This window comes from Ciconia boyciana, chromosome 1 (genome assembly GCF_034638445.1).
Source record: "Ciconia boyciana chromosome 1, ASM3463844v1, whole genome shotgun sequence".
Lineage (NCBI taxonomy): Eukaryota > Metazoa > Chordata > Aves > Ciconiiformes > Ciconiidae > Ciconia > Ciconia boyciana.
In genome coordinates this window covers 133,975,330-134,203,786 of record NC_132934.1, presented here as the reverse complement: position 1 = coordinate 134,203,786, position 228,457 = coordinate 133,975,330, and the positions used below count along the sequence as shown (strand labels likewise).

The 228,457-nt window shown below is 41.8% G+C and overlaps 4 protein-coding genes and 1 non-coding gene across 12 annotated transcripts; 1 reads left to right on the top strand and 4 right to left on the bottom strand.

Moving 5' to 3' along the window:
• Positions 1–4,014: 4,014 nt before the first annotated feature.
• RS1 (retinoschisin 1) lies at positions 4,015–19,266 on the bottom strand. Of its 2 annotated transcripts, none has more exons than XM_072852652.1 (6): positions 19,138–19,266; positions 10,740–10,775; positions 10,327–10,432; positions 5,648–5,789; positions 5,309–5,504; positions 4,015–4,167 (listed from the first exon to the last, which is right to left on the bottom strand). In XM_072852652.1, exons 1-6 carry the CDS (start codon positions 19,264–19,266, stop codon positions 4,015–4,017), a joined length of 762 nt encoding a protein of 253 aa, XP_072708753.1. The 2 variants fall into 2 exon arrangements, with proteins under 2 accessions (XP_072708753.1, XP_072708761.1); XM_072852660.1 differs by having other exon boundaries at positions 10,740–10,765; positions 19,137–19,188.
• A 5,763-nt stretch (positions 19,267–25,029) lies between these two features.
• Positions 25,030–25,102, bottom strand: TRNAV-UAC (transfer RNA valine (anticodon UAC)). The gene has a single exon. It is a non-coding gene; the product is annotated as a tRNA-Val (tRNA).
• Positions 25,103–25,387: 285 nt separating this feature from the next.
• Positions 25,388–67,627, top strand: PPEF1 (protein phosphatase with EF-hand domain 1). 3 transcript variants are annotated; one of them, XM_072852622.1, is made up of 17 exons: positions 25,388–25,552; positions 36,676–36,865; positions 41,505–41,632; positions 42,421–42,472; positions 48,194–48,366; positions 50,105–50,219; positions 52,312–52,358; positions 56,359–56,525; positions 58,046–58,082; positions 58,545–58,694; positions 60,818–60,991; positions 62,444–62,629; positions 63,271–63,413; positions 64,044–64,150; positions 65,141–65,304; positions 66,112–66,196; positions 66,679–67,627. In XM_072852622.1, exons 2-17 carry the CDS (start codon positions 36,802–36,804, stop codon positions 66,870–66,872), a joined length of 1,986 nt encoding a protein of 661 aa, XP_072708723.1. In that variant the 5' UTR covers positions 25,388–25,552; positions 36,676–36,801; the 3' UTR covers positions 66,873–67,627. The 3 variants fall into 3 exon arrangements, with proteins under 3 accessions (XP_072708723.1, XP_072708732.1, XP_072708742.1); XM_072852631.1 differs by lacking the exon at positions 25,388–25,552 and adding an exon at positions 25,702–25,801; XM_072852641.1 differs by lacking the exon at positions 25,388–25,552 and adding an exon at positions 25,710–25,789.
• A 576-nt stretch (positions 67,628–68,203) lies between these two features.
• On the bottom strand, positions 68,204–117,130 carry PHKA2 (phosphorylase kinase regulatory subunit alpha 2). Of its 2 annotated transcripts, XM_072849130.1 has the most exons (32): positions 116,902–117,130; positions 111,952–112,110; positions 110,530–110,577; positions 109,853–110,021; positions 108,902–108,984; positions 108,211–108,291; positions 105,979–106,077; positions 105,510–105,656; positions 105,228–105,281; positions 103,866–103,988; positions 101,746–101,841; positions 100,242–100,349; positions 99,451–99,529; positions 97,903–98,037; positions 95,845–95,954; positions 92,923–93,067; positions 92,376–92,454; positions 91,321–91,484; positions 90,497–90,670; positions 89,273–89,361; positions 88,007–88,140; positions 86,305–86,461; positions 84,723–84,802; positions 84,396–84,474; positions 84,141–84,270; positions 82,318–82,419; positions 81,564–81,682; positions 78,882–78,929; positions 76,793–76,960; positions 75,138–75,191; positions 73,576–73,776; positions 68,204–73,058 (listed from the first exon to the last, which is right to left on the bottom strand). In XM_072849130.1, the coding sequence occupies exons 1-32, from the start codon at positions 116,977–116,979 to the stop codon at positions 72,885–72,887; spliced, it is 3,666 nt and encodes a 1,221-aa protein (XP_072705231.1). In that variant the 5' UTR covers positions 116,980–117,130; the 3' UTR covers positions 68,204–72,884. The 2 variants fall into 2 exon arrangements, with proteins under 2 accessions (XP_072705231.1, XP_072705240.1); XM_072849139.1 differs by lacking the exon at positions 78,882–78,929 and having other exon boundaries at positions 116,902–117,129.
• Positions 117,131–119,429: 2,299 nt separating this feature from the next.
• ADGRG2 (adhesion G protein-coupled receptor G2) lies at positions 119,430–182,209 on the bottom strand. Of its 4 annotated transcripts, none has more exons than XM_072849107.1 (28): positions 182,083–182,209; positions 169,474–169,592; positions 164,032–164,649; positions 152,363–152,404; positions 150,974–151,012; positions 149,013–149,045; positions 148,052–148,093; positions 146,115–146,162; positions 144,795–144,862; positions 143,043–143,116; positions 141,916–141,955; positions 141,751–141,785; positions 140,273–140,355; positions 139,538–139,598; positions 138,272–139,008; positions 137,269–137,467; positions 136,773–136,929; positions 134,531–134,680; positions 134,186–134,308; positions 132,980–133,025; positions 132,771–132,874; positions 132,072–132,196; positions 130,938–131,206; positions 130,001–130,100; positions 129,417–129,691; positions 127,291–127,392; positions 126,362–126,514; positions 119,430–121,433 (listed from the first exon to the last, which is right to left on the bottom strand). In XM_072849107.1, the coding sequence occupies exons 2-28, from the start codon at positions 169,589–169,591 to the stop codon at positions 121,249–121,251; spliced, it is 4,026 nt and encodes a 1,341-aa protein (XP_072705208.1). In that variant the 5' UTR covers position 169,592; positions 182,083–182,209; the 3' UTR covers positions 119,430–121,248. The 4 variants fall into 4 exon arrangements, with proteins under 4 accessions (XP_072705208.1, XP_072705201.1, XP_072705212.1 ...); XM_072849100.1 differs by having other exon boundaries at positions 181,960–182,197; XM_072849111.1 differs by having other exon boundaries at positions 146,115–146,159; positions 181,960–182,197.
• Positions 182,210–228,457: the final 46,248 nt, after the last annotated feature.

The following is a 228,457-nucleotide window of genomic DNA, read 5'->3' as shown; positions in this document are numbered from 1 at the left end:
CTTGAATCGTCTTTGCTGCAGAAGGGGATCCACCATTTGGGCATCATGTTGGCATTTCAGCATCACCACGCATAAGCTGAGACTCTTCTAGGCAAACGTTCAGGTGTCAGCGATGTATTTTTTGATGGGTTCCTCTTTAATGTGTCCTGGCCATGACTTTTTTTGTTCTTGTGCACAGCTTTAAAAAACTTTAAATATGTCTCTGCTGGTCCCTCATTCTTCAGGGTAATTGGAAACAAACTGAGGAGTAGGGACCACTTGACCTTCTTTCCCTCTGCGCTCCAGCAGCAGACTTGCTGAAAGCCGGGACTTGCAGTCTGTTCGGATCCTTCCGAAACAGCCGCCTGGTGGGGTGTGCTGCAGCCACAGCTGCTGTGAGACGAGGCTGCAGCCCGGGGCCTGCACTGAGCTGCGCCCATCACCTCCCAAACAGGTAAACTGCTGGCCTGAGCTAGCGGCTTCAACTTCCACCAGGACAAGCGGTCCAGCATCTCAACAGTCCCAGCCAGAAATGCATTCGAAACACCTGTTTCCCTGAGGTGCCTAGCTCTCTGGGGACTTGGCTGTACTCCTACAACCTCACTTGGCTCTTACTCTTCCAAGGATCTCGTTGTAGTGACCCCAGGCACTCGGTGCCCTTTTCTGTACTCCCTGCAGGGCTCCAGAGAATGAAGTGGCCGCCTCCTTGAAGAGGTCAAGCACCTCACCCTGGTAGCCCCAGGGCAGTCAGCATCGGTCCCCCATGGGAGGGGAACAGAGTGGGTGTGGGCATTTTTCTCTCACACAGCTGTAAAAGGGTAATTCCTGCAGGTACCCATTAAGAGAAAGCGACTATTGACTTACAAATGGTGTGGCTGGTCTGGAGGGCTGAGGCAGTCTCTTACCACATAGTTCAGACTGGGCAAGCTTGACTTCTCAGCAGAGTTCCTCACTTCTCTCTGTAAACATCCCAGACTAAAAACTCAGGTCACGAAGCTGAAGGCAGCTCTTGGTCCTGCCTCCTATTTCAAACCTGTTGCATTTTATTCAGTTGCAAAGTCATGCATTGGTCTCCCTACCTCTGCAGGTAAAGACCTGCAGGATTTTCACTCCTAGAAGATAAATGCATGTTCAGCACTGCTTTGCATCATCTCCTGCAGCCTCAGTTGCTGGCTCTGTTCTGGTTAATCGTGATTGGAGGCACCTGTGCTGGTAAATTAAAATGACAGTGACATGCTAGGAAAAGTTAGACTTTATGAGGAAAAGCTTTGTATTTTTGTAATTGTATTTTGGCTGGTTCTATCCCGCTTTCGTAACGCCCTCAGTCGCACGGTTACTCTAACACTCTGCGTTTATGCAGAGGTGGAAGTCAAGTGCAATTCTAAAAGCATTTTAGGACGACTTAATTAATTAAGCCTCTCAGCACCCTTCTTTTTAGATAAGAGGCAGAGGTTAAGTGAATTTCCAAAGGTCGATTAGCAAATGAGCCGCATAGCTAGGACCAGAACAGAAACTCCTGCTTTAGCAGGAACCATTTTGGCATTGCAGATCAAAGCCAGAAGCAGGCCCTTTCCCTGTGCAAGCCAGAGAAGTGAACCACAGGCAAAAGACAGGGAGAGGCACCAAGTAAATGCACTGTGAAATTCAGTGTGTGCCAGGTAGTTCTTATTTATCGCTGTACATTTCAATCTGGAAAAAGGGTCTAGTGACTTCCTTGAAGCCGAGAGGCTGGAAGAGTGATAGCACAGGTCCCTTCTACCTGGACAGTCTTTTCTCCCTCCAAGGTTTTATTATATCCTATATCTCAGATTAGTCATGTGAAGATACATAATTTAGTGTGGTGCCTGAGTGTATAACGGCGAGTGGTCCATCCATTCAGGCTGTGGATTAAGCTTGCGAGCTCTCCCAAATTACACAGGAACTCTTGGCCCTTGCCACAGTGTGCATTTCCAAAACCAGACAACTTGCAAAACCCTGGACTGTGCGTGGGAGCTCAGAGGCCAGTCACAGCCAAGGCTTTGGGTGGTTACAGTCAAGCTTAACTGCTTTGGGACGCTACAAATATTCATTGGCTGGTGCCCAGTCCATCCTTTCACCCCTCCAACCCCACCCCACCACTCCTCAGTCATGCAACAAACCAGCAGCGACCAAGCCTTCCCTCTGGTCACCATCCACCGGGACACGGAGCAGAGCTGCCTGTGCTGCTTTTAGGGAAGGGAGAGCAGCGTGTTAACGTGATGGCACCTGTGTCCACGGACTGGAACCACTTCAGCTTTCAGTGTTGGTGTTACTAACACGAGAGCCATGATGGCTGGTGGAGCGCCCTTGTCTCCCTGTCATTGTATGTGCAGTGCCTGCAGGGGGGCTGTTACCCCTTGCTGGTCCCACAGCTCCGCTGCACGGAGGGCTTGCCTTGAGCTCAGTGGACCTTCTCAGTAGAGCTTGCCTGGACTGATAATCAGTAGAGAACCACACAGATTCACTGCTTTCTTATTAAGAAAATGTGTCCTTACACCCATTTGTGGACAGGCAAAACTCATTTGGGGGGTGGAGGGGAACAAGGGAGTGACGGTGGCATAATAACCATCATCTCAGCAGATGGGGATTGGTCTTTTCTACATCTCTGTAGACTTCATACTGTTGGTATAGTGGAGCAGAAGCTTTCAGACTCGCCAGAACAGCTTATTTTCCTGACAGTTATTATTTGTCTCTATATACAGGAAAAAACCAAGGCAGAAACATCTGCCCTCACAAATGAATACAATGTGATGAATTGCACAGACATCCAAAGGCTTTTCTCATGTTTTTGGTCACATCTTATTTGGTTTTAGCCACATCTCATCTCCTGCCTTGCACACCAAGCATTCGTGTCTCTCCTCTCTCCGCTGAGACAGCTCAGGTGCCAATGCCGCGACTCTTTGGGATGGATGCACGGATTGTTAAAAAATAGGGAAAAGGCTTCCAGTGCCTGCCAGGTTTCTGCCACAACATGTGACAAGCCAAACAGCGGCTGCCACCCCAGAGCCCCCCACGGCCTTCCCACATGGGGAGCTGCAGGGGCCGCGGTTCCCACCTGGGTCATGCTGGGCATCAGCTCGCGGGCAGAGGCAGGGACATGAGCCATAGCACCCAGGTGGTCACCCCAGCGAGATGGGTGCATCATCAGAGCCTCCACATGCCCCAGATGCCCCTCAGGTGCTCAGCACCCATTAGGTATTGGTCCGTGGAGATCAAGGCAGTTAATGAGAGTGAGTCCCTGTTCCTGTGCCCAAACGCCCACGGGGAGTGAACCGTCCTGGGCTCCCCGGGATGTGTCAGTGCAAAACCAGAGAGGATCTGGAGGGGGTTTGGCCACCCAGTGCACAAGGGACCAACGGCTGTCCCAAAAACGGCCACAGCAGGTCAGGCTGGAGGGGACCTGATACAAGGGGACACGAGGTGATTGAGAGTGTGAGGTACAGGCGGGGCCCGCCATACTGGGGACTGGCCAGATCTGGCCCTGACCCTGTCTCAGGGATGGCAGAGACTGGCAGGAGGAGCATGAGGAAAAGCAGGGTGAGATGTCTGCCCCGGCGCAAGAGCCCTCCCTGGCCCTGGTGTGGCAGCAGGGGATGCCCAGGCTCGGGGACAAATAATCACTCACAGACCTGTCCTCCCCAAGGGAGTCCAAGCCCTGCCTTTGGACCCCACCTGCACTTACTTTGGCCTCCACAGCATGCTGTGATGATGATTTCCCCAATCTAACAGCCAGGGCCAGAAGCGCTACATCTCCCGGGATCAAAGCCGCAGCAACGAACCTTCCTGCCTTCCTCGATGTGTGCCCCATAGACACCTATCAGCTTCACAGCAGGGTGTAGCTTTATCACCAGGCGTGGTGCGAAGCAACGTTTTATTCAAGATAGCCCTTCCCTTTGCGGGCTGGGCATTTACACCGCAGGACCGCGGCCGCAGCCAGCATCGGTGGCGAGGTGGGGCGACTGCACAGGTGGACGCCTACACATCCACCCCAGGAGACAGCGTGGGGCAGGTGGGCGCTCAGCCGCACTTGCCCAGGCACTCGAGGAGCTCCATGCGGATGGCAATGCGCACATGCCAGCCCAGCGGGATGAGGCGGATGTAGCGGGCCACGATGGGCGGCCGCAGCAGGTTTTGCACCGAGGACGAGCGGTCCGAGTTGCCGTAGAAAACCTGGGGAGAGAGGTTTGGCGGACAGTTAGGGGGCTGAAAATGCTGCCCCATGAGTTTGGGGTGCCTGTGCAGAGCAGAGGAGGAGTGTCCCTCTTCCCCACCCCCAAAATAAAAGACTTTAAAAATAGCCAGACACAGACAATTTTTGTCACACTGGCTGGGTTTTCTGAGTAAGTCACTTTCCACCCACTGTTCCTCCACTTTTTCTGGTTAGGCTAGACTTAATCTCGCCCCATTCTCTCTCATGCATCTTCTGGCAGCAAGGCAAGGCACCATGTGTTCGGAGTAAGCATGGCTGACCTTGGCTGTTTGCAGTTCATGAGCCAGGCTCCCAGACATGCTGATACAGACAAAAAAATGTATTTGGGGGCCCTTCCCCTCTGCTTGGCCACACTGCCATGTCTTCGGCTGCCATGACCTGTTTTTTTTTGGGAAAGCTCAGCATCTCCCCAGGGCTGCAGAAACCAGTGCTTTAGTGAAGCCACCAGAGCCTCCTATGCTGGGATGGGGCCATCCCCACAGATGGACACTGACGATGCCTGGGAGGCAGCAGCCATGGCATCCCCTAGCCCACCTGGGCTGCACAGGGACCACAGGCACCCCTGTAGAGTCCCCTGTCCAATATTTCACTTCAAACCAACCACTAAGTGCAGCAGCGAACGGTTCGGTGGGTTGTGACTTAAATAGTTGCAGATTTTGTCTCAGGGGTTTTTCTGCATTGTTATTGTGCACTAGCCCTGGACTTACAGCAAAAGAAGGAGCCCTTATTTTGCAGTGCCCAAGTACACCTGGCATAGTGCAGCCCTGGCCGAGGAAGGGGTTTTATCATGGAGGTGCCACTTCCCCTGCGATGCCAGCTAATGCCTCCGTCCTGCTGAGTTAGTCTAGACTCCGCCATCATCATTAGCAAAAAATGTATTTTGTTCTTCTGCAGTTGGTCAGCGTGGCACTTGCTCTTACCACGGCGGGGGGACACCCCTCTCCATGCTGCCCCTGGACGTGGGGTGAGTGCCAGGCCCCATCCACCCTGCTGCTCCCACAGGAGCCCCTCTTGGGGCACCTCCCTGCTGAGACCCGATGCTTTTGTGTCACCAAATGTGCCCCCCACTCCACCAATGGCCGAAGCATAAAGTCCACTGACCCGGTTGTTCCCGGTCTGATCCTTGTAGTAAACCCAGTTGAGGTTTTCGTCGGTGCGGTACTGCACGCTGTACTTGGTCATCCACTCATCGGCATCGCAGCGCCCTTGCGTGAGGATCCCCGAGATCACCTTCACCTCCTTCAGGTCGATCTGCAGCCACTGCCCGTTGTCCTGGTACTTGGAGAGCCACGCGCACCTGGGGGGACACCGCCGGCCCCGCTACGTCCTCCACCCCTGCCCTCCCGGGCAGCCCCCCCTGCCGCCACGCTGCCAGGGGTACCCCAGCCCCCCACACCCCCCTGCCCACGGGACTCTTCCGGCAGGAATTTTTGGACTCACCCGAAGCCTTGGCCGTTGAGGCGGGCCTTGTTGGCCGTCCAGGAGGAGTACCAGCCCGTGTACTGCTCAGGGTTGGAGCAGCTTATCTGGTCGGGGGTGACGGCGCCGGACTCGAAGCCCAGGGGCTTGTGGTAGGGGCACTCTGCAGAACAAGGGAAAAAGCATGCTACCGTAAGGCCACACGTGGCTGGCCGTGTTTTCTGGTTGCGTTTGCATGCTTGTTGCCAACACCCTCTGTGCTGTCGCTGCTCCCTGTCCTCCCTGGCCAGGATGCTGGGGGTGCTCTTAAACCCGGACCACAACCCCTGCAGTATTTGCTGCCCAGGGGCCATGGGGGTCTTCATTTCTAACTCGTCTTGTATGAATTTCTGACTCCTCTCTCTCTCAAACTTCCTAAACCTGTGCTGCCTCCATCATTTTGGGGGAAGGTTTTATTCAGATGTTGCAATCCGAATCTCCTTCTTGCAAGCATGTGGAAGCAGATCCGGACTGGATCCATCGAGCTGGATCCAGCCTCCAGGCTGTCAGCCTCTGCCTGGTCCTTGAGAAATGCCTGGCATGGCTTTTCTTGCTGGACTTTATCTCCTTCTGCTCCTCCACTCACTGTCTTGATTTATGGCTATGACTGGATGGCAAAATTGCTGAGCCTGCTCTGATCATCCCTCCATGAGCACCCTCAGATCTTCAGCATTTTCTGCTACGGGGACTATCTTTCTATCTGGAGATGGTCTTGTCTTGTGGAAAACCTGTGTGTACTCTGGTGCCAGTGTGCTGTAATGCTTGGCTCTGCCAAAGGCTCAGGGATCGACATCTGAGTTTTTGCCTTCAGATCTTCAGGCTACCAAACCTGACCCCACAGCTGTCTTCTGCAATAGCGAGAAGTTCAGCAAGACTCCCGCTGGCTGCAAAACCACTAGAATACAGGCAGAAATACTCATTCATCATTAAAACTTTCTGAGGTGGGTCACCACACAGTGCTCTGGAAGGCAAGCCCTTGGTGATGCTGCCATGCAGAGTGCCTGCATGCTGCCTGGACCTATTTGGGGTTTTTTTTGTTGTTATGATCATTTTTTATGCGAGCAGGTTATCACTATGTATCTAGATACACATAAAGGAGGTGCTCACAAGTGTCAGATGGGAATTGCCTGGGCAAACATCTATAGCATGGGCAGCATTTTTCTAATTTTGCAGCCTGTGGAGCATGTGTGGTCCCCCAAGGGTGACTCTGTCACATTTTCCAGTTTAGCGTAGTCCGTTTCATGAGTTTCGGCAATAAAGGAGCAAGCAAAGCTCTGCGCAGCTTCCCTCGTGGGTAGGACGTTTCCTCACCTTAGCCATGGCTGACCGACCAGCATGATGCCTCATGTTAAAAATGACCGACACGTGGGGAGCATCAGCAGGTGCCCAGGGCCCGGCGTGACCACGGCCTCCCTGGTGCAACGCCCCAGCACTGTGGCAGCGCGGTCGATGTCTCATTAGCAAGCTTCACTAGGTCAATATCGTATGCATCAATATCTCATTAACGTATCTTGCTCAGTTGGTACCTCATTAACATGTTTTTCTCCATGAAAACACATAGCCGCTGTCCCGCCTTCCTCCAGGCACGGAAACATCATGCTTTTCCACCGCGTTAAAAACCCTTGCTCCCCTTGTGCAAGAGGGAGGCCGGGCTGGGGTGGCCCTGCGTGTTTACTACTCAGCAGGCTCATCTCAAACACCACGTAACTTTACTTTTAGCAACACTAATCCGCAGATCGCACAACCGTAATGCAATTAGCAGGTCACCTTCTGGCGCGTCCGGCTGCGCCGCACGCAGGGACCCGCGAAACTGATGCCTGGTTCCCGCCTGGCCAAACCGGCTAAGCCATTTAATGCCGTTACTGCTGACCTGGAGAAAACTCATGCAGAGGTTGTGCCATGCCACAGCTCTGCCACACCTCAGCACGGCTGCTCTGCAAACCGTCCCCAGGCAGTAGGGACGCCGGGGCACACCGCTGTGGCTGGGCTGGGCTGGGTGTGGAGAGTGCAAAGCCCCCCAGCCTGGGGAGAGAGACAGCTGGGAGATTCATTATTCAGGAGAACAGCCTTCATTAGTCAAGGAGGATGCCTTCATTACTCAGCCACATAATGCTAATGCGCGAGAGCACCCCTCACACCTGGCCTGGCCTGGCCAGGAAACCCAGAGCCGCTCCTCTCACACACGTGTCCCTCAGCCATGGATGGGTCAACCAAACCTGCCGTGTCTCCCTTCCTTCCTTTCCCTTTCAAGGGGCAATGGTTTTAAACTGAAAAAGGGTAAGTTTAGATTGGACATAAGGAAGAAATTTTTTACGATGAGGGTGGTGAGCCACTGGAGCAGGTTTCCCAGAGAAGTTGTGGATGCCCCATCATTGGAAGTGTTCAAGGTCAGGTTGGACAGGGCTTTCAGCAACCTGGTCTAGTGAAAGATGTCCTTGCCCATGGCAGGGGAGTTGGACTAGATGATCTTCAAAGGTCCCTTCCAACCCAAACCATGCTGTGATTCTATGATTCCTTGGTGCAAGCGATAGCAGGGTGGTACCAAGCTGTAGCAAGGCTTCAGCTGGAGAATTGTACGCTGTTAAGGTTAAACAGCAAGAAAACATGCAGTAGGACCAGGCTGGCATGCCAGGCGTAGGTGCAGGTAGGGAGCCACTGTGAGAAGGACTTCCCAAGGGGTTGGTCAGGGATCTCTGCTGGGCCGGCTGCGATTCAGCATTGCCACGAGGCTCTGTGGTGCGTGTGAGCGTGCCGATGCTGCTCCTTGCACATGACACCAGGCCTGCAGGAAGCAGGGGGATCCTACATGGCGACCTGGAGTGTGCAGTAATCTCCATTTGTCCAAAATATGCTTTACTGCAGCTCCATGCAAAGGGATACAGTTACAGGTGGAGGATGTCCAAATGATCCAAATGCAGAGAGACTCAGACAAGGATGCAAGGACTGCAGGGACCTGCCTATCACAGGTGGGCTTCGTGATGATGCTGTGACAAAAAAGAGTTGTGGTGGCCAGCCCTTTGAAAGGCAGCGGTGAGCTCGGGCAGGGCCATGCCAGCTCAGACTCACGTTTGGGGTAGTGCGTATGGGTTTCTTTCATAAGAGACTGGAGGAAACCCTCAGAACAAGAGATATAAAGTGTCATTTCTGGAGCTCCTATAAGTGATTCTTCTGCATCACAGGGGCTGTCTCCAGCAAATGCCTTCTTCCTCTTCATAGCTGCCCCAGCAGGCAGCCGTGTGGAGATACAGGCTGCAGAAACTGGAAGAACAGAGCCTGAGGAGCCATGACCCTTTACTGGGGATGTCTGGGACCACTCTGCCCTGGGGTGAGACACCACCCATGCATGGCAGATGAATCCTCTCCTTGCAGTTTCTCTGGGCAGGGAAGAAGCCTGTGGGCAATGCTCAAGCTGGGCGAGCCCCAGGTGGGCATGGCCTCCACAGGAGCAGGGTGCAAGGAGGGAGAGCTCGGGAGAAGCAGACGGCCCAGCAAGGATGACTGGAAAGCCTCTGTGCTTGTCAGCTGCCTTGTGCCACGGGAGGCAAACCTTCAGGTCCAACACAAGTGTGGGATAGAAATGCCTGGCGTTTATTCCCCCTCTCATTTCTGTTTGCATATGCCTGCAAGATTTGTCAATGGTGTCACATCTTCTTGTCAATGCACATTTTTATTTGCTTTCTAGCCCATCCTGGCTTCCACTCAGAGCTCTTCCAGGGCAACTCATTTAACCTCCGCCTCCTTCAGGGCAGCCATACCAAATGCTGAGCACTGGGGTGACTGTTTTCCCCAAGTATCTCCCCTGGGGAACCCAGGAGCAGCAAAACACACCTCAAGTTGTTGCACAGACTCTTGCAGGAGCTGGGAAGAGGTGGTTGCTAGCGGGCACGCTAGCAGGCAAGAGGCAGGCATCACTTGCAGCACCCAGCCCCAGAGGGATGAACACCTTTGAACATCTGTGTGACAGAGGCCTGAACAAGAGTACAGCTTCTGTGGGACACATGAGCTAAACCTGAGGATCAGCTGGGCACCAGTAAAGCCTTGCTGGGGTGCCACGTCAGGGAAAATGTGGCAGTTGCAGAGAATAACAAGGGAAGAGCTTGATCAGAAACCTATAAAACATAATCCGTGAGGAACGGCTGAAGGAGCTGGGCTGGGGCAGCCCAGAGAAATGAAACACGATTGTGGTATTTTACTGTTTAAAAATACGCTGCAAAGAAAGAGTAAACTGTTTTCTTTGACCCCTGGGGAGAGGAGAAGATGTCACAGGCTAAACTGCAGCAAGGGAGAATCCGCCTAGGTTGTACAAAAGGTTTCCCACAGCAAATCCTGCACACAGCGGTAGCTGCCCCAGGCGCTTTCTGGGAGCACCAGCGCTGGGGGCTGTAGGGACAGGGCAGGCAATTGCCTGCTGGCACCAGTCAGCCTGGGCCACCCTGGGTCACCTCCCGAGGCCCAGGCACGGCCCCCGCTGCTGCTGCCCCTCTGCCCGACGGTGCAGGGTCACCCCGCACCTCCCACCGGTGCAGCTTCCCCGGCCCCACCAGGAGCTGGGTTTGGAACAAGTACCACCATAACGTGCCACCTCTGCAATGCAGGGTGCAACGGGGGAAGCTGCTGAAGATCACCAGACAAACATGGCTAAAAGCACAGTGGCCCATTACCTGGCATGCACTCTAAGCTGTTAGTCCTGCTGGACCACACCAAATTAGGACCTCCTTGGCAATCGCATTTGCAAGCCTTGCTGTGCCACAGCTCCAGTCTCTCATCCTAAAGGGAAGGTAAAAAACCAATAATAAATCACATAGTCATTGACAGTAGTGACACGAGGCTAAATCCGAGTCCTGAGGCTTAAACACTCACGCCTGCCCAGGCTGCTGCACCTTCTCTGAGCCCCTTTCTTCGTGCCAGCCTGGCACAAAACGTGGGATGACTCCCCCTTGGATTCAGAGGTCAGAGCACGTGCCTGGGCTTGGAGGCCCGGGTGCCATGCCTCCTTCTGCCCTGAGGCGCCGGAGCCGGGCAGTGTCGGGCCCCCAGCATTTACCTGGCAGCCAAACGAGCCGGAGGGACTTACCTCTCCCGGGGAGAGGGCCAGCACAGCTGGGGCAGCGGGCATGGAGGGAAGAAGAGAGAGAGATCAGAAACAAAGATGCTGCAAGCAAACATCAGGAAATACAATGAGCATTTATTCCCGAGCTGGGGACAAATAAATCGAGGAAGGACTGACAAATCCACTGCATTTCCCCAAGCTGACTGCCAGGGAAAGCAAGAGGACGTGGGCAGGAACAGGGCACTGCGTGTGCCCGTGCCGGTGCTACTCCCCCACTGCGTTTTCTTTTCAATGCCTTTGGCATCTCCTCCTTCTGATCAGATACGCCTGAAACAAACCCATGCAAGCCCCCCCAGCCTCCGCTTTACAGCTAATTTCACCCCTATCCTTTTTTGCCGTCTTCCTGCCCCACAGCTTCCCTTTCCCATTTTGCCCTTAAAACATGTGAGCTGATGAACCCCAAGGGTGAAATCCCAGCCTGGTGCCACCGCAAATCCCTGGTGCTTTCGGAGGAGATGGGGCACCCCACAAGGTGCCTGGCCTGAGGTCACTCCCTCTGGTCAGGATGGAGGAAAAGGAAATGTAAATAGGTCTTCCCAATCCATCTTACATACTCCCTTTTTTTCTTACTCAGAGAAAACCAGTTGTGGCCGTAGAGGAAGAGCTGCTATTTTTGTAACATCTGACCTGTTTTATCTCCTGCCTGTCACTGAGCAATGGCTTTTTTATGAGCCCTTTCCTTGCCAAAAGGGCTCTCCCGCTCCGCTTCCCAGTGAAGTTCAAAGCAGACTATGTTAATAGCAGTTGGACTGGCAGAATAGTGCCCAGACAACTATGAAAATAAAATAATTTTTAAAAAAATAGTCCCGTGACTGCTGATAACTCATCAACACAAGTCAAATGTCAAACATCATCTTTTCAATACCAGTAGGGAATCTGCAAGCCGCTAAGGACCAAGCTATTGAGGAGGTAAAAACTTGCATACAGGAGCCATGAGAAACCCGCCATCTCCAAACAGAGGTTTTGTGAATAGGAAAAGAGGATCTTTTCACCAAATGAATTAGACTCTGAATTATTCACTGAAATCTAGTTATGATTTATTCATTCACACACTGTCACTTTGCTGAGCCTAGGAAGCTCCAACTAATGCTGGGAATTTACATCCCACATTTCTATAGCAAGTTTCATCTCAAAAGACTCACAAACACTGTGCAATTATAATCAGCTGAAATATAAACTATATACAAAGCTCTGTTTATTACTGAAATGCAACTGCTCCTTGGGTGTGACACTGAGCCTGAATGTATCAAGAGTCTGAAAGAAAGACCCCAGCAAAGAACAAAATGATAAAGAAATTTTTTTAAAAAATCCTTTCTTTAATGCAGAGATGGTCTCCTTTGCTTCAGTGTCCCAGGGGAGCATTTCTGGCATCAGGAACTCACCGCATTAACCCAAGGCATTGGCCCTGGAAGAAGAAGTAAACGTCAGTCTACAATAAAAAGATGTGGCTTTTAGTCAGGCCCAAGAGGGAGGCAGGGGGGCACCCAGACCCCATCAAGCTCAGCATGAAAACATGGGTGCACGTCTCCGGGTCTGGCCTCTTGGAAAATGTAGGCTGGGGGCCACGCGCAACACCATGCTCCACCTTTCCCAGCACAGATGTTGGCCAGCCAAGTCCCGTGACTTCTTGTGCAACAAGAAAACCAAGGCAGAGGTGCAAGCCCAGGGCCACGCCGTGCATTGCCACCTCCGTGCTGTGCCGCACGGCATGAGGGTGGTTTAAGTTAGTGCTGCCTGTCATCAGATCGATACGCTACAAACCAAGGCATTATCAACTATCAAAACGGTACTGCCTTTGCCAATAAAAGCAATGCAGCGCGTCTCCTGCCCACTTGATGCTCTGTTTGATGCCGATGCTGGAGCGGCACTGGCAGCGGGGGCATGGGAGCCGGGCCGGCGGGAGCCTCTCCTGCCCCTCCAGCCCATGCCCTGGTAGCCTTTCCCAGCAGGACGGGTGCCCTGCTCCGGGAGCACTGGCTGCAGGGACTAGCTTCATTACCCTGCGATGTGGGAGCCTGGCTCCCCAGCCAGCGCAGCCTGCCGTGCGTCCCCACCGCCCAGGTCTGAGCTCATGGGGCTGCAGCCTCAGCTCCTCCAGTCTGCAGGTGTTCAAGTTTCATTTAGAGATATGTGCTCGCTACGTGTTTCTTAACCTCTTTATTTTCGCCTTTGGAAGACTGATTTTTGTGGAAAACCTTTTGTGGGTCATTTACGTGGTTTTCTCCCAGCAGTTAAATGCACTTTGGCCTGGCAATGACCTGATAAGTAAGTGGAGCCACGCAGAGGTGAAAGCAAAGGTGCCTGCACTTCTCTGCATAAGTACTTGCCTTGGCTCCCCTGCAGCACCCAGGGTGCTGCAGGGGGACTTTAGGGGCTACAGAGAAACCTGGTAAACAAACTAGCAAATGAATATACTTTGTATAGGAATAAAATGTTTCTCTTTTCCAGTGCACACCAGCAGCCCATTTACATGCGTGTCAGGTACATTTGCCCAGCATGAGGAAGACTGTATTGTGGTGAAGCCTACTCTTGTGCACCGTGTGCCTGCAGTGGGGAAAGGAGACGTGAATTACCAGGCTGATGTAGGGGTATTGCTTGGGTCCATGCTGAGCCCTTCAGCAGACCTCCTGAGTCCCTGCCTGGGTATTTGAGAGCCAAGATCGAAATTTGGCACCTTCATTGACAGATGCAGCTGGAAACCCAATGGCTGTGAGTGAAACAACAGAAAAAAAAGGAATAGTTTTCAGGTGGGTGGGTGTACGGTAGCACCTACTCAACCACCAGGAATAAACCCTCCTACCTGGCTTGCCCGGCGTTGCTTGGGTGGCTGCACCCAGCCAGCGATGCCTGCTCCGGGGCTACAAGAGCAGCTTTGAGGGTTTTTAGGCTTGTCAGCCAGGGGACATCACTGCAAATCAAGCAAGGGTGTGAATTTCAAGCACAAAAGCCATTCTTTCAATACAATGTGTTATTGGGTCAGCCCTGCGACACACAGGGGTAGAAAGGCAGTGCCAGGGCATGGGTGCCGGCGTGCTGCCCCTCTGGCTGTCCCCGGTGGGCTGGGGGCCTCCAGCCCTCGCCACATGGCTCGCTGGCATCTCAAACAGGAGGTCAGCTTTGCCTTTTTGAGCTGTAAAGGTTAACTGCTAAGGGCTCACTCCGATGAGCAGCTCAGCCGTCTGACTGCCAGCAGCCGCAGCCTGCGGCACAGGGGAGCGGCAGGCTTGGCTTGGGGTAAGCACAGCAGCGGATGGGCCAAACTTCCCGCCTGGGCAGCATGGCCTGATAACCCCCGGCATCGGGAGAGGAAAGGAGAGGAAAAGATGCCCTTGCCTACAGTCGGCCGGAAAAAGTAGTAATTGATATATTGGTGTGTTTACAGCTGTGACGGGCCCTGTCCTACAAAGGAAATGAAGAGGAAAGCTGGCTGCCAATAGTCTAAAAATGTGATGGCCAGCGTCCTTTTATAGTGAGCGTGTTTGCCTTCAAGGAAGGTTACAAAGATAATTGGTAATTGTAGGTCAGACAGAACAAATTGTTGCAATTCGTGGGAGAGTCATAAGTCCTGCATGGCCGCCGGGGGCTGTTGTGTTAAAAGTACAGGACTGAAAAAAACCCCGAAACATTAAAAAGGAAGGAGCCCTATTTACAGCCCCTGCAGTGCCCCAGGACATTCAGCAAACCATCAGTTCAGTGAAATAAATTCTTATCTGTGCGTGTTTGTGACACAGGGAGATAGGGCATGTGCCTTTCCCGTCCCTCCATCCCGCCCTGCAGCGTGGCACGTCCAATGCACTGCCGTGCACAAATGCCACCCTGTAGCACAGGATTTGGCGACTGGGGCTTGGGCAAGCACCAGGGGATGATTTTGTGCGGGAGCACCCATCCCAGTGGGGCTGGGCTGGAGCACGGACCCCAGGGCGGCACTGCTTGGCACCCACCGCTGGGCAGGATGGAGGGGAGAGAAACCCCAGAGACTGCCCCAGGTTTGGGGGACAAAGAAAAGAGCTGGCAGAGGCAGTCCTGGGATGCCGGGATGGGGAGGACAAGGGTTTCCTGAGGTGGAGGTGGGATAAAGCAGCAGCCACAACTTGGGCTACCTGGGGCAAGGAAGGGGCAAGCAGTAGCAAAGAGGCTCGGCTGCTGGCATTTTAATGACAGGAACAGGTAACTCCGTGTCTCAGAAAGTTTGTGGTCATTATGAACGTGGTTAAACAGGAGAAAGAAGGGAGGAAGGTAAGTGTGGGCAGAAGTAACACCGCCAAAGGCTGGGCACATTTTGATAAGGTCAGCTCTGAGAAATCATATTGAATACCCTGACCACAGAGCCACGACAGCAAGCCATCTTTTTTTAGAGTGGCTAGAATTAATGACAGATGTACAAGCATGAGAAAGTACATGATAAAATAAAACAGAGAAATAAAATATAACACAGAATAAATGTCAATCACTCGATTTACCAAAATAAGTTCACATAAACCTGATCATTGCAGGCAAAGTATATGGAAAATGTTAATGACTTTGTTTATTGACTTCACGATTTAGGTGGCCTAGAAGCTTCAGCTGGACAATAGTTAATTTTGCCTCTCATCTCTGCAAGCAACATCTCAGTTTAACAGAGCTCAGAGAGATGAGCAAAATTATTTTCTGCCTGCTTCTCCCAGTGGAGAGCACTCCCTCTGTGATGCAGTGCTTTCCCAGCATGGTGGCTCCTGCTGCATAGCTAGTCACCTGCTTCCTTTCTGCATGTGTGGGCCATGGGGCAGAGGAAAGGAAAACAGCTTAAAAAACAGAAAAATGTGACTGGAGCCCCAGAAAAGCTGTCACAGAAATGAAAGAGGTGACTGGAATGAATGGCACCGGTTTTATCACGTTTTCTGCAAGGCACACCATTGCAAGTCCCTGTTTTCCTTGAGCACCACTTTAGAGAGCATCAGGAAGCAGAGTTAGGTGAGGCGGTCTGTAAGCAACACAGAGGGTCGAGACACTGAAAAAAGCATTGCGGTACGTCTGTGCCCTTCGGGTGCTGGTTTGTGGGTTGCTATATTATTAACCTAGGCTATTTTTACATCCCAGCCCTGGAAATCGTGCCAGGCAAGTGAGGTGACTCACATCAGGCTGCACCAGCCTCAGTAGCAAGGTGCATTTGGGGAAGCTGCCACATCCCAGGCCACCGTCGCACATGGTGTTTTCCCCATCTCTCCTTGCCCCTGTGCCGGTGATGATGGCCCGAGGGACCCCTGCTGCAGCCGTGGCCAGCACTCAGGCCCCCTCGGCAGGCATAGCCCCCTCGCCCAGTCGCTTCATGGTTGCTTTTGTTGTTTTCCCCCAGGGCTTTTTCCGTGGCCATGCTAAGCAGGCTCCACGGTGACCGTGTCATGCAAACAGTGCCTTTATTTCTAAAGAGTGCAGGCTTTAAGTGGTCCTTGGGAGCTATGCTGGCATGCAGAGACCCCCAAGGCATGTGCAGATCTGTGTCCGCCAAAAGATTTTGGGAGCCAGGCTGGCCTGGTGAAAGCAGGGCATTCATCCAGGGGCTCTCACCACCTAAAGCTGCAGAGGGCCAAATGCTCAGCCTGTTTCCCCTGCAGATGATATTACAGAATCACAGAATCACAGAATCGTATCGGTTGGAAAAGACCTTTAAGATCATCGAGTCCAACCATAAGCCTAACACTACCAAGACCACCACTACCCCGTGTCCCTAAGCACCTGGCAGCCCCCAGGAGGGCACCACCGCCCCGGCACACATCAGCCTGCGAGGACTCATCTCTGCTGGTCACTGACGGGCACGGTCAGAGGCAGAGACTGAAGGCAAGGGGACCAGCACCAGCATCAGCCCACGGAGGGGAGAAGGGCTCATACTTCGTGCTAAGCTCCTCTCTCGTGCTTCAACACGGCTGCTGTTTTCCTCATTCATTTTGCGGGAATTTTTCATGGTTTTATTATTTTCGTTTCCACTTCATTTTTTTTGTTTGAATGATTTTTATTTGGTTTCCATTTTCATTCATTTGTATTGTGTCTCATTTAATATTTACTGGTATTTATCTGAAAGTGATAAAAAACATATTTAAATAATGACAATTATACCTATTTAATTCATATTCATTTCTCTTTTACGCCTGCTGTCTCCATAATGTTTCTACAAAATTTTTTTATGTTGTTAAAATATTTGAAAAAAACGTAAATAATTTGAAAAAATCAACCTTTTCCACTTTTCTTCTTAAGAGACGTATAATTATCTTTTTTTCCAAAGTGTTCCTTTGAAAATCTTTGGCAATTTCTGATCTTATTGACATGTTTGTTCCTTCCTGCTTAGAGCTATGCAGAACATTGCTTGCATAGTAATTTCATTAGATGTATCGAATATGCCAAAGGGCGGCACTAAAGATGTTATTTACTGTGATCTGAAGGCGGGTTTGGGCCTTTGATTTTGGTTTTTTTTCAAAGCTGCAAAAAACAGAAGGGAAAAAAGAAAGAAATCCACTCTCTTAAACTGCTGAGATGTGCTTATTCCCTGATGTGTAGTAAGCACGGATGGAGTAATGCGGCGCAGGCATGTCACATTCAATGTGCTAAAAGCATATTCATGTCAATCCAGGGCTCGGGGTGCTCCCCCTCACCATATGGAGGGGGCCCGGCAGCTGCTGCGGCTCTCGTCGCAGGAGCCTGCCTGCTGCACCATATGCTGCTGCTGCTGCTGCGGTGGTGTCCCCGGCAAACACGAGCCCAGCCAAGGCGCGGGGGCTGGGGGTGCTCCTCTAAGCCACTTGCTCTGCCGGAGAAAATAAGCTAAGGAGCTTATCATGGCATCAGTGCACGTGGCTCGACGGACTGACCTAGCGGGACCTTCTCCGTGGTGGGAGAAGCAGGAGTGTGAGGGGGACCTGGGCAAAGGGTCGCTGCTCGCTCTTTATCCAGAAGAGGACGCTTGGGCCATATAGCACAGAAAAAGAGTACGTTAAGAAAACCAGTAAATTAAGAAAATAAATTAAATATCGAAGGAGTGATGCCTGGAAAGTGATCCTGCAAGTAATTTTTCACTGCAGGCTCTCCGAAAATATCCTGATGTGTGGGTGTCTATTAAAAGCAAGCTGTGTCTGGGATTCAGAGCAAGGTATGAACTCATTCCAAGGACTAATTGCAGTTATGCCACCCATCGGGAAAAAAATGCTGGAGTCCGGGTAAAAACAGCCTTCCAAGAAGCTCAGGCACCAGTAGCCTTCCCACATGAAACAACAGAGAGCAAAGAGATAAGGTATGAGGAGAACGCACAAATATTTGCTGAAAGATTAAAAAGAAGACCTATTAATTAGACAGAGCGGGGTACAGCCAAGCATAACAGGATGAAATGAAGGCATGGCTAGTTGAGGAACACTTTCCTATCCATGAAATTTGGTAGACCAAAATATTCAATGGAAACAGAGCAGGATAGAAAAAACTAGACAAAGCAAAACACCGAGAATTCAACATCCATGGGGGAAAAGCTGGACTGTCTGATAAATCTGTCCCACACTCTGACAGATCATACTCTGTTCACACATTAATATTGGTAGATACTGCCCAGCACTTAGCAAGAGCAACCTCAGACTTGTTTAAGATAATAGCAGCTTTGCCATTGGCTTCAATGAAGCCAAAAGTTCAAACACAACCCAGAAAATGATCTCCTCATTCCACAGCTGGGTTAATTAAAATGGAAGGAAACCATGACCCTGAATTTTCTGGCTTCTTCTAGCTCTCGCTTACCTGCTATCATTGCTACTTTTCTGAAAAGTAAATTTGAGAAAGCCTCAAAACTGATAAATACTTTTCCCATTTTCTTGACTTCTGATTGCTTTTTGTTCTTAAAGTGCCTTTGGAAGTCTTTTCCAGACCAAAATACCTGAAAGAGCCTTTAAAAAAAGGCAGATCTCCATCAGCAATGTCTTGCTGCTAGAGAAAATGATCAGTTTTTGATTAATCAAGAGTTTGATTAATGAAGGACCAGTCTTTCATGTTATACTGTACCTCATTTTTCAAATCAGCATTATTATTTACTCACTGGCTCAGCTGCACTACAATTTTCTTTGCAAATTCATATTTTGACAAATTATATGGCAATTTTTTTACACTGCAATTATTTTGTGAAACAGAGTTTTACTACTGAATATTCATAGAGCTGGAAGAACGCTGCTCACTCATGTACATAAATTACACATCTCCTCCACAATTTTGCCTTTCCCTGTATTATTATGCTTCCATGAGAACGTAGAGAAGAGCTTGCTCTGTACCCCACAGCCCCTGGCAGAAGAAAAAAGCATGGATGACAAGAAATACAAAGAGGGACATCTAAAAGTGCCTCTCAGGTGGCAAAGTGCATACCTTTGTACCAGAAAAGAAGAGACAGCAGGACGCTTTCCATCTTGAACCGCATCTTTTCCTTCCTCTTTTGGGAATAGCTCCTTACCACGCTGCTTGGCTTGCTGGGAAGGCATGAGATTAACTTAAGCATTGCCTAAGCATCTTACTCTCCTCCATTCTCATGATTTTATCAAGCACTGTCAAGCCAACCACACAATTATTACTGTCAAGCTCCATCCTAGAGGATGTGTCATACATTAACAGTTTTTAAAACATAAAAAGTACTGAAGTACTGACACTCTGAGTGTGAATCTGATTGTGTATGCAGACATATGTCCAAATAAACAAGGATATGCCTACCTAAAAACCACGTATACCCTCCAAAGAAATGCAGATGTCTAATACTTATAAAATATATAAAATATATGTAGTATATATTGTCTATTGTATGTAGTAAGTATTCATTATCTTCCACACCAATTATTTACCTCTACACTATCAATGCTTTTCCTAATAATAGCTGTGTGTAGAAATCTGCCCTGGCCTTACTGCTCTTTCAGTCACCTAATTGCAAGGGCCTGAAAACTGCAATTAGTAGATCAAACAGAAAAAGCACATTTCAGTTGTTTACTTGCCGAGCTGTAAAAATCTCAAACCAAAAAAGTAAACCTCCCTTTGCCAACAGTTCTACCTATAGTATCCTCTCAACCAGTTTACATCAAAGAGAGTTACACATTTGATTTTAAAATGACTGAAAGATTCAGGACAGCAACAGACTGCTAGCAATTCCAGTGGATCTTGCACCCGTTCCTCCAATCATCTCTCTTAATTATGTGCAATTAGCAGTGAATTTTTAATGGAGGTTTTTGAAAGCAATTGCTTCAGAAGCAGCTTTCTTTGTTTCAAAAGATCTCGGATTGCGTGCACAGGGAATAGATTAAAGTGCTGCATAGATCACGTGGGCTGCTGTTGAATTAAGCTAGACCTGTCTCTAGTCTTCTGGTCTACATCCATTCAAGTAATGCTGCGCAAACAAGGATGCTGACTTTTTGGAAACAGTCCCCCTGGGCAGGATTCATCTCACCTGCCTTTGGATACCCACAAATTTGGAATGCCCCGTAAATGGGATGTCAGGTATGGTATCCCTCTGCACTTGCACCTCCAGCGCCAATGCATCCCGCCCTCACCAGGGCGTGCGACATGGATGGGATGAGTCTCTTGCCAAGGGGGCTCACTGCTTTGCTCAGCCTCGAGCAGTTTAACCTCCTCAACCCAACACTTTTCCCACTTAATCTACCCCCAGGGAGAGGGCGGGTTATCGCAGGCAGACCCCTGCATGGACACGGCCATACTGCTTCATGGACCTGGGCCAGCTCACCCCAAACACTGGGGAGCATTGATGCATGGCAGGGCAAGCAAACAGGGCGGCTCGTCCCAGGCACCAGGAAGGGGGTCATTTTCCTAAGGGCAGGGGGCTGCTCCTGATTTTTTCTCAGAGGCCTCCCACTCATACGCAGCACCCCTCCTGGGGCAGCGAGACCCACCAGAAAGTCCAGCCAGGGGGTGAACAAACGTGAGCCTCATTGAGGGTACCAGGGCAGCCTCTGCGCATCCGCCATGGTGCAGCATCTCGCTCCAGGCTCTACACAGTATCCAGGCAAGGCTCTCTCTCCCCCTCTCTTTGCCATCCGGTCTAAAATGGGCTGCCACAGAGACAGAGCTTTCCAGAGCTGCTGAAGACACTCGGATATCTATTCCCTCTCTGCATTGATGAGCACTTGGTACCTAAACCCCATGGACTTGAAAATCCTGGCTTAAAAATCCCTAAATACCTTCATCCACATATATCTTGGAAAACCAGACCAGGGCTTCAGCCTCGCACCTTATAAGCACAGGTCTCATAAGCACAGGTCACCGGGAGGCAGAGCTGCCCACCCAGAGAGAAATCACCTACTGTATTTTAAAAAAGCAAAACCAAATTCTCCCCCATCACCCCAAGCGGTTTAAAATCTGCTTGGTTTATGGTCAACTCCACCCTTCAAATAGGTGTTGATTTTGTGTAAGAAATGCAGTAGCTCAGGGATCATGTTCAGAAATAGCACAGCTATTATCAAAGAACATTTCATCCAAAGGGACACCCTCAAGACTGGTAGCTCCCCACTTACAAAATTCCCTCCCCCCAGAAAGAAGGGCAGCCTTTGTTTAAAAATGTGTCTGTAGCATTCAAAAAATCAAATTGGTTCACATGAAGAGTAGAAGAGCCTTGAAATTAAAGGCTCTGTATAAATACTATGTGGTTCAGACCCTCTGTGTCTAATGGTGTTGATGGTCCTTCATTTTAATAACTGGAAACAACAAAACCGTGCTGCCACTGCAGACAACATTGCTTAATGGATCATGTAGTTAATTCCTAGCAAGCATAAAAATACTTTCAGGTACAGAAGACAGAAAACATTTTAAAGCCAATACACAATACAGCACCAGAAAGGGCTACATTTGCCCTTTATAAAAAATAAAAATAAAATTTTAAAAAGGATAACAATTAGCCTGGCTTTGATTATGGAACAAGACTATGGCTGGTACAAATGGTCCAAAGGACAGTTTGGTGACATCCACACTGCTATGTAAAACACAGGCAGGAACTGTCTGGGCAGGCTCACTCTTTTGGCTACACATCTTCTCCAGGTCCAGCGCGTGTCTCATGGGCCTTAAGACATTTTGGTATGTTTTCATGGCCCTCAGATATCTTGGTGTGTTTTCTTCCCCCAGATTGTGGGAAATAACACAAAGGCCACCCTGCACCATTGGGATGCTTTTAGTCTGTGAAGTTGAGAGTACAGCTTGCGTTTCCAGGGGCGTGATGTGAAGGCATGGGGGTATGTAAGGGTGCGAAGCCCCTGGGATGGCAGCAGGGGGAACGAAGCCGAGTGGAGGCTGTTCGACATCCTGCCTGGGGATGCTCCCTGGCACGTGTCCTTCCCCAGCTGGGTTAGCTGGCCTGAACCACACTTTTACCAGGAGTTTGCTAAGAATTAAACAGCATGGATTACTGGAGGCCAGTGCTCCAGTCCATACCTTGGCCTTGCTTTGTTAACAGATACAGATATAGCTCAGCACCTTTTGAGGAGCCCCATGCGAGCATCTTATGCAGACTTAACACTTTCTGCCCGTAGCTTTCTCCTTATGGGAAATGAATTTACTTCTGAGCATGGCAGAGCTGTGCTCTCAAAGAGAGCCATGAGCCTCAAAACACACACATGGGCATGGAGACCTCCCTGGCGCTTGACCAACTGTCAGCGTGCGCAAGCATGTGCCCTCAGAGGGGAAGCAGGAGGCAAAAGCGCTCACGTCAAGAGAGAAGCGCAATTCCACGTAGCGATTTTGTGTTTCTCCCAAAGTCAGAGTGCCAGACAGCTAAATCAGAGCAGCACACACGATTCATGCGTCTGGGACCTGAACACACACGACGTGCAATGTCTCAGCGCATATGTGTGACTCGTGTACTTTGGTTTTAGCACAGTTAGGGAACGTACACATTTACACATGTAAGTGTGAACCACAGGCATCTCTCAGAAGCAGGATAGTGATGTGCCAAGAGCACAAGACTGCCAACGCTTTCAGAGCTTGAGTCAAACCATCAGGAGCTGGATCCCCTTGAAATGGATGGAGCTACGATGGTCTACACACACTGAAGAGCTGGCTCTTGAAATAAAACATTCTTTCCACGAGTCTGAAGTGTGAACTTAAGTCCTCTTCTGAAAAGGAGGGTTTTTTTCCTAAATGTAAGAAAACACGATGCAGATAGTTACCCTGTGCTGGCTACCAGGATCAGGCCCACTGCCTGTAATGCATGCACCTGGGGGAGCTGTGGCTGTCAGCAGAGTAGGCACCGTGGGATCACCATCCCTATTAGATGGGAAGTACCTATACTGAAGGCTTGCATACACTACATTAGGAGAAGTCTGGCTTATAGCTGATTCAGCTTTGAGCCTGTATCCTTGAAGGACCCTGGCTGTGGAAGGCAGTTTACCTGAGAAGCGGCATACATCACTTTGGCTTCACCTCCCGTGGGCCACGCACACACCGCTAACCAAGCTAAGGAGAGGAAGGCCAGACCTGCGTATGTCTGCACTTTCAGGCTGCAGGATACACAGGCTCTTAGTGTCATTATGGTGCTTAATGTTATGACCTTATCCTTCTAGGTTTCACTATGTGGTATATGGGTGCTTTCTACCCAAAAGAGCTTTTACAACCTAGCCCAGGTATCCCTGCATTGCACTGCAATTACTAACTGCAGCTTGCCCATACCCCAGAGTGTTTCTTTAGTAAGAGCAAGCACTGACAAAGGTTAATAGTTTTCTTAAGACGATGATGATTAAGGTAAGGTTCTTAATAAGATCCTGATTAAAGTAAGTTAAGCCAATTTTTCTCTTTCATCTTTAAGATAGGCAAATCACACCCTCCTGCTCTGATCCTGCAAAGAGACTCAAGAGCAAACTCCTCCTTAGCTCAGCGGAGCTAAGGGACCCTCCTCCTCCTGCTCCTGCAGAGACGTCTTGGCCTCAGCACTCGTTAGGGCTCCCACACACAGACAGATGCCATGGCAGCATCCATGCCCAGAGGTTACCCTTTTCTAAAGGCTTGCACATGCAAAATGAGACAACATGTTATAATTCAAAAGTTAAGCTGCTCCAAGGCATGCTGACATGGCTCTTTCTCCCGATTAATAAACACAACGATACACACAGTACAGGGGAAAACAAGGACGGAGTTAACCATGCTTGCTAGCTGTCTGCTGTGAAAAGTGCTGGCCTTTTCCCAGCGCTCAAACACTTTGCCGAACACAGAGGTGAAAGCAACAGTGCTCCCGTCTGCCCCGGTGAGACATCTCCTTGGGGATGGCAGCCTTCGCCACCGCCGCGTGGCTGCTCGCACGCCCTTGGCCCCACTTGGGAGGAGGCACAGGCCGAGGCTTCTCCCCGCCACCGCCATGGCTGCCTCTGGTCTCTGCAGTCTCCTTGGTTACCCGGCCAAGGGACCGCAGTAAGGCGGGGATCCCTCACCCTCATGGTGGGGAAAGGCTCCTCTTGCAGGCGGGTGTTCAGCCCCGCTGAGGACGAAGCCTCTGACCTGTAGCAGGGAGAAGCCCCGTCTGCGCATTCCCGCAGCAGCCAGCCCAGGCCGAAGCTGCACCAGTGAGAAGGGGCCCAGGGGAAGACGCAAAATGGCTCCCAATGGCCTCTAGATCAAGCAGGCTTAAAAGGAGGGGTGACACTCTTTTATGAGGCATCCAGCCACCCATTCCCGTGCCTGGGCGACACGCAGCTCAGCAAGGCCTCGGCGCAGAGAGGCCCAAAGCCCCTGCACCACCCCAGGCCTCCCCTCCGCACCAGAGGCATGGGGGCTACTGGCCACCACAAAATGGTGCCCAGGGAGTACAGTACAGTGAGCAACTGGATTAAAACCTTGTAAATCCTGCCCCACAGAGCCATGCCGGGCAGGCGGGTGGAGAGAGCGCCAGCTGCTTCGGCGCCTCAGGGTGCTGGCCCAAGCTAGCTCTTGCTGGGTCTTTCTGCGTTGGTTGATGTTCTTGCAGGAAACGGAGCTTTTTAGGGGATAAAAGCAAGCACTGCAGCAACATTGTCTACATTATGCTCATACTCTTAGAAAAATGTGTTATTGCGCGGGGCTCTGGAAAGGATTCTGCCAGGCCAGGGTTTCCTGCTTGAGGGGCCTTTCTGCTCCCCTCGTCACACACCGCTCCTCCTCCGCCCCAAGCAGGGCCTGCCCTTTCTTTATGTGCTTACGAGGTTGCCCGTCTTGAGGGGAGAAAAAGGCAAACCGGGACTCGTCGCTTTAAAGGAAATAATGAAATAAAAATAAGGATGAAATGAGAAAACGATACGGCTGGCGTTGGTTCCACTGGGGCTCGAACCCAGGACCTTCTGCGTGTAAAGCAGACGTGATAACCACTACACTATGGAACCGCCACATAAACCAACCCTGCCAGCACTGCCCCTATCGACGACACGCTAGAGCGCCTCCTTCCCCCGCCGCACCCGCGTGGGCGGGCAGCCGTTGGGCGCGCGGCGAGCCGTTGGGCGGTGGGGCCCAGCTTCTGAGGGAGGGCGGGCCAGCTCTCCGCAGCTGCAGCCCCCGGGCTTTTTTTTTTTTTTTCCGCCTTTTTTTTTTTTAATTTAATTGCTGGTTAATTAAAAACGTAGTAATTAAAAATTATTTTAATGCGTTTTCTGCCCCTCAGATAGCTACAGAGGAGCAGCGAATGGGGTAAATCACTTTTAATAGCTCTTATAGTGTGGGAAAGCAGAGGTAAGGTTTTTCTGCGACTACTGCAGGCGTTCCCCTGCATCTTAGGGCCTTCCAGCGGGCAGCCTCGGGCCCACACCTGCCCCACCAAACCCGGCCCGGAGAGGCAGGTAACGATCCTGGAGGGCAGGGGCCCCCCGTGACGGCGTTAGGCCGCAAGCAGCGGGTACTGTGAGCACTCCCTTGCCCTGCATGTATTCGGTACATCTCTGCTTTCGGCCTGTGCGCTCCTAACGTCATTGCCTGCAGCCCCCCCTTTGGAAATGGCTGGCAAGCCTTCCCGCGCATCCCGCTGCTCCTTTGATTTGCTCGGCTGCTGTGTTCTCCCAGGGAAGTGGAGAACAGAGGTCGGTGGGTCGGTGCGTTACATCTCGGCACCCAGCGGGCTGACCGAAGCATGGGGAAGGCAGGCTGAGCTCCGTGAGAGGTGCCAGCAACACCCCCGGCCGCTTCGGGGGAACCTGCCTGCGTGGATTTCGTGTAAATCAGTCAACGGGCAGGCGCTCCGCTGCCTGCTGCGGGGTGGTTTAGCTCTCTTTTCAGTGGGGGAGGAAGGTGTAGACGATTTCCTCGGTACGGGGAGACGGTGTTTGAAACGGCGTGTGGAGAGAGAAGGCAGAGCCCGAAGTTTGTCAGTGTCAGTAATGCCCTTGAGGAAGCTGTTGCGCGGTGCCTAATGGATCTGCGAAAGTGAATGATTTGCCCCCTCGGGCACAGCATGGGACACACCAATAAGCGTTTTTAAAATGAGGCGTGAAAGCGAGAGCATTGGCTTTCTAAAATCTGCCTTGAGAGGACCGAGGAGGTTCCTTTAACCACAGGGCAGAGGCCCTGACAGCGGGGACCTTTCCCCCACCTCGTCGCGTAGCTCGTAAAACCCGCCTGTGCCTGCGCGGTGGGACCGCAGCGGGGGGGGTGGCTGGGCTGGGGCGCTCGGAGCGGGGCGGCGGAGGTGGTGGGGCGGGCGGGGCTGTGGCCGGCTCCCGGTGCGGTGCCGCCAGCAGGGGGCTCCCCGCGCTCACCGCCTCACCCCCGCGCCCCAGACGGCCGCGATTCGTCCTGCGCAGCTCGGCCTGCGGCCGTTGTGCCTGGTGCTCCTTTGCAATTGTATTGTTGCAACAACAACAACAACAAAATGTTTTGTTACACGTGGATGTAGTGCGAGAAGGCCGAGGTGCGCGTAGGTGTCTTTGCTAAAGGGAAGCTAATCGAGCTGCTCGTACTATCCACTCACCCTCCCGCTCCCATCCAGCAATATCCAAGATTACTTAGGTTGTGGATTCGTGGTGCGTCTGCTGCAGAAGATGGCTCTTTGTGAGGGTACAGAGCAGCGCAGCTGTTTCTGTGCAGTTCTGTGCCCGTCTGCACCGGGTATTCATTCGTTCAGGGACTTCTTTGTCATCTGTTACACCACACGGTAATCGCCTTGTTTCATCTATTATGTTTTAGCTGGGGTTTTGCACTATTCGCATTACCTCATTCCTCACCATACTAAATCCTCACATCCCACAGGGAGTGGCTTGTAGAAGTTCAAATTAAGGCACCTGCACAGTGTTTACAGGACTGTGGTTAAAAGTTGCAAACAGAAACTAATATTTGGAATATAAAAGGTAAGTTTGTACATTTTCAGAGGCATGTGGTGCCTGTAAGCAAAACAGTATCGTTTGTAGCTAAATATTTTAGTTGCCTTAACTCTTTAAATCAATATTATTTTGCTGAAGCAGCAGGTAATTTACAAGGCAGAAAATTTTGTCCTTTTGTCATTAGAAGCAATTTTGTAAGGATAAGATGAAAACACAGGTGAAGAAAATTATTTCCATAGAGTTTGTTGACCCCCTACCTTGTGATGGCTGCACTTAGTAGTTGGCAGTTCTCAGTCTTTAAAAAAAACAATAAAAATTTTTTTTTAAAAATCCTTTTACATACTGATCATTAGTATGCGAGTCGAATCTGTGTACCCTCCTGACCTGGAGAGCCTGATTTAATCCAGAGGTGCCTTTTGGGAAGAGACAGTCTGGTAAGCTTGAGGCTTCAAGATGTAGGTTTTGCACTGTCTGTGCAGCTTATGGTTCACCAGAACAACAAAATGCAGATCAAGCCGTCATAAGGCAATTCTTGTGCCCGTTTCTTTTTCCTCATGTTGCTTTACTAAGATTTAGCAAAACCCGAGTGCTGTAGATAGCTATCATCTCTATAGGCCCTAAGTGGAGGCTGAAGCTAACTTGCAAAGGAGGTAGAGTTGTGCAAATTAGGTCATTAGTCATTGCTTCTCAGAATAATCTGCATTCAACTGATAATTTGGGAAATTTTCCTATTTTAAAAAATTTGTTCTCATTTTTACAGAAGGTATCCTGATGCTTTCATAGTGTTCTGGTGTAGTTTCTTGGCCTTCAGGAATCTGGAGGCCCTACAGCTGCCCTTATTTCGCATTTCTGATTTTGTGTTCTTTTTGCCAAGGATACTAGTTTTGATGTCTTTTATTCATCATCTCACCCTGAATTGTCGGGGGAGAGGGGGAGATTTCTTTTCCTGTTCACCCAAATTAACCTACTCCTGATTTGTGAGAACAGATTTCTGTTATCTCACTGACTGAGACAGATTTTAAAATTGTTCTGGACATTTATTTCTCTTTTCATTTCTTCTATCCTTTTATTCTTTCTGGACTGGACATCCAGGTCTCTCAGGCAGGGACTTTTCCCCTGGCTAGTACTTTAAAATACTTTGTTGGGTCACATAAAAATACTTCTTTGAGCTTGGTAGGGTAAGAGGAGGGGAACCACGGCCAGGGCTCAGGAGGAGCACATGCACTTCAACTATGATTATCTTCAGTCTTTCTGAAAAATATCGGTTACATCACTTTGTAGTGGGTGCTTCTGAGAAATAGGCCTGAAGCAGAATTTGAATTATGTATGTGGAATGCCTGAATGGAGGCTTGCTCAGGAGGTTTATGTTTCCAAAGTATTCGGAAAACAGAATACATGGTATTACATCAAGAAGGGCTGCTTGTAAAAGGATGTCCTGATTTCTGCGCTAGCAACATAACTGTTTTTTTTTCTTGTCATGCTAGACTGCTCAACAACATTGTCAGAATTTTGGCCTACTTTCTGTTGCAGCTGTTGATGTTTGCTAAAACCCTTTTCAGCATCTTAAGTGTGCGTGTGATACATGACTGCTGAACAAAAAAGCGGTAGTATGTGTGACCTTGTTGGTGGGACTGGTATGTTCTCTTTGCCCTATGTAGAAAGGTGAATGGTCTTGTTTGGTACAGCCTATGTCCTTGGACTTGAATGGGAAAGGTTAATTTGGAAAGCACATTTGTATTTCCTCAAGTTGCATGTTATTGTGATCCCCATAGGTAACTGGAGAGGTGGCTCAGTCCAGCAAGACTGACTCTTTATCAGGTTGCTGGGTCGCGTCAGACCACTAGACAGAGGACGAACAACTTCCGTGAATAACAAAAGAAAACATGCAGTGGAGGCTTTATGTCCTACAGAACCTAACAGCTAAGGGTTTGATCCCTCTCCCATTGATCTCGGATGAAACATCTCTGATGGATTTGTTCGCCATTGGAACAAACCTTATAGCCTCTCATTATGCAGAGATCTTGGTAAATGCCAATATAGATGAATTTATCAGGTACCATAAATGTTTTATAAATAATGTGTATCCCCAGAGTGCAGTGGAGAAAGGTTATGATGTATTTTTGCTTGCATGCATTTTGGCAGAACAGCGTGATCATACATAAATGATTAGCTACTGTAACTCTGATCAGGGAAAGTGCATCCTGCCAGAAAAACAAATATCAAAACTCTTCTGGGTCATGCAGAATTATCACGCCTGGTATGTATTCCGTTTACTGCCTCATCTCACAGGAGAGGAACAGCTTTGAAAGTGGAAGCTTGTGTCTGGGACTCCAGAACCTCAAAGGACTAGCTCAGTCAATCAAACCAGTGCATTCACACAGTGCCTTCTGCTTTTCTGGTTTAGCACTTTAAATATATGTATCTGTTCTGTCACAGTAAGGGCAGTTGTCTGTCTGTCCCAAAAGACAATTTGATCATGCTGTCCTTCACGGTGGTGGCTGATGCCTTTAGAACTGTCACCAAACTGATGGCAAAAATTTCCTGGAAATACCACGTTACGCTATTATTAGACCTTTGGGGCAGGGGCAGGAGGGTGAAGATCTTGCTTTATTTGTCTCTTCTCAGAAATCTTTTGCTCCCTATCCAGTACTGGTGGGACTCCGTCAAGTGGGAGAGGCTGCAGAGCACGGGGCACAGTGATTCCCATCTTGTGCCCATCCATGTGGAGCTTCCTCCCACCACAGCATGCTTTATAACCTGTGGTCCTCTTTGGAACCACAGTCTCCCACGCTGACCCCATAGAAGTGGCTGCTGTACTCTGTTCCATCACTCTGCACGGCAGGAAGCAGCCCCTCCCTGGCTTTTGGAGAGGGATGGAAGGACAGACTGGGGGTAAAGGTGGTGTATAGGATGGGTGATGCTGAGGACTGGGCCCAAGACTATACTGGTGATATTACAATACCGTACTTCTACTGACACGTAATATTTTTGAGTGGTTTGGTGGGGGGTGTGTGTGTGTGTTCAAAATCGCAGTGTCCCCATGCTATTGATATACTGCCCCGTGCCAGAAGCGGCAGATTCCTCAGGGGCTGTTGTGCTAGCAGTGGGCAGTAACAAATCGCCTTGGCCGTGACAGCTCAGCCCTTCCCCGAGCACCTGTGCAGTGACTGAGAGCCCGTGGTCAGCATGGCAAGGAGCTAGGTCACCGGTGTGGGCCCTGCTGCCCTGGGTCGGGGTTTGATTTCAAAGCATGCAGCGCCACGGCTTCCTGACTGCACAGGGGAGCAATGCTGCAGCATTCTCGGCTTGTCTGATCCTTTCCAGTTGTTGAATGAGGAGCAGACGAGCCAAAATATGAACCGAGTCCACTGAATTCCAGTCACACATTTATGGGGAGAACATGTGCATGCACATGAAGAAATGAAGTGTACAGGCATTAGCGCCGTGCTTCTGAGTGCAAGATTTGAGTGCTTCGTACTTGTCCCATTATCTGGGTATGACTGAGCGTTTTGGAGAACACCTGTATCACTAGTATGCAGATACAATGCCTCGTGGTAAATTCAGTATTTTTTTCCTTAAGGGCTTTCATAACCATGCCAGTCACATCAGATAGCCAAATACCTGGATAGCCCTTATGGTTTTTTCCGGTGTGGTAGATCTGCTGAAATGCAAATCATTGCCTCAACACAGCAGAAAGGCTGTTCCTCTTGAAAGAGATCATGTGACTTCAGATGGGAAGCAGATAACTTCAGCCCATCCCTTTCTCTGCCTGAGATTCGGGAGGCATGGTGACAAAACTGCTCTTCAACAGCATGCGTACAGCGCAGCTGGAGGGCTGCAGCCATGAGCTTTCACATCAGGCTGGACGATGAAAACGGCGTTTTCCCCTGACTGTTTCTGAAGAGCAGTGCTCAAGAAATTTCCTCTCGGGAAGCTGTATAAATAGGTGGAGAGCAAGTGCATTGCAGCTCCTGAGCTCCAGAGCCCCAGAGAGAATTGGAGCACCTGTTCTGCAGAGCTGCACCCCTCATTGTGCAGTTCTGCTTCTGAAAAGGGGCTGCTTTCTCTTAAAAAAAGCATCTTCTAAAGGTACTCTTTTGGAAAAAATCTTGGTATTGCTGAAGCAGAAAGAAAAAACAGGTAATGTCTTTGGGTGGGGTATATATATAGATATAATTTTTTTTAGCTCACTTTTAAAGAGCGCATTGACTTAATTCTAAGTCTGTAGGGAATGACAGATGTATGTGGGACTATTTATGATTTTACCCTGAGAAAAATCAGTGTGTTTCAAGCTATAAAGTTTGACCTGGACTGGATCAGTTATCCAGAACTTCTGAGTACAGATGAGATCAAACAGCTTTGAGACTACTGTATTTCATGTACTTTTTGTTGTAGGAAAAAAGTATTTTTATGATGATAATTTTGAACTTGTTCTGATGCTTAACTTCAACTTTATTGAAGCCAGTATGAATTTCAGCTGAAGCATAAACTTCATTTTTAAAGTGGCTCAGATTTCAACACATATTTAGTCTATTCTGGAGCTTTGCTTTTTCACCACTTTCCCAATTCCCTTTAAGTAAGGATAATTAAATGGGATGTCATTAAGACCCTGCTCATTAACTGCACGACAGTGCGTGATTCAGATTTTCCTTTCCCTCCAGGATAATAAGCTACAACCGTTGTTGACTTTTACACTCTGGTTGGGTCCAGTTTACTAGAACTAACTTTGCTTCAGGATTTTTGGTTTTCTCCTTGCTCCCTGAAGGAATCTCCCCCCAGAGGCGTTTAACATTTCTGGAAAGTGACATGATGGCTTTGCTTTTACTTCAAGGTGATCTGCACCCCATTTGTGCACTTGTATTTGCTACTCCCCCTCTTTTTTAAAAACATTCTCCCCAGAGTCTTGCTGTGCAAAAAATGAGGCTGTTTGCTTTGTTTGTTTATTTTCTGCACAAAAAAGTGCAAACATTTTGTGTAAATGTATCCTTTATTGATTGTCAATAACATGGACTGGCATTCTCACATCATTTTTCTACAGATCCTCTTTGGATTTGCATGCAGTTACTCAACGATTGCGTGAACAATCTCTGCATGTTCACACCTTTGCAGCTCTTCCTTTTATTTCTTTTTGGAGTGCATTTTTGGGCTCAGGAATATGAGTCTACCTTAATGAGCTGGTCTGTCTTCATCCTATTCTTTCAGGCTTTTCTGGCTTTCCGGTATCTTACTACATCCATTCTCTATTGATTCCTGGCCCAAACACCGAGATCTATTAACACGGCCATTGCTAGAAATGATTCCATCAGTTCTGTATTGAGCTTGGCCTTGCTTCTCTGAGCAGGCTGAAGAAATTATCTGTAAACAATAAGGCTTTCTCATTTCTTTCTTTCACATATGTATAATCACTAGGAGTCCCTTAATAGAAATGTCAGTTTGTCCCATGGATGTAAAATAACAGAGACCTAAACACATACTGTTTTGCCTATGTTTGATGTTCTCATATCAGCCCCTTGGCAGACCAAATTCAGCATTGGTGTCAAAATTACAGCTCTTGCGTGCCATAGCCAGGTTTTCTTTCACTCTGTTAGTTGACTGTGGCTGCTTCATCCCATTTTCTGCAGGGTGGGTCCTTTAGCTAATTAAATCTTTAAGTCATCTCTAGATTCCCATCCTTGACAATCCCAACTTTGGCAACAAGACAGTTTTGAAGAGCTGTCGCTCTGCAGGTGCTAACCTGGGTGTTGTGATTTAATGTCTGGGTTCTCTTCTGTAGGGTATTTTGCTCTTTCCTGCTTCATTCCCTCAGCAACACACAGAAACAAATCCATCATAAACCCATGTTACAGCATCTGTTTCTCAGTCCTCTGCAGTCCTCATTTCCAAAGGAAAACAACTCTAAAGGAAGTCTGTGGGTCACAGAAAATTAAAAAATTGATAGTAAGAAGACATCAAAGGAAAACCCCTGTTATTGGAAGCATCCACCCATCCATCCATCCATCTGATCTTTATGGAGAAAACTGTCCCTATCTCATCACCTCTCCAACCACATGTACCTTCCAAGACATATTATGGGAGGAGATCATAATCACCTGTTCATAAATATGGTTGAGAAAGGGTTAAGTAGGGAAAGGAGGCACATTGCTGGAGATAGTCATTGAAACAACTTGTGGGGAAGGTAGCATAATTGTGGAAATCCCATACCAACAAAAATAAAGGGAGGAACCTTTCATTCTTTGCTTATCAAAGGTAAGAAACAAATGGAACGGAGCTAGAATAAGACGTTAAAGCCTAGTGGCTCTTATTCATATGGCTTCCTTATCCTCAGGCTTGACCTAGCTTACACTTGTCTGCCAGTAGCACAGCTCATCTAATTTTAAAAGATAAGGTATGCTTGAAAGGATGGCTCTCTGCCCAAAGGACCTGCAGCCTGATTTCATTAAAAGTCAGCTATAAATCTTTACAAGATTTCCATTATTCTTGAGGCAGCCTGGTCTTTACGTGACTGACAAAGTGAAGGCATGACTGATTTTGGGCAGCACCTATTACATCCGGATCAAATGGTGCTGATTCATTATCTCTGTAAATCAGGGTCTAGACAGCTCAGGTTCTGAAACCCAAATTTCTGAGCACTTGCTGCAGTGTAACCTTCAGTGACTCCTATCCAGAAAAAGAGCAGTATGTGCCACTCCAGCTTAGCTTGGTGCATGTCTATTGGCATGGTTGGAATGACATTTTATTTTGCTTCAGTGGATGGGCTGTGTATTCAGTGCCTGTCCATCACAAAATTGCCTTTTTGTTGAACCGAGAGAAATGTAGCAATTTCTTGGAGTTATATCTAAAAACGGGACAGATCACTGGCTTGAGGAAATTGAGTTATTGCCTGCTTTTTAGTCGACACGACACATTCTCTCTTAGGGTAAGTCAGTGGTGTAGTATCCAGAATGCTAACACAGCATTATGTCCCAAATTCTCATCCAGCTACCTTGTATCTCTGAAGCCTTTTTCAATACCTTGGTAAAAGCCCAGCTTTCCGTTTCATCAGCCAACGTTTGGGGGAATTCTGTAATGGCAAATGATTCTTCACCAGACCTTGCTACACTGCATAGTAAATAGCTCACAGAAATTACTCTAATGTTGTAAATGCTTGTTTTTCAGCCTTTTTCCCCATGGAAGGTCTTCATGGGCTTTGCCTGGTATTTTTCTACGCATTTGCCCAGGAAGGCAGGGTTTGGCATGGAGCGGGAGTTGGCTTGAACCAACATATCTGGGGGGGGCAGGAGGGGAGGGATTTCTTCCTTTGGAGCAGCTCAATTAAGAGCAACGAAGAGCCATGGCCTGTGGCTCTTTCCACAGTGGCTTGTTCCCCTTGTTCACGATTCTTTGGTATCACCAGAAGGGCAGAAAGTGAAGTTGCTGGGCCTGGGTGGAGAACCTGCTTGCTGGTGTCTTCAATAGGTGTGGCTGGTCTGGAGTGTGGACATGCAGGTTGGTGGTCAGGGTGGCTCTGTAGCCACCTGAGAAGCCAACAGGAAATAGGAAATATTTCCATCAGGAAAGAGGGTAGTAGTTTGAATGTTTGCCATGTCCACTTTAGGATGCAGACATTTGGGACTGAAGGGGATGATTATTCCCTTGGACTAGCTCTTTGATGTCCAGATTTGGCCTTTTTAAGAGGTTTACTGATAGGATATATTTGTGTAAGTTTTCCTCCAAACTTTGAGTGTATGTTTCAGGCTTCATTTACTGCTGTAACCATAAAATTTCTTCTCCTATGTCTCTATCTTTTCTATTTCTTTGATCAAGGAAGTGCTAGAAGTCCGTGAATTTAGGGGTAGGTGGAAGGAAAAGTGGGGATGACTGGGAGAAAAGCTTAAGTCGTTGAAAGTAAGGTGCGACAGTGATTCAGATCCCCATTTCTTGGGTCAGCGCATTGTTTGCTATGGCTTGGGTGGAGTCCTGAGAGGCGTGATGGTTCTGTTTGGGGCTCCTGTTGCCTGGTTGCTGGGCACACGCTGACCTGCCCTTTAATGAAGATGGTCTCGCTGCAATAGGACTTAGATTGTAAGCTCTATTTTGCTCTTGGTCCTAGTCTTCAGATCACAATTCCAGTCATGGCTGGCTGGTTTGAGATGGACTAATGAAGACTTGAGATTGTCCTAAGAGGGCAAGTGAGGAGATGGTATTCAGCAGAACAACCATTGTTTGGAGAGAAGACGAATTTGAGCTATTAGCAATATCAGTGCTGTATTTGATGCTGTCAAAGCCATTGATTGGCTCAAAATTAATGTAACAGCACTTTTTTGAATTTCATGATTGCTCCTTCAGAGGGAAGAAAAGCAGTCTATTGTGGGGAAAAAAACCCTAAAATCCTTCTTTCCTGAAATAAATACTGGCAGATTCAGCTCAAGTGTAGGACACCCTTGTGTTGTGGGACCCTGAAAATAGTCCCACAATTATAAACAGTTATGCAATATTAATATAATATACTAAATATATAAAAAATGTAAATAGTCCCACAACAATAAATGTATCCTAACTATTGAAATTGGAAATAGTCTAGTTATGCATTTATGTTTTCCCCTCTCTTATCCTCCTGTTATTTTTACTTCTGCTAGTAAAGCCGAGGGAAAAGAACAGTAGTTAAGCATTCATTTTATGCTGATGAATTTCTTCTTTGTTTTAAAACTCAAGTTAAAAGAAAATGAATATCAATGAAACCAAACGATAAATGCAATATTTTAGACATGTCAGACATGCTAGAGAGAAACACGTATCCCTGGAGGCAGAGAGAGAGGGGTCAGTGTGATCATACAAGAAATCTTTAGCTAAAACAAAGTTCAGTCTCTATAAGAGCATCAGTGACTTTCTTGTTATTTAGAAATTAACCCATTTTGTATCTCAGGGGAATTGTATTCATTTGAACTTGTTGATTAGGAAGTGTATTGCATTAGTGAATGATACCAGTTAGAAGAGCTGAGCAAGTGCCAGGAGAAAAATGCAAAAGGCCACACAGCAAAATGTACTTTGTTCATTTATTTAATGAAACCAAATCTTTTATTTAGAGCGTTTCAGTAGAAATGCAACAGCGAATTGCATGTTTTATTGAAATGAAAACTAATAATGAAGCAATTTGCCATGGCACTGTCTCTCCTTGTAAATTTGGTGGTGGTGTCACTGAGGGATAAAGTGATAAATGGGGTGGTAGGGCACCTTTTCAAATCAATAGAGTGTTAGGAGGGCTGCGGTTTGGGGTTTTTTTAGCAGTAGTATCAGATGTAATTTAAAGTCCTTAAAATTCTGCAGTTCTGATTTTCAGATCACAAGAATGAAGAGTAATATGCCTTTGTAGTCCTTTGTCCCTAGTAGTAAGGCTTTAAATAGCTATGCTTCAGATTAAGAAATCACTGGTGCACATTAACTTTCAGCTAACATGTAAGGAGTAAACTGTATTAATTACTGAGTTCACCTGTCTTGAATGCAAGCTGGTAGTGATTGGATGTGAAAAAGAAACCTAGTATGGTTCATCAGGTCCAGTTTGTGTATGACACGCTGTACAGTAATTTGTTATGAGCTGTAGGTACTTTAGGTTCTGTGTTGTCAAGCACTTTTTTTTTTTTTCTCTCCCTCCCTCTCAATCCTGTCCTTGTTAGGAATGCTAGGAAGAGCCCAGGAGCCCAGAGGGGTATAATCCTTATCAGTGAAGGAAAAACACAGGAAATGTGTGTAATGCTAACAGCTGAGAGAAACATGCTTCATGTCAGCAGCAATTAAAACTGATGAGCAGCATCGTTGGAACCATGGGGTGCAGCAGTTCTGTACCTGACAGAAGGTCAGAGAAAGGTGAGTGCTGGCTTTGTCTTCAGGGTCAGGGGTTGTTCTCCCTGTAGCACCAGAAGAGGATTGCAAGGTAACGTTTCCCCCCGGTCCTGTTGTCAAAATACTTGTTCAGAGAAAATTATTTTCCAATTATCTTCTTTTTAAAAGAGTGCATAGCTTTTAGATGCTGGCTGAGGTCAGAAGGCAACAGTAGACCACCTCTAACATCTACAGATTGGGTTGGAAAAGATTCACAGCATCTGGGACAGAAGCTACATTTCAGATGTGTCTGCGCTCGCTCTGTCACTGGCAAAGCGTATGGGGTAAGGTATTGAGGGGGACCTTTTATGGCCTTTCACAACACAGGATTCCTGGGCAAACTGCCCCAGCTTCCCTGCTGCTGAGTGACCCCGATTATGAAACGAGTGTAATAAAGCAGAGCTATTACAATTCTCAGACTCTCAGAATCCATTTTCTGCCATACTAAGTGCCTGGCCTGAAATTCTCCCTGACAGTCACTGAGGCTGTCAGTTGAAAGACTCCACAGTACCTGGTTAAATGTTCAATTAAAAAACTAATGCATCATCCCCCTGCTTTTAATCATATCACACCCTGGTATGAACACACCAGGCTTTGCACAGGCAAAAGGTTCCAGGATTGGCTCAGACCTTTGTTCAGACTCTTTGTATTCTCTTTCAAGGTTTGTCATTAAAGCACAATTTACAGGTCTGTCGAGAGCCATGTTACGTGGCACTGTGCATAGTCTTAGGAGATTATTATGGTGAACAGCCATGGTTGAAAAGGAAGGCTCTTTTTGGCTACCAAGCCAGGACACAAGTCACAAGAAACTGGTGACTAAGAAGCAGGAGCACTTAGTTGTGGCTACGGGCATCCAAGCTGACTGGTCTAAGGGTAGCCCTCAGCTTTGTGTATGCTACTTGGCAGTCATAGCAGCATCAGTGCTGTAGCACAGTGGAAGCAGAATGGAAACATCTGGAGTCCCAGATCTACCTGTAACTGGGAAGCGGTCCTTCCTCTTTGGGTTTGTATGCTATGCATATATGTGCCTTGTCAGGCCTTGGAGACAAGTTGGGAATATTTCTGAGGGTGCAAAAGGTTGGAGTGGGCATAAGGAGCTGTACTCTTTCTCAAGCTACAACCATCAATACACATTGGTGTGGAGCCAGGCTTTGCTACCCCAAAGCTGGCTTATAATTTTGTGTGCTTGTTTGACAATGTTTTGTCCTCTCCAGCTGCTGGATGGTATTCTTTCTGCACTTCAGCAGTAATCAAATGATGCTGAACCATCATTCTATCTGCAGCCTGAGGCTGTACATCCCTCTAATGCAATAATAACGTGAATTTAACAGGTACTTGCTGGTGTAGAGATCTTCTGCAACTGATAACAATTTCTTTTACAGATGCAGTTTAGCCTAGTGTGAAAATCATCTTCTGATTCACTCCTGAGAATAACAGCACTGTCATAAGTACAATTAAAAAAAAAATGACAGGAAATATTCTGTTAGATTTGCAACATTAACCATAGTGGTCGATATATATCTGCCTTATGTGATATCAGTGTAACTGTGCCATGTTAAGTGCTCAGGACCATTAAGCAACCTAGGGGGACTTTAATAGGAAGTTTAATGGTTCTGATGCTGGAAATCAGTTTCTGTGCTGGTGGCTGTGCTTTGTCCCTTAGGTACTCTTCTAAACAGAAAAGTTGATGACAGCCTTGCTGTGATGCGTCAGGCTTTCAGGTCTGTGGTGGTGGGGAATTCCAGAGAGGACAAAAAATAAGAGAGATCTCAAAGTCTGTGTAGGGTACAAAGGATGCTCTTAGTCATATAAGGATTACATTTCCTTCAGGCAGGAGCATTTTTCTAGGACAGATGCGGTATCTGTAGGATGGGAGTCTTTACTGATTTTGGCCTTGTCTGGACGAGAAAGCTTTACCACTTTAACTATACTGTATACTTATTAATGGTAAAATAAGCAAACAACATGCTATTGTGGCATGTGTAAGCATTTTTATAACAAAGCTTCCATAATTTTATACATGTTTTAATAGACTCACTTTTCCGTGGAGGCTTTTCTTCACCTGCATAACTGTCAGTTTAAGAAAAAAATCATTCTCACTCAGGGGGTGCCACGCGTCCTAGTCTCAAAATCCCTGGTATTTGTGATCAGCTAAAATAATTGACTAGTGAAAACTGTTGTCCCTCTAGTACAGAGCTTTTCTTTGCTGTTTTGCAGGGGGAAAAAAAGCAGTAGTATGGATTGTTGGTTGTTATCTCTTGTTTTGTTTTGTTTTGCAGTATCAACTGTTCATTTTGGCAACTGTAATAAAATATAAGCATATTCGTGTTAAGACATTACTGTTGGTTTTAGTTTCCTCTTTTTTTCATGAATTTGCAGTACTGTGCAGTGGCGATTGTGTAAAACTCTGGGATTGAGAAGAACATCTCAGTTTTGTTTCTGTGCTTCTCCCGATTGTTTGGTCATCTGCTCAGAAATGAGCTCTAGTTCTTGGGAGCATCAGGAGATAAGATCAGTGTATTCCTTTGGTCCTTGTACCTTCAGTAGAGTTGCCCTGCAGCTGCTTGGACTTGTTCTCCCAAGATCAGAAGCATAAAGATTTTTTTTCTGTGTCCTGTGCTGAGCTATTCAGGGTTGAGTTCCTCAGGAAACTCCTTGAAGTGTTAGCTGCAGGGCTGGAGGCAAAGGCTTGACATTTCTGGCCCTGTCTACTTATTTACTGGTATCCTGTTGAGAGTACAGGGAAAAAGAGGTAGGGAAAAAGAGGTAAGAAACCAGTCAAGAAAGAATTATGTTCAACTTTAAGTGAGTAAATGTGACATCTCTTGAGAGCAGCCTTCTACCTTACTCTGTTTTTTGTTGCCAGGCAAGAATATGGTGGTGGCAATGTGGTTGCATTGGGACAGGTGCAGGATCCAATACCCCTGCTCTCTGTCTTCCTCTCACTGTTACGCAGCAATGCATATAATGCCTCTTGACCACCCCTGTTAGTGCTCTGTAGGGCTAAGCATGTTAATACATAGTCCCCTTCTGACCATAATTTCAGCAAATGACTGGATTTGAATTTGCCATTATTTCAGCTGCCACATCTTCAAGGCAGTAGCTGCATTTTGTTACGATTTTGTATAGTAAATGGTCTGGATGATAAATCCATACTTACATATGCCCTAAGTATATGAAAGTTCTTATTCCTCTCTAGCTGATCTTAAAAAACAGTTAACAAGTGACCAAGGAACGCTTTTCTCAAAGTTAGTTGATCTTTCTGGTTGAGCATCCTTAAAGCACTAGAGAATCACAGCTCTGTGAAACAGCAGAAGTTACTGCTGAGCTCATCTATTCCTCCTCTCCCAAGCTCATGGTTATTTCAGGCTGAGCACAGTCCCTCCAGCCTTCTGCTTTCACTCCTCCCTCCAGGTCTGTCGGAGCTGCAGTGATCACCTGTAATGCTGAGGGCACGTCTGCCCGCCTTTCCTCTTGTCTTCCTGCTGGCAGTGCTACTGCCACCCATGTTTCACACCCCAGCTCCTGAGAGCTGCTGCCCTTTGGGTACCAGGAGTAGCAGGGGGGATTGCAGCGTGGTGGGGAGGCATCAGGTGGGCATCAGCTCCAGGAGCTCCTGTCCTCCTGCACAGCTCTCACTGATGGCCGCTGTTCACGTAGCACTAACTGCTTGACATAGGTGTGAGGAGCTCTCCCCACAGGGCAGTGCCCACCCCAGGACCTCTTTGTGCCACCAGATGTTGTTCTGCTTGATAAACTTTTATCTGAGCAGCTAAGGGAATGTGATCTGTTTGTGGCGTGACTGGGGCCTGTAGGCAGCAGGCCCTTCACCCTAGGCTGTAGTCTTGGAGACTGTCCTTCACTGAAATTTCCAGGACAAGAGTAGACACAACTTCTTAAAGTGCTGAGTGGGATGTGAATTCTGTACATAGTCCAAAATAGTCTTCTGACACGTCCCGTTGAATTCTTGGGGTGGGTGTTCCTTTGTTCACCACGCTAGTCTAAGATATAGCTGTGTGCCTTTTCGTGTGTCTATTTAAGTAACTATTTAAGCATCTATTCTGCCCTTCAATACCATTTGTTAACATTTTATCCTAAGGTTTGAATTTTGCTGGCTTGCTGATACTGCTGTGCAGGCAAAAACTTTCTGTTAAAAGAGGCTGCTACAAACTCTGTCATTACACGATGCTCATATTACAGCTTGCAGTCTGAAGCTTTTTACTGCAGGTTGGTAAAGAAATACACTTTGTTGGTAGGCCAAACTGCTCTTTCTTTCCTTATCTTCCCAAACCCCACATACTGCCCATCAGCTGAACATGGCTGACTTCTTACATGGGTATTGTCTTTGGGACAATGAAATGGGGAAGGTTTCTAACAATATAGGCCTGAGCAAGTCATCTAGTTTGGGATCTGTCCCCGAAGACAGAAACAGTAAATTCATCATGTATTCATTATCAGAAAACACTTTTTAAGCCTCAGTTTTACAGAGCTTCATCTTAATGTCGACTGTGCGCAATAGACTGAATTTGTCATCTCTCTGCAAAATTCTGCAAAGGTAGCATGTGTGTTTTCATTGTAGATTACACTGCATCCATGTGTGCTCCATTGCTTTCTGTTTTGACAGTCATTAGAGCTGCTATCCTCATCCAGAATTGGTACCGCTTTACAATGGCCCGGCTAGAGATGAGGCGCCGCTATTCTCTGAGTATCTTTCAGTCAATCGAATATGCTGATGAGCAAGATCAACTACAGGTTTGTAATCTTCAATTCTTCCTGTACAAGCAGTTATGTTATCCCCAGAGGACTGAAGTTGCACAAACAAAATGGGTATGTGGTTATTTCTACCTACAAAGCTGCGTCCTGTGTAATAAAACTGCTTCCCTGCCTCACACATGAACTAATTAAGTTGTGTATATGGGTGTGTATATATATAACGATGTAAGCAGCAGGACACCGTTCTGCCCGTACAACCATACCTAGGTTAGAGGTTCCTAGATACAGTTCTGTTAGCCAGGGATTGCAGGTCATCCCACTATGGGTGATCTTAACCGTGTCTGTGAGGCAAGATATGTGCGACAGAGATATCAATGTCTCAGCATGTCAGCCCAGGCTTCCTTTAGGGTCAATACAGGGAATTAGGAACTTCTAGGGCTTTCTGTTCATCAGCGTTTAAAGTCAGTTCAGTGCATTGTATCAGTTTCTTTCTATTGACTACAAAGGAAGTCTAGGCAAACAATCTGCGTGATGGGCAAGATGAATTACACCCAAAAATGTCAGCAGCATTGATACAGCCCTGGAACTTTGCATATATTCATATAGTGTCAATCTGCTAATTCATAGCAAAGAAGGAAAGGAGTAAGCCATTTTTCTAGTAGGACACAAGTTGTGTCATTATTGTAGGCTGATGCTATGGGAACATGTGTCTTAGATCCCCCTAAATGGGAAATTGCTAGGAATTGAGTAAGGAAAGAGAATGTTAATGCTTGTTGGATCCTGTAAACTGATCAGTGTGTGTTTGTTCTTTTCTTTTCTGTACTCAGCTATCCAACTTTTTTACATTCATGCTGGATCACTGTACTCATCCTGATTCAGGTAAGGATAAAAATCAAAGTAATATGGAGATTCTGTTTGAAAAACCTGATGTGAGGAAAGTTAATTTTCATTGTGATGTTTACAGCCTATGGCACGTGCTGGGGCTGAGGTTTGATTTCCCAAATACTGTAATAAGAATTTGATTCTGTAAGTGTTGATCCTGCTCGATATCTACTCAGTGAGCCAAGATGTAAGAGAGGACAGATACCTGTTGTCCTTAGGAGAATACTCAGAGGTGCTCAGAGTGCTTTCTTAGATGTTACTGCCCTTAAGCTGTTCTCATGGCGGTCTTACTGACTCCAATTTTTACAGCTTTCTATGCATGTTTTCTTGAACTATGAGATGTGATTATCCAGAAAGAATGTGTCTAATTGGTTTAGGGCAGGTGTAATCAAAGAGGTTGCCTTCAAAGAGGTTGCTCCTCTTCTTCTTTTTTTCCTGAAGCAGTCCTGGACCACTTTTTAGTTTAATTTGTTCTAGATTTCGCTGCAAAACATGTATCAGTATGTGAATGATTAAAAATGAAATAAATTTAAAGTGCTGGAGATAAATCTTTAGAAACCATCTCAATTAAAGCTCAGTTATTCAAAGAATAACCTTTAATTTTTGAAGTATTTTGGGATCCTTGGACAAAACTTACTTTTGAGGTCAAGCTCAACAGAAGGACAGACTGAAAGTGACTTCCTAAGTCCAGAAAACAAACATGACTTCCCTGAACAAATTGAATAGATCTCATCCCAGCGGAGTTAAAAAGGAGGCTGTCCCCTTCTTATTGAATTACAAGAGAATGTGCTTTCTCTTTCATCTGGTCCAGCCACAGGTTATTCCAATTAAAATTTGCACAAGACACTTTGATAGCAGGGTAAAACCACCATCAAAACCGTAAGTGGTTTGGTGTTCTAATGACAACCATTAGAAATAGCAATTTTTCTCTCTTAAATACTTTAGAGTGCCTAATGCTGTCTGTGCTCTGCAGAAAAAGAAATTATGTTTGAGCCTTGCTCCAAAGCCAAGGCAGATGATACAATAGTCCTTCCTTTGATTTTTTCCATTACCACTGTATTCTGCAAAAAAATCTGCTTTAGTCATTTAACTTCCTGGGAAGGAATTGTCAAACTCAAAGAAAATCAGACGCTGCTCACTTCATCTTCTTCTTCTACATGCTGATAGCGCACCTCAGTTCAGCTTTTCCACCTGAGTGGGAAAGAAAATAGTAGCACTAGGTCTGAGATTTGGAAAAATAGTGTTAATCTCTATTTTCATTATAATATTAAAAGGGAATTTTACAGCTGCTCATTGTAGATATGATTTATCCACCTTTATTAACTGTATCTATTGACAGAAGGAACAAAGGTGAGTGAGGTGCCTCAGACGACTTGCTAGGGCGCAGGACATGGCTGGGTACAGAGCACACTGCTACAGGCATAGGCTGTCCGTGGGCAGGTGGAGATGCAGGCCCCACCTGTGCACAGGGAGGGGCGGAGGGTACTGTGGGCTGCCCCTCGTCACCACTGCGTGGGTGATCTGTTTCTTGGTCTTGCAGACATTGGGAGTTGGTACATGGTTAAGGCTGAAACATGGGATAAAGTGTATGGCTTATGGTAAAGCTCCCGTTTGTCTTGCTTAAAACTTTCGTCTGTTAGGACTGAAGTTCTTAAGGCTTGGTAACTGCTCCAAAGGCTTTATTTTTGTCTTGGTTTGTTATTTCCCCCTTTCTAACACCCTGTGTTACAGATACCAGAACCCAAAAAGAAACAGAAAGATTCTGTAAGGTACATGTTTAATAGAGAGATGGCCTGGGACACCTATGCAAAGGAGCTGACTTAGGGGTTTTCTTGAGAATTTGCATATCAAATTTGTGTTTTGTAGTTTGTGGCTGTGTTTGTCCAACTACTGGCTGTGTGCATTCTTTACTTCAAGCTCTCGATTGCTTGCCCTTTGCAGTCTAAGTGACCTTTGCAGCACCCATGCTAGCCCCACTGATTTAAGCAAAATCAGTGCCAAATAAAGTGATTCTTAATGAACTGCTTCCAGTTCTGCTGAATCATGGTTTTAAGATGTGAGCCATGGTGAGTGTAAACATAACAAGCAGAGAGGCTTCAAATTGGCTTTGCTATTCCCAAGCATTTTCTAAAATGCACGATTCTCTGGCTTTTTTTTCATCAGTGTGCGCTCACTTAACTTAGAGTGATAGCATATGGTTCAAAAGCCCTCTCCAAGAAGACAGCATATAATATTCTTACCAGAGAATATGTTGCCTGTTCTTCTCAGTATGTGATGAGAAGGCTACCTGAAGATTTTGTGATGTGTTTTTCCTTACATTATAAACCACTCAGTCTCCATTATTCATCTTGTCACTTTCCTCTTTTTAATTTGCTTTTTGAGAATATATTTTTCAAAGAAAGAAAGCAGCCACCATCTCATTAACACAGTAGTGCTTTTGATGTGATTGTTTATCTGTTGTACCCTGTGTTGTACCCTGAAGCTTTTTTCATCCTCTCATCCTGCTTAAGATGTCAGTGCAGTTTAAGTTGTGATTGGGATATTATATAGCTGTGTGTCTTGTTCTTGTTCTGCTTCTGATTAAAGGCTATTTTCCAAGGGTTTGTGCAAAGTAAGAATTAAAAACTTTTCCACCGTACACTTCTCCCTCCCTCCCCAAAAAAATCTGCATACCTACTCAGCCTTTCAGCTGAAAGATCTCTGGTCAGAGAAAGCTGGAAACTGCTTTTGCAGCAAAAGGTGACCCATTTACTCACTCTTTTGTGGGCGTATTGAGGGTGAGAAGGCTGCAAACATGTTCTGGGCAAAGTGGTGGGACTGGGAGCCCAAGGCACCCCTGGCTGTGCCTCTCAGGGTCACCAGGGCAGGAGCCACACCTCCTGGTGCCTTCCTTCAAAAGGGAACAAAAAAAAGTGCTGTTTCGTGCAGTTTCACTGCCCATGATGCCTCCCTTACAGCATTAACACCCTTCCACGGCTTTTTGCATAGAGTGATTCTTGCAGTGGGGAATAATTCACAGCTGCTTGCAGCTTACAGCGCCAGGAACGGAGTGAAGGAATAAATGTTTGGAGTTTTATAGAAATCTTCATCCTCTTAGGGGGCTCAAGGTCCATCTGCCTTTGACCTGATGGCTGGGGATCAGTATCTGGCAGATGTAAGAGCACTCTTCAGGAGTCAGAGGTACTCTCAGGCACCCCAATGGTTAGTCTGAAGGTGCATGGATGCTGGCAGAACAGAGAGCTTATTTCAGAGCTGCAGAAGTAGCTGATTCCCTGTTACCCTGATAGTGAATACATCCTTGGCAGTGGCGTCTTTGACTTGCCTTGAACAACTCCCATGGCGAGGTGGTCTTGTCAGGAGAACCAGGTCCCCAGACTTTCTGTGGCCAAACTGACTCCACGTAACTCTGGGCTTTTCTGTTTAACATGGAATATGGCTATTGTCCTGTAGGGTGGTTGTACGGGGTCTGCTAATAGCGAAGGCTCAACTCAGTGAGCTTGGGCTAGACCTCTAGTGTCAGAGTACAAAGCAGGTCATTCCCTGTGCTTTCTGTAGTTGGTGGAGAGATGCAGATACTGGCAGAGGGTATTTCATTCTGTCTTAAGATGGGTGCCTGAACTAGGCATGTTGAGAGTTTTCATTCCTGTCTTTCAATATGGACTGAATGAGCCTTGACACCTTTGACTAGAAGATGACTAAAATGAGAAGGGTGCTGAATCCTTCAGAATTAGTCCTGCATGGGGCTTGCGGTGAGCTGGGGTACGCATCGGCCAGCACACTAATCCCCAGGCTGCATTAGGGCATCCGTTACTGACTCCTCTGACAGCTGAAAGACTGCCTGAGGAGATGTGAGCGCACTCTAAGGCTAATGACCATGACTGGCTTTTGATGACTCATCCAGAAGTGGAAAATGGGGTGTACTTTGCAGAGATATGCCCTACAGGGAAGGAGATTGGGTTTCTCAGTCTGGGCATATGCCAAAAAAGAAGCAAGGCTGCAAGGAAGGCAGGTTCATGTTCAGAGGTAAAGGGAAGGGTAGCCTGCTACATGCAGGAAGGGAGGGTTGGAGTAGGAGCAGGCATGGGCAGGTGTCTGCCCGGCTTGAAATGCTGAGAAGACCACTGACTCTGAAGGAGTCTGTGTCAGATGAGGAGAGCCTCTGGCCAGAACAGGCAAGCAATGAGGAATTCGGCTGGTCTGAGGAACTGGCTCTGTGGTCTGCAGCCACCTACTTCCTGAGAGGTAGGGCACAAGAGGGAGATGCCATCCAGAGACCTGCTGCTAGAGCTGGGACGAGACTTGGTGCAGATGTGCTTGGCTGATCAGTATGTGGGAACTAGCAGTTTCAGTCCATGGGTGACGTTCTGGCGTTGGGGCAGACAAAGCTGTAATTGTGGCGGAAGACTGCAAATCAGACTGTACTTGGTGGAAACAGTGAACCCTGAGCACCTTGCTGTTACTTGATGCCTTAATCCATTTACATGGCTGTACACTGAATGTGCTAAGCAGCTCACAGCAGAAGAGCTAATAACAAAAGGGGTTTTTGTAATTCAGAGCTGATAAAAAGTGTATTTTTATCTATTTATTTCTTTAATATGGATTTTATCCAGTTACAAGACAAGCTGGCCTTTATGAATCTCATAACTTATGAGGCCACATGTCGGTTTTGGCTGCTGTGAGTTTTGAGTCACAGCCACAGGTATTCCTCCAGCAATAAATAATACATTTTTATTTCCAGTTGCATCTAATCAAGGTTACAGAAAACTTACCTGTAGCCCAGCAAAAAGTGTTTACAACAATCATCTCACAAGAGTAACTCTGCAACAGCACCTGCCAGAACACTGTCCTCTAGGGTCTGGTTCTCTCTTTTTAGTAGGATATAAGATAAAGACAAACTGCAAGAAAAAACCACTGAAATCTACTGTTCACTCAGTTACATTTCAAGGTTATGTCAAGAAAATATCAGATTGAAGCAATTAGCAGTGTTCCTGCTTTCTCCATGTTCCAGGAAAATTAGAAGCTATGCTCTACTTTTACCACTGTGTTTTTGTTTACTTTATTTCATCCAATGGTTTTATGGCAGCCAACCAAAAGCTGGCATTGTCTCCTAGTTGTATCAGAATGGAGTGCTTTGCAATCCACTGTGAATAAATAGGATTTTGTTGATGACTTTTTAAATAATCACTGACCTGCTGGCATTTAGCCTAAAAACTTTATGTAGAAAATAAAAGCAATAAAAGTGAATCTTTAAAACCTGTATTAAAAGTGTAATATTGAACTTTAAACAGAGGATGGCCGTTGAATGATCAGCCATGACTTTGAATCTCCTTGCTTTGTGGGAGAAGAAAGGAGAAGGAAGTCTGTAACAGGTTATGTTTCTGATTACCTATGAGAGCAGATTGCTCCACAACTTCAGTGCAAAATGTTTTGCATCCTGACCACAGCTACTGGCTGTTGGGACAGAGTTTTTGCCTATTTTTTCATTTGGTTGGGTTGACTTGTTTTGGAGGGATTTTTGTTTGTTTGTTTGTTTTTAGTATTGTGAAACAATGTGGGGAGACCTGGAGCTCTTCTACTATACAAGGCAGGAGTTAGCCACTGTAATACTGCAGCAAGTAAAGCATCAGTTACATTCAACTGGTTCTGGTCATGCTGTTACGGCCCTGTGGGGGACTGGTGGAGTTTCTACATTGTTGTTTTTCTTCCCTCTTGTTCCAGTTTCTCACATTTTCACCAGCCCTAGTGTTTCTCAGGTGGTGGATGAAGGCTTATGTTTAACAGAATTTGAAAACAAGATTGATGTTCCAGACTCCTATTATGGACCACGACTCTCATTCCCCCTTACTGTTGAAGATGCCAATGCTCTTCTTCATGCTTTCAGGAATGAACAGGTAAGCTGCAACTAGTTTGATTTCTTTTTACTTATTTTACAACTCTGTCAAGGTGTAGCTCCACAATCAGTCGAATCCAATGTAAGGCTAAACTGGTGCCCAAGGAGATATTTCTCCCTTCCTTTCCATCCCATTACCCTTTCCTGCTAGCCCCATGTGATCATACAGGTACATGGTGTGCTGTCTTGGGAAACCGATCTGGCTGGAAGCCAACACAACAGAATCAAAAGCAGTCATTTCTCAGCCAGACTAGCTCCCAGATTTGATTCACTACTTTGCTGAATGACCGACAGAGACAGCACTGGGGAGGGGGCAGGGACTAGTGGGGACCTCCTCTTCTAGCGTTGAGATTGCAGTGATCATGAAATGCGAACCCTTAGCAGCTGCTAGGCAGGGGTTATCAGTGAGGGTGCAGGACTGGGGAAGGTGTCCTAAGCTAACCTAGGAACTAGTTATCATCATTTTCTGGGTTAAAAGTGCTCCTTGTGTCGTTCTCTCCCCCCCCCCCCCCTTTTTAGAGGAATTGAGGTGCAAGGGTTAATCACCTCATTCCGGTGTGCAAGACTCCACCATAATGGAAGACTGAATATAAAGCATTGCTAATGTAGCGGAACAGGGTGATAGCATAAATCTCAGGAGCTTGCTCTCTGCAGCTGCCAAGGCACTGAGAAGGCTGTTGCTGATTCTCTCTCTGTGTTCTGAGCAAGCCCCTTTGCTGCCCTCTTACAAGATGAGGGTGGGGCAGGGAGGCATTACATGGCACAGCTTTGTTTGAACTTGTGGTCATTTGTGCTTAACAATGTAGACTATATAAAGGGTAAGGGTCTATCTTGTTTTTCAATTTACTAAACAATGGGGGGGGGGGGGTGTTTCTGTAATTTTCTGTGGAGGCTCATCTGAAAAGTAGCAAAATGTAAAGTGCATGATAAGTGAGCCCACCCAGACTTCACCTTACTGTCAGCTCTCTCTTTTCTTATTATGGTTGGCATTTTATTAAGAAAATTATTTTATGTAATTGGCCTTTTTTGTTTGCTTTAAAAACATGAAACTTAAAGTCAGTCTGTACCTCATCTATCTCCTCTACCAAACTTCCTCAGAGCTGTGTTTGAATTAAAAGCCTTAAAAATCACTGACTGACAAAATTATCATAAAAAGCATTAGCAGAGAAGACCAGAAGCTTCAATGTTGCATTCTCATAACATCTTCACAGCAAACAGGAAGATAACTCTTAACAAGGCAACCCTTGCTGGATTTTCCCTCTCATTATTTTTGCAATTTGCTGAAATATCATTTATGGCCTTTGGGGTTTTTTTGGTTGGTTTGTGGTTTTGTTTCTGGGGTTTTTTTTCTTTTTTTTTTTTTACTCACAGATAGAACTACATTTTTTTTTTTTCCCCAGTTACTTTGAATAGATGACCTTATGCAATGATTCTGAGTGCTGTATTACTCAATCTCTTATCCTTTCTGTAGATGGGAAGAGTGGAAACAGTACACTAGAAATAAAATGGGAAAATATGTAAAGCAAGTTCGTTAAGGGCTCTATATCCATTCACTGGGAAGCAAGTGCAAAGCTACGAATGCTCCTAATTCCCAGCACTAAACCATAGAGCCTGTAATCATGTCTGGAGGTCTAGAGTATAAATAATCTTGGCAATACGTGTCTGATATTAATAAAGCAGACAGACATATTGCTACTTCTAATAAGTCTCCCTTTTCTCCCTGCATTTGTTTCTCACAGCTGCTTCATGCCCGCTACGTACTGCAGCTACTATGTGAAACTAGGAAGGTTCTCAAAGAGATGCCAAATATCACCCATCTTTCAACTTCCTACTCCAAGGAGATAACTGTCTGTGGTAAGGTGCCAGAGGAGATAACTGCTTTGGGCTACAGGCTGATATTCTAAGTGGTTAGAGAATGATACAGACATTTCCAAATGTTGCCATTACAAGAAAGTTCTCGATGCTTTTTTTTTCGTCTTTTTTTTTTCCCCCACAAATGCATAAATTGGAACAAACCAAAAAAAATAAGGTTCCTGAGTCACAGTAAGTATATTTTAAGAAAGTCCCTCACCTCCGCTTTCCTTTTCTCAAACATTTCTGAATGAGTCAGTATTAATTCAGCCAACACTGCAGTGTAGCTTAAATATTCCTGCACTTCCATCTCTAAGATGCCACCAAGTATTTTGATCACTGGCTGCAAGTCTCACCACTTTCTCCTCTTACTGAGAAAAAGACTTTAGCATCATAATCTACTCAGTAATGATTTTAATGAAGGCCTAATAGGGGGTGGCAAACAAGACCTTTCATTGACAGCATGACTATCTAGAATAAATTGAAATTATAATAAACCCTCATTTCTAAAGGGACCCAAGAAGATGGATCAATCTTTATACAACTAACAAATTAGTCTCACAGAACAATGTGATGTGTCACAAGGTAAAGAACTAAGAGCTCATTGTCCATCTATTTTGTTATGCTTTTGTAAATTATGGATAAAGGGATGCAGTATCCTGACTTGCCACAGAACACAGTAGCTGCAAAACAGAACAGTAATGGTGACATTAACTCTTGACAGCTAGCAGTGTGTGCTGTGTGTAATAGTAAAGTGGTATAAGGAAGGGCACTATGACACATGCAAAACAAATGATGTTTTTTAAAATGTGGTTACACACCTACTTGGATTGCCAGGAAAGGGTTTGTTTAAATGAGGTTTTATATAACCAATAATTTGTTAACCAAACCAACAAAACCTCTCTCCAAACCAAGGAAGCATGGATTAATACTTGTTCACTACACAGCATGTTCTTACTAAGCAAAACGTACCTCCTCATGTTTGTATTGCATTTGCACTATGTAAGCAGCATCTAAAGGGGTCCCTTTCCTGCCATTGAAACTACTAGCTTTTGTAACCAGAAAGTTCCTCTGCAAAAGATGAATGAGCAACTTTTAGACATAATTGGTCCAAAATGTTGATTTCCGTAAAATAAAGTATCCCTCTCTCTCCATTTTATTTTAATTTCAAATTAATAATGCAGATTAAATACACACCTGAAATGTTTGCATCCACATACGTGATGAAAATCTATCATAGCCTGAAGGACTCCTTAGAATGACTTCATCAGGCTCATAATTAATAAAAAGTGGGACAGAAAACATGTAGACAGGGTAAAAATGTCACTTCTTTCCTACTCATTGGTGGTGAAAGCATATTATCACAAGAAATGTTTTGAAACCGTTCTGTGGCTTTGTGGTGGTGAGTCACAGATGTGAGAAGGTTGGTTCTGTGAGCATGAATTCAGTCATATGCAGAGGGGAGCTATGCTGCAGCGATCCTTTGTGTTGTGGTGAAATCCCCTTGCCTGTTCCAAAATAGACCCCTCGGAAAGGGCCAAATCTGTCATTCCTGTGGCCTTAGCACTGAGGCAGACAAGCATGGATGGTTCTTTGCACTCTCCATCAAATCCTGCCTGTAGTAATCAAAACCTGGCCCTGAATCAAACAGATGTTCAATTGTGCTGTATATAGTGGGCTACTTAGTAAATTTAAACCTGTTAGTATGTAGAAGTCTATCATGTTTCTAAATGTCTTTTAGTGACAGTTTCTGTTTTTCAGGTTCATAATTTGTTTGTTCATCTTACTCCCATTTCCCTGAGTGAACCTTTGGCTGTGTGACTGGTCTGGTCTTCAGATCCAGCTGGAAAGACAAAATCTTTGTGCAAGACAATTGTATACTCTTTTTAAGTATTCAACTGCTAGATTTTACAAGCAGCTTCAGCATGTACCTTAAAATGAAACTAATCCTAATACAAGGCAAACTACTAAGGAAAACATGGGGAAAAACTTGTTAGGACTAACTAATTCCAGTTTTATAATTCCAGTTTTTTCCTCCTCTGTAAGAAAATTAAAAAAAAAAAAAAAAAGAAAATTGTGTTTTTGTTTCCTGTAGGAGATTTGCATGGAAACCTGGATGATCTTTTGCTGATATTCTATAAGGTAAGTAGGCAGTCTGTGATGTAGTGTTTTCTCTTCATGACTTGTTGTTAAGAACACGTATTTATGTCTGATAGATTTATCACTGTTAGAACTGTAGATGCGGTGTGCATGTACCACACGCACAAATGCTGGAACAATTTGAATGGTGTCTTTGTTATAGCTTTTCCTTCTCCATATCCTCCTGCACACAGTGAAGGAGGAGATCCAGGAGATCTTTCTCTTCCTGAATGTTGAACTGGAGCATGAACCAAAACTTAAGAGGGTTCCTTGCAATGTCTCCAAAGTCCTGCCACTGTTTTATACTCCATATTGACTAAAGTCTTCTAAAATCAGGAGCTAACTTAGTTTCTGATGTAACACTACACCATGGATAATTGTGGCCCTCCAGAAAAAATGCAGAAGCTGTCATTTAGGCCTTCCATTGATACCCGCAAAGTGTTTTTTATTATTACTTGTTTACAGGAAACACAAAAGAGTGCTATCTGTTTAAAAGCTTTTTAAGTCTTGGAAGCAATCACATAGACTGCACAAAATGGAAATACCTTGGGCACCCTTTACATATCCTTGAACAGCTGCTCACTTTTTAATGTTAAAAAAACATAGCTCTGTTCTACTGATGTGAAAAAAATGAAGCTCCAGGCTATCTTTTCCACAATTGTCTATTTAACTGAAGATGCAGGAAATTTCCTATATTTAGTTTCACATTTATCTTTAGCATGAATCACCACCTTTCATTTAGCAGATACTGTCTTTGATTTTAGCTTTCCGGGCGAAAGGGTTTGTGTCTGATCCTTACACATTCATCTGCACTGAAAGGAGACTGAAGTGAGCTAAACCAGGTGTTTAAATTATGTAATTTCCCCCCTGCTTCCAACTTTGTTACACTTTATCTGACACTTGTTGAATGGAAACTTGTTTTGCCCAAGTGCATACCTGAAGCCTGTTGAAGTGTAATCAGACCTTTTTACAGAGTTCTGCTTTTCTTATTAATCAATCAATTACGTTTAGCTGGTCCTTGGCTTGCAGTCTTTTAGCTGCTATTTTAATTAGACAATCTTCCTTTTTGAAACTGGAGTAAGAGTATGATACAGATTGGTTTCATACACAGGACGTGGAATGGGACAAAGAACTATTTTGAAGGTAAATGCTCAGATATAGTTATATTTACAACTGCAGTCGGCCTGAATTTTACTCTTTTGGAGTAAACAGAAGATGATTCTTTTTCCCCTCTCTAATGGATGTTACAAAGATAAAAAAACTCAAAGCAAGGACGAAATCCTGACTTCAGTAAATTCAGAGCCAAAACTTCCACTGACTTCAGGCACTAGAGTTTACCCCCAGTCGTTCTCTGTTAAGCTTCTAGGGGAGTCCTTCCACCAAACCGAATGACATGGACACATACTTTGTCGTTTCAAAGTGGTTGAGAAAATAGAGAGCACATGATAGAGCTGCTTAGTTATTTAGAAGCAAATTAAATGACACAGTATTTTCTGTCCCCTCTGAGCAGTTTACTCAGCTGAGCAGCGAACCCAGCCAGCCTCTGGGATCCATTTTTTTCTGCTTCCCTAACTCTGTTTCAGTTGGAAGGGATTTCTTCCTCCGAGTTGGTATGAACCACCCGTAACCTTAAACAAGAGGGTGCCATCCTAAACAGTGCCATGAAGAGTGTAGTGATCTCAGGTCTGCGCAGAGCCGGGCAGAGCTGAAATGGCTGCTGAAGCATTTCAGAGGCCTGCATGCAGACCAGGTGCCTTGAGCGTGAGGCTCTGTCCAGGGAACTTTTATCACCGCACTTTTACAAACTGCCAACAGCAAACACACAGAAGCTAGCAATCTACAGCTTATCGATACAATGCTGGTTGTAATAGTGTGTATAATTCTTAAACCTGGTTTGGGTGAGGCTAAGATAATTACTTCTTTCTCAATAGCCAGTTTGTAAGGTTCATTGAGTCCCTGTGTTCATCTCCATTAAATTACAGCATTTCCTGAAATTCCTTGAAATCCTTGAATTTTAAATGATGTATTGCTAAGTTAGATTGTTAAATGGATGCTATGGATAGAAATAGCCTGAAACTGTAGAGAATGCAAATGACAAATGGAAGTTAATTAATCAGTAACCCAGCAGATACAGTAATGATGCCCAGCAGCAAGTTGCTAATCATTAGAGGGCCTTGGTCGCCTCTTTGACATGTCAGAGGCTGCAACAGCCTTTATTTTAGTTTTGCTCTTATTGTTGGTCGAAACCACTGAAAAGGAAATAAAAGCTTTGCATGAGTGTGGAACAAAACTAAAATGTCACATTGAAGTTGGAAGTCCAAAACAAACTCTCATTTAAAACTTAAGAGTTGTGGGTAGGCTTTTCCAAAAGAAGAACGACAGAGTCTGGAGAGTGCCTCAGTAGCTCTGTCTTTCCATGAGGACTGCAGTTACAGAGTGGCTATGTGTATACTGACAATCTGCTGGTGATTCACATGCCTATATGTTTTAAGGCAAAGCTTTTATTAATTCATCTTTCCAGGAGCTGCTGCTGAGTCTCTCCTGTCTGTTCCACTCCTGAAATCTGTCCTTTCTTTTTTAAAACGATTACAACCCACTGCATTAGCAGAGTCTCATAAATTGCCACTCTTGTGAGCACAGAGCAACCACTCGCCTCCTCTAAGTTAACTTCCAGAGAGCTGGGGAGAGGCTATGGCAAAAGCCAGACAAGCTGTGTTTACAGCAGTCAGGATTGTGCTGCTGTAGGAATCGAGAGACCAGGATTCACTACTGCATCCTGACATAACAGTGCAGGACACTGGGACAAAAAAGAGATTTCCTAATGGATTCAAATTAAACGTTTGATTGAGTCTCTGGCCAAATCATGCATCCTGCAATAAACCTGCTAAGGCAGTACACCAGGGAATGCCATAGGAACATAGGAAGTGCTGGACACTGACACGGTGGCTATATTCAGGAAGTGGGATGTCTTGCAATGCTGCCAAACCTGTTAAGAGTGGCTTCCACAGTTGTAATATGATTTTACAGATGTTCTATTGATAATTCTTGTGCATGCCGATTGTGAAAACAGAGGTTTCCTTTTTCTGGCAAGTCAAAATTGAAATAATATTTCTGATACTCGTGATTGGAAATGATGAAGCTACACATAATTGCTGCTGTACTTTCTGTAAGCTGATGGCACCCATTGACATGTTGATAACTAATCTAATGAAACACACCATCAATTCACAACACTAGCTTTGATAAGTTACCATTCATAATAAAGCATTGCTCTATAGCTTCAGAAAAAATAAGGTAAGAAATACCTGTATGTACAGCCTCTCAAGTTTGTGAGCATTCAAGTACAACTTTGCCCTGGGCGGGCGCAAAGTGCAACAACGTCAGTAAAATTCAAGTAGTTCTTTCAGGATTAAAGCAACTGGATTCAAGGTTCTTCAGAGTTCTGTATTAAGATTTGATGTCCTCTGGACTACAGTCTTTCTCAGGAGTTTTAGAAGCATACACTGCAAACAATGTAAATATGTGAAATCCATTTTCTTACTGTGTAAAAAAAAGTTCTTTTCAAGGATCTCCAGACTTGTGTCAGAAGATCATTTTTCATGGATTTCTTGTCTTCCATTCAAAATGAATGACTCCTTTCTATTTGCGAGTGCATAACTTCCTGGCAGCAGTTGCATTAACAGAAAAGTATATTTTATTAGAAGAATAATGTTCCTATCGGTCCCTTTCAATTTAATTTAATAGGTAGAGGAAAGGATTAGAGATGGCATCATAAGAACAGTCAGAGAAGTCATCTCTTCTCTGATGGCTCATACAGGTTGTCTGATACGGAGATTTTTTGTTCTAAGCAGTGGAAATAAAGAAATGCTGCATTTTAGATCTCTGTATTGTGCAGGTTTTTTGCAGATTTTCTAGCAATGTGATCTCATTTGAAATGCTCTTTCCTTTATTATAGTAGCATAGAAGGATCTCTAAATGTCCTTGTTTTTGTTTTCTTCTGCAGAATGGTCTGCCTTCAGAACAAAACCGTTACGTCTTTAATGGTGATTTTGTTGACAGAGGGAAAAATTCTATGGAAATACTTATAATTCTGTTTGCATTTCTTCTTATCTACCCCAATGATTTACACCTGAATAGAGGAAACCATGAAGACTACATCATGAACCTGAGGTAGATTTTAGGCGGCTGGGGGGAGGGAGTATCTGGCCTTTCACTAGAAATGTTGGCGCTTTTGAATGCTGCTTTAGCCACTGTGACACTCTAAAACAGAAATAATGTTTTATTATGTATTGAGGTGTAGCTCTGACTCTTCAAGATGTGTGAGGGGGGCAAAGAACATCCTCATTACACACAGGCACTTGAACGGGAGTAATGTCTTGTCTCTGACCTAATCACAATCCATTGAAGTCAATGGGCAGTTTCCAGACTACCAAATCTGGGGAAAGAGGACAGATGGAAGGATTATATTTTAGTTAAAGCATTGGTTTTTTCTGCAGCATAGGAAAAGACACAATAGCATGCAATATAATGGAACCAGTAAACCAGGAGCTGATATTTCACTTAACTTTAGACTAAGATGTCGCTTCCCAAACACAAGGGGTGGGTAAATATCCTAGCTTCTACACCATGGAGGTCCATTAGGTGGCAATCTACCCCATTGCAAGAACAGCTGAGACCCTGTTTTCTAACACAGATATTTGTACTCAGCTGTACAGCACTTCCAAGGGAGCGAGCACTGCCAGTGTCTCTGGCTGTAGTGAAAGTGTGACTTGTAGACAAAATCTCATAGACATGAGAACTCCTCAGTCCTGGTCCCTACAATTCTCAGACGCCCCACTAAGTCTTTCGGTGACTGACTGGTGGGTAACCTGTTGTACCCCTTCTATTATTTGACGCATGCACACAGAATGTAGTGCTCTTTAGCCCAGGCATAAACCTGGGTTAGAGGCCCAGGTTCAAATCCTATTAATAATCCACATAAGAGAATCAGTTTCACATGATACTTCCTTTTTCAGCACTTAATTTTTTTAAAAAAACAAATATAAAACAAGATCAGTTATTTTATCTCCAAGATGGGAAAATTCCCACTCAAAATAGTGGAAAATATTAACCAAGTCTGTGATGGCATGGAGTGCAAAGATGCATTCCTGTGTATGGCTCTTTGCTGGGCGTTTTGATTCGCAGTGCTGCACATCAGTAAATTTGAAAGCTGGGAGTTAGGGTGTTGTGAAAATGCCCCTTGCACCAAGGATATCTTGGTGTTAAAAGGATGAGGTGTCAAAATCCTTGTCCCTTGTGGGAAAAGACATAATAGACAACCCTGTCTAATAAGGTTGAGTGATATAGAACAAAAACTCTGTGGAGCTTTTGTGGGAGTTTTTGCCCATCATCAGTTAGGTTCCTTTGACATTTGTTTCTGGTATCTAAAAGGTAAAACTGCTAAGCTATTTCATTGAGATGGGAAGAAGGCCACTTAATAATTATTGGTCTGGATTCTGTTCCTGATCTCTTGTATGTACAAGAAATCAGTTTAACTCAATTCTTGAGACAGAGCAGAAGAAAGCACATTTAAACAGGTGAGGCAGAAGGGCAGGAGAAAAAGAGAGATAGAAAACTCCTGGCAAACACTATAGAAAATCATGCAGAAGGGGCACACTGGAAACCGGTTCATGATGTTGTCCTATTTTCAGATATGGCTTCACAAACGAAGTTTCAAGGAAGTACAAGGTAAGATTCCTCCTCCTTCCCCTATATTTTCTTTGTAGTCTTGCACATGTAAAATGAAACCTGTGTAAACAAGGAAACTTCCAACCAGTTTATTTAGGTGTAGTACAGAATTACTTTAGTAATGTAGTTGAAATTATTTTGGATTATCAGTGGAATAACTGACAAAACAATTTTAAGTGTTAGCCTTTTAGGCTCAGAGATCTATGGGATGAAATAAGTAACATCCATAAGGCGACTCAAGAACACAAAAAGAGGTGCACATGAAAGAAAAACAAAATGCTATAGAGACAATCAGATGGCCCTAAAGTAAATGTCAGAATATGTTTGTCAGTGTTGCAGTTTAGTGTGTCAGCTGGACAGAACTGTTCATATAGACTGTGGCAAACACTTCAGCAAAATCTTGAACTTAGAAGCAATAGAATCTGTCAGAAATAGGATCTAATGTAAGAGTATGTTTTACAGGACCATGGGAAACAGATTTTGTGTCTTTTGCGAGACGTCTTTAGCTGGCTTCCCCTCGCCACTATAATTGACAGCAAAGTTCTTATCCTACACGGAGGGATTTCAGACACCACAGACTTGGATTTCCTGAATGCACTTGAGAGAAATAAGGTAAGAGATCGTATTCATGTGGGGGTAATTTTGTTTTCTTTAAAAAATTTAGCAGTACAAATGTTAAGATCAAGTTGTTTGCATTAGGAAAGGAAATGGCTGTTGTATAAGGCATGTACGGAAAAAAAGTCTTGTTTTTCTTCAAAATCAGTGTTTAGGAAGGAAGGTTTCAATAGTTGGGAGCCAATTGTTTGGCTGCTGTAAAATAATATGGGTCTTTTGACTTTAAAATAGCTAAAACCACTTTAGATACCTCCTTCCTCCCATGATGACGCATTAGTCAGAAAGTATGAAGAGTACTTAGTTCTCAGGCATTTCTAAACACTTTAGAAATCAATCTAGACACATCTTTTTAGCACTGCCTTTTGACCTGGGGCTGTGCTTCCGCCATCTGTTGTGTGCGGGAAGTTCTCCACCTGAGGCGCTCCCTTGCCAGCAGCTGAGCTTTGCACATGTGGGAGAACCTTTCCAGCAGGATCAAACTTCAGGACCTGGCCTTGAGAAAACAGAAACTACTGCTTTTCAGGGATTTAGAAGACGGAAACATCCCTTTTTTCTGAAATGGTGAGCAAACACAGCTCTTTCAAATCGGTGGAAAATGGTGTGGGATTTGGTCTCGATTTGGACAACTAAATCGAGATACCCGCTTGTGAGCGGGGTGCTTAGGTTCCTTATAAACAGTGGAGATCCAGGAGATCTGGTGGAGATCCAGGTCTTCTCATTGCTCAGACACAGGTCTCCAGTGCTGTTCATGGAAGTACTCCGTAGCCAGGGGATGCCCCCTCTGGCCTCTGGCTGCCTCTGGAGAAAGTCTTCTTCGCAGATCTCCTCCACCGGTCTCCTTTAGGTCGGGTTCATATCTGCCCACCTCACGCTAATTCACAGACATGGTAAAGCATCCCAGATGGCACAGGATACATATGTTTAAGCAACCTTGTGTACCTTGTCATTAGTGTCTGTGGAATCTAGAGCTATTTCTCTCATTCTCATGCTTTCTAATACAGAAATAAATGCTTTACAGGACAGCCAGGTGTATCTCTGTTTCTTAAAGATGTGAAAAAGGGCAATGAATACTTCTGGTCGTCTGAGTCTAGGGTCCGTTGGCTATACCACTGTATGCTACAACTGGGTGCCTAACTACAGATGTAGGTGTCTTAACTGTGAGCTGAGTTCCGCCCACGCTTTCACCAAGGCTGGGCTTAGTGTGTTACTGATGCGGTATCTGTGAAATGCAGAATTAACAGGTCAAAGTTGCTGCCACAGGAGAGTGTTGCTAATGAGACATGTGTGGGCCACAACTCAGGGCAATATCACTCAAGGCCAACTGATGTATTTTAATTGGTACAGCTGGCAACTGACAGGTCTCAAATACTGGTCAGTGCACTGGGGAATAACCCAGGGTTTTGCATTTTGGTTTGCATCAGTCCTTTTCTGTTAAAGAGTAGAATTGGGGGGGGTGGGGGCTTGTTGTGTTTTTTTTGTTCAAGAAATGAGCTAGTATGAGAAAATTTCAAATGAGAAGAAAAGATACTCCCTGGAGAAGAGTCTGTATTAATGGGCATTCACAGAGCCATAGCACACGGCTCCAAAAAAGCAAATGCCCATGCATATTGGAGGAGGTTGATTTAACAATAAAAGGGCCTGATGTAATACTTCATCAGTTTCACTGGTATCCTTGTGATATTCCATTCATTTCAGCCCAATTAACCTAGCAGCAGGCTACTGTATCAGAGCAGTAGTGAATGCCATTTCATCTTCAGTGCAGTATACATATATATTTTCAGTTTCCAGTGAAGCTGGGCACTTACGTGTCTGCCCTGAGCCCAGACCATACTTCCTGTATAGTTAGACCTCGTGATTGACTGTGGCCTGGAATGAGTCTGTGTGTCTTGGTAAGAATATGAGAGCAGCTCTGAAGAGGCTGGTCACTGATAGATATAAAGCAAAATTTCTGCAAGTGCCAAACATCTGCAGCTTCCACCAAACCTGTGAGTTCAGGACATTATGAGAGTTCACTGTTGAGTACAGGAAACAGGAACTGATGTGCCTTTCAGCTGACATCTCTGTATCATCTTTATGTTCTGGTAACTCTGTCAATGTTTTGTTGGGTTTTTTTTTTAAAGTTGAAATCTTTGATGCGGCCACCAAAATCGGTGAGAGACAGACAGGACCAAGTGAAGGAGAGAATTCCCACAACCAGACCCAGTAAACACCAGAATGCTGCAGGGAAAACACAACACATCTCTTCATCGGGCTCCACTGAGCCTTCAGACCCTGCCCTGAAGGAATGGAAACAAGTAAGTGAAACCAAAGACAGACTGACACCGAACCCCTCCTGCACAAAACCGGCAGGCACTCTGTTCAGGCAGTATGTTTGAGTCTGAGGGCACTGTCTCTTAATAAGAAACCCATCATTCTTGGGAGTATACTAGCCAGCTGTTAGTTCTCTGGATGCTTTTTGTAGACCTGGTAATAAAGGCTTGTGATTTTATACCTTACAAGTACAATTATCCAGTGTTTTCTTAGCCCTTAGGAGGAGGAAACTGCTCGGTATGAGATGTGTTTGCATGCCCTCATGTGGTTGGATCTGTTGGTACATACGTGGTTGTCAGTTTAAATAGGTCAGACTCTGCAACTGTCGGCGAAAGTGAGCACCTTTTTTTGGCTGTGGTTTTGGCAGCTGAATGCTGATACTGTCCAAAAAACCCCACCTCCTGAGACCTACAGCCTGATTACTCAAGAGGGGGAATTTTTTGTCGTCTGGCTGTTCATTTCCTCTTGAATATTAGAGGCAACATGGAGTTCTTGTCATGCTGTAATTTAATAAATTGTGACAATTTGAAAAGCTTAATTTGCACAGCAATTTAGAAGCTCAAAATTGAGTTGTGTATAAGTTTATTTTTCTGAGCTTCCCTTCAGACAGCTGCTTTAAGGAGCACACACTTTTGTTTTGCTCCTTGAGAAGCAAATCCGTCTCTGAAAATGTGATTTCCCAAGATACATATCTGACCTACAAACTAATGTAATGGGCACAAGCAACCCCTCAAATCTGACACTCCCCCAGCTAACCAAGCCTCCACTGAGCCATGCTCACAAACGTGAAGTGGAACGTGTTAGCGTAAACCTTGTCCAGTGAGGTTTAAACAAATACATTTTGCCTAATGTTTGCTACTGACTAGAATTATTAGGTTAGGTGACTAAACCGTCATAATTCATCCTCATGTGTGTAAAATCTTGTTTAGAAACGTGAGCTAACCCAAGACAATGAAGCCAAAGGCAACTCTTGTCATGTTAGGAGCAGGCACTCCCAAGCTTAGTTTAGGTAAAACCACTGACCCATGTGGTTATCAGGTCTGTGCTGGGAAATGGAAAATGCCTCTCACACCTACATGCGATGAAGGCAGCTATTGCTCTCTTTGAAATAGCCCAGGTACCAGGTACCATTCCTGATGCACCTATCCGAGACTGGAAACTTCAGCTGTAAAAGGAGGTACATTTCTGAAATAATATTTCATCTGAAAAAGTTCATCCAAAATCTAGATAATGTTTCTTAAGAAGAGTAGAACAAACGTTTCAGCCCAAAAGAATGCCCTACTGAAAGGGAGGAAGAAAACACAAGACCTTGTTAGCTCAGGTGTGTTTTCTCCCTGTACTGTGGGGCTTTTGCCATGGCCAGTACTTCAGACAGCCATAGCCTGTCAGTCCTCACCTACTACCAGTCCTCACTTGCCTGAGTTTGCTATTTACAGATCCTTGACATTCTCTGGAGTGATCCAAGAAGCCAAAATGGCTGTACACCAAACAAGCGTCGAGGAGGAGGTTGTTACTTTGGCCCTGATGTCACTGCCAAGCTCTTTGAAAGGTATAATCTGAAGATGCTCATCAGGTCTCATGAATTCAAGCCGGAGGGTTATGAGATCAGTCACAATGGGAAGGTACGATGCTTCCATGTAAAGCAGAATTCTCCTGTGAATTTCACAGGCACATCCACAGTAGATTTGTCTGCAAAGTTAAGTAAAAAAATGAGTGACTTCTTTAAAATGGGTTTGGGGGACTTGTTTGCTAGATAGATGTTAGAACAAATTATGGAATTCTGACAAAATTCTTTACAGCTTCAGGGAGTGGGCACTGGCTTATTACTCACGTGAAAACAAATGAACATCAACAAAATCCCTGAGGAGAGTTACGTGTAAATACAGTGCAAGAGATGCTCTAAGGCTCTAGAAGCCTTTTAACTTAATCATTTCTCTTCTGGCCCTGCTTTCTGACATGCTGTATCAGAAGACCAGCAAGAATCCTGAAAACCAGGTCTAGCTCAGAAAGATGTTTCTGTTTAACAGCATGTTATATCACACTGCGCTCTGAACTGAAGGCTTCCTATGACAGGCCAAAAATACTGGCCTGGAGCTCCGACTCCAAAAGTGCAAGCAATTTGGTGAACAACATAGTTGTTGATCTCTGATTTTATATGCAGACACTTAATGTTGTAACCTGCATGTATGTCTAGCATCAGTTTCAGAAATCAGTCTCAAGAAGTTGTTCTAGTCAATCCAGTTTCTTTGTTTCCTATGGTCAGGTTATCACTATATTTTCTGCTTCTAACTATTACGAAGAGGGGAGCAACCGTGGAGCATACATCAAACTAAATCCTGAACTGATTCCTCGGTTTGTACAGTATCGAGTCAGCAAGTACACACGCAGGCAGAATCTTCAGGAGAGGTAAAGCTGTGCGTTGTATGCAGTGAGCGTGTACTGACTTAGCATGTGAGTACTTGCCACAAATCTATAGTTTGACTGACTAATTGAATAGGCACCTATTTTCCTTGGGTTTCCTTGTTTTTCTATTTTACAATTTAAAAATGAATACAGTAGACAAAACATGTTCTAAGTATTCTAACTTGGTTTCCTGAGAAACTCCCAAAGGTAATTAGATGTGGTAAGCAGTTAGAACAGACAATTGTCAGGGACTTGTAAAGGGCCTGCACCTGTCTGTCAGGTCTGCTTTAAGGCTGCAGCGTTAATCTGGACAAATCCTGTTATGAATTGAGTCCAAAAAGTTGATCATGACAGCTTTGCCATGCCTAGCACTGTGGTCAGATTTACTAAAGCAAAGCAGCTTACAATTACCTGCATAAACTCGATTATCTCATAAATTCAGATTATTCTTACGGAGCTTTGTTTGTTTTGTTGGTTTTGCTTTTTTTTTTTTCCCCCTCAATGTTGTCTTTTGATGACCCTAAACATACTACATGTTAAAGGATATAAGAATTTGATAATGAATGTTGAAAAGCATAAAGTGATAGAGGATTTAAATCCTTTAATGATCTGCTCTGCATTTTTTTCTCCTAGGGTGGGTACAATTGAATCATCTGCCTTAAAGTCCTTACGAGAGAAGATTTATGCTCACAGGTCTGAACTCACTAGTGCTTTTGCACAGTATGACCTCAATGGCACAGGTAACACTACCTCTCTGTCCAGTTGCCACCATGGGGAAAATAGCTTCCATGTGTGTGTGGGGACAGAGGGGCCAAACCCCATGGAGGGGGGTCCTGCCTGCCAGCGTAAGGCTGGAGGGCAGCGGAGGCTGGTTGATCTTATATTCTTCCTGACCACAGAGGAGGATAGGTGTTAGCAAGCGCTTAGCCCCAGCAAACAACTTGAGGGGATGAAGCTTTAAGTAGGTAGATGACAACAACTGAAACACATGGGCAAATAAGGAAATGGTGTTTGTTGGGCAGAGTTTGGGCAGGCAAATCCAGCTCCGGAAGCTCAAAGGTCACCACCTTCACTTAGGAGTGTCTTCAGAAGTCAGACAAGGGAATTGGGGTCTCAGGTGAGGGGGAACTGGTCTCCTTCTGACTCTGGGAGACAGCTGAGTAAAGTTGACTGGCTATGCCACTAGGGGAGACACACTCACCCATCAGCTGAAGAAAAGTCAGTGGTAAGTTGATACATGAACCTTTTATGTAGGAGCAAGGAGTTACTGATTTCTAGCACAAATACAACTTTTCTTCATGATGGCTTCTCACTTGACTGGGGTTGTCATCAGTGCCCCTAAAAGGGCAATCAATAAGTGATGGTACTGTTTCTTCAGCCACTGAACAACTGTTTAACATATTTCTTTCTTGTTGGGTTTTCAGCGACATAGGTCTCTACTTGCAGCTCAGCTTACGTCTGAAGTACTCTTCATGCCATAATCTGGTTTTCTCAAAAGGTATTAAAACATGCCGAGCATCATAATAGCATCACAAAGTTGTTGAGGGTGGAAGGGACCTGTGGAGATGTCTAGGCCAACCCCGCTGCTCATTGTTAGGAGGGTTTTTATCCCAGGGTTAGGAGAAGATGTTTATATTTTGCAACTACTAAAAATGGCAGAAGGCAGGCTGGTGACCGATTTGTGCTGTGTCGCGTACCGCTTGTAACCATGAACTGACCCCTTCCGGCAGGCAAGATTTCTGTCAATGACTGGGCTGCAGCGATGGAGTCTGTCCTACAGCTGGAACTGCCCTGGAGGATGCTGCGGTCTCAGTTAGCACAGATGAACCCAGAAGGAGAAGTTGACTACATGTCATGTTTTTACGATTTGAAAATAGGTCAACCTATAAAAGAGGTAAGGAGGAAAACGCCTCCTTGCAAATCTTGGAGGAACAGCTTTTGGCGCAACTTGAGGCATAGGACAGTGGTTTGGCCAATCAGGTAGACATCAACAGCTGAACTAGTTGCCGAGCTTCCTTTTATAGGCACTGGAGGGAAATGAGCCCTGCTAGGGTACGAATCATCAGTCCCTGCTAAGGTAGATGCTTAAAATAGGCTGGATGAATCACATACTAGAACTGCTTCTTACTTTCTCTTGACTCTCAAGGGCGTTTAGATAACGTAGCTGAGGAGATGCGACAAATCCTACCCAGAGCACTCAACCCTCACTCTTTGAGATGAGCTTTCCAAATGTGCTCCAGAGCCAATTCAGGCACCTGTAGGAGGGAGTCACATTTGCAGATGGACTTGTAGATGTTTAATGGTAGCTGAGGTCTCTGCTACAGCGTCCAGTTGTTACTGAGTGGCTGTATAGTGCTTTGGTACTTAGCTGTCTCTGTCATTCTTCTGAACAGCTTCGCATGAGGGCATGGCATACAGCATCTCCCCTAGATTATCCATATTTCCACAAATAATTACTGAAGGTAGGAGGTGTGAAGGGCTCCTTCCCCCCATGCCCCGCTATCTGAAAGTGACAGGTTTTAGCTGATTATTCCTCAGGGCAAGGCACAAGTATCATTCCAGGGAACTTGAGCATAAGGATTTTTTTTTAAACATTTGAGAAGTTAAACTGGGAACATAGATTTGGATAGTACATGTTCTGTTGGTCAGACTAACTCAAACCAAGGTCTGAATGGTCTCCTGTATGGCATTTCAAAACCAGGTTCAGCCAGCTTTGGTGGAAACACTGTGCAGATACAGAAAGGACCTGGAGATCATCTTTAACGTCATTGACAAAGATCACTCAGGTAAGTCTAGGTAACTTCACTGTACCAGCTCTAGGAAGCCTATACTAGTTATCTTTCCCCACTGTGTTTCCTCCTTAAGGCTTCTAAATATAGAGGAACCAGAGGTGATGTCATTTTTCCAGTTTAGTGAAGACTAATTTAAGCAGTCAGGCTGTAACCATATAAGGGACAGTGCACAGAGCCTAACCAGAGAAGCAATTCTCACATACCCCATCTCCAGTCCTGGCTTCACTCTTCTGGGGGCTTTTTCTCCCTTCCACTCTCACTCTCAGTATTCACTGTTTTATCAGTTCCGCTGTTGAAAGCATTAGATCATTACCTGAAGTAAAAATGTACTTTAGTCGTGAAATCTCAAAACACACCCAAGCCACGGTAGGCAAGTAACTTTCTTGCAGTGAAGGAGTGTGCATGCATGCCTGCGTCCGTGTATGTACGAAGGGGAAACAGCACTGGAAAAAGGGATCTGCTGTCTGTCTCCTTAGGTCTGATTTCTCTTGACGAGTTCTGCCAGACATGGAAACTCTTCACTTCTCACCTGGGCATCGATGTGCATGATGAAGCCATTGACAAGTTAGTCCTCAGCATAGACTACAACAAAGATGGCCACATTGACTTCAGTGAATTTTTACAGGCCTTTCACGTGGTTCATAGACTAGAGAAAAAGGCAAACTCATGAAAAGGCAGAACTTCTTGTGGGCTGTCTTGGAAGCTCACTTTCCTGTCATGAGTCATAAGTGGTCTGGGAAACCAATTTCCAGGCTGACAATAAACGGGCTGCTCGATATGGTAAGCGTTGCGGTCACTGTGTATGCCTTTATTTAGTCCCTCCTGGATTATATATACCTGCTAGTAATGAGACAGAGAGATGAAAACCCACTGCTTATAGTATTACTGTGCCACTGCCACGTCAGTACCTTACAATTTATCCTCCCTCTTGGTGGCATCTCCCCCATCAGTCTAATCTGTGAACACTGCCAAGGTCACACCTATAAGCCCGCGGGACGAGCAGCTTTGGTACGTTTCTTTCAGCAGTCCTTAGAGACAGCTGAGAAATAGCATGGATGACCACAAGGAACATAACAGACTCTCCCTGAGGACGTAACAGGCACGACAGAGGCCTGCTGTGGACTGCCCAATCCAGGAGAGGAAAATAGGGAAGAACCATCTAGTTAAAATAGGTAGTTCCGCATTTAATCTTGCTCTTTGCATGATGCAGTGAAATCAAACCATTCCAGGTCACTATCTATCCTCCTTGAAGTTTACAGACAGACACAACTTAAAGGATCTTAGTTGAAAGGTGTTTACACTTGCACTAGATTTCCTCTTGCGACTGGTTACTTTTGCTACATTCGTTGGGGTTTGGAGCTAAGAAACAGTCATAACTCATGACCTGAATGAAGGCTAAATCACAGCATGTTAACGTAACATACCATCAATCACAAAATAAAGCTTTAGCTTTCACAGTAACGTCTAAGTGTGGTGTCTTCTTGCCTGTATTCTGGTATCCTACACATATCAGAGTACAACACACTTTCCCTGAAGATTAACTGGACTTCTTTAAACGAAGAGATGAGTAATAACACAAAAGTAAACAAATTTTCGTACTACCGAACCTAAATATTCTTGCATATAGTTAAGCGTAAATTCTTTACCAAGGAAAGTAAACCGAGAAATCCTGAAATTGAGTTTTTGGAACACAGCAAGATGAAAGAGTCCAGTGCCCCAAGCCTCCCGCAGAGTGCAAGCCAATATGCCCATTCCTGCAAGTACCACCCCGTCTGCTCCTGCAGGGGAGAGCAGGGAGATCTGGACGGAACTCTCTTGCATACGACACGCTGAAAGCAACACACTGATATAGAGTCAAGTGAGCCAGACCAGGAGCTTTTTGAAAACAGTATCACCTAATTCAGCCTTAGTAAATACAACGTGCACAAAGTGCTTTTTGGGTAGGAAAAGGTTCCAGCCTTGCCCATCTTTAAATCTGAATAGCGAAGGATAAGCTAAGTCAAGCAGCTAGGTTTTATTTAATAACAGTGTTGAAAGTACAAAAAAAAGCATCCTTCCCAGTTTATCATCACAGAATGTAACAGCAACCCAAGCTTAAGGTACCACGCGCTGTCTTAAATCTTATTTTCTACAATGCAATACAAAATGCTTTTCCAGAAGTATTTTGTAACTTGACAGGTGAATGAATAAACATGCACACGCTTATTTCTATTGCCGGGGGGGGGGGGGGGGGGGGGGGAATCTTTAATAGTGCAAACAAAATTTACAGTAAAATTGTAATGGCATTAGTAATATTGAATGTATATTTTTAGCACGCATTCATTCTGATCTATGGACTGTGGGGATTGGTCCCACCTTATTCCAGTGGAGTGACAAAAAGGCTCCACCTAAGATGGACAAACACCACGGTGTGTGTGTGGATATCGCTTCCCACCGCCAGTTTCCTTGCTGTGGTGGAATGGGACAGCGCAGCTCTGGAGTCCTCCTTCGCCCTCCCCCCCCAAAGAGAGGACAAAACTAGGGTGCGCAGTAAGACGTGGGAGCTCTGAAACATGGCTGGCAGCCTCCTGCCTCAATGCCCCCCTCTAATGACATGCTCCTGAAGCTCCCCTAGCATGAAGGTGAAGGATGCTCGCCTTGAGGGATCGCTTCCTGAGAGGGGACGTAAAGGTAAGGATGCAATGCAGCATTTCACTCAGTAGGCAGCGAGAAGAGGCTTTCAGGGATGCAGTGTGAGAGGAGCTGAGTCATCGAGCCAAAAAAGAAAAAAGCCTGCCCTGGCAGCTGCTAGCAGCACACAAGAGCCCCTTGCCCCTAACAGAAGAAGGGGGGGTGGCAGGGGGGAGTAACTGTGAAACATCTAATGCCAGGAATAAAAGCCACTCGAGACTAAAACTGGGAGTGGGAGAGAGCCTGGCTACTTGTACTTACATCCAAACTGTTCGAGCTGAAGCTCTTCTTCCATAACCCTTGCCCCCAGTCTTTCTTTTTATGCCACAATTTTATGCCGTGGCTACTTAATATTACAGCTGTGAGCGGTCCTTTGAGCAGGGACTGAATCAGTCTGCAGCTGCAGGCCCAAGCTCTCGCCGACAGGTACTCTCTCTCTCTCCCACTTTGTAGACAGCTCTGTTCCTAGCTCCAGGCCACACCAGAAGAGCCCCATGTTGGACCTGGCCTGGCCCAGGCTCCCGCTTCGCTCAAGCCCCTGGCTGCTGCTGGAGGGGGACACAGTCCCGCGGTGCCCCGTGCCCGCAGGGGTGCAGCCCCGGTGTTTCACTACCCCCACAGAAAGTGACCACTCCGTTTTAGGACTGCTAGGGACTGCGCAGCTCACCTTGGCCGCCCAGGAACAAGCAGGGCTCTCTCCCTGAGCAAGGAGACCACAATTAGCAGAACAAGCCAGACAAACTTTGTCCCGCAACCCTTAAGTTTTCACATTTACTAGTAGAACAGCAGCCAAGGGGGATTAATGCCCCTTTTGATCTGTCTAGTTTGACAAACCCGTGTCCTTCGCACAGCAGCAGGGAGAAGGAAACAGCCCTGAGGCGGCGAGCAGGGAGGGCGCTGGCCTGGAGGAGCAGGGTTGTGCTCCGAGCTGGACACAGCCAATTATTCTGGCCAGTGCCGCCAACCAGCCCCGTTTTCCGCTTGCAGGCATGCCTGGCTGCCCCCCAGAGCTGCGTAGGTGCTTCTGTCCCCACAGCTGCAAACTGCTTGGGGCAGCAGTGCCTGTCAGACTGGAAAGACCAGGTCTCAGGTGGGTCTATTTTAATTCATTAATGCCCTTGTTTCTGAGGCACAGGATGTGTCTGTTTACCTTTGCCTTCTTTCCAGAAATGAGTTTCCAGGGTCTTGAAGCTGGCCCCACCAGCCGCTGCCAATGAGCTCAGCCCCGCACAAACTGCAAGGTTGTCACGTATTTTAACTGGGAGCAAACCCTCACCACAGCCAACGCTAGCTCTGCTTTGTAACAGCTTAACACACGCACACAGGTGGATCCTCAGCAAAGCAGGGGGTCTATACAAAACCCAATTTGCTTAATTAGGTTTGTACTAAAATGCAACTCTCCAAGTGGAAAGGTTCTTCAGTCTGAGCAGTAACGCAGCAGCAAGCTGCAGCTGTGCCCAACCTGGAGGTAACACCAGTTTCCCTTCCATTGGCCTCCTTTTTCAGAATCCCACCCTTCACCAGCAGCTACCTAAACTCTTCAAATTAGCACATAAATACTTCCCCCAAGTGCCTGTACTCCATGTGATAATTGATCATGATGATCATAAATATATGAAAACCTAGGTCATGCTATGAATTTCAAATTAAAGATTCCAATGATACTCCCACTAAAAAAGTGTTAAGGGGTGTCCAGGTATGTTTGGCCATCGGCTTGATCGCTTTAGACTTCAATGCAGCTGCATGCAAAACCAACTACATCACCCTTCTTGCCTCTGAAAACAAGATCACACTGTAGGTAAAAAAAATAAGTAAATGAAGAGTCTGAGGGAAAACCATCTTGCATCTCTCACATTCTAGGATTCAACAAGAAAAGCAAAAATAACTGCTAGTACTGACTTCGCATGATACTGGATAAAACAAGAAACCATCACACAGGCTCTTGTGTGCTCATGCTCTGCACTGTCACATCTGTCTGCTTAAACTAGACAAAGGATTTTACTTTCATTTACTGGGAAACAAGCTAAGTGATCTCTCACAATACATATGAAAACAAAAAAACCATAATGAAGGCAAAACCCTACAGAATAGGCACCATGCCAATAAAATGACTTCCAAATCCAACTGCTAATTGTACCTGTACCTTTATACTAGCCTCACAGCAGGCCCACTGTTTTCATGGTGGTTAACACAGTATGTGCCTCTCTCAGCACATCTGGTCCAAGGGCTCCCAGGCCCTTGGACTGCCAAACTCTCCTGGTCTCTGCAAAAACATGAAATCACCTCCTAAGGCCTCCCACTCCTTTGCTCTCTTGAGCCAGTGTCCAGATGTTGTCACAGGGGCAGCGACTCCGCAGAGGGACAGCAGGGGGGTGGCACTGCCATTGGGAGCTCAGCCTCCCTGGGACCAAGGGTGCTGGCGACTGGCAAGTGAGACAGGGGTTTACTTCCCTCCTTTCATCAAGGTATTTCAGACATCTGTATAAAACTGGAACCAAAACCCTCGTTCTCAAAAGCACCATGCACTACTGTTAAAAAAAAAAAAGTTTACAAATCCTGTAAAAATGGCATAGTTATGTTTTGAAAGAGTGGAGGGGGGGTCTCACAGAAATATGCTGATCAGGCTTATTAGCACAGAAAATACTTTTTGCAGGCCATATCTGCTCTTTTCCCCTCTACCTGGCAAGACAGAATCGCTCTGATCCTCTCTGCTCGCAGGGCAGCAGTACCGGCACACCTCCACACGGCTGAGGGAGCCTGCGGCTGCGGAGAGGCTGAAGCTACAGCCACTTTCCTAAGCTGTCAGCCAGATGCGTGCTGGCTGGTGGCAAAACCAGCAGCGCTGGCACAAAGAAAATCGCAGCCAATGCCTGGGGTAAAGCAGGGTTTTCCCCTCCAGAGGCAGCCTAACTCTGTTTTTAGTTTAAATGGCCATGGAGCCATTTCCCTGTGGGACACACCTATTCCTCTTGCAGCAGCTCAGAGCAGCCACAGAAACTGGTTTCCAGTGGACAGATTCAAGGTGCAGGCACCAACCTGGGAGCTGTCTGAAGGCAGACTTCCAGGCAGCCCATCCCTAACTACATGTGACAAGTCTGACTTCAAACTAAAAAAAAAAAAAAAAAAAGAAACATCAAAGCCTTCCATAAACTCACACTGCACTGGAAGGGTTGCAATTATGCCATTCTTAACTCTGAGGCTATTTGCAAGGGAAAGGATGGGGAGACTTGGAAAGGATGCTTGAGTGGAAGAGGTTTATCTTGCTCCATTCAGAGGAAAGGATTACAGGCATAAAGCTGTCTGTCACCTTGGAGAAGCCGGAGTCTTGAGATTTTGCCGCCAAAGCCTTGGGGATGCACGGAAGGAAGCTATTTGGTTCAGATTAAAGACAGATGAAGCTTCCTGAGAGAGGCTAGCCTCTCAGATTAGTGGATATTGTAAGACATTTGTCTCTACTGGCGTTAGCGCTGCACTGACTAGCTGCAAATGAGATGAGAATCAGGATAAACGTGTATCACCTGGTTATTTCAAGTTATTCCTATTCCTCTAATTTACATTTCCCTGGATGTTTCACACTGTGCATTAGCGATTCACAATGATGTACATTTACACACAGCAGGAGAAAAATTAATGAATTCCATCACTTCCCTTATTTGGGAGACTTTATGCCTGAGATAACAGCTCCCTCATTTTATTATGCCTTTTGATCTCCACAGAGTAATCTGTTTTCCCCTTGGCAGAACTGTATAATTCTTGCTAATTTAATATGAATTACATTTATGCACTTGGGGCAGAATAAGCCTCATTATTTGTTATTTCTCACACACTCTCTTAAAAACAGGCCAAATTCCACCTACCTGTCCCCGGCAGGTAGGCATGCACGTAGCATGATGACTAGTGTAAAATGCTGAGGTAGTGCACGGCACACATACATGCAGCAACTAAATGAGAGGTTCATGACAGGGAAATGTGGAGAAAGAGCTTCTGAGCCTTCCCTCCCACGAGGCCTCACTTATTGCATCGCACAGCCAGTGCTAGGCAGGAAATCATGTAAATAAATAATTATGGCTTTTGTTAGGTATGTCATGGTACCATAGGCCCCACTTGGAGCACTGTCATAAAAAAAGTGGCAAATTCCTGTGGCTACGTCCTTCTCCAAGATCCTACCAGTAGCTCCAAATGATTTCTGAAAAGACACAAGCAAAGAAGTAGGAAAGTTAGGCATGCATGCTTATTTATTCAAAACAACCTGCCACATGATTTTGCATTTGTGCTGAATGCTGAAAGCAATTCTCCTTTCATTGATTAAAACCTTAATCAGGATTATTATAGGACCCACATGGCTTAGTTGGATCAGTGTAAGTAAATGGGGAACATATAACTTCACAGATTTTTGTCCTTTAGGCGGGGTGGGTGGGATTACCCAAATATGGGTAATTCTAATGCCTTGGTAAAGCAAAACTTCACTTCAATCTACCCACTTACTTCAGAGCTTGTTAACCACTACAATTTTATTCCCTTCAAATCTCCCACAATTATTCAATTAGTTTTCCAAATATATTTCCAGAAGATACTTAAGTGATTTGGTCTGTCTTTGTAGGGGAAAGAATAAGGATAAGATCAAGCTCATCACACATATTAAAAAAGGAGCAGGGGATAATTTTCAAATGCAGAGGCTTCCCACCACTGCCCTTTGAACTCACCAGCTCCTGCAGAAACAGGTCATTGGCCATGTGCACGATTTGATCCACGTGGATGATGCCCCCAATGCTGTTCACCTCGATGTCAGAGAGGAACGTGAGAACGAGAATAGCTTCCACCAAGAGCTGCCTGTACTCAGGCTGGGGTACGTGGTTCAGCACTGACTCCACGTGCACAGCAAACTTGATTTCGCACGGGGTCATCTGGCAAGTTTGAGTGGAAATGGAAAGAAAAACTGACAAATCCAAAAGACTAGTTCCCCACATCCTGCAAGCACTTAAACATATGCTCCTCTCTGCATGTGGGGGTAGACTGACTGAAGCAAACAAAATGTTTGTGCGGCTCTAGCACTTACAGAAAGTTTTTGTGTTGCTAGGCCCTGATCCTGCAAACAGTTACGCAACTTCCAGAAGACTGCTCCAGCCCTGCAACCCACCACACACACATTTAGTTACATACAGGACTGCTGATGCTTAGCTGGCAAATTAACTCTTTGCTCCTCATGCTGCGGTCTCATGCAGTCTGCTTTGTATCTTTTTGGCACCGCAGGTTAGTTGCAAAGCCAAAATTACTGTTGAGTTTTAAAAATAACCACCTGCTTAGAGAGAATGCTTTTCCACACAGAGATATAGCTATATTGTTTGTAGAGCAGCCTAATGTGTACTGGCATAGCTGTATGGATGTTATGTGAAAGGCTGCTGCCTTAGGAGGCTTGTGCTTATTTTGTTTGATTCCTTTAAACAGCAAAATTAGATACTGTCTAGGTCTGACAGGCTAAAAATATAAGCCTATTTATCTACACAATAGGAATAAATAAAGCTCTCCATTCTGCAAAAAAAGGTTTAAATTTGGCAGAAAATTCCAGCTCCTGTCTTCAGCTGTTACCACCATCCCTCAGAAGAAAAGGAAGCCAGAGACAAATCTGAGGGAACCAGACAGGACAAAGTGTCTCCGGCACAGAAGCACCTCTCTTCCGCCAATGGATTGCTGTTCACAGGAGTTTGTTTTATAGATGTGAATGCAAAACTTGCTATAGTGCCTAAAGACACAGTGGCAATTCAACTAAGGAAAAAAAATGTAAGGAAAGGTTATGGATTCAGAGAGTCAAAGCTTTGGTTAGAAACAATCATCCTTAATTGGTATTTACTTTTGAGACTGTGATGCCAAAATACACCGGCTGCTGTTGCAGCATACTAAAAAAAAAGCCAGCAAGCAACATGTCTGCTTCATTCCAACACAGCTGTGCTCTCTCCTCACCCTGCCCAAAGGACTGCCATCAGCCACCCTCTTTCAAGCACTGCTCCGTGGGCGCATGGGGTCAGTGAAGGTGTGCAGAGGGCAGGCTTGGCCAAGGGGAAAACCTGCCACAAACCTGCTCCCAGGCCTGCCTGGGAGGAACTCATCTGCGCGGCCCGGGGGAAGCTGGCGGAAGTGCTGGGGAAAGGTCCAGATCTTCTAACCTTCTTAAAACCAAGGATCTGGCAACAGCAGCACCACTGCATCTTATATTGTCAAACCAAACATTCAGTCACGGGGCTAGAAAATCATTGGCATTTTACGTTACCTCTCTGGTGGTTGAAGAAGGAAGGACATACCCATCAATGGACAGACCATGGCACTGAAACAACAACATTTTGACAATGAACAGAAATTACAGTTCTTGCAAGTAAATCTGAGCGTTCTCGGATACCAGCCAATACGTAACAACCCTCAGTTAAAAAAAAAAACAAAACAAACCACAAAAAACCACAAAAAACCTCAAACAACAACAACAAAACCTGTTAAAATATTATTTCACCTTTGCTGAAGAAGTTACTATGTAACCTGGCAAATGTTAGAAATAGCCTGACATGACACATAGAGAGTGTGCTGTGTTCCAGTCCAGCTACTGAAGGGGAGGAAAATACTTAGAGAGCCACTACAGCAAGAGGCACACAAAGGAGGAAAACAAATCAATGAGAACATTCTGTGGGAAAGGATGTAGGAATAAAAGATAATGCAAAAGCACAACAACAGACCACGAAAGTGAGAACCTTTATTTTTTATTTTCACCAAAACAACATTTAGTTAAGTGTTTCAGATCCAGGGCACCACAACTCAAGGATGTCAACATGTTGTGGTGCTTCGACATGGGCCACCAACAGTGGGGGAGAGGTGGTATTAGAAATACCAAGTGGTGTACATGAAAAGAGTGACAAAACCTAAACGGTGAGAAGGCAGGCTAAGGAATGACATTTCTGGGTACCTGAGGTACAGAAACGCACCAAGAAGAGAGAGCTTTTATGAACAGTCCAAAGAGAGTTTACGAATGAAATATTGAAGACAACTTAAATAAACACAATTGATTTTAATAGCCAGAAAACATTTCCAATACTCCCAGCTATTACGTTAGGTCAGGACAGAAGTGATGCTCGCCCTACTGAAAGATCCCATTAGTAAATAGCCATGAGGTCAGATATGACTTGTCTTGGCTGACATCAACACTAACAGCTTCAGCATAAGTGATTTTAGAAGGACAACCAAAATCAACCTGAGCTGGTGACGCACATTTTTCCCAACTGTGTAGGCATGAACACCTCAGTGCTCCAAGGTGCCAAATGTTGGCTTTAATCCAGCAAAGCAGGAGAACAGCCACATAATCACTTTGAAATTAGTAAAAATTCGTAATTCCCCTCTCCTCTTTCCTGGAGAGCTGCTTCAACACATTTCCATACCCCTGATCTCCAAGTTGCTAGCAAGGATTACTTTTCACTTAAAAACAAACAAAAAAATTTTAAGAATGCCATGCAGCTCAGAAGAGCCAGCCAGACATCTCAAGACATTTTGGTAGAGTCAGTGCAGTTTCCTACTTCATTCCTTGCAGCCTTTCTGAACTGGAGCACACAAACTGCACTGCATTGCAGTGCCCCTCAGCGGGACTGACCACGACCTGCATTAGGCCACGGGTGATGCAAACCAGACAGTGGTGGAACAGAATCGTTCAGCTGAAATTCAGCACCAGCAGTTTCAGAGAAAAATACACTTTCAAACAAACATGTGAACTTGTGTTAATGGAGCCCTTTTATGTTCAAGAGACACAATCCTAATGACTCTAGTTTCCACCAGTCTTCCAGCTGAAGACCAACATCAACTCTTGGCAACACGTTGCCTCTGGACCACCACGTCTCCAAGTTACCGTACAGCTTGCTTGCTTCCTGCCCTCCACAGCTGTCAACTTACCTTCTGAAGGATTTTCCACACCTTCTCATAAAAGCCAACAGGAACTCTGTTAATAGCACCATCAAGTCTTCTTCTGCGCAGCCACTGCCCTTTTCGGTCACCCCAGCTCATGTCTCCATTGGAGCCGGTAGGAGAAGTACTAGTGGGAGATGATGGAGTACTGCCCCTCTGTAAGAAACATTAAAGCCTTGGTTAGTCGCCTTCTACCACCCCAAGTGCTACTCCTGGTGCATGCATCATTCTGTTACAATGCTACCTCAGAACCAGGGAAAAAATACAGGCCATGATGTCATACAAGATGACAGAGCAGGATTGATCCCCTTCTCTTTCCTTCACAAGAAACTTCACTTCTCTAGCACTTCAATCATTTCTCAACAAAACAGGCAAGCAGTTCAACAAGGCATAACGCAGTAAACTTCACCGCTTGGTTCAACACAAGGCATGACTATTTTAACAAGCATGAGCTGGCTGCCAGGGCAGTGTCACTGGTGTGCAAAATGGTGGGATTTGCAGGTGAGTCTGACTCGGACTTTGGGCTCACTGTCGTAAGAGAACCAAAGGGTCCATGTGTCCAGCAAGAGAGGTCCTCCATGCAAAAAGCTCCATTAAAGTAAGTAGATGATTAAAAATTGACTTCATGTGGTCATGTAATCATCATGCCTGCCTCTCTGTAATTATCAGTCTTGTTTCCTTTATTGCTCTATTGTTCTATTATTTGACTCTACCAGACTTGGAGACTAAATTAGGCAGCAAATCATCTTCAAAGTTGTAGCACTACCACCAAATTCTTGTTCCCATTTCCACACACGCAGTCTGCCTACTCTTTGCACTCCCAAAGACTGTACTCTGTTTCCTCGTTCCTTTTTGCACACCTATTACTTTCAGCCCAGAAAGGACTTCACTGACAGCCCCATCTCAAATCCCATCATCTCTGAGTAAAGAACTGCCTGAGCAAAGTACTGGAGAAGGTGGGAAATAAGAACGAAAACTACGTTTGCAAAGGATAGGCTCACTGACCCTACACAGTCAAGCTCTGCAAAAAGACCAACAAATGCAAACAAAGTCCGTATTCATTCCTATTGGTGTCAGTGAGGCATAAGTGGTGTTCCCTTGATGGCTGGATGCATGCTGTTCCTTTCCACTGCACACTGACACAGACAGAACTTCCTCCACCCTGTTGCGCAGAGCTAGGGGATGCAGGAGGTCAGCAGGAAGGTGGGTGCCAATGTAGAGAAATCTATCTGCATACAGTAATCAATCTGGCTACTCAGGTGGTTCAGAGAAGCAAAGATCTCACTGAACGATTCTGTGCACTTGAGTCAAACACACAGTTGAAGCTTGCCTTTCTGCACTGGTATGGGGGAAGAGAGAGGCAACAGCAATCTGGCAGTCGTCAGGCCAGGCCACAGGGCTAGTGGTGCTCTGCAGTTGTGTATTTAGGACACTTGGGAGGTATGCCATCAACAGCAAGTCTGCAGACGCAGAGAACCATGAATCACAACTGCCAGTTTAAAGTGCACACGTAGCTGCAAGCTTTCCATCTCTTCATGACAGATTGGGAGCGTCAGACTTACTTTAAATTGTTGAGGTTTCTGTTGGTAAAATATTTAAACAACTATCTTCTTTCTTAACAGCGAGAGCTTAAGAAGGGCTACAATTCTCTGCCTTGAAAGAAGATGACTGCCTGAGGAGATACCCACGCCCATAAAACCCCTGTCTCAGCAACCTGAAGCTGTCCTGGGTTCATTAATGTCCATAGACTGCCAGCATTAATCAACGCTACATTACTTTTAAATACTGATGACACCTGTAACATAATCCACCATCAAGTAGCTAAATCTGCTATAGTGCTTTATCTGCTACAACTGCTTAAGCTTCAGAAGAACTAAGTGGATCTAAATGCAAGACTCAACTGCTGTTAAAAGATTACTAATGAGAACTGGTTCCCAATTAAGATGAACAAAACAAAGAGGTAGGGTTTGAAAACAAGTTTTTATGCAGGAGAAGCCACGGGAGGTGTCTAGAGCTAAGACCCTTGCACACACACGCAGGGTGAAGAGCAGGTGCAGAGCTGCAGACGGTGTTTTACCGTGGAAGCGAACATGATGCTGGACATGGAGTGGCCCTCATGAAAGAACTACAAAACAAAAACAGACACCAACACATCAGACAGACAGCCATGACAGAACAGCATGCAAACAAGGTTAAGTAACCCGTCTGTGCAAAGACAAGAAACACAGGAAAAGCTCAGGTACTCAGGGGAAAACTGCGACAGCCCCTGGACTCTTGCAGTGCTGCGCTGCGCTTCAGCTGACTTCGGGGCACTTCAGCTGCGCTTCAGGACTTCAGAACCTACTGCCGATTCCCAGGGTCACCACAAGGCAGACCATGCTGTGCCAGGAGCCTCCTTGGTTGTGGTGCAGCCACAAGCTTCCCACGCCATGCACTGAGCTCCAAGCATGGCCAACACAAACTGCCACAGTAAGATGCACGCAAAAGCTTCCCTGTGACTCAGGACTGGGAAAAAATCCCAAGTTCCCCGCTTCCATTCCCCATTCATTGCAATGTCAGCAGCTTCTCTTTGCATGAGAAGGTCATCTTGCTGCAGAAAGTCTGCGGGCTGCCAACTGGGTGGGCAGCGCTAAACAAACAGCTGCAAGGCAAAATTTTCGCTGAAATGTGGATGCACCACCTCAGACTTACAGCACTTTTCTGTAACTGTCCACCCCAAGCCATGCCTCCTAATTGTGTTAATGGTTCAGACCCAGGCAAAGGCTTGATGTTCAGACTCAAGAAACAACGGCAGCACATAAAAAGAGCTGCAGTCGCTCAACACCTGAGCTCTGGTGCAGAGATATTCGTGCAAGTACTTGAAACGTTCCTTGCAACACAAATTTGACACCTGTCCCCCCACCCCCCAGCCAAAATGGCATTAAATTAGCATCTAGTGAATTATTCAGAGAATGCAGTGAGATGTAGCAGGAAGCAGCATGAATGGCAAGGTGGGGGGAACAAAAATAAAACCAGCCAACTCCTCCTCTATGCAAAATACCAAATTTCCATCTAATGCAAAAGCAACGCAGGAAATACATTTCCAACCTCAACAAAGGTCCAAGTGTTTCAGCTCAGGCCCACCTCTATATTTAAAACAAAATAATGCTGCCACCTAGTGCCTAGTCCCTCTTCCTTCCTAGAAAGGCGCTGAAGTCAGACACCTGCTATATGACGGCAAGCCCTGCTCAGACTGAACCCCCAAAGTCACTTCAGGGCTGGTGGAAAGCAGCCACAGCACCTTCACAGCCACAGCCGTACCACGAGGCTCGGCCACGACCGTGCCCAGGCAGCGGTATGGTTCAAACGTGGCGAACAGGTCTCGTGAGACAGACACTGTGCGTTTCACAGGTGCCTTTGCTTCCCTGCCTGATCGTGTCCTGTGAAGAATCATTAACTGAACTTTACTGTCGTCATCAAACGCTCCATGTCAAGACCATGCAGAAATGCCACTCCTTTCTGAAGGCTTATCGAGCAAATCTGTTTCATACGATCAAACATCACATACTTCCTCAGAAACTTGCAGAAATGGCCTCAGATTAAATGACTCAGGCTTGATAAGCTCTCAGAAGACAATGTGTTTTAAAAATATGTTTCTAATATAGAATCACAGCATGGTTTGGGTTGGAAGGGACCTTCACAGATCATCTAGTCCAACCCCCCTGCTGTGGGCAGGGACATCTTTCACTACATCAGGTTGCTCAAAGCCCCGTCCAAGCCTGACCGTGAACACTTCCAATGATGGGGCATCCACAACACCTCTGGGCAACCTGTTCCAGTGGCTCACCACCCTCATCGTAAAAAATTTCTTCCTTATGCTCAATCCAAAACTACCCTTTCACTTTAAATCCATTGCCCCTTGTCCTGTCATACCAGCCCTTGCCAAAAAGTCTCTCTGCACCTTTCTTATAAGCCACCTTTGTATACTGAAAGACCACAACAAGGTCTCCCTGGAGCCTTCTCTTCTCCAGGCCGAACAACCCAGGCTGAACAATATGATGCCATTGATTCTTATAAATGTATTTTACTTGATCACTACCTTCCTGTTTATCTAGAGCAAAAGAAAATTACTAATAGAAACATAAAAAAAGAGAAATCAAAAATGCTTATAACAAAACAATTGGTCACATTCATTCAGAATATTTTGGAGGTATTTTCCTATGATATTACTTCATATGTTCAGTTGCTGTGTACTTTAAAGTATTGAACTTAAATATATGTATATTCTAGCAGTAATCATCCTCCATTCCTGAAGAAACAAAACAGGAAGGAAAAAAAAAAAAAAAATCAAGATTTCTTTTCCAAGTGTATCTTTTCCAAAAGGCACGTGGACCACATTAGCAACTTGTGCAGAGTATAAAAATGAATGCTGTTTGCATGAAAGCTTCACTCTGTACATCTGACCTTTCCTTAGCTAAAGAGGATTAAAGAGCTGTTTTAAAGTTGATGTCATGAATGCACTAGAGTTTGTTCAAGTTCTTCTATATTCAGCATGTGAAACGAGAACAAAAAAGGAAGTACATGTTTGGAGGAAACATCCCTTTACTGCTTTCTATTTAGCCATCATCTTTTAACCAAATGATCTTTGAAAACTTCTGTCATTTACCAAGAATCTATTTGGCATTAAAAATGGTCGCCTCAAATTAACACACAAAAATCTAAAATAACACAGTAGCAGAACAGCTGCATTTTCTCATGAGCATTGACGGAAAACCCTCACCTGCTTCATCTCACTCTTCAATTTAGTAATACCACTTCTTTCTGTTTTAGTTGCTCCAGAATGCCCCATTTCATGAATAGAAATCGCAGGGCTAGATGAAGAGGAATCTACAGGTCGCACTAAAAGAAGCAAATGGACATTTTTAAAATTCTAGGGGGTAGAAAAACAGATGAATTTTTATCTAGAAGATAAAAGCGTATCCTTTCACAAGTGTACAATGCTCTTGGTGACAGCATCCTTTCAAATCATGTCAATAGTTCAAACCTGGTTATATCAAGTCAGGGGCCTAGATCCATACTTGGATATTGGGACCTGATTTTCCAAAACACTGAGCAATCATAGCTTCAAAAGACAGAGTTAGAATGAGTCTGACGGTTTAAGAATGAAGCCGTCAGACTTCAGAATGGCTGAAATGCCAGTCAGGAATACCTGGGCATCACAGACATGCTCCTTGAAGGCAGGTTAGATATGCCCTTTTTATCGTCTTCATTCGGTCATATAAAATTTCTTCATTTTAAAAGTTTGCCTTCTTATCACTGAAAACTTGATACAATCTTATTTCAGTGCAGGACAGCTTCCATCGTATCTGTTTTGTTTATTCCACAGCACACATACACAGGTACTGGCCACCCATGATTAATACATTACCTATACCTCTATTTTATATGCCAAGAGAGTAGATTCCCACTTATAAGACAATCTAACTTTGTATTTATAGTTCTCACTTAACCAAGTACCCAAGTGGATAACTTACAGCTTCTTTCCACACCAAACTCTTTTCCACTGAGAATATGGTGTAGGAGATTTTTCATATCAAAGGGACTTAGATTCATCAAACTCTCTGAAGCTTCTTCACCTAGTTAAAACCAAACAAAAAGAAAAAAGACAAACATCATAGGTTGCTTTATAGGTTGTTTTCCTAAGTGAACTGCTGACTGAATTAAGTTCAGTCACATTTCCCTTGTGGCTAGCACTTCCTCTAAAAAAACTAATATGTAGAGTCACATTTCAAAGAAAATACATTTCAAGACTAAACAACAAACACTGCATGGAAATAACACTATTTGCATTAGTGAATAGTATACTGCAGCTTGTGTGAAATCGCCCTGAAGCTGATGATGAGAAAGCAGTTGCTCCTTTATAGGGCAAGATCACTTGGAAAGGCATTACAGCCACCTCCCAAAAGCAGATGACATGCAGATCTAAACTACAGAGCCAGAGTTATCCCATAAAGAAATGCATGCATGTGGAAGACTTGTGTTTTATTTGATTAAAGGATCATGCTTGTAAGTGAGAGAGAGAAAAAGCACATGCATGCACATGAGCACATGTGTGTGCGCAGACAAATCTCCCAGAGGAGAACATGGAAAAGGCAGCAATGCAGCTGAGGGCAGTGTACAAAGCAGCTGGCTTTTAAGGCTAAAGAATAACAAAAGGGATCCCAGGAAAGAGAGGCTTTGCACTGTGAACAAAGCAGCTTCCGCTATTCAGCTACAGGTTTGGGTAAACAGGGCTTTCTGTACACTCTTCATACAGAAACAGAATTATCCCAGAAAATTACTTGGCTCCTTTTGTCAACTTCTCCTAAGGGAGAAACCTGCCACCCCACAGTGGCAGCTAGCCACTCAAGTTAGAGAGCAGCAGTGTCCAAAGTTGGCTCCATCTAACCCCTCCCAGGGACTCCAGGAGGGAGAAAACCGGGGAGACCAGAAAATATGCTTCCACAAAGTTATCACCCTTTAGGGTGTGCTAGGCCATTAGAAACACTAACAAGAGCTGAGCCACAAAAATATGGCCCAGATCATGCTCCTAAGTGTCAGCATTTGACACTCCTAAGTGTCAATATTTGTCACATTAACTTGATTACTTTTCATGACTGCTCCTTCTTAGACTTCTGACCCCTTTAAATGCGGAAAATTCTGCAATGATTTTTCAGATCTCTCTTCAATCATGATTTCTCTCTAGTTTTACTTTTCTCTTGCAAAAAGAGTTTTAAAATATTTTTTCCTTGCACCACTTGTTTGTTACTTGATTCTTGGGTTTTTGTAGGGCATATGCAACATCTCAGGGGCCCGTAAGAATTTTTTTTACTGACCTGGCAACACAACATATTACTAGCTGAAATCTAAACAACAAATATTTTTCAGCTAAGCACATTCAAGGGAGAAGGCTTACACATAAAAGGAAGAATATCAGAAGTTACTTTGAATAAAAATTACCAGAAGTATGAAATAAGGCTCAAATATTCAGAAGATACCTAGGGTCCTAATTCTCACTTACATTAGTGGCATCAGATGCCTAAATACACACACATGTGCAATTTGATGACCTGGACCTCAAGCACTTACTGAAAGTCAGAGGACTTAAGTAATATCCACTTCAGTTTGAATAACTGGGGGATAGGGGGGGCAGCAATCTTTCATTAAGTCAAAAAGATAAGTTATTTTCAAAGCTTGTAACTGCACATGCTGAATGAAGAAGTTAATAAAAGGATTTAACACATACAAATGAAAAGTCAACCACTGAGGTGAAGCAGAAATAACACCCTAATTACCCTTATGATAAAATTGCTCTTACCTGAGCATTTCAGACTCCGAGCCAGCTCAGTGGCCATCACCTGAATTATCAGACCAATGCGGAGCCTGAGCATCTCCACAAAAAGACTAGGCTGTGACCGGACGTACATCGCCAAGTACATAATTATTTCCTGTAAGGACAAATCCATAAGGGCACCCATTCAGAGTGGGTCCTCTTGGCTCTCCCAGTCACAGAGCAAACACTGGCACCACACTGGGCACAGCTGGAAGAACCCTTTTTACACATGCTGCATACCTGTGTCAGGACTGCAATACTGATGTCTTGGCCGCTGGCTTCATAGATAAGATCTGTGAGCTCCTCAGGTGGCAGTGGGCTGCAAGAAGGCAAACCACAGTTAGCAGTGACTCAGGCACTTGCTATTAACCTCTTGAACAAGCACCGGAACCAAGTCACCCAGAAACCTCTTTGCACCACAAAGGTACCTGCGATTCTGCCTGGGTGGCTGCAATTCCTTCTGAAGGTGGGGAGTAAGTTTTAAAAAAAGATAATAGCAGTAGAATGGTACCGGCAGGAAGATGAAGGGCACGCTGCTTCTGTAACTGAGGCAGAGCTCCAACTTACGCGGTAATGATTTTCTCACGGGGTTCTGGTGGCAGGCCCACTGTAAGTTGCTTGTGGTGTGACAGAAGGTCTGTGCATGCCTATCAATGTGACAGAAAGCAAGAGACCTTTCTCTGAGTCATGGAAGTGATTAAGCTGTTAATTCCCAAAAATGAAGCGTTTCTTTAGCAATTTTAAAGTGCGTTTCTATTAATGACCAGACATGCAGATCCAGCAGAATGCTGTTAACTAGTTGCCAAAGATCCCCTGAGGTCAAAAGAGCTATCAAGAGTCTGCCCAAGCTGAAAGCCTGCTTCCCTGCTCAGTGAAATCAGCAGCATAATGATTAGGGACTCCAGTGGGGCTGGCAGATCAATGAAGGACTTTATTCTTTATCATAAGATAAATGTTTGTTCTTTATTTAAGGCAAAAAACATTTTTAATCAATGAAAAACTTGGCAGTATTAGCTAAAAAAAAAAAATCCCTGTGTACTAATATATCTCTTAAAACAAACAAACACTGAACATACCGCATCACATTCCTGAATGAGGCACCCTGATACATTCTGAAATAGGTGCTTCCCCCAATACCACAGTGTTTACTCTTTTATATCAACCTCCTTTAAAAGTGGGTGTTCAGTTTACCTGTTTTAGCATCCTGAACCAAAGACCTCACAGAGCAATGTTCCTCTGATTTTGAAGAGCCTATTTTCCCTCCCTTAACATGGAACAAAACAGATCATCTCTACTCTCTTCCTCCCCAAATCTTTATCAGTGTCTTCTCAATTGAACATACACGGCTTTCTGTGAGCATGTCTGTACTGCTTGTCCATCATGTCTTGAGGATGGAAAAGGTTATGGGCTTAATGCAGTACCATGCATGGCGATTATCACAAATTGCTCCCTGCAGATATGACTGTCACTAAAATAGGGCATCCTAGGTGTGACAGTCAAAGCTTTGAAAATAGCCAGGAATTAGAGAAAGAGCTCTTCAGAAATTTACAGGGATAAGTAGGAAATTAAACAAATACATTAGAGTACTTGAGATGAAACATTTTTGTAATGTTCAAAATCAAATCTGTACCCTTACAGTGGAACTTTCTTGTTACCATTTAATAGTCCCAGATACTTTAAGGCCTCTGAACATCCACATCCATGCACATGGCAGACTGTCTGCCTGATGGGACGGGAATCGGCAGAACATGTTTTTGCATCATCACTAGCACCTTGACATACTGGTGCTCCAAAAGTGTTCATGCTATCACAATAGCAATAGACAATTACCAATGACAACTACAGCTTTCAAAGCACATAATCAAGCATCTCCAATTAACAGAGACAAAATGAAGCCTTCACAATCATTTACAGTGTGACATTCTCAGTCCATGCCAACATTAGCACAGTTCACAGTACAGATGAAAGGTAAAAATGTCATAATAAGATTTTAGATCAGAAAAGCAACCAGTGTTTACTGAAAAATGCTGCACTACATAAGTTGTGAAGTAAGACCAGAAGAGGGCAAGTGCAAGCCCCACTGGCAAACTGGTAGTTTTATCTCCGTTTCCAGGCAGGGAACTGAACCAGCATTATTTATATTTCATACCTCAGCCAGGACTTCCACTCTCTTTTTGAGTATACCAGAAATATAACGGATCAAGCCCCATTCTTGATTGAGGCCTGCCTTTCTGTAGAGCTCATTGAGTAGGCAATGAACAGTCACGCCATATTGTCCATCCAGCTCTGTGTCCCAGTCAGCGCCTCTGCCAGAAAAGACATAGAAGGTAACTGTCATCAGATAAAATGCTACTCTGCTTAACCTTACCACACAACAAGCAGCCCAATTTTGATGGCATTGCTCATTTTGGTGACAGAATTAAGTAGTACGTGGGACGCGTGGGCCTTCACCAGAGATCAGCTGGACAAAAGTGAAGTGGACAAAACCCTCCTGATAGCAGGGACTTTCATATTAACTTGAGCACTCACTTAGCCATGAGCCTGTGACTTCAAAGCAACCACCCAAGGGATTTCCCACCAGGCTTTAAACTGAGCATGCACGCGGAGAGTTTGCTGGAGGAAGGCTCCATGTGGTACTTTTTCAGAGCAGAGTTCAGCAGTGTCTTCAGTACTGCTGAAGACTGCACCCATTTTTCAGATGTCTCAGGGGGCTCTAAGTTTTTTGCCCTGCTTCTTAGTTATTAACTAAGCTTCCATGCTGCTTACACCATTACTGAAAAAGCAAAGGAGATTTCTGTTCCTCTCCTGGTTTTGAAATTCACTGCATTATGGCTTCTCTTTGATAATGTTTTGAAGCACCTTTCAACTCCTGCCAGAGGGACAGAGTCCACCAGAAGTCCACCTGCCTGCCCAACAGACTCCCACGATGAAATAAGTGCAGAACTGGAAATTAAGGGTGTTGCATGTAGGTAAACAATTTTTTTTTCCAGGATCTCCTTTGCTTTTTAAGAGGGGCTGCTAAACATTTTGCTTGGGAAATCAAGAAGACCAAAGAAGAGGTCCTCACAGGAGGAAGACTAAAATAAACAAAAATGCAATCCTTGTAGCAGTAAGGAAGACCATCTGTGATTAACACATGCTTGCCTTTGCACCCAAAGCTAACTTCCTGCCAGGTTTTGCACCCAAAGCTAACTTCCTGCCAGGTTCCAGCAGTATTCTTCCGCACAGGAAAAAACTCCCAATAAATGCACTCCAGAAGATGATTCCATTGGTTTGTATTTGCATTTTGTTCCCAGCAAACCTATTTAAATAGCAGCTGTTTACTAACCCCAGCAGCTGGGGTTAGACTGTTTCCAAGAATGTTTTGAAGAGCACCGAGTTTTAGCCAGTGGTGCACTTAAACATGCAGAGGGATTAGAGGAAAAATAGTGACTATTCATTAAAATTGCATTTTGCTTTTAGTTAGAAAATGACAAGATGAAGTTTCCCTCCACTTCCCTTCTTGTGTATAAAAATCACACCAAATCTTTGTGATCTCAACAGAGAGCCACAAACATAGCAAAGCGTGTTCTCATTCATGGAAAGGATTTGTGCATTTCACTTGTGAGCCTTGGAGCCTGTATGTATTCGCAACTGTGTGCCAATCAACTCTGCAATTTGCACAAGCATTTTTTTTGTATCCAAATTATTTATGTAATCAAGTCAACTGAAAATATGCTTATTAAAGCACAAAATATTTTAACCTCTCCCCTCAAAACACAACTCTGAACAGTGGAAAACTTTTGCACAAGAACAATCAGATAACTGTGACCAAACTTAAAGATGCTAAAGTTTATACTCAGACAACTCACTTTAGTATATGCAAGACATATAAGATATCTGCTTGATCATGGAGCGTTGGACATTCCTTCAGCTGCTCAACAAGCTTCCTGCAATCCAAATCACCATGAGCATCTTTAGGTAAGTGCAAAACATTTTCACAGTCCTGATAACAAAGATGGATGTAAAATCAAAGAAATGATCTTGAAAAAAGTAGCAGCTCCAATTCAAACAGTAACTTCCCATTAAACAATACAACAGACTTGTAACATAACTTTGCGCTTGAAATACAGACACATCACATAGCTCTTGCCAGACTACTGCAGACATGAAAAGGAGACTAATCCCAGGAAACACAACACCCACAATGGAACTTTGTCTCTAGTTTTGGTTCAATCAACAAGGAAAGCCATTTTTTGGACAAAACAAAGAAATATTTTGTCAAAGAAGGAAACTAAATTATTTGCATGCTTTTCCTGTCATTTGCTGTTACTTGTAAAAAGAAAAGCAGAAAGATACTACCACTTTTTAGTTCAAATAATTTAGAGCTTTTTGAGTTCCAACTCTAACCTGTATATATGTGGTGTTTTATGAATGCAGATGTTGCCATCATAAATTTCCCAAGCTTATGAAACTATCATGTTAACTAATCAGACCATGCAATGCTGTGGTGAGTTCTTGGATGAAAATAAGTTTTGTTTAATAAGCTATTCAGCAATTTATATGGTCCTAAAATACCATTTCCACAAACAGAGCCTGTAGAGCAGAATCCTTCAGGAGGCTGGATACAACATCCTGTAACCATTCTCAGCAGCCAGTCTCATACATGAAGACAAAACAAGTGCCCAGCACAACCCCATCTTCATGCCTTGTAGTGGGCTTTGGCTGGTGCCTTAAGGACACCTGTCCTTTCACACACTCCCCTCCTGCCCAGACATTACTACAAGTAGCATTTCAGCATTTCTGTGAACATCCCGTCTGTCCCTTTGTGTATTCAGTTAGAATTAAAGACGATGGCTTAACCTTTGGCCTTTAAAAATAAGCACCTACTATATTATTTTCTCTTTGGCACACACAATTAAAAATTTTCCACTTGATAATGTCTATTTAACCAAAAAACCTTCACCCAGCCAAAAAATAAATTCCAAAACAAGGGAGCAGCTAACTGGTGCCTCAGGCAGAATGGCTTGTCTGTGAAGGGTAATGAGAACTAGCATGAAGTTTGGCTGGGAAACACAGGAAAGGCCACAGTATTGTGTCCTAAAAACACAAACAGCATAAAAATTCCCACAGCTTACCTTTGTCTCAAAGAAATGGGGATTATCAACTAGATTCAGAGACTTCCGGTGCGTGTTCAGAACTTTAGTGGGAAGAGACATAGACACAGCTGGAAAGCAAAGCCACCAGAAAAAAGAAAAAAAAGTCCGTTTCAGTAACATGAAAATCGAAAACACCTACATGAAGCAACTATACTAGGTAAAAACAACAGAAATACCTCCAAGAGTCAAAATACAGAGGCAACGCTTCTGAGATGCTGTGCATGGAACTCAGAGACAAGCTCACATTCTGAACCTTATCTCCTTGTAGGCTTGCTCCAAGAGCTTCTGAGATCAGCATGTCAAAGGCTCAGGCAGTACATGCTCAATTGATACCTCTTATGATGGCCCATGTCTCAGAAATTCTACAGCCCAATGACCTGACCCTGCTAAGTGTTTTAAACATATTAACAGGAAGTATGTGGAGAAAATGGTCTAACTGGTAAGATATCATAATTAAAATTATAATGCTAAATGCAGGCTAATGCTCTGTTAACTTCATATGTTGAATTCAATAGAGGATCAGATGGTGTGGCACATGAAAGATGGGAGAAAAGACTAACAAAAAAGCTTGGAAGTTATTAATTTACACTGAAGTGAAGGGAAGCCTTCCCTTAACCAGGGCACTAAATACTACATACCTACATATCAAACAATGCACATGTTGGAATCTATTTACAAATTAAGTCAAAGCATTATTTTGGTGTAAATCCTCCAATCAGTCTATTAGAAATGTAGCATAATTAGGAATACTGTCCTCCCTCTCTACTCCATTTGTTCTTACAAATTTAGAAACTACATGCGCGTACTTATGTTTTTCTGGCATTGAAACATTTCATTTCACCACAACTTCATTAAAATAAGAAAGTACATTTTGTCTGCCTTTGTATAAACAAAGACAAAAAAAAAGAATTCACTGACTCAGGTTCTGAAATTCTATCCAACTGAGAAGCTTTAGCAGTTTCCATAACATTAACTTTGATTAAATGTCATATCAGGTTATTTATGTATACACCAAGACATGGGATACTGTGGGAATACAACAGTAACAGCTTCAGACTCGTTCTTATTTCTTGGTAACTACAACATACTTCTGCCACTAGTTCTTTTTAAATGGCAGAATTTTGAAATACTTGAACTTACCCCTTGTAGCACCCAAAACAGGTTTTCTATTATTATCACTAAATAAATAATAGGGAGAAATACCTGGAACCTCCAACCCCTTTGTCTTGGCCATTATTGAGAGTATCTCTTTTGTGGAATGGTTTGCACTGAACACAGGTGGTTGATTCGCGTTCTTTGAAGTTGGAGGCAGGTATGACTTCAGTGCTGTACTCTGCAGGACATCATTTATATACTGATCCAGCTCATCCTGGCTTTCTAGTGTGACATACATGAAAGGTTTATTAAAGGTAAAAGCATAATTTATCAGTGCTTTCTTTTTCAAACACACTACTCTCTTCTTGCTTATATAGAAGGGCACACAAAAATGCAAGAGTATCATAAGCAAGAGATTTTTAAGCTGAACAAATCGGAAAGAAAAAAAAATTAATCAGTTTTTGACACTTTGAAAACACTTACATTAAGAAGTTGTTTTTCCCTTTGAAAGGAAGCAAAAGTGTTTTTATCTTGCTGGTAGTCCACAGATCATGGTTGCACTCGATCATCTTAAAGGTCTTTTCCAACCTAAATGATTCTATGATTCTATCATCTCTTCCACACAAGCTCTTGTCTATGACTCCTCACAGTCTCCTCCTCCCTCTAGCCTCTTCCACACCCCCACCCATCTGCCGATTCTTCAGACTCAGCTTTACTGCAGCAGTTACTGGTCAACGCCCTACTATGAACGTAGGAAGAATATACACAAATTCCTTCTCCAAATTAAGTCATGCAGGCACTGTCCTCAGACTGATGCATGAGAAACCTGAATGATTGGCAACTGTACACGAAATAGACTCTGCATTGTAGGTAAACCCAGGCTTTGCTGATAGAACTTGACAGAAAAAAAACTGAAATGAAAAAAACACTACCTTTTTCACAGAAATCTGCTGGATAGCCTCCATATTCACTGTCAGGACTATTACGGCCTTCATTAGGGTCATCAAACAGTTTTACGTCACAGTCTGGATCCAGGAAGCTCAGATATGTATGAAAAGAGGTGGTAAGAAATTCTGATAGCTTGCCTATCTTCACCCTGCAAACAGGAACACATGCCAAAGAGCATTAACATCCACCATTTTGATACTGATTAATGCTCACTGAGCTTTCAACAACTCCTCCAAAATTTATGAGACCTACTGTTAAATCCACCTTTGGTAACTGCAAAGCAGCAGACACTGATACTGAGAAAAAAAAATGCAAAACAATAGTTGCAGATCCAGCTAGGTACTTACTGCTGTAGCTACTAATTGAATTTAACTGTGTTATGGTAACACCTACAGGCCTAACTCAAAGTCTAATTATGCAGCGTGCTGTATGTTTATATCAAGAGAGACCCTGAATAAAGACCTAAACTCCAAGGATAATGCATGAGAAACTGGGGCTGAGAAGTTCCCATGAACAGCAGTATCTTTCCACAGAACTGCAGTGCTGCTAAAAAACAGAAAGCATATCTGATTGTCAGAGGAAGATACTGATTGAGAGAGGGCAAGCAGAAAGAGAGTAGGGAGGTCCTGTGGCATCATATTAAATTGCTTTTATATGTAGATGAATGGAACACACAAGCTTGCAAGTACTACATGCAATTCATGTTTAAAACATGTCCAATAACTGTGAAAGATAATAATGTCTTAAAAACAGAAGCCTAGCCAAGACCAAGTTTTTGTATTTCCAAAGGTTTGACATTCATTTTTCCTTATCCATTAATGGCAGTCAGAGATGGTACACCTTTTGGGAGATAGATCTTTTCCACTGCATCTGAAGTCCAGCTACCATCTGATTGCCACATAATAACTAAAGCTGAAACTTCTCTCTCTGCAGAGTTCTAGCACAAGGTCTGTGCACTACCACAAGTTCAAAACTGAGGTTTGTATACTATTTAATTTAAAAAATCAGGGAGATAATCATTTGGGGGTTCTGACTTTACCGTGCACCTCCAAAATAACCATCTTCTAATTTTCTTATGGAGGCAAGAACTGCTGGATGAATGTCCGTACCATCATCAACTAAAAAAGAATAACGGAAGAGTTGAAGCTTACCAACACATTCTTAAATTATCATGTCCAAATAAAGTGGATTACTGGGTGTTCTCTACAAAGTAAATCAGACCAATTTAAAACAGAACCCACAACTGCTATCAATACTAGCTTATTCAAAAAACCCCAAACAAGCAAGCAAACAAAAAACTAAAAACAACCACGAGACAAGTTCTAAAGGGATTTCTATCACATTTCTTTGGACAGAAATAGTATGGAGATGATGGGGAGCTGCAAGGATATAAAGGGGGAGTAAAACCAAAATGAAATATTACCATGTCATCCAAATCAGCATACACATGAGAAAGTTAAACTGTACTTTTGATGTTAAAACTCATATGTTGAAACAGTCATGCCACCTGTCTCCTCTCAAACCAACTTCCATCCTACTCCCCTGCAGTAATCTACTCTGCTTGAAACAGAGAAAATTAAGTTTACCAAGCATTGTGTGTGTGATGGGAAACGTCAGGGTTGGTCTCCCTGTCATCCTCCAACAAGAAGTGAGGTAAGCCAGCTCTGTCTTGAGCATCTCCACAATCATCTGATTGTCTAGAGCCAGATAGAAGTGATGCTGGTCAGTAAACTAGAGAACAGAGAAATATGGCATATGAGCAGTTGTCAGTGCTCTCGTTTTTTTCCACTTCCTCCCTTAAATCATTCACAAAAGCCATATGAGCTATTCTTGACCACAATACAGACTGCATAAATTAACCTAACAAGGCCTACGACTGTGAGAAAGACATCCATGCTTGTGCAGAGTCCATTTTCTTACACTTGTAGGCTGACCGTGAAAGTAGTAAGCCATACAAATAAAAAGTGGACAATCACACCCATGAAGTAGAATGTTCCCAATGATGCATTACAGTAACCTATGATCTGGAAGACGGAAGTACTCTAAATGTGGAAAGAAAAAGCTAACAATAGCAACAAAAACAATAAATAGGCTTAAGTGCATGCTGGGGACTGGGGACTAGTAACTGTATATCTCTTGGGAACAATCTGAAAGTCAAGCAGAATACAGAAAAGCTGGCAGTTACTGTGGAAAAAAGGTACATTAAATATGCAATGGTAAAGTGTGCTGTTCCCACTACAGAGGAAAGCCAAGAACCACAGTAAGAGACTATTACGGCTACTTCACAAGTTGGAAACCAAAAAAGCTGGACAAACAATGGAAAATATGTCAAAGCAGCCACAACAAAAGTTAAGGAAGCACATAAGCCTTGGGGAGGGGTGGATAAAGGAGGTTGAGACGTAAAATAAACATCAATTAGTAAGACACATAATGGTCAAGGAGAAAACATCCTGTAAACGCATCAGAAGTAATAGGAAAATACAGAAACTGTAGGTCTGTTAATAAAGAAAGAAAGGAGGCAGGAAGAGAGGATACAGACAAGCTGAAGCATTCGATGCTGGTTTTACTGACAGAAGAAAAGTAGTGAATTATGACCTGTAATACTACTTTTAACAAATTAATAGGAGTCCAGCCTGAGTATGATAAGAAAAGGTTAAAGAGCACGTAAATTCAAGCTGGCAAAGTCCAGAGAAGTTACTTCATAGAACTTAAGGAACTAGCCAAAACAATCCCTGAGCCACGTGCAATTAGTGTTGATAATACAGGAAGAACAAGTCCCAGAAATTCAGAGAGAAGCAAACACACTGCCTATCTTTAAAAAGGAAGAGCCAGGATAACATAGACCAGTCAAGCCAATTTCAGTGCCTGAAAGCACAGGAAAACAAAGCCAATTTGAGACTGCCAAGATAATTACAAAATGCTAAAGCAAGATGGCCAAACAGTCATATCAAAAACCAATCCTGGCAAACCAGACCAATTTCATTCTTTGCGAGCAACTAGATGAAACAAAATGTTTCTACTAGATGAAACAAGATGTTTCTACAACTAGATGTACAAGAAAGTGGCTGACATCTCTCAATTTTTGGAAATTTTCACACTAGTGAGCTGAAGAAAAAACATCTGCGGAGGCAGAACTGCTTGAAAAATTGTTCTCAAAAGGTAGTTATTAACCATTTTTTCCAGAATGAGAGGGTATCTAAATGGGTCAGCCTTTGCCCCACACCTAATCAATGTTTTCATTACAGAACAGGATGAAATACAAACTACAAAACCACAACATTTGTGGACATTACTCAAGATCAACACAGATGAGTTAACTGCTAACCTTAGGAAGGTGAAATTAAACATTAATTCCACCCCCCCAAAAAAGTCAGGGGGAAATGTCTGGCTACAAAGTACAATGGAAAATGTTATGGAGGTTTTAGTCAAACATGGAATAAGCAGGAACTGTCAATGTGTTGCTGATGCAAAGATAAATGCCATTTTGGAATATATCAATAAGTATGTCCATACCTGATACATGGCAAGATTTTGGCTGGGTCCTACTTACATAGTAAAATGTGGATGAAGAGATATTTTGAAAAAAATCATGACTCTAAGGAATTTTTCCCTAATTTGCAAAAGCGAAAATTGGTGGGGGGGAACAACACAACAAACAGGCAACCTGTTACAAAGCTGCCTGTGATCAATTGACATGGGGTAGAAAGGGAAGGGAGCCACATTATTTGCAGTAAATCTGATGTTGTTTGGACATCATGAAGCACTGCAGAAGTGATCTATGGAGGCCGCCGAATGTCTTCCACTGGAATTTAAAGACTACCTTAGACAAACATCTATTTGGGAGGGTGTGAGCATTCTTTATCCTGCTCCAGTTGTACACGTTTGGAGCAGGTGGTCCTTTGGCCTTCTAGTACCAGCTGCTAGAATAAGTCTACAGGAGTGTGCCATATTTCATTAAATGTATAAATAACAGCCATTAATTCTGGGAGAATCCAAACTTCCAGCTACATTGAAAAAGGCACTAAACAGAAAACAAAGACAGAACATCCCTTTCTCAGCACTATTGACCCTTTCAACAATGTAATGAAAAGATATATCTTAGTCTCTTGGGGGTTATAGTACTTGGCACGCTTATGCAAAACTAAATTTTCCATCAAGGCAATCAGTAGAAAGAATATATTAAGTGACATATTTCTGGAGAAAAACTATTTCATTAGCTAGAATGTTGGTTTGGGCAGAGATCAGTAACAACTTTGTACTATTGATTTGCTGTGTTCTCCTAAGCCAGAAGCCAAAGAAGCCAGACTCTGTATGACAGAAGAGAGATTTATCAGCACTTCTACCATGCTGATCATCCAATGCCCTTAAAAAACCCACAAAGCAAAGCACATCTGCTTTATCAGCCCTGCTCTACCTAAAGTAGTGTGACAGCATGTAAAAGCAAAGCACTTCACCAATGATTAGCCATTAAGCAAGCAGTGATTTCCCTGTCAGCTTTACATGCTCACCTGAGGGGCAAAAGCAAATATTTGATTTCTTATCACATACAGCTTGGAGGTGCCTAACACTCCAATGTGTCGGTGTGGCCGTCCACTTAATTTCATGTTCTTGTTCCGGCCTGTAAGGAAAAGAGAAAGAAAAAAAAGTCTCACCTAACATTTCCTGTGTGTTTTTCCACAATAACTAATTTTAGACAAGGAGATCTACTACATTCATATCAGCAAGGCAGAAGACAGATAACAGAGTGAGATGCTACTGACTGGCGTGTTTTGCAGCAACCACCAATATAATAGCTAGCTCTTCATAGTAGTTCTTCAAAGGCCTGATTAAAATATAAAAATCTTGGCTTCACTGACCATGGGATTGGGTCTTTTAATTATAGTCATTGCTCAGCACTCAAAGCTTCCCCACCAAGGAAAGGACCTTTCAAAAACAAGGCCTTCAACATCCAACAGAAATTGCACTGCTTTCACTTTAGAACTTTAAAAATTCTTGCCCACAGAAGGCAAAACCCAAATACAAAGTACATCCAAATACAAAGGTTTTCATCCATCAGGCTAATAAGCCCCACTTTTCTCAGTAGAGCTTATTAGCAAATGATCCACACTGCACCCTTTCCTCCCGCAGCCAGGAGCTGACTTGAATCTGTCTGACAAGGAATATGAGCCAAACAACCATGTGCCTGAAAAAATACCACTGTGAACATTCCCAAAGAAGTCACTGTTAAAAACAATACACCAACGTGTCAAATCATCCTACTCACCCCCACTAGTGAAAGAAAGCTATTATGAACTATTATGAAATAAATGTAAGCTTCAGCAAAGCCCTGCAAATGTTTCATTTGTTAAAAGTTCTTTGTGATAAAGAACAAATTCTTTCCCAAAAGCAGCACATGCAATTTCCCTTCTCCATGTAAAGGGCACACTTTCTAAGACTTACTTGAAGGCCCCATTACTTCGGATGCTACCAAAAAATCTCCTGTTAAAACAAAAAAACCCCAACAGAAACACCACAAAACCCACCCCGTGAACAGCCTCATACTCTCCCTCAGCATTATCTGTAGCCAAATTGCCATGGGAACATGCTCCAGACTGACAGAGAAGCACAATGCAGCTCCCCTTGTCCACGCTGCAAAGGAATCTACCAGTGCTGATTTACCCCACCTCAATTTTACTTTGTAGTAACATCCACAATTTTCACACTTGAAGTAGTAAAACTAAGTTCAATTAGGAATACATGTAACAAATTTTCCACTAAGACCCCATTCATTCCAGCAAGGATTATCAAAAGACACAGTTATCAAAAGATTTTCAACTTAACTAGAACCAATGGGAGTTTGGGGGCATTTATTTAATCCAACTGCCAGGCTCTGGGAAAAACAGGCCTCTAGGGCCATGGCTGAGGAACTGTATTTAAGGTCCTGTGTTTAGACAAGCCCTAAAGGCTTCTGAGTTTGCAACAGAGACAGAGAGCTTCAGCAGCTCAACTCAGCTCAGGGTTGGAAGGAATGTTAGCAAGAACTTGACAGCCCAAAGATGCTCCAATAGCAGCACGGCTTCCGTGATTTGGAGCAGAAAACTTCCCAGGCTGTCTGCTGGTAGAATGGCAACCACACCGCTCAGTTTCCAGACTTAAAACAGAAGTACTCTGACTTCTGAAAGGAAAAACATTTGATTTTTTTTCTGAGTTTTTCCAGGCATTTTTTCTAAAGCCAGTTTCTCTGTGGAAGTAGTTCCTACCGGATGAAAAAAGACAGTTCTTGCCTAACTCCAAGGGCACAGGGAAACTCGTATTTTGGCCACCTTTTCTAATGAGGCAATTTCCACCACCACCACCAGCACCTCCCCCCCCCGGTGGATTCCCTTATTTAAGACAGAAGTTCTAATTTTGTCAAGCTTCTTTGCACAAATGCATTTTTTTTTAAATCAAAGAAATTGATCTAAATAAAAGAAATTGAATCAAAGAAATTGAGACAGTGTGAAGCAAGAAAAGCAAAAACCAAAACACCACCCTTAAAAAATACTTTGCACAGCAGTAGAGAGAGGCTTCCATGTTCAAATACCTACCCAGCATGGTGTAGAGATTACTCAGGATGCGAGCCGGCTGCACTCTGAGCGGATGGATATCAGCAATGCTCTGAACATTGATTCCATGGTCTTGCAAGAGATTCTTAATTTTATTAGATTCTGCCAAAATAGTTACTGCATAACAGAAAACAAAAACACTAGTAAGAACCAATGTTCTACTCTTTTTACCTGAACGTTTCTACTGTCACCTCTCGACCACTGCATTTACTTGACTAAAAAGGCACAAAGGCCTTACTTGTTTCTTAATTCATGAGCCCATGAGATCAAAAGGGATTGCAAGAGGGCATCAGACAGATTTTGGCTCTTTGCTTCTCAACATGTCTTGCCATTCTTGTCCACTTTGGATCACAGGGTAATTCAAGGTGGAAGGGTCCTCATGAGGTCTCTACTCCAACCTCCTGCTCAAAGCAGGGTCAGCTCCAAGGTTAGACTAGGCTCTTTGGGGCTTTATCAGTTTCTTCTCATTTCTTTCAGTACCACTAGTTTGGATCATGCAGTCTCTTTAAGCAAACAGGGCTTTTCCCCCATAAAACAAGTGGAAACATGACTTGAAAATCTTTGTTGTTTTAATACAGCACACTATAACACAGCCAGGTCAATAGGGAACAGGTGCTGTTACTTGTATAGCCATAAGTGTTACAGAGGCCATGAAGTGGCAGAGGTAGGAAAAAAAAACCCCGCCCAAAAATCAGAGGAATTTACAATCCAGGCCTTGATCCCACCCCTTGTCCTGATTGAGGTTTTGCCCATGTTAGCTGGCTTATTGGTTTGGGACTAATAATTCAGTATTCTTCTTTGCATTATAAATACTTGCCAAAGAATGCTAAAAATAAGCAAGAACTTCTATTTCCACTAGAAATTAAGCACTTCAGTATAACAAAATGCAACCCCCATAAACAAGTACCTGCCCAGGTCACAGTATCATTGATGAAGGCTTCTCCTGATAAACAAGATGGTTGCTTTTCCAGAGCAGTACAGGTCTTTGAAAAGCCTTTAAGCCCTGATCGGCTGGTGTTTACCTTCTGCTTCATTTTCTGGTTTTGGCTGTTCCTGCATTGACTAAAGAAGCCATTCCCTGCAGCAGCCAAGAGATAGCTGTTAAGTCTGGCTAGCTCACCTCTGTGTACAGAGGTCCTTCCCACTCGTTGCTCTCTGGTTCTTCCAAAAAGGGGCTGCACAGAAACCTAACTGAACTGACCTGTCTTCTGTCAGTCTTGCTCTTTCTTGCTAGAATCCAACAAGATTTTCCTTCTCACTACAAGATTAAGTTTGCCACTCTCCAGTCCCTGACAAGTCTTAACATTTTAACAAGTGTTTTTAAAAAACGTTTGTTAAACCTGATCTTCCCTCCTGGAAAATGGCAGCTAGGCAAGCAAGCTCTTTCTTCTTCTCACAGTATCATCAAAGCATCCACGTCCCATGCAAAAATCCACATTGTTTTTAAACATGTCTGTCTTCTCTCCTGTACATAGGGACTTCGCCATCACATGATCCAATTCACTCAGAATGTTCAAAAAACTCCCTCACCTTGTACCACAACATCAGGTTTAAATCCAGTGGAAAATCTCCTGTTTAAGGGATCAATTTCACCCACAGCAAGAAATCCCTAGAATAAATGCAAGAGAAAGAAGAAAGAAAGGAAACAAAACAAAAATTAAGTAAAAGGCTTCTGATGACATCTAGAAGAAATCTTAACCAATTTTCAAATTTTATGAGGACAGCAGGACTTAAAGCCTGGTTTATCTACCCCGTCCACAAAGTAGTACATTCAATAAAAACAATGGCTGCAATGTTTTTCAGAACAACAAGAAAATGGTTATGACTGACACAATCTGCATGTTCAGATTTCCTATTTTAGAGTTGCAGCAACTGACGCAATTTTGCCAGGCCAGTGATTTTTTTGCAGCTCCACAGAGATATTCAATGGTTCCTTTTAACAAGTCCGTGGCTAATATGGGACAACTCTGTAGGCACCTTATGCCACAGAGTAAGGCATAGCCTAGTAGAGCTGAAACAGTGCAAAATCCTAGCTCTGGGACTGTCAAGTTAGCCTGGGCATACTCCTCTAGCCTAACTGTATATCCAGTCCATCTGACAACTTATTCAGCGTGATTAGAAACAGACAATTACATATCTATATATATATACACACCAGAAAAAAAGCTCCTGAAAGCTCAGAGTCACTCTTCCATGGTTCAGGTACATGTTTCTACTGGAAAACACATTGTCCCTGCCAGTCAACCAAATTGTACTTAAAGCCTAAGCCATCTCAAAACAAAATGAAATACAAGCTCACCTACTATACAAGAAACAATTACCTCTGCTAATAGGCAGCCAAGGACATACAATGATTGGCCCCAAAGATGAGGCAATTTTCCCACTGGGATACGATCCACTGAGTGAGGATTTTCATACTCCTCGTCCACCTGAAAACAAATGCATAAGCAAGAAAAATTACCTTAAAGTTGTGAAGAACAATCAGTAACACGGAAGTATTTGAAAAACTATGGTCTATCATCTAACCTGCCATTATTACTGACATCCAGATCTCTTGGTTTTACTTTTAAGGCTGCATGTTTTCTGGGACAAGAACTACGCTTCATTTTCATACACCGCTCCACCCTTTGGAGCTGGAGGTTGAATGGGAACTCTGCAAGCAATTATAGCTTTGGTGTCAGCGCTTCCCCTTTCTTCTCACCATGCCTTTGCTGCCTTCCCTCTGGGCAGCTTGTAGGCAATTGTGTGTCTGCTTTCCAACCCCTTGCAAGATGACACTTGAACTTCACTGAAGTCTGCCTAGCTTCTTGAAGTAAAGGTGCTTTCCAAAAACGAAGGCTATTCCACCTTTCTTGTGTTAGCAAGAATGGTCAATGGAAAAATTAAGAGTAGACTCTTATTAATTTAGAAAACTGCCTTGGTTTTGCAGTATACAGATCTATTGAGGTCAGGGGAAAAACCCTCCTAGATAGTATCTTTACCATAGCCATTTTAAAATTTACAAACGACAGGCAAAATCTACCCTGCTTATTTGGCATGTTCATCAGATCATCATCACATCAGAATTCACAAGAAGGCTCTGAACTCTTACACGTTTGTTCCTACTAGGAAGGCAATTCAGAGTTTCCACCTCAGATCTGCAAGCAAGACATCAGCTGTCAACACTCCCTGCCCAAACTCAGGCCAACCCAGCAGGCTCCACACCCTTAGTGAATGAGGGCTGAGAAGTCTGGAGCGGGAGAAGAAGTTGGCGGGGAGGGATACAAAGGCAAATAGCATGGAAGAGCACATAAGCTCATCTGAATTTCTCTTTCACAATTGGAAAATCAGGTAAACAGTAAAGCAAAGATGGGGGGAAAAGAAAAAAAATAAACAGAACAAACAAAAAACCCAGCCCAAACCCTAATCCATCTGAAACCTGTTTCTCTCTCACATACAAGCCCTGGAAAAGAAAGAGCACAATCAATCAATAGACTAGACAGGCAGGACAGTCTATGCTTTATTTCTTCTTTGAGCTTCAGTTCCTAAGTGAGCATCAGCACTTCTAAAATATATGTCTTGCTATGAGGATTTAAAACTTTAGACCTGCTCTAATATTTCCGTAGGCACTCAGATTCCCAAGTAAAAAAATGTAACCATTTGGAAACCTAAAGTTTACCATTTCTCAGTGGGAGCTGTGAGAGGTCTCTTAGTTTTTAAATAATGTGCAGTAGTCTTTTTTTATTGCTGGTTTAGATTTATCAGCTACAGGAAAACTATAAAACCAACATTCATCTTGATATCTATACTTTGCATACTGAAGCAGATGCTGCATTTTCACACTACCTTTTCTGGAGGGACTGCGTACAGTTCAGGCATTAGCACTATTCCGTTCTTCCCTCTAATAAGTATTCCTTCCAGAGCCTCTCTATACTCCTGTACCTGGAAATATTTTTAAAAGAGAGTGAGAATTCATATTACAGTCAGCAAAACCAAAACAATAAAGTTACACTACTTTCCAACAGTACTCTTCTGCTGAAAGTTCATTTAAAAAAAAAAGGGGGGGGGGGGGGGGATCATGACTTGCAGATGGAAGATCAGGGTTCAAATTCTCAGAGACTGTTCCAGCCCCTCAATATTATCAGCCTCAGAAACATGAACACACATCTTTAATCTATAACACACCACTGTGGTACAAAACTACTAACATATTCATATCAGGAAGTCACTGGAACGAATCCTACATGAAATTTGCAACAGATGACAATGAAGTGACATGTATGTCAGGACTGCTAATATGAAGTGTATAAATTGTTAGCTTTCTACCATGCAAATTTGTCTATGATTTTCTGAATGCTGCTTTGCAGGACTGGGAAATCAGTTTCTCTTAACTGATTTACTTCAAAATTTGCCCCATTGAAAACTTAAAATAGATTTAAACTATTTAAACATATGTAAGTTAACTGAACAGAAAATGCTCTTGTTCTTGTGTTGTTAGACAACATATTATGAACAGGAATACCAGACTAATATAAAATAAAGAACATTTAATATTCTTTTTACCAGATCCCTTATTTTGTTCCATTTCTTAACCTACCGTTCCAAGTTTTTACTTACAGGGAAGCTGTTTTCAAGCACTACCAGCACCTGCCTCTGAAATGCTATTTCTGCTACCCCTTTCTGAGTACAGTGGAACACGCAAGGTAAGGTACCCACAGGTTCATATTATGGTACACCGATATTTTCAGTATCCTGTCCTTCTCCACTCTTTTTGAGTCCTCAGGGTGCTTATTTTTCTAACAATTGCTGCCATTGTAACTACTTGTTTGCAGCAGTAATTGGGGAAGACTAGACACTCACCTGAGTGTCTCAGTGACTCACTCAGCTATGTTTAAACGGTTGGAACCAGGAGCAATTGCCCAGTCTGACCATGCTCTAGCACACCCCATCTGCACGCCATAAAGGCAACCAGGTACACACCGTCCCAGATAATCCAACTAAATTCTAGAGACTGCTTTGTGAAGTGGTATTTTACTGACATGACTGAAGTTTCAGTAAACTTTAGGATTTTTGCCCCTTCATGAGAAATAATTGCATTTCTCTCTCCATGGGACTATTTTTACTGTGTTCAGGAAAGCAACTTACATTTCTAGTGTCAGTAAGTATTTCACTTGATTTACAACACCTGGTACAAAAAGAGGGCTTTTTGGTCTGAAATTCCCTGCTTTGTTTCTGATGCCATTTTATTTATTAAGAGGTTATGTTTAGCAATCTCTTGTCCCTCTGCATACTAGGCAATTTTAAATCACATGTATTTTTTACTTCCTTCAAGCCACCAACCTACAGAAGTCTTGGTATGAATACATTTAGTCCTGGCTACTTGTCGCTCTTTAATTCACCAATACTCTCCAGGTGCCACTATAACCTTTGGAGAGCTACAGTCAGTTTAGCTCCCCTGACCACTGGATGTTTGACACAGTAAAGCCATAAAGTAACTCAGGGAATTATCAGTTAACTTAGGAAATTAGTGAAAATTAAATAGCTCCTCATAGTCCAATCCCAAATCTCCCCGAATGTACAAAAGGACTGAAGGTACTATGAATCTTGTTCTCAGCAGCCAAGCCACAGAGACTGGGGGGAAAAAAAGCTGGTCTCATCCTGCAGTAATTGGGAAAGGGGCATCAAGGTTGGCAATCAGACAGAACCCGGCCAATTAACCCCGTTCGGCCCAGTTTGACCACACCAGCTAACAGAGCCGCTCAACCTGGTAGAGGCTCCAGTGCGCAAAACACCACAGCCTCTACCATGTCACGAACTCCCCAGGAAGGTGGCATTGGCTGAAGACTACTCCCATCCTGCTGATGGGGTATCCAACCGATACCCAAAATAAACATGGAGCAAAGCTACAAAATACTGCAGGTAAATGGCTTTGCATTTCCATTGAAAGTAATTTCTTCTTTCCTCACCTGAATTTTGTCCTCATTAAATACTCCATCAATTAGGAAGTATGTCCAGAATACCGGCCACTCACATTCAATATTCTCAAAGAGCTTGAGCTCAGCAGGATCATAATGCAGTCTGCTTGGATCCTAGAAATTCAATCATACTCATTTAGTCACAGTGCCAAATTAGTCACTCATATTCCAATCATAATGGCAGCCTATTTATGCAAGTAATTAAAACCAAGAAACCAATAAAACCACCAGAAATAGTTTCCTGTTTCTGGCCAATAGTTTGTCTTGACTACTTTTTCACATTCAGTCTCAAACTCATTTAATCGTTCCCTAGATAAATCAACCCTTCCCAGTCTCAGAATCTAGGTGTCGCAAATAATCTTGGCTCTGCCTCAGTTCAAAGATATTTTGGGATGCCTCAGAGACACCGCTTCCGCTTAGGCACCATAAGCGTATCTAAGGGTTCATTTCTTAGAATTATAAATTAAGTTCTGTCCTCAATAATTGGTTTTCAAACCCTTAGCCTCCTTCAGACGTATCATTTCTAGGGTGGATGCCTGGATTACTGTTGTAGCAGTCACTTTCTAGCCTAAACGTAATCCAATACATAGCATTAGTATCAAGGCTTGTTGAAGCCTTAGGCTGCAAGCTGTGAACTTTCACACAGATTCGCCGACTGTATACTGAACTTTTACTTAGCTACATGAAGGAAGGCCCCCGAAACCGGTGCAAACCAGAAAGATAAGAAACTACAATCTCAGCAGAAGCTGCAACCTTAGAGATAAGAGAAGAATCAGCCCGCCTAGAGACAATGAAAGGACCCAGTGAAGAATGGGAAGACCCCAGACCCGAATATTACTATTGGTCCGAACTGTCTCGTGAGGGAAGGGGAACTTAAATTGTAAGGGGATAATTGCCCAAAGATTTCTTTGTTCAGGGTCCCTCTCCAGAGGCACCCAGCTCAAACTGTTTTTCACTGCTGTACCAATCAATAAATTCGTCTGGCGTACGTCGTATCAGAGACTCTGCTTCGGGAAACCTAGGGTCAAGCCAGAGGGGAGAGAAAGCGCCCGAGAGTGAGTGAGTGTGTGAGCGAGGAGTCGAAAAGGGGCACCCATCGGCTCCGTGGAGCTGCCCGCTGCCAAGGGACTCTGGTCCCAGCAGTTAAAGTCTCGGGTGGTGGGTGTGCCACCCCCTGAATGGTGTGTGAGTGCTTGGGCAGCAGCTTCTCCTTTAACAATTACTTCCAAATCCACTAAGATGTCTGAATAGCAATAGAGAACTTCACCCCTTCATGTAAATGAGACTAAAAATGTCTATAAACAAGAGATAAAATTCTTCCTAATGTCTACTGAAAATATATATCAGAAGTACCTCTCTGGGTGTCTTGTAACCATCTCGGAGAAAGCGACAGCAGCCATAGCGGCCCTGTAAAAACAGACAAAATTATAGAAAACTTCACATACTGTTCTTCTTCACAGACTAACATCAGCATAAAAGTATGTGTTGAGTTTTAAGTGTCACTTAGGGATTTTCCTCCCTCTCTTCCACGCACAGATGCACCAAATCTGGCAACCTTGGTTTAATTAGGAGTTTCGTTAAGGGAGGTTCTGCTTCTCTTTCCCTCTGGAAAATAAAAATAAAGGAAATCCTTACCTGCAATTTGGATATGATTTCACTCTTGGTCACATTAACAAGGTTTAGATCCTCCACTGCAAAAGCCGGGTAAGAAATAATAGAGAGAAGGCCAGCATCTATCTCCTTTGACGTGGAAGCCCTTGGCAACATGGAGTATAGAATAGACTGAGCAAAACAGGAACAGAAGAGAGGGATGTAGAACAATTTACCTACTTCAAAAGGCTATGTCAAGTGCAAATGGAATAGACTATACCATTTGCAAACTGACAGAGAACTCTGCATAATTATTTTTAACTGAGTTAGAATGAGAATGCTTCACACCACTCACTTTCACATGATCTACTAGAAACAGGGTGAACAGCATAGCGTGAAGCCATCCTTACTACATTAAGTTCTTGGTTCAGTTAATCGACATTTCATTTAAAAAAAAAAAGGGAGAGGGTCTTGGATTTTCCCCTAGCAAAGGAAACAGAAGACTAGTTTTTACCTGACAGTGTTCTACTTCATCAGGAAGAACATGAATCACTGATTTGTGTCCTCCATGAGCTCCAAAAAGATCTAGTTCATCAATTGCTTCCAAAGCAGCCTTTAAAAAAAACCAAACAACAATCCAAAACCATTACCTTTTAAGCCAAGTATACACCCTAGCACCTGTGCTTATCCTCTGAAGGAAATTACATAAGACAGAAGTTTGCTCCACAGACACTTTTCCATCTTTAAAGGGAAGCTTGGCAATATTTTAGAAAAAGTAAGTATTTCTGTCTTTCCACTAGTAGGATACCCGACTGATGTGCTGATGACCCTTCTTACAATTTAAAGGCAATGCAAAACAATGGGGAGCAGGGCTTCCACTGAGATAATATCTAAATATTAAAGTACTTAGTAATAAATGCTTCCCCAGTCCTATATTCCAAAATAAACCCCCATTCAGTGGCCTTTCACTCCTCCTGCCTGAAGGGCTGTTCAAAGAGGAAGGCTTGTTCAAGGCGCCCCAGAATCAGCAGAGGCCTCTGCCCCGAGAAGAGAGCATCACCATCTCTCTGATGCTATCACTTCCCGAGGGAAAGAAAAACGAGACGTCTGCTCTCTGCACAGCCAACCGAGGCACAGCATGCTCTGTGGCAACAGGTGAATCACCACATCTCATACCTCTTGGCCATAACGCATTTGCCTAGTGAAGACGTTAGCAGCCCCACCACTGACTCCATTTGGGCACTCCTACTTTAACCTACCAGGCTACAAAATCTGGCTTTGTAGAAGCGGGGTGTGCAGCACCGTGCGGGGAATGTGGCAGGAAGAGAGCAAGGACCGGACAGCCAGAGTCAGGCTAGCAGAACTTTCCTCTGCAATGGATATTCACAGGGTTGCAGGAGCACTGAATGTTGCTCCATGCCCATTTTTGTCCTGCAGGTTCACGGTAATGCCAATCTCTGACAAATGAAGATCGCACAGCGCAGCTTGCCTTATCTCTCTGCAGAGAGGCAAGGGTATTTTTCTTCTTCCAACACAAATGTGGGTTTACTGGCTCTGCAAAGCCCCTCTCTCTAGCCAAGCACTAGAGCAGCAGATGTTCCTGATAGCAGCAGAAAGCCACATTGAGGAATTGATAGCCGGGACCATGGGCAGTCTTAATGGTGCAGAAAAGGCACTGAGATCCATTCAAAGTCATACACTCTGTGCTGTACTGCTGCCACGGCTAGCCACACAAAGCAGATACGGGAGAGAAATGTTAAGAGGGAGAATTCCTGAGGCAGATTAAAAAAAGCAGCATCTACCTCACCCTCTGCAGCAGGGCCTCCAGCATGCCTCCCCAGTCCCCACCCCGAACAGCACTTTTATGGAACTCAGAGCCACAGAGAAGCAAAGCTGTGCAGCAAGTCCTGCAGATCATCCTGACACCAACGCACCCAGAAGTCATGCAGAGACTGCAGCAACCCGCATCAGGCTGTTCAGCGGAAAAAAAATTCGTACTGGACAGCTAAGGCATAACCTCCCCCACAGACACTACCCCGTCGCTATTTGACTGAACTGTGGCCAATACCAGCAGTTTCTCCCTCTTGCAGGGACACAAGATTTTGGTAACTAATAAAACCTGCTGAAATGCAACTACACCTTTGACCTTAATGATATTTGGCTTCTGTCAGTCCCCCAGATACCATGTAAAAAGGTAGTTGTCAATTACACATTTACATTTCTGGCCTTCTGAGCTTCACATAGTATCTCTGTGACCTTGTGCTATGGGGGAACCAGAAATATCCACGTTCTTTTAAGTACATCTTCACTAATTTTTCTCTCTAATTTAATCATGAATAATTTCTTAGACTGATATTCTGCTGTTTTCCAGAATTACATCTGACTTAATCTTACCATGAAAACATCACATATAATACTGGAGCTGGAGAATTAAGAAAGAGGGACAGAAAACCAGAGGCTACTTTATGAGACTGCACCTCACTGAACCTATCAGATTCATGCCTCAATGAATCTAGTACCCTTCTTGCAATCCCCAGAACAACTGTGCTGAGGTCCTTTAATGAAAGCCATTATGACAAGGATTTTACACTGAAAAATACTCACTCACACCCAAACAAAAATTCTTATACAATCAGTTAACTATCGCAGCAGCCAAGAAGACTATGCAAAGGAAGCTATCAGGTTTGTCGGAGCCCTTCAGCATGACAGAATAGCCACGAAGGAGGTGTCAGGAAGACATTCTCACTTTGGCCATCCCTACGGAGCTTGCGTTCAGTTCAGGGATGCCCTGGTTTGTCTTATCACCACGTTCCCAAATTCCATAATCCTGCAACATCATCAAGAAAACATTGTCATGATTATATATAAAAACAATGTTTTCCCCCCTTGCCCCACAACAAAACCAGACCCCTGCATGAAATGAATTTATTTGCCTTAAAAGAAAGAGAAAAAGAAAAAAAAAAAGGCTCAAATTCTCCAAAGAGCCCCTCCTCATGTTTAAAGAGTAGCACATCAAAATATAACCCAGCAGGATCAGGTCTACAGCCATGAATCACTGTCTTCAGAGAACACACAAAGCCCTTTATCCTTCCCCCTGTGCATGCTTCTCCTTGTGCCCCTTCAACTTGTCATTTTCTGAAAAGTTTGTTAACACTTTGCTCTTTTTAGAAAGGCCCATAAGATTTTAATGAGACATCAGGAAATATTATTAATTATCAATAAAGAAAAACTATTATTCTGATAGAACAAGTATACCTCACCCAGGCAGCAGTAAATCCCTCCCACCATCTCCAAAGATGCTGCTCACAATGTAAAGTACTGACAGGTTCTGATATCTTATCATGGAAAAAATCCATATTTTCCTTCTCCATCAATGAATAATTTTCCACCCACATCTGAGCAGTGTTCAGGTGACTTACATATAAATAACTACTTACAGCAACTTTGTAGGCAGCTTCTATGTAAAAAACAAGATTCTGAATAAAGGTAACCTCATCGAGGGTGAAGATAATACGTAAACCTGATTAAAAGAAGGGAAGAGAGTAATTATACTGTATAAGAACTGAAATATTTACTCTTCAGTGAGTTTCATGCTTTTGTTTATTTGCCACCAACTGCTGCCCACTGAAATCAATGGAAAAACTCACGCTGATTTCAAAAGATCAGACAGCAAGCCTCAATACTTGCTGCTGATAAAATACTTCAAATGCCACCAATACATACTGTTTCAAAGACCAACCAAAATCTACCCCTGGGAGGGTGGCATTCATACATGGTAGGTACGAAGCAGAGACAGCTGAACCAGCTCTGGCTCTCAAGAGCAGTGCATCCCAATTCCCGCAGCTCCCCACCCCTCCACCCGCTTAGTGCTCTATCAAAGGACCACCAGGATGACCAGGTGCCCACTCTGCAGGGGTCAGTTGCAGGGGGCTCTGAGGACAGAAAAACACATAAGGAAACAAATCCTTATCCTCACAGGAGGAGTACAGTTGAGAAAAGCACAAGATAAAACAGTGCCAGCAAGAAGAGGAACACAGATGGGACTAGTAGCACCTGACTCTATGTCGCCACTCTCTAAAGAAACCTGGCTGTCCTTTAGAACACGCCGTGTAGTCTTCAAACACGAAACTCTTCCCTGATGTGACTCTGACTATCTCATGTATTTGTACGCCAACAAACATTAAGGGAAGGGACGCTGCCCTGGCAGTTACTATAAACATAAAATCCTAACTAAGCCACATCTCTTTTCCAGAGAAATATTACTTTCTTCTGAGTAATAACTATGTAAAGGTCTTTGAAGCTCGTTACAACTTTTTTTCCTTTTTAAATAAAAGCTAGAATAGAAAAAGACTGCAACGATAGTCAAGGCTAAAGTATCTTCCGCTTACCTGAAGCAGTCATCTGTGCCAAGAAGAGCAGGTAAAGGGAAGTTGCATCCACTTGCAGATGGCCCCACTGGTCGTCCCCAACCACCGTGGCACAAGTAGCGGAGTTATACTTGGCATGTAGGCAGTCTTTGGTACTCTGCGTGCGTTTGAACTTCTCTACCTTATCTACCTAAAAAACACCACAACTTTCAAATATGAAACATTTTGGAAGAAATTCTCCAAACTATTTCAAAATTAACACCTTTTCTTAGGTGAGGAGAAACTTAAGGTCCTAATTTTTGTTACCTCACTTCAGTGTGTTTTGACTGATCAGAGTGCTTAAACACATCTCTAACTTTAGGCTCCAGGTAAATCCACATCTCTTTGGGAAATAATAATATGAAACTACCTTGTTGAGTTCAGATCTTAGTTACAGGTATGCATCTCTGAAGATCAGTTTGCGAAGGCAAAACTGTCATTTGCTACAAGCACAATCTCAAAAAGGTGTTCAAAAAGTAAGATCAGAGTTTTGCTCAAGGAAACTACAGAGTTTTTTTTTAAAAAAAAGACTCCCCACACCACTGGCTACACACATGCAAAAAAATCACTCCACAGAAAAGACACAAGGAATACATGCCTCAGATGAAATGCTTTGTAAATGCAACATGTACTAGTTCAACTCATACCCATGACATTACCTGTCTCATCATGCACTGTAAGAGTCCCCGCATCAGCTTCACAACGTTCTGCAGGAACAAAAGAGACCAGTGACACCCTCACAGGGCCAGACTCATCTCAGCTGTTACAAACAACATTCAAAAGTGACAAAGTTCACACCCCCTACTAACGCCCTGCCAAAGGTAAAAAAATGCATATTTGCCCGGAATGCTTTACATGCCTTTTTTTAATATACTTGTTGATTTTTATTGCCCCTTCCCTATCTAGAAGAACAAATCTTTTCCCAAAGGCCCTCTCTAAACAGTGGAGCAACTCTTTGTGGTCCTTCTATCCAGCTAAGGAAGTAAGAAGAATGTTACATCTTGTAAGAATAATGATAATGATGATTATGATTTTTAGAAACACAGATCCAGGGAACACTGGTAGATGACTGCAAGACATTGACATGATTGGAAAACCTGTGGAGCTTCTTTCCCTCTTTATACAGTACAACAGAAAGCAGATGACTAATGTAAAGAAAGGGCCTTTAGTGCGTACAAAGAGAAGCGTAAGATTTTGTCTTTAAAAAGGAAATCAACCCCATCTTTTTATCCAAAAATTATTATAGCTTCAAAATACAATCATGCAAACTGAGTCAAGGTTATTCTGTCACCACAGATCTCACCGGTTTGAGCAGTACATGTCAGCATAAAAGTTACCCAGTGCCTTCAAAACAACAGCAGGACACTGACACTAACACTCCCTCACTTCCCATTTAACCCACCTCTATACTGTCACTTCTGATATTCACTTTCCCAGCTGAAGATTAATGAAATTACCTCGGTGAGTTACCTCCCCTTCCAATTCTCCAGCACATGAGCCTTACCAGTTTGGAGATTGCCACCTTGTCTGGTTTGATCAAACATGTCTATACACCATGTACAACTTCCGTGAGATGACACAAGTGCACATTTCAAAGATTGCTACTTTAAATGGCATGCTTCTTCTTACAGGGAAGAATGGTCTAGCAGATAAATTGCTACCCTAGGATCCAAGCGACCTAGGCTTGATTTTCTGCTCCATAATACACTTCATGAGGGATCTCAACGTTTAATCAGAGGCTTGTAAATCTGGGCATAAAATCTCTCAGAAGCTTAATTTTCAACAATTGGCCAACCAATAGAAGTTTGACTCCTACATGTTTTTGTTTTGTTTATATTTTAATTCAGATGTTAGCCTCTCCGTCACCTAGTTCTCCAAATCCTGCTTGCCGGAAGGCTGCCAGGAACACTGCATACCACACGCTGCATGGATGCTGCTGTCATAGGAACAAGACACGTACTCCAAGATGGGAAAACCCTGCCAGATCCTAGACACAGCAGCAATGCGAATGCACCATTCAAAACCACCACGATATGAAAAAACCAAACAGCATAACTGGTTTACGCCGAACTTTGACATACCTGCTCAAGCTCGTAGGCTTTGGCCTTATCCTCATCCCGGTCTGCATTCTTCCGATAAGCCATCCCCAGCCCCCACACGGCCAGGATGCTGTAGATGTTGTCCCGTACCCAAGCATCCTTATGGTCCGTACCAGCTGAGAACAGTCCCGTAACTGGATTCTAACCATGGGAGAAAGAATAAAGAACAAACATTACTACCTGAAATCCCATCTATTAAGACGCACCAGTTCTTTCCATATCAAAGGGTAACAAAACAAAAGAGAGAGCCAGAGATTATTCCACACTGATGGCACGCTGTGGCTGCTCACAATTTCGCAACAAAAGTGAGGTCCCATCTTTCTTTCCCAAACTCACACAAGTGAAATGCAAAATTTCTTTGAACGCTTCAGGATATAAAGCTTATAGCATCCAGCTGGGCATCCTCATCCACATAGGATTATCAGCTAAGTCACTGAGTAAAATTTGAAATACATTGGGGAAATAGGAATTTAAATTTTACACATTTGTAAGGAAAAGAAGGTACCGAGTTAACATTAGAAACTGAGTCTGAGATCTATTCTCTATGTATCTGGTCTGTGGCATAATTTTGAGGAAGTAAAAAACCACTACTTCCCTTCTAGGAAATTAAAAAAAGTATTTCTATTTATTTACCTGCTTCGTTTATGAGAGCTAAAGCATGAATGCATGCAAAGTCTTTTTATGTCCTCCTTTGGAAAATGTACAGAAAGACAAATTCTGATGGTGTTGAATCGCAGCACTGTCTGAAAACTAGCATACTGAGTAGTCTCCTGCATCCCAAATACTCCATTAAATCTTTCATTTCATCATTAATTCCCATCACTTCATTATCATTAATTTTTAAGACTGTCTTTCTCAGCTGTATGTTCTTCACTAACAAAGAAATGAGGTAGAGAAGCAAAAGGTCGATAGAGTTTTCAATCAAGTAGAGCCTTTACAGCCAATGTCAGTTGGAGTGAACGAAAACCAGCTGCCAGGGCCAGTGTGACAAGGGGCAAAGATTACAATAATAAAGATAAGTAAAATTAAAAAGAATACACACACCAGTTTTTCATTTCTGTCACACAGTGGTTCACTCAACTCCTTCCATTTTTAAGAAAGAGGTTTTGAGGGGGAGGAGCTTTAATTACTATTTTCTGGGCTTTGCGTGTGACAACTGAACAAGACACGGGTGACAGCCTGACACACATGACTGGGCACAGTCAGTGCTATTGTTATGGTTTAAATACAGCAACGTCTAGTGGCTCACTGAGAGTAGAAACGTGTAGTTCTGCTGAAACAGCATGGTCTTCGCAAACTAAATAACAACAGCAGGACCACCTACTCATCCATTTGATCTGTAAAGTAGCACATATGAACCCAAAGAGCTTAAAAAACTTCTTTCTGAACTTGAAAAGTCAAGTAACAGAAGTTACAGAAGAAGAAGAGTAAGTGAGCGAGCAAAGAAAGGAGACCCTGCTCCCAGTTCAGTGCTATGTCTGTGTGGCGAAAACCAGGATCTCAAAAGGCAAACTGCATATTCCCAGTATTTTTAGAGGGCACTTTGCTTCCCTCCTCCCATGCAACACAACAAATGTGTACATACCTGCAGCTCTGGCTTGACAGAGATCGCCCTACTGCCTGAGAAATGATAATTTTGGTTTGTTTTTCCCCACCCTCCATGCTGGGCTGGCTGCCAGTTGCAAAATAAAAATGCCTCTAGGTACCAAGATGGAAATCCCGGAAAAATGGCCCATGCAAGACTTTAAAAGACCATTTGGTCCCCAGGGAGGGACCTGCCTGCCTTCAAGAGGCCACATTAAACACATCCAAGGGCAGCTATCACCATTTCAGCATCTTTGGTTCCTCTATAAGAAGGTCCCAGCTCTTGGGGAGCACTAGGGCTGGCTCTCATGGACTGACAATACATTCAGAATATTAGCAAAACAACACAATCAGTTAATTAATATTTTTAAGTTTGGTTTTTTTTGTAAAGTACTTAATCTTAAAAATTACAATCCTTTTCTTCTGTTACCTGCTGACACCACATGAAAAGTATACAACCCCTACCAGCTGCTGAAGAAGCTGAAGAAACATTGAGTGTGCTTAACCCCAAAGATGTCAAAGGGATTTTAGCTCAGCTAGTACTTCAAAGCATTACATCTACACAGTGATCGCTAATTGAACTAGCGGGTCTCATCCTGCAAATCACACTGCACATACAGATCCATGGAGCAAAGAATTTTACCAGCACCCATGGGCTCTGTGAGCTGACAGCACTGCAACAGAAAGCTGATTGCTGGACTAAGACTTTAAACTGTTGTATCGTGCCCAATCCTATTTTTAAGTCTATCTGTTACTCTGGAGACAAAAAAAAACAAAACACAACACCAGTTCCTACAGGGGACCAGATACTAATAAGAACTTTAGCAATACAGGCACAAAAATAGCAGGGTTCTAACCACGGCAGCAATACAAGTAAGCCCACATTTAGTGCCTTGCTGAAAACCTATTTAATTTGCATCTGTCTCATTGATCCGTCAGATGAAAACTGACGTAAGCGCTAGCAAAGTCTGCAGATAGATTGTTTGCATGAAACCACATGTAACACAATCAAGGTTACCCATAAATGTATGCCAAACGTGCTTTCCTTATCAGCTCCATAAGCTTTTCTCTTATAGTACCCTAGCAATACTTAAAATGTATATAGACATTAAGTTTTGCTAGTTTATGGACATATCTTACATTTCACATTTTTTCTTATCTCATTCAAATTAACAAGTGTAATAAGCAGCTGAGAAAAGCCTTCAAGTGATGCTTTTCAGTGCTTGCTCAGCTACAGTACTGAAGCATCCCTCTGGCCCCTGTCCCCAGGGGCACGTGCAATAGCTGGCAGACCCTGCACCACAGCAGGCCGGTATAACTGATGCAAGGGCACGAGACAGGAGCCAGTAGTTCGGTCTTAGCCTCCTTGTACAAGCTTTAACAGGATCATACCTATCACCGTGCATGCTGCAGGGGCCAATCAGCAGAATGCAACGCTTGCAAAACAAGAAAAAGTTTGCTACAGATACAATCCTGCAAGGTGCCACATATGGAAAACTGTCAACCTTGGTGAGGGGTCCAGGCCTGTGCTTTGTCCATGTATGTCTGCCTGGTAGCACGTATCTTCTGAAGCAAGCACTGCATCTCTTCACCCAGCTGACCAGGACATTTTCAATCTATTGCAGCAGAAAACCATAAGGAGTATAGATACAGAAAACAAATCTAGAAGCCTGTCTTGCAGCATCTCTCTGGGCCCTCTTGTGATATTGTTGTCCCTCTGCCTTGCTCCTAGCCTGTGACTTGCTTTCCACACACAGAAGAAAACTTACTTATCTCCTTCCCCCCTCACCTGAACTCTCCCCAGCATTGAGCACTTAGTGGAAAAAGCACTACTGAGTCATGAACATGCATCCAAGCACTGTAAATAGCAATTACAAAATTCTAGGTCACTGGTCACTCCCATATTGCCATTAAGTTACCCTTTTTATTATTGTTAACCATTAACATCATCAAGGCACAGCTTTCACGGGGCACGTTTGATCTCTGGATCCCAGAGGCTCCATCTCTCCTCTAATGGAGGCTGTTATCAGCATCCTCATCCTATAAACACGGAAATCAAGACAGGCACTGGAAGCCAAAGTGACTCATCCAAGGTCATCCCACAGACAAAAGGCAGAGACAGGAGCACAACTCAAAGCATCTCCTGCACCCCAGCACAGCCAGAGAGCAAAATTATCCTCCCACACCACTTATACCATGTCCTTGCATTTGTTTCTAATGAGTTTACAATAATTAGTACACAAATATTAATTCACAGGTGTCTGGACCCTGTGCCCACAACAACAAATCTTACTGACCTAAGCAGATTTGGGTCCTCACCTCTTCTTTCACTGGTTTCCAGTTTCTTGTAACTCTCAGCAACTAAGTGTATTTGGGAACTGGTTCGTGCAAAAAACCCTGGTGCTCTCATCTTTATGTACTGGACTGTTTTAACCGAAGCATGACACTGCAGAGCACGCTGTGAGTGCCCATCCTCAGAGCCCGCCTGAGTGAAGCGAGCACATTAACCAGAGAGCACTACGCTACACGCTTATGCATACGCGCTGGCCAAAAAACACAGAGTGGGTCATAGTTTTTCCCTGCCAGCCTGGACATCTTCATTCTTTTACTGCCCACGTACACAGGCAGCACCACCCGACAAGCCAGAGCCCAAGCAGCGTCACACCAGAAGTCGCTCCGCTAAAACCAACGCTGGACAAGCTGCACCAGCAGCAGGTCGGGGACGGGAATCCCTCGGACGTGCACCGCTGCACACACGTACTGCACAAAGCACACACGCTGGCCACTGCGAACCCTGCTCTGTCCTGGATTCACACCGAGCTGATGCTGACAGACGTACTTCAGAGGCCCTGCTAGGGACCTCTGTGTTACCGGGACTTGTGTTACAGGCACGTATCTATATAGCGTTACAACGGGTGGGTGTGTATGATATTGATGTAAGGGCCATAGATGCCTTATGAAACAAGACACTTTACGACCATGAACACATTCTGTACACAGTATTATTTTTGCAAGCTCAGACCTGCTGTATTTTCCATGTATCTTCCAATGCGCATTTATATAAGCGGCTAGCGAGCACCCCCGAGGATCCGCACCGCCTCAGCTTTCCCCGCGCTCCTCCTCAGGCGGGGAAAGGAGGAGACACGGGAAGGAGGCCATCCGCCGGGGGGAGGAGGTATTTTCTTCCACCAGCCCCGTCGTGCCCCTTGTGTAACCAGCCTGCGGTCACCGGCCTCGGCAGCTCCAGCCGCTCCACCGGAGGCCCCCCGCCCCCCGCCCGGCCTCATCGCGCCGGGTGCCCCCAGCCCCGGACAGGCGTCCCGCGGTGGCGGCGGCGGCTGCCCTCACCTGGTGGCAGAGGATGGTCCGCTGGACCAGGCGGGCGTAGCCGTCCAGGCGCACCCCCGAGTTGCTGCGGCTCCTCATCGCCTCCCGCCTCAGCCGGCCCGGCTGCCAGGCCCGCCCGCTCCCCCCGGTTGCGATCGGCGCGGCGGCAGCCGGAGATGGCGGCGACCTCCCCCCTGCCCCTGCCGGCCGGCCTGCGCGGCGGGCGGCGCGCCAACCCGTCCTCCCTCCCGCCGGCGAGGCGGAGCGGGGCGGGGCGGGGCGGGGCGGCGCGGCGCGGCGCGGCCGGCCTCTTCCCTCCGGGCGGGCGGTGTGTGCCCGGGGCGGTGGGGGGGGGCGAGGGCGAGGGCGGGATGTCTCGGCGGCGAAATGAGCGGGAGCAGGCGCGCGAGCCTGCAGACCCCCGAGAGCAGGGGCGCTTCCGTGCAGGTGGGGTGCTTGAAATCCCCAATTCAGCTTTTCTGAAGGAGCAGCAGACTTCTCCCTGCGGTGTTCCCGGCTGCTCTGCCAAGCCTCAGCGCGCTGCCTCCGCGCGCTGCAGGAGAAGGGCGAGCGTGAGGGGCGGCGGGCACCGCAGCCGGCAGGGACGCCGAGAGGGTGTCACTGCCCAAGGGACCGGCTAGGAGCAAAGGCAGGGCCGAGTAGCGTGAGCCGTGGTGGGACAAGTGCTGAAAGTCAGGCTGAATTGTCAGAAATAAAGGCGATTTTATACATCTGCTTTGTAAGTACGTAAGATAAAATGCAAAAGGCCAGAACATTTGTTGGAAGACTTTTTTTTTCCAGCCTTCAAAAATACCGTTTTGAGATGTGCTAGAATGAAAGGAAAAAAAATGCAAGACTTGATCAGGTGTCTTCACACACCAGCCTTGGCTTTCCAACTTAATAAAGAAGATTTAGAGATTTCTGATGGAAATGAACCTGCTGTTCCCATAGGCACGCACCACGGGCATGAGGCAACGTGCACTTTTGACCCGATGTGCCCTTGCATGACTCCTGCTTTCACGCTGTGATTCCCTAACGTGAATGGGACAGGAGCAAGCAGAAAGGGAAGTCAGGCAAAGAGAACCAAGACTTAGAAACTTGACAAAGACTTAAAAGAAAAAAAAAAAAAACGCCGTGTGTTACATACGGTTGCAAAATCTTTGGTGAGTTCCCTCTGTGCTCCCGACAACAGGAAGAAAAGCAATGGTAAGTGTGGATGGGTGCTGAAGCACAGAAAGGACGTTGCAGAACAGCTGGAGGTGTGGGATTCACTCAGACCTCAGAAAGGTGGTTTTTTTTCTGTTGTCTTTTTTTTTTTCTCATGTGAAATTACAGCATTAACAGAGCTAATTTTGTGACTTTTTGCTGTGCTTACTTCACTGACAGCCATGGTTGAGAAAACAGTCTTAAAAAGGAGACCTTTCGTTCAGCAGCAGCTGTCAGACAGACAGCATTTCCGTAGGTCCTGCGCAGCAGGAAGGGGACAGGGCCCTACTCGGACGTTCATTAACGCCATCAGCCAGAGCCCTGCAGCTGCAGTTCAGCGGAGGCTGCGCAGTCCCAGAACATGGACCTGTTCATTCTCCCCTGAACTTGCACGAGCCTCCTGCTTCAGGGCACTACTTTTTACAGAGCAGATCGCGTACGCTTAGGGAACGGGTTTGCTGAGCAAGGTGGTGTCAGCTTTACACAGCATGTCGCTGTTTACCTATGACTAAGCTTACAACCTCTTCACAGATGTCCCCGAGTTAGCTTTGCAGCCACAAGTTGATGCACAGAATTTTACTTTGCGTTCTGGGAAGGGGTTGCAGCTTTCATTGAGCTCTGGGTTGCCATGGCTAAACTGCTAGCAGTGCACAAGAGACCAAGTACCAAAAGGACACCCAATGTGCAAACACTTTATTCAGCTAGTTCGGTGATGATAATTATTCACGGAGCTAAAATAATATGCTGCTGTGGGCGCAAAATTTTACTACAATATGTGCGTGCTTTTAAGTGGCAAAGTCAGAAAAGACTCCCTACCCCCAGGAATAAATAAAGTAAAAATGATTAAAAGAATCCTAACATATGTTAGTGTGCAAAAATAAAAACAAAGGAAGACTCCAAGCAGGTCAGTGACAGTGCAATATGTGTTTTCATAGGGAATTTAATTACTGAAGCCAAACTCAGCTATGTGCTTTTGCTCATAGCATTCTTGTGGAAGAGCTTCAGCAGACTTGAGGGCAAGCATTGACGGGACAGACTTATGTCAGGGTTTTCTCTGCTAAAAAACAGATCTGCTAGAACCATGGAAGGTAAAATACGTGGAAGACAATAAAGGTAAGGGCTAGGTCAGCATTTTCTCCACGAGGTTAGGTACTGCAGCTCATGTAATCTGGAGAATTGTAACACAGCCCAGTATAATGACCCATTTATCTAAAAGACAAAGTTTATGTATTTTACGTGTTGTACTTGCAGTAAATTTATTACTTTTTTTTACACTTAAAAATATAAATACAAGAACATTAAATAAATTTACAAGAAACAGTGCAAAGGCAATTAGCCAAATAGTTAAAGCATTCACAGAAATGCATTCCAGCTACTAGCATTCCAGTACTGTCTTTTATTAACATGCAGTTAAAACCTTGTGGATAAACACAACAAATACTTTAAATTCTCACTTTGAAAGCATATTCAGAGTGGTCCTGAACATAGGTGACCAAAAGAACCCATGCGTTGCATATAGAACCACAAGAGGGTTTGAGTACTGAAGAGGTTCAATTGCTGAACTACCACAGAGCCCCAGACAGGAGGCATTTAACTGATGCTTTTTGTTGAGAAAAGTGCTTCCAGGGTTCCCCCTCACCGAGTCCTCTGGGAAAGCAAAGCCCTTGCTCCCCTCAAAACGTGCGTCCCCTCAAATGGAGCAGCGCACATCACCTCAAAAAAATCCCCTTTACAGGGTCTGGCACTCTGCAGTGTGGCGCCAGTTTGTTCTAGCTCTTGCTCCAGAAGCATCCAACCTTTCGCCAAGAACACAAGGAAAAAAAGCAATGGCCACAGCTGCACACCTGTATGAGGAAGAAGAGGCACAACCAGGGCTCATGCTAATTTCTGTTCAGGAAGAATCTTCACAATGTTGTATGGGCTCTATTTTCTTTCAGCTGTTGTGCATGAAGAGCCAAAATCCAGCTTTTTTAGACAAATATCACAAAGGGAATGCAATTTTGCTTCAGGAATTACTGAGCTAGGGCCTCAGGATTTGGCTTGCCAGCCAAGGGCCAAAGTACAAGCAGAAATACTCATTAGAATAGCTCAAGAGCTGCCCCTTAAAAAACAGCCACACAATGAAACAACAATTTCTCGGCTACTAAATATAGCAGCTAGTATTTATTCTCTGCATTTTTTCTTCAAAAAATAACACTTCTCTTCTTTTCTTTATCATTGCAAATGAGAAATGGCAGTGTCTTTAATCTCTGGAACCACCACTCAAGACAAAATATTGACCCTGCTGAAATCAATGGCAAAAGCTCCCATTGACTTACTCAAGCCACTAACATAACTTAGTTGTATTTAATAACCTACTGACTACTTTATTTATCGCTCCCTCACTTGTGGCACTCTACTTTGATGATACCCAGTTTCTACCCCTCTGTGGTGTACTAAGAGGTTGCTAAAGGTTCAAGACCAATAGTTTTTGTATTTACAGTTCTGTATCTAGTGAATATATTTAAACCACTGTAAGTGATTTCACTTACTGAACAAATTAACTTCTGTATAATTCTGTGTTAATTATTTCAATTAAAGAAAAATGCAAACTTACAATAAAAGTTGAAACAAAATACCAATTATTTTTCTATACATAGGAATATTTAAATTTATATTACAAGAAATAAATACAGAAGTATCATTAAGATGCTTCAAGGTTGATATTTTTCTGCTTATGTACATCGCTATAGAGTTTGCTACTACAATGTACAAAAAGTTGAAGACAGTGTAGCTAACATTTTTAAAGATAACATCGTTTATATGCACAAGTTGTAGCTTCCTACATTTATACAATACTACTATGCATTATATCCAGATAAACTTAGTTGTAATGAAAAAAGTCTAAACAAAACTTTCCTTTAAATGTAAAAAACCTCAAAAAAACCTCTAACGAAGAATCAAAATGGAAATGTGCCAGCTGTAATTTGACATCCAACATACCTTGTCAAAATAGTAGCTTTTTTTTTTAGTAATTGTCCTTGTCAATCCATTGCATGGCTGCCTTGAAGTTCCAGTACCATGTATGAAATAAAATCAGTTCTTGGTCTGCTCACATTATGTAAAACTGTTAAAGTAAATGTCTAATTCACACTGTAAAACAATGTGCTGCTTAAAAGGAAATCACATTTTCTCAATAAAAGTTAGGCTTCCCCTCTTTGAAGTCCTTCTGAGCGAGATATGGCTTTTTTGGCTCCCTGTATCATCCTTTTCTTGAAATACAAGTTGTTTGCCTGAAAAGTCATGGAGACACACATCACCATTCTGTACACTGAAAGAAACCCCATTCTTCTCACTGGAAAGATGGCCTGTTGAAACAAAAAAAGTGCATCCTCTATCAGAAAGGTTCAGAATCAAGTCTCCAATACTTTTTCAGTCACTGTAGGGAGTTCATGCACTCTTGTTTTATCCCTGCAACAATTTCAAAATGCAGATTTTTCTGTACATATTCTGTATATATTTCTTTTCCTGTGTGAAATCAGTAAGAGATTTGAGAGTTGTTAATGTATTTACACACAATAGGATTACATATTTTAAGCAGTGAAGGTCACAATTCTCAGAATGTAGGCTTCGACCTGGAATAAATATCACTAGATAAGACACAAAATACTTCTCATTCTAGTTTTGCTTTAACAAGGTAAGTTTAAAAGGTTTCTCCGGTTTGCCATGCATCTGAAACAAGAAAGTGTTTGAGAAAACAAGGATATTTTTTTCCTTTGAAAGGCACTCAGCTTGCAGCATTTATTTCTGGAGGACAATCAGAATATGGCCTAGGTCCAATCATGGGACTAAGCCATATTTAGACTGAGAATCTTACGCATTCAGGTGAATTGACAATGAACACCTGTAATACCACTGCTGACTGCAGCCTATTAATGAAATGCTCCACAAATGCTCAGTTCACTGGATAGAATCTCCTACCGCTATGCATCACGTTCTAGATAATTTTGATGAGAATTAGAATGATGAAAATGAAATTTTAATCATTAAATTTGATTAGAATTATAAGTATTTGTGCAAATGCTTCTGGTTGGATTTTTTTTTTTTTTTTTTTTTTGCAAAGCAGTCAAGTTTAAAAGATCTGCCAGGATCCTGATATCATATGTGTCACATCAGTAGGAGTAAATTATAAGGAATACCATGATGGGGAAACCAAAACCAGAACTGGTATTTCTTTTGGGAGGAGATAATTTTGTTAAACGGTGAGAAATTAGTTCAGAAACACAGATGCAGAGCAGTCATTTGTCATTTATACCAGAAACAGAATTAATAAAAAACATAAAACATCCAAGTTTGCTATTTGTGTTAATATTCACAATGCTTCATATACATACATCATCATGATTCAGTAGATTTCAGTAGGTCTACTGAAAAGACACAACAGTGAAGGTAGAAACTGCTTGCGGTTTATGGTTTTAGGAGGAGGAGAAACACTGGTGAGAAACCTCTAGGCAGTGAAAGATGACTCTGTTACAGGGATCAAAATCTGATCCTCTCTAGTATGCCTGGATTCAGTCCATCAAATACCTCAAATATCCTAGAGTAGAATCCTGCTTTGGCTCTGTCCTACCCTTTCACTCTCTCACTACCTCAAGATTCTGAACACTTCCAGAAGGGGCAGGGCCACATTACAGGATGCTCTTCAACTACTTGTTGGGGTCACCAGAGGGAGAACTATTTGGTGACATCCCTCCCCTGCACTTAATCCTTCCTGCAGAAAGGATTCTGCTGCTTGAGTGACTGGGCTGGACTGCTCTTCTCCATTCTGTGTGGGCCAGGGACCCCAAGCACACAGGTTTAGTATCAGTGTCCCCAAACACTTCCTCTAGAAACTAAGCCTTCACTTTAGGCAGACTGCATAACTTTCAGCAGTTATCCTACTGATTCAAGCAGATGTCAGTATATCAGTTGCATCAAAGTCTCATTGGCAAACATTTATTTGAAATGAGAGATGGCATTTTTAAAATAAGATGTGAACATGTATTTCTAGCTGATAAAGCTTACTATCAGTTTGAAAATGTAATGCATATAACTTAAACATCTCAGGATGGCAGTTTAAGGGAGTGGGTTTGTGGTGATGGCTGTCAAACAAAGATTACAAATTCCATGCCAAACTACTGGGCTGCCACTGGACCCACAAAATGGAAGCAATGGCCCATCAGATCATGCAAAACCTCTTAAATATAAAGTCTAATATTTAATTATTAATTTTAAAGGCCATCAAGCACTAAAACAGGCACAAATGTAAACAGGGTAAGATGCGCAGAAGAGCTTTGTTAATCAATTCAAATCAGATAAATACTGAAATGACAGAAAATAACCATAATTGCTGACACTGTAATTGTGCATATATATTTGTTTAACTCCCTGCCTGACTACAACTGTTTTATTTTAGAAGGAGCATTCAAAATAGCTGTGCCCTAACGTTAGGGCAAAATCTGAGAAGAAAATAAGGCTATTCTGTGAACAAATTCATAAAGGTGGTTTCTGTTCCTCAGTGAATAAATCTGCAGGTTCAGCCAGTGATACCTAGTGGTAGTTTCCCAAACATGCAAACCTGCAAGATTAAAACCGAAAACAAGGAAATACTAGTAGTATGCCATGAAAAGATGAAGTTACACAGTCCAGTAGGTAAGCAACGCCACAGGCTGTATAGACACGCCAAACTTACCATGGCAAGTCATTCAATCCTGCATCTGGAATAGCATTTCAGTGGAAGTAGTGAAGCCAAAACCATTAAGTGTTTACAGCTCAGTACATTTCTGACATAGGTCTTAATTTCTAGAGTGTTTTCTTTTTGGAGCTCACTTTTTAAAATCAGGTATTGCAATGTTATTTTGAAGTTCTAGCTGTGAGAGCAGGGAAATCAGGTACAGCAAATTAGAAGGTCCCATGTTCCTATCTAACACCAGTCAACTACCTTTTGGAGGCATTTGCCCAACTCTTCTGAGATACGACTGCCCCATGTTTGGAAGATTAAGTGTAAGGAATTGCCTCAAAGAGCTTTGCTGGGAGGACCAACTCTATCCAAGCGTAAGTTTAGCCTCTTCTAGTGGAAGTCCTAAAGACCCAGAAGAATTATTTAGTCAAACAAACTATGCAGGCAAGGTATGACACAACCCTTTTGATTTGAATGGAGGATGTGGTACAGGGTTCACAGCATTCAAAACATACAATAAAATACAAGAGGAGATGAGGTGGGTCATCTGAGACATCTGTGTTCATGAGTGAATAGGAACAAAGTTCTATAAAAGTTCTTTCAGCTGCTTTGTCTGAGAAGCTGTTGGCACACAACATACAGACTTTCACACTGGAAAGATCTAATTATGTGAATAAACTAGGACAGAACTGGAGCACGTCACACAGAGTTGGCATCACTCAATGTTTTAGACCATCAATTTTGCATCTCATTCTAAAATACTGCCCAAATCAACAAAAACTTGTTCTGGAAAGCCACAACAGGACCATTCACTCAGTTGCTGCAACAAACAAGTTAAATAAAACATTTATGCTATCCTTCTGTTGAGAAAAGTAGCCAAAATGCTTTTGTAGCTGTGTATAAGCATGTCAAATGTTGCAGGGAGAAGTGGCATCTTTCATCAGAGTAACCAACATAGCTGGAAAAAAACCCTACAAGACATGCAAGCTTTTGTGCCTGAACATTTCTATCTCTTTGAAAGGTATTACTTCTACCTAAAAATACTGCCTTGCTTTGTACTTGATGACAGAGAGTTACTAGATTCTGTTTCTCAACTGACCTGTTAGATACAAAGTGTGGTAATTATTGCATTGTGTGATATCCAAACAGAGAGGTTTTATAAAGGGGTGACAAAAAAAGAAGGAACTAATTTTACAAGCTCAATCTGGAAAGCTGGTCTGGGCATGTCCAAATGCCATTTCCTGAAGTGGTGTGATTTCTTTACAATATGCAGCTAGTACATCCAAATGGACAGTAACCTATTAAGGGGGCGGCACATATGAATTCCATAGCTTTTCCTCTGTACATCTAAGAGATTATCTGCTGAGATTATCCTGCTGATTAGCTGCTGTCTTCTGACAGCGTATGCTAGGAAACAAGGACAACACAGCCTCTGTGAGCATGTTCTACAACTTTATACTAAACAATCTAGCTGATGGCATGACTTCTTAGCTTCAACTCTTGATCAATTGAGAAAAATACCTTAGGCACACAGGAATAATGTCCTGTAAATTTTGCTGAACTTAGGATTTTATACATTACAGATCTGTAAGTTATTTTTCTCTTTGAAAAACTGTCTTTACTGAGAGCTCAAATCAGCAGCATGACATGTGTCCAGCAAGAGCGTGAAAAACTAGATTATGTCCACTGCAGAAAGATCATTTTTAATAACTACATTCAGTGGAGATTCATATCTAGTTTTCTCAATAGACAAATCAGCCGTACCAATTTGCAAGGAAAATTGATCGGAGTGCTACATACAACTGCATTTCAGCTTCTCAGGAACAGAGGAGAGGGTAACAGTTCAGAGGACAGTACTGTGTTAGAACAGGAAGGATAGAGAATTTTACTTCTGAAGAATTGTTTCCTGCAACAAAGGCAGATTTCTGTTAGGCAAAAACACCCTTAAAAACCCCACAGGGGAAATAAAGAGCTAGAGAGAAATTCAGTTTCAATACTTACTCTGTAGCCAACAGTGAGGCAGCCCTCTCAGCAGGGCTCTCTTCACTGAGGTGATTTTGTAAGTTACAGTCTCCATTTTCTCTTACTTCTCCTCTCATAAGCAGCTTCCATGTGAGTATTCTATTAATGTTCTTCCTCATATTACTTCCTACATGATTTCTTTCATGCTTTCAAGGTATATTATTATCTTATATGTCTTTCTTCTTCAGGCAATGTTTGTTTTAATAAGGTTTAAAATATGAACTGTTTTAAAATATGCTTGAAGTTTATTGTCATATATTCAGGTGACAAGAAACGTGTTAACAGCACCTTCTGGTATGTAATTGCTCTAATAATGACTCTTACCTTTGATATATAAATCAAGAGTTCCCACTGAGTAGGAGAAATGGATATTTTAAAACTTTGTCTGTAGTCCCCTAAAACATTTGTGAGGACATCCTGAAATATTCTGACCCTATACTTCTGAATAATATTTTGTCAGCACTTCATTTTACATAAGCATGAAAGAGCATAGCACTTCTGTTTTAAGACAAGAAAAAAAATAGCTTGAGAAATACTATTTTGCATTATACATACCATTGCCATTCACATGCACTGAGTAATCATTATTCATTAGCAGTGTTGTAGAGTTAGTGGAGTTACTGTTTGATTGTAAGGAATTGGAAGAACTGGATACTCCTTGATTTACAGTCTGCTTCTTTAAACCATTAGTAGCAGTTCTACTCCAGTCTACAATAGATACATGTTACAGAAAATAGCACAACTCATACTAGCAAAATATAAAAACATAGTTAATAATGCAACTGAATTAAAATAAAAACAAGACTCTACCCACTCTCCTCACAGTATTCTAGACAGAATTATATTCTCCTAAGAATTCCATGATTCTTGATGTTTAAAATTATTTAAATCTAGTTCCTTTTTCTCTTGGCCCTTTTTTAATACAAGCAGCCAACTGTCACAGTTTTATGACTGCAGACCAGATCAGAATAATAACTAAAGTGCAGCTGATCCTCTAAGTTAAAGTGTATAAAAAGTATATAGCATTATGAGAAGTCAACTACTGAATAACAAAATAACATAAAATCATTTATAGTTTTTTTTAATTTAAACTATGCTTCACCTTGTTTTTGCGGAAGTCACTGGTAAAACTACAGTTGACTCAGAAGCTGGAACAAATCTTACCATTCCTAACTATGATCAAAAGTCTTCTACAAAGACATGCCTTTATACTGCAGTGGAAGAGAGCAACTGCAGTTAACAGCTTAATGCAACAGCATGGAAGCATGTAAGAACTGCATCAAGTACCACCTTTAAAGAGTATAATTTTGGAGGTTTATTGTACCTTGGATAATAAGTTAGACCTGCAACTGCAGCAACATGATTTATTGAATTTTTTTTTTAAAGTATTACAAAATACACATTTCCTAGTATTTTGCAATACTAGAAACTTAACAGTGAGTATAAGTATTCAGAAGTAAAAAAAAAAAAATATTCATATTTACCAGAGTTTTCAGCCAACCTGAATTTCCCACAACAGAGATATCTTCTCCACTGTTTACGGACATTCTCCTTTGTTACACAATAGAAGATAAAAATGAAGAACCCTGCAAAGCAATGATGTTAGAGAATGTTGCAAAATTGACTTTTGCTACTTCTTAATGAACAGTGTTTTGATTTTCTTTCATTTCTTTTAAATTTCTAATGAAAAGTAATGACACCTTTCTTTGGTGAAAAAGTTTACAACTCTGAATGCTGAAGAGTACTTTTCCCTTACATAGATGAGAGGAATCATACACACAAATGCAAGTACAACAAATATAACCAAATCCACAAAGTGCATGAAGTTTCCTTCTATCAAATAAGAAGTGAAAAATTCAGTGGATCCTGAAATTTACTTAACACTTTTGGAAAAGAATTCAAAGCAACGTCAAACAGAGGGTATGATACAACACTGTCAGGCTATGCAGCTGTTAGCACATGGTCTGACACTGCCCATCTTTTATTAGTAGCTCACCTGTTACCACCAACTGTAACAGAACCAGTAATGCTACAAAATTTTGAGCATTCCCACAGAGAAAATAACTTATATCTATAATAATAATAAATGGTACCCCCTTTACCACAAACGCAAAGCCAAATATTTTCTGGAAGGGATGGAGCTCATCCCTGTCTCTTGCCGGTGCCACGTTACAGACTCATTGTCTGCTTCTCATTCACTTCTAACTGACACAGGGTGGGACCTAACCTTCCCTGCTTAGAAGTCCACCATCATCATCCCCCTTTAAGGAAGAGTGGCACTCAGTCTTTGCACAATTTTCCAGCTGCAATGAGTCCCTGAGAACAGATGTTAGGTTTACAATGAATAGAAAAGAACATGAAGGAAAACTAAATGATCAGACTGGTGCAGACATGCATGTACGTTATGTTTATGCTGCTTTTAAGGCCAGTTAAGCATGTAAAATCCCACTAGAAGAGATTACTCACATCTTTCTTTGCTTAAGTATCTTTCTTAACTTTGGCTTTTAGGATGAATTTTTGAATGTAACTAAGTGTTGCTCTACACAGATGGTTCTATGCCATTTTCAAATACCATTCTGAAACATTGTCATAAGCTTAATTAAAGTCAATACAATTTATGCACCTTTATTACTGCTAATATCAAAATTTGCCCAGCACCTAACTTAAAACTGGGTAAAAGGGGAACTTACTTTCACATAACAGATTACTCTGACCACACAGAATCTAGTCTTGTGTTAGTTCAACACAATCCCATGCAAGACCTGGGAAGATATGGGTTCAACCTCTCAAGTTACCAAAGAGTAAAGTACTCAAAAATCAACATAGCAAATAGGGGATGGGTATATACACTGAACTGCAATTTTCATTGCTTTAGTCTCTCTGAGAAATCATCCAGAATCATCTGGGAATCATTTAAGGTGCCATTTAAGCAGAAGTTAGGATCCAAACTTCAGTAGGAAAATTCAGGTATACTTAGGTAACTGTAGGCACCTACAGTGCCTCATATTTATATGAAATCTTTTGCAGCCTCTGAAACTCTGCTTTTGGATATGTCCCATAGCATCCTAGCCTTTGCAAAGCTGCATGCCTTCGTATCTACTTCCTATATGCTCTCAAGTACTAAAGGCGATGCTTAAGAGTTAGACCACTAACTTTTAGATGTTCCAGCCTTGCCTGTCTCAATGGCCCTTTGTTGAATGTCACACCTCACCCCAAAGCCTTAGGGGTAAGTGGAGAAATGATACAGTTTTCACTACATTAATTGCATTATTATGTGAACACCTACAGTAACTGAGTATTTACAATTTAACTGTTCACTAGAGAAATACAGTCACCTCCAGTGGTGTCTGGTTTGCATACATTTTTAAAATGATAGTATTTATAGATATAAATACACTATACATTTAAATAGTAGCTAGCTTTCCTGTGCCTTACTGTAACATAACTGTAACTTAAGATTACAGTAAAGCAGTATCATCTGTAATTTAATTAACACGTTAAAGCATGTATCAAAATTACATCTTTATTGCTGAATCAAGAAAATGCCATCTCCAAATGTTTTGTTCATTATATTGTACACAATGGGCTGTCACATGAAGGATAAACTTACCTTGCAAAGTGTTGAAAATGGTAAAGAGGTAAGTAAATACCTCATTTACTGTGAAGAAAGCAAATCCCCAAGTAATTCCCAACAAGAATGTGAGGCCAGCAACACTCCTAAGGTCTTGAATACTGGTTTTTCTTTGAGCACCAAGTTGTTTTTTCTTTTTGATACGACAGAGCTGGATCAGCACAACAATGAACATGCTGATATTGATCAGGAATATCAGGCAAAAGTATCCCACAGCAGTAATATAGAAGACAATTCTATTTTTAATCCAGCAGCTAGAACACAAGAACAGTCTGTCAACCATTATCAGAAACAGAAATTAAGTAAAATAAACATGAGATAAAGGTGTAGTTTGTTGCACATGCAAACCATTTTTGCCTCTTTAGTAAAAAGTATTTTTCTGGCCAAAGGGTAAAAGCTTTCGTATAGGCAATAACCACAAAACACATGACATACTGTAGCGCTACACCATTTCAAAGCTCTCCCATTGCTTCCTTCCCTCCTCCACCTTTACTTTAAAGAAAACCAATTTCATAGAACCTCCCTCCCACCCACCCCCAAAAAAGCACCTCCCTTTAACTCACAATTCATCAGGACTGTTTACTGAAACCTTTCCAGTGGTTATAAGTCCATAATTATCTGGTGATACTGCCAACACAATGGACACTACTACTGCTGGTAACCCTAAAAGATTATAAGCAAACACGTAAGTGAAAATCATGACAAAGACAGTATTATAATGACTTGAAAATATTATATTTTTCTGTGAAATCTACAACCTGTTTCTGAAATTTGCCTGTTGAATTCTGTTGACTACTAGCTGTCTGAAAGAACCTAAAATCTGGAGCATTCAAACTGCTCCGGAGCGTAACTTGCAAATAAACAAAAGTTCTTCTCCACAGCTAGCTCCAAACCTTTCTGAATAAGGCAACAAATACCATCATTCATCAAACTGATTTAAAACATCAAATACAGGATACCTAATTTTCTTTCTTACATCTGTTTTAAGAAAACAATTCTATTGATTTTAGTGCCTTCACTTATGTTTGCTCAAGTGGCAAGAAAAGGATAATCAGGTCCAGAATCTCTTCATCCTTTAACCAGTTAGATCTGTTTTGCTGCTTTTTGTTAGCAACATTGCTATCCCAGAAATAGGATATATATACTTACTGGCATTTATTTTCAAAACAGAACAGACGCCATCTGTCTGGTAAATGGAAATGCAAGTATGCACATTCAAAATCGGATCTATTATACTTGCACAAGGAAAATTCATTATCAGTTTGCATTGCAGCAGCCTCAGTTTTGCAGTTAGGGGGCAGTTCCCTACCTCAGACAGGTGGAATATATAGAATCAGGTTTACTGATAATGAATACCTGGTCACTGCAAAGTCATAACATTTAATGACTGCTTCATTTTCATTTCTGAACTGTGTCACATTCACTGAAATACCTGATAAGAGGATTTATCTATTTAGCATCCAAAAGAGAAAAAAAAAAAAAACAATAAAAAATACATACCCCAACCAACAACGCAAAATTTAAGAATGTATTTTCGTACATAGGTATTAAAGACTTTCACAAGGGCCAGATACATGTGGAAAGCTTCTAGGCCCATCCAGGTGAAGGAAACCAAGAGGAAATAGTGAAGAAATACTGCAACTGCAATGCATAGGCCTCGTGTATCATACAGTGCGATCCATGAGTCAAGGAGGAAAACTAAGTTGAGTAGAAGTAATGCAGCACACAGCTGAATAAGGATTTTGGAGGGGTAGTCTCTCCGGATTTTCCTAGAAAAGCAAATTAGTGAGATGACATCGGTTGTCCATGGATCCCTGGCTTACTTCCTCTCTTGTAGTCCTTACTGCGCAAATGCCAAGGAAAAAAAATATTTATATATTTTCATTCATATATAATGCTTCATATATTGGATTTATACATGGAGAGAGTAATTTATAAAAGATTTCCAAATTAACGATCTGTATGAATAAAGCTTGTTATAATAAGGTTACATAAATGCAAACAATAACTTGGATTCTTAGAGTTTAGTACCACGATTATTTTTTTACATTGTATGTTGGGCTTCTCCTTGTTACAGTACTTCCAAAAACCAAAATGAGACTGTTCTTTATTCCTAAACTAGATTAGACTTTCGACTGGGCTTCTAAAATCTTGACAGAGACAAGTAAGTCCTTGATGACAGGATAATGAGAGAATAAACATGCGCCAAATAACTTCAAGGAGGATTTCCAAAACATAGAACGGAGGATTCAATAGTTAAGGCTCAAACATTAGAAAATGTTCCGACAAACAACAAAGAATACAAATGCATTTAAAAATGCTATCATTCTACACTGCTCTATATATGTTGTATCTTAAACACATTCCTTCACACTTCTATTATGATAATCCGTTATGAAATATTTAAGAGTGCTACTTCTTCACTTCTTACTGCATAAAGCCTCATGATTAATTCATTTGTCCGCAAGATTAACACTCCTGAAGACTGAATCAACACCTTCCTGGTAAAGTGGACAAATTTGTGCATTATTAACAAATTTGTGCAGTGCATAACTATTGGAAAGGATTTTGCAGTGAAGACTACAAGCAATCATAATTGAAGAATAGTGGGAGGTTAGTTGAACAGGTACTTACTCAAAGGCTATGTAGGTCACAAGAGTAATAGAAAGAAAAATTGCAGAGAGGCCACAGCCTATATAGGATATAAAAGTCAGTACCAATTCTTGTGTGGGTTTCAATGGAGTATTTCCATACAAATTCTAAAATGGAAACAGAAGTTAATTTCAGATAACATGTTATTAAATGGAAAAATATCAAAAAAACCCAAAACACACCCTTCCCTCTGCAATTAAAAAAAAGGAAACAGTTATTTTCATCATGGATCTTATAAAAGGTTAACTGAAAAACAGAAAAGCCAGTCTAGTCCTGTGAGGAGCAGGGAGTTGGACTCAATGATCCTTATGGGTCCCTTCCAACTTGAGATATCCTATGATTCTAATTGTGAAATCCCATTTGATTAAAAACCTGTTTTAAATTTGATTTATCCTAATTTTTATTTCCTACAATATAAACAACTGCCTAAATGTAAAGGCTGCAGCTGAATAAGCACTTAAGGACTTTTTTACTTCAATGGAACTCATGGGCCCCCATTCAAGAAGCAGCTTAAGCATGTGACTAATTTTATGGCTATGTGTACTAACACTGAAGTGAACAGAACCTGAGTAGTATTTAATAGGTGGTATGTGCTTACTGAATCCTCATTTGCTTAAAATAACATATGCTTACATGTCTTCTTGAATTATGGCAAGATTGCATAACTTTTTAAATAATTACCATCAAAACTGCAAAGCTTGTGAGATGGTTGCATGAACAGACTGTTTCATTTACTCTACTTTCTTTAACTATGCAACCTTCATATGACCAGCCTCCATGTCCACCTGTTAAATAAAACAGCTTTGTTATTCATAAAAGCCTTTATTTACATTAACGTGAGTTAACATAGCTAAAACAGCATGATATCTTGGGTGATATCAAGTACTTACCATTTTTATTAAAGTCCCAAAAAACACATCTAACTGTTGAATTATCCTGTTTGGGAGGTTAAAAAAAAAAAAAAAAAGTTTTACTAAACTATGAGTTTATGATTAAGTAATTAATGAACTTTCTACAAAATGAAGGCAAGAATAAATACTGTATACAGCAAATATACCTGTTTTACATGAACACAAAATGAATGTAGGTGCATAGAATGGATTAATATTGCAATATGCATGTGAAAATATGCTGAACAAATTTGAAGTCACCATACAGCAGCTAGCTCTCATGCTTATGCTAAGATTCTGTTCCTGGTAGAACATTATAAATGCTGTTTCATTGTCTTTCCACACTATACAAATTCTTGGGATTTCTCATCCTTCCTGATTTTGTAAGTATCAAGAAAATGATCACACAGAAAAGGAAAAACTCTTTTTCATTTGCAAATATTTGATGACTTTATATTACTATGATGTTAAAGGTTTACATATAGATTTCCCACACACACATGAAAATCCTAAAAATAGTAGCAGTAATACACTATACTGCTATGAATACTAATACTTCTACAGTTATATCTCAAAACTCAGTATTTTATCAATACAAGTAAAGACTACACTAAGCCAGCTCTAGAAAAAAGCTTCACATGCATTAGTGGAATCCCTACATTTTTCAGTTTATAGTATTTTAGTATTTTAAACTCTTTTAAGATATGGGATAGAAGATTTTAATCCCTGATGCTCATTTAGGAAAGAGATGCTGTATATGAGCCCTAATACTTCCAGATGACACTATCCTGTGTTCCAGTTGAAGGAACAACATTCCCCCTACAAAAAAAGACTTATATTGCTTTCTGGCCATGCAGCACCTACAAATGTCATGATTGCAGCATCTCCGTAGCAACCCCCACTGTCAGGCTTTCATCTAAGAGTTTTTTATTCTTTGAAGAATAAAACAGAAGGGTCAGTAGGAAAGATAAAAACTGGATGGATAAGTGACAGAGCAAAATTACCTGAAACCATTTGAGAACAAAAATTTATGCCAGTGATAAAAAGGCAAAGATGAGTGATTTTTAAAGTCCAGATAGAGATGAAATGTCCACTCTAGTAAAGCAGAACCAATCAATCTGTATTCTTAGTAGAGTATTTCTTCTACAACTCCTCCAATGGAGGCAACAAAATGGTACTTTAAGTCTGCCAAAATGTAAATCATACCTGATTAGGTTTGATATTCTGTAAAGTGACAGTAACATTTGCCTTTAAGTTGCTAATTGAGAGGTTAGCAACACTTGATGATATAACATTGCTGATTAAAGATGCATTCTTCAAGGACAGATCCTGGAATGACAAAAAATAATCAGATTTTAAATTCTTAAAACAATAGTAGAGTACAGCACCCACAAGCTCAGTTATTATGTGGAGTGAGCACTGGGCAAAGACAATTACTTTTTAAATCAGGAAGTTTTGAAACGTGTTTTGTGCGGAAAAAAGTCCATTCATATTTTATTTTGTTCTAGGCTTGAGTTTAAAACCCTTATGAACAGAGGATTAAAAAGATACCTGGAACACAGTGGTCTTTTTAAAGAAGTTGAATATAATTCTAGAAGCAAAGTCCAACTCTTCAGGGGGTAAATTTGTCAGCAGTGATGAAGGAAGTGTAATTGATCCAAGATTGTTTAAATCATGAATTGCATTAATGCCCAGAGAGATCTGAAAAATAAATGCAAGGATTATGCTTCATTTCAGTCACTAAAGAAAAATTAAATTATGACTTATTTTCGGTTTAGAACTTCGAAATACATGTCTGTGTAATCACTGTCAGGAACTCACTGCTGCTCTCTCATTCCTCTCCTGCTTCAATGAAATAGCATCTGCAGGCCTGAAAAGGATGCAACTCACTTCAGGTCTGCCTACCATTGAAAATACTCTGGCTTTACCCATTTGCTTACAGGGACAGAACACATTACTGTGGTGGATAATACTGATTTGAAAAAGGTGAAGAGCAACAACCTGGGTAGGTCTATGTAACTGTGTAGGGAGATTAATATTTCACAGCATGGAAGCCTGCAAAGGCAAAGAATTTTTTTACCGCATATGAAGTATGTCAGAATTCAGAAAAACTATAAATAGCCATTATTTGTCAATAGGTTTTTAAGTACAGTAGATTAAGCAGAACCTAAGAACACAAACCCTAACTTTATGATCATCTGGCAAAACTGACAAAAATAAACTGGATTAGCTACAATTCAGGTATCTCAAGAACTTAGTGATCTAACATTATAAAAAAAAAGATCTGAACTTTCATGCAGTTTTCTGTGCTGTACTTATAGGACAGAGAGCTTTGTTCAGTACAAAATCTCTAACATTTTCTTGTTGCACATTAGCCACATACAAATATCATAATCTCAGAGTTCCTGAGAAATGTGAAACATCAGCAGAGCTAAAGAAAGAAATTATCTGTGTATTCAAAGAATGGTTGTAATAGGAATAACAGTGTGAACTCTCCACATCACCCCAACAATATGGTTTAACTCTGCTGTTTAGACCAGTGGTCTCCAAACTTTTTTGATCATGCACCCCCTAAAAATTTTTTGAGCATGCACCCCAAAATATATCTATTTATAAGTTATATGCATGTACTACTGTACTAATATAATATGCACATTATAAAACATATACAAAACCAGAAATTTTAAAAGGATGAGATAAAGATTAAACATTATTTTTTTAAAAAATATATTTTCTATTTATTAATCATATAAAAAATATTTTCTTCCCACACCCCAATGGACTGTCGTGTGCATGCCCTGGGGCCCTCACACCTCACTTTGGAGATCACTGGTTTAGACAGCCACCAAAGAAATCCTGAATCAATTCCACAAAAGCATTCCCATTGCTCTGATTTGAACTAGATGATACTTGTTGAAAATTCTCTGCATTTCATTGCCAGTGCCATGAGATTTCCAGAAAATCACTACTTAGCAAATATCCATTTTTCAGCACTACCACCTCCTAGTCACCTCACATTTATGCACCACATATTGCTAAGAAAATAGAAAAGAACTCAAATGCTAACATTTCATATCATTTTCAGTATCACAGAACAGTTCCAGTACTACCTATGGCTCATGCTAGATTAAGTTATTTCCTTCTCTGAGAGCATGGAATGTGCCAAAGTTTGTCCAGAACTTTCCATCTCTCCTTGCTTAAGCCTCCAAGGCTGGTGTTCAAATTATTATTTCCTCAACCAGGAGGGAGGTTTTGAGTGAGACAAAGCAGATCCAAACTTTCTAAGGACTTCTTTCTTGGCAAGACCAACTAGTCACGAGTGACAAATGTATGAATGTCATTATCCAAACAACATAATAGTTCTTTCCTGGAAGCCTCTGCAATTAATATCCTTATAACAGATGAAGCCATCTGGCAACACTCCTTGACAAATTTCAGCACGGTCAGGGTGGGTGATTAAGTGACTCATGATTCAGGGGTTTTGAGGCAAAGTTATTCCAGCAAGCACTCTGTCCATTCTGGTGTTCTGGCTGTACCCTCTCTAACAGCTTATTAGTCGAATGCCAATTTGTGCTAAGTCTGTTGCTTATTTACACCATAATAGAAAATGAAAGGAAAAACTACGGAGGGCTTCAAAAACGAAGTATTTTTTCTCTGAAACTAATGTGAATAACAGATCCTGAAATTGTGACATAAACACAGAACAAACATGATACATATAAATACAAAACCATAAATACTTAAAAATATATGTTTGAGAATTTGTAAGTATTTAGAATTATCAGTGTTTAACCTGGAGATGAGCTGAGTCCTGGACAGCAAAAGACATTGGGTTGGAGCGGATGCTATTGGTTTTGACAACTGCTAGAGCCAAGGAAGGGGAGGCAAAATCAGCAGACATTGCTGAAAAGTTCAGTTTTAAGCCAATATAATCCACCAGTTTTATAATTCTGTTAAGAAAAAGAGATACTTAGTATTACCAAGCACATACACCCAAAATTCTCAGGCAAGTTGTGGTTATGGAGCCACAATCCAAGCGTAGTGTAAAATACAGCTGACTCTGCTTACTTATTGTGGCATCAATACAAAAAAATACACTGTTTTCCATGGCATTTTATTATAGTAGAGCTGGTAACACTAGAATGATACTCCTTCCATTTTGTATAAGTACATTAAAGAACAACAAATATTCTTTCGGATTGTGATTATGAAAAAATGAAACTTGCTGAAGCCAATTTATCAAGACAGACAATACAACACACCTTTAATCTATTGCCAGAATGACCTACCTGTTAGAAATTCGGGGTGGTAATGGCTGAGAAGCAGTCAGGACTTTGCTAACCTCACTAACCATCCTTTCTACATCTTTTGGCTCTACTTTTCCAGCTGCTAAATCATTTTCTATTTTGGACACGATTTGCTCAGCTGTGGTGATATTAACGGTGGTATATACAGAAGTTGTGTATGTGGTAGCTGATAGTATCTTTCCTGTGACAAAATAAAAGTTGTGCATTTATTTAAACATTGTGTTCAACAAATGAAGTAAGCTTTGAGAAGCAGAAAAATTAAGCAGTTCTCTTGACCAACAAACCTTATCACAACTTGTAAGGTCTCTCAACATGTTATGTGAGACAGAATCCCTTTTTCTCTCTATCAGCTACTTTGCAGATAGCAATACTATAAATCTTATGAAAACATAAAGCAAGGTTTCAAATGGCCAGCATCAATTCCATTTTTTATTGATTACAAAGTTCCTCACATCAGACCATTAGTGATGTTAAATAATCTATTATTTTGGATTTTTAGACACTGGATGCCTGAAAGTAGAATAAAATCAAGATAAGATCAGCAATTTGAAAAGAAGCTTGTGAAGATGCGTACAATCTTCATAGGAAAATACATAGCCACTAAGAATATTCCTAATCAATAACAATATTTTAAGGAAGATCCAACGTTGATTTGCAATATTTTAAATACCAGCTTAGTAAAAAAAATAGCTACCTGGCTCTCTGACTTAACATTTTCTGACAAAGGTAACTGTTGGGAGCTTAGCACAGTACCTATCTATCACAGTTACCAACCAATTTGTAGGGTGAGGTATCACTCATCATGGCCAAAGGCATCAGAATGTATTTTAAAATAAGTATACACCTCATGAGAGTTGTCTCCAGCTTTTCACAGTAATTGGAAGGTCACAGCTCAGATATATAATCTTGTTTAATAAAGTTTAAAAGTAAATTCAGTATATGGCATTCAAATTAAAAAAAAAATCATTTTACTTGTCATATTTACCTGTGTTCCCATTAGGCAGGCTACCATGGCCATCAGCAGTAGAATGAGGATGAGAAGCTGAGACAGAATGGTTGATAGGACTAACAGTAGGGGTCAAAGTTATTGTGAAAGGAGTAAGGGGAAGAATAGGTGCTGTAGTAACAGTTTTGTTACCAGAAATAGGTTGGGTCGAATCTGTAGCAGGATGAATTTGTGCAACAGATTTGGTGGTAGTCTCAAAGGGGGGAATTGCTATTGGAGGTTTGGGGGGAAGCTCAGAAGAGGGAACTGCAGAATGTTTAGTGAAACTTATAGAAGGAGAAATTATTGTAATAGGCTTGCTAAGATATGCAGCATCAGATTTAATTGAGAAGGCAGCATTAGTGACAGATTTTGTTGCAGCTGTGGAAGTAGTGACAGATTTATTAGAAGCTATGGAAGGACAAGTTGGCACGGTAGGTTGAGCAAGAGACTCAGAGGGGGAAAGTGTAGTGGTAACACCGGTGGAAGACAGAGAAGTTTCAGTAGTAGATGTGATAGACGTTTCAGAGAGAGGATTTGTAGCGGGAGATGTGGAGAGAGTTCCAGAAAAAGAAATTCCTGTGAATGGTGGGATCAGTGGTCTAATTGTGGGGCTTTGTTTGGTAGAAAGCCTAGTGGGGGAAATAAAAGTATTAGATTTGGGGGAAGTCTTTTTAAGGAGAGAAGGAGAACGAGGGAGAGGAACCCATATGGAAAGAGGTGGCACTTGTATAATACTGTAAAAAAGCACAGAAATGCATGTTAAATTTAACATTGTTTACATTTTAAAGAAAATGAGTTATAATAGAGGAATATATATGAATGATATGGACGTACTACTAATAATGTATTTTTTTAAATCAATCAGATTAGATGTTTCATGCTCTAGTAACAAATATGAATTTCATAACAATTTGCGGGTTCTTACATTCTATTTTGCTGTAGTTGTTAACTAGCAAGTCCATAAATACTGCTACTGCCTTTGCTGCCTATTCTGGAGGTGACCTGATGCTGAACACAAAAGCTATCTGCATCAGCAAAAAAAAAAAAAGGAGGAAAAAAAAAGGAACGGAAAAAAAAAGAAAGGGAAGGGAAGAGAAGGGAGGGGAAGAAGGAGGAATGGGGAGGGAGCTATATAGGAAAATGTCTGTCAGCTTGTTCTTGTAGAGTCCTTCCTAGCTATTACACGGCAACATGGAAGTTGACTTTATTAATGCATTAGGAAATTTAGGAAATAAGCAAGTAAAATTTTGTATTTATACTTACTACATTTGTAATTCTTCAGCACTCAAAGAACAATACTTTAGTGATGAACAGCAGCACGGTTCTGAGATGACAAAGAAACATTAACCTAGTTTATACTGAAGCATAAAAATTGCTAATACTGTTAAGTAGGGTATTCAAATAAGCGTGTGTTATGTTTTTTAAACAATAGTGCATATTGCATAATTGATTTTGAGTTTTATTCTGAAATGACATTTGCAAAACAGATCTTGACCAGTCAGAATACTGCAATACCCCCAGATTTTTGCTAAATGCCTGACAAGTACAGATTTCTCTTTTTGTTGATGTAAACAAACCAAAATGCAAAGCTGTATCTTTTGAAACAAAAGGACAAATGGTATGAGTCACCACTCCCTACTATCACATATCACTAAGAAAGCTTGACTACTTCATAAACTTTTCAATTCAGATCGCCATTTCAGTAACACTTTTATGTTCTCAAGTAATTTTACACCTAATCCTTTCAAAGTCTGCTTTATTAATGTGGTCAGCAATTTTATACCAAAGTTTTTTAAAACATATCTCTATCTTCTCCCTCCCCACCCAAAAATCAGAAGGCTGCATTTTTGATGTATTTATATTGTTGAACAAAAAACTATTTTTATCTAAAAGTAAGTAACAATCTTTTCTTTTAGTTACTTGAAGGTCACCTGTAAAGATATGAAATTTAATTTGAAAGGGTAACTGTGATGAGACTGTGTTTCAAGTATAACTCACCAAGTTGGCTTTTTTCTGCTTTGTCTGTTAAACTGCTTATATTCTTTCCCTCAGCCAGCTTCATTATGAAATTGCAGTGTATACTATAATGAGAAGAAGGAGCTTTAGACTCAAGAAACAGATCTGCCTCATCTTTACAACACATGAAACTAACATCAAATGCTAAGTGAAAGCACGTTAGCACAAATGCTAAGTGTGAAAGCACGTTTTTCCTAGGCTCTTTCAGATTTGGGGATATTTTTAATGCACATAAAACACTATGCCAGGCTAAAAAGAAGGGTAATACATCAGTTTGTGGCAGCTTATTTTCTCTTTTCTCTACAGACACTGTTGATTCTTAAATGGGGTCCTCCCTAATTAATGTTAGCCATTAAAATGTTGATAATTTTGTGAAGATTATAACATAATCTCCACTGTTACTGTAAAGAAGCTTCAGAGAGGAACTAGCAAGTGTCCTAAGTGGCTGTGTCAGTGTATATGAAATCTCCATCACCTGGAGAAAGCCAGTGTTCTCTCTCTTGACTTTAGAGAGAACTTAAATGACCCACTTAAGCATCTAACTACACATTTACAATTCTGGTTCGATGACGTGAAACCCTGCCTAAACTAGCAAACCTACAGTAAAAATTCTTCACATTCAGCAAACTCAAACACACAGGTGAATGAAAAGGCAACACATAAAAGATGAAGTGAAGCTTCTTTCCAGCTAACAAGTATAAAAAGAGTACCCTAACTACTGCCAGTATATGACATGAAAGCGCAATCTGACTTTCTGTCTATTACTATTTGAGTGTTTTGGACTTTTCTTTCACCCTGACCCAGGAAGATAAACCCCAAATTCAAGTATTTGGGGAAATGAAGTCCCACATTTTGTTTTAGAATATAGTGTTTCCAAGCTGATCAGTTTAAAGGACTAGCAGTTAAACTGACAGACATTATCTATGTTTCCAGGTTTCCAGGATCACCCCTGTGCCTTATCATTCTGATACCCCATGGCTTCCCAACTCTGAACTAGTTACCTTCTCAGGCTTCCCCTGCCCTGAGGATGGCTGGTTTCCCAGGCTGAAGAACAGCAACCTGGGATGTCTGAAGCAATTCCCTCATAAAGATTGCATTGTATTCACAAGCTCTGGAAGTTTGGTGGTCCCAAATCCCATAGCCTTAGTGGTTAAGTTGCTATGTGCCTCAGCTAGTACAAAGATGAAGAAATATGGCAGGCAAGTCTGTGCTTCACCGGAAGATTAATGAAAAGCAATACAGTTTGGTTAAAAAAAAAAAATAATAATCACTAATGCTAGGACAATAATGGGATCAGGACGTCTTTGTCAGTCTACATATATTTCTCCAGCCTGTTTCTCAAACTTAACTTCCTAGAAAGTTTGTTTTTTCTTCTGTTACATAGCCATTCATACTTGATATAACACAAGACAATATATGACCTTTTAAATATATAAGCATTTAAAAAATTAACAACAAACCTCTGGTTTTCTGCACTGCATTCCATAACAGAAGACTGTAATGACAAGTGAAAATAGAAAAAAATTGTTTTGTCAGGAAAAAACAGGACTGTTACCTAGATAATGACATCGTCAGAAATAAGGTGAAAAAAAGTTTTCCAAACTAACAACAACTAGTAATCTTACCTCACTTACTGCTTGCAAGGTTTTGTTGAACTCTGAAATTCTTTAAAATAAAAAGTTACCATTATGGAGGATTTTTACTTATGTTTTTAAAGACAATTACAACAATATAATGAAAAGAACAAGCAATTACTGAGAAATTTTTTTTTTTCCAGTTGATCAGTGATTTTTTAAAATCATGCCAGTTCTAATATTGTACAACCACCTTTCAAAGGATTAAACATTTTAAAAGTTGCCTTTTATTAGTCACTCCACAAACTAAGTTTAAACCTCCATCATCACATATTTGAACATCAATCCACTTCTTTAAAAGTTATTTAAATGAGCAAAAGATAAATCTTAATGTTGCCTTTTGGCAAGCAATCATTTGGAATAGAATTCTAAATTTATACTCAAAGCCACAGAAACAGAATGAGTAAGAAATATGGATTTCTTCTACAAACAAGACCTGTTGGCCAATTACATATTTTTGATTTTCAGGGTAAGTTTTGGGAATAGCAGTAAATATTCATTCATTCAAACCTCTCCTTATAAAGGCTGCGAAAGAAGAAACTACACCAAAATAAAAATATAGTTATGGCTCCATTATTATGTATAATAGCTCCATGTATTAAAAAACATGCAGCTATTAGAAGTTCTCTTAGCAATTGCCTAAGAGACAGGCCAAATCCCTGATGTTATAAAAACTATTTATTCATGAAGAGCAGCAGTCAGACTGGCATTCTCAACAATCCACAGCTCATGTCCTCAGGTATTTTATTTTTTATTATTATTATTATTATTATTATTACTACTACTAGTACTATTATTACTATTGCTAACATCATCAGCATATAAACAACAAGGCCTTTGGGTCTCGTTGAGCCCCAAGGAAGCTAAAGGACCTAAAAGGAAATCAGCAAGTGTACCATTTCTTAAAACAAACTCCAGTGGTACATAAAACAAAACTAAGACTATTCTAACCAATACAAACTTTATGTTAAAGAACAATTAACTTACAATTCCTGAAATTTTTAATTTATAAAGTGCAGGAATAATGCAAAGTGAAGAGTCTGCTAACCACATGGAAGGTCTCACTTCATCTTTTTCAAATATAACAGAGTTTTCAATCCTTATTCAAAATTCCTTACCTCAGTTCTTGTGGGGTAGGTGCTGGAATTGCAATTAATTTTGTAACTTGATTGTTGATGGTTATGTTATTAATCTGTTAGAAACAAAGATTCCACCGCTAAGTAAAAACAGTAGTTTTTAGCCTTAAAAGAAACTTATGTTCATTTCACACATTTTAACAGGTTGAAATTCCAAAGATAAGAAGCACATTTTCTCATGAATACAGTTCAAGAAATATTTACCATGACATTGCTGTCACAACTTATGGAAAGAATTGGCTCGCTGAATAACAGGATCTGATTTGTGAAAGATATGGTCAAGAGGATAGTGACCTCACCATCTCTCATGTTGGAAAAAGAGGAATTTGGCTTAGTTTGCAACAAAGACGGCTTAGACCAGACACTGAACAAACTTTCTAACCGTAAGTGCAGCACTGGGACAAACTCCATAATAGACATAAGTAATAGACAACATAGAAACACAGACAACATAGGAGTAAGAAGCCAAGAACTGAGGTGAAAGACATGGTAGGAATGGTCTAAATATATATGATCTAGCCTTAGGGCCAGGGGATACACTAAGGTTTATCTAAAGGCCCTTTATAGATCTGCATTCTTATGTTCTCCTGGTTGCCACCACTACTGGTTATTTTTACATTTCATGCAAGCAGCAAGCACCATGATGAAAACATTATCTAACACATATGTATTGACATTACCTAAGAAATATTCTGCTAAAAAGTAAAAGAGTTTCAAGAGACAGGAAACCTGTTTTTCTAATAGCTGTAGGCATAACATTAATACACTAGGACAGTTTCAGTAGGCATTATCACCATTGAAATGCAACAGAATGCAGAGGTGGCTTTTGCCAAGTGCCTACCCCTGCCCAAACTCAATGCTCCATGTGCACCTCTGCAGTAACTCTCTGCATGACTTTGCTGACTGCTCTCATGCTTGCAGATTGGCACATGAAATCTCAGCCTGAGTGCAAACAAAGATGTGTAGGAGAAAGATACAAGGTCCTTTACAAGCTGAAGTCCTTATTTTTTTTTCTCCCTTCAGTTTTCCATCTATAATGACTAAACATTCTAATCCTCGTAGTATTATCTCGATACTGAATAATCTTTAGAGTCTTTGCTTTGCATGATATAATTCTCTCAAACCTCTGTTGTGTTGTGTAAGTGGACACACTCGTGCCACATAGGCCTATTGCAAAATTAATAACTGATTAACCACATGCCAAAAAGCATAGAACGATACCCTATTTATGAGAATCTCAACATGAATTATTCCCAGGATGCAATCCAACTTAATTTATGCCCACAGTGTTGCCATCTAATGATGCTTACCTTCTAAAGTAAAGTGCCTAAATTAATCTCCAAAGGAAGATCCTGTATGCCCTAAATTAATCTCCAAAGGAAGATCCTGTATGCCTAAATGTAGATTCTTGATTAGGCATTATTAAGATGTCTCTCCAGACTTCCCAGGGCTTCCCCCTCCTTTCAGTGGCTATATAGAGAATACAGGCCCTTACTGTAGGAAGTTTACTTAGCTGGAATTCTAATATTTAGCTGCAAAGCAGCTGTTTAAGAGAGAGGGAGAGTAGATCCATCCACTGCAAATACTCACTTGCACTGCAAACTGTATTTGAAATAAAATAAAACTATAAAAAATATAATAAGAATCATGTTAGGGTATCAGTAGTTTAAGTTTAGGCAAAGAAACTCATTTCAACCTTTCTCACAATAAAGTTTTAAAAGAGAGAACACTTACTATTTCTACATTTAGTGATGTGTTACTTTCCTCACTTGCCTGAAGTTTTACCTTGCCCACGTAGAACACTAAAACCAAAAGGCAAAAAAGTTAAGAAAATCAATGCTAAACCACATGATGTAAAATTATTTGAGAATTTAAAAATTCACTGTCTTGTGTTACAATAGAAGGGAAATAAGAACATTTATACTAGCTTTTCTGATCATTCACTAGTTTTGCAATTGTTCTTCCATCTCTTCACTTACTATTTCCACAAATGAATTAGTCCAATAGCTTCATTATTTTCTGTATATTTATTTTTGCTAGCTGTCTCTAAATTGCTTCTAGTTCCTTTTTTTTTTTTCCCAAAACAGAAAAACTGTACTGCACATTACTATTAATACAGCTCCAACTCCCACAACAAGAATAAAATGTGTGGGTAAAAGCAAAGTGATACTCTGAAAATTACTCCCTTGGTGATTAAAGAACTTTCAGGATACCATAGTGCAGAGCATCATTCAACAGTCCTTGAGAGCTGGTAGGCCCATTTTGGAGACAAAAAGGAACTTCTACGACACTTCTCTTCCTGCAGCCACACATTCAGTGCAGGCTATAAAGACCCATACAGGAATGCATACATGACACCACTCAAATCATCTAGCAGTTTACTGTGTTAACCGGTAGGGAAACTTGGGGGGGGGGAGGAGATACTTATTCTGCCTCTTTCTAATCTATAAAGTACTCAGCATATAGCTACTTGGCAGGAGTGACTTCATTTTGTCAAATATTTCTCACAGAAGCCATTTATCAAAGTGTTTTGGAAGACAGCAACATATATCAACAAAATCTTCTTTTACTACGTTTTTGTTAACACACATAAAGGGAACATCACTGCCCTTTCCATTTTCCTTTGTTTTTCTGTTCTGTAACATTACACTTTTAAAATACACACAGGCTTTTACAATAATTCTCCTAAACACTGTTTCAACTTCTATTCCTGATACAGAGTTAGGGTCAATATGGCAGATATTAGCGTCTACCATAGCATACTAGTTTCTTATTTTCTCGGGTTTGTAATTCTTATCTGCAACTGTGTATCCCATATAAGAAACCAAAGATAAAAAATACAATAGACTAAACATTACTTTTAAATACCCCCCCCATTTTATATGAATTTTTTTAGAAGTTATACAAAATCTCTCTAAATTTGCAAGAAAATTTATTACAGAGCTAGCTTTTACATAGCAATGAAAAGCTGCCTCATTACTCAGAATAGAAAATAGTTGGAAAATAGTTTCTTACAGGTTTTTTGTAAGAAAAATGAAAAAGAAAACCACTAACCTGAAAAATTACAGACAGGTGTTCTGTTGCATAAAATGGTTTCTCCTGCTATAGGGGATTTTTTTGGAAAAAAAAATCTAGTGAGTAAAAACGTTGAACTTAAAACCCAGTACTGACAAACACACATATTTACAATCATTTCAATGTTATAAATGTAAAGGTCTTTACCTTTTAGAAATATTTCACATACTGTCTAGGCTTCACTTCTCCAGGGCACTTACCATGACATTTTCCAAGACTTCGTATTTGGAGTGAAACATGCTGGTTTTGATTAATTAATTTTGAATAATTTTCTGTAACAGTTTCCACAGAAGACCTACCTGCAAGTGGTCTCTATTTTATTTTTTTTTTAAATCCAAATAAAACAGAAATTAGCATGTCATAAATAAGCTCCTCAAATATCACAGTGTTCAATCACTAGGTAGCCTATTATCTGCTCCCAGGATCCTCCTATGGCTCCTTATGATAGCATGATACTAAAACTGTTCTACCTGATAGAATTCAAACTATGATGACAGCAAACGTATACTTTCATCTAGTAGAACACGTCTTTAGTTAGTGACAGCAAGCTTTTGGCTGCTCCTGTATTTTTAAGGCTACCTGCACTGCAAAGAAATAACACTGATCCCAAATTAAGGGTACTGTAAACAGATGGCTCTGTTGTACAAAATCAAAATAAAGGACTGGAAAGATATTTGCATCCAAGACAAAACTCCTAAACTTGTTCATAAAAACAACGTGGCAGCACAACTTTCCTTACTTAAGCAGATAGATTGGCCTCCATTAATGGAAAAACAAATGCTATTTTCTCTGCTGTTATCATTAGCTAGTACCAAATGAGATGGGAATTTTTAAATTTTTTTACTTTTTCTGTGGTACAAACATTTGCCTGTTATAGTTTGATGCTTCCTCAATTTTATCACCATCAACAAACAGCCATCAGAGGGTACGGATTGTGAGCTGGTGGCAATATTCGAATTATTAGAAAAAAATATTTTTTCAGACAGCAATTTAGATTCAAATAATCTAAATTATTTGAATCTTCCCTTTTGTGTTGGCAGTTGTCACTGAAATAGTTATGAAAATTGTATCAGCACTTTTTTTTTAAAACAATCCTTAAAGAAATAAAATGTTCATAAATAACTGAATTTGTCAAAATTATTAACTACATAAAGAACAACGACACTTATAAAAACCCAACACAAAATTGAGGAGTGATACAAATGTAAAGAGTAACATCAGCCTCTTTTTCTTTACAAAGCACCCATTTGTGTGCCAGCTAGTCTTGCTTAGATCTCTGCATGCCACCAAAATCCACAAAATAGATAAGCAGTGTGGAGGATAAAAGACTGATCAAAAATCACTAGTGCTTCCAGCCCCCAAAGATCATCAAATAACATAGCTGCAAATTTCCTGCAGATCACATTCACACAGTCAAATTATACTAGCCAGTATGGCTCCAAGCCAGTTCTTCTACCACTTGCACGAATTCAGTGCAAATGCATTCTAATTGGTCTACCAGGCTCCTCCATGGGTAATAAAAAAATTAAATTCAGCCTACTCCTATAGACTGGACCTGAGAACATCATGACTGGATTCAGTCTGCTTCAATCTACTAAAAAGCATGAGGATTATTTTTTTTTAAAGTAAACATGGTCCCTGAGATTGTGTTTCTTACATCTTTGTGGTAGCTTGCTGCTCTGACTTACAAAATAACCAGACTCTCCTATATGCGGCCATCTAGGCAAGCATTGCAGAATTAGACCTTCTACCAGACTGGAGATCAATGCCAAGTAAGGCAGACTACTAATATGACACACCATAATACCAAGAAAAAAGATCCTATTAAAAATATTTGGGAGCAGACTTCCTGAACTCACACACACTTAAATTTTGAGGAGCATAAAAGAGGATCAGTGGTGATATATGAATCCTACCTGGTGTTATGGTGGAGTAATAATCAGTGATGTTAAGAGCTTCTGTTAAAAAAAAAAGTTTTAAAATTAAGTTTTCACATTTTAACTTAAAAAGCCTATGAAATACATGTCACAAAAATAAGTTTCCTAATTTCTACTTTAGACTCTATCTTCCCAGAAGTGTAAACACATGAGCATTTATAAGGGAATTATGATACTTTCAGCATGGGAAATGATAAAGCAGCATTCAGAGTGAGATCCATCCAATCAAATGTTTATGTCCCCATATGAGCCAGTTACTCTAGGGTCCCTATTATTCAGTGGAGAAAGCAGTGCTTTTAAGGTGTGATTCCCATTTAACCTATTCTACATGGGCACTTCAGCATAAGATGACTCATGTTCTAAAAATATATCTTTCCATCAACGGTGAAGAATAGCAGGATGACTAGCTCATATACAGACACGTAGGAATCTGTACTGATATGGGGTGAACCTACTTCTTGTTTTCAAATGCAAACATCAGGAAAAAAAGGGGTACCAAGTTCTTCTGATTTGAGTCTACTGATCCTATTTGGCAACTCATTGCAAGAACATATATCATGTAAGTGTCTTTAAGGAATGGAGTGTACATTTTAGTTCTGTAAAATACTTTAAATAGTATCAGAAAGTATAGAAAACATTCTATCTATAAATATGCCAAAAAACTACATACTTGCTAAAAATAAATATGCCCAGTTTGGGCTTTGGTAAGCAATGTAATATTTTGAATAAAAAAGGAAGGTTAACAGCTCAGTGTCAGTTAAATGAGCTTCAAAACCCTACCCATGCAGACTTAAAATACAGATTGGAGATAAATACAAATTTGAAGATCATGTAAGAAAAGAATTTGGACTAAACAAATCGCAGTTACTAAAAGAAAAAGCAAACTTTCATTAATGCAACGTCTCCTTTCAGACCTTACTCTCTTCATGCTAATTCTCACCTGCAGTTTGTGTAGTCTCCTCTGAAGTCATATCTGAAGAAGAAAAATTAATAAAAGTAAAAACAATAAAAATAAAATAAAAAACTAAAAAATCTTAAAAATCTAAATCTAACTAAATATAAACAAGAGAAACATTAATAAAATCTTGCCTGAAGGATTAATAGGATAGGTGATAAAAGTAACAATAGAGGATTCTGGGGAAGAAAAAAGAGAAAAGAAGTAAAAGCTGTATTAATATAATATTGTATTTCTACAAGTTTTGGAGAAAAAAGATCAAGCATGCAAAACTTCAAACAGGAACTGAATATTATTTATCTAAGTTCCATTTTAAGAACAACTGCAGTGCTTGTTAAGAATGTTCACATTATTTCAATATAAATATTTGGAAGAATGTTCACATTATTTCAAAAATCTGAGTATCTGAATACAAACAGCTGGTAATTGAGTTCTGTCAGATAAGTTCCTTTTATCAGTTTCATTCTCTTAGAAGATGCAGATGAATTTGGCATTTCCAATAGCAATAACTGCTTAGCCCCAAGGACCTTTTGTTGCACAAACTCACAACACTCATGAGCAGAGATGGCACACTGGCTTTGGCAAACTGTCTCTCCAAAAAAGCTATTTTTGCCAGTAACCATATATAAATAAAGTAGACTGAGGATGCAAATTTTTTTCAGCTACATCAAAAGGAAAAAAAAAGAAAATTACATTAAGACAATAGGAGAAAATTTAAAGATTGCTTAGGAAGGATATGCTTAGTAGGCATATTTTAGGTGTCAGCGCAGGAATACAAAGTGGTTAGAGGACCACTTTATATCACTCCAATATGACAACTTACTTTTTTAAAATGGGCTAGAGCAGCTTCATAACAGAAGAACATTATGCTTTCCTAACTTCTTTACTAAAAGCATCACTGTCATTAGTAGAAGCAATATCTTAAGTACAGTAAAGAAAAGTTGGTGGCTCTGCATGAAGATAGTTGCATATCAAGAAAAAGAAGGAGTCTACTTCATTACATGGAAAGAGAAAGGGAGCTTTTCTTTCTGATATATTTATTTCAACTAGACTAGCCATTTTGAGCCTTTTCAAAAGTGCCCTCTTAATTCCATAATCAGAGTAAAAGCTAAGCATATTTGGTTCTTTAGTAACAATCCTGAAGACAACTGATTCTCTAAGGCAACTAACGAGCAGCCAAAATATGAAGAATCAGAGTGAAAACTAAGTGCTGACTTCATCTGTATTATTTGGCTTGGTATAAACTACAACAAATATTGAATTGGCTGCAATTGTTAAAGATGAACCATTCCCAGAAAAAGATTGCATCTGTAAAAGAACAAAAGCATGTGTGTTTGTGTCTGTATTATTTCTTTTCTCCAGAGCATGATATGTCAGTGTACATTAAGCAAGAAAGCAACTAGCTTTCACACAGCTATTTCTGTGTGTCTACATTCTTCGTTTTTTAAAAATGCTTTCATAGATGATGTTCATCACCTCTGGTCCCAGAAGTTATTAGTGTCTTGTGTGTGTGTGTGTGTATGTGTGCATGTGTGTACTTGCACACGTGTGCATGTGTGTAGTATACTACACTGCATCAAATGACATATGCAAATCTGCTAGGGTGGGAGGAGATGTAAGGGAGCTCTCTCACTACAGCGTTCCTCCTCTGCCGTCTCTGCAAACTGTTCACTATTCAGGTTACGGGACAAAGGCTCCTGATCAAGCAACTTGCACTTACTTCATCCCCAAGCATCGCTGCCACAAACCATAAGTGATTCTATAAGATAAGCTATTTCATTACAAAGTAGAATGGAGAAATTAATTTTCTCTTAAAAAAATAAACAATGAAAACATTAAATGTTGGAACTCATTTACATTACAACTTTTCTGCATTACCTCAGATAAAAGCAGAAGATTTTATCTAACAGGAAATAACAAACATTGCAGTAAACTGATTTTCTTACCAGAAATGGCTGTTGCAGCTGATTCTCCTGAATTTGCAGCTTTTGTTTCAGACAGAAAAAAAAAAGAGGGAAAAAAAGGACCATAATGAAGTTTCAGACACATACATAATCATCCTCAGCAGCCTTTCCTTATATTATCAAAAGTTTACTGCATTCACCAGAAGAGGGCAACACCGGCTTATCAGAAGAACACTTCTGGGTTGTCAAACAAGGCAGATGTAACAATCTCTGATAAAAAAAATTACAATTTTTATGAATTCAAATAGAATTCAACTGAAGACGATTTGTTTTCAACAAATAATGGACAGTTTGCATTGTATAATGTTAAGAAAACAAAATTCATTGACCCAAGATATGTGCCACGCTAGCCTGAAAGCCACATGCCTACCCTGAGTATCTTGCTAATTCTGGAAAAGGGAATCAAGCATACATAACAAGATGGCTGGAGGTGGATATGAAGAACTCTCTCAGACTTTGTATAATAACACTGAGAATTGCCATTTAAAATGTATCCCATACACAGCTGTTCTCCTTTCTATCCTGCAAAAAGCAGCATTACAAAAAGCTAATTCATTTCAAGTTTGAACCTCTGATCTTGATAGGAGACAGCCAATTATTTATATAGCAAACACTAGCCACTAAATCTTTGATGTTGTTACAGTCAGTATTTTGATCAAGAAGAAATTAGGAAATTTGATACCTGGTTCACATAGCAACTTCAAAGTTAGCCCTTTCATTCACTGAGTGGTTTTTGACAGTGCCACAGACAAGTCAAGTCACAGTTATCACAGAAATATAATCTAAAGAACAGCTGGCTGCCAATATGAAACACTATTTAAAAAAATATACTTAAGGTATTTCAACATCTTCTCTCAAATCTCAAAAGTCAACCTATAATGTTACTTACAATATACTGATTATACTGTAAAGCCTTTCCTACTGTTGTAGGAGAATTAAGTCAGAGATACCAAAAGTCTCTGTGGAAACCCAGATTTTTTTGGTTAAACGTAGTAAACAAGGAGTTTCTGAAATGCTAATCACTCACATGATTCCTTGCTCAGACTATTTTGCTTGCCTTACTAAAAACTAGGAATAGCTTCTTTCCAAAGGCTAAACATAAATATAAATTTCTGCAATGAAAGGAGAATTGGAGTAATGTCAGTGACCTTATTTTTATTTTCTCTGGAAAATTACTGATGCTCTTGATACTGATTTGCACCATGAAATATGCTAATAAGCCACAAGGATTATATGGATAATTAACTTGCAAGTATTTACATATTCTTAACTATCTCCATGAATTAAAAAGTAACAGCAGCAGCAATCTTCCTACACACTTTCTAAAATACAAGAACAATGGGGAAAAAATTACACAGAACCCCCATGTACCTGTTATCTGTTTTCTGCCAGGCAATGTAGCAGCAGTTTCAACTACAAAGGAAGAAGATTTTTTAGGAGCAGAAGTTTTTATATATATTTGTACAAATGCATATATACACGCACTTTTTTAAACACACCATTTTAGATGTGCTACTCACCTCAATTCAAGCTGGTTTGCAAAACTACTTCACATCCATTGAGAAATGTGTGTCAAGTCTTTTTGAAAGCTGGAAGTTGAACGCTTTTGAGTTCAATTTTTTACTCAGTTTATCAATTCTATACTTATGGAAGGCACAGATTAGGCTGTGAGCTTTCCCACTGCCCTTTCATCGCCAATGTCTTCACAAACCCTTTCAGTGCATTTGCTTGAGTGAGGATGAAGGAGACTAAATAGCAGAAACCAAAAATGTAACAGGTACACAAAACTGTGCTTTCACACAGCTATTTTTGCAAAAATGGGGAAAAGAAATGCTGATGTGAAAATTTCAAGAAGTGAAATTTTATTAATACAAAGAGAAACAGATAAATTAAACCAAAAAAAGCAGGAGGCAGGAGAGTTGGGTAAGACAGGAACGCTTTATTCCATACATATTTACAAATTACATGAGATGTACTTTGAGAATACATCTACATCATGATGTGCATATACATCATGTAGATGCTCACATGCCCAAGAGCTGAACCACCAAACAACATCTAAACAATGAACAGATAGATCAGGCTGCCAGAAATTAAGCGGCTCAGGTGGATCTGGACCGGGAATTAAAAGGTGAGCTATTTCTAGCTCAATGGGCCCATGAAACATGTCCCTAGGGACACCTAGGGAGAGATGCAACATACAGATGGGCTCTTGATCAAGGTGTCGATCTGACAATTGAAGCTATTGCACAGGCTAGCCATGAATGTGAAACACACACCATAATCAAGTGAGCCAAGTGACTACAGTCTCCCTGGAATAGAAGATGGTGGCTGGGCTATCAATATGAGGAGGCCTAGCAGATCGATTACATCAGACCACTGCTGTGAATCTGCCACCAAGACAAGTGCTATGTGCTTCCTATGGAGGCAACTAGCAGGTGGCTAGAAATGTACCCTGCAGCCTATGCCACCACCCAAAACATCATCTTGGGCCTTGAAAAACACGTGGCAATACAGCACGACATACAGTTAGGGCACTGTCACCTACTTCAGCACCCTTGATAGCTGAGACCCTGGCTGCTGGGGCAAGGAGGAAGAGATATTCTCTTCAAGTCACTGAACCTGGTGGGACACTAGCCACAGCCAAGATGCAGGCCCACAGGGTTGCGGAGGAAGAGAGATTCTCTTTGAATTGCCAGAGCTGGTGGGAGTTTCTCCACAGTTAGTGCCTTAATATCTGGCCAGTTCATCATCACGAAGGTGTTGGCATATTACCCTGGTGCGTACTGTACTAACCTTTGCCACATGGTCCACATGCAATGGATGTCATCCAGATCTTTGGAGACCTGGTTGTTGTCTAGGTTGTTGTAGACCACCTCCACCACTGCTCATTCCCTCAGATACTGGACACCTTCCTTCTTCCATCAGTGGTAGCATCCATAGTCTACAAGACCATCCTTGGACTCTGAATCCAGTGATCCAAGTTCAAATCTCTGTGGGACCTCCAGTAACCAAGCAGTTGGGGATGACACACAGGAAAGTGCTCTGAGGCAGCAAATTCCTAGGTAGCAAGGTGTGTGGGAGAATCTGGGCAGGTGCCTAGAGCAGTTTTCAGCCCTGAAGGCCTGGGAGTTTACACCTGAACAGGCATGGAATCCTGTTGAAATGGCAGAACACTTGAAGGAAGGATGTCTTGCTTACACTGAAGATGGACAGAGACTTTTGGTGCTGTGTTGGGGCCTGGCCTATGCCTACCAGGCCTGGGTCCAGCACCCTGAAAGGAGCGAGAGGGTCTCTGGATCTAAGGACATACAAATGGATGCTGTGGCTAAACCAGAGACACAACCCTAACCATAACAGTCACTCCTGCAGTCAAGAGGAAACAATGGAAGTGGAGGTTGACCCAGTTAGTGAAGGAGGAAGAAGCTCCTCTTGAGGGGATGTGGGAAGAAGACTCAGAAGAGGCAGCCAGTTCTGCAGCAGGACAGCCACAAGAACAGGAGGGGGAAGTGACAGAAATCATAAAAGAGACAGAAACCACCCAGTTCCTATTCCTGAGCGAGCTGCAAGATACACGCAAAGATTACAGCTGCCAGCCAGGTAAGCAGATTGCTGCCTGCTTGCTCCAATGCTGGGATACTGGGGTCAACGATCAGGAGTAAGAGAGTACATGAGAGCTTGACGAGATGTAAAGAAATGTCAGTTCATTTTTGTTGAATGTCATACACTGCATGAAGCTAAAAGCAGCAACTCTGAAATATGGCAGGATTAATACATTGAAATCGGATTAATTTCACTATGTTTAATTTTTTAGGAGTTTTCCTTGAAATTAACTGTTGGTTTTAGTTGATTTGCATCCTGGGTAGAAATCTTCTCATGTAAAAGGAGTGGGGGGGAAGCGGGGGGGGGGAGAGAGAACCAATATTCTAAGTAAAATAATACACATCCATTAAGTAAAAAGTATAAGTAAAAAATTACACCTTCATACGTATCAGCCTACTGAATTTAAACTATTCCAGTAAAGACAAAACCAAGTTACATCAAACATCTCATTTGAGACAACTAGGATTCTGCCTACAGAGAAATACAATTGATCTTTTTAACATCTAGCACTGTATGAACTTCACAGATCATTAAAATTTGGCTATAACCTTAATTTTTACAGTCAATTTTCAGGAAAATTAGGACTCATAATATGGTAAGTCTAGTTAAAATACATAATCCTATAAAGTATGTGTTCTAGAGCTCTTATGTAGAAGTGTTGTTACATTAACATTGTACCGTGATTAGGTATTATGGCACCTATAAAATTATTTTCTTAACACCTAGTGTGGGTTTAGGGAAGACCCTTAAGATACAATACTGACTCTAATATGCAGAACTGAAACAGTAGTCAGATAAAACTTTTCTGTTTTGTTTAAATAGTAAATCATTTTTTAAGGTAGAATGGGGTGAATAAAAATAATTGAGTCAATTCTACATAAAGTAAAGTGGACTTTCAGTTAGAGAAGAAAGTATCCTTCCACATGTGGGCAAACTGGCTTTTCTACCACAGATGTTAATTACATCTCCAAAAATTTACCTGCCACTGGTCCTGTCTTACTAAGTGGTTAGCACCTTGTGCAAAAGCGCTTATCTCCAACCAAAGGGCCCTGGAGCAAATTAAATTCTCAAAAGGAACCCACCTATTGAAGTATGCAGCATCTCACAGAAAAGACCACCACACTGCTGCTTCTGCCCACTAAAAAAATAAAAAAATCTGCCTGGGGAATCTGACCTTAAGATGTTTCTCACATACTCCTGAGGAGTCAGTGTAGACATAGTTACTGTAGACAAACTGCATTTCCCATCCTCCATGTCCCTTCAACCTGCTTTGTGAATTTTTGAGAATACAAGTAGTATCCTGAGGTAGGTAAGAAAATTGGCCACTAACATGTTTAGTACCATAGGTTAGTAAGAAGATAGTGAACTCTAAAAATGCCAAATGCTTTTAATAACAAATCCAGCAGTACAGGGAGCAAAGTAAGCTAAACACAAGCCATGAATATGGAGCTGGCAAATGCAGCAAGTGATGATGGCATGCATAATCTGACGGACATTTTTTTCTGGACACAAATCTAACCATGACTTCTCTTACAGCACAATATTCACATGCCTACAGTTGTTAGAAATTATCCATGAGAATGAGACTTGTCACTGATCAAGGTGCAGCACTAAGTTCACTAACCAAGTCTTTCACCAGAATCACCTTTGCATACAGGAAGAGGGAAGGAGGAGAGGCTGTCATACATTATTGAATTTCACTTACATTTGTTAACCCTCCTCCTTTGTTGTGTTTAAGAACTAGAAAAGAAAGTGAATAGGGTTTATTTGGAGAAGTATTAAAGTCCAATCTAAAATATCCTGATGGATATAAAATATCCAGTATTAGTCTTTGCTTTTGCTGGAAGGGAGACAGAATAGGTCCCCACAAGAACTGTTTTTTTCTGAAGGAAAAGGCAACTCCATTAAATGAGATAAGCACCAGTTTCTGTTACTAACAAGCATCATTAGAAACAAAAGCAGCAAGTCCCTTACTGCCTTCATATCACTTTGTACTGTTCCGACACAAATAGCTAGCCAAGCCAAGACTTCAGAATCCCATCAGTGTAGGCAGAGGAAACTGTTCCACTGGTATGAAACCTGTTTAGCAACTCTTGCCATCGCTCCATACCACAGCTGCTAAAAGCTTACCTGGGAACCAGTATTTGCATTGTGACAACCTTTATTTCCCGTAATGACTTTGTATGACAATGGGAACCAGTGTAACTTTAGCAGCTCCAGTCTGGTAGGAGACTAAATCCATTAATAACAGTTCTTAAGGCCAGGTCCACAAACTGGTGTACCTCTGAGAGACGCCAGTGCCTGGCCCTGTCTACAAACTAGCCTTGTGCTTACAGCATTCCTTAGCATGACAGATCTTAACTATCAGTCTACTGGCTCTTTTGGGACGGGACAGTCTCCACACATCCTGCTGAAGCTGTTTCACCAAGAAAAGCAGAATTCAAAATCAATTCAGCCAAAGGGAAAGAAAGGGAGGAGGCTTTGTAATGCAGTGGTCAAGATGGGATGGATGTTTCTGGTCCCTGCACCAAAAGCATTGTCACTCATAGCATGCTTTTTGTTCAGTAACTTAGACACAGGACACAGAAAAAGTCCTTAAAGCATGAACAGTGTACAATTTCTATCTCCAGCTGGAAGAATGAAAAATATCCTTTTCGTCTCCCTACCTCCAATCTAACATGATCAGTACACTCTTCCTTAAATTTTTTGGAAAGGCAACACCCTTTCTGATTCACCTGTCTTCAGGCAACCCACTCTGCCAGAAGCAGTTCAGTTTTTCCAGGGTGGAGGAGTGAGAAGCAGCTAGAACCTGTCTGCAGATAACAACATCATGCAAGAACTAAGTTACTGGCAGCTGCTGCCTGCTCCCCTATCTCAGGGGAAGAGTGTTGCTGCTGACTAATATTGTTTTACCTAACGCTTCATGATCGCCTTTAAACTTTTGCAGAAAGCATCCTTTGAGCAAACCTGAGACAGCAGCTAGAGTGCTTGAGACAGCAGCTAGAGTGCTTTCTTAGAAGAAGGAGAAAAAGAGCCTGAACTGTAGTGAACTAGAGCCTCCACAGGGACACCCACCCTGCCCAGTCTGTGCAGTGTGGAGGGGCAGGGGATGGTACAGCAAGAAGGGTCATGCCTGCTGGCCTCTGTCTCTCAGGAAACACGGTGAGAGAATGCAAGGGGTAGTTGATTTCTAGTCAGGTCCAGACATGAAATAGGCATGGAACACTTCAAGAGCAGCAACAGCCCTGGCAATCTGTAGAAGCACAGACAACATTACTGGCAGAAAAACATACATTTATGGACTTACATGTTCTGGGGCCTAGATGACAGGTTTATGAAATGAAGGGCCTAAAATTTTACTTGTACTAATTGAAAAACATGCCAAAAATGAGAACAGTTTGTATTATCACCCAGGACTATTCTTTCAGACTAAAGGTAGCCTCAACCATGTCAGCTCTCACAAATAGATCAACAGCAGAATCCGAATGGAGGAAACCCAAGGGACACCTTGGTGGCTATGTAATATGGTCTCCCCATGCCGCAGTACTTGGCTGACACCACAGAATGGCATTGGATAACCACGACTGTGTATTGCTGATAAGACAAGTTTTGACTTATAAATCCACATAAAAATACCAGGAAATTAATAAAAATTAGGTTTTCTAAATAAGATGTGATAGCAAACTTAGTGCTGAAAGTTTTTTCACCAAAAATTCAACTGATTCAGGCAGGGGAATTGATTTGCATTAAAAATTCCCATCACAAATGCCAAAGTGGAAGTTTTCATTCCAAAGAGATACATAATATCACTTTCTAGCTTAAAAAAATTAATTAAAACCACTTTACATTGAAAAGTCGATTCCACATTGCATTTTTAAGTCTATACAAATTATCTTCTAAAAATTCTAACAGGCAACAGTTGCCAGTATGTATTACATCAGTTACCAGTACTGTGCAGCAACTACTGTCCATTTGTATTCAGTGTTACTAGGATACAGCCATATGAAAATGCCTGTCATTAATACATTTCACAGGACTTGCTCATGAACAAAACTGAGTAGACCAAACAGCAAAATTTCAAAATGGTACTGTTCTAAAATCCATCTATTTACAGAAATAGGCACTGAAAATACGACATTCAATTCTCATATTCAAATTAAATCCATATTTTATATTAAAAGATTGGGTCCCTTGAACATTTGATAAAGTTTTCAGCTGGATAAACATTCTGCCAAAATGAACCATCCTGTCACACACGGCATTAATAACAGTAACACTTAAAAATCCTCCCCAATTGTTCCAGTGTAGACATTAGCCCATGTCAACTTTTTATGTAAGTTAGATTTTGAGGCACATTGTATAGGTTTATAGGATAAAACTAAGTGCAATCTTAATTTTATGTTTTAGTGCCTCTCATGACACCTCATGTCTGCTCTGACTCTTAGTGGTGGCACCATGAAAGAAAGGATGAATTATCACTGACTTCTGTCCAATGACAGAAGCAAATGTAAGAAAATGATGAAAGTGCTTGTTCGCATCAAGCTCTGTCACTTTGGCCAGTTCATTTTAGTATCCTTAACAGAAAATTTAGGTGCAATATTTTTAACTCAGCTTTGATGTTACACAGGTTTTTAGGAAATTAGGTCATAAATACAGTTTTTATCTGTCTGTATAAAGTTCTGTTTGTATAAAGCTGTACATTAGATACTGAGGTGAATCAAATCACCTCTTCTCTGGCAGGCTGATTTCCAAAAAGCTACTTCCTTTGATATCACAGAAGAGGGAGGCAACGAGAGCAAAGAAACGGAAGGTCAAACATGCATTCTGTTAATAGGTACAAAGTAGAGTGGTACATGACTCATCAAATAGGCACTCCAGAGTTAGGTTTTTTTTCCCCATCACATTTACTTCCTTTAAGAGCTTCTAGAGGTTTCTGTAGTAGTCTGTCCTTACAGTTCTGGAAAGAAAATGGTATTGGGGCAAATAATTTATTTTTTCATCTCCAGCTTTCATGATCCGCTCCGTAAACTTAACAATATTGCCCAAAGTTTGGTACCCAACAGACTGGGATGCAGACTGGATAAGCGGCAGCTACATTTCCACCTTCTGCCCGAGTAGGTAAAGCCTTCGGACTCCATCCTCCCTTCCAGGAAAGCTGATCCTGTCACCAGAGGTGCACACAGCTCGGGAAATCTTTAAAAGGGATTACATGAGCCTAAATCATGCCTCCTATTGCCTACACCTGCAAACTAAACAACAGCCCAAACTGAAGTTTTCCTCTTCCTTGAGCATGCAAAGGCAAAATAGTCACACAGTGCACCAGTCACTTCCCATTTCTCCCATCAGCATTAAACTGCTTTGCTCCCACACACCTGGAAACCTCCTTCAGCAACACCAGTGGCAGGCTCAGCAATACTGGGAGTGAAAAAGATACATGGAGAAGAGGGCGCAACACCTTAATCCTTAATGTTGGACAGGACAGTTTAGAAAAATCTAAAATGTCACTAACACTTAATTGTATTTATACAAAAACATACAACCAAAAGCAACAGGCACTGGACTCCTGCTAAAAGTTAGGGCACCGATACCACAAATGATATCACAGTGCTTTACTGTCAGTGACACTATTTACAGTTATGTCATAAATAATCTATTTTATTTATTAATTGAAATTTGTAAAAGATAACCCGTCATCTCTGTGCTCCTTGCATAAATGCACAGTGTAACAGTTTGGATATTTATATTTGGATTAAGAATGTTACTGTTTAATGTGTAACTGAAATGATTAATGTTTAAACAGTACATTTCTTCCAGTTGTCAAGTTATTATTAAGGGCAAGTTGCAAATACACCATGTAAAAATGACAACTGAAGAGCTGGTGCTCACAGATGACTAAAGTTTCTTTTCAAGCATTTAGCATTTTAAACTCATCTATTTTCTTATGTCTTTGTATTCTCTTAAATCACCCAGAGCTTTATATTACTTAGCACACTTTTTTCTTGGATTATGCAGAGACAATAGTGCTATCACTCACATTGTCCACATTAAAGTATGTAGCTAAATAAGAATCATTCATCAAGGAACAAGATAAAGAAATTTTCCAAAGTTGGCATTTGGAACAGTGAGCATATCTTTCTTCACTTACATATTTTCAAATACCAGGAGACGATCTTTAAAGTAAGATACATTCAGTGTGTGGCACTCTTTCTCCATACCACAGCTGTTAGGCTACTTCTCATTCTCAGCAAAAGGGGAATTATCAAAGGAACCTGAGGAATGTAAGTGGAAGGTTAGTGACGCACAATGTGTGGGGCCTCCTTCCCTCTTTGGCCCTACCTGCAGTATTTACACCTGCTCAGCATGTAACAGCTACACCAAGCAGAGGAGAACCAGAAGACTGCGTGACTGGAAGAAGCAAGAGTTGCATCTTTAACTCAGATCTAAAAGTTTTCTATTGCTAAGTTCCGTTAGTCCAAGAAATGTGATCAGCCCTCATCACAAACTCGGAAACAGTCAGATATGTCCTTGCAAATCTTCAGATGCGTAAGATACATAGCTACTGCAAAGGTAATCCCATCCACTTCTAGGGAGTGAACTACTTAGTTAAAGTTGAACATACCTTTGAGTGCTAAGCATGTGTGTAAATCTTACTGGAATCAGGATTCTGGTCCTTATTAGACCTCACATGGTTAAGAAAAAACAGAATACATTTTTGGTAATCTGCATAATTATTATAAAAATAAATAATAAAACCAAAAGAAAAAGAATCTAAAGAGTCAACAAAAAGAAAGGTGGGAAAAGGAGGTAAGAAAACATAAGCTAATAATGTGATGTTAAGTAAATCTAGACTTATTAATGGAGTACATCACTGCCTATGAGACACCAATTAGATAATGGCTTACACTGCGCAAAGCTTTTGAGTGGTTAAGCAAAGGAGAACTCACAGAAATCATGGTAACCTTTGACTGAATATTTTACAAATTGTTGTTTTATGTAGGCACAAAATACCAACCAGGTCATAAGAAAAATTCTGAAACTTGTCCTCCAGCACAATTATGACTGTAATGAACCACTTTCTTTTCACCTTTTGTGCCTCCACAGGAGGCATAGCCTTTTCCCAAGCTTTAGACCATTGCCAGTTATGTTCTTTGGGGATGCAAAATCAGATCTTTCTGAAGACTTACTACTCAAAGTCCTTCTGTTTAAACAAAAACAGAGAAGCCCCAAAATCAGATAATTTTTACACAGGTGTACAGAGGAACTTACAGAAAGAAATCAGATTGTAAGACTAGTAGCACCATCAATTAAAATTGCCTGACACTGACAATGATATGCTCCTACTGTCAATGCTTTGTTTTTGTTTAATTGTTGTACTGGTATTTGCTAAATATATGCCTTTCACAGGCTAACTTGGAGGGGGAGGGCAATCAGCTAAAATGCATCTACTCCTGAAAACAGGCAAATAAACTGTTAAAAAAATCCAGTGAACTTTTCTTCAAAAAGCTGTTATTCTTCCAAGTTATCTAGAGGAGATAACTTATATTTGGCAGTAGAGATGGCCTCTGTACTGAAACAAACCTCTGTCAGCATAATTAAAGTTCAATTTGGCTAAGTAACAGAGCTTTGGAAACCATGCATCTTACACACTCACTAGAGAGCTCTTGCAGTTAGACAAAGGATTCCACAAGCCCCTAAATCACTAATTCTAAAATCATTACTCAGTTGGGGCTGCAGTTGGGCATTGCCTAACCAAGCTGCCCTGTGATGCTCAAGGATGCTCTATATTCAGGGCAGAAAGTGCTGGAACTGAAAACAAGAAGGTTGTCCTTTCTGTGCCTCAGTGAAAGATAACCAGATGCTACACTCTGACCAGGATTTATCCCACTATCCAGACAGATCTCTCTCAGCCTTCCTTTGTACCAAATTTTTGTCCAGTAGCCAGAATGTTCCCCTTTTCAGCCCTAGGATTGTGTTCCTTCAAACACAGTCACACATGAGCAAAAGAAAGACATCCTTTCTTCAGCTCCTCTCCCAAATCACACAACCCAACAGAGAAGATATGCTCCCAACTAAGGCATCAGGCCAGCAGATGCATTTCATTCATTAGGACCCAGAGTTAGAGGCATTCTCCGTGAGTCCTGGTTTCTTGGACAGATTTCTCTCTCTCCCAGAAAAAGAAATCTGGCCACCTTATTTCAATGCCCTTACTAAGACACTTCTAATCTACCCAGCCAGGCAGTGATTATAACATTACATAGTTAAAAGATTTTTTTAATACGCACAAAATTGATAGGTACAACTTTTAAGGATAAAGGTGATGAAGACTAAGATTGGTGCCAGTTTAACTGAAGCACCTATGCTATATAACAGTTTTAGGAACTAATTGAGCTGGTCACCTTAAAATCTCTGAAGGTCTTAGGGGGTAATACCATTTACTATGGCTGATAAATTGGATCCCACCCAAGCTTGATTCAGGTTTGTCTTTCTTGTCAACAGATATAATAGCAAAAGCTAGAAAGAAGATTATTCTCTTGCTTTAACTCCATTTCAACTATATTAAAACTCAATTTCTCTGAAAAGAAAACCTTGTTTTATTTTGGGCTTTGCCTAAGCAAGCTGCCCTGTGATGCTCAAGGATGCTCTATATTCAGGGCAGAAAGTGCTGGAACTGAAAACAAGAAGGTTGTCCTTTCTGTGCCTCAGTGAAAGATAACCAGATGCTACACTCTGACCAGGATTTATCCCACTATCCAGACAGATCTCTCTCAGTCTTTCTTTGTACCAAATTTTTGTCCGGTAGCCAAAATAAAACTGTGTTTAAAGCTTTTTATGATTCTTTTTCAGGGCAGAGAGGAATTTTGAGAAATGTGTGAGAAACCATTTGACCATTTTAATAAAGGAAGACATTACTGATACAGAAACAAGAAGAAATCAGAGCCTCCAGCAGTCTTTACAGATGTAGACCACACCAGCTAACAATGGCGTAATGTGCCAGTGAAGCAGTGAAAAGTTGCACTCATTGAAGTTCTGGCCCAGCGAATGTGCAGAATGAGGACCAGCAATGCCTTCTTCTATATTTATTCCCTGAACAGGAGATGTGTAAATAATTATTTTAAGATGACTTAGATTGATAGAAAGCCCTAATACTCCAAGGAGTTTTGGTTGGATGCATCCTGCTCTCATTACCATTACATGGACAGTAGACAGACACAAAAGTTGAAGCAAGTTGAAAGTCTGTAAGGGACTGCTGCTATGCTTTTTACATTTGGATAAAAGCTGGCGAAAGCTGCAGATCCTCACGTGATCTTGTTAAGCATTTAGCTAGAAATGACTAATAGACAAAGACTTTGTAAAATCTGGAAGAGAAATGTTAGACACGTTCAGATCAGCTTTTGACAAAAATGCTATTTTAAAAACAGGGGTGCAATGGTACTTACCACATGGCAAAGAGCTATCCTCTTCTACTGTCTTATTATAATCCCAGTCCTCCTTTCTCCAGCGTATAACACCACTGTCTTCACAGTCCAGGGATTGCTTTATATTTGCTTTATCCCACATTCTGAACATGTACAGCTCCCCAGTCATACCCAGGTAAGGTGATGTAGCTGTACCTGGCAGCTTTGAACAGCCAAGTAAGAACTGCCCTTTTCCAGGGAAATTAACTTTCCCAGTTAGTTTTTTGTTTACTTTTTTTGTTCCATTTATGAATACCTTCATCTCCTCATCTTCACTTTTCCACTGGATACATATTTGGTTCCAAGTGTTTTCCTGAAGTCTTGCTGTTGTATTTATTTGATTTCCAAACAACCATATCCTCAATTTACCATCATCTCCTGTAAGTCCAAGATCATACTTATTTACAGAGAGATTGGTGTGAGGTGTTTCTTGATTGTATACGTATGCTGTCCAGGGACTATCTGAGGAATATAGCTTGAGGTGTACACAGACAATGAATTCTTTCAAGGGATGCAGAGAAATTCTTGGTGACATAATCCAAGGATCTTCGCATGCAGTCTTAAAGACGGCTTTATATTGTCCTAGGAAATCTTCCTGATCTAAATAAAGAAAAGGTGATTTGTAAAATTATTTTGTTTTTAAAAGAATCTTCTATATGAATGTTATTATTCCATATAGTACTGTTCCTAGGCATTTGCCTAGGAGTTTTCAAAACAACACATTAAGAAACAACCTTGTATCCTTCTCTTTTGCTTTTTTTTGTGGTGGGGAAGTAGCAAATTTGGAGGCAGTCAATAAATCCTAGCTGCTCATGAAAGCTTTGGAGTAAAACTCATGCACAAGACAAAGGATGACCATGTAGCTCTCTAAGGCAGCCCTTGGACAACAAGTGGGAAGCAAAAAGAGAATCACAGATCCTGGTTTCTATTCCCAGGACTACACAGGTATTTTGCATTTAATAGATACTGGATAAAATACAGAAACAGAGCTAGAAGAAGGGACTATAGCCCTTACTGCCTTCTCATGTCCCAGCCTTGCATCCTCCTTCTCTGAACAAGATCATGCTTCTCCATGCCATTTTTTTCCAGCCCTGAGATTCTTAAATCCTCTGCTGCATACTGGCAGAGTTTCAGCAAGAAAGGTAGAAAATAGCCATATTCTAGAAGAGAATGAGTTTAGGTAACTTTCAGAAAATGTGTTTTGGAGCCACTGGTTTATTTTAAATTTAATCTCATCCAGCCCCCATTCCCTGTTCTCTACCAGGGCATTTACTTGCGGACATCTGGTCTATAAATCTCAAATCTACTGAGGCATTGAGATGGTGGCAACCCAGAGTTCAGCTGTGACAGTAAATAGAATTTTAGGTGCTAACAGTAAATTTACTGGTGAAAATAAGGTGTCAGGCTCTGTCAATGCTGGTAAAACAAGTAGTGCCAGGGAATGCCCCAAACACTGGAACTTGATCATAACTGTTAAGTTCTTGTAGGTACCTCATCTCCTCCATTGTCCCACTACAGGAAAGTACAGGCTTTTGTGGCTGTAGATGTAAGCTCTTTGGAGCCGACTCTCATTTTGTGGAAAAATGCACATTGCAATCACACAATCATTATCATGATTGCTTGCTTTATGGTGCACCCATCAACAACAAAATAAATCCAGACTAAGAAAAATTCCTATGGGACATGAAATGGAACTACAGAAAAATGAAACAGCCTGGTGGATACTCAGCCAGTGCAAGAGAACACATTACTGACACCTTTAAGGAGGCATTTATTTATCAATATATGCAGAGCTTTTATGTACCCTCCAGAAGAGGTATGTGATTAATCATGATTGGTCAGGGCTGGATAGCAGGAAAAAATTGGTTAATATGGGAAGAAAGCTTTTCCATTTGCTCCCCTGTGAAAAGACAAATTTCCAGGCAACTTGGATCAGCTTTTTTTTCCCAAGGCAGGTTACATTCATAGTCCTAGTTAGCTGTCAAGGTCACAGCCAGCTCTTCTGTGATCTTCTCAACCAACCAGAGCTCCAGCTTTCATCAGGCCAATTCTGAATCAGTAATGTGTTCAACTTCTCTGTCTCTTGATCACAGGGCTCTCAAATTTCTTTTTCAATAGCAACAAATGAAAAACAGGAGGAAGTTCCTAACTTCCAAGTGCAGCTTAACAGGTACAAGCTACCAGAAAAAGTTCAAAACACAAAATATATCAATCCAGTTTCATGGAAAGTCAGTGATAACTATTCTTGTTGCATACTGTAGCTTTGAGACTCCCTTTGTGATGCTAATTAGCAGAAACCTGTAGGCATCTTTCACAACCCTGAATCATTCCTGAAGTTCAACACACATCATCATAGTGCTACAAGGCTACAGAACAAACAAAAAACTCTCAGGGTACAGCCTGAATTAAGTGAAAATCCTAACTAGCAGACAGTGGCTTTTGAATGGCGAGGTAGTACTTAGCATGGTTCTATGGCAATGGACAAGAAAAACATACTTGACCCAACAGCAAGCAGTAGAACTACTTCCCCCCTGCCCAACCTTAAAGCATGAATTCACTCATTCAGTTTGGCCATTTGTCAGAGCCTAACAGGCAAAATCTGGGATACTCAGCAAAGAACAGTTCAGCACAGAAAACTAGTTTTTAAAACATGATTTAAAAGCTGGGGTTAGGAAGATTGGGTGAGACGTGGAAGTGTCACAGAAGTGGAGATTTCTAGATACAGACTCAAATGTACCTACCCTTTTTAGTAAAAGGATGACTACAATTAAAATAGATCTGCTACCTTCCAGTTGGGACAGATCACGAGGAAACTGATTTTATAAAGGAAACAGCTAGCTAGATACACAGTTATATGCCAACACTTGTGATACAGTCTCTCCAAAGAAAAATAATTACTCAAGTCTTTCGTTATTCCATAAAAATTATACTGAAGGTTTTGAAAGATTTGATGCAGCTGCTGTTGCTCAGAGAGTATATGTCAGAAGTATACTTGCATATACCCATATACCCACTCATATACCCTCCAAAATTCCTGTAAGCAATCTTGAGCATGCAGAGATGGCCAAAGTGACCAGTTAAGGAAGTGTCCTGACATAGCTTTGAAACTTGAAGTCACTGTTAACTATCCAGATTGGAAGATTGGAAGTCCATTCCCAAACAAAAGTGTTAATCAAAACTTGAAGTACCATCAGCAGACTTGATTTTGGAAGTGAACAAATTCTTGAGAGAGGCTTGATCTCATGTTAAGCATTAAATCAGTGTTTATGTGCCAACAGTGAATTAATTAAACCCCCTTTAGGGCTGCAAAATCCTATTACATTCTTTAGGGGAGTTGACACTATGAAGTTGTCAAGGGAGCCAGAGTGGACATAAACTTGCAGGTGGAAACAGTCTTAAGGCAGGTAACCAATGGAAATGATGCAAAATGAGATCAATCCTGCGGAAGATTCTCCTAGTCTGCTTTGTATCATTCAAAAAGACTGCTGTTGATCAGTATGCAAGGCCTGACAAATTAATTTAAACTAATAAAAGAGTTTACTTAGAGAGGTCTACCCTTCTGGAAACTGGAAAGTCTGGCCTACTTTGCTCCAAACAGTTAAAAAAAAAAAAAGGTGCCAAAAAGGGGTGCACAAGTTTATGTGTCTGCACAATCTGGCTTTTAACCATTAACAACAATAGTCATTAATTTCTGTGCAAGTGTTTGCCACCTGGAACACATTTGCCTTGCTACAGTCCATTAAAATGACATCACAATAATCTTGTATCCTAATTTGTTCCACCTAGAGCTGATAACTGTTCTTTATAAAAAGTTTAAAACTCTAAAATTTCTACATGTGGGTCCCTTGATTCTGCTCCATGTTTTGGAAATCTGAAGCTAAGAACTGTTTCCTCAAAATCAGTTTCATCCTTCCTTTTCATTCACAGTTGTATTTGGGTATCTAGCAATAAACTACACCACATTATCCAGAGTGTCCTAGACATCAGAAAGAAAACATGCAGTTCTTCTCTCTTTATATTTTCTGGAGAACACAAACATATTTTGGCACCTTAGATGAGGAGAGAACTGAGTAGGGATGCTGCTGACAGTGCTAACAGCCTAAAAAACAACAACAAAAAATAGGGTGGAACCATGAATAAACCCTTGTGTCAGTTTAGCTTTTCTTGAAGGATTACTGACACTTGTAAGTGATATGTAGGTGAAAGATGAAATCCCTCTTTGCTTGCTTCCTCAGAACTTCAGATGCAGTTGAATTTTCCCTGGAAAAATTCCTGTATGTCATCTGCCCATCTGCTGAGCAGCCCTGTCCTTTTTACTATTCAAAGTATATGAGGTTAAAACCTCACCATCTTAGTAACAGCTTTATCACCTGAATCTCAAATTCTGTCTCAATAACAGCTTCATTTTATGAAAATTATTACATTTGGAGAATTAGTATCAGAATTAGTCTAGTCTGTAAACCTATGAAATTTCACTGCCAGTACAATGTCATTAAGCAGGCATACTTAGTACATTTGAACTGCAAGAAACTCTGACCTTCTAGAGTAAAATAACATGTCATGACACAGGAAGCAGTTCCTAAAACTAGCCATTAAGTACACGGCAAAAAACACTTCTAATTTTTTAATATTCCATGCACATTACTAACATGATAAATGTATTACACACTATTGATATAAGGAAGTTTTACAAATGACAAGCACTGTATCTGTATCAGTTTAGGTCCAGAGTAGTGACAGACTTGTAACTGCCAGCTTACAGAATAGCCATGAATAAAACACAAATTGCTGATTCTACTGTACCTCATACAAAAGCATCACCATGTCAGTTACCCAATTTGTACAAGAACCTTATGAACGTATTTTTCATTTACTGTTATATAAAGAGCATAGACTGCCAAATTCAAATACATCATTTTTGTTACATGTTTTGGACCTTACTACCTTTTCCCTAGCCATATTCAGGTCCACAACCAAGAGCAATGCAGGAGATGTTCTGTGCTCACACATGCACTAAGTAGAGTGAAGCTCAAAGGATCTTGTGGTGTTTGTGTAAGAGCAGTGTAAAAGATTTAACAACACATTCTGAAAACAGTAACACTTCCAGTTCAAAAAAATAGCAAGAAAGTAATTTTTGTTATTACATATTGTGTTTACATTCTCTCCTCATCCATAGCTGAAAATAAGATATCACTGATGATTTTTTATGAAAACAAATACTGTAAACATAGGGTTTGTACATTCAAAGTGCTAAGCCCCAACTATTTCATCTCTTGTTAATGGCAGTTTTTCCTCTTGATTTCAAGAGGACAGAAACTTGCCTGTTCTGAATATATTCAAAAGTCCTATTCTAATAGTGCTATTCTAACAATGCTATTTATTTGGAATACCAACACTAGATAAATCAGGAAAAAATTGTCTTACCTTTGCCTGCTGTAGCCAGGAGCAAATGAAGTAAAAGGACTGCTAGAACAATCCTGAATCTCAAGAAAATGTCCTGTATTCTGCCCACACAGCAGTGCTGTTTTCCCGAGACAACCATTCTAGAAGAAAAAATAAATAAATAAACCACAGTGACTAGAAAAAGTGCAGCTGTGCAGATATTATGACAAATTATGTTTCCAACCTAAGAGTGTAAATCTTTTCAACCCTGTTATACTATCAGATATATTTTGTACAGAAAATGCACAAACACTCTGTAGAGTATTGCCAAGTCACCAAGAAAGAAAGAGCTGTTTGCTGAAAGGAAAAAAAAACAAAACCAAAAAAACCCCACTCAAGCTCTAATTCTCCAAAGACTCACAAATACATCAGAGCATGGCTATGAGTACTTGCACAAATAAGCTTTCAACATTTGAAAAACAACCAACCAACCAACAACAACAAAAACACCACACACAAGAAAATGCCAACCAAAACAGCCAGAGAGCAATCTTGGAGAACTTATCCAAAAGCTTCGTTAATCTCAGTAAGTATACAGAAAGCATCTCTTCGGTCCCCTACCCACAGGTTCTACCATCTGACATTTTAATAGCAACACTGTGAACTCCTACGGAAGAAGCAAGGGTTTGATTCGCATTCCTCATCTCATTCTTAAGGCAAGAAGCTACTGTAAAAAAATGAGAAATGCCACAAGTCACTGTGGGCAGCAAGATCACGGAGAGTATCATCAAAACCTGGTTTGTCCACATTTCTTCCTAGTGATGGTTGCCTATGTAAGCAATAGGACAAGGTGGTGGACAAAGAAAATGCCTCCTACTATAACAGATAATGTTTTATGAAATGATACATTTTTTTAAAGAGATCTTCTCAAAAAAGGTACACCTCAATATTTTGCATGCTGAAAGAAACGTTAAGTGAAACATTCATGTGCTTTTTGCATGCATTATTTCTTAAATAAAAAGGTTTAAAGATACATAGTTACAAGTGATTCTATAATTGATTCTTGAAACAAATGCAAAGCAGTAAACTTTATGTATTGTTTATCTTTAATATGTCAGCTTAATGGTAGACCAGAGTATTCTGCATGACACCAGAAGTTTAATGTTGCCATCACAAGTTTGGCGTATGTGCGAGTGTATTGGTTAGCACTCATACTGCTCGCAAACTTTACTGTATTTTTGTACATGCTGTATCAGGCCGCAATAGGTTCCATTCTTTTCAGGAACTGTAAATTGTGAACTCTTTCAGGACTTGTAAATTTGTGTTAAGGTTTGGGCTAAAATGTATTTTTTGCAAGCATTCACATTAATGTAAATATTTATTAGCATAAAATGGTTCCTATGGGCTGAACTCTCCAAGAGAAGTGCTGGAGGAAGCAGTGAAGTTGCTAGGTAATTGACATTTTGGAAATTGATTAAATGTACATGCAAAATACACATATGATAATGTAACATAGGAAACATAAAGCAAAGGCTTTTTTAAAATTAGAGCACCGCAACATTGTTGCCAGCCAGTGTTTTCAATAATTATACAGTATGTGATATTTCTAGCACAAAAATAAGATCATACTGATTGCATTGAAACAGACCAATCTGGATGATGACACATACTGCTTCCACTTTGCAAATTCTGGATGCCACACTTAAAACTGAAATACACTAAGGAAATAACAGCCAAATTGTGGCAACATCATGAATGACATCTGCGTGGGTGCTGCAAATGTTAACCAGCAGGAAAAAAGGCCATTGAAAAGGAATACAAAAATCAAGCATACTAAAGCTGAGAGAAAATAAATGGTATGCTAAAACAATGGACATAGCTAATGCACACAATCCTACGCAGGAACAGAGCAAAACCAAACAAAAACAAGTAAAAAAAGCAAGAAATGTCAAAGGTGAGCTAGCTTTCTAAAGATCCACAGGAAACATGTCCAAACCTGTCTTCAGTTTGCTTCTCTTGAATGCCTAAAAATCACATATTAATAAAGCTGTTCGGTCAGTAAACTAAGTAGTAGAATTACATTAACTATCCTAAGAACCTGATAATGAAAACTGCCATGCTTAAATTTATTTGACAAATTCAAGGATTGTGCATCTACAATATAATTTACTACGGTTAAAAGAGATGCCCATCCAAAAGCTGTGTTTCCTTTCTTTGCTTACTCACGCTTCCCATTCTAGTCTCAAATTAGGTCACTTCCAAGCAAAGCCAAGCTGCACATCTATTCCTCCATTTTATAGGGAAATCTCTTCTTTTGTACAGTAAACCATCTATCCATAGTGATATATTTGGACAACAAACCAAACACAAATTCCAGCATCCCTTGCCTCTACTACCTAGACATCAAGAGTTAAAATGTGAATGGAATGGAGCTCAAAAATACTCAGTGGCACCCACCAGTTTAGCCATCGATGCTGGTTAAGTACTGAAGCAAACTGCTTGCTCTGTGTCACATATAATACCGATTCAGAATGCTCCTACATTCCCTGCATTTAGTGTCCTCAAACCTCAGTTCTGCAGAAAGATATACATGAAATGAGCTGACTAGGACAAAGGTTTAATCCCGTACCATTAAGTGTGCCTTCTATTTGGTCTGGCAGACCTTGTTAGACAATCACATTAGTGCCCCATCCACCAGAAATAACAACTGCATTCCAAGAGTCTAAATGTGAGGGCAGGAGCCAAGAAATGGTCCTGGTTCTGACTCTAGCTCTGCCTGAGTGTTATGTAGCCCTGAGGAGTTTGAAGAGACCTTCCTCTAACTCAGGCCTTCAAGAGTGAGCTTAGCTCATATTTGTCCAGTGTTTAAATGAAAGGCTGTAATAAATACTTTCAGCACATTCAGGGTTTTATCCCTTCTGGTTTTTTTGACATTTTTCTCACTTCCTGAGATGGGCCTGGCAAAGACAAATGGGGACAGAGGCACAGCTTCTTGTTCACAGAATACAGTCACATCAAGAACTGTGAAGCTATTCAAAGCTATGAATGCAGATTAATGGTCCCAGGGACAGCAATAAAATCCAGACAGCAGGAAAGCAAGTAAATGTATAAAGTGAAATGCTGGCATGGTCACAGCTCACTTGACTTTTTGCAAGACTTTGGACATTTATGCTAGCTTAAGATTTGTTCCAATGTCTGGAAAAAAAATACAATTAAAAGAGTTAGGAAAATAACATTTGTGTTTCTTTCTTTTTGCAACAATGTTGTTCAGACACTACCGAAGAAAAAGATGCTGATAGCTTTGATAGATTTTTTAGATTTTTTTAAAGAAAAAGCAAGATGTAAAATAAGATTTCACCGTATCTATTGAAATAAAGATCATATGATACACTGCAAAACATATGGACATTATGTTTCTCTTAAACTTATTTAAGCCCTTCTTTGTATTGGAATCCTAAAGCTCTACTCTTAATAAGGATCCTGAAAAGTAATGTAATTGTAAACATACAGTTATGGACATTATAGAATTAGGCACAAGTGATTTTTTCATTTGTTATTAAATTTGTTCATTTGTTGAAATGAATTTTTTTATTGTTCATTATAACAGATTAGTACAGCATGACTCAGAGAGCCCAGCATGAATCTGCATAGTTTTTGCAATAGGATGAAAAATTTTCACTTGTAAATCAAGCAAATCCAATCAAGTACAACAGCTACTGGGCACAACTACTGAGCCACCCAAGTGTGGCAAAGAATTCGATGCACAGACCACAGGTAAAGATATAAGTGGCTGTCTTTACTTTCTCACTTACTATTCTCAAATAACAATTAAGTCACTTTTCTTTACAAAGAAAGTCACTTTTCTTTACAAAGAGCTAACTGCCTGAAGTAGAAGAGAATATAATCAATTACTTTTCTTTATGATCAGTGGATAAAATGGAAATTCAGAAAACAGAAAGTAAGGGCTCAGGCATAAATCTGTTCCCTCCTGTTCGCTCTCCATGAAGAGTGCTCTATTTTGACCAGTGACAATCTTGTAGCATTGGTACCCAGGTTTCAGACAAGATATCATACCATGTCATTAATTTGAAAGTGAAACTAGAATTGATAGAACTTACCTTAAAACAAATGAACGAACATACTTTGAAAAATTACATGGTTGTTTTGTATGTTGTGTTATACATGTTGCAGTTCTGCATTAGTATCACATTCTCCAGAAATTAAAGAGGTTACTGGAAATGAAGACAGGAAGACGGTATAAAGAGGATTCTTTATTCTTATGATTAGTGTTAATTAGCTTATGTCATAGAATCATAGAATAGTTTGGGTTGGAAGGGACCTTTAAAGGTCATCTAGTCCAACCCCCCTGCAATGAGCCAGGACATCTTCAACTAGATCAGGTTGCTCAGAGCCCTGTCCAACCTGACCTTGAATGTTTCCAGGGATGGGGCATCTACCACCTCTCTGGACAACCTGTTCCAGTGTTTCACCACCCTCATCATAAAAAATGCCTTCCTTCTATCTAGTCTAAATCTGCCCTCTTTTAGTTTAAAACCACTATGTCTTGTCCTATCGCAACAGGCCCTGCTAAACAGTTTGTCCCCACCTTTCTTATAAGCCCCCTTTAAGTACTGAAAGGCTGCAATAAGGTCTCCCCGGAGCCTTCTCTTCTCTTTTACTATTTTTTTGATGGAATTGTCCTTTAACACAATGGGAGTTTTACCTGCCTAAGAAGCACAGAGTTTCTGCAGAAGTTACTGAACTCTAAGAGGTTGACCAAGACAAACACTGTGACACGCAGCCTGTAGCAGAAGGACAGGCAGAATAGAGGGATGAAGGTCAGTAAGCTGACACCAGCTTACAAGAGCAGGCAAACAAAATTGTTAAAACCAAGGCCTGTAAGGCTTTTACTGTGTTTACTCTGCTGTACCCAGCTTTGTACCTCTGAAAGGTAAGTAACATTGTTTGAAGTCGATGTTTTCAAAGCCCTTCAGCTAGCTAGTCAGTCACAGGTATGCACAGTGAAAGGACTTTGAGGTGCCCCAGGAAACTGGGCTTGTGTTACAAACACAACTGGAAGGCAGAGGAGTCCATGTCTCTGCAGCCAGCCTCAAGGGGGACTGCATGGTGCAGCTCCACTCAAAGTGCAGTGTGAGAAACCTGGACTGCTTTCCAAGTGTGCACCCACAGGTGACATATCAGAGGTATAGGGCTTACCTTAAGCCACTGCTTGCCTTGTATTACAGCAGATGTATTTTCAATAGGCTTAAAGCCAAAGAAAGTGCAACACGTAAATCCAGCTGTTCTGTGCTGTAGTGTACTTTGTTAAATCACTTTTTGAAAAATACATTCAAATTTTACAATTCCTGTTGAATATATCTATTTACTGGCAGTCTTTAAAATTTAAAAAACTATTAGTTCTTTTATGCCAAGTTTTAGCCAGAGCAGGTTCTCACTGCCAATGCATAAACTGTTGGTAACAGAAACTTATGTTGGAAATAATGATGCAGAGCAATCAGTCATTTACTTCTAACCATGCTGCCTACTGCTATGCTTCAAGCTGTTTTGTTCAAGTCACATTTGTTTCATCCATAGTCTTTGGGGCTCATTCTGTCTACTTTTGTAGTTATCCCCTATTAAAATCTTGGATTTTAATAAAAATATTTCCCAAATTTATAGAATTTACTGCTGAGGAGGAGGGTAATAATGAATGGTAAGCTTCTAGCTGTTGTTCTGTGACAGTCTGCATTATTCAAATCTACACCAGGTGATAAAAGGCAGAAAAGAGCAGAAACATCATCCTGCCCAGGTATGATAACTTCTTGATGCCTTTACTTTCAGAAGTGTAAGACTCTAGCATTCTTCCATCAATCCCTTATATTTTCCAGACTGGAACCAAAATGTAGTAAAGTTTTTATGTTATTTTTAAATTTTGGCTGAAGCGAGTTAGATGTAATAGGGAGGCCGCTTATGTTGGAAAGCCTTATGTCACTGTGAATTTTGGCACATACAGTATCCACCAACTTAACCGCAGAAGTAGCACCATTGATTTGAAAATGTTGTTCCGTGGTGGTTTTTTTAATGCATTTTTCCAGAAGACAGTAATAGGATTATTACTGTCTGATAATAGCTTGGTTTTCATTAATTTTCTCCAGTGTTTATCAAAGGCTGTAAAAACAGGCATACTGTGTTCTACAAAATTCAGCCACTTTATGTAGAACACCAGCTTTTTCTTAGACTGCAATGGTAATGTGTACAGCCAGTTCAAGGACCTTCCAAACATGTCCTCCTGACATAAATTTTTACTGTTTTCAAAGATATTAAATATTTTACTTTTTAATAAGTTGGCTTACAGAGAGCAGCAAGCCACTTAGTTACAGACACCAGTCTTCTGCAAAACTCATAGCTCGTTGGTTCAGTTCTTGACAGAAATAAACAGGAGGAAAAATTATCTGAGAAATCCATTCTTTAGTTCAGTCTTTCAACTGCTGCAGGATACCGGTATTAGAAAGATTTTTTTTTTTTTTTTTAATTTTACAAATACCAAGCTGTGCAAGCCAAGGTCTGCCCTCAGTTCAACTCACAGATCTCCCCTTAGATTAATGTAAAAGTGTAAGCTTAATCGTTAAGGTTTATTTAAGCGGATTCATGAATGTAATATGCTATTGGATGGCTCTCCATTACAGACCTCAAGCCAAAAAGCACTTTTAGTACTTACGTCTCTCTTACAGTAACTTGTGTCATTGTATATAGTGCAAAAATGGAACAGGGGACAATTTCAAGCAAGTTTTTGTTCCCTCTTACCCAGTTTGGCAACGTTTCACCTCCTCATATCCAGCAGTCACCAGGGAGATGAGCAAGAGGCCTCTTTCTTGCTCTTATAAAAGTTCTTACACTATCCAGGAAATCCTCTTCTGCGTTGTGTATTCCCTTGAGAGAACAGTATTATCCACACACTCTATTACTAGAGCAAACTAAAAAGCCCGTCAGTGACAATACCTGAGCAGGTTTCCACTTCAAAGAGTTTACAAAGTACTGATGAAGCATGAGAAGCAGAGATGTAATAATTTAGTTATGCTTGTCACAGGTCTGGTTACTCCAACTACAGGCAGATTGTGTACATTTTCATTAATAATACTTTGGGGTATGGAGGTATATAGGTTTCATGGGTGGAGGAATAACAAAAGAAGTGTTCTGCAGAGTAGAAGACTGAAAGTACAACAAAGACTACATTTAAGTTAGCACACAGAAAAAAGATTAAAAGAATGCTAGACATGCACCTCGAGCCATGTAAAAGGGATGAGGGAGGGTGTACAAAGATATAAGCATAGAAAAGTAAACAAACACAAAGTTTTGCAAAACCTTTATATTCAGTAACAGGACTTGAATTTGATGCAGAGAGAAAGAGGTAAAGACAAAGACTTTTCTAAAGCTGGAATAATCAAACCAGTGAACAATGTAAGCAGGCTGTACGGAATCAAGTGAAGGCCAGGCATGCCAGAAAGAAGACTGTTCAGCTCATGCTTTCAATTTTCCTACTTTCCAAAATTGAGAACTGAAAGTTTATTTCATCTTACTGTGAGGGGGAAAATAAAAAAGGAAACAGTTGTTTCTGCTCAGTTTACACTTCCCTTCCCCACTCTCCTTTCCATCCTCTCTTGGCTTGAACAGCAGCATCCCCCCTCCCCAAAGTCTTAAAAAAGAAATTATATTGTGATTTCATCCTAAGCTTCACTTTATGGACTTAACAGGTCTCTTGGATCTTGCACTTGGAGCTCTTAAAATTTTTCTGGAAGCTAAGAAGAACAATACTTGGTGGAGTTTTTTGGTTTTTTTTTCTTTTTCTTTCAAACAATCTCTCAGATTGTTTTAATCAACAGCCCAATGACCAAAATTAATACTTTGTACTCAAGAAATAAAGCTCATCAGTTCTGAAAGATGGATGCACTGAAGCAAGCATCTTCCAGAGCCCTACTACAACTCTGATTAGGAATATGGCATCACTACCCTATACAGCCTAAGGAAATACAGTCACTTTGGCACCACACTTTGGCATCAGTCTTCATATGGAGTAAATATTTGGGGATCCTCTATTAAGACATTCTAGGAAACGGTGTTATGCCAGAACAGTGTTCTGGGCCTCGTTTAGCACTGCTCCTCCTTAGGGTACAATGTAAGTCTATGGAGCACAGGGGAAAGGAGATGGCACCATTGCCAGGACAAGCCCCATAATCAGTTTGGGAAAGAAGGGGAGGCAAAGTTCTGACTGGAGCCCATGTTAGACCAATACAACTGAAACAAGTTAGTCAATAGCAATCATTCTTAAATACTTGAAAGCTGTCACACAAGAGAGTAGATGACTTCAAAGCAACTTCAGAATAATTTATTTAAACCAGCACCATTTCTGCGTGCAACCCCCACGAACGTATCAGCTCAGAAAATTTACTTTGTACAACTACACTCCACATGGCTTCTTTCACCATCACCACCTCTGTGAAAAAAAGTGATTAGCCTTCTTACAAATAAACCACCCTAACCACAATGCTGACTTGCTGAAACATAGATAAGGGGGGAAAAAAGAAAGCACTTTTTTAATTCAAGTTGTATGAATACTTGGACTATGCTATGAATAAGTCATGACAGAACAAAGTCTCCCAGACTTCAAAACATGAAGTGACAAGTGTTACCAGAAACCATTCAGTCAGCTTATGTCCATAATTAATTTGGTGCAAAAGAAACAAAGATATTCAAAGTCTGGTTGGGAACTCAGAAATTAAATGTGGAATTTGGCAACATTCACAATCAGGCATGCCCAGATGTCTAATACATCCAGGCAGAGAGCCACAGTAATTTTTTCTCTAAATAATATAAAAGGGATTTTTAAGAGAATATTTAAAACACTAAAAGCATCAGTAAAAAGTTGTTGGCTTTTGTTAAATGTGCACAATAATGTTTCCATAATCAGCACACTCACATTACTCATTTTCTTGCTAGTTCTACCATTTCTAAATGTGTCACATCTTGTCAAACATGACAACTTCTGGCAAACCTACTGATGGATGTCTCAGTCCTTAAGTCTTCAATGATTCCTTTAAGGAACACCCTAAATGAGAACATACACAGTGCTTAATTTGTGAGTGGTTGTTCTTTTTTGGCAACTAAGGCATCACCTGAGGTACTCATCTCATGCAAATTTCAGAAAACGGAAAAAATGTGACAAATTCCAGTAATTTCCCCTAAATTCTATGGAGAGAAAAGGTATTCTAAGTAGACTGGAGAACTTTATAAACTATTTATTTTCCATACACTGTCTCATCTAGTATAACTGACATTCTACAGTTTTCTTTTAAAGCAAACAAAAATAAGTACATCATGTTCCAAACTACAGTTTTTCTCTGAGATGTTAAGAACACTGTACTTCAGTAGCCAGCAGAAGAGGACCTAGAACAGAACAAAATCACTGTATTAATAAGGCACTAGCTGAAAAGCAGCTGTTGTGTCAAACAACAATTAGATTTCTGGGCTACAGCGCTCATCGATAAAAGAAAAACAGAAAATGCTGAGGCTGGGCCTTCAGCTGCCAAATACACTTCTAAAATCTTGTATCAGTTCCACTGTATATTACCTGAAATAAAACTGTCCTGAATCCGATGTAAGTAACACTCAAAGGTTGAGCACCTGTGATGTACAAGATGCTCAGCTCACAGCTGGAGACAAATCCCATGTGACTCATGCAGGAAGGAGTTTAAGATCCATTTTTTTGTCTTTGATTTAGCGTCAACTACAAAGGATCCTTTGTCCACCCTGAACAACAATAAATTTCAAAGATATTTTGGCACAAAAGGAATGCAAGACTCCCAAATAATTGAGTCCTATTAATTACCATATAGTTACACAAGCCTATCTTTTCATAGAGCAAGTATAGATCCTTTCCAAATTGTAATTCCACCAGGAATTAATGACTGGAAAGAATAAGACCCTCATAATCATGAGCACCTATCTAATAAACATGAAATGATTCACTTTGCTCCCCCTTTGTTCACAAGCTGAGCAGCACCTACCAGTGTCCTGCTACAAATCAATATTCTCTAAATCCATGCATCTGAAAAAAGAGTAAAGCTGTTAACTGAACCTAGATACAATAATACTACTGAACTTACCATTTATCAGAAAGCTAACATTTCAGGCCAAATAGAATGCCTTGTTCATGCCAATTCTTCTGTTGAAGTCAACAAGATTAACTGTATGAGCTACCCTGATTTTGGCCTTCAAATAATCTAATCTACTATTCTACTGAAAACATAAAATTCCAAACTCAAGTGTAGTGACCAGTTTTAAAGCTATACTGTGTTTGCCATGTTACATATTAAGAACTAAAAATTGTCCAAATTTAACAACAGTTATTCTCTCATGAAGTCCAAAACTATCTCAATCTACCAACATTCTACAGTTATTAGTGGAAGACCTGACTAAAAGTATTCACAGTACAAAAACTGTATAGATTGAGCAATTAACTTGAGAATGGGAATTTAGTCCTTTATCTCTCTCCAGCTGCTCTAATTTGAGCAAATTTGTGTTGATGTATTAGAAATAGAAGTTTAACATTAAATTTGGAAGGCACTGAAGGGAAAAAACGTGCTCACAAACTCCATCTGATCTATAGAATTACCTTAAGACACTAAAGTAATATTAATAAAGATACTAATAACAGTAGTTCACTTGGTGTCTGACTGCCACAGCAGAAATAAAATAATACTAGCTTGCAGTGTAAGTAGAAAATTTTGTGGCCCTGATTCACATCTGAGCAAAGTTTGTTTACACACAATTTCTTTCCTGCATCTTCTTTCACGGCATTTCTCTTACTTTAGAGATTGTCTTTATCAATAAGTTGTAAGTGTGCTTCCTCAGTGAAGACAAGTACTTGGAGACCCTCCTAAGCAAAGACATGTTTTCTGTTCTTTAGTTTAATTCAACACATTTCCAGTCACCCAGCAGAGGACCAAATCCTGCTTGTTTCCCCCATGCAAACAGTAACAGAAGTATACTTTCCAGCTTAGGAAGGAATGGCTACAGCCATAAGCTTAAAGCTTAAGAACAGGAATACCAATTTGCGCAGCTCTCTTCTCATGATGATGTACACTGTTAGCCTATGCAAGCAAAAGGAAGAAACGTATTTTGAGTAGAGACACGTAATGCCAGCTTTACCTTTTCAACACAAATGACAGAGCTAAATACCAAAATAGTTGCTTTGGGACCAAATAACACTTAGATCTGCATGCCTGAGGTTGTAAACCCTATTTTGGTTCATGCTGAAGCTCATTCTACCATGTTTTCAGCATTACTATAACTGATTTCATTTAAGTCAAAACCAGCCTGGGCTTGTACAATCACATGTTTAATTTGCTGGGTAGGCATGTCTTTCGAAGGCTAGTGAATTAGTTTACAAACATTTCTTCAACATTTATGCATAAATCAATGCAAGACAATCACACAGTAAAAGCAACAGAGTTCAGTACTGTTATAAATACTACCCATGAATGACAAAACCCATATATTTGCAAAGCAAAGCAAAAATAAATGCAGCCAGGAAACGATGCTTCCAGTACCCTGATCTTTCCTCACTTGGCTAGTGTAAAGGGACAAGACAAAAAAACAGACCAAAAACCCCTCAAAATAATTATTGGGCACAACAGGTGACTCTGAAGACATCTTACTTTCAGGGATACAGGTTACCTTGCAGAATGTATGAGAAACAAGCAGCAAAAACTGTTGAGCTGAGTATACTCTCAGCACCCATGCCCACAGAAAACGTGTGTGAGAGCAAAACCCGACCCAGCCTTGACATACGGTCCCAACGGGATGCTGCCCTAGCTCTTTACCGCAAACCACATTCAAACCCTACTGACGCGTCCCTCAAAATCTTTCACTTTTTAAGCCGATTTAAATACGTTACTGATTTTTTATCACCGCTGATTAAGCGCTTAAAATAAGGCTGGAAACCAGAAGGAAACCTTTCCCCCAGCAGCACCGAGAAATGTACCTGCTAAGAGCAGTCCCCTTCAAGACGAACTGAGAAACGTGTCCCCCGAAGCCCCTTACCGTGGCCTCACACCCTGCACGGGCCCGGCCGCGAGTCCCAACGGCCCCCAACGGCCCTCAACGGCCCCCAACGGCCCCGGCAGCCCGCGGCCCCCGCCCCAGTCCCACAGCACGCTTTTCAAAGCTCGCAGGCGGGATCTCCCCGCAGCCCCCCAGAGTGTGCTTCTCTCGACCCGGCGAAACCCGAAAGTGCCATTCGAGGGGACTGATCCGTGAGGGGGACGTGACTAAGCGGGAGCCACGGGGCTTGGCTGCGGAGGGCGAAGCTCCCCGACCTGCCCTCCTCCGCCTGCCACCGCCAGCCTCCCAGGCAGCTTCCCGCTGGACCTTTCTGCCCTCACCCCGGTCGTCCCTCCGGGGACGGTGGGCGGGAAAGCTCATCCCCAGAGAGCCGCGCACCGCTGCCGCCCAGCCCGGAGAGTCGCTCACCTCAGCCCGGCAGCGCAGGGCGACTCCCACTTTCGCAGCCCTCCGCGTTGCCGGTCCCTCCTCGCCCTCGAGAGCCCGCCGCCTCCGGCCGCCTCTGCCCCCGCGAGCCGAGCAGCCGCTCACCTGGCCCCGGGGGACCGCCCGCGCCGCCCGCCCTACACCGCCGCCCCGCCGCCCTGCCCGCTCGACACTGGGCGCAGGAGGCGCGGCGGGCGGCCCCGGCAGCTGGGGCAGCCGCTGGACGCGGCCGGGGGGCGGAGGCAGGCGAGGGAGGTGCTGCGAGAAGCCGAGCGAGAACCCGGCGCGGCGGCGGCCAGCGGGACCGCCTGGGAGCGGCCCCCGCACCCCCTCGGCAAGGCGGGCCCGGTGGCGGCTGCGGGCGCCTCCCCGCCCGGCGGCCCCGCGGGTGCGGGCGTCGTCCCGGGCCGCTGTGGGGAGCGCGGGCCTGGCTCCTGAGGCGTGCGGCTGGCCGGGGCAGGTTGAAGGCAGCAAGCAGTACCGGCTAGGTTGAGAGAAAACGCGGGGACCCTGTGCAGCTGCATACAAGAAACTCGGGGGGGAGGAATAACCACTCTGATTAAACTGTTTTAAATTCCCGGGTGGACAACGTGTTCAGTGTTAAAACGGCCTTTTTTCTTGTTTAGCTTACTTCACTTTTAAAACAGACTTAACTACATTAACCCTTAATGGAAATGTAGTTTCTCAGAGTTAGCAGCCTTCATTCAATTCCGTTTGAGACACACCTTCAGTCAGTTCAGATTATTGATGGTGTAAATGAACTTCACTTAGCCATCAGAAGGACGGCGGTAAGCTGCAGCTGTGGCCCTCCTCTTCCCTCTTTTTAATTGTTTGGGATGAAGCATATTCTGAAAATGCAACATTTTAAATGACTTTTTTTTTAATATGCTTAATATACCAAAATGTTTAGGAACTGTTCTCTACGTGTGGGCTGGAGCTTTGGTCCCTAGGCACTGCTGAGAAGAGCCTGGCCCCAGCGCATAGCTGGGGAAAGCAGTTCACGCTGCACATCCTGAGGGAAAGGCTGGAGCTTTAGGCAACAGCTGTTCTCAGTGTCACTGAAGATAAGACAGGGACAAATTCTACAAACCACAGACAGCAGGTCTTCCTGAGGGTGCAGGGTGTGATGAGTCCACATGACGAGCAGGATTTCATAGAGAAATACTTGTAAAGAAGAGCTGGGGTTAGATGAAGAGGCCTGTTTCATTTTGCTTAGATTGATGGTGTCTTTGGATGCTTTGGAGCCAGCATCTAGTGGAACACAAGACCAGCGCTTTTGCAGTTCCTCACACAGGAAAAAAACAGGAGGCATTTATCTTTCTCTGCCTTGGTTAGTGGGATATCGTTAACTTCCTCGAATGTTTAAGTGCTACAAATGGTGTTCTCCTCTCTTCCTAGCTTATACCCCCTATGAGAATTATGTCTCCTTCTCCTTCACTTCTGATCTGGATGTCTGAGGTCAATAAGGAAGAAGAGAAAAATTGTCCTGAAGTTAATGCTAGGGGTGTGATAGATGAGAATATTGTTTGTCTATGAAAAGACTTGCCTAGTGGCTCTGCATCAGTGCTCCTTTGACACATCCACAAACAGTGTGCTTTACCAGTGTGGCTTAGTGATGTCTCAACAGAAAGGCTAAAAGGTTGAATGAGGTTGGAAACTGAAGCCGAACTTACCGCTGGGCATGTTACATGTTGGCAGAGCAGGGTTAGTAAGCTTACTGTGTTGCTTGTTGTGTGAATAGTGTAGAGATAAAGGGAAGTCTGCCTCTGTCCATCCAACACCTCTGACAAATGACATGTTCTTTTGGATAAAAATCAGACAGTTGCTGAATTTTCAAGCACTGAAATGTAACTGCAGGCAGGGGAATTACCTCAAAATACCTATTCCCTTTCCAGTCAGATCAAGTTCATTTATTAGGAGAAAATACTGTGTAACTTACAAAAGGAAAACACTCAATTTATATCTGTAACTGTTTATTTAAACTGTGTATTACATACAACTGGGTAGTGTCCAGTAACATACAGAGAAACTAAAGAGAATTGATTGGTAATGACCTTAAAAGCAGGACTAAGTAAAGTCCTTAATTCCCAAAGTGCATTTTTATAGCTGTGCTTAGCTGGAAAAGTCCCTGAAATCTATGTATTCACTCAGACACCAGTACACCAGCTGTACAGCTCTAGGACTACGCTGCATCTGGCCAGTGTTGCATGCAAGCCAGAGGCAAACTCCAACGCAAGAAAACCTAGACTATAGCAGCTCTGAGGAACAAGCATGGATAACTGAACAATGAAGAACTTTTCAGTCCCGTTAGTTTTGTCATGTTTTTGAGAAAATGCAAAAAAAAAAAAAAGTGTTGTCTTAATTCAGATTGCTCAATGCCTCCTTTATTGTATGCTTGTGCAATACCGAACACCGGCTTAGTAGGAATGGCAGGTGACATATGCAGGTTTAAGAGAATGAGGCTTCTCGCAAATCTTCTCTCCCCAGGCAAAATTATCATATTAAATAACATCTTGAATAGAGCTAATAGTTCCTGGAGCTGGAAGACTCTCCAGAAATTTGCTGATCAAAAGGCGACTAACTTGAAAATGAGAGCACGGATACCATAAACTGGTGTTGTTATAAGCTTGGCCATGTAGAGAAAGTTTGGCTAGTAGAGAAATACTGGATTTCAAGGGTTTGACAATTCAAGTGTTTTATTTTCACCTGTGTTCAACCAGACTGAATGTAGAAACCCCAACAGTGACTCCAACAAAGCTAGTGCCTAAATTCCCATTAACTGCACCTTAACCAGAATTTCATATTATGCTTTCTAATTGGTTTGGGATTTATTATTATTTTTTCTTTAAACTCTTTCTCTCTTTATTTACTTGTGTGTGTATACGTGTTTCCTAGGGAGATAAGACATTACTGTGACGTATTGCAGCGTTCATTTCATGTTTATAATTTATGTATCCAAATGGGACTTGTTGTAATGATGTAATTCATGTCTCAGTAGGAGAAAACACGAGTAGTTGACAAGAGAAAGGGCAGAGGAGAGGTGGTGGGAGAGGTGAGGTCTATTTGCGTTTTCATTTGTGCTGTGAAGGTAGGATGCTGTTGTTTCACAAAGGTGCTTCACAGGACAGACTTGTCCTGTGCTTGCTTCTCCCTACTCCTTCCCTATTCCTAGTGTGCAGGACTGGAGGTTGTTTTGCCCTGTGATATGTATATGGTCAATCCCAGGGAGTTTAAGCACATTGTTCTTTTAAAAAGAACTAAGCATCAAGTTAGGGGAATGACTGTTTCAATAAATCACATTGACATAACACCATTTATGTCAAACCTACTCAATCTAAAAACAAAGCAAAAAGACCTTCTGATAATTCCCATGACTCTGGATTTTGTCATCTTTTTTGCCACATTACAGGTTTCTGTGAACACCAGAAACTGACTGGAGGCACAAAGAAGCAGTTAAAATGGTTACACTTCTCTGTTTAATATATAAATGTAGCCCTCCCAAAAAATCACTCATATTCTGTTCTATAATCTCATGTACTAGTTATAAGAGTCATGTAAATTACAGATTATTAGGTAAAAAATACATTAGGTGTTTTTTTAAAGTGGTGGTAAACCTGAAGATTAAATAAAATCATCTATGAGTCTTTCAGTCTATTTTCTGCTTTCAGCGTTGTAAAGATGTAAACAACGAGTGAGCAATTTTAGGATAAGGAAGTGATACGGACTAGCTGTGACGCTAAAATGAGTTAAACATATAAAGGCAGGAGGATCTAAAGTCTAATCTTAAAACTACACATATTTAGCACAAAGTTGAGAAATCGGTTTGTGAAAAAGAGGCTGCCTCTGTTCAAAATTTGTGCCTGACTAACAAATCCATATCTTCCAAAACAGTCCTTGGAGTAGATACACCTATCTAACATTCTAATAGAATAAATACTTATTAATATTCTTTTGTCAGAAAGTAGCATATAGGTGTGGATACCATGAGCGCAGTGTTTGCTGAATGTTAACTGAACCAATATGCAAAAGAAATCTCTTAGATATGTAATCATTAAATAAGGAGGTTTAGTCTATCCAGCTGTGATTTTACACATGTTGTCAAATACTAAGTACAACACCCAGGGTAAGATCTTCTTTTGACTGTTGCAGTTTCTTCATAAAAAAAAGAAATATGTAGTATCTTCTCTACTGAAGCTCCAGGAAGGATGTTAAAATAAGAATAATAACTATAGCTCTGTGGTTAACTTCTAAGCTTCAACTCACCAAATAAATACGCATTTCACTACTTGTTAAAAGAAAATACGTTTAGAAAGTTGTGCCTTGTATCATTACTGATGACAAGTGACATTTATATTCGCTGTGTTATTTGGCCCTACTGAATTCCATGTTGCCGGTCCTCCTGCTTACAGACACACAGCCATGTCATATCGCACTGTATTCCAGATCAATGTCCCTAATGCATTTACATTCCAAAATGGGATAAAGGTGGGAGGCAATTCGTTAGGTACCCAGGCCAAAAGAAAAGAGAAATCTTTGATGCTGTTTTGTTTAGCAAAATTTCATACTACTTACACAAAGAGTGAGTGGTTATATGTAGCAGCGGGATGAGCATCCTGCTCTGTTGGGCGACCAGCCATTCAATACTTCACCCCCTGTGTATGTTTTCATGCAACACCCAATTTTGTGGAGTTGAGAGCCTTCATTATCACCTGTTGGAGTTAAAAGTGAACGGAGCACAAACTGAAATGCAAGAAATTCCATTTAGACGTGAGAAAAAACTATTTTATGGTGAGGGTGATTAAACACTGGAGCAGGTTTCCCAGAGAGGTTATGGAGTCTCCATCCTTGGAGGTATTCAAAAGCCGCCTGGTTACGGTCCCGGGCAACCTGCTGTAGCAGCCCCTGCTCTGAGCAGGTTGGACGAGACGATCTCCAGAGGTGCCCTCCAGCCTCAGCCTCAGCCAGTCTGTGATGCTCTGAGAAGAACTGCTGCTAACACTTTGCTTTCCCTCAAGATAAAAACACACTTTTGGCCAAGCAAAGGACAATGATCCTCAAATTGTAAAAAACTTGAAGGTGATGAAAGGCTCACATACCCCAAAGCCCAGACCAAGGTGCTAATTAACATTATAGGAAACTACAAAGAGTTGCCAAGGAAAGCAATTCTGAAGAGAACACCTGGAAAGGACTATAAAACCTTTCAATTCTCTATGGCACTCACTCGCTTTAAATTGTACCAACATTTGTATTTCCATTAAACAAACATTTTAAAGGAGTTGTAACTTGTCCATAAAAATGGAGTCTGTGTGGATCTTGGCAGGCAAATTCTCATTCTGGGAACATTTCACATTTTTGCTTTTTCTTTTTTAAAAACTTCATTTACAAAAAAGCCGTATTAACCTCTGTAAGTTTACACTGACTCTAGTGATTCCACATTAAATGCACTTACGTAGTAAGACCTTGATCATAGCATGAACTGTTAAAATAAATCCAAGTGGGTTACTATACCCCTGTTGCTTCCCAGGTCTATGTAACTTGTAAAGCAACAGAGAAGGATCTTTTTTTAATCAGGGAATGCTTTTCCAATGTATGGTCTGCAATGTGTATCTTTCACGTACTAGGGAAAGGATTTTAGTTTTCATGCCAAGTCCTTTCCTCCCTGGCAACACTCTTTTTTTCTTCTTTTCTTGAGAGGAAAACTTGCGTTCATAGTTCTGTCTAAACTCCATTCTTGGCTTTGCTGTACCTTTTAAACAAAGTACGCACATCTCAGCTGTAAAGTAAGAGGTACATGGTGGCAGCCAGAGTAAAATGTGAGATGCCATCATGTTTTGAGGATCAACAAGTAAGGCAACCTGCTTTTGATATATCAAAGGAGAGGAGATTTCCTTCCCCCAGTTTAACTCTATAATTTATTCCCGTTTTGCAGTGTTGAACTCTGCCCACGCTTTACAGCAAGTGATTGAATCGGGGAGTGGGGGGGAGACCTTGGCAAACTGCTGCAGTACTTCTGGAAGACCTTTCTGCTGAAGTTTCAACTCCTACGATTTTAATGCCACTGACCATATTCCTTTTCAACCTCATCCATTTTTCAATCTTTTACTGGTTTGGAAGGGAGGAAAGTAGTTCCTAAAAGGTCAACTAATCCATGCTGCCTCTGATTTTACACCAGCATAAATCTGTTTCATAAAGTTTCTTTTTAATCATACTAGAACGTTTGGGAGGAAAACCAGAGTCTGAAAAATTTTCAGCTCAGAAGAGCCCCTCCTCCATGGCTCTGTCTGGGATGCAGGAGTATATACATATGGAAGTCACAAAACCGGCTGGTAATACTGGTATTCTGTAGCAGCATTAAGGCAAAGGAGTTACCTAGTTTTCCAAAGAGTTCAGCATATGTAGACTCTACAATAAGTGCTTTCTGAGGAGAAGACTAGAATTTCAAGTGCTATTCAAGCAGCAGCTTCTGGGACAGGCTATGTGCAGCTAAACAACCTACTACAGGTCAACAACATTTCAACAATCCTTACATCTGGTTGGAAGCAGATGCTACACATGGTAAGAGCCATCGCATAAGATATGGCTAGTCATCTTCCTCTGGGATGCATTGAAATCCCTAGTAGCATGTCTGATGTCTGATGGAAAAGAACAATAAAATGATAGACAGCAATTTGGTTGTTCACCTATAGACCAGAGATAATATTTCAACCTTTTTCTGTATACATCGGCTGGTTTATACTAAATATCTTTTTATTTAATCTTTTAAAATGTAGCAGCGATGCTAATATGTCATTCTTGGTGGTGCCAGAGAGCTCTTTGGCTAAGTGAACCACAGGAGTTTTAATAAACCTCAGCACTGCCATTAGTTGTAATTTGACTGACATTCTGAATGCTCTGTGCAGAAAATCCACTTCTTGTTTCTACCTAGGTCAAATAATTTGCAATATTAAATATTAAACAACCTATAATACTGGATGACTGAGATAAAAAAAGAAGTGCATAAAGCCTCAAGTGCCAGGAAATTAATGTTTTCTTTTACCCTTATGTGCCTGTCTCCTCAAATAGTTTGAATGTCTTCTTAAAAGTTCTAGATCTTTCACAAAACTTGATTTTATTTAAAAAAATAGTTTTTCCAACTGGAATGACTCAATTGAATAAAGCATGTTTTTATAATAGAAGCTATTACATGTTGAGTCATGGCAGGAGGGGGAACCTTTCTTAATTTAAAGAATTACAACTTTTTGGCTGTAGAGCTTTTCTGTATTTAATCTCTTACAATTATTTTTGGTCTTGACTTTTCTTCTTCCAGGCTACTTTGCTATTTGCTCTGTTTTTCAGATATTGTATGTATTTATCTAGATGAAAGATTGCTCCATTGGGATAAGCACAGTGAAGGTCTGTGGAGCTTAAGGGAGTAAAACCTTTGAAAGAAAACTGTCAGCCTGATTCTAGACCATGGTATCTTTTCTACAAATGTTTTTCTACTCCTGAAGCCTTACTTACTCCTATTGCTTGCTCATATTACTTGCATTGTATTCTTAACCACTTTTTGTATCTCCAGTCCACTGCTATATTCCCTCTCCCTACCCACCCTATTTTGCTGTTCGGCTAAATGCAATAATTTGGACAACCATGGAAAACACAGGATTGTACTCCCCTAAACCCAGCTTTGCATAAATAGAAATCACTTTAATGTTGAGTTTGATCCACGTGGTAATTATTGTACTGAAATCAAATGGGCATTTTACTGAGCATACAGGTCCTTACTTTTGTATCTGTTATGCCTGGGGGAATGCCTTCCTTGTCCTTCACAGCATCTTTAAACTCTTAGTAAAAATTCTCCTTGAGGCAAGCAGTCATATACCTGTACATCATATTACAAAAAAGATTATATTGCTATATTTCTTTATACTAAAGAGCAACTTTAAGCTTTCAGTTTAGGTTAGCTTTATTTTATGAGCAGAGAAAATAATAAGATACTCAAGAGAAAGTAATGTTTGTGTCTTACAGTCCACCTTGCCACAGTGTCAAACAGACTGGTGGACAAACTAGTATTATTTCTTCCTGTAAAGTTATTGGAACGTACAGATTTAGAGAAAACAAAGTCAGAATTTTTCATACCTTTATGCAACCCCAAATTTTGCTCCAAAGCTCTCAAATTTTGTTTTGTTTCAAAGCTCTGCTTACGTTTCTGTGCTTTATATCAAGTCTTTGCTTGATCTCATAGCTTTGAGACCAGGCAACTGAAACATGGAGAAGAGTAGTGGCACTGGACTTCCAGTGCAGAAAAGTAAAATTGAAACTACCATAACTGATATGTCACTATGATGTGTTAACTATCTCCTATACATTTTGTTTTGCCAAGCTTCCCTTTTTGTAGTCCCTAAACTTGTTTGGGAGTTTTGGGGGGGGCGGGGGGGGGGGGGTGTTGTGTTTTGTTTTGTTTTCTTGGTTTTATTTTTTTCCTGTGAATTATCTTTTATAACCTTCAAACTTAGCCTGGCTCTGACACAAATTTGGATGTCACATAATTTTCTGAAGTATATTACCTCTAAGATTAAATTAAAATTTCTGAAGCTCCTGAATCTTTATGTTATTCTGAGTAAACAGATCCCAAATAATAGCATATATATTTCAGATATAATTCATTCCTGTTCAAAAGGCCAGGAGAAAGCCTACACATAGTTTGTGGAGTTAAATGTCTGTTTTGAGGATGTAGGTATTATCTAGGTGTCGTGGTTTAACCCCAGCCAGCAACTAAGCCCCACACAGCCGCTTGCTCACTCCCCCCCGGTGGGATGGGGGAGAGAATCAGAAGAGTAAAAGTGAGAAAACTCGTGGGTTGAGATAAAGACAGTTTAATAGGGAAAGCAAAAGCCGCGCACACAAGCAAAGCAAACCAAGGAATTCCTTCACTCCTTCCCATGGGCAGGCAGGTGTTCAGCCATCCCCAGGAAAGCAGGGCTCCATCACACGTAATGGTTACTTGGGAAGACAAACGCCATCACTCCAAATGTCCCCCCCTTCCTTCTTCTTCACCAGCTTTATATACTGAGCATGACACCATATGGTATGGAATGGCCCTTTGGTCAGCTGGGGTCAGCTGTCCCAGCTGTGCCCCCTCCCAACTTGTTGTGCACCTGGCAGAGCATGGGGAGCTGAGAAGTCCTTGACTAGTGCAGCAACAACTAAAACATCTCTGTATTATCAACACTGTTTTCAGCACAAATCCAAAACATAGCCCCATACCAGCCACTATAAAGAAAATTAACTCTATCTCAGCTGAAACCAGGACAATTACCTAAGTTGGAAAGCATGATTTGCACATCCTAACTCGATCATTTTGCCAAGAAAACATTTCAAAGTCCAATAATTACATTTTGCGTGAAAAAAATGGCCCTTTGTTTTCCGTGAAGGCTGAAAAAAATGGCTGGTTTTCTGCAAAGCTAATAAAAATGTATTTCTCTCAATTTAGTCGACTATCTCTAATTCCATTTAATTTAAATTTGCTGACACTTCAGATTTCTTTTATGTGTACTGGCTCTCCAGTGTTCCATTAAAAATATAATTGTAGTTTAAAAGGTGCAGCTATTGAAATATAAAGATGTTATCAGATTAAAGCTAATGTAGCTTCTTTAGGCCCTGGTAACTCATCTAATCCTGGTAGCAGATGTTTCAGCTCTGTCTTCAAGCTATTGTGATGTGACCAGGGGGACAAAAAGAGACTTCAAGCGTTCCTGCATGATTGGAATTTATTTTCACAGTTGATAGCTGGAAACCAAAAATCTTGAAAGTGCTTATCTTAAGACACGATAAACCTAGCAATAGAAAAGTAATTTACTGGGAAAAAAGGAACTTGCTGCCTGGATTATTCTTCTGACTTGTTTTGTGATATTGTAGCTCTTGACTTGTAAATATCTCTCCACATGTAAGGTATAACTTATATAGTATATATGATAATATGATAATATAATAATATATCTCTATCAGTCTGCAGTATACACTCTTGATGCCTGATTCTCCTCTCAGTTTTCTTTTGTAAAAATGTAAATTTGGCTTCAGTTACAACCATGAAACGTATTATTCCTTGTGTGAGGTATATACAGTTTTTAATATCTATGTGAATTTATGCTTATCTTTTAGGTATGTGCATATGTGGACAACAAAGAATAATCATCAATGTGATTAAAAGATCTGATTTGGCTTTAATTATTTAGCATCATAAAAACAGAAATTCATCAACTTTTTCTGAAATGTAAAAACAAAGTGAGTTTGATTACATATGTGTGCAACTATGCATATTCACCAAACTTGAATTGAGAAGTACCCTTGAGTGACTGTTCTCAGCAAGTAGTTTATCTGAAAACATTTACTTTTGTCTGAAAATTACTGTTTTCATTTGCTTTTGAATTACTTTCATTTATTAGGTCAGCATTATTCACAAGAAGTAAAATGGGAGTGTCTGATTGGCGAGTAATGGTATTCAGTTTGTTTGGACAAATTCATTTCCCTGCAGCAATCTGAAGTACTGCTGGTGAAAGAAGGAAGCCAGTTCATCTGCGTGTTACCATTGCGTGGGCTAAACACACAAGTCTTCTCTGGTTTAGATCCATTGAACTGGCGTACCTCCACTGACTTCATTGTCAGTGTAAACTGGATTATCGTTCCAAATACTTATGTGTATCAGTAGCTTCAGGTATGCTATTTACAGATAACTTAATGGTCAGAGTGGGGAAATGAAAACTGAAACTTGGCTTAGTGGCCTCAGAAAAGTATTTAACTGTTCACAGTTCATTTTGCTTGCAGGTAAAACAGGTATATAGGGCTCAGATCTTTGGTGAGCAAACCAGGGCCTGATTCTTTCCAAATACTGAAGTAAATCTGGCACGACATTTGGCTAGATGTTATGCTTGCCCCTCTTCATCCACTGAAAAACAAGCTAAAGGTTGGAATTTGCTATCAGGACCGCTTCAGTGAAAGCTTTTTTGCAGCTGCTGGTTTCTCCCAGGCTCCATATATCTTCCCAATAGTGCTTTTTCTGAAGGAAAGGGTGATGGCTACTGTAGGCTGTCTATAACACAGGTTATAGCACAGGTACAGTAAGTGATTTTATCAGCGTTATTAGGAACTAGCCTGCTCAAACAATTTTAATCTGAAAGATGCTCACGCTCCCTTATAACTTACATATCCAGGATATTTTGCGGTATCCTTGAAAAAAGAAAAATATTCCTTTGCTGTTGGCAGACACATGGATAACCCACTACCATTTGAGCTTCATCTGCTCTGCACCTTAGTCAGGAGGAACCATGATTTTTGATGGGCTTCTGTTCAGAGAAGAGGAGAAAGCATTTCCTGGAGGTGCATAAATGTCTCTTTGACGGACATGGTTTTCAATAATTTTGTCAGATATTGAAGAACAACAGTGTACTTGCAAGCAAGTGGGTAGAGCTGGGACAGGAATAAAGATGACCCGGTTTCTTTCTAGTGACCTGCTAACAGTAGATGAATATATGTTGGCATCATTTGAAGAGCAGGAGAGAAAATCACTCCGGTTCTGGCAGGTTCAGAGAGTGAAAAGCTGAATGAGAAGCTGCCCGAGCTACTCTGTGAATGTGCACTGAAGAGATGTGGGCAACCCAGTATCTACAGGTCTTGTTTCAACTTGATAACAACAAACTGGATTACAACAACTGTGTTGTTTGTAATAACAAACAACAACTGGATAACAACAAACTTTTCTCCTCCCAAGTAAAATGTGTCCCGATCTCAAATCATCAGAGCAAAGAGGGGAAGGACGATTCTCACTCCGCAGACAATGAGCTACAAGGAAGCACATGTGTGGGGGAAACAAAGAGACTATTTGTCCCTTCTGACTCCCAGCCCTGTGTTTGGGTGCAAGAGCATTCTTCTTCTGTTATAATCCGTATTTCTGAGTGAACCAACTGTGTCTTCTCCAAAAAAAGTACTTATTTTCTCTTTGTTGATTAAATGTTTGCCACCATTCTATACCAAAATTTGACATATATCAAATCAGAAGCTTGACAGCCTTCACTGATCTGTCTCCCTGAACATTCCCCCCATCACTGAATTATTTGAGCAGTAACAAAAAAGAGAGGCTGGGAGCTAATACTGCTACTTTCAGCTACTACTTTGACTTTGACCAAGAATGACAGATAATGACTGTCGTGGTTTAGCCCCAGCTGGCAACTAAGCACCACGCAGACGCTCGCTCACTCCCCCCTGGTGGGATGGGGGAGAGAATCGGAAGAGCAAAAGTAAGAAAACTCATGGGTTGAGATAAGAACAGTTTAATAATTGGAACAAAATAATAATAATAATAATAAGGAACTATAATGAGAAGGAAAACAACGAGAGAGAGAGAGAGGAACAAAACCCAAGGGAGGGAAAAAAAGAAGGAAAAAATAAAAATAAAAAAAAATTATACAACCACTCACCACCCGCCGACCGACGCCCAGCCAGTCCCCGAGCAGCGATCGCTACCCCCCGGCCAACTCCCCCAGTTTATATACTGGGCATGACATCATATGGTATGGAATAGCCCTTTGGTCAGTTTGGATCAACTATCCTGGCTGTGCCCCCTCCCATTTCTTGGGCACCTGGCAGAGCATGGGGAGCTGAAGAAAAAAAAGGTCCTTGACCAATGTAAATACCGCTTAGCGACAGCCAAATCATCAGTGTGTTATCAATATTATTCTCATACTAAAATCCAAAGCACCGCACTATACCAGCTGCTAGGAAGAAAATTAACTCTGTCCCAGCCGAAACCAGGACAGTATCCACCCCTTATTCTATACCATTTACGCCATGCCCAGGTTCTACCCTTTCTAATACAATTAATCACCACCACTTTTCCTGTCTCTTTATATATATATATATATATATATATGTATGTATGTACACACAGTTATCATTCCTTTGGTCTATGAGCCATCCTTCTAAAATGTTTATTAAGTTCATTTAGTCCATGACTTTGGGCTCCATCTGTCATAATAGTCCTTCATGGCAGAAGAGATGGTGTATGGTGCTGGATTGTTGCATGCTGAAGCCAGTTCTGGTTCCATCACCACTGCACTTTGCTTGCTTTCATCAAAGTTCATTCTTCACTAATCTGGGTGATCCTTATTGAAATACCATTGATATGGTGTATAGTAACCATAAAAGTGATGACACACAGTATTATATAGCAGTTAACATCATACAATTTAGTTCATTGGCTATTCTCACCCAAAATCAAATCCCCTTGAGGTACACATCGGACTTCCCCATCCTTTCGCATTACCCACCAAGTGCACTCGGGTCCTTGAGCAAAAGCAATCCCACAAATGGGCTTGCCTTTGCCTGAGGCAGGAGTAACCCAGACTGTCTTCCCCAGCATGTTTTTTATGTGTACTACAGGGACCTTATCCCCTTCTACAGTGTGTAAAAGTTTTGATTGGGCAGGGCCAGCTCGATTGACAGATCCTCTAGTGTTAACTAACCAGGTGGCCTTTGCTAAATGTGTATCCCAATGTTTGAATGTCCCACCACCCATTGCTCGCAGTGTAGTCTTTAACAGTTCATTGTATCATTCAATTTTCCCAGAGGCCGGTGCATGATAGGGGATGTGATATACCCACTCAATGCCATGATCTTTGGCCCACGTGTCTATGAGACTGTTTCAAAAATGTGTTCCGTTGTCTGACTCAATTCTTTCTGGGGTGCCATGTCGCCACAGGACTTGCTTTTCAAGGCCCAGGATAGTGTTCCGGGCAGTGGCATGGGGCACAGGATATGTTTCCAGCCATCCGGTGGTTGCTTCCACCATTGTAAGCACATAGCGCTTGCCTTGGCGGGTTTGTGGGAGCATGATATAATCGATCTGCCAGGCCTCCCCATATTTATATTTCAGCCATCGCCCTCCATACCACAGAGGCTTTAACCGCTTGGCTTGTTTAATTGCAGCGCATGTTTCACATTCACGGATAACCTGTGCAATAGTGTCCACGGTTAAGTCCACCCCTCGATCATGAGCTCATCTATATGTTGCATCTCTTCCTTGATGGCCTGAGGTGTCATGGGCCCACCGAGCTATAAATAATTCACCCTTATGCTGCCAGTCCAGATCCACCTGAGCCACTTCAATCTTAGCAGCCTGATCCACCTGCTGGTTGTTTTGATGTTCCTCAGTGGCCTGACTCTTGGGTACGTGAGCATCTACGTGATGTACTTTTACAACCAGGTTCTCTACCCGGGCAGCAATATCTTGCCACAGTGCTGCAGCCCAGATGGGTTTGCCTCTGCGCTGCCAATTGTTCTGCTTCCATTGCTGTAACCACCCCCACAGGGCATTTGCCACCATCCATGAGTCAGTACAGAGATAGAGCACTGGCCACTTTTCTTGTTCAGCAATGTCTAAAGCCAGCTGAATGGCTTTTAGTTCTGCAAATTGGCTCGATTCACCATCTCCTTCAGCAGTTTCTACCTCTTGTCGTATAGGACTCCATACAGCAGCCTTCCACCTCCGATGCTTTCCTACAATATGACAGGACCCATCAGTGAACAGGGCATATTGCTTCTCATTTTCTGGTAATTTATTGTACAGTGGGGCCTCCTCAGCACGTGTCACCTCCTCCTCTGGCGATATTCCGAAATCTTTGCCTTCTGGCCAGTCCATAATTACTTCCAAGATTCCTGGGCGACTGGGGCTTCCTATCCGAGCCCGTTGTGTGATCAGTGAGACCCACTTACTCCACGTAGCATCAGTTGCATGATGTGTAGAGGAGACACTCCCTTTGAACATCCAGCCCAGCACTGGCAGTCGGGCTGCCAGGAGGAGCTGTGCTCCAGTACCAACCACTTCTGAAGCAGCTCGAACCCCTTCATATGCTGCCAATATCTCTTTTTCAGTTGGAGTATAGCAGGCCTCGGATCCTCTGTATCCCCGACTCCAAAACCCTAGGGGTCGACCTTGAGTCTCCCCTGGTGCTTTCTGCCAGAGGCTCCAGGTAGGGCCATTCTCTCCAGCTGTGGTGTGGAGCACATTTTTTACGTCTTGCCCTGCCCGGACTGGCCCAAGGGCTACTGCATGAACTATCTCCCGTTTAATTTGTTCAAAGGCTTGTCGTCGCTCAGGGCCCCATTTGAAATTGTTCTTCTTCCAGATCACTTGGTAGAGAGGGCTTACGATCAGACTGTAATTTGGAATATGCATTCTCCAAAAACCCACAACGCCCAAGAAAGCTTGTGTTTCCTTTTTGCTAGTTGGTGGAGACATGGCTGTTATTTTGTTAATCACATCCATTGGGATCTGACAATGTCCATCTTGCCATTTTATTCCTAAAAACTGGATCTCCTGTGCAGGTCCCTTGACCTTACTTTGTTTTATGGCAAAACCGGCTTTCAGGAGGATCTGGACTATTTTCTTCCCTTTCTCAAAAACTTCCTCTGCTGTATTGCCCCACACGATAATGTCATCAATGTATTGCAGATGTTCTGGAGCTTCGCCCTGTTCCAGTGCAGTCTGAATCAGTCCATGGCAAATGGTAGGGCTGTGTTTCCACCCCTGGGGCAGTCGATTCCAGGTGTACTGAACGTCCCTCCAAGTGAAAGCAAACTGTGGCCTGCACTCTGCTGCCAAAGGGATCGAGAAAAACGCATTAGCAATATCGATTGTAGCATACCATTTGGCTGCTTTTGACTCCAGTTCGTATTGCAGTTCCAGCATGTCCGGCACGGCAGCACTCAGGGGGGGCGTGACTTCATTCAGGCCATGATAGTCTACTGTCAGTCTCCACTCTCCATTAGACTTTCTCACTGGCCATATAGGACTGTTAAAAGGTGAACGAGTCTTACTGATCACTCCTTGGCTCTCCAGTCGACGAATCAGCTCATGGATGGGAATCAGGGAGTCTCGGTTGGTACGATATTGCCTCCGGTGCACTGTTGTGGTAGCAATTGGCACCTGTTGTTCTTCAACCCTCAGCAACCCCACAACAGAGGGTCCTCCGAGAGACCGGGCAAGGTAGATAGCTGTTTAATTTCCTCCGTCTCCAAGGCAGCTATACCAAAAGCCCACTGGTACCCTTTTGGGTCCTTGAAATACCCTCTCCTGAGGTAGTCTGTGCCAAGGATGCACGGAGCCTCAGGGCCAGTCACCATGGGGTGCTTTTGCCACTCATTCCCAGTTAGGCTCACTTCGGCCTCCAATACAGTCAGCTGTTGGGATCCCCTTGTCACTCCACAAATACAGATGGGTTCTGCCCTGATATAGCTTGATGGCATTAGGGTACACTGTGCACCGGTGTCTACTAGAGCCTTATACTCCTGTGGGTCTGATGTGCCAGGCCATCGAATCCACACAGTCCAGTAAACCCGGTTGTCCCTTTCCTCCACCTGGTTGGAGGCAGGGCCCCCCTAATCCTGGTCATAATATTCATTACCCATTTCTTGTGTATATGAGTCAGGAGTTTCTTCATTAAAATCAGAAGTAAGATCAGCCCTTTTACTCTGTCTGGGGAACTGTCCACTGGAAACCGGAGCAGCAATTTTCCTGGAAGAACCCCCTTTGGTGATTGTTTTTCCTTGCAACTCACGTACCCGTGCCTCTAGGGTTGAGGTAGGTTTTCCATCCCACTTCCTCATGTCCTCTCCGTGGTCACGCAGGTAAAACCATAGGGTGCCCCGTGGTGTGTACCCTCTATACCCTCTCTCTTGAGCAGAAGAACACTGACTCCTAATAGCTGAGACACTGGTCCGTATAGGTGGGGAGTAGGACATATCTTCTTTGAACCGTTGGAACTCCCAGGACAGTTTCTCCACAGCTGAGACAAGGGAGGAAGAGATACTTTCTTCATATTCCCGGAGGTTACTAGCAGCTTCATTCACTGTTGGACCGTCTCCATCTTTCCAGGTCAGTATTGCCAATGAGTTGGCACACGACGGTGGTGCGTTTCGTACCAACTTCCGCCACATAGGTCTTGTGCACTGGACCTCGTCTGGATCTGTGGGTGACCGCACGTCATCCAGGTCACCATAAATCACTTCCAGCACAGCTAATTCCCTCAGGTACTGGATACCTTTCTCCATGGTGGTCCATTTCCCGGGGCGATATACAACATCTTCCTTGAAGGGATATCTTTCTTTTATAGCTGACAGGAGTCGCCTCCAGAGGCTGCGGGCTGGTTCCCCTTTTCCAATCACTTTGTCAATGCCCCCTTCCCTAGAAATAGATCCCAGCTGCTTGGCTTCCTTACCCTCCAATTCCGGGCTACTGGCCCCACTATCCCAGCATCGGAGCAACCAGGTGACAATGTGCTCCCCTGGACGACGGCTGAAATCTTTTCACATATCTCGCAGCTCACTCAGGGATAGGGATCGGGTGGTTTCTATCTCATTTACGAGTTCTTCCTCTTCTTCTCCCTGTGATGGCCCTGCTCTTTCATCTTCCCTTTCTAAACGAGCTGACTTTCACTTCCAGGATTTCTTTTTATGTATAGGGGCGACTGATACTGACACGGGTTCGCTCCCTGTTTGAACCGCAATGCTTGTAACGGAGTTGTCCGGAGCAGCTGCAGCCGCAGTGCCTGTTGCAGGCGGGGCTGGAGCAGCAGCAGTGCCTGTCGTAGGGGTAATCGGAACAGCCGCAGTGCCTGTCGCAGGGGGGGCTGGAGCAGCCACAGTGCCTGTCATTTTGTCACCAGATCCTTGAGGGTTTTGAATAGTGTTGAACAGGGCTCGGTAGGCATGGGCCAGACCCCAGCACATGGCAGTGATTTGTGTCTCCCTAGAATTGCCAGGGTGACAGCATACTTTTTCCAAATATTCTACTAATTTTTCAGGATTCTGCACTTGTTCAGGGGTGAAGTTCCAAAACGCTGGAGGTGCCCACCGTCCTAGGCATTTGCCCATGCTATCCCACACACCCTGCCACTCATAACTATCCAGCCTTGGGGCAGATCTCTGAATGATATTCTTAAATTGCTTACTAACCTTGGACAAGATCAAAACAATATTCCCAAGCAATACCAATAGAAGTATCTTAACTACCCAAGGTTGTTCAAAATACTGAAAAGTTATTGTAATGAAGGAGGAAGCATTGTAGAAGAAAGTACTGAAGGTACAATTCTGCATTTCCTCCATAAAAAACCTCTCAGAGGAAGAGGTATAATTGCGAATTGTCTCCATAAGATGATACCCAACATACAATAATGGTTTCAGTACAGCACTTAGATACCAAAATAAACCCAAGGTCACTGTTTTAATAACAAATCTCACAGGCAAAACATCACCACTTAAAGCAGAGCACAGCAAACTGCAAAAACCAACACCGATCTTTAACATGTACAGCAAAAAAAAGAGCATGGTGCAGATCAGGTAAACCAATGCTAGGAACAGATGGATCAATATCACGTCCCACAACTACTAACAGATCTGAATTCCTTAATACGCTCTGGTTAATTTGTTATTATCTCAAACCCTTTGGGCCCCACGTTGGGCGCCAAAAAGGACTGTCGTGGTTTAGCCCCAGCTGGCAACTAAGCACCACGCAGACGCTCGCTCACTCCCCCCCGGTGGGATGGGGGAGAGAATCGGAAGAGCAAAAGTAAGAAAACTCATGGGTTGAGATAAGAACAGTTTAATAATTGGAACAAAATAATAATAATAATAATAATAATAATAATAATAATAATAAGGAACTATAATGAGAAGGAAAACAACGAGAGAGAGAGAGAGGAACAAAACCCAAGGGAGGGAAAAAAAGAAGGAAAAAATAAAAATAAAAAAAAATTATACAACCACTCACCACCCGCCGACCGACGCCCAGCCAGTCCCCGAGCAGCGATCGCTACCCCCCAGCCAACTCCCCCAGTTTATGTACTGGGCATGACATCATATGGTATGGAATAGCCCTTTGGTCAGTTTGGATCAACTATCCTGGCTGTGCCCCCTCCCATTTCTTGGGCACCTGGCAGAGCATGGGGAGCTGAAGAAAAAAAAAGTCCTTGACCAATGTAAATACCGCTTAGCGACAGCCAAAACATCAGTGTGTTATCAATATTATTCTCATACTAAAATCCAAAGCACCGCACTATACCAGCTACTAGGAAGAAAATTAACTCTGTCCCAGCCGAAACCAGGACAATGACATATTTACAGATCAATGAATGAAGATTAATAGAGACATAGCTGTGAGGATTAAATAATCTAGATTCTCACCTGGATGGAGAAAACTCTCATGAAATGTTCTGGGGGAATGTAATAAGCATTTTAAAGAATGACTGTCAAAGATAAACCATGTTTTTAACTACAAAGCCTGGAAATTCATCCAGGTTTATCTTATTAATAAGTTTGATGTTTAGCTTCAGAAACATTAAAAATTAATGTGAGTTATTCCATATACGCAATTTAGATACTGCTGTCTCCCACAGGAGCAGTCAGTAAGCATAAAGGGTGAGGAAGTCCTCACAAAGTTTTCTACAGGGAAAAGTAAGCAATGAAAGGCCATTACAATTAAGGACTGTATAGAAGGTGTCTGTGGATAAATTAATTAAGAAAGGCAAATGTTAATTCCCCAGGCATACCTGCTTCCTATTCATGGATTTTCATACTGGTCATACTTGCTGCAGAGTGCAGGATCAAGAGATCTGCTGATACCCCTTGAATCATTATTCTTTGTGAAAGGATGCTAACCATTTCTTGTGTTTACCACAAACGACAGGATTTTCAGATATGAAACTGCGTTTTGAATTGTACTGATGGTACCGTTCCATAACAAAAAACTATGAAATTGCCAAATATACCTGAGCTTCCTCATCAATAAATAGATATATGCAATTACAAAGAGGGCAGTTATAAAGAAATTCAGTCCCTGCACATGTGTGAAGCAGAAGTCAATGTTTGCTGCTGCAGTTTCATGCGATGTCTAAGCCAGGCTAAGGCAGTGCACCACATCCTCTGCTTTTCTCCAGTTGCCCATCGCCGTCGTACCTTCCCCTCTTTTCATGTCACGTCCTGCTTTGTACCAGCACAGCTACCCGTGTGCCCACCCAGTGGACTGGGGTTGCTCGCAAGGGTAGCTTTCACCTGGGTTTGTGCCTTGGCCCAGGGAATGAGGGACCACATGGGACGCTTTTGCATGAAGAGAGGAGGATGTCTCTGGTGAAGGAGCAGGGAGCAGCAGGGGTGGGGGTGAGGCAGGGCCACTCCTTTCAGTGGCACTCTCAGCCCGAAGCGCTCATGGGACTGCTGTGTCAGTTAATGCAATCATTTCCTGTTCTAAATTTAGTGAAAACGGTAATGCCAGATATCGCTGCGTGGTAACTGCTAGCAAATTCCTCCCTTTTGAAATAATGAGCACCAAATGTGCAGCCAGTTATACACTTGTTGTTATATATTCAAATTATGTTGAGGGCTCAGTCACAGAAGCAGGCACGTTCTTAACAAGCCCATGGCGTGCATTTTCATTTCATTTTTGGTGATGAAACTGTGTTACGTCTTTCTCAGGACATAGTGCTTATGTCCCAATATTTAGTATGCAGGCTTTTTGTATGGAGATTCACTTTAGAAGACACAAGATATCCCTTCATAAAAGGTGTACAAATAAAACCCTGCATTCAGTTAATGTATACATGAGTGACTGAAAGTTGATTAAATTCCCAGTCTCGCCTGTATGCCATGTATATACATCCCAAAGAAACAGTGCCTAAATTGCAAACCTGTAAAATGCTCCTGGGTGCTGAGAAACTTTGTGATCTGCATGGGAGGAGAAGTCAGGCAGGACCTGATGCCTGAATGGAACAAGTTTACTGATTTCTGGACATCCAAAAAACCAGAATAAAAGTTTTTTTTTTTCTATAAGACATTGTGGTCTAGTTCACAGGTGGTAGAACAAAAATGCTTACAATATCACAGTTTTTACCACATCTCATTCCGCTTAACATATTTTTTTCTGTGAAAGGGCAGGATTTGAGAGTGTTTTCATTAATTTGACATCAGTAAAACAAAAGTGGAAGGAGAAAACGCATGTTGTTCCAGACTTCATGTCTGAAGACACCTGGGCCTTTATTTGATTGCTTAAGTCAGTGGTTCCCAACGTGAGGTTACAAATCAGTGAAGGCTTACCAGGCCATAATAAGAGGTTGGAATATTGCTAGGTTAATAGGTAGAACAGATAGATCTTTAAACTAAAATATTTGTGATAAAAGCATATGACGATTAATGATAATCTGAGCCTGTCTTTCAGTTTGTGGACACAGACATAAGAAAAATGCTTATAGGAGACAATAGTTTCTTAGGGAGCTATTGAAAATGTTTTAATTAATTCACAGTAAAATCACCTCACTGTATATAGACTATACATTTTAGGGGTCTCCTCTTCTCTTCTCTTCTCTTCTCTTCTCTTCTCTTCTCTTCTCTTCTCTTCTCTTCTCTTCTCTTCTCTTCTCTTCTTTAAGCATCAGAATGCCTGAGCAATGACCGAGACCTTTCTCATCCTTTACCAGATAAAGACTGTTTCCAGGAGCTGATCGTGTGTGGTGATGACCTGAGTCCTGGTAATTCTGGCCTGTACCCAAAGAACTCTACCCCACTGTATTTGGGTAGATTGCAATTCTGTGTGGATCTGCTTCTTGCTAAAGTAAGAAGTGATTGGTTGGGAAACTTCAGTAAAGCCTATTTTTATATATTTGAATCATCACAGGCTCCTGGGAAGGTAAAGAGCAATGTTAGTAACATATTTTCTCATGCACAGCCCTGCCCATGCAGTATGTACACAAGAAATCAAAAGCAGAAAAGATTAAAGACAAGGAGCCATTGGGGTAAGAAAAACAGATTAGGGCAAATCAGAGGCAAGGAGGCTACCTGAGATAAGAACGTTCTGGAGGAAACTTCCCCTTTCCTGCCATGTTTGTAGTCCACAAAGTACTGAATGTTGTGTGGAGAGAGAAGCTACTGCGACTTACTGGTTTTTCCACAGACATCTATTGGCTGTTTAAGGAGAAACACAGTACTGGGAAGCCAGTCAGTTCCCTGTCAGACGAGGTGCGCTTCCCAGGTGAGGTAGTCAGCATACGGATTGATGCCAAACATCAGAAGACAGCAAGGTCCTTCTTCTGCAGACAGATGAAAAGGTGTATGCTGAGACATACTCATGCTCACGAAGTTTAAGACCATGGTCTGGTGTGGCAGGCCTGAACACAGTAGTCCAACAGGTACCCAGTAAGGGAAGCTTTACCACAGGACTGGAACAGTTACCAAAGTTTTCTAAAACTTGTATCAAACTTCAGCATAAGGCTGTGTAAATACCTAGAATTCCTACACAGAAGATCTACAGTCCATATAAACTGGCCTATTTTTTTCTTAAATAATGGGACCTTTACGTTTTGATGACCTCCTTGTCTCCTAAATTAGAGTTTTTAACAAGTGAATTTTCAAGCTTTCTTCTCAATAACTGATGACAGTTCCAGGGGGTATTGTGAAACCAACTTGGGATCTGCACAAAATACAAGTTAGTTTATTTCCAGTGTATTCCAATTATGACATCTTCTTGGCTCAGTGATATCTAATGGTGCTAAGATAACTTCTAACGTTTTTTGAATAATTGGATGATTTCACAACAGTAATCTGATTTTTCTTGGACAACTGCCCAAGATTTTTCAAATGACAGAATAATGACCTAACTGCAGATATAATGTATGTTGCCTGCTTAGAAATTGTATTCAAAACCTTGCTAAAACCCACCATCTTGAATTAGTTATGGACTTCTTAGGAGACTGGGGAAACTGTGTTATGTAGAGGATAAGTTCCCCCCCTTAGTAGAATTCATTTCTCCAGCAACGATAGGTCCTCAGGTATTTCTATGACCACTCACACCTATTAGTCAAGGAAAAGGACTATCAACTGCATCCAGAGATGAAGCAGAACTGATTTTCAGTGTAAGAGCCACAAGAATGTTAAATGAGTCGAGTTCTTTTGGCATTTCCACCTGGTAAATCATTCACTCCATCTTCTAAAATAAAATGTGCAAGGTAACCGCCACGGCAATTTTTGCAGGGGCAACTAATATACTCTGTTGCACACTGATTTGACTTTTCAGCTCTGCATGCCTGATGTTAGGCATCTAAACAAAGGTGGATCTCTGAAATGGCAAATGCCCGCTCTTGTCATTGACCTTCTTCCATGCAAAAAAGAGGCTGTTTGACTTAGACATCTAAATCCAGATGTGGATGCCTAAATCTATTCTGTTATAAGAAGATGATTTTTAAAATTCTGGCCACAACCTGAAAAGCACTTTAGGATTTTTTTCTTGTTTTAGGATTTTCAGGATTTTAGGGCTGAGAGGGGTTAAACTATCCAGCCCATAGAAGGACATTTCAGTTCCATCAGCTCATCAGGTACACCTAAAAGGGAGATAATGACTCACGTGAGCTAGCTGAACATTATTTAACACCGACAATAAATAATGGTGAAGCTACTAGATATTTTTAAAGGCCTCTAATTAATGTGGATAATGTAAAGAAAGCCTTAGGAAAAAAATAAGAAACTTTTTTTTTCCTCTTTTAATCAATAAAAAAGTAAAGTGTGGTGAGATTGGACCTGCTGTTTCTGTAAGATGTGGTGCTCTGAAATAATTGTTTCAGTTACTTAACTACACATGCACATTGTTTAATAAATCAATCGCCTTAAAATTCAAAGCACATTTTCATAACCTTACTTTTAATTTGGTTTGCTATTTCAAAACATTCACCTAGTGATCAAAATGTTTAAAATTATTTTTAGGTACATTAATTGTATTTAAATTTTTATCTAAATTCACCTTGACATAATTCAACCTTAACAAAAATACCAACTAGTGCAGAAGAAATGTGTCGTAGAAGATTTGTGGTAGTTTCTCTTCTGTGCGCCACCAGCAGTTCTGACTGCAGGGGGGGTACTAGGGGTGGGGGCCATTCAGAGGAGGGGATTATTTTACAGAGCTTTAAATGACTTCTTTGCTGCCTCTAATCTAGAGACAATGATAATTTTCCGTAATTCATATTCTGGTCAACTGAGAAGATTATATAATTCCTTTTAGAAGCATTACCTGTACAGCTTCTTTGTTGATCTCTGCCAAAGTTCCCAAGAACATCCAAGGAGGAAGAGCGTTTTATTGCTTATTATGATCACAGCGGTGAAGTATTAGGGAAAGTGATAGCCTGATTTGGAAATTCAAAAATCCATTTGATTTAACCTAGGGCTCGGCATGCCAGAATGCCGGAATTTTGGGGGCTGCAGCTTTCTACTAAATCAAACGGTAGTTGCCAAAATGCTCTGAATTTTGAACAATCTCTTTCTAGCTGTTTATTTCCTAGCAAGTTACCAGCAGCATCCATTATGTACAGTAAAAAGTTTATAAAAAGAATTTTCCATTTCTAAAACTAAACACAGTAGTTCTGCAGTATGATTAGGTTAAAGAAGCAAAGCATCCCATAATTACTGAAGGAAAATATTATCAGAGACTTCGTAGTGTTTTCTGGTTACATCAGAACATGTAAATAAAAGCAGTGAGCCAACATAAAAATATTGAAACAAAACTGTTGCAATACGAAGGAAAAACTATTACATGAGATCACAGACACTATAATTATCAAATCGTATTTACAATTTGAATGTGCCAACTTCAGTTCTTGTTTCTCTAAAGCTATTAAAATTTCTATGTCACAGGCACAGCTGCAGAAATCCAGCCCTTCACTGATTTCAGGAGAGTGAGATTTCAGCTACTCTCTTAAACTGGATATTTTACTGCAGAACTTTTGAAATTAATATACAGTCAATGTTCAACTTTAATAACCATGACATGTCCATTTCTTGTGGAACGATATGCACAAGAGAAGTAGTTTAAGAGCAGAGCATTTTTACAGTTGGTGTGTCAGTTTTTCCATTCTAAATCCTTACTTTGAGGTGTTTTTTAGTATACTGTAACATTTGGCAGAGAAGCTTTTAGTGCCAAGGAGATTTTTTAAAAAATATAAGTAAATATAAAACTAATATGACTGTTCTATGTTACAGGATACAGAAAAAGAAGAGAAGTCTGTGGTTCCTACCTCCCGCAAGCTGATTGCCTTAAGAAGAGCCCTGCTTTTAATGTTATAAATGTCTCTGGCCTCTCATGTGGGCTAAGATATTTAAGAGTTGGAGACAACGGAAAAGGATAAACGACAAGACTAAAAGCAAATTGCTTTTGTAATAAGCAGTGATTTCATGTATTTGTAATGACTAAATGAATTAATTTATTCAACATGTGTCCATGATTCGAAGTGAATCAACATTTGATAAGGGCCCAGAGTCGGTGTATCATATCTGGGTTAGGAACATGTTTTGCAAAGCCCCGGGAGCTGCGGCGGCCTCTGGGATACATTAGGGAGTGGCAGAGCAGAGCTCCCTGCTGGACCCAGCAGCTGCATCTCATTCCGTTTTCCTTGGACCGCGCAGCTGCTGCCTTTGCAAAAGCGAGCCCGAGGGTGTGGTGTCCCAGACCTTGGAAACTGTGGCCAGCCCACACGCTCCCCCAACAAAATGAGGCCTTTTCAACACCTACTTAGCGTCAGCCGGAGCCCTCCCTGGTGGCCTCGCGGCCAGGATCCCGCGCGCTCACCTCTGGGGCTGGGCTTGACTTCTGGTCCGGGACAGATCAAAAAGATGCACCAGCCAGCGTCCAGCCACACGGCGAGATGGACCAGCTCATGAACAGAGCTGAAAAAGAGCCCATAAAAAGGTACATAGCTGCCAGAGGAGTAGCTTGAGCCAGTTGACCATGTGCTGCATGATTGCTGCTGCCAACACCAGCGTTACGCTAGGAAATCATAGCCGGGGCGAAGGGAAAGGAAGGAACAGTCCCCATCAGCCACAGCATGACCGCAGGTCAGCGGGCTGAATGAGGAACCTCAGCCTGGGGGTTTTCTCATCCGAGCTTTCCTAGCCTCACACAGACAACCTTAGGGAAGAAACTCAGTGTACTTTTTTCTGCATTAACTGCAAAAATCGTTTTTTAAAAGTCCACTGAAATGAGCATGTAAAAAAGCATCAACAGTATTTGTCTGGTTGAAGAACTCCAAAGACAAGAGTTTTTGCTTTTAAACTTTTTTAATTGTTATGCCCAAGTTACTATATGACATAGCATGATTAGCAGCTTGGCATAAACATATAAATAATGAGATATCCTGTAGCTACAATAAATTACTGTAATAAAAAATTACTTGTAATAAAAAATCAACAATAAGGCCCAAGCTCCCCATGGTCAAAGGAGTTTCAAATGCATTATGGATCAGAAACTGAGTGCTAGGAAAACTGTTAAAAGGTAAACGGTTTGTGCCAAGGCGACTGAGGGAAAGTCCTTTCTACAGACTTATTTTTTCTCTTTACCTGATCAGCCAAATATGGAACAGGATGGCCCATGAAAATGTTGTATAAACGAGTTCTTCCAGTGTTTCTTCAAGAGTCTACGCAAATGTGACAGTTTAGGAATAAATATTGTAGGGAACCCACTACTCCAGCCTAAAAATACCCCAAGCCTACAACACTTTTACTCCATTAAGACATACATTCAACTAACAATTTGAAAGAAAATAATTACATCTTCTCTATGTTTTTAGGCCAACACAAGGAAATGAAAAGCTAACATGCTGTAATGCAGTTGGGGATACGTGAAATTAAATGTCAGTCTGGTTCCAGGAGAACACAAACACCATTCAGGCTTATGTACTCTTTAGGACTGGCAGATTTATTTTCCAAATCTCTCTGGAAAGGGGGTGGGAAATCTTTTCACCTTGGGCAGGCCACCCAGTAACATATATATAGCTTTGTGCTATCATTGGTCTTATCATAAGGCCTTAGCCTATATCTGTTCTGGCTTTTCTTTGCCAGTTTTTCTTACCTTTAATGCTTTCTTATCTTAAGTTATAACTCAAGTGTTCCCCTGAGGCAGTTCTCATTCACCAGACAGTATCGCCAACTCTTGTTAAACACTACTTAAACTGAAGGTAGGTGACCATCGGCTGATACTTGAGCTGATGCTTGAACTGGGGATGCTGCTTAGTCCAGCAGATTTTAGGCAGGTCACCTGCACTCCTGGTCAGATCAGGATGCAGCTCTCTCCCCGGCTGGGATTGCTCACGCTCCCACTACGCTAATTCAACTGAATTGAGACAACTGCTGGACACCCAGGATACTGCTGTTACTGTCAGTTCCAACTATGAGGTTATTGTGCTTATGGGGCTTATGAGGCTGGGTTTCTCGCAAAAAGATCTTCTTCCTACCTGTGAATAATTCACACAGGTAGGAAGGTACCTGTGAATAATTCACAGGTTCACCATGACCACTGTAAACAAATTTTGCTCTCCTTAAACTTATGCCAAAGAGCTTAGGAAATAAACTTCAGTTCTTTTTTTTTTTTTTTCCCCCAGGAGTATTTTGTTTGACTATTGGCTCTTCACTATTAATGGTATGTGATTAGTCACAGATGTCTAACAACATTTTCCAGTTGACTGCCCAGATGCCTGAGAGCTTTAAAACAGGAGAAAAAGGAAGGATGATTATCAAATACTGAATAATCAACAGAAGTAGCATTCTTGAAAGAGTTTCTTATTTCTGTATATTAGAGTATATTAGAACAGGTACTCTGTAAAACAAGATACTGCTTGTGCACCAGAATATATGTAAGGTTACATTCCACTGTAAAAGAAGTTTAAGTTACAGCTGAAGTTACTTAAATTAATATTTTCATTATTTTACTCCAGGTAAAAATTGGATTGTGTATGTTTTATAACACCAATACCCATGCTCTTTGTCTTTCCATCTGAGCGTGCACAGCCAATTTGGGTGTTCCCAATTTCGACTCAATGGCTTGCTCATGTTGATTACATAATGACACATATTTCCAAGGCTGTGGTTGGGTGCAGGTGCTAAGATCAAGTTCTTGGTGTTTTGAGTCTTGGGAGGATCTTCAGAAAATGAAGCATCTGTGGTTACATTTATAATTATAAATCATGCAGTGAGATCATCATAAGTCTTTTTGTTTTCATAATAACAGCTCATAACATTTTAGAGCACATAGATTATATACTGGAAAAAGCATTTAACAGGAAACATCCCAAGGTAAAGTGCCCTGAATGTTTCTGAAGCACTAATTTTTATATACTTGGAAGTTGTTTTAAAGTCCTCTCTCCTCTTTTTTTAAGGCAACTCCTTCACAGATTGTTTCCAACACTTTTCAAAGAAAGGACACCAACTGTACTGCAAACAAAGGCAATACCTAAACTATGCACTAATGGAAGAATCTTCTTTTAATAAGTAAAGTTAAAGCGTGAAAAATCTGTAACCACTTTACTATTCTGTAATAAAAATCACCTTTTATTGGCATTACTACCTTTTTTTCTTATTAAGGAAGTGGTAGTTTGTACATAGTACTGTTTGCTCTACACGATACAAATGGAAATAATAAGCTAGTGGCTAAATATTTACTTATTAAATTCTTCCCCTATATGCTATTCACCAAGTCATGCGACTTGCAGTTTTACATAGGAAGATGATCAATGATTAACCACAGGTTACATCAAATTCCCTGGACAATCCCACAGAGATTTCTGCAAAAAGGCTAATGTTTATTAGAGGCAGGTATACACACAAAGATTATTTCCTCTTTTTTAGGTGAATTCCTTCTGTGTCCAACATATTGTTTTCTTCCATATTTTTTCTATTCTACAGTATTTGGTAGATACTGGAAAAGAAAATGGGTAGTCTGTGTGTCAGAACATCAAAAATGTTCACAAAATCTTTTTTAAAGTATAAATATTTTATCACATGCCACAAATATTTTCAATCAAAATAATTAATTGTTTAGGCTTGCAGTATCCTGAAAATTTTCTGATTTTCTCAAGGATGGCAAATCTTTTCCACAAGATGCTTTGCTCATCCATACTACTTTCTATCAAAAACAAACAAACAACAGTTTAATGAAAATTTCATGCCGTAGCGGGTAAGAATAGCTGATAAAGGGAAAGATGTGCCTCTGCGGCATGACTCACGGTGCAGGGACTCCTGTGCACCAGGCAATGGTCACCTGGATTGAGTTTCTGTACGCAAGGACTGTTCTGCCACAAACTGTGGCGCCGGGAGGCACGGTGGTGGCGAAGGCAAAGGGGAAATGACAGAAACATGTCTTAGGATAACTTGGAGAGAAATGGGGGTCCAGCACAGGCAGGTGAGAGTGTTGTGCAGAACCGAGCAGAGATTTACTCCGTCGTATGCCAGCTGGCTCTGCTGTGCCACTCGGCTGGGTGGAAAAAGTGAATGTGCTCCAGGTCATGAGGCAGGGAAAAGGCCTCTGCTGAGCTGGAAGGGAATACACAGAATTAGTCTCACCAAAAAATGTCAGCCCCGCAGAGCTTCTCAAGGAGCTTGGCACATCCTTCCCGGAGGACTTCATTTGCCAGTAAGGATGTGCAGGCCAAAAAGTCACTGTGCATCTATCAGCTACCCGAGCACTGTGCCAGACACTTCATGATCTGTTGACCACTTTCCCTTGGTGAATCTAGGAGCAAACCATCATCGTCTTCTTTTTGATGGAGTGATCTGTGGGAAAGCTGAAACTTACATTTGCTTCATCTCTGGTCTGGGTGCATGCTTCGCTCCCTGATGCGTCTATAACTCTTTATACTGCTATACCCTACCATGTACTCCACAGAACATTTCTTCTGAAACCCAGCTAACCCCTTATTCTCTTCATTTTGCTCTCATTTGAAAGTCAAGGCAAAATATATAGTGGCAGGAACATGTTTACAGACTTCTACAGACTTTTATCATATGAAAATAAAACACCTTTCATATACTTCTGTATATTCACAGACATTTTAATATACCACACTAAACCACCTCTACTCTTATTCCTAAAGAGATCGCTCCACATCTGCTTTCATCACAGCAGTCTCTGTGCCACAACTGCAAATGAACTAATGGATGGCAAAGGTGAGGCTGAAGTAAGTATATTACTTCCTCAGTGATTTCTAAATTATATATTCTGTCACGTCACTCCTAGGAGAGAAAGGATGCTAAAAATACCAGGACTTAAAATAATAAGTGACAAATATAAATTCCAATTACCTTAGAGGCTACAGGAAGAAAGCAGGAAGCCACAGACTGTTATGTAGAATTCTAGGTCTTTATCTGAGAGATTCACTGAGTCACAGAGTTAAGGGATTTAAAAGACAGCTCATCGCTTCCACGTCACTGCTAGTGTGGAATTACTTCTTATACTACTTTCTCCAGTGCTTTAATCCACTCCCATATTAATATTTTCTATTTATACTTATTTTCCTTAAGTGCATCACATTGATTTTGCATTTCAGCACTCCACAAAGGCTCCTATCATCATTAAGGTATAAACTAAGCAGGCAAAAAAACCCCATAGTCCTAAGCTGAGAGGTTACAAAGTAAAGCCACAAAATGCCATGTAGAGTTCTAGACATTTATCTGAGAGATTCACTGAGTCACAGAGTTATTAACGCATTAAGGCACCTGTTAACTTTATGTGTGTGAGTAGTCCCCCGAATATAATGAGAATGCTCATCTTGAGTCTTGAAAGTGTTAGCGTTTAAAACACTGTTTTATGTTCTTTGCTATATATCTAATCTCTTTTGTTCAGCAGCATCCTGAAATGGGAAATATATGCAGGTAAACAGTCAAGACATGATGTTTTAAGAGAGCTTCAATGCTGCATAAAAAAGTACCACAAAAAAAACCAGAAAGAAATTTCCCTCTCCCATACAGAGAGAAATTTGCCCTGAGTGGAAGGCTAGCACAAAACTCGTGCGGTCCTTGAATTCAATTTACACAAATGGGTCCACTACTTAAATGGAGTGTAATATTTGCGGATTTCACTTCTAAGGCAAACAACATGCAGGTTTCTCTATTCTTTCATGTAACAGTATAGATCATCTCATTGCACTGGATTCTGAAATCACACAAAACATCCCCCCTTCTGGCAATCAGTATCTACGGTCTCCTGTGAAATATCTGCATTTTCGTATTATGAAACTGCTGCCATGAATTTACTAGTAAGCTCCAACTGTAACAACTGAATTTCTCTTATCAGTAGCATTTTTCCATGATATTTCTAGTTTAATTATGAAGAATAATAAGGATATTTACTCTGTGCGACATTTTTAATGTTTGTGTTGGGTCATTCTACAAATAACTTGGCACCAACATAAATGTTAGGCCCAAAAGATGACCGAGTTTGTAGCCACAACTGATTAGTAAGATTACAGAGACAGACTATCATAGGAAAAGACCTGTTTGTCCATTCCGAAATTTTCTATTCAGAACATCTTGGATTTTAATGGTGTTCTGCAGAATTGAGGGCAAGGCTCCTAAAGCTTCCTGTTGACAGCTGCAGCCCTCACCGAGGTGCGTTATACCCTCATTATGCTATTCTAAATAGAAACCACCATAAGTCTGGAAAGACTAAACTTTTCTATTTAATTTACATTAAATCTGTATCTCTTTTTTTGGCTAAAAGCATGAGGTTCATAACCTCACAGTGACTAGTTGAACATCTGAGCTGGTTTCTTGCAACACCTAACTTACTATAATTATACAACTTATTTTAAGCTGATGTACAGTACACCAGATTTAGCCAATGAAAAATAGGTTTGGCACTTTGCTGGAGTTTGGTTACTCTAGAATTTCCACTGGTGTTTTAGCTTCCTCAAGCATAAAATTAGATTTTCCTTAGTTCTTCCATATCTGTGCAAAGAATTAAGCCCCACAGAAATCACTGAAGTAAGTCATGCCTTCCCATAATGAACAAGAGGCTCAGTCTATCAGAAAGGTGACTTTCACTTCATCATTCTTTTTGTAACTACCCGCAGAAGAGGCACGAGACTGAAGGACAAGCATGCAGTGTGCTTATCCAGGGAATAAGTGCACCTTTGAATGACTTACTCTCTAGGTAAAACTTATGCTTGGAAAGACTATGCCGTCTTCTTATCATGTGCAAGTGTCCCTGGCGTGTGCGTCTGTTGTATGAGGTGGCAGTAAAGTCTTGTGGGTGTGCAATTCTGCTGAAAACAGGTAAGTTTTTTGGGAATGGAGCAGAGGAAGATCAGTAAAGAGGTAAGCTCAGGGTCTTCTCCTCTTTACTTATTCCCCCTTTCTGCAGTCCAAGCCCCTGTGAACAATGAAAGGGATATCCCATCTTCCTGGGAGGGCTTCCCATCTCCTGTGGCTTGTCTTCCTGGAGAAATTTCCAATGTTCAGCAAAGGTGTGTGCACTTGCAGCTCACAGATGCACACCCTTGCACCTAGGATATATTCACGCATTGATGCCTCTTCTTGGGAACTGGAATATAAAAAGGTGTCCCTAGAATAATGTATATTATTTGCTCCCTTTTCTACATATTCCTAAACACAAAAACATAAATTAGTGTGTGTAATGATTTGTGGAAAGGTTGGAATGTTCATTCTCTTATTTTATTCTGTTTTTAAAAACTAGATTAAAAAAGCAATGCAAAACAAAACAGAACAAGTAGCATTTACAAGACAATGGGGAAAATCTGGTATAATTCTGAAAATACTAATAGGTTGGTATTGTAGTATATACTAAAAGTATATTAGTATATGTATACTAATATGTAGTATATACTACATGTATACTATATGTAGTATAGTATACATATAGTATACTACATATAGTATATGTATACTATATACACATATATACTGTGTATACACACATATATACACACATACTATAGTATACATATAGTATACTATATGTATACTATATACTATATACATGTATACTACATGTATATGTAGTATATAGTATATACTACATATAGCATACTATATGTAGTATATACTATAGTATATACTAATTGGACACATTGTCAGAAACATACAGTCTACCATTTGGTCAATAGCTACTGCTACTTAGTTTTAGCGATTGCACCTTTAAATCAATAGGTCCTTTTTAATATTTAATGTCCTCATACCATTAGCCTGTTCTTGTGTTCTTTTTTTATTGCTAATCAAAGCTATTGGCAATGACCTTGACATTTTTCTAGGTTTTTAGTGGCTCAGGTTTCACTTAAATTAGCAAGCACAGGAAGAGCTTTTTGTTGACTTAAAATTTACCTACATTTTAAGAACTTTGGTTGCACTTTGTTATTTCACCAGAAAGCAATTCTATCATTTTTATATGAAATATAAAGCCTAAATTAAAATGCTTTGGCCTTTTCTGTTGTCATTGTGTATAGTAGCCAGACACAACCAAAGTGACTTCTTATATATGTCTAATTATGTGTTATGACTGCAGGATAACAAAACCGAATTCTAATCTTTCATTGTAATTATCCAGAGAAGCCATTGTCAGTTTGGGTTCCCAGTTTGGGTTTGCAGTTTGTTTGAAAGGATATTTGGGACATTTTCTTATTTCATGGTTATTGTGTAGCTGTGGTAGAAGGTATTAGAATTCAATGATGAGTTTTTCTATGTTTTATTAAGTGTGGAACATACTTTTAGCTTAAAAATTCTTATTTTTAGTAATAGAGTTACTGCATAGTTAACTGCATCTCAAGCATTTCCTTGTATATTGAGGACAACATACGATAATGTTCTCTGTGACAAAGAAAAGCACACAGCTTGTCATTATTTAAATTAGGCAGGTAAGAATAAGGAACAAGGTTCCAGAACTGAAATCACACAGCAATTAAATAAGCATCGATCCAACACTGCTTTTTCACACAGACTGCTTTCCTGTGAGTGGTGTTTTAGCAATTATCTTATCAGTTGCTACTAGCCCAGTAGTGATTTACATAATTCTGCCTGTGTAGTTACACTGTTGTTAGATTATATCCATTGAAATGAACATAGCAGTTGTATTAAATAGCTCATTTACTTTTCAATGAGTCACAGGAAATACTTAAACCAGTTTACTTTGCACTAGCAAAAGCTTTGTACTAAAAGTTACAAAAAAAAAGTAGGATCTGATCCAAAGCTTGTTGAAGTCATTCAAATCTTTCCACTAACTGCAATCAGCCTATTATATATATGCATAGTATTTAAAACCCAGTGTTGGTCTCTCCTTCTGTAATTTCTCCTGTCTACAATAACTCCTGCAGGTTTTCTAGTGTGTATCTCTCACTGAAGTTAATCAGATCCCTGCACAGAGCTAGGCTGAGAGCTCAGGTAAGTGTGTTGTTAATCTTCCCCACGCTCAGGGCTGCATCTGTGCAAGTGAAGTCCAGAGGGGTCTTTCAAAGTAAGCTTGGCTGGAGGCAAACTTGGCAGATTTCCTACTCTTATGCAGTGCTTTAGCAAGGTGCTGAACAGATGAGAGGGAAATGTAGGTGCTATTTGCTTGGAGCAGAATTGCACGTGTTCTGTGGGAAGCATGGAAGTTGAACAGCAAGGTCATAACTTTGTCCTGCAAACCGCTGTTTAAATGACCTAGCCTTCCATATGTGACTCCACTGAGAGAGGCATATTCATTGCCCAAAGACATACAGAAGCGTTGTTAGCAACCCTTCTCACAGACCAGAGCCAAAGACAAAGCCGCTCACAAAAGTTAATGAAAATTTTGACAAGGAAGCAATTGTGGAACAAATTCCATTATATATACTGGAATAAAAACTATATTATATGCTTCTGAACAATTCTTTTCACATAGAGATCTCAAGAGACTTCCCACACATCGATAAATATTTTCTTTCCCTGTGGGTAGGTGCAAAAATTAATTGCAAAATAGTGGCTGCCCACAAGCAACAGTGAGGATGAGTGGTAGACCTAAACAAAATTATGTTGGACTACCTTTTAAGGAACCCTCGCTGCAAACTGAATGCCATATATTTCTGTTATTTCTTCTATTATTGCTTGTTTTTCAGAAATATGCATACCCCCTTTTCACACTGATCAACACTAACAAGCATAGCTTCACTGAAGTTACTTACGCAAGAAAATACCAGCAAGAGACCTGTATAATACTGCCCTTTAACAAGAAGATTATTTCTGTGCCCCTAAGAGTCTACATTTTTATCTCCTTGTGCAAAAGGAAGCTTCTTCCGTTATGAAGCCTATGCTATAAATGAATTTCTGGTAAACTTGCCAGTTTTAGCAGTACCTTCTAAAATTTGTAGGGTACAAATGCTGTCTAATGAATCCTGTGAGTTAACCTTAAACAAGTAAAAGAATCAATGTTTTTGCAGCATGGATCATGCGCTGTACCACCACAATCTGGTAGTTAACATCACTATCATAATATTAAAAGTGCTAAGAAATTTCAGGGGTTTATTATATGACTCAAATGCCCAACGCAGGAAATGTCCGAACGGCCTGATTATTTTGTGCTCAGCATTTCTTGGACATCAGGCTTCGTTTAGGTGTCTGTCGTGGTTTAGCCCCAGCCGGCAGCTAAGCACCACGCAGCCGCTTGCTCACTCCCCCCACAATAGGATGGGGGAGAGAATCGGAAGAGCAAAAGTAAGAAAACTCGAGGGTTGAGATGAAGACTGTTTAATAGGGAAAGCAAAAGCTGCGCACACAAGCAAAGCAAAGCAAGGAATTCCTTCACTCCTTCCCATGGGCAGGCAGGTGTTCAGCCATCTCCAGGAAAGCAGGGCTCCATCACGCGTAATGGTTACTTGGGAAGACAGACGCCATCACTCCGAATGTCCCCCCCTTCCTTCTTCTTCCCCAGCTTTATATACTGAGCATGACGCCATATGGTATGGAATAGCCCTTTGGTCAGTTTGGATCAACTATCCTGGCTGTGCCCCCTCCCAGCTTCTTGGGCACCTGGCAGAGCATGGGAAGCTGAAAAGTCCTTGACTAGTGCAGCAACAACTAAAACATCTCTGTATTATCAACACTGTTTTCAGCACAAATCCAAAACATAGCCCCATACCAGCTACTATAAAGAAAATTAACTCTATCTCAGCTGAAACCAGGACAGTGTCTCACTCTCAAAATAAAGTATTACAAATTATAACTCAGCCTTGAAAATATTGGCTGATCTTTTTAGATGAACCGATCAATGGCTCAGTTAAGTGCAAAGAGTTTTAAGGTTAAGTTTCCTTACTGTTGAAATGTGAAAAAAGTATGCCGAAGGCTCAATTTCTGCTGGCTATTGGCACGCTAATGACGTACAAAGGAGCAAATGTATTTGTAGGGCCTGTTGCTGGTGTTGCAATTGCTTAGTAATTTTCAAAAAAACCAGAATATAGAGACAATGGTGACACTGAAACAGGTCTGAAAAATTGGACCTGTTCTTAGATATGTAAATTCATTTATATACTTAGAACCAATATACATTATTCTCTTCTGGAATGAGATATTCACCTCTTCAGTATTATTTTAATCTAGGACTTCCATGTTCAGGTAATGAGACATTTTGGTTATATTTTATATTAACATTCGCTTTATAACAAAGACAGAGTAAGTAATAGATTCAGTAGTCATATGTTCTAGATTGTTACAAGCACCATACCAGAGGATATATAAACCAGGCGGTTATATACCATGAAAATAAACAACATGATTATCTGTTGAACACTTAACAATACGTTGTCATAAATCTCTAATTTTTTTGCCGTTTACTAGTTTTATATATACAAACCTTTACAGAGAGTGGCACTAGATTCACACTGAAGGCATGTTAATAACACAGCAAATGTGCTTCTAAAATATTCACATTCTTCTCATGCCTCAGTGTCTTCAGAAACTTTCACGAGATACCCACATCAGAGGCAGTTTTAGGAGTGCACAAGCACAGCAATCTCCTTGTATCCCATGCTACGGTGTGAACGGGGCAGAGCACTCGGTCAGACAGCAGTGCAAGCCATCCATACAGCTAGTGGACAGGAGAAAAAGCAGCTTTCGAGGGCTCCCACAACTCCAACTGTGAATCACAGTAAAAAACAGGCTAACACATCCAAACGGCATCTCAGCTTCTCAGTGTGTTGCTGAAAAGCATAGGTCGATAGGCTCATCTTCTCAGAATGTAACTCAATTTCCTAGAAATGGCCCGGCGAGGAGCAGAAAGGACATGCTATTTCTGTCACAGAATTGCCTCATGCTCCTGGGACACTTCCTTCTAAGGACGGGCCAGTCCTAAGAAAGAGGCCAAAGACAGAAATGTTAATGCTCTTAATTAAAAGATGGCAGTGGAATTGGATTTATACTGTTAGCTCTTCTGTTGAATTTTAACACTAGCATGCACCTCTCTGGTGGTGCCAGTGGAGTTTTATTTTGACTCTCGAAGTCATCTTTTGCTTCAGATATGCTGGGGGAGAGGAACGCAGTATTTCTGACAATTTTTATTTAGAAATCATGCATCTGAGCTATCTGAGATTTCCGCTACATTTGCATCCAGATCGAGATCATGTAGCTTGGATTCATCTCTGTTATTAAGTCCTCAGAGGAATGCTGAAAGAGCAAGTATTAAGGCTGCGCTAAGTACAACAGGTTATGGTAGTCTGTATAACCTTTACCCAGCTTTCTTGTGGGAAGGCATTGTGATAATGTATTTAACTACATGCTCTCAGCTTTCTAAAAATAGGTCCCTGGTGTAAAATTTTATAGCATTTATCACTGTGAGTGCTTCACAAATATTAATTCATTTTTAAAGCATCCCTTTGTGGTAAATAGGTACTACTGTAGTCACTTTAGGTTTATATAGATGAGTACTCAAAAAGAAATCAGTTCATCTATATACTCAAGAGTGATTGAAGCTGAGCTGCCCTGGTACTTCATAGTGTAGCAGTTCAGAAGTCCTGATACTGCCTGGTATAATAACTGACAAGTATTGGTGTGCAATATATTCATCCTGCAGCCATACCAGAAAAGTGATGATACACACTTTTTAAGGTGCCAGAATGACATCACGAGCCAACAGCTATATGAACGCATACACACCCATATGCATTCTCCCCATTATAGCAATGGAAGGGCTTGAGTCACTGCCTTCTTCAGCACCACACGGGAACTCCATGTAGGTGCATGAAGTTTAGCAAGGTTAGCAAATGTGATGCCCATCTACAAGAAGGGCCGGAGGAGGATCCAGGGAACTACAGGCCTGTCAGTCTGACCTTGGTGCCGGGGAAGGTTATGGAGCAGATCATCTTGAGTGCCATCACACAGCACATACAGGACAACCAGGTGATCAGGTCCAGTCAGCATGGGTTCATGAAGGGCAGGTCCTGCTTGACCAACCTAATCTCCTTCTATGACAAGCCAACCCGCTTAGTGGATGAGGGAATGGCTGTGGATGTTGTCTGCCTGGACTTTAGTAAAGCCTTTGACGCCATTTCCCACAACATTCTCCTGGAGAAACTGGCTGCTGATGGTGTGGACAGGCATATGCTTTGCTGGGTAAAAAACTGGCTGGCTGGCCGGGCCCAAAGAGTTGTGGTGAATGGACTTAAATCCCGTTGGTGGCTGCTCGCAAGTGGTGTTCCCCAGGGCTCAGTACTGGGGCCAGTTCTGTTTAATATCTGTATCAATGATCTGGATGAGGGTGCACCCTCAGTAAGTTTGCAGATGGCATCAAGTTGGGTGGGAGTGTTGATCTGCTTGAGGGTGGGAAGGCTCTACAGAGGGACCTGGACAGGCTGGATCGATGGGCCAAGGCCAATTGTATGGGGTTCAACACGGTTAAGTGCAAGGTCCTGCACCTGGGCCACAACAACCCCATGCAACGCTACAGGCTTGGGGAAGAGTGGCTGGAAAGCTGCCCAGCAGAGAAGGACCTGGGGGTGTTGGTGGACAGCCGCCTGAACATGAGCCGGCAGTGTGCCCAGGTGGCCAAGAAGGCCCATAGCATCCTGGTTTGTATCAGGAATCGTGTGGCCAGCAGGACTAGAGAAGTAATCGTGCCCCTGTACTCGGCACTGGTGAGGCCGCACCTCGAATCCTGTGTTCAGTTTTGGGCCCCTCACTACAAGAGAGACATGGAGGTGCTGGAGCGTGTCCAGAGAAGGGCAACGAAGCTGGTGAAGGGTCTAGAGCAGAAGTCGTATGAGGAGCGGCTGAGGGAGCTGTTCACCCTGGAGAAAAGGAGGCTGAGGGGAGACCTTATCGCTCTCTACAACTCCCTGAAAGGAGGCTGTAGCCAGGTGGGTGTCAGTCTCTTCTCCCAAGTAACAAGCCATAGGACAAGAGGAAAGGGACTCAAGTTGTGCCATGGAAGGTTTAGCTTGGATATTAGGAAAAACTTCTTTACCAAGAGGGTTGTCCAGCATTGGAACAGGCTGCCCAGGGAAGTGGTGGGGTCACCATCCCTGGAGGTATTTAAAAGAGGTGTAGATGTGGTGCTTAGGGACATGGTTTAGTGGTGGACTTGGTAGTGCTAGATTAATGGATGGACTTGATGGTCTCAAAGGTCTTTTCCAACCTAAACAATTCTATGATTCTATGTGGGTTCAGGAGGGACAGACCAAGTACCTGGAAGATACATCCACCCTGGGTGTTGCTAAATAAGTCACAAAGGAAATAATTTGATTTCAAGTGATTTCAAGGCTCAGGAAATCACTTGAGCTGCAAATGAAGGCTAGGAGAGTACTGGGGCAGGAGAGAAAAGGGGGTTTGCTTTGAGTTATCTTCAAAGGGGTCTACTTCTGGCTCTTGAGGGAGATAGAAAACTGAGTCACATGGCCCACGGACTGAAGTAGAATTTCCACTGCTATGGAAGCTGCCATATGGCAGCTACCTTCAGCATGAAACATATTTTCTCCTCCTGCAATTCCCTGCCTCAAAGCATAGTCTCCTTCATGTCAAAACTCATCTGTTTCACTTCTGTTGGGAAATGGGTGGAAGAATAAATAGGTCTGGGTAGTGCCTGACCAGGTGCAGCTATTGTAACCCAAGACATACAAGGGTGACAAGAGCAAGAGAAGTGCCTGGACACTAACGGGGAAACCCAGTTGCCTCCAAGGGCAGTAGCATCATAAGGAAGTCGTTGTTTGCCTGCCTATGGTCTCCTGCATGTCAGACTGAGGAGATCCTGAAGAAAAATACAATGTTGAAGCCTTCTGGATCTTTGGCAGCTAGAATATAGACGTGTAATACTTGGTCCATACCTTAGTAATTAGACCGGTGGCAATCCAGAAATGTTCCCACTGAGTGTGATTAGACTGCATTACCTGTTGCTCTCCCTCAGCATGGGCACTGGGGCAGGCATGAGCTGCTAGGCTAGTTCAGCCATTCTGTACTTCAAATAGATGAAGTGCACTCTTTCTCTTTTCCTCACCTTTGTCTTTTGTAAGCTTGTTAAGCTGCATGGTCTGCTTGGTTTAGTTGAATGAATGGTTTTATTTGCATCTTTGGTTAATCTGGTGTGCATTAAGAGTGGTTTCAAGATGACTGAATAACAACAAAGCATTCCCCACCCAAATACACAGTGGAAATATAAACTGCAGCACCTTAACAGCACTGTAATATGCACCTCCTGTGTATCAAAGAATAACAGGGTGTTCTTCACAGGGGCCAGGACAGGAAGAAATGCCTAGAGATCATTAGGTAAGAGGGAAGGCTCTCTGCCAGGCAGCAGGACACTGGGAGCCAGGGCTGATTCCAGAGAGCAATCAAGCAATCTCTTTCAGTGGCACTGCTGAGACAAGATTCATGCCTTTTTCTAATTAATGGAAACCAGGATTTATCCTTGACATCAGCTATAACAGTGTTATAAAGACACCTTGTTCCATGGAGGGCAGGGGGTGAGGGATGGTTTTTGTTTGGTTGGGGTTTTTTATAACTTGAGTATTACAAATTAGGCAACAAGGGACAGGACATTTCAAGCAAGACTGTTTTTGGAGGCTGGGCTGCAATTTCATACTGACTAGAAAAAAAGTCAGTGTAGAAACCACTGATTGTAGGGCAAAAAAAAGCCTTTCTCTGGTGAGGGGCATTTGACCTATTTCTATTTGCATTTGAAGTTCAATGTATACATGGGTGTTTAGATCTTCCAGAGAGAGCTTCAAGAAATGCAAAACTATGTTAATTCAGCATTCTTAGGATCAGACAGGTAGAGCAAGGTTATTCCCAGAAGATCAGCCCTGTTCTGGGAAAATCAGGGTACTCTTGAAGCTGAAGTACAACTACCCTTTGCTGAGACAACTGGAAAAGATGCTGAAGAAGAAGGGAGCTAGAAGAAAGGAAAAGGCAGCCTGAAGGGCTGCAGAGAACTGAAGGAAGAGGGACTTCATGGCCATGATATGAGAGTTTAGTGACCCAGAAACCCAGTGGGTCATTTGACTTTGAAAGACTCTGCCTCTAGGCTTCTATAAGGAAGGTTTGTGTTAAGGCTTATCTTGCAGTCTTTGGAAGTTTATTGAAGAGCATAAAGTAGCAAAAGACCACTAGATGTCTGCTTTACTAATCAAGCTGGAGAGCGACATTCTGTTTTCGACAGCCTCATCAAGGATGAGCTTCAGATTACAGCCAGCCTAAATAAGGTTTATTCTAAAGGTTTTGAATCTGAACTTTCAAGCAAAGGAAGACCCCGATTTATTCATGGATATGGTTGAACTGCTGGAAAACCTGCATTAGATTAACCACAGGCTTTAAAAAATTTACCCCAACTGGTTCACTTTTGTTAGCATCAAATATGTTACTGTAAATAGGTCTTGTGAAGCTGTCTTCGTAAGGATCGCAGACCTCAGCTCTGCCTTCAGTATGCTTGGATGTTTTATACCACTTCTGATTTACCCTGCAGCCGCAGACCTGCAGTAAGAGATTTCCCAGTGCTATATCTCACTGTTCTCACTCTGTGAAAAACAACAGAATAGCACTTAGTTGCTTGGTGTGAATGCTGAGATGGTTAAGTTGAGCAGTCTGAGTCCCTTAAAAGAAGGATGTCACAAAAGCTCTACTGTATTGGTAATATTATTGTTGATGTTGAAAATTTGCTTGGATACTACAGCAATGGGCTCTACAGAACATGCTCCAGAAAAAGAAAGAAACTAAATATTTGCACATGCTGGAAAGAGAGTGAGTCAGGAATTGACTGGGAACATTAATCAACACTTAACAATGAACAACATTGTGATGGGTCTTGATTCGAGCACGGGATTCACCAGAACTTTCTCCTAAAATAAAGTTTTAAGGAATGGGCTTAGCTGGAAATTCTTTTGCACGAAAGAAGTGCAAAACCAGATGGTGTAAAATTATCGTTATTTTAAACTGGGGGTATATTCAAAGGACTAGAAGGAAACAACTCCTCATTCACTCCTGAGACCTCATTTGGCTGCATGTAGGCTATGGAGAGAGGTTAATTGGCTAAAAAGACTCTTGGGCCATGTAATAACTCCTGCCTGGAAAACCACTGCTGCCCAGACAAAAGGAAAGAAGGCAGTGAATGGAATCAGGGAGGGACAAGCCAGGAGAAATATTTTTTAAACCATTCCCAGAGTTTAGAATAGTCAAACAACTCAGTTTTCCCATTTGTCTTGGTTATCCAGATAGTCATTTTGATACCCTGCCACATTACACATGCAAGCTAGTAAAATACATCCTGTTCATAAAATAAAGCCATCAGTCACACAGTCATGTTTCTAAAAAACAGATAAACAGCACTATTGAAAAAATAGCCAGAGTCAGAAATTGTGCAGCCTTCTGTATCAATGGCATTCTGGAAGAAGTCCAGACCTGTCAACACCAGAACATGTAATATGATTTAATAACCATAGCAAAAAAGTTTGGGTCTAATCCATCCTTAATGAAGATGGAAAACTGTCAGTGTTCCCACACAGAATATAGAATGTTTAGTTTGCATGTATTTTTATCCTGAAAACATGAATTGTTATTGTGAAATCCATTAGCAAATGTTTGCTAACGAGGGAGAACCTTCTTAAAGTTTTTTACTGTGTATTCACTGAGAATTTCTGGAGCATGATTTCAAAATAGATATGCCATACCTGAAATACTTGATAAAAACAGCAAAACTGAATTGTGGAATGCTTTTATAGGCTACATAATTATTTAGCTAACAACCTAGGAAAGACTTGAATGCCAAATCTCTATCCAAGGGCGTTTCCTGGAACAGGCCTTTGCATATTCCAGGTAGAGGAAGAAATCAGTGTTTGAAGAGGTTTCTTAGAATTTTAGAAAGTTGAATAACATCCCTATTCACAGCTGAAATGCGGTGAGCATCACTGTCTAGCTTGAGTTGTCCTGCTTTGTACTAGAAACCAGAACGACTGCAAGCCAGCTCCAAAATCTAGAAGACCCTGAAGGGAAGGTCCATAAAACTCAGCCCTTGCTTCACTTACTCAAGCTGAACTGCTTTGAGGCTATAATTGTGCACTTCCACAGACTCAGATCTTTGAGTTATTTTTGTTTTGGGGAGAGAGTTTATTAATTATGGAGTCTGTGTGCCTGTTTGATATGCAGTCCTTAGTGTTATTATTTTAGTGTTCCAACACACTTGAAAGTATCTTCTTTCTCTCCTTCCCAATACACAGGGAAGTGATTATGTGATTGAATACTCAGCTCATAAAGAGATAAAGCAAGAAAATGCTCAAATTTGCACAATTAAGAGCCACAAGTATAAATCGTCCTATCTCAAGTATTCTCAGTAGCTTTTCAGAAGTCTTACATGTCTCTCTATAACAAGCCTCTGTGGCTAGTGTGAAATTTCCAACAGTTTCTTAATGCAAACAGATGACTCTGCTGTAAGTTGTGGCACTGTGCTTGTTCTAAACATTGAAGAGGAACAGTTTTCAGTCAAATTTTAAAAATAAAATACTTTTTTAACTTTAAAATTCAATAATGTATGTTGGTAGGCATAAAAGAGCATAAAAGGAGATTCAAGACAGGCCTGTCATTACTTAGCTAGAAGGGTTGCTGTTGATGGTCCATCATATGGGACCAAAAATAATGGTTCAGGCAGCCACCAGTTTCTTCCAAGGGCTGCAGCATATGGAAAATAGGCCTGGTCAGAACATTTTTTATGAAATTTTGTTTTAACATGTTGCTTTGCTAAAAATGAAATGTTTCACAGAGGCATACCTGGTTTTGACATAATCCTCAGAGTCATCACAGGAAGTCTGCTCCAAAGCAAGCAGAACATTGCTTTTCAAGTAGATTCCCAGTAGCCACCTCTGCAGAAATCTCTCTGCTCTTCATTTAAAAATAGATATTTTGATGCTGTTGTACTTTCTCAACAGTTTTTGATAGGTTTTGGTTTTAGTTCCATGAACACAGACACACACAAAAACAACCCACATTTTGAAACGTCACTGTGAAATGTGATTGTCTGCCTTTGGGCAGCACCAGTGATTATTTTAGCACAGAGCACTTGCTCATTTTAGGTTTTGCATGAAATCCTCACCACAGCAACTAGAGAGAGGTCTCCCAATAAGCAATTGTTCTGCAGGAAAAGGTGAAGTTTGGTAGTGTCTGGAACACTTGGCTGAAATTTGCAAGTTCATTTAACACAGTGTTTTAAACATGGCAGTATAAATGTGGGGAAAAAAAGAGGAAAAAAAATATTGAGAGCTGGAAGTTTTATCATCATATGGAGCCATGCAGGCCACCAAACTGCATCACTGATAAGGTTCGTACCTTCAGATCTACAGCAGAGACTTTTATTTCCAGAACAAACAAAACAGTAGGCAACAGTAAAATGCTATTATCCTCCCTGTGGGGCAATCACTGGAAAAAGATGAGAGACCATTATATGCTGCCAGCAGGTTGCACAGCAGAGGATTGTAGAGAGTTAGGCTTGACTCATGTCTTTGGCCCCATCCTGTTAATTCCACTTGCCCCTGTGCAATCATTGCATTGCTTTTACTTCCATACTATCAGTTCTCCAGCCAAGAGATCACTGAGACTATTTTCCCCCTTTCAATCTGCAAGTATGGTGCCACAGTAGCCCTTGCTGATACAAAAGGACTCTTCGGTCCTAAGAAGATCTGCTTGATCATCCTGTGATGGCACATTCAAAGCCCCATTACACACATATCAAGTGTGTAGATGCCATATGTTCAGTGCAGATTATATTCTTGAAGAATATGCCTGTCATATGCCTACGTTTCCATTGAGGATCCATGAACTGTTGCCATGGTGTCAAAGTTAGGTGAATTGCCCTGGGGGAAATAAGAGATGTTCTTGAAACAATAACCTCGCTTTTACTGTTCTCAAATTCTTGAAACAAAGCACAAGAATATTTAAACTCTTCTATGTGTTGGGAAGCTGAGTGTTAGCAAAGTAATGTACTCCTTTGACATCTATTCTCAGGTTTCACCTGAAAATTCAACCATTTCACCTGAAAATTTCTCCACAAAGTTCAACTTGAGGAAAAGACCTACCATGAAAAATTCCATTTCAACCTCTTAAAGAAAGAGATTGTGTAAGAAACTGAAAATAGGAATATAAAAATTAAAACGTTGGGAAATACCAAGTCACCTTAGCTACAATCCCACATATGTCTTCTCCTAAACTATGTAATCAGAAGCTTGCTTTGCCTTATGTCTTCCCTTTCCTTGTTCAAAATCTGCTAATTGCCTATTATGCCTAAACTGTGTCTCTTTAGTCAAACTATATACCATGCTTGGGACAGGTTCTTTCCACAGATCAAAAATTCATGCTCTACATTTGTGAAAAATCATAGTTTCCTCCTATAGAGCAGGTAATTGTTTTTGTAGCTTGTGGATGAACACAGCACCGTCCACAAAATCAAGTCTAAAATGACTCCACAGACATCAGAGTAAGCTACCAAGGCAGTTGGTGCTATACCACTTACAACAACTTTGGAGCTAGAAGTATTAGTGTTAGTTTATCTGGAACAATCTGTTTCTTTCTTTTAATTAATTAATGAATTAATTAAAAGCCAGGTGAAGTGTTTTATCTGAATTAATATCTTGTATCTGATTAAATATCAAGGCTGGTGCCTTCTAGTGAACAAGAAAGAAATGGACTTATATTCCAAAATTAATTGTGATGAAAGAAACTAGGAAGTAAAAAGTTGGAAAAGAATTCCTATTTCTAATATTCATTGAGCATCCTTTGGAAGCTGCAGGTATGTGGTAATGATGTAAAATGAAGGTATGTCCATCCTATATTCCTGGAAAGCTTGATCACTATACAACACTTGGAGAAATCCTTTATTAAATTAAGAAGATTTTTGCCCTGGCTCCTCTCTTTCACAGACGCTTCTAAATATAAAAAACATGGGTAAGTTTATGTCTAAAGAGAATAATTTAAAAGTTTCCAAAGGAGTATTAGCTGTATATGTCATACCTTTCTAGGAGATGGTATTATACAGCATTTCTTATACTGCAAAAAGACTAGGAGTGAAATGCAACTGAAGAGCACGAAGTTAAACTCATGCATAAATGCTTGCTACACAGAAGTCCAAGACTGTGACCAGCCTTTGCGCAAGGCAGAAAGTACGGGAAGTAGGTACTTGGTATTCATATTAAAGAAAGCACAGTCTGGCCAAAATTAAAATCTTAGC

Excerpts from the sequence above, each read along its gene's own strand:
- RS1 (XM_072852652.1), bottom strand. The coding sequence starts at position 19,266 with ATGCTTAAGTTAATCTCATGCCTTCCCAGCAAGCCAAGCAGCGTGGTA. Across the intron at positions 10,776-19,137 it reads CTCTTCTTTTCTGGTACAAA|GCTGCCCCAGCTGTGCTGGC; the intron begins GGTATGCACTTT and ends CCCTCCATGCCC. Across the intron at positions 4,168-5,308 it reads ATCAGACCGGGAACAACCGG|GTTTTCTACGGCAACTCGGA; the intron begins GTCAGTGGACTT and ends CTCTCTCCCCAG.
- PPEF1 (XM_072852622.1), top strand. The coding sequence starts at position 36,802 with ATGAGCAGCATCGTTGGAACCATGGGGTGCAGCAGTTCTGTACCTGAC. Across the intron at positions 58,083-58,544 it reads AAGTTTCAAGGAAGTACAAG|GACCATGGGAAACAGATTTT; the intron begins GTAAGATTCCTC and ends TATGTTTTACAG. Across the intron at positions 62,630-63,270 it reads AGATCAGTCACAATGGGAAG|GTTATCACTATATTTTCTGC; the intron begins GTACGATGCTTC and ends TCCTATGGTCAG.
- PHKA2 (XM_072849130.1), bottom strand. The coding sequence starts at position 116,979 with ATGAGGAGCCGCAGCAACTCGGGGGTGCGCCTGGACGGCTACGCCCGC. Across the intron at positions 103,989-105,227 it reads GTTACAAGACACCCAGAGAG|GATCCAAGCAGACTGCATTA; the intron begins GTACTTCTGATA and ends TTGAATTTCTAG. Across the intron at positions 84,475-84,722 it reads CGTGAGAAAATCATTACCGC|CCCACTGCCACCTGAGGAGC; the intron begins GTAAGTTGGAGC and ends GCCTTCTTGCAG.
- ADGRG2 (XM_072849107.1), bottom strand. The coding sequence starts at position 169,591 with ATGGTTGTCTCGGGAAAACAGCACTGCTGTGTGGGCAGAATACAGGAC. Across the intron at positions 130,101-130,937 it reads ATTTTGCGTTGTTGGTTGGG|GGTTACCAGCAGTAGTAGTG; the intron begins GTATGTATTTTT and ends ATAATCTTTTAG. Across the intron at positions 121,434-126,361 it reads AGTGCATGTGAATGGCAATG|GCCATCTTTCCAGTGAGAAG; the intron begins GTATGTATAATG and ends TTGTTTCAACAG.